The sequence below is a fragment of the Pseudopipra pipra genome, chromosome 2 (assembly GCF_036250125.1).
Source record: "Pseudopipra pipra isolate bDixPip1 chromosome 2, bDixPip1.hap1, whole genome shotgun sequence".
Classification (NCBI taxonomy): domain Eukaryota; kingdom Metazoa; phylum Chordata; class Aves; order Passeriformes; family Pipridae; genus Pseudopipra; species Pseudopipra pipra.
Window position 1 is genome coordinate 48,895,260 of NC_087550.1, and position 279,671 is coordinate 49,174,930.

Below are 279,671 nucleotides of genomic sequence, written 5' to 3' on the forward strand. Positions count from 1 at the left end.
ATAGAGGTAGGGATTCCTAGGGGATGGAAATTGAGGTGAGTTTATGCAAATACAAGCCGGGAGGCAATAGAATACAGCTTCACAAATTTGTTTCATATTACCTTTTTTCTGTTGCCCAACATGTTCTTGGACAAAATCCTTGGGGGGCAGGGGAACTCAGTCTCTAAGGTACTAATAAACTATAAGTAAGCTAAGTGGTCACTTTTAAGGCTGGGGGGGATTTAGGGAGGGAGAACTGAGGTATGAGGATGCATGCTGTGAGGCTGCACCTGAAATGGGACAATACTGGATGGTCATACAGACTGGGGAATGAGATGCTGGAAAGCAGTGCTGCAGAAAGGGACCTGGGGATCCTGGTTGATGGCAAGTTGAATATGAGTCAGCAGTGCCCTGGCAGCCAGGAGGGCCAACCGTGTCCTGGGGGCATCAGACAAAGCATCACCAGCTGGTCAAGGGAGGGGATTGTCCCGCTCTCCTCTGCAGTGGTGTGGCCTCTCCTTGAATATTGTGTGCAGTTTTGGGCACTGCAATATAAGAAAGATATTGAGCTTTTAGAGAGCATCCAAAGGAGGGCAACGAAGATGGGGAAGGGCCTTGAGAAGAAGCCATATGAGGAGTGGCTGAGGTCACTTGGCCTGTTCAGCCTGGAGGAGACTGAGGGGAGACCTCATTGCAGTCTGCAACTTCCTCAGGAGAGGAATAGGAGGGGCAGGCACTGATCTCTTCTCTGTGGTGACCGGTGACAGAACCCGAAGGAGTGGCCTGAAGTTGTGTCAGGGGATATTTAGGCTGGATATTAGAAAAAGGTTCTTCACCCAGAGGGTGGCTGGGCACTGGAACAGGCTTCCCAGGGAAGTGGTCATGGCACCAAACCTGACAGAGCTCAAGCAACATTTGGACAATGCTCTCGGGCACACGGTGTGACTCTTGGGGATGGTCCTGTGCAGGGCTAAGGGTTGGACTTGATGATCCTTGTGGGTCCCTTCCAACTCAACATACTCTGTGATTCTGTGATTCTGAGGCTGCTCCCATGTGAACACCTTCAGGATTGTGGAGTATGGTGGTGAATGCCAGCACCCCAGCTTGGCCCCAGTATCTCCACACTGGCCAGCATGGTCCTACTCAGAGATGCTCATCCAACTCTGTGAGAAAAAGTGTTATCAGGCTCCTGAAACTTAACTTTTCCCACTGCCTCTGCTGGTGGCTGCCAGCTCTGTGAAGCAATACTTATAAACTCATGTCTTTGATATACAGGAGAAATGGATAAAGGCTGTAAAGCCCAAATTGTGTGGCAGAGCTAATCAGAACTAGGTCTGGAGGATCACTTAGTCCACTCCCCTGTTCACAGGCAGAATGGCTCCTCCAGTGCTGTTCATGGGGGATAGTCTGTAGTTCAGACACACCTCAGTGGGATGGGGCCTCCACAAGACTTCCAATTTTTGTTGTGGGGATGTTTGTATTCTTTTCATATGTTAACTTGAGCCTGTTTTCCTCTGCCTTCCCCACAGTGGACACCAAGAATGGTATATCTCCTCCTCCTTTAAAAAATTTTAGTATATTTTTAGATTTTTAAAGATTTTTTTTAAAATATTTTTAAAAACATAGACTTTTTAAAAAACTGCCAAGTTAAACCCCCTTATAGTTTTCTTTTTTAAAAACTTAGTGACCCTCATTCTGAGCACCTTCCTTCACAGACTGTGTTTCTTTGCACCTCTTCACTTCTTACTGCCTCTCTGTGGAGGCTCTCAGATGTCCTTTATTCTCTTAACAGCAGTGCAGGACTGGGGACAGATGCCCAGGGGATGAGGACAAGCCCTTTCTTCCACCCAGAGAGCAGTATGCCGGTCCCTCATGATCAGCTGGTGATGCCCTGAGACACGCAGTTCCTTCCCTGCACTGCTTTTGCTGCTCAAGTCATTCCCCCATCCTGCACACGTACAGTTAATAAATATACCCCCAAATATGCAACTCCTCATTAGTTAACGTGGACCTTTTTAAAGGCTCCTACATGTCTGCATCACGAAAATAACACATCAGAAAACCGCAAAGAGAAACTTCCAATTAAGCTCACTTTGTAAATCATCTGTGGTTTCCAAACAAGCCTGGCACATCACATTCCTCTTGGTTTTCCTCGTGATGGATGCTTGCAGTCAGCACTTTGTGCACAAACTTTTGCAGTGGCTTTAAAGCTGAAGCTGCTCTGAGCAAAAGCCATGTACCCTGGACTCAGCCCCAAAGCTGTGAACTGCATCCAGCCCCCAGCTATGGCTTCTAGATGCACAAACAGCAAGCTGCTGGGCATGTAAAGCAACTATTGAGCTGTTTTAGCTCTTAACACTTCGTCAAAGGGCTTATGAATCTTGAAAGCAGTTTGAACCCTTTCTTTCCCTGATAATTTCTTGCTCTCTTAAGGGATACATTTCTGCAGATGGCTGCATTTGAGAGGTTTCTGTCGGCTCAAGGAGACAAGTGGTCTTCAAGAATTCAAAACTCAGCAGGACTCTGAATCCCTTCCAGCTGAGCTCTTGTGCTCTGCAGCCTCTGTGCTGCTTAAGAAATTTCGATATTTGTCAATCCAGCGTGAGCGCCACACCCCAAGGAACCCTATATCAAAGGGGTTATAAGCTCCGTGTACATGGTGTATAGAACACTGAGGAACTTGTGCTGGCTGAGCAAGTGTGTTCTGCACATTCAATACCTGCATATTCCTCTCTGTACAGGAAAATTACATGGAAAGCTCTGAGACTCAAATAAAAATCAAGGCTTAAATGTAAATTCATAATGAGTGCTGAGATACTGGAAGATTTTTTCATGGCATGCTAAACTCATTCTTAAGGAAAAAACGACTTTGTGTCAAGGTAAAACTGAATGTGAAGAGCAGAGCTTCCTGGTGACACAAGCAGTCCAGCTTTGTGTCATGTAGCAACAGAAGCTGGAAATCCTGGTCAGAGCAGAAATACTTCAGAAAGCCAAGACAGGATATGCACTCTCTTTGGGTGCAAATGGAAATGGTCTTAGCCCTATCTTCACAAAGAGCAGGCAAAGCTCTCCCAGCTGCCCATGTCCCACAGTGCCCCAGCTGGGTCTGGGAGCTGCCCGGCCAAACTATAAGCCATTCCATGGCAGTGATCTGGACAGCTTCCTTCAGAGAAGGCTGTGTTTGATCTCAGCCTCTTGGAAATCACCATCTATAGGTCTCCTAACAAGCATCAGAGACAGCAACAAACCATCATTACACCCTGGCCGCCTCCATGATGGATCTCCCACCGCTGCCGTTGCCTCCTCCTTTGCCTATCTTGGATTGCCTCACTGGTGTCCCCGGTTTCTTTCTTAGGCTGGGGTTGTCATTCCTGCGTGCCTGTCCACTATCTCACACAACACAGGTCTCTGAAGAGATGCTGTGCTCACCGGAAGATCAATGTCCTTAGCAATGCCCCTGTAAAGGGATCCTCTGTCCCACTCTCTTGAGAAGAGTGAGATTGGTGGGCTTGTGCCTTCTCCCACTGGCAGGTGGGAGCATGCAGCCTGTCAAGAGGCATGTAGTTCAGGAGGAGACTCTGAAAGATGTTTGATCCCCAGCAAGTGACATTTTTTCATCCGCCTCATGCCTCCAACTGCCTGTCATCTGGCAGCAACAGCATTTCCTTTGTGTTCCCCTTTCACCTCAAAGTGTGTCCCGTGTGGCAAGGAGCAGGCACAGCCCCTGTGCGGCACGGCAGGCAATGGATTCTTGGCCTCCTCCCCCATGGCACTGGCTTGAGTAGACATGGGATAGGCACTCCTCACTGAGGGCTCCCACTGCTTCAAGCTCTCTTCTGAATCAGCTTCAAACCTCTTCTAAAGACAAAAATCTCTTGTGCTGCCCTGAGAGATGAGGGGGCAACCAACACTGTAGCAGCAAGGTGAGATGAATTCCCTTAATGCAGTGAGAGATACTCACTTGGGCAGCTGCATCATCATCCCAGGACTAGCTCCAGCAGCAGGAATTCCTACCACCAGTCTCTTCCTCACCCTATCCCACAGGCCTTCTCTGACTGTGTTCAACACCATCTCAAGTAAGTGTGACTCCCATTTGGGAAGCCGCGTGGTGGGCTCTGTCAAGTGGGTTCAGACACAAGCTTGTTCCTGCCCTTTACTGAATCTGGCCAGGCATTTTCTTCTTAAGTGTGACAGAGTTTATTTATCTTCTTAAAACTACTCTGCACCATTAGAGGAAAATACTGGCCAGGCAGCCTGCAGTCAACTTCTATCAGAACGACTGAAAGTTGAAACAAGGTATAAAATACCTCTAGTTGGAAGAAGTCTTTGAGAAGTAGAGTTACTGGGTCTCTAATGGGAGACAAAGCCTTTGCATTCCCAGGGCCCCCAAACCCTCTGCAGAAAAGCTATGGTCCACACACAGCCACTGAGGGCTGCTGGCATGCCCACACACAGCCCCAGCAGAGCAACACGACAGAAAAATCACAGAAGAGCCCCATCACCGAGGAGCAGAAATGCAATAGCTTTATTCCCACCTTGGCTGTAACAGCCACCACCAGCTACAAAGGAATTTCTTGAATAGACTCAGTCTAGGTGGGTTCATTTTTTGCATAATTGGGTTTCTGGTGCCAGATGCTTAACAGCTCCCTTTGGGAGGCTGCAGTTTGGTTTTGCTTCTGGACAGCTTCAGATCAAGGAGCATGCACTGGAGAATCCTGTACCAGCAGGGTCATGCACAGAGTGACTGGGTACTCCCAGCAGTGGGGACCTGAGTGTGAGTGCCTGGGCTCTGTGCACACTGAGGAGAAAGGCAGAGGCAGGGAGACTGGCAGAAAGTCACTGCAATCCATCCTGTCACTCCACACTCACATTCATCCCTGGTTACTGGTGGTCTGGAGTGTATTTGCTGGTCCCAGATCTTTTCTTCCCTTTTGTCTGGGCAGCATCCAAATATCCCCAGAAACGATGTGATCTCAAACTGTGTGGGTGCACCTGGCTGTATCTCCTGCAAACAAAATACTCAAATCTTGTCTCTCACCAACCCTGGAGAACTCCTGCATCTTTCCCCACTTCCCTGTGTATCCCACTGCCTACCAGTTATCTAAACCCCACTTGCTGTGCAATAATAATATAACAAAGTCTCCTGCCCTCCTGTAGGTCATAAAACCAAATACTCGGTGTATTTGCTTGATTATAGTAACACACCATGACAGCAATTTCTTTTTTCTTTGCCTTACTGGGTAGCTTGCTGCATGCAGCTTATGGACCCACCATAAGGACCCACCTCTGGTGATCTCTGTTAAATAAACAGGCTCAGTCGTAAAGAAAGGGTGCTGATGAGGATCTGGCTTACTAAAGAGACTGAAGGAGCTTATACAATACAACAAAGCAGAAGGTGTTGCTTTGTATGTTGATTCTATTCAGGGATGTAGGAGAAATATCACAGAGTAGGAAATATTTGTTAGACAATGACATTAGCACAAGATCAGATGGATACAAATCAAGGGTGAACTTAGATTGGAAACAAGTTCCAAATCATCTGTGAGAACACAAAACATCTGGATATGCCACAGAGCTGGAAAAGGCCTCCTGGGTCACTGGCTGCAGCAGGCGCCACTCCATCTTAAAACTGATTAGCTTTTCATTTTCAAATGAAAATCCTTTGTGTTAAAATATCCATACTGCATGCCTGGGGAAGTGCTGTCCTCTCTCTACACCACTGATTTCCCTTGCCTGGCATGGGTGAGCACACAGGGCCTCAGCCCAGAATCCCGTAGTACCCCCCCTCCACAAGCATCTCTCCAGCCACTGTTTTTTGCTCCCACACTCTTTACTCAGGGCTGTGTTTTGCAAAAGCACAGCTGCCTTGGCAGGTGAAGGAGGTGATCCTGGACAGGGTGCCAAGCATTTGCTCAAGATGGGCAGTTCCCAGTTTAAATTAATCTAAATTCCCATGGTCAAGAGAGGGAGGCTGACCCAGCAGTGCCGCCAGCGTGGCAGCCCCACCAGGGAAGGGGTCAACTGCCTGCCTCGCTTCCCCAGAGCTGAGGCATGTGGATCCATCAAGGGCAGGAGCACATGAATCACAGCTCTTGGCTCCTCGGTGAGGGGGAAGGAGCCTGGTCCCCCAGCACCACGGTAGAAATGTCTAATTAGATACAACAGAGGGATAGATATGCATACGCAGGGACCTTTCTACACAAGCATAAATCAAGGAAAGTCAAATATTTATTTTAAATGGCTGTGCCATATGCTGATGAAACGCCAATCTGCACAGAAAAAAATAAACTCCCCAGAAGCACCTCACATCCACTGAGCTTCATCTTTCTGAGCAAACTAACAATAAGAAAATAAATCAACAGCATCCATTATAGACTCTCTTCCATAACAAATTCAGGCAAGCTTAGGATGACATGGGCCAGTGCTTTTCAAACCACCATCTGCAGCCCAAAGGAGCACCTATTAAGGGTCTGCAGAGGGTATTAAAGGAAAACAAAGTTGCTCTGTTTAATTCACAATACTAGGATCTTCAGCCTCAGAACAAATACTAGAGGGTTGCAAATTAAAAGCAACTGAAAACCACTACTGTCTGCTTTAGGATCAGGAACTGGGAGTCAGAGGACCAGTTTTGTCTCCTCTGACTCCACAACCTTCCACCTCTCTCCTCATCTTTCTACCATCTCACTCCCCATAAGCATTTGCAGCATCTCTTCTTGCACACCCAACTGGTACCCAGCACAACAAAGCCCCAGGACCCTACAGAAACACACCACTATTAACATTCCCTTATTCTTCTAGCCCTCCAAACACGCTCCAGTCCCAGAACATGCCAAAGTTTGAAGACATTTCAACTTAGGCAGCAAGCTATTACAAAGTCCAAATTGATCCTCCAAAAGGCAGCTTTTGGAGCAGCAGTAACAAACCAGTCTTGCACATTACAATGTTTTTAAGCAGCAAGGCTGGGTAATGAAACCTGTTGGCAGTGCCTGCAGTTGGCTTCCTTTGTTCAGCAAGCCACTTCCACCCTCTTACATGAAGATGCAAAGACCCCCATTTCTATCAACATGCACATTGTAATGTTGTCAGCATCTCCCTAAGGTTACTCCCTTTTTCTTTTTAGTTGTATTTATAAGCTCTGTGTAGAGTTGCTATGAATTCTGTTACTGCAAGTCCAATTGGTATTCAGTGCAGTTCCTCTCACCTTCACCATTTGGGTGACCTTTACTTCACAAGGAAGATCTCAAGCCATCAGCCCATTCAATTAGATGTCACACAACATGCTGTGCATGAATACCAACCGCTAAGCAAAAGAGGGCTCTGTGGAACCGAATCATCTGCAAAGGCTGTCTGAGAGATGGATAAACAATGGTAATTATTTCAAAACAAATTGGAACCAGAAAGCGCAACCCAGCAGTGCAATTGCTAGACAAAAAGGAAAGCCACAAAAAGAAGAAATTTCAGTTCTCAGTGTCTTGGGTACTCTGGTATCTTCCTCTAGGCAAATATTTTCCTACCTTTCTTTCCCTCCAAAGTCAAGTTCAAAAAACTCTTACTTCCAAGACAGTTTCTTTTACATCAGTTGAACAACATATGCAAGGGCTGCTTATAAATGAGAGCAACACAGTTGCAAACTGGCAGTAAGAATTTCTCTCTTTGTCAAATGAATATTCTAAATATTATATTTAAGTGACTTTCCACAAGGCTACACTGTTTACTGTACAGCCAGACAGTTAGGCAGAATGCATGATGCTTTTCTCCAAAAGTAAGCATGCTGGGAATGGGCCCAGCATCTTCAAGTACCAACCCAATCATGGGATCCAGCATCTTCAGGTACCAACCCAATCATGGGATCTCCAAAATCCCAACCCAGATATTGAACAAATTACTCCACGGCTTCCCCCTAACTCAGAGAAAAATGTCCCTACTACAATAAAGAAATCACAAATACACAAAAGGCAGAAAACAGAGCTTGGACACAACACAACCCTACGTCTGCCTGTGCAGTAGGAATGGGAATCTACCCATACTTTGCCACTTCGTAACAAAGGCAGAACTTTCCATGTGGCACCTCCTTGTCTGTTGAGGTAAGTTTTCTTGCATTGGGAAACCAGCCTAGCCAAGACATTTCATCCCACCTGCTTTTAGCGCTAGTTGGGGCTTTCTAAAGAAGAGGAAAATTGCCCGAATCTTTCCAAGACATCTAGGTGCAGACGTGCAGAAGCATGGTGCTTTAGCTGATCAAAAGACAGCTCTGTGCTGCACAAAAGAAGCTCCTCTGTTAGAGGTACTAAGCTGCCGTGTATGAGGTAAGTGGGTCACAAGAACAGTTCACAAGCAGAGTACAAAACCAGGCTGGCTTAGAAGGCAGAGAGGGTCCCACGTCCCTGTACTGTGGGATACATGAGCATCACTTGCTGCTGCAGCTCAGTTAGCCATGGCTTGTATGGCAGCTAGGCTTTGAACATAGGTGACTGAGGCATCCACAGCCACATCCAAGCATTCACACAGTGCTCTCATGAAACACTTAATGTGAACAGGCAAAGAAAATGTGTGCCATCTTCTCTGAAATGCAGCATCTCTCTGCCTTTGCTATCACCAGCATGGGTGGCTTTACACAGTCTGGTTTATTCTATCAGAGGGCTACTGAGCTGGCTTGGCTCCACTCTGCACCTACAGCACTGCTGGGTGGGCAGCTCACACAGAGTAGGCTCTGCTGCCACCACGGTGCTGACACTATACACCAGCATGTAGCTCTGGCACTCTCAGGCTCCCTGCTTTCTCCCCAGCAGCACAGTGCCACCTGTAAGTTCATCAGGTCATCTGTCACTACAGATCTGAAAACAATCTCAATCTCCAATCTGACTCAGGGTGGCTTATTCCGACAACAGAATAAAAATAATTAACTATTTTTTCTGCTGCTTCCACCTTCTCATGCCTGGATTGTATCGTGAAGTCTTCGCTCATTTGATGAAGGACTTCTTTACAGCACACAAGCTCTTTCATCTTTTCTGCGATCAGAACAAGTCAGTGCACCTTTGCTATTTCAGTCTCTTTTAAACTGGGGTGAGCTGAACTTTCTATGCAAAGATTTAACCTCTCCTGAAATCCCCTGATCAGCATTTCCCTTGCTTGCTCTTTCATGTTTGAGACATTATGAAACACTGGAAACTACACGTTCTTTCATAAGGAAGTTAGTGAGAAAATTCGAATAACCAACTCAGTCCTAGGAGATGCGGGATCTCTTTCTAAGTTTGAAAGCTTCTTCCTAATAGAAGTTTTGGTCTTGAAACTCTCCTGGTTATCAGGCAGCTGATGATACAGCTTCTCTGGAGACTGATTATACTTCCAGCCCAGGGGCAAGTTGTAAAAAAGCCTGCCTGGCTCTGGGAGGTCTGAATCAGGTGCTAACATTGAACATCTGCTGGGGCCTCTGCTCCCCTCTCCCCCACCCTGCTTGCATGTGCTGGGCATTGGAGCACTCTCCATTTTAAAATTTGTGGCAACAAAAGGCCAATTTAAGAGAGAAAGCATTGCTGCCAGCATTATCCAAAAAACCCAGACTCTGCTTTAACTGCTCTCCATCCAGGACTTCAGTGAGTCCAACAGCACCATGACATGCTGAAGAGATCTGCATTGTATGGCAGCATTTGGAAACAGTTATCACCAAAGCACTCGTAGCCCCACTCAAGTAAGACAGACAGACTCTGTACGTACATTTATTACTTCATACAAGCAGACTGCATATTGTACAAAAATTAACAGTGCCACCCAAGAGGGCCTTCACAGGTGTTTAGAAAACATGTAAATACAGCTTTAAAACATTTTTTTAATGTAATTTAGGTACAATTACTGAAGCACCACTCACTGTGTGTGTATATATATATATATATGCATCCACACGTGTGCGCATGATCTCCCCACACAGATGCAGATCGAACACCTTGTCGCAGCAGGCTGTGATATGCTCGTACATTGCTCTCTGAGGAATCCAACAGTCTTACACAAGGGCCTCCACCAATGGGACATGAACTGGACTTACACTGAATCATAGACCCATCCTCTGGGCCTTGAGCTGCTGCCACCATTGACTGCCCTTCTTCCTCAAGTTGCTCCTTGCTGTACCCCACTGCTGGTTCCCCTCGAGTTAATAACCCAGTCTCCAAGCCCACCTAGGTGAGTGTGCCAGCACGACTTGGTAAAGATGTAAGGGTCAGCACACAGGGTCAGATCCCTATCCTGGAAGGTCTTGGCAGAGAAAGGATGGTCTCGGCCTTCAGGGGTGCCTGATCTAGCAGGACCCAAGTAACAGGTATAATGCTGGGGCACAACCATCATAAACATCTACTGCCTGAAAAATTTCAATTTTCTGTTCAGCAGCTGTAAAAGATGAATGGACCCGTTAAGTAAAAACATATCTGGGGTAGAAACCAGGACCTTTAGAGAAAAAGACTGCAGCACCTGAATAATTCCTACTAAAGGGAATGCCCAGTACAGTGAATTTTGCTTAACAGCCAAGAGGGAAGTTTAATGCCTTAAGGTAGAAGGTTCATCAAAAAGCTAAAGACCAACATTTTTCCCAGGGGCTGTGCTTTCATCAGTAGGAAGGTCACTGCTGCTTGCAATGGGAAACTGAATCCCAGCACTGCTCTTGGGCAGCTGAATAGGGTTGGTTACCGGCATTCATGTCTACTCCCTTCCACATCTTGATTGTGTGGACTAAACTCCTTGGGCAGCAATGGCCTCTCTAGTGAGAGACCCTGTAGTGCTAATCTGGCTTTGGCCACAGAAGATTTGTGTAGCTTTACTAATTTCTACTGCAGTAAAACAAACAAACAAAGAGTAACTGCTTCAGTCTACAGCTTCAATAAGGAAGAAATGACAGACAATATCAATGCTTTCAAAGCTTTCTCTCTATAAAGGTCCAGTTATTCCTTGGGAGGAATCATAGAATCATAAAGGTTGGAAAAGACCTTTAAGATCATTATGTCCAACCGTTAACCCAGCACTGACGTGCTCACCACTAAACCATGTCCCCAAGTGCCACATCTACACGTTTTTTAAACACTTCCAGGGATGGTGATTCCACCACTTCCCTGAGCAAAATAGGTAAGTATGTAATCTAAGTCTTTTGCCTTAGTGGTTTACATGTCATCACCCAAGAGACCAGTGTGCTGAGTATATGATATTATTGGGAACTTCCAAGAACTAGCAAAAAGGCGCAAATAAAGATATACTCCCATTCAAGAGGAGGTGCTATCTGTTTCTTACTCCAGTTTGTCACATCTGTCTATGCCACTAGGAGTCTCAGCAGAGAGCTGAAGGGCAGAAAACCTACCAAACTGCACAGCAATTCACATCCACCAAGATGCTTCAGGCCTACCTCACAAATTCACCAAAAATTTGAGAGCTTGCATATTTCTCCATAAATTTGGTCGTTTGACCACTCCTTCACATTCCTACCACAGGAAACCTTCATATGTCAGACTTGCAGTCTGAGTCTGTGAAAAGCTCTTATAAGTCAGTGTGACAGGACTCTAGAGACAATTTCTCATGCTAGAATTTATAACTCAACTCTTCTAATCCCTGCACTTGTATGAGGGAAGGGAAAAAACAGACAAAAACATAAATGAGATCGTACAGATTATTTTCTAAATATTACTAGATCAGTAATATTTATACATTTTTTAAAAATATTCATTAAAAAAATTAAAGCATGAACAGTTCTACAACATAAATAGGTAAAAGTTCCATTGCCTGGTAAAGGTAGGAAAGAGTTCATACCTAATCAGAAGTGGAAATTCACAGTCACGTGTTTTAAGGACAGTCGAGTTTTAAATACAGCCTTGAAATTAGTGTCTTTACTGTATTAAACTCTTAGTATTAAAATAATAATAATAACATTCACATTTAGATAACACAGACAAAGCATAGAATAATATACAAGCATGGAAGTGCAAGTTATAACCTAAGTCAAAGTGCCCACTGGTCAAACTTCAAAGTGTCTACTGGTCAAACAGGTTCAAACTATGTTCACAGATCAAGTATAAACCGGACTGAGAGCAATCAATGCCTTTTTCTTTTCCTCTCATTTCCACCAGAAGTCATCACAGGTAAAACCAATACAGTTTGAAGTGACATCAGTTCCAAACGGGTGTACAAGAGAGGAGAGCCAAGCCCATGTCTTGATGGAAAACTTATCCTCATTTCCTCTGTGTAATACCAATTAATCCACAGGCTTTGCTCTGAATATCCAAGCACAGAAGGAGAGAATAGTAACTTGGATGCCACATTCAAGGGAGGCAAAAGCAGCTCAACAACAATGTAGCACTTAAGAGCAGGGGGTACAGCGAGCCCTTTTTTGTTTGTCTGGAGTCACATCCCCCAGGTGATTTATTGATTCCCGCCATGAAAGATGACTATGAGGAAGTTAAGTAACACTAATCCTCATCTGAAAAATCAAAAGATTACCCTCACAAGTATAATTTTTCCCTTCCTGTTTGTCTTATTTAACTATTTCAGAGCTAAAATGTGTTTTACAATATCAGCTCATTATTGTATTCATTCCCTTTAAAGGCAAATAGTTTAAAAGATCCTGTCACCAGAAGGGGGTGGGATGAGGGCAGAGGCAGACCTTTTATTAAACCTTTAAAAAGATTTCTAACTCATTTAGTGAGAACAACAAAAGCCATAAAACTCCAGCAAAGGAAAACTGTCACTGAGATTAAGCAGATCCAAACTCCGCCATCCATTTCTCATACTTCTCCAGGTCTGCAGCAGAAACAGATTTGGAGATTTTCTTCAGAGCCAGCTCAAAGTCCCCCTTGGTTACCGGCATCTGAAGCTCCTCTTTAGAAAGTGCACGAATCTCTTCTGGAGTCAAGCCATTAATACGTCGTCTCATTGCCATTAAAGATGCATCCCTGGAAATACAGGACAACGTATGGGAGCTAATTGCTAGCAGCATGTGCTGTAAGCCTATGAATTTTGATTGTATTCTCTTGCTAGAAACCACTGGCAGGAACACTTAAGACAGCATCTATTTACCACAGAAGATGTGGTTCACATCTTTCTTAGCTTCCATGTTCCCAGATCACTACATTAATTCAACATAAAGAATGCATTGGCACCAAAACCCATTTAACCATATGGTAAATGTGCAGAGATAATTAAAACTATAAAACTGAAAACCTTTTACAATGATTCATAGAGATGAAATTTTACAACTTCAGAGCAGGAAAGGGCAGGGTGGGAGACAAACGGCACTCAAAGACTTTTTTTTCAAAGTAGTCTGAATTTTTACACCCCATTCCTTTTAGATTTCAACCTTCTCCCTGCAGTCAGCAAGTGTTCAGAGTGCAGCCCAGTTCGGTTGCCTGCTCATCCATAGCACCTGAATCTGTGAAGGGTGGAGCAGGAGGCATCAGACACAGCATCACCTGCCCTTGCAGTGCTGAGGCTGTTGGTGTCTGTGGCTTCTCATGCCCTGCCTGCTCTGCGACTCCTCCCCAGCTCGGATGCTGCCAGTGCGGCCCACTGGCATGGAGAACACTGCTCATTTTCTCACACCATGGCCCACAGGCGGTCTGAAATTACATTTTCTCTTTCCCCAGGTTTTTCCCAGCAAGGGATAACACAGGCCTTAGGGAGAACAGGTAATTTCATTACTACTTGACACACACCAAGTTTTCAAAACCAGGGAGTGATTTCATATTTTCAGAAAAGCAGCAGGGGAAGAAAAAAAAATTCCCCAGCCATGGTGTTACCGGATTAGTTTTTCTTGAGAGGGCTCTTAAGGGACATAGACTTCCTTCTGATAATTTTTTTCAAATACCTATCCTTCAACGGAAAAGACTCATTTGTCAAAAATTAAATAAATTGTGGGAAGAGGATTAAATACTAATGCTATGAACTATCTGTATCACCCTTACACCTAGAAGATTCAGGCAGTCACCAAGACCATGCTGCACTGATGGCTGTCCAAACATACAGCCCCAGAGAAGTATTCTGTGAAAGGAGCTTTTTACTTTACAAAATTCCAGCTCTTAAACCAATGGGATTTAAAAAAAATAAAAATCCAAACCTGTTTTGCACTACATTAACAAATGCAGACAACTACAGTAAATGCAGTCAAAAGTAACATGGGATTTGCTCAGATAATTTTTTTCTCTTCAGATCCAAGAAAACCACATTTCACAGACTCGACGTGACAGTAATACATGGTTCCAGTAAAAAGATTTGGGTCTCAAAAGCAGACACTGTTAGCATGGCTTCAGTTGTAGCGAGTATTGCCTTTTATCATACAATGCAAATGATGACTTTCTATGCAGTTTTAGTTACAAATTAAGGGGAATGAGATACCTGCAAACATTAGTGATGTCAGCACCAGAATAGCCTTCAATTTTCTCAGCAATTTCTTCAAGGCTGATATCAGGATCCAGTTCTACTTCCCGAAGATTAATCTTAAGTAGTTCTGCTCTGCCTTTTGCTAGAACATAAAAATACTTGTTTGAAAACTTGCAAAAGTTACATTAAAAAAAGACATAAACACAAAGTTTTCAGTGAAAAGTACAAACAAAAGAGTTCAATGTAAGAAAAGAAAAGAGAGAGAACAAGACATAGTAAAGTGTATAGTCAAATACAGTAAAGTTAAGTATATTAAAACAGCATAGTCTAGAGATATTTGTCAAAGTCATATGTCATTAAAAATGTCTGTTATGTCTCAGGTGATAAAGCACTTGGTTACATACTACCCAGAGGCACAAAAGAACAATCCTACAAATGTCTGCTTCTTCTCACATCCCTTTGAATTCACTTGCTGTTCAAAGGTTTAATTGCATATTAGTCACCCAGTTTCATTAGAACCACAATGATTCTATTAACAGAGCTTCAGACAGCAAAACTCCTTAACAATAAGTTGAACTTTAAGCATATGTTTAAGCACTTTACTCTGTTGGGACCCAAGAAAGCTGCTGAAGGCCAACAGAAGACAGATACATTAATACAGTAAACATATATTCATATATTTACAATACAAATATCCTGGTATCCCACTTTCACACCTGGACACAGTGTGCAGAAAGTGATAACCAGCTCTGTAAATAAGCATTTATGCAGCCAATTAACCATTTTCCTTGCAGAAGGCATGTGCATATGTGCATTTGGGTACATATGTTAAGCAGCCTAAGCTTATAAGAGGGAATTCACATTTGACAGCTTAGGCCTCAGTGTTACTCTGCACAAGGGTGGTAAAAGAAGAGGACGAATGGTTTCCTGGCTTTTACTGTACAGAAAAAATACGCCAGCTCAGCATCTTTATTCCCCAAGTGACCAATTTTTATGACCTAGAAAAAAAGGACAACCGCAACAGAAGAAGTAGCATTAGGAAAGGCTAAAAGTCTTAAGGAAATGTCCAATAAAAGACATTATGTTTTATTTATTGATGTCCCTAATTATTTTTTTGTTTATTTTGGGGCGGGGGAGGAATATAAAAGAAAACAGAAACCTTGTCTAAAGTTGCTGGGTTTGTGTGCTTTGCAGAACTGTCCAGAGCATAGAGTTATCCATCACATACAACTGACATTAACTATAAAATGGGGATTTATTATTCACAAAGCACAATATAGATATGGCATATCTGCATCAGAGAACATTCTTCTAGTCGTTGCTATGGGGCTAAGCAAGTCTTTGCAGTATTGTGATAATGAAACACTACAGAATATATACTTGCATAAAATTCCACAATATACAGGTGTATCTATGACATATCACTTTTTCAATTAAAACGCCTGAACATGTCAAATCACACAGCACAGTTATAAATGCATCATTCAGACTTGCCCAGAACAGCACAACATTCTTATTTACAGAACAGAATGCAAAAGAACCTAAGACTGGAAATAAAACCAGATCACATCTCCTATGTAGTCCAGGGTGTGATACACTGTGTCAAAAAACAATCTGGTTTAATTAGAAATAAGAGGGAGAGCTGATAGGATTTTAAACTAATTGGTCATAAAGACAGGCATCCTGTTAGGAGCTGTTACTGCTTGTAAGCTGCAAAGACAAGCTCTACAACTATTAAGTGTCCTTAGACCTGCAAAACTCAATCAGAACCACTGTCACTACCAACAGGCATCTTGTTATCTTGAGTGCTCATGCAGGGAGATGAGGCATTCACTGTACCAAGAAGAAAAGAAGCTATGCAAACTTCAAGTGATAGGAATCTCAAAATTAATAGGACACGTGAATGACAGCTAGGAAAGACAATACAAGCCGAGACGTCTTAGGGTAGGAAAGCAGCCAGCCTGCTGCATTCTGAGTGACTCAAAGCACAGTAATAAAGGTGAGCAAGCAGTGATTTGCAATGAACTAAGCCTGTAAGTGAAAATTCATAGATCCACTTCTTCGCATTTGTCTGCAAGGGCACGGAGTGCATTTGCAATATTTGTGAACATGTCCAAAGGCTGCCTTTGATGATCACTCAAGTGCTGACTGTTAAACATTAAAATAATTCCAGGCTCATTAAAACTAATGCTTTTTCAAAATATAAGAACCCAACAATGACATGCAATGAAATGCCGCAGCTCTTTGCTTTTAAGCCCCCAAGCAAGTAGTATTTTTTCCTTTCTCTCACTCTCTTTAAAAACAAAGGAACCCAGACAAACGATTATCCCCTGAATTTCACTGCTCATCACAAAGCCATCAAGACTACTCACAAACCCATCAGTCCTGCAGTAATCCTAAATTTGTCTTGCAAAGACCATTTGAAAGGAAAATGGTCATATCAAACATACCTGTGGGCAAAGGTATATAAATCCTCTTCTCCAGTCTCCGTCGGAGAGCTTCATCGATATCCCAGGGAAAATTTGTAGCAGATAATACCATAACCATCTTGGAAGGGTCATCATTTTCCAGAGCACCACCTACCCCTGAAAGGTCAGAACAATTTCACTCCAAAGCTCTTATTGATTGAGATGCTTGCTGAGAAACACTGCACAAACATTGTATAAGCCTCCACAAAGCTAAGCAACAGCTCCATATAGTCTTAGTGTCCCTGTCCAGACTTCCTAGTGTTCCTTTCCAAACTTCCCATAGCTTAGGTGACACAAGACCATCATTATCACAGAAAGAAGGACACTTCATTCTTCTGCTGAGTCACGGGAGAGTTTTCTTTGTCATTACTAATAACACAGCCATATGTGACTGTAGCCCTGTTAGTCCCACTGACAGCGCTATCTCTGTCAAACCTGGTTATAGAAGAAATAGGAATCACTACTCAGTTTACCAAATGAAGACTGCAAAGAAATTACCAATCTGGGGCATAAAGTTTCTTACCCTGAGGTTACCACAATGAACATGCACATTTGAGAACATTTTAAATAGTAGTTAAACAATAGTTGCAATATAAAGGTGGTTATCAAACCTCTACACCATACAGTATTCCTCAGATGGTCATCCCTGTTGTGTGCACCTGCATAAAACAGGTATTAAATCTGACTTAAGAGGGTCATATTAGCTGCCACCACAGAATACAGCAAAATCAGATCTCACAATGGGATTCCACAGTTGGAGGCTCTAGCAAAAGGAAGAAATTTGTTTAAATTGAATACAAATAAAGTCCCTGCATTAACCTGCACAAATCTCCATTATCTGCTTCTCTTAGAGTCTCTCTTTAATATGAGTTTTCAATTCACCATTAAAATAGCCATTTTAGAAAAAATAAAGCATAACACCCTTCTCTGTTATCTGCCTTTGAACACTCCAAAAATTCACTGGTCTCAAGTTCTGCCTTATTTTTCCCCTATTCCTTAAGCTAGGTTTTCCAGATGGCTCAAGTTCTTACATTCCCACCTGTAAAGAAACAGCACCCCAGCCCCAAACCTGGATGTAAGGACTTGTTACCATCCATTTGCACAAGCAGCTCTGACTTGACTCTGCGACTGGCCTCGTGTTCGTCGGACGTGCCTCTGCGGCTGCAGATGGAATCTATCTCATCAATGAAGATTGTTGTTGGAGCATAAAACCGTGCCTTTGTTCAAATGAAAACATCACCATTAAGGCTGCAGCAGAAAGCACAGGCCCTTATCAGACCACAACCCAGTCCCACTACACATATTACATACATATCTTCCCTGTCTATCACAAGAAAAGAATTCAAGATTTACAAACTATCTGTCATATGCTGAAGTTTATACACCTAAATTGTACTCTCTGGGTCAGGGGTCTTGCGGTGTTGGTTGGCTTTCCTCAGCAAATAGTTTTGCAAAAAGGAAAAGGAACACAATCACAAAACAGGTAGTTTTCATGTCCACGTTTTGTGCTGGTGAAGGGTAAGAATAAGAAGGGGGCTCAGTTGATCTCAATAGAGGTTTTAATTGAGAGTATTACAGAAGTGCAGTGAGGATCCCAAAGAGGTGAATGACTTCAGTATAGGTCCACATGGGCATGTCCTTCACATACCCCACATGACAGACTGCACCCATAGCTTCACTGAGAGCCTTGTGACCATTATTCAGAACAGAAAGGGAACTAAAACATGTATTGCTTCTAAAATAACAGTTCCAAATCCCTTCCAATTTCAAATCTACTTTCTATAGGATTGTTATCCCATCACTGAATAAGTACTGAATTTCTGTCAAGGCTGCAACTCTATATTTAGTCTGGAAAACACGATCCTCAACATAGGTGATGAACCACTTCCTTCTTAATCCTCAACAACATACCATTTGTGGAATCACTGAGATTGTGTTTTCCTAATTGGTTGAGGGGGTGTCAGTTCAATGAACTCCATGCTTCCAACATGCTACTGGAAGGGCAGGAAACCAAGAGTGATGTCCTTTCTCACCTTAGTGATCCCCAGATCACATCATCGAGGACATACCATTTCAAACAAGAGGCGGACCAGCTTCTCAGACTCGCCTCTGTATTTAGATGTCAGTGTAGAGGAAGACACATTGAAGAATGTCGTTCCACATTCTGTAGCAACAGCTTTTGCTAGCATTGTTTTGCCAGTGCCAGGAGGACCAACCATCAGCACACCCTGAGAGGTGAGATCAAAGGTAATGAAAAACAAATAGAGAAACTTTGCTGTTGGTACACTACACTACTACATCTCAATATCTGAGCCAAGTTCTGGATTTGAATTGTTTAATATTATAATCATCATCAGTGGAAGACAAAAGGCAAGAATCCCGCTTTCAAGAACAGTGTGGAAATGTTCTGTCACTTCTTCTTACCACTTCACTGGAGTCAGAACCACAAAACCCAGTAATTGTTGATGCACCTGGCACCTAGGAAGCAGATAAGAGATTTACAGCCTTGCTCTGAATCAGACAGAGCCTGGACTTGAACTTAGGCCTCTCCCAGCTCATGAGGGGTTGCACAGACAGATGAAGACAGTAAACGCTTTTTTTGGAACAAAGGTCCCTTCATGAAGAAAACTTCACAGAAATCAAAATACTTTTGCAATAAGTTGTGTTCCCTCAGTTGAGTATTTTTCTGCAGAAAAAAAAATTTCCCAAAAAATCCTGACAATGAATCTGGTTGATTTTAATATTTAAGTATGCACAAGAGCATTTATTGAATACAACAGTTTGTTATCTTGTTTAATCTCCCCATCTCAGTACTCCTACGGCCATACTACTGCATCTTAGCAATTCCTGGATTGAACACCATCCTCATCACGCTGTTGGATGACTGGACTGCACTGCTATTTCTATTTTACAGATAAGCAACTGTGGCTCATGTGGACTATCGCTCAGTCCCACAAAAGCCTAATATGAACTTCAGTGATTATTCAGAAAGCTTTAAACTAGAAAACTGAACTCCAGTTGTTAAGTCCCAGGTTGGTATCCATGTCCTCAGACTGTCATTCCATCTGTGGTCTCTGAAAGAGAAAGGAGCACACATCTCTGCAGCTCAGCACATTTACCCATCATTACACAAGCAGGTTTTTGGCTAGACACACAGTGCTCTCAGAACCCATGTTAAGGCTGTAGCACTGAGATGGGTTAGTCACTCTTGATAATATTTCTAAATGCAGCCATATTTATGGGTAGTCTTTCCAACAAGCAGCAGTGCTTGAGAAGGACAACACACAGTTCTATGTCTGCACAGCATTAGAATAGGGTACTGTGATTTTAAGTAAATCAGTGAAAATATTGCGTTCAAGCAGCTTGGTTGTTTTTTTTTCCCTCTGAACTGCAAGACCTTATTACAAGTTAACAAGAGTTTCCTAAAATTGTACTGTATTGCAAGGGTAATCAAATTAGCTAGAGTTAGAATTGCACATCATAATGTGCTTTGCAATTAATAACTTACATAAAATGCCACAGCAATAAAATATCTGTTAAATGCAAGCCATATAGTAAATTAGATTTCATCTGTTCCTCACAAAAACTTACTTCAAAAAGCACAAAGAATAACACGGAAGAGATCTATAAAAACAAATCAACCGGGAATGCAATTATTCAAAAATGTACTATTCAAAAGCAATAGCCTCTCTGTACTCCATTTTCCATTAACTGTTAATACCTTTATTGCCATTTAACACTTAGCTAATGCAAGTTCAACATGCATTCATCGGTAAATTAAGTTAGGAATGTTCACACACCATCTATACAGCTAACAGTCCAGTGCCATTCCTCAGGCTGCCCAAGGTTTCCTAAGGTCCAGAGCAGCAAGCATAAAAGGTAAATGGACACTTTTCCTCCTTGTGAACATTCAGACACTCAGATTTGAGATGCTGCACAGTTATACTGACATTATAATAATATTGCAAATACAACCTTTAGTGACTGGGTGAAAATAACTCAGCCTGTGTTATGCAGGTCAGAGATGACTTACTGTTCTGAGTTTCAAATGTGTTTTAATATTTTAAAACAAGCTTCACCTCAATTCAAACCACACTCAACCCACGTGTTTGACAAACTGTGTTTACTGCAGGACCTGGTGTACAGAGGACTAACGACGTTTTTCGGATATTGCTTCAGTCCTCCATTATTACGGAAGGTCAAATTCTGGCTTCAGTTACACATGCTGTTCACTGCCAAAATTGAAGCCCGTCGCTTTGCACCTCCTGTTTAAGTATTACAGGGAGTGTTACCTGCACCTCCTGTTTAAGTATTACAGGGAGTGTTACCTTGCACGAGATACTGGTGGCATTACATATGTGCGTAACACAGGTGCAAAGCAGCCACACCAAGTGTAAAGCCAGGGGAAAATCAAGCTCCCTGGGGATAGAGACAATAGAAATATCAGTTAAAAAAAAAAATAAAAGAACTCGAGTTCTCAGCAAAACAAGACATGCATGGCTGCAAACAGAAACGCATAGGATCAAGTTGCTCGTTCTCTCTGCAAACTAGAAGGCTGCCACTTACTCACTATTTAAAATCCTTGACAAACACAAAGACTTCTTTATTCTTCCTCTAAGGCTCTGTTAATCCAAAGTATTCCAATAAGAAGCTGAAATGCACCACAGGGAGTAAGTGTTTTGATGAAATCACTGCAGGGTTACTTCTTGTTGTTGTAACAATCACTAGCAGAGCAGTGGGAAGCACAGCGAGCAACCAGGCTTTCTTGGCTCCAAACAGTTCGAAGAAAAAGAAAGAGCAAACCCATGGACACTCAGAAGCCCATGGCTACAACTACACAGCACCTGTGTTGAACCAGGGAAGACAGCTGGCTCCTTCAGACAGGCATCGTCCTCTGAATACACGCACAAACTGTGAGGGCTGTCTTGGGAATTGTTCTCAGGAGAGTCTGAACATCCAAAACCAGCTTTGGCTGCCTTTTTCCCCTGAATTATTGTCCTGAATTCCTAGGCTCAACAAATGCCTGCTGCTACACTGATTACTGCAAGAAACAGCCTTCACTTCAATACTTCTCATCCTTCTAGCACAGTCAGAGGTCTATGGTAGAGAAAATGCATGCTGTTCTCTGTGAAAAATAAATTTATGAGAGTTACAGCTTCACAAGTCACCAGGGAAAAGGCTAACAGTGAAGATTCTTCATGGACTTGTCAGAAATAAATTTGCATTTCAGACTGAAGAGAGAAAATAATCTTAGATTTTTTTTCCATGTCTACAATCACCTGGTTTTCAGAGGTGACACTGCTCAGTAGGAAAAGATAATCTCACACAGAAATAGAGATTGTAACTCTTTAAAAGACCAGGCTGTTGTTCCTTTATCCACTGCCACAATACCTGAAGACAAGGCCAGTGGCACTTTTCACATTTCCTGCAGTCTGCTGAGATACCTGCCTTAAAGACAGGTGGTCACTACATCCTCTAAGCATGCTAAGAGGCAGAAAAAAAAGCATAGCAGCTCTTCTTTCCCCTAAAAGGTTTTGAAGAGTGGACAGATGGGGCACCCATAGTCTATAATAAGGGTATGGATCAACTTCCTCTAAATCAAGAAGAAAAGAGAGAGATTCAACCATTCAAAATATACTAAAATCTCACCCTACACGTGTAATACACAATACCTAGGCTCTGCCCAAGATGATAGCCCAGTTAACCTACAGGTTAACCTCAAGGCCACTGGTACTGACCACAAGAACTCTAAATTCCAAAGGTCCTATAGCCTGGGGCTGGGTTTGCACTGACTCTAGGTTTGGGCTCCCTCCCTGCAAGTCACTAAAACCTCCATGAACAGCCCTCAAGCAGCAATGTCCCAGCTCCTACTGAGTCTGAGATAAGTATAAGCCAAAGAAGCACACAGACCAATCAGGAAAAGACAGGAGAAGTGTTAGTAAATGCTGCTGAACCAGCTTAGGAAACCACAGAAACTACTCACACACATAGCATTCCCTACACACGCCGCTGCCTTGCAGACTCTGAATAACAATTTGCAACAGTCTCTTTTCCCCAGTAATCCTTCCCAGTAACCAAAAAGGTCTTGAGTGGTGACTAGTTATTCTCCAAACAAGTGTCAATCCATCCCACATCAGAAGCAAGCTAATTTTCTTTGCTCTTTACAGAAATGCTCAGCAGCCTCCTCCCTCCTCTTCCATTTTATCTCTAAGCAAGGCCCAGACTGAGCTCACTTGCGGTCCACCAGCCTAGACCAGTTCAGTCCTATATCCTTCCTGTTGCCCGATTTGTAACTCATTCTCCTCCTCTGACCTTCTCTCCAGCAGCAACTATGCTCAGCCGCAAATGCAACTGCAAAGCTAAAGCAACAGATTATTCCCTTCTTTCCTTCCTTCCTTGAACCATCCAGCCTGTAGTTTGCAGTCTGATCAAGAGATACTTGGCACATTTGGAAAAAACAGTCCAAGGACTGAGTTCTTCTGGGAAGTGGTAACAGCTGGTCAACATAATCCTATGTAGAGCTGTCTATTAAGCATTTCTGCTTCAGTCAATATGTCCTACATGCTCACACGTACAGGTCGACATATAGAAAGTATTATAACGTCAGCAAGCTATAACTGAGTAAATACAGAAAAAAATATTGTTTACTGTAGGGGCTACATACATTTCCAGGTGTTTCTTTCAGTGCATTTTACACAAATCATTATGAGACAATTTATTGAACAAATTCTTGATCTTTCCTGTTTACCTTTTTAGCCTTCTGTTACAGTCATCCACAAGTTACAGCAGCAGACATACATAGCTACAGCTTGCCATTTACTAAAACACGAAATAAATTCCCACCTTCCAAGGTCTTCTGATCCCTTTGAAAAAATCAGGCATCCACATTGGAAGAACAACAGCTTCTCTTAACAATTTCTTGGCTTCTTCCAAATCTGCTATGTCATCCCTGTGCAAAATGAAGAAGCTTGTATAAGATTCCCATGCAACAATATTTCTTCTATTTTTATACAAGAAAAATAGAAAAGCTTTTCACTTAGTACCATCTCTTTCAGCATGCAACTTAGGCCTCATGAGAGCACTCCTATAGTACTGCGACCTAAAATTGAATCCACTTTCGGAAGATAGGAAAAAAATTTTTTTCAACTCAAGTTACCCAGAGCTGTTTAATTAAAAATTGTTTTGGATAATGTGAACTCCAAAGCAGTATCTTTAAAGACCTCTGGAGCATATGTTCATTTCAACAGTACCTGTAATGAATGTACTGCATATATTATCAATTAGCAACAAAATCTTAACTTAATTAATTAATTAAATTAATTAACTGTTTAAGCAAAAGACCTTGTTTTGCCTATCTTTAGAAGACTATGTTGTCTCCCTGTTGTAAGAGTTAAAAGATGGCTATTTTCTCTCATTTTCCATACTAGCAAACCCACTTGAATCGAGAAAATCCTCATACCAATGAATGCTTGGATTCCTTGATACAATGTCTCTTTCAAGAGCTTCGATCAGGTCTTTGTCATAGCCTGCTCCATCAAATTTTGGAATTTCCCCATCACCAAATTCCTGGGATATTTTCTTTCCCTAGAAGTGAAAGTCATACAGAGGAATACATTATTCTTTCAACATATCCTTTACTAGCAAGACTATCTAGTTCATCTCTGTAGAAGCCACAGGAAAATATCAAGCTTTAGCACTAGAATGTTGTGCAGGATAACCCTGCTTGAGAAGGGAGGTTGGACCAGATGACCTACTGTGGTCCCTTCCAACCTGCCCCATTCTGTGATTCTGTGAACACAGCTATCTCAGCACCACTACAGCCAGCAAAACCAATGGGTTCACAACCTCTGCTCTGCAAAGAGTCCCCAAACACCTGTGGTTGCTACCACCACAACAGCATCATGTTTCTTTCATAGATACAGCTCATAGTGACAAAACCCCATCAGACCTCATTACATATCATGGGGGGTAGGTTTGTTGGTTTTAAAGCACAAACCAGACTCTCTTAATGGTGCTAAACCACTCTTCAGACAACTGACACCCTTCCCAGCCAGCCGAAGGCATGAATGCAGGAACAGCCTCACAATGGTGGCTGTGTCACGACTTAATGCTACGTTAATTCCTAGCTGAAGACCAGAGCACCCAAAGCATATTTTGACGATGCTGCACTTGCCACATTACCTGCCAGAGTTAAAAAACTGGCACGATCATCACTCTTCATCACTGAAAAGGAACATGGAAACTTTAACACCCATTGCCTTCGACAGAGGAAAACAGATTCTGTCCCCTCACTTCATTAAAGCCCTCCTGCCCAGCAATATCTCCTTTCCTCAGCTACAAACTATCTATGTCTTGCCTCTCAATTGCAGGCCAGCTCCATAAACAGTTAAAATCCTTTCAAAAGGTCATTTTTACTTAAGGGTTGCTCCAAAAGCCCTAAAGAAGCTCCCAAGTCACTTCTTACACTAATTTCTGCAGCATGCTCATTCAGTGACCAAGCCACACTTTGTGTCTGCCCCAAATGGCCCAGAGTTCCTGTTTAATATTTCCACTGTGCTGTTAAGCTTATGGAGGTGAAGTAACACTTTCCCTTTGAAGCATTAGGGCTCATGCTCCTCCTCTCTCAGTTCCAAAGATAATTGTTTTCCCATCCCAGCTCAATGGCAGTGTTCGGGGTGCCTGAAAAGCAGCTGTGCTGTTTTAACGAAGGGGGCTGAGGAGAGAGCTACTTTAGGACTCTTAACTCAGCTTCTAAACACTATCAGCAGCAAGTTAAAGAATCCCAGCTGGCTGGACAAAAGCATCCTAGGCGAAGGAGGGCTGAGAGGCAGCTGGAGACACACAAATAACCTCGCAGTGGAAAAATAAAAAGGTTAGCGATTATATCCCTCCCAGTTGCTGTTTGCCCATGATGACTGTGAGGGAGTAGTTTATCTTCCCACTATTTTTATTTCTTGCTTCCAAGTGAACTCTTGTGTTGTTCAGTACTCCTAGATCAGCTTTTTGCAATGGAAACAAAGCTGAAAGTTGTGTTTAAACAAAAAGCTCATGTAAAAAATGTAATGGTCGGGTGTAAAAAGGAAATGGAGAGAGAAGCCCTGTAGAGTTTGCAAGATTTAAGGAGAGATAAAATGGAATTTAAGTGTAACCATTAAAAAAAAAAGAAAGGGTAAAAAACAGGACAATGAAATGAAAGGTATTTGCTGTCTGTTACATACTTCTCTTGCTCTTCAATGGACTGGTTTTCCTAGTAGAATTTTTTTGCACATCAAAAAACAATTGCCTGTTTTGGTCGTTTGGGGTTTTTTCCCCCTGGGTGAGCCGCGTTAGGGCAGGATTTACAGAGCCGAGCAGGCAGGGCGCTGGCTGCAGCACAGCCCACCGGCGCGGAGGCAGCATCTCAAGACCCCGAGCCCGTGCCCGGGGCCCGGCCGGCAGATCGCACCCCGCGCCTTCGCTGGGCCGGTGACGCAGCTCGGGCAGCGGAATAAAACAGGAATAAAAGGGGAAGGCCGGCCCGGGGCCAGGAGGGCGCTGGCAGCCCCGGCGCAGCCGCGGGGCGGCAGCACGGCCCCGATCCCAGTCCCGGCCCCGGCCCCGATGCCAGTCCCAGCCCCTCCGCGTCCCATCCCCGCACCCCGCTGCCCGCTCCCGGCGGACGCGCTGCTCCAGGGACAGCTGTTTTTCCTGCCCTTGCGGCATGTCTCGCCAGCGGAGGGCGGGAGAAGGGCGGCCAGCGGGGAGAAGTGCTCTCAGCATCACCTCGGCTGTCATTGTAGTGACACTGGTTCCTTTTTTTCTTTTTCCCAGTTCCGGAATTAAACCAAGATTTAAAGTCATTGCAGTTTTCACGTGTAATAAGATTATTAGTGCTGGTCCCAAATCCGTCCAATCTGCAATCCCCAGTCAGCAGGTAAGTGAGCACAGGCTAGAAATAACGATTTTTAAAAAAATGTCACCTGAATCCAGGCAGCAGGAGTAAGCATAATTTTTCAGTCGTATCCTCATCTCTTCTTCTGGTATTACTTTCCCAAAACAGCTTTAAATAAAGTTGCTGTGATGGCTTCTCTCTAACAAGGTATGCCAACAGACAGGTATACAGGCCTGCAAAAGACTACTCCATCCAACCCCTTGGCAATTACCCCATCACGTAATCTCAGGCAACCAATTCTGTCTTAAACATATTTAGAAATTTGCTGGGCTTTCCATCAGGAAGAGCTATCAGCCCTGCACTAACCCACTGGAACAAAAACCTTATTTCCAAAATTGATGTTATTTCTACTCTTGTACCAAGTTTGTGCGTTAGTTTCAGCAGATCTCTTCTCAGTGTGTCCACCACCTTGAAATACTTGCATCACGGGTGCAAGTATGTGATCTCCCTTAATTTACTAAACCAAATAAGTCTCATTTTGGAACACGAGCTGAACACAATTACCTGTTCACTTGGGCAACCCTTTATTTCCTCTTCCTTCTAACGTTAACACATCTTTCTTGAGCATGGCTGTACACAACATACTCCAGCTGTTGTCTCACCAGAGCCTCCTATAATGTTGTGGGTACCTCTTCTCTCTGTTAGTAACACCTCAACAAACTGGGCCTAGGATTTTGTTTACATTCATATCCATAGCAATATTATACTACATCCTTACAGTCAACCTCAGACAGATCAAACACATAGGAAAACTCTGACGTTATTTGCAATGACCAGCACTGGGCCCTGAAGATGTCTTGCTTTCCTGCAGGTTCTTCCCACTACACACAAATGCCGAACAACTGCCAGATGCACTGTCCACTGCTTGCTGCCAAAGCCAAAGGTGGCACCTGGCTGTTCCTTGCTCCAGCAGCCAGCCCTTCCCATCACCACAGGAAAAGGTGATGTGCCAAACAGAGGTTCAGCCTGATCCACTTTCTGCTGATATATCCAAATCTTTCTTCTCCTCTATGGCTGAGCTCCCAGCTTCTAGCAGAAATTCTTGTTATAGTCTCCAACTACACAGCCTGCTGCTCTGCACCACTGAAGATTATCCCATTTCCATGACTCCAACACAGAGTCATCCAATTCTTCCAATACAACAGCCTCATTTGCCTCCTCTGCAAATGTTCTAAAACTTAGTACACTGTTTAGATAAAATTACCAACTCCAATTGCCTGGATCACTTTTCCTTTGCCCTTCTCAATAGAGGCACTGTCAACACAACTCACCATTCACGAGACAAGGGCAGACCAAATAAACTTTACTGTAAATCTGCAATTTCACCTACCAGTTCTTTCAACGTTTTCAGATGGAGATTATGCAGCCTTCCAGTCCCAATGCATGGAGGTCTATGTTTCCACATAAATGCAACTACCTCATCTCACTTCTGATGATGCACATGAGAATAAGCAAGCAAAAAAAATTAATTTTTTAATTCCTACCTTCTTTGATTTTAATATTCACTGATGTGGCAGTGCAGCCCTTGGCTATTTCATATCCTTCACAATATTTACTGTCCTTATCCACTGACAATCTAAAATAATCTAAAGAGTACTCCTAAAAAAGTGTTCTAGTACTTAGATATGGTATTGTGACATTTCTAGAAGACATACAGGTAGCGTTCATGCTGTCTCTTTAAGTTGAACTACTAAACAGAAGCTAAAACTCTTGGTAATGCTCCAGCAGAGGGTACCCTGAGAACAAGCCTAATCATTTCCAGTGGAACTAAGAAGGAAGAAGCACTTGAAAGAAGTATTTAAGAAAAAAGGACAAGTAAATATAAGGGTTTAGTGGATAGACACCATCTGGTGAATTGTAGTTCAACACTGTTTTATATAGCACCACAAAAGGTCATTTTACCGGCATAGTCAGGTTAAAATTCCTTATACCAAGATGGTTACCGTCAGAATGAAAAGATATTATGGTCTGAGGAGGAGAAACAGTGAAAGAAGGCATTTGCCTTAAGTGAGGCAAAACACTTCTAAAACGTACATGCTATACCTATACATACCCTGAAAAAAAAAAAGCATTACGCTGTGATATTATAACCAGGATAGCATACAACCTATTATACCACAGCCAACATCTTAGGAAATGGAGAGCTCATTACATGTTCTAAGTAGTCCTAGCCATGTACCCAAACCCTAAACCTACAGAACTGAAACATTTAGTATGAGACAAGATATCTGGTTACTTAATTTGAAGCTTCAGTTTTGCCCTATTATTTTTAACTGAACGTGAAGAGTTACCAAATCTCTTTGATTCGAGATACCAGGCTACAAAGTAAGCCTCTTGATGCTTTAAATTCAGAAACTGAAGAACAAATGCTTGTACTAAGAAAGGATAAAACCGAAAGCTAAACTTATTTTCAAGCCTGTGTGTAAAATATAGAAAGCTGCATTAACTTCTCTCATTTTCCACATCCAGCTACTTCCTCTTTCATTCAGACTTTTCTTCAAAGGCAAATCATGGATTCCTTACAAGAATCATTATATAATACATGAGAATTTGTAAGGTGGGGTGATTTTCCCTTACATACTTCAGACAAAGGAAGTAAAATAACCAAGTAGCTAGACAAAGGGGAATACAAGAGCACATGTATTGGAACTTTTTGAGAAGACATATTTTACTTCTGCCACCTAGTGACCAACTTATTCTGATAAGAGCAGTGTTCAAAATGTGCCATATTAAAGGGAACACCTTTATGACTCTTCCTCCACCTCACAGCAGTAGTGTTGCTAATCATATTATTCCCAGAGATAAGTATTATACAAGTCATGTTGTAGGCTCCTTATAGTAAAGCCCTATAATGCTCATCACTGGAAAGCCTGGTGAGCAGAGTTCACCCTCATTAGAGCTAAGACTTTGAAGGCTGCCTTACACAAGCACAACTGGTGAACCTGTCACACACCATGACTCCAATTCCCCATATAGCTGGCAAAACTTTAAATAATTTCCCAGATCTTCACAAGTTTTTTATAGCTTGTAGGATGCACACTTGTTATTTTACATCTTACTGATCTGTGGTAGAGAGATTTCAAAAATGCTTAATCTGTACAGTCACTCAGAGGCACTGCTGAAAATGGGCCTGGCCCTAGTTACTGCTGGTGGTAAGGGCTGGGATTACTTAATAATTTTACTGTGTATCAGAAAACAATTCATGATGGAAAAAGCATATCTCGCTTGTGCTGTCAAGAAGCAACCTGTAATAGAAAGGTTGCAAAGGGACTAACCACATTAATTTAGAAGAAAACTGGCCTAAATATTTTCTTATTCATCTGACCTGTACAATGCTGTATGCCCCCATAGGAAGGCCTGTCTTGTAACTTTGTCTGTCAGGAAAGTAATGTTACTTCAGTACACTCTCAACTTGTATAGCTCATACCACAGAGTACTGGCACTGAATCCATAGCTGAATTTAAAAACACAAGTATCTCAGAAACAGTGATTTGGACTCCAACATTTTTTCCAGCCAAAAAACAGTCCTGTCTTGGACATCACTACTTCATAATGAATCACTGTTTCTTCTTTTCTTTCACTTCAGCACTGCTTCTTTTTCATGCATCTTCAGAAGAAAGAATCTCAAACTTACTCTAATTTAATTAATTGGTTTTATTTTAAAACAAAGCCATTCCAAGAAGCTTCTTCCTAAACACTATAATAAATATGAAACCATTTTCATAAACCAAAGAAAATGAAAGCTGCTAAGAGTTTTCTTTTAGTACATCTCCCTCATACAATTCTCAAATATATAACTTCAAATCATGTGGTACAGATTTACCTAGCATCAATGCATTTACAGAACTGCCCTGGACTTCTGGGCTCATCTAAATTTTACTATGGCATGGCAGAGGCAATGAGACTGTGGAACTCCATTCATAATACTTAAAGTCTAGAGAAGGGCACTGGCCTCACTTTTGCACTTTTTTGATAAATATGTTTATAAAAGACCTGAAGTTGGGGAAAAGGAGGAGCAGGGACTTTATGCCCAAATGACACTTACAGACTAGAGTCAAGCCCATGGTCTAACCAGAGGGTGAGAAGCCCCCGGCAACAGGACACTATGCTTCCCCCCATCAAAAAAACTCACACCAAGACAGAGCAAACATGACAGAACTTTTCTTAATTTGGTGTCATTATTAATATATATCCCCATGATACATGCTTTGATTATGGGGAAAAATGAAAGCACTGAGTTTTTCTGCATGGGATTATTGTAGCTTCTTATTATTATCTGTATTAAATGACTAAAAGTAAGAGTGCTTCCCTTTGCCACCTGCTGCATCATAATGCTTCCTTGCCAAGTTCTTTCCCACCTCTTACCTTGTCGTCTCTTCCTCTAGCTCTGGATTCCCTTTCACGGCTGCCTGCAGACTTCTCAGCCTTGGATACCACATGTGCTCTGCCTGCAGGCCCACGTGGCTGCAGTCCTGGGGAGTCCTTCCTCAAAGACTTTCCTTCTCGGTTGGGACGTTTTATCTGAGGTGGAGCCCTAACAAGCAAACACAACAAAAATATGTTAAAAACAGAAAAAAAAAAAAAAGAGGAAGAGAGTAACATTAAGAAGGAAGGATTCTAGTATTTCATTAATTCCTTTGGCTATTATTACTGAAGCTGCTAGGTCCCTAAGTCTCATCTCACTATATATGCAAATCCAGCGATGTATTTCTGGTTCTGTCTGACACCCAAAGGAAAAAATATGAAAGGAAAAACTAACAACACTATTTGATCAGTAATCCTAACCAATCTTACAACAAACCAACACCCATGTAACAAAAGAGGAAACAATTTAGTAGAAGTCTTGAAATTGTAGTTTCTGCTGACTCCAAGCCAGGAGACTATATTAGGCTACATTCATGTTCCCAAGTTCTACGCAACCAGATGACTTTCCTGCTAAAAGGGAAAAAAAAAAAAAAAAAAGCTGTCTAATAGCATTGACAGGCCCCAAAACAAAGGAGTGAGGATTTTAAAACAATCCTCCTACCTCTGACTCCATTCCCCTGGGTGAAAATGTCAAAACATAAAAATTGCTTTGAAAGCAAACAGAGTCGAACTGCAACCACCTATATTTATGTACATCACCCACAATGTCAAAGAGAACTCAGCAGTAGCACAAGCAGAAAGAATTTTGTTTTAAGACAAGGTATCCCAGTCATTTTGCTCTAGGGACTGGATTCGAAAGACATAACTAAAATAAATGGCCAGAAATGTCACCCAAATTTAGTAAGTGTCCACTATTAAATCTTGTTCTAACTCCTGTTTTGAGTAACTCAAAAGTTGTTAACTCCAAACACATTTTCCTGGAATATGGCTTAAAAATAGTACATTCTTAAACACACTGTTGCATACAACTGCAACATTTTGCTTTGTATGCATTTTCTTCAAACTTAACAGCATAGAACAGTGGTTAATTTCCCTTTCTTATTTGCTCAAGATTTAAATTTCAGCTTTAAAAAAGCAGATGAACTATTGGACCTCTACCTCTAAGAAATGATACAACGATATGGTATCTAAGAAAGATACAAGATTAAATAAATACATCTTGAACTTTACATAACATTACCACAAAAATTCTGATAGCCATTTCTACCACTCACAAAAGTAATCAGCATTAATATTTTACACTTACATTCTTAGGGTTTTTTGAAAATCAAAGATCTGTTTGATAATCATAAAGCACAGAAAACTGTAAATAAACTTGGTAATTCTTTCCATTAACCAAAATCACTCATTTTACTTTGCTCCTTTGCTTATGTGAGTATGCACACATTAAAAGTCTCTGCTCTTATGTTAGACACATGTTGGCATGATTAATGTTATTCTTGTCTGTAAACCGAATCTGTTGTTTCCAACAACCTGTGTCAAGCTCTATTAGGGCAAAAATAGGGATTTCAGAAAATGCAGAAGCATCTATTTTAAGAAATCTATTAGCTAACTGAAGTTACCTTAAATATGGTTACAGAGAAGAAATACCATATATACTAGAACATGTTTAGCAATTAAACTAACCAATGGATTAAACACAGGTCATACTATCTGTAGCTAAGGAGTGATTTCTAACCACTATGTCCTTCAAGATCTTTAAGTTCCAACTCTTTACAGACTCCTCAGCCATCAACGAATTCACCTGCTTAAATAAACTGAAATGGAAAAGTTTTCTTCCTGCACATGAGAACTGTCACCAAAAGCCCAATAACCTCTGCAGCAGACTCTAGTTCCTGGCACTTAGTCACTCCTACCAGAATAAAGGAGTGACTCTAGAATGTCAGCATAAATCTGACTGTAGTTTAAATACCTTTTTCCCAATGAATTAGATTTATTCTTTATTACAAATGACTAAGGGGTAAATTAAATATGATTTTCATGTTACAAATGCATTCAAAAGAGAACATAAAGTTATGGTGATCCAACTTTATTCCACCCACTCTGCTTCAGCCTCTCATTACCTGTGTTCAGCTGGAACAGGAGGAGGCCAAACAGCTGGATCTCTAAAAGGCTCATCTTGACAGGATACAGAGATGTCTGGAGGTCTGTCCATTTTAAAACTCTCTAAGGTGTTGACAATGCCCTTAACTTGTTCATATTCTTCAACTAATTCTTGTCGGACCTTGAGAAATACATATGTTATTTAAAAATTGTTACAATTCAAACTTTAAAAAGAACCAAACAAACACAGAAAGTACCTCAAAAACATACGCTGCCCTCAAAGGCAGGGACTCCCAAGCCTCTCTATTCACAAACCCTGGACCTATCAGGCTGACAGTACGTCTTTAACAACAGCATAAACTATTGAATCTCTGTTGAATTCATTTTCCTGCTTTTTAATGTCACAACTTGACATGAGTGCTAGTGCAGCGATCACTTTTCCATAACACGTGCTGATGCTGAGATTTATGTTTGCATGTTGACATATATGTACACATATTTTTATACTAATAAGGGTGTTGCTGACAGATCTATAGTATATTTGCTACTACTTTAGCATAAAAGATACTCTCTGATTATTCTTCAAGGTTCTAGTTACAAAACTGGCCAAATCATTAAAATATAATATTACAAAATTAATTCTGTGAGGAGCACCATACAGTCAAAGCACAAGCAAATTCTTTGGTGGATTGCAAAGATTAGAACAGAACATGGGAACTTTAACACTCTATAGCATAAGTTCAAATAATAAGTAAAGTAAGTAAAATAAAAATGAGAAGAAATTATGTTTGAGAAAGAAATCGTGTTGCAGAATTCTTCAGCTGAATTTTATACTGGAAGTTTCTATTGGCACTGATCAGGGAGTTAGAAGTACTACAATAATTTCAAGATTATTTCCTTGATATTTGTTCATTTCAATTTTTTTCCATGAAGCCTAGGAAAAGTAAAATTTGTACAGAAATTTGCTCTGTTTTAAGTGGTATATCTTGTTATAAGCTCAAGTTTTGGATCCTGAGGTCACTGGTTCTTAGTATACACCAGTAGCCCAAAGCTGCACTGTACATTCTTGCTCAGAAGCACAAGCTTTCAGAGCAGTCATTTAGGATGTGCTAGGATTCACCTGAGTGGACTTGTACTGCATCCTACCCATCTTCCACCTATCACTCAATGATGCCTTCTATCCTGTGGGGCCAACCTCCATGATTACTTTGGTTTTTCCCCACTTGTGGGTCTTAACACCCTGATGTTGCCTCTTTGCTGAAGTGTTGGTGCACAGCTAAAGTGAATTCATGCATTGCTGTGCACACTTGGAAATCAGTGCTGGCACTCTGCAGCAAGGATTACCTTAGGCCAATATGAATCTTGCCTGTTATAGGCTCACAGGTGGAACTACAGAGACATCCTGAACATTTCCGTTCACTGGAAAGGCACGCAGGCTTTAAATGCTCTCATGAAGAAACACTACAGAGAGTACATTTCCAGGCTGCCACCAGGCATAATACTGAGCTAGGATACCCTGCAAGGCTGAACCTAAAGCCAGGATCTGAAGTCAGCTTACAGGAAAGCCAAGGAAAGACACCAGACATCCAGTTGTGCTCATATCATGCATCCACATGAAAAAGAGCTGGGAAAAATATTGCCTGGGAATCCTGAGACCAGACTTCACTTTGTGGCAAACAGAAGAAGGCAACTGAGAACAGTATCAACAGATGTCAACAACGTTGCTTGAAATCCAGACTCTCCCTACTGTGCAGATTCTTGGTAAGAGGATAAGGAGAATGGAGGTCTGCAAATCCAGCCTATCTGAGGTTATAACAGCAGCAACTCAGGGAACTTGTACTAAACAGCATCACACCTTATATCTATTCTTCTTAATGGTGTGTACTGATGAAAAGATACAGCCACTAGCCTGAGATCTTCCCTTCTCCCTGTGTCCTCGGAAATGAACTACATTGGGCATGTGCAGGGTGCTCTGTCTAGTCAGCATACTTTTAGGAGCATGGCTCTTCCAGCCTGACTTTTACCTCCTCCTTCCATTTCTCTTACATTCTCGTTTCCCCTTTCAGAATGGCATCTTTCCGCACCTGTCCCACTCTACATATTGAAAACAGCAGCAGCAGCCCCCCACTTTTTGTGGGACAACTTCAAGGCAAAAAGTGCTATCTGACTTACTGTTTGGTGCTGTGTGCTGTTACTGTGCTTACTGTTGGGTAGGGTAAGGTAAGGTGTACAAAAGAGTGAATGATTAAATTGACAGCACTCAGTAAAAAACACATATCACCTCTGTAAGCTACAGTTCTAAAATGCTACCAGGTACACCCCACAGTAATTTATTGTTCTACTCTATAATATTTTCCAGGAATTTTCCCACTACAAGGACAAATAGATTTCAGCAGCACAAAGACATTCTTCTCTGGTTTAAAGCACTATATCCAGGCTGGAAGTTTAGTCCTAATTGGTATCAATTTGAAAGTGAATTATTACATAGAGTAATAAAAGAACATGGATGGGGAATGTATTTAAAGGTTTAGTACAGAGACATGACAATATTACTGAAAGATGTCTCCCCATTATGACATCAAACAATCAATGGGAATGCAAAAAGGCTCCTACCACCTACTTAAAGCAGAGGATACATCCTTCTTGAAATGATTCTTTCTACTCACAGACTTTTATGATAGAATTTCTAAGCTGATCCATTTCTGATATGGATCTTCCTAAAGAAAATTTACCAATTTTATTGTCACATAGATGTTTTCTTTGTGGAGGCATGGCTGCCTGCCTCTCCTCTCCCACTTTTGCAACTCCAACACCCACCTAGTTGACCAAGAAAAGCCAGTAGATGTGCTGGTTTGGGATTTTAGCAAAGCTTTTGATATTCTTCTAGACAAAATGTCCAGCACACCTAGACAAGTCCCTAGTACAATGGGTGGGTGAGCAACTGGCTGATAGGTTGAGCTCAAAGGGTTGTAGTAAATGTGATCGCATCAGGCTGGTGGCCAGTCACCTGTGAGGTTCTCCAGAGCTTAATCTTAGGGTCAGATCTCTTCAATGTTTTTATAAAACATAGAAATTGAATGTACATTAAGTAAGTTTGCTGATGGCACTAAGTTGGAGGAGCTGTGGACTCCTTTGAGGGTAGAGAGGCCTTAAAGAAAGGTCTGTATTGACTAGAGGGCAACAATGCAGGTTCCCCTACAAGTGCAGGATCCTTCACGTGGGACAGGATCAACCAGTACAAACTGGGGGATGAGAGGCTGAAGAGCAGCTTCACAGAAAGAGATATGGGGGTTTGGGTAGATGGCAACTTGAATAATGAGTCAGCAGTGCCCTGGCAGCCAGGAGGGCCAACTGTGTCCTGGGGGGCATCAGGCAAAGCATTGCCAGCCAGTCGAGGGAGGGGATTGTCCCATTCTGCTCTGCTCTGATGCAGCCTCACCTTGAATATTGTGTGCAGTTTTGAGCACCACAACATAAGGACATCAGACTATCAGAGTGTGTCCAGAGAAGAGCAACTAAGATGGTGAAAGGTCTCAAGGGTAAGACTTAGGAGGAGCAACTGAGGTCACTTGGCTTGCTCAGCTTGGAGAAGGCTGTGAGTGACCTCACAGCAGTATACAGCTTCCTCAAGGGGGGCAGCAGAGAGGGAGCTGCTGATTTCCTCTCTCTGGGGGCCAGAGATAGAACACGAGGAGATGGAATGAAACTGCTTCAAAGGAAGTTCAGATTGGACATTAGGAAAAGGTTCTTCACTGAGAGGATGGTCATTCACTGGAACAGGCTCCCCAGGAAAGCAGTCATGGAACCAAGTCTGCCAGAGTTCAAGGGGTGTCTAGACAGTGCTCTTAGTCATGTTGCTTAGTTTTAGATAGTCCTGTGAGAAGCAGGGAGTTGGCTCGATGATCTTTATGAGTTCCTTCCAACTGGAGAGTTTCTATGATTCTATATGTGACTGCCATCAGCAAGATACTAGTATCGACAGAGGCAAAGAGAAGGGTAAATCCCCACGGCCCTGCACAGTTCTTGCAACACTGCACTTACTTTATCAGAAGCTCTACGTGCATCTGTACAAAAGGAGCCTTAGGTACAGGAAGAACTTGATCATTTTTCAGGGCAAAGCAGCCCTCTTGCTCATTCCAGATGGGGTAACTATCTTTTCAAAGCCATGAGATATCCAGCTCAGGCAGGATTGCTCCTACCCTGCTTTGCTCTCTTTGCTTTCTCATCACACAATCAGCAGACACATTCCCCAGTGTGAGAGCTTCCAGCTGAGTTACAAATGTGATTGATTACTAACTCAGTTCCTTCAAACTGTCTAACACGCAATCCCCCCCATCCAAAAATAAATCCAGCCAAACAGCTGCTGTGAGGTACAAAGGAATGATACAGCATAAATCCTCCAGGGCACTGCTCCACAAGGGACAGCCGCTTCCTACTCTAGGAGTACTGACAGGATTCCTTCTATCAGCCTTCCAACACATGCAGAAAATTTGGTGGAAAACAACTTTTTAGCATTGATGGCCAGAGTGCTGTCATGCAGCTCGCTGGACCAGCAAGGAGGATGGTATCTGAAAACCAAGGGAAAGTGATTCTTTGATGCCTTGGAAGACAAAAACGAACTAACATCTGCTATCCATCTCTTAGCCAGACCTGAGCAGATCAAACTCCAAAATAACCACTCTTTTGCTTAGTCAGTACCTGGCAAACCAACCAATAAAGAAACCTCAGTGTGCTTAAACAACTGGACCACAAAGCAAAACCAGTGATAAACTCCTTAAAGAAACTGAGTCAGATGAAATAGGTGCAGAATGACTTTCTTGCAGTTGAGAAACAACCCAGACATGAGCCAAGAAAGGCTGTGCTGTATTATGAAGTAGACTGAGCAGAGTCTTTGAGTGATCAGCGCTACTCTGAAGAAACCTAGGAAGGCTGCAATCAGGAAAATCATTTGTCTGGACTTACCTAGTCTCTTTGCCCTCCATCACACACACCCTTGGGTGCCAGAACCCTCAGGGGGCTCCTGCACAGGTTGTATAGAGCCTGAAGAAAGCTTTCAGGTTATTTATGTTTAAGCAGTTTCAGGACATAGCGTGGGCCAACTTAGCAGCTCACCACTGCCAAATAGGAAGAACTCAATTCACTTCTTCTCCCCAGCCACACTCTGCAAAACCACAGAAGCTGCTCTCCTGGATCCAATTCTGGCATCTCAATACGGTAAGACAGCTTGGTAAAATAGCAAGAAGCTGGCCTAGGAGGGTGAAAGAAAATAAAGGACACTTCTGCTGGGTTAGCAAGCTGCACTTGCACACTATCCTGTGATCAGGTGAATTCCAGGGGAAAAAAAATGGCAGAAAGAAGAGGAGGGAGAGAAGCTGGTGCTGACTGGAGGGAAGACGAGGTGGAGAAGAGCTTGGCCTCTCTGGGCATGGCAGGATGTTAGCCGGGTTCAGCTACCATGTGAAACTGTCTGCTCTCCACAGTCATGCTCTGGTACACCAGCTGCCCCTACCAGCCACATCACCTCCTCCACTGAAGCAGCATTGTGAGCACTGCACGATGTTGGAAAGCCCAACAAAAAGTCTTTCAGCTCAGACGACGGCCCCACAGCTTTGTTTTGACATTCCAGCCACAAGGATTTACAGTAACCAAGCAGAAAACTCATCCTAATATATGGATATAAAAACAATGATCAAGCATTGAGTTCATCCTTTCTCAGTTGTAGTTCCAAAACTCATTTCAGGGAGAACCCTTGTATTTCACCATCTAGCAGCTGTTGTAACTTTGACATCACCAGCTCTTACGTGCTATGCTAGAGCTTGTACTTCTACACAACTTCTCATAGCAATGAGCATGGGTATCTGTATCTTGGTAAATACAAATAATGTGTGGGGTTTTTTTTAATTCTATTATGCTGAAACAAAACCAATCAAGTTTCTACAGAAATATTTTCCAAATCTGAAGTTACCACCTGCAATTAGTGTTAGTTGTTCAAGCTCTGTTTTTCAAAAAGTGAAAATAACAATTCCCTAAACCATATCCAAAACGAATGCCCTGTAATGCAGTCTGATTCCATGGAGTGAAGGTATAGCTCCTATAATCACAAATATTCATTAGTTACCTGCAGAATATTCCTTAATTAATCATGAAATAACCTACTAAATGTTAACAAAACAGTCATGAAGCAAAAACAACATAAGCATAGATTGACTGAAATGTGCTTAAAATAACAAAAAGTAAAAATCATCCTTTATTCTTGAAGCAAGAGTACCGTGCACCTAATCACCTGCACCAGTGACCATTGTCAATAAGGGTGCTTTGCTGGCTGCTCCGAGGGTTCAGAAAATCATTGAACTGCCTCAGCTCTGGCTGCTGCTCCTGTGCTCTCAGCTATTGTGCAACACAGAGCACATGGTTATAACACACAGCAGGTTTTGCTCGACAGCCGCTGGCCTTGTTGTAAGCCAGTACTATCTCCCGGGGGCATGCTCTGCTGTCATTCTGCAGCTGCTGAACTGTCACTGAAGCAGCTCTTTCCTACAAGCCAGCTGTCTAGTAAAAAGACTTCAACAGCCAAGAAACTCTCAGAATAAACAGGGAGAATGTCAACACAAGTAAAGTTCACAGTAGCGGTCATGAGAGTAAACCTACCTTTTGGTGTTGGTAAGAATGAGTTGCTTCTGGTTTTAAATCTTTCCAGTCCCAGTCTGTACTTACATAGATGAATATGCCAACCTGTCAGTCAAACCTCAAAGCACAACAAAGTGACTTTTTCTTTTTCAAATGAGCTCAGGAGGCCTAGGAGTGAGAATAAGAGTGGAGCTACACTCAGCCCACCCAAGAATAAGCTGGGAACTCCCTGGATGCAAAACAAGTAAGGGTTTAAGAGCAGGTCACCCTTGATATCCCCAAGACAAGCTAGTCAATAGATGATCAATAGCAGTGAATTTTCCAAGGGATCAGGGGAATTCTTATGCTGTCACATATCTACTTTGGTGCACCCTCCAAAGCATGCATCTTTTGCCCTATTGAAGTTCTGCAGGTTGTGCCAGACTAATAACAAAATCCCTCTCCCATGGTCAGCACTAATTTTGAATTCCCAGAGGCAGTATTGCATCAAGTGTAACTGAGCCAGTCAGTTGTTCCCAGGGGAGCAGATGTTACCATGTTCATATTTCTCTTCATCCTAACTATCAGCACCAAGCAAAAGGAATCCTTGTAATCAAGGTGCCCGGTTGCAAAGTTGAAGCAGTCTGATTGTGCGACATGAAATATAACCCACCAAATATTTACACAGAATATCATTCTGACCAGACCAACCTGTTGAAATTTGAAAACGATGACACCTAAGCAAAGAGAGGTAGATCCATTAGAGTATCTGACTCAAAATCCCAACTACTTCTGGTTCACCTCTGCTTCTGCACTGCTCAATAAACTGCTGGAAAAATCCTCTGTAGTACACAAGGCAACAAAACAGATCCACTAGGCATGAGATACCTACTCAGGATGGAGCACCCACTGTAGAGAAGAGACCAAACAGGAAGAACAATGGTGCATGTAAGAGGTGTGAGCTGGTAAGCTGCAGAGTCACAGCTCGTACTATTCTTTGAGATGTTCCTCATATGAACATTTCTGTTTTATGAGGGAAAATGTATGCAAACATCTGAAACTGAGTTCTCTGCCTCAGAAGTAGCAGTAGGACAAACACCCTGTTAGTTCGCTGCATACAAACATACAGAAAGGAAGGGTATGCTTCATACTGTCAGTTGGTGTCCCAGGAATCCTTCAGAAGGTTCAAGATTGTGAATGCGTGTGCAGAGAGTACATCCCACAGAATAACTGCTGTAAGTAAGAATCTTTGCCTACAAGCACTTATCTACATGGACATTCATGCTGTGGACCACTCCCAACAGTAAAAGCTCTACCCACTCAGTGTCTGCTAGTGATTGCTAAATGCCACCTTCAAAAGGTACCAATGCCATTTGTATAATCCTCTTTGGATTCCTCAGATGGAGAAACTGAAGAACCTAAGGAATAAGCTAGTTTCATATGCTAGAGGAGACAGAATTTCAGGTAAAAATCAACTGCGTTAATCCCCTTAACCATGACCTAAGAGTTGCTTTGCTTCTCCAGCCCATTGCACGCAGCACACAGGTATGGGAATCTTTTGCTTCTGCACAAGTGGGTTAGACCTGAATTTTGCTAAACTTACATAATGTGTATGGCGTAACTCTTTAAGGAGAATGATCTAAAAATAATATTTTAATATTGTGAATGAATGCTTCTTGTGACCCAACTTTTGGGTTAAATTTTTTTCAGAACAGGTTGTCTGTCAAGACAGATACTGAATGTGACTGACCATTTGGATGTAGGTGCTGTTGGAGCTGGAAAGTAGCGCTAACATCCACATCATCAGACTCCCTCTTAATCTGTCTCAAGGAGTGAGAAAGCGCAACATTTATGAAGAGTGTGTAAGAAAGTAGGTCTACCTCTATAGGTGTCACCAAACCATTCAGGTGCAGGTATGGAGAAGTGGTTCCAGGGCTGCATCGTTTGCTCTCAGGGTCGTATCATTTTGTTCCTATAAATGAATGAGAAGGCAAACAGCCAAGGGATGAAGCCCTTCTTTTTTTTTTCAATCACACTTCTTGCTTTTTGGTGTTTGTCCCCGAGCCAAGACCGGCATCAATAATGGCAAAGCAATATTCTGACAAAGCTCATCTGCCACCTCTGTGTTGGGAAGTTTCAGAATTCACATGAGCGCACAGCGTAACAGATGCTACCCTACCTGCTGCTGATCTTTCCGGAGACACTTCTCTAAAGCATTTATGGGACATGGTCAGGGCCATTCTTCTTTTACCTAAAAGGGATAATTTCTGAGAAGATGCCAACTTCAGATCCTCTGCTAGAGAGACGGCTGCCTTCCCCAGGGAATAATCCTGGAAACTGTGTTAATGGTTCTTTTGTATGTGAGGCTTGTCTCCAAAGTGCAGCACAAATTCCATGGTGCATAGGCTTCTCTGAAGCAGTTCAAACAACACACAATAGCACAAGATTTGAAGTGACCTTCACAAGATAAGAGCTGTTAAATGTTTAGTGGAAGAACCAATTTGATCAGAGGAAACAGTAAATACTAGATGTGAAGACAAGGCAGTGATGGAGCTGCAGAATGAGGAAAGCCTCACGGTTTACCTTCACGTCAGCTACAAGTTTGGCAGGAACTAAGGACACGCACTGGGCATGAACACCTTGTATCAGCATGTACAGGGGTGGGGAAGAGCTTGAATACAAGTACTTGAACAAGTACAAGTATCTCCTGTACAACATTCAGCTTACTACATCACCAGGAAAGGTAGGTACTACTGCTGATGCTTGTGCATGCACATGCTTTGCAGACAAGCTGCTAATAAACAGACTTCTACAGTTCTATGATAAACACCAATGAACAGTACTGTTATTACAATGTGATTGCTAACGGTGTTGTTGCTAACAGTACACAAAATACTCTACATTAGTGTCAGATGTTTCGAGCACAAACCCATGACCAAATCACCTGCTGCAATAAAAAGGAAAATTTGCTTGTTTTTAAGTGATATCACTTAAACATATAATATTTAGAAAAACTCTTCTTGAAACCATCTCTTCAGCTACCTACTGCAAAATTTAATCCCTTATGGGAGCTATGTCATTCTTTCAAAACAAAGTATTTATGCCACATGAATTCTTTATTCTGGAAAACACTTTATGTGGTTTTCCTACTTTTTTTTTTTTTTTATGGAACACATTTTCTACCATGAAAAACGAGACCAAAAATGTAAGACAAACACCGAAAGTGTTAAATGGAGGTGCTTGGGGTTCTTACATTTCACCTACGGATTACTTCCTTGGCTTCAACGGTACTCTGTTTAGCGGGGAGATGGATGTGTGCAAGACTCAGGTTAAGAGTATTAGTTGAAGTTTTAGAAACCTTATCCAAATTTGTGCACTGTAGCCTTATAGTAAACTGCTATTCAGACAACCATTCTAGCGATGCTAAACAACCCACTCACATCTTCGTTTAGTGGACATTAGATGGTCAAAAGATAAAATGGTAAAAGGAAGTCCCCAGTTTTTCCAAAGTAGGCAGTCACAGACAGTATGCACACACAAACAGACTGGGAATCAGACAGACGTCCTAAGTTAAAACAACAAAAAAATTGATTCAATTAGAACAACAGAGTGCCTTTTGAACATGCTACAAAAATTATTTTCCCATACATATAGACAAAATATTTGAAAAAACAGTGTTGCAAACTTCACTGAAATATAAGTCCTCTACATCTTAAAAGGTTTGGGAAGTATAGTGGGTTTTTCAAATATCAAGTAATAGAATAAAGGCAACCTTATTTCACCCTACCTGTTGCCATTTGCCCTTAATTGCTGGATCTCTGATTGACTGGCAATGTCTTTGGATTTGCTGGATGACACCCTGGTAATACACCATAGAAGAGTCATAATTCCCAAGGAGTGCATATTCTCTTCCTTTTTTGGCATTATCACAAATCTCTGCCAGGTTCATCTTCACTCAGAAATCTAAAAGAGAACATAATCGTCAGAAAAATGAAATTTATGTGCTGTAGAATAATTCAGACCATGACAATTTAGTTTTGTTTTTATTCTCATAGCTGAATTGTGTCTTTCTGCCCCCCATTCACATCCAGTCCCACTCTTCTACAACCATTTAACTCTAGATTTCTCTTTACTAGCCTATGGATTCAAATCATGAATCATAACTCTTTTATGGTGATAAAAAATACAACTTCTTTAATGCCTTTGGCCCCAATTCTGTTAAATTAGTTCAAGAAAATTAAATGCCCTACCCACACTGAACCCAACAAACCAAACTTTAATCTGCAGATCACTACGATATACTGGTAGCTATCAACCCATGAATCACAAATCACACGAGGCATTAAATTGCTTTTATACTGGTGTATAACATATGTGCCTAAATATGCCAACCAGCATCAGGGAAGTCTGTGCTTAGCACTTTCAAGAGCCCTCATCCTAATAAGATTATGATATGGTTGAATGACTGCTCTACTACAGACAAAGCTGAGAGCCTCACTCTGTTCAAATATTCCTTCAAAGTACTCTAACATCCACATCCCGACTTGAATTTTTTCATTAAATTTAACACGTCACTTTGGGATTTATGGCACAGTTAGCAATCCAAATTTACGATTCCTTAGAACAGTGATTCCCAAACTATGCCTTCCCTAGTCCTCAAAACAGTTTAAGATTTACAGATTCTACTAACTTTTTTATACAAGTAGTAAATTGCAGCATGACTTTAAGGCAAACCCACAGCCCAGTTTCTCCCAGTAACCATTCAAGAAAGCAGTATAATGCACAAAAAAGCAATAACCCACACATTCAGAAGTAAGCTGTGTTGTACAGCTAGGTTTGTATTTAAGGTTGAAGATCAAAGCACTGCCCACCCTTTTATCTGAATCTCATGTGACCAAAATTCTAAGTCCTTACCACACAAAAAGAGCATCAGTTCTTTTCCCTTGGTCTCTGACTCAGGACAGGTGGGGTCCCTGACATTGACCCAGATATAAACCTCTGGAAATCAAAAATAAAAAATTGCAATTCACAGCTATGCAATGCAGAGTTGCACTAATCAAGAGGGAGGAGGCCAGCTCAGGAGGGTTGTCCACCAGTTGCATCAAAGGTTTGGCAAGACCAAGGAGGTGAAGAAACAGGGAATGCAGGATACAATCAGATAGGGCCTGGCCTAGCACACAGTTCAGGCTGCACAGCTGAAGACAGCCTGTGGTGCAGGGGGTACACACAGAAGGAACAGGTGGTAGCAGACAGAAGCCAGAACAGGGAGAAACAATCTTTTACATCCTGGTGGGTTATAAAATTGTTGGTAGAGTTTATAAACTAACAAGATGAGATCAAGATGGACTAAGGAGGATGTGTCTTATGCCTTTGTATTCCCTTGTGCCTAGCAGAATTCAAACCTATGACAATTTAAACAGATATCCCCATGACTTTCATTCTACCCTCCCTGAATGCTGCCTCTAGCAAACACACGCCCCACCTCCCAACAGTGCCAAACTGATGATCCTCACTGCTGCCTGCAGCTGCACATCAGGTCTGCTCCACCACCTCGTCACTCCTGCTCCCTGCAAGTAAGCCACGGAAGCCTGTCACCCTCACTTAAACCCACAGCTCACACAGGTTCCACATGGCTGAAGATTTTGATGGCAAAAACATGCTGCTACCCCACAGTTGACACTCCACGCAGCACAGCAGGACATACTGGGGCTTACTTGTCGTCGTGCAGTGCTGCACATTTCAGCTTGCACATCATTCCCATTGTCTGTTAAAAACCTGTGGGCAGGAGAAAGCCTAAGGTGGAAAGGGCGACAACTCTAAGTTTCTTTTGTCAGTGCTGATATATCCTGATATAGGCAGGATATATCATTAGAGAGCTCTAGCTCTGAGGCAATTAAGACCATTTAATTTTAAATACAGAAGATGATAACTAATAGGAAAAAAACTGATGTCACTCACATTGCAATGGAAATGGATAAAAATATAGGAACTGAATATAGATTATAACCCATTCAGATTTGATGAATCAACTTATAAATGAACAAAACATCACCTGGGGCAGAATCCATTGACCTGTCTTCAAACACATCCAAGTCCTACACAACCAGCCTGTCACCTTAAGGAAAACAGCCCTCAAATCTCTGGAGGTTTTCCCCACATGCAGTGAAAAAGAGAGAATAAATAATTTCTAAGGAAAGGTTGCATTCAATTCCTAGCATTCCACTAAACAGAACATAATTACTTTACAACCTCTTGTGTCTCTTTGGTACAGCTAGTTTCCACCCTATGGGCATGTTTAACTTCCTTTTGCCTTAAGAAGAGTGACACTCACATCGAAGTCGCCTTGATTCCAGAAGAGTCCCCTGCTCAGCAGAGAACACAGCCTCCTTGTCTCTGTATCTGATGAAAGCTGAGCCAATCCATGGGCAGGAGGCAAGGCATAGGAGCCACGCAAACACATGCCCACTTCAGGAGAGTGGTTTCACAAGGGAGCTGGGAAGCAGGAGGCAGAAAAATTTACATGGTCTTAAAACTGCAGGAGCAAACCAAACGAAACTGTCCCATTTCCTCCAGCTACCAAGAGTTTGGGGGCTTCTAGCTTCATGCTGCTGACACTGAAGCTTAAGCAAGAGCTTGATGCCTAGTGTCACACTGGTGAGCTTACAAACATCAACAGGCACTGAAACTTGGGAGTACACAGGGAGTCTGGTGGACTTACACCTATGTACCTACTGAGTGGTCAATATCTCCAGAGCTAGGCTGACAAAAGCCTCTGGATCTTTCTCTTAGATTCAGGCACTTCAGTTTTTACTTATCACCTACCCTAGACACAAAAGCAGGCCATATAGCTTGAGAAGGTGAATATAACATCACCCATATACCTGAGCCATGTTTGAAACAGCAGCTGTAGACCTCAGTCCTAAATCAGTGCTTCTCTGGGATCCTGGGCAGTTCTCTGAGATTCTACTGAAAAAAAGTATGGCTATTTTAAAGTAATAGCTAAGAATGGTTTAAACAAAATACAAACCTCTTATCCACACCAGTGACGGTAACATCACTTCAGAATAACCAAAGCAAATCAAAACAAATATGTCCAAAATTAAGGAAAAAATTATTTTTAGGAAGGAATTCCCTTATGAGTTGTTTTCTGGACAGCCTATGCGTCAAGGGTGGGGAGGAAGAAGTAGCTAGAGGTAGGTGGAGGCTTTTTCATGTCATGTACTCATTTTTTATTATCTGTTCTACATTATATTATAGAGTTCATACAACACCAGAAACATCCAAGGAACCAGAAATACAGAAATCCTAAATAGTGCATTTCATTGTTTGTTACTTGAGGTTTTGTTTCAATATTTGGTTTTCCTACCATATCATAGCCACATTTTTTAAGTAAATATGCAGCCAGGGACAACTGTTGTCAAGTACATTTACAACAGCTTACACATTACTTGTGACACCAGCTTTTCATTCTATCATTGCGTGCTTCTTTCCTGCACTAGACCGTAACAGCTCCACTGCACGTCAAGATATCCTTGGAGATTCCTTAGTTCACGGATCATTGACAAGAAGAGACATTACAGACATTCATGCTGGCATAGCTGCCACACATGGGGTCTTAAGCCCACTTGTTAAAAACCTTGCAGCAGCCAGGCTAAAAGGTCATAGGGGATATTAATCTCTATTCTTTGGAGCATAAGCTGAGCTGATCCCTATCTGGGGTCAGAAAAGAATTTTTCTCCCAGAACTAAAGCAATGCACAATTGAGCAAGATCCAAGAGACAGTCTCTATTTTAACAGTAAAGCATTATACACACACGAGTATTTCCAGAGGCAGATACAGTGACTGTGTGAAGGACAGGCAAAGGGGGACGGCTTGCTTAGCAAACTTGTCTGCAACACCAGTGAGAATGAATACAGGACGACTGACCCACTTCAGCCCATGTTCCTCAGCACTACTTCACCACAGAGGTACCAAAGGCAGCAAATGCCCTCTCCTACAGAGGGGGTCTGTAGCAGGGCTCATCCTATTGTTTGATCCCGAACATCACTCTGCAAGTGCCAAAACAGAAGGCATCTCTGCTATCTTTACATGTCTTTTTTATGCATGTGTTTTGACACAATCAGTAACACAACTGCATCCCATTTTCTCCACAAGCATTCAACTCTTGAACAGGATAGATGACTCACATAATGAGGTGTTACTCTTTTTTGCTTTACTCTCATTGTTTCAATAGTCTCATCAAGCTTTATTTAATGTCTGCTAATCAGACTTTTCTCCAAATCAGATGTTAATTCCTCACTGATAGGGCTATACTATACCTGGATTTTTCTGGACATGTGCCTTTCTCTGATCAAAATTTTACCCAGGCAAAGCAAAAATGTTCCACAACTCCCTGAGATTGTTGGACACGTGCTCTCAGGTCATAGCAGTTACACAGTACTGCTGACTGGACAGCTGAACATCTGGAATGGCCTGAACATACACGGATGAAGACTGGTGACTAATTCTGTTTCTCATTTTCCGTAAATCAGCTGTGCAGCACGATATCAGGCATCCCGAAATGCAATGTAAGAGACACGACTAATGTTACAAGACAGAGTCACTCTGTTAGGCACCATCTGCTGGAATACAATGCTGAGGTATGCCTATACATTTTCCACTTCTACAAGACAGACTCAGGATGATCCTCTGCCACTGCACAACCCCAGAACAGGTCAATTGCCACACAGAGTAAAGCAAGGAAGCAAATTTCAGTGTTAAGAGGTGTTGATTTTCAGATTTATCCACTTTTTGTGTGCATCCATTTACATTACCAGAGTCTAAGCAATGAACTGAACCTGTTCTTTCCACAAATTCCTCTTACTGCTTGGAAGCTTTTCCTTGCAATTAACTGAAACCTGCACTTCTCAGGTTAAGGCCATATTGGTTTTGTAAGCCAGCTTTGACCCGTTTCAGCTTCCTCTCCCTCAATTATGTCTTTGCTTCAAATAGTACAATGATCCTCTTTTCAGTTTCCTCTTCAAAGTTATAAGTTGTTAAAACAGAGACATGTGACTATATGACAATGCCTTACCTGGAAAAGCATAAACAGCAATACTAACTGGACTGTTGTCAGAGGAAGAAAAAAATATTTTTCCCTGTATGATGCGCAGTTCCTACTAGAAGCCTACAGAAGTCTATTTCTGACTGAAATACAGACTGTATTTTTTTCATGTGCTTGATGTATTTCATTTGATTTTTAAGAATAAGTTATTAAAAACGCAATTGTTCAAAAAAAATTTAAATAAGACTTTCCTGCTTTATTATAAACATTATTCCTTTTATTTTGGACTTGGGTGCAGAACAACTGGTCTTCATTTCTAATAATTAATTGTCCCTGTTCAGATGCAATCACTGATGCTGCTGACAGTTATCAGACATTACGTTTGCACGACAAAACCAACATTTTAACTGATCACTGTCAGATAAAATACAAACAAACAAAAGGCTTGCCAAGTTCCACAGCCAAATCCATCTCTCCCTGTTAACATGGCTTTGTTTACACATGCAGCTGTGGTCCCAGGGACTGGTGTGGAAGCTAACGATAATGACCTCACAGGATCAGAACTCCTGTTAAAAAATATACCTATAAGTAAGATTGTGGCTCAGTTAAAGCAGAATTGGATTTAAACTACATTTAAATGAGATGAGAAGTGTGCTGTGCCAGTGCTATTTTCTTCCTTTTGCTGTGTGCATCAGCAGTGACACGAACGGCTACAACTGCAGCAGTGGCCCTGGGGGTTGCCATTGGAGTGTTCACACCCTGGGCTTCTTCAAAGCAGCAGCCAGATAAAACATACACACACATACTACAGCCCAGGAAACCTAGCACCAAGAGATCTCTCAAGTCAGCTAACTGCTTTCTGCTGTTTTTTGGCTTCTTTGCACTGAAACTCTGTTTTGCAATAGCAGACGTGGAGTTAATGGGGAAATGTGTATGGAAGTGGGAAGAAGTATGCATGCAGGCCTCAAACTATTTCTGTGTGAAATCTTCTGAGAGCTAACTCAAAACAGAGAGTTACTTTAAATGCAAGTGAAAAAAAACCCCATCTTCAAATGAAGTAAAGAAATTCACCACAAGTTAAAAGTAAACATATAAGAAACCACTAAACAGTTGGTCATTGTTTTAATTAGAGATTAATTTAGAGATTTAAATTTGAGATTTAATTAGTTTGGTAAACCAAACAGAAAGTATCCTGGAGAATGAAATGGCCATTTGCAGAGCCTTTGTATTACAATTTTCTGAAGAACTAGAAAGAGAAGAATCAGAGATGGCCGTGCTATTCCTTAAGACTGCAAACCATATCCCTCTCCAGGCACCTCATGCACCAGTTTCAGGCACATCCATATGGTCACATCACCATTACTTGGGGTAGTGAGGTGTTCATTGGCCAGGCTAGATAACATAAAGGGAAACAGCTAACACAAATGCTGGGGGGCACTCTGGGGAGCATACTCCATACATACACAGTTCAGGCAGTGAGAGGCTTGCTAGCTTATGCTCCGTCTTAGCCCTGCTGGACCCAGGCTGGCTCCACACATCTCTCTGCTCTCCAACACAGCCTCCAGGTGTTCTGGCATTAGTGCCACATCAAACCCAAGTCCGTGTTCAGGTGGGACCAGCCCTGAGGTGATGGATCCTTCCTCTGACAGAATGCAGGGCCTAGATACCTGAAGGATTCCGCAGGGCCTGTCTGGAGCTCAACAAAAGGGAACTCTGCACAAGTCAATAATCCCTCTGGTCCTTTGTGGAGCCACTTGCTTCTCTGCATATCGTGTGTAAGCACTTCTGGTAGAGCAAACATGCCACCAAAGACTCCTAAGATGGGTCTGTGCAGAGCCAGCTCGGGTTCAAAGTGTTTATTAGGTTGGGCTCTGCGCCAATAGAGTTAAACTGTTCCTGCACCCTGGCCCTGGACACAGTACACCCATGTTCCCCCCATGCTGCAGCTCAGGAGCCCTGACAAACCATAGTCAGCTCCACAAAGACTCAGTTCTGCTGCTGCTATGTTCCCAGTGCAGCCAATCCACAACCCAGATAAACCTGCCGCGAATAACTGCAAGTTTAATTGACTCACACATGTGTTTATAACCCTGACTCACGAGGTCAGAATTTCGGCCTGAATACTTTTCCACCTTTTGAACTCCTCTCTGAATTCCAAAGAATTGGGTCCTTAGGACTAAGAATGTGTATTTCTTAATTAGAATCTTGCTTTTTAGAATTGTTCTAAAGAGTAGTATATATTCTTTTAAATATATAGTAATTAGCATATTGTTCTTAGTGCTACAGAGCTGCTTTTAGTCTTCAGATTTCTCAGCTCATCCACAGAAGAATGAGCTTTTTTTTTTCCACACTTATTTACACAGAAAACCAGATAAAGGCCTGGTGATGCTTCCTTGTCTTCCATTTAATTCTCTTTCTTGAGATTGAGATCAGTTCAGGGCAGGACCCATTTCTCTCCATTACCTGCTCAAAAGCCCAAGTCTCCAAGAGCAAAGCACCCTGGAAGCATGCTGCAGCTGCAATGTTCACTTCTGCAGGCTGGCAAGCACCAGGAGCTGCAAGAAGCCTAAGCTTGCCTAGGATGTAGCTGACATAGGGGTGGGGGAAAGGGCAGAAAAACCCAAACCACTCAACAATCTGCAATTGCAATAAAAATCGAACATCCCTTGGAAAGAAACCTAGCTTTGTGACATGTGAAACTGTAGTAGGAGTAGACATTCAATATTCACATACAAGGGAGTACTAATGCACTGATGCTTTTAAGATACAGATTTTCAGAAAGGAAAAATAACACCCTCTAACATACCAAACATAAACATGTATATTTTAAGTATGATATTGAGAGAATATCATATATATGAGAAAAACTGAAATTTTATTCCCCCTCATATTGGAGAATACAAGATAAAGAATAACACTAGAACTGTCTTCAGAGAAAATGGAGAGAAAAAAGGGAAAAATGCCAATACTGACATCATGACAGTAATGGGGAGGGGGAATAGAAATGTAGTAAAATTATTTTTAAAAAAGTAACACTGTGGCTGGACCAACTACTGCAACAAAACCAACAGAGCCTAAGCGTGGTTGTAGGACACATGAAACTGGAAACTATAAACTCAACTACTTGGAGAAACTTTGCAGGCCTCACTCTGACCATTGCCTCCTCCGCACCCATCACCCGGCCTCCAGTCTGCTCTGCCTTCTGCACATCCCTGCCCTCCCATCTGCTCTGTCACTCCTCCTCCGGCACATCTCTCCCATCCATCTATCCACCTACGTTCCCATGTGTCTCTTTCCTCGTTCCCATGGACTCTTTCTGTCCTCAGCCTCCAACGGAGTCCTCCACTGGCATTCACACGCCACCCAACCCATCCTGCCCCGCCGCACCCCCGAACCGCACTCCCCCACCCGGGTTTCTCGCGCACCCCCGCACCCCGCCTCACGCCTCCCCTCCGCAGCCGCAGAGCCCCCGCGCAACCCCCGCCTCCTTCCCGAGAGCCCCGCAACGCCCCGCGCCCACCCCCCGCAGCCGGCCTTGCCGCGCCGCCCCTCCCTCCAGCCCCTCCCTCCCGGCGGCGGCACAGGGGCTTTGCCCTCGCTGTTCCGGACGGATGAGCACCCTCAGCGCCCTCGTTCAGAGCGAGCCTCCCCCTCCCCACAGGGGTCTCCTCCACAGCACCCATCTGCCCCCCTCCGCCGAGGCCGCTGGGAGCTGTAGTTCTCCCCCGCGGCCTCTCCCGGCAGCCCCCAGCGCCCGGCGGGGGGGCGCGGACTACACTTCCCGGCACGCTCCGCGGGAGCGGGGGGGACCCCCCACCCCACCCCTCCGCCAGCCTCTACTGCTGGTTCCCCCCCATCCCCGCCGCCTCCCTCAGCGCGGCGGGGTTCGAGCTGCCGCCCGCTGCAGGCAGCGCCGCCGTGAGGGGCTGCCCCGCCACCGGGCCCTGCCGTTACCTGGGAGAGCCGGGGGTGCGTGTCCGCGGGCGGGAGCGGCGCGGGGAGGGGGCGCAGCGCTGCTGCTCTGTCAGCCCGGGGCGGGGGGGCCGAGGCGCGGGGGGCGGGCGGGGAAGAGAAGGGGGTGCGCGCGCGCGGCGACGGGCGGTTGCCATGGCGGCGGCGGGCGCGGGGAGGGAGGGGACGGCACCGCCACCGCGGCTCCGGCCTCCGGAGCGCGCCCGCCGCATCCGGCCGGCGGAGGTGGCTGCGGGCGCCGCCGCCCAGCCCGCGTTTGGCAGCTCTCGAGAGGGCTCCGTGCCGAGCATCCTGGGCAGAGGCGGGCGGAGAGCGTCCCGATTGCTGCGCGAGCGGCGCAGTGCCCGTCCGGGGAGCAGAGGAGCGAGTGCCAGAGCTAAGCGCCCAGGCTGGCTGCTGAGCGCCGGCCCTGCGCTGCGCCGCGCTGCGCCCGTGCTCCAGTCGGAGTGGTCGAACACACAGGATCACAGGATGGGTCAGGTTGGAAGTGACCACAGCGGGGCATCTGGTCCAGCCTCCCTGCTCAAGCAGGGTCATCCTAGAGCACATGGCACAGGACTGTGTCCAGACGGTTCTTGAATATCTCCAGTGAGGGAGACTCCACAGCCTCTCTGTTCCACTGCGCGGTCCCCTGCACAGTAAAGAAGTTCTTCCTCACGTTCAGGTGAAATTTCCTGTGCATCAGTTTCTGCCCGTTGCCTCGTGTCCTAGTGGTTAGCATCGCCGAGAAGAGCTCTGACTTCACATTCAGAGCTCATTCCCACTCTGAATGCAGTCCTCGTCTGCCTCCACCTCGGCTGAGGGAGCGGCTGGGAAAGGCAGAATGTGCATTTGTCTTGCATGGACACACAGAAGGGCACTGAACACTATCTTTGCTATAGTGGTTTAATTGCTTTTATAGTACAGTAGAGGAACAGATTTGGGGATTTGCCCTATTTGCCCTATTCCTGGACCTGTCTGTATTGCCACCAAAAAGGGCAGTCCTGCATTCCTCTCTGATCATGACCATGCCTTCCTGTTTATTATTTACACTACAACAACACTGATGTTGCCATCTGGCAAGGCAAGCCTGGGATCCGACCTGGTGGAAAGGCAGTAATGCCCCTCCAAAAAATTACCCAAATTCATCTGGATGAAGTTCGTTCATTAGCTGAGCCTGCAGAACTACTGCAGAGGAAGGCAGAGTAGATGTGGAGGCAGGAACAGCCAGCTGAGATCCCAGCGGATCCGAGCTGTGTTTCTATGTGCAGCTGCACCACTGCAGCAAGTCCTTGCTGCTGGAACTGCTGTGTGACATCTCTGAGAGTGTCCCAGTGATGATGACCTTGTGAACACTCCCTATAGTAGTACGTGATTTCTCCAGAAAATGTCTGTTGTAGTTACTTTAAGGTAGCAGCATGAGGTCGTATCTCACAATAAGGTTCTCAGAAATGTTAACTGACAGAAGTGAAAGAGCAGGGTTTGAAACTAAAAGCTCAGTATGCCTCTTAAACAATACCGCATGTATGAATGTGTCACTCGTGTATCTACAGATCTTGCTTCCCTCAAAATCATGTGGAGATTCTTATGTCTTTGTGACTATTTTAGAACTGGGGCCAAAATCGTGATGAATTCATAACAGCTGCAACTCTGGCTTCCCCCTTTTCCAGATTTTTTCAAACTTGCCTGCCCATGACATCAATTCCTGCTGGTTTTTCACATACCCAAAAGCATAGATACTGTGCAGACCTTGCAGAGTTCTGTGTTTCTTAGGGAGAGCAGATGATAAGCAGCCTGTTCCCAACACTGCCATAATATCCCTTCCCACTAGGCTATGTACCTCTTATCACATAAGGCAACACATTAGCCGCTTTGTGTGAGGGTTGTATCCCCCAGCTAGGAAATCGTGACACAGAGAAGGTTGGTTATTTGGTCATAAGCTCTATTTGTTTGGTTGGTGATTTCTTTTCCCCCATCCCTTTTTTTAGTAATGCTTGAGTCGAGCAGGGCTGCTTCCTCATGGCAGAGGATACCCATACTACTGCTGACCTCCCTTTGAAAAGCAGTTACTCAACTCCAGAGCAATACCAGTTGGATCCCTCAGAGGGAAATTTTGGTATGCATGGGTCTGCACAGTTTGCCAAGATATGCTAAGTAACTGGGTCAGGAGGAAGAGAACTGTATCTCCAGGTTCCTAGCCATACACATTAGGATAATTCAAGTTGGAGGGGACCTCAGGAGGTCATCTAGTCCAGCCAGACAATTAGAAGTTCATAAACCTGTTAATAAGGCAGACAAATGGCAGCTGTGAGCATGAAAATTTCATAGCCTTTCCTGCTGCCGTGGTTAGACTCCATCAAATCTGGCTGGAGTGATACAAAAAACTGCTACCCTGACCATCTATTCTGCCTCCTTACTGAAGGTTCCTGCCTCCACAATAGTCCCTGGATTGGAAAACACTAATGTTCCTAATCCATTTTATTAAAAATATGGTATTAAAGTCATGTTTGGGAGCAGTTTAAGCGAATTTGCTGGACCTTGTATTGAAGCAGCTGGGACTACTGCATGTGTTTCATTGCACTGACTCTGCTGTGAGGCAGTAATCTCAGGCAAAGAGAAGGTAAGAAATTGCTGGGAGGAGTGTGACACCTTAAACCACTGAAGCTTGTTCTACTATGAGTATATTCTCATGGCTTACAGCTTTTTATTTTTTGATAGAGGCTTTAAACCTAGCAGTTCTGGATAAGATGTGAGGTTGGTGGGTGTCAGCAACTGTGGTTAGGCAGGATCCAGCCATGGTGGTGTAGGAGAGCATTACTCACAGCCAAACCCCAGGGACTTATCATGCCCCTTTCCAGCAATCTGTGAATCTGCCAGCAGAGCTGATTGTGTGCCCTCTCGCTCTGATTTATTCTAGTCAGTTCAGTCAGGAGCTGATATAAATTAATGTAACTCTTTTGCCACGAACATTAGGTTTGGTTCAGAAGTGTCTCTTCAGCTAGAGTAATTGCAGACACTGTCAGAGAAGTTTAAAGCTATCCACTCTTAGGGTCTGTGTCAGATTAACAAAACTGGTTTCTGAATTGATTTGGTTATCATTACATAAATTCCAGCAACTTGAGGGCTGGCACAGGCTTTTAGCACAAAGTAGCAGAGAGCTTCATTTGTAACCTCCTCCCACACACAAAGTTCTGCAGGAGAAGGTTGAAAACATGTGAGAAGTCTATGAATTATGAACTGCCCTTTGCTTTTGTCTTACCCTCCCCTTGCAATTATATTTAACCAGACTACAGGAATTATTGTGCCTTCATAATAATCTTTAATGCTCACATGCAAACCTAACTCTTTACCGAAGGTCTTACAGGTTGTGTGGAGAAATACTGTAATATTGGAAAGTGAAAAACAATAGGGAAGCAATAGGGAAAAGAAGATGCATGTTACATATTCACGGGCATTAACTTTCCAAGGGAAGTTTTGCACAAGTCAGTAGAGGCATCAGTAGACTGTTAATTTTCATACACACAAAGTAATTGTTCTTCTGCATAGATATTTTTATGTTATGGTATTTATCAGTGTGACATATCCACCGATTTCTCTCCTACGAAAGGACCTCAAAGTCTGAACCTTGAGAAATTGTGATGGAGTGGCAACACAGAAACATTTAGTCAATATCTTTCCCATAAGGCACATCTCAAAATGACGTGAATTGTTAATAGAGAACAGTTTAAGGGAAAGCAGTTGATTCTCAAATGGGATTTCAGTTAAGTTGGAAAGTGAGAGTAGGAACGGGCAAGGGTGTTTTTATTTATCTGGTCAATGTAGACATCTGTCTTCTAGGTCTCTGCCTCTGAGTTAGCTTTCTTCTTAAGTGAGAGAGGGAGAGAGTGATACTTTGAGGATACAATTCCTTTTTTAACCAACATGGACTGTGCCCTGAATGTGTTTAGTTTTTTTTCAGAGCTTATAGCTGACTTAGCTGATCAGCATAAATATAAGTGTTTGCACTGTAGATGCCTAAAGGTAGGTGAGAGAAGTCCTACCCAATATGTTTGTTGTATTGTTAGGCCATAGCAAGGGAAAGCTGTCATGGCAGCTTTGAGTTGGTTGATTAAAATGACAAAGAACAAGCTAGTGTCACATTAATGGAAAACACAGGCAGAAGAGAAGACGGATCTTTGAAATGGGTTGGAGCAAGCCCACAGTACATTGAAAAAACCCTCACCTGTTCTGTTTTGAGTCTGCAGACAGAAATCAGAAGAATTAACAGGAACTAGGATATCGTGTTTCTTTTCTGTGTATACTCAACATGCAGGAGCATTTTGCATATGTTGGAGTATTACACTTCGGAGAAGAAATAAGAAAGTAGTTTACAGTAGTCCAAACAAATAGAGAGGAAGACTTGGACAGAAACGTCAGAGAAAGTAGAGTCAGGTCCAGGGAGCTGTGTGTCAGCAACTGTTAAGTGAAAACCTGGACACGGAAGGAAAGTTTATTCACAGCATCTCAGTCCTGTGGCAGAGCACTAGACAGTATCAAGTGGCAAAGTTCCCTTAATCTGTCTGCTAGGGTTGACAACTGAGAGAAAATCTCTCGTGATGCGCTTTTTTTTGGCAGTATAACTCCTTCAGGGTACAGTGTGAATTTTAAGCTGTTTTTCTAAAGATGTGACACTTCTGGAGTTGCACACTGTCTATCCCATTGCAATCATTTTGAACTTCACTGGCCAGTTTCTACTGCATTTGCAAAAGGATGGTGGTCTAATTGAGTTCCTTCTAGTTTTGTAGTAAGTAGCACACAGTAGAAAAAAATGGACAGAGCTGGTGCCTCTGCTGAGCACAAGGCAAGCTGCCCAGTCTGCTTGTGTGAAATGACTGACAGCTCCCCTTTTAGGGCTACCTGCAGTACCTACTTCTGTGCACAGTTGCAATAACATGTATGATCCATAGGCAGCTTTATTGAAGGGATGAGAGCTAAGTGGAAATGGACACAAAACCATAGGATTCTGGGCTTTGATAGTTTGAACCAGTTACATCAGATGAGCCTGTTAACTCAGGCATGGCCATTAATTTTAAGTCATGCTGGTATATATTATTCTCCTGTAGGTGTTTTTTTTGACTTAACAGTGGCAATTTCAAATAAGGGAGCTGTTGGACAGCTTTTTGCACACACTGTTTAGATGTCCAAACCACTAGAATAAACAAAGCACAGTCTAATACATATTAATGGCTTCCCCAGGATTTTTGATTTCTTAGGCATGTTAGTTCCAGTTCTGCAGTGTGAGATACTAGAAAATAAATTTGTATTAACAATCCACTCCTGCAAACATATTCATCCAGGACAGAAAAAAAGACACATTTAAAGAGCATTCCATAATGTATTGGCAGTCCTTCTAGGACTATCTGAAATAGCCCTTTGAATAGTGCTGTGATCAATGGCAATGAGGGTGGTTACATTGGAGAAAGATGTGTTCTGGTGTGTGCCTAAGTATTGGGATTTTACAGGACAAGAGGTAAGCCATGCATCTGCATTGAAAGAACAACTTCACAGCCTCTGCCATTTATCAATAACTTATTAAATCCCTATCACTGAATATGTAAAAATTCTGAATAGGTAGGAGCAATGTAGTATATGGCAAGATGTAATTACAGATCAAAGTTCCTAATTGAAAACTTAAAAATGTTTGAGGAGAGCAAGAAAGTTAAATATATGCTGGTGATCATTGTGAAGAATCTCTTTTCCCTTTCTGGTCCCCTAATGTGATTACTACAGGGAACAAGCAGTGGTTTCCATGTGAACAACTTAATCTGGTTTGTATTTTGAGAGTAAAATTGGGAATCTTTTTTTAACTTCAAAATTTGGACTGTAGTTGAACAATGTGCATTTTGTTAGCGTTGTTCATTTATCTAATAAATGAGAAACATGATTGTGTCAGTAGAGGATCAGTGGCACAAAGAACAGTATCTCATAAAAAAACCAGACATTGGTATCACAGCTTCAGTTAAACATGTTTTAAACTATTATAACATCCCATTCACATTCTCAGGGGGAATATTCACTGCCTACGTTTAAACATATAACTTAGATGCCTAAATTAGGAGGCTTGTCTCCTTAGATGCCTTGCATAGTTGAAGGAATGAGAGAGGCTCCTCCAGAGAGCAGTTCAGACTGTTAGTTAGGCTTCTACTCTGAATTATCATCTAGAGGAGGCTCTTCAACTTTGAATGCCATTCTGTGCTATTTCTGTGCATCTTTTTGTTGGCAACTAAACTGACTTAACTGGTTTTCACCCCTGAGCACTCGTTCTTGCCTTCTGCTTTATGTATCGCTCTGTCGCTTGTGCGAGTACAGCTGTTGATGTGGTGGCCCTGCCAACTAGGTTGGTGAAATCATCTGGGTTAAAAGGAACCCTGCAAAAGAAGGTGTAACTTTTAACCTAGGTCATGTCTCTGATTTTGTTTACTGCATGACCTTGTATAAAAGTCAGGCATGTCTGAGGAAGGGATGAGCTTCAGCAAGGCACAGAAATGCGTTCTTGAACTCAGAGACCTATTTGCCAAATGTGCCACCAAGAAAATGATATGTTTAGCTTTAGGATGTAAATTAAGGAGACTGAGTCTTGTACCTAAGCATCATTCTATTCAAACACATGATTTTTATACCATTATAGTTTCACAAATGTCATAGAAGTTTATTATGATTTGCATCATTGTAAGATATAGTCTAGCCATGTATCTCTGTTATCCATGTAAAAAATGGCCATAATTTAAGCAAAATTATTTATGGCATTTACAAATGTACCATGAAAAGGTATGCTAAACTTTATAAATAAGTCTAGGAGCATGGTGTTGCCACTAATATAGAGCAGCTGCAGTAAAATTTGAGTAGTTTAAGAAGTTGCCCACCCTTCAGCCAAGGGCTGCTAATGTTTCAACAGACATACTAGGTGCAACGTAGCTAGCTTTAATGGTTTACAGTGCAGGCACCTGCTCATAAGCTGGTTGTCTTCAATTCAATTCAAAATCAAATGGAAATGCCTTCTGGATGCTTCATATGACTTGTAAGAGATACTCAGATATGAAATACCTACATTTGACCAGCTGAATCGCACCTCCAGGCTGCGCAGCTGCTCCTTATGCATAGAACACTGCTGGTTACAACAAGTGACGTTCAATTGCCTTGTGTGCTAACCTCTAAAACCATCCAGGCTCAGCGGTTAATATGTCACTAAGGCTTCATTTTCTGATTATTAAACATCATTCCAGTTCAGAGAGACTTGATGCCATTGGTGACCACCACCAGGACACTTTCCAGTCCCTGGCAGTTAAGGTATTTCATGTAGCTACAGAATTAACTATCCTGTTATAAAACAGTATTCTTTTAAAACAAGCATATATTAGGAATTTTAGCCACAAACCCAATGAGGTGAGAGAACTATTAGTAGTTTTTAATACTTACTAAGTTTTAGTAACTAAGTTAGTTGAGGTTTAACCCCAGTAGGCAGCTCAGACTCGCACAGCTACTCACTCCTTGCCCAGTGGTTTGGGAGAACCAGAAGAATAAAAGTGAGAAAACTCATGGCTGAGATAAAGACAGTTTAATAGGTAATGCAAAAGCCACACAAGCAAGCAAAGAAAATTAAGGAATTCATTCACAACCTCCCACAGGTGGGCAGGTGTTCAGCCATCTCCCAGGAATGCCAGGGTCCATCACACTTAACGATTACTTGGGAAAATAAATGTCATCCCTCTGAACATTGCCCATTCCTCCTTCTTCCCCCAGCTTTATATGCTGAGCATGACACCACATGGTATGGGATAACCCGTTTTTGTCAATGGGTGTCAGCTGTCACAGCTGTGTCCCCTCCCAACTCCACGTGCCCCCCCAGCCCACTCGCGGGCAGAGTGGTGTGAGAAGCAGAAGAGAATTTGATGCTGTGTAAGCCCTGCTTGGCAGTAACGAAAACATCCCTGTGTTACTGCTGTTTCCAGCACAAATCCAAAACACTGCCCCATACCAGCTACTTTGAAGAAAATTAACTTTATGCCAGCCAAAATCAGTACAGAGCCTTACCTCTTCACATTCTTTTACAGTGGAGAAATACATGTATGTTGAGGGTACTTGTGCATAAGAATATACAAGATTGAGGTTTCCATAATTACAGGTTACAAAAGAAGAACAAAGGTTATTAAAAAAGCTGTTCCAAGAGCACAGGAGAATAATATTCTACAGATTTCTCAGGATGGGAAAGGTGATCCTGTGCTGTTTCTCCTTGTCCCTTTTACCATTTTTATTCTGGGTTTCTGTTTTGCTGATATACCAAAAAATTCACCTCCTACTGAGACAGTCTTTGGGACCTTTCTACCTGATGAAAGCAGTCTCCAGCACCACTATTCAGTGCAGTGCTGGCTGGTATGGGCAGACAGCCTATGAGTGTATCCATGCTCCAAAGTGCATATCCACAGAAGAGAGGGAGCAGTTTTCCATCCCCAGGCTCAGTGATGCATGCTGACTCACATCCAGGATGCTTAGGGCTACTACAGATTGCTCTGTCCACGCCACAGAGCCCTGTACCCTGGATCTCACATTTATGTACCTTGTGGTGTCCCTCCTCTGCACTCTGAAGAGTGTGGAGCCTGCGGGAATAGTGTTGAAAGACAATATGGGTCTGAGGGAGCTAAATATAATGTTCTTGACCTTGCTGTTTGAGGGGAATCCCAAGAGTGAACTGTTCAAGATCCATGCCTTATCTTGAATGCATAGGATGTACCTGGACAGATCCCCAAGGACAGAGCTAACAATTAAGCAGAGGGGACAGCTGGGTGCTCAAACTTCCTCCCAGGACCTCAGTGCAGAAAATAGTGTAGACATAAAGTGCCCAGTTCTAGTCCTATGGGGGGATAAGCACAATATAAACACATAGATTCATACAGATTAGGTGAGCACATGTTATTGTATACAGACTATGAAAACAGAAGTGGTTGATATCATACATCAGAAGCGCCTTATTCTTTCATACACACTGCTGAAATAAAGCCACTTACATTTCTAGCTAGTATATCTACCTGCAACTCAGCGGAGCTTTGGCTGGGTCTTAGATCTAAAAATAGAATTTTCCTTCCTGAGATCTTTTACTTCAATGATATTCTTAGTAGCAATGCAATGCAAAAGTAGAATAGATTATATTAATTGTTTTCTTGGAGCTTTCTATCCACTGCATAGGAAACATTCATTGCATTCTCCATCACACCATATGGCATCTAAATATAATGTGATAAAATTACTAATGCAGGGCAGTAAATAACATTATGATTATGTGTTATGGGTGCCACCTCATATGTGCAGAACAAGTAATTATAGTTGGAATGAGTAATGAAGATTTGAGTGTTATATCTAGAAGTATATAAGAAAGGACAAAATTTGTCATTAAGGATGGTAATTGTCTCATCTAACTTTGTGGATTCAGTAAGTCGGTGTCCATATCAAGCCAGTCATCTGTGACTGCATCTGTGATCAGCAGAGAGAGGAACAGGGACTTAAGAAGATGAATGGCCCCTCATCTCTCAAACAAATATTTTCAGAGGAATGCATCTCAAAATCTCACACAGACAGAAAATCTTCAACAACGTCTTCCAGGCAGGAAAAAGAGAACACATCCAGAAGGACCTGGTCACACATTGTAACCTTTCTCAGATGAATCTCCAAGTTTATTCTCTGCCTCAGTGAACAATCATCAGTAGTGAAACTTTTGATTACATTTATTTAAGCCATTTTTCACATGTTCCAGTGATAAAGTTTTACCATTTCTCTAGGCAGTCTCTGCCAATGCTTACTTTTCCTTAATCCTGGACAGTTATTGAGTGGTTTAATGTAAATCTGCTTTGCTGCAACTTACCCTAATTTCTTCTTGTTCTAATAGACACAAATTTACTTCATCCTTATTTGCAAGTACTTTTCACATATTTAAAGATTCCTCTGCCCCCAGTTTTCTCTGTTCGTGACATCACTTATGTCTTGACACTGAACTAAAGTACTAGTAAAGTGGTACTAGTAGGATTTATGTAGAGTTAAACCTTCCCTCACCTACCCATTCATGGCCCACAGTAACCTCAGTGGTCCACTGACTCCATGATGGCACTCACAGCTGTGATACCATAATGGTGTTGATCTCTCACCCCTGTCTAATTTCAAGTGAGCATTCCCAGCTCATTTAGTCTTTCCTGTTTGATTGTTTCTGTCACTCTTTTATGGATACTAACTGGTTCACACCTTTTGAATGCATGATGTCCACACTCAATTGTAATAGTCTGGGGGCTCATTAGCCAATGTTTACAAGTGTAATGTAGTTTTTTACTCATATCTGCCTTTTTTTTTCTTTACTTGCCAATTTCATTGCCGTTCTATGCTTTCTAATTTCTTCACAGTGATAACTTCATAATTTCCACAAAGCATTAAACAGAAATCCAGCCATTTTTTTTGAGTGTACTGAAATATGTTTAAGGATCTTGTGGTTATGCTTAACATAGAACACTTCACAGAACTATATATTATACCACAAAATTGTTCTTAACATGCTAATTTAAAACATATTTTCTTTAGATTAGTTCATAAAGGGAGAGGAAAGAAGATATTTAGCTCCAGACAGCACTTGCAATAGAAATCAGTTATTTCTGTACAGTATCTTTCCTTTGAAATATCACTAAATGATTTCCAGAGAGAGGAAGAATGTAATTTAATGATCACTTGCACAGCTCAAAAACCTTTCATCAGAGCATCTCAAAGCATTTCAGACAAGCCTGAAAGCTTGTCTGTTTTTCCCCAGCTATTTCAGTTGGCCTAATAAAAGATACTGTGTCTTCCTACACACCTTGTATTGTTTAGCACTCAAAGCATTATCATACTTGTTTTACAGATAACTGAGGGGCACAAAGAATCCATGTAGTTTTATTTCTGCAGTGAATCTGAGATGAACTCTGTGGGGTCCCGTTTTCACTGTGTCTCCTGGACTTGCAGAATACATGTTCTCAGATTACAAGCAGACATGGAGCGAAATCTTCATCCCACTGACATCAGTGGCAAAATTCCTATTGATCTGAATAAGGCTGAAATTGTGTCCTAGCTTTTCTAGCTGCTGCCTGCCAAAATCGACTTCAGATCTGTGGATCCTTCCTGTCTTCTGCATCACCATTAGTAATGAAGGTTCTGCGGTCCACGCCATGTCTGCCATTTTGCTCTCAGTAAATGATCAAGGCAAATATAAATGAGGAATGAGAGACCCCAGCAACAGGAGGAGGTCTGCACAGTGAGTGTGTGGTGTGTGGTTAGCAATCTCCTTGCAGTTACTGCAGATTGATGCATCTGCCTGCATCCACTCTGTGCTGACAAAAGGAGCCATACACGAAGAGCCATTTGGATCATCTGTCCTTGCTCATGAGTGTCCCAGGTTGCAAGTGTGCAACCAGAGACACCACCACAAACACTATGTCAAGTCTCTGCTATCATGTCTGACCTTTTTAATTAAAGGACAGTCTAACCATTTTGAGACAATCTAGCAGTCTCTTCCAGCTTCATTTTTGCTTAGTTAACACTGTGGATTTGGGCACACAGCATCAGATGCACCCAAAGAAATTAGAGTCTTAAAAGAATGATCAATAAGTCTTTTTACTGTAATGTCCATGGAGTATGCACTTTCATCAGAAGCCATATTGTACCACAGAAATATAAGCAGTTTAAAATACAGATTACAGAAAAGGAACACAAAGGGAGAAAATGCCATGTATGGATGTCTGCTTCTGCTGTTGAGGATAGCTGAATATGGTGCTGATGAGAGAAAGAGTATGTGTTCATTCTCACTCCCTGTATTGTCCATTTGTCCCTTGCTGCACAGGTCTTCTCAAGCTTGATGGGGGTGCAGCCATCCAGTTTTAGTATATTCTCGCTTATTTTCTAGCAAAATGCTTACTAAGTCCTCTCACTGTTGTGCTAGACTGAGAACAGAAGGCTTTTGCACATCTGGCATTTGTTATCTTCAGCTGCTTTTCCTCTTTCATAGGTATTTCAGGCTATGGATAAGCTAGAGGAAAGTTGCTGTGTTTTTCATACCACCAGTTTCAGTTTGAAGGTAAAGAACACCAAACAGACAAGGCCTGAGAGTAACTTCTAGGCTCACAGAAACATTCTCATGTCTTTTTGGCTAAATTAAATGTTGGTCTTTGTATGTACATCTTGTATTACAAGCCACTTGCAAATCTGTATATCTGATCATTCTCTCATTGTGTTGGAAAACAATATGAGGGAGTTTCTTTCTATACTAGATCTTTGTGGGTAACTTGCTAGTAAACTGATTTTACATGACTCAGATTTAAATAATAAAAAGGCTTAACTTCAGTCTGAGAAGAGTTTATTGTCTACAACTGTAGCCTAGAGACAAACTCCAGCACCTTTGGGACTCAGCTGAGGCAGCAATTAGGCAGCATTTTATTGTGATGCAGTGAGTGCGCAAAAGATGAAGCTGGACTACTCTCAAGAGCTTAGAAACAAAATTGGCTTCCTGGAGAGAGAACATAAGAAATCTGGCAACGTAAAAATATTTAAAGAGCTTAGGGCTCCCAGGGGAGAATTTCAAGCTATTGAAGTGGAAAAGACTGAGCATTTGCTAAGATTGAAAAAAAAAAGGAGGGGGGGGTTACATGAAAAACGACAAAGTGGGTTTTTTTACTGTAGCATGTTTCAAAGGGGAAAATATAATAAACCTGAAATCAATCAGTAGCACAGACTTCAATGCAGTGTTCCAAATCAAACAGCCCTGTCTTGAAAACAGGAGTCAAAAGAGAATTTTTTTTTTCGTTTCAGAATTGTAAGGGATTGAGGCCAAGAAACCATTAAATGAGGTGAAAGGTCTAGGCTAGAGGGCATCTTGAGCAAGTCTAATGAAGTCATGGTTGCTTCAGCAGCCACGTTCCCAAAGGGTTTTGCTGTGTCTGTCACTGTCTCTCTGTTCCTCTGCGTCTGGCTCCCTGGCCTCTGCAGTTACGTGCCAGAGTGTGCCCCACCAGGCACCCTACGAAGCTCCCTTCTAGCAGCCCCATAATATGTAACATCCCTGTGTCAAAACTAAGTTGTACAAAATGTGATTGATCTCGCCCATCATTTGGTGTGTGTCGTACAGGCATTTACCTGTGAGCTACTCGTGCTTGACTCCATATATTGTCAGCAGGGAGAAGCAGGAGCTCATGAGACACAATTTAGCTCAACTGAGCGTAAATTTCTATCATATGCCAAAAGTGCCTATTTCTCTCTGACTTAAAATGGCATCCTAGGGTGACTAACTCCCAAATGGACACCTACCATTTAAGCATCTACATTTGTTCAGTGAACTCTACCCACATAACTGGCATTGCCCGAGTGCACACTACGTATCAGAGGTTTCTCTGCTGTGTTCAGGCCCTGCCTTCACACAACGTGTATCTAGGACTAAGACGAATTGGCTGGAACAGTTTAGCTCATGTCCCAACAGTAATAAGAGGGCTAGAGGGTGCAGAGTGTTTACCTTATTGTAAGGTAAACACTTCTTGCCACCGTTCCTCTGCATTATGCTGACAGCCCTGTCTACATCACTGCTCCAGCCAGGTTTTGGGGCTGAGGGGCAGCTACTGGTAAGGAGGGAGGGGATGGATGGGGGACACTGCAGAATGGAAATGAAGGAGGCTGTTGGAGGGAAGGAAGCAACATGAGGAAGGGCCAGGATGCTTTATATGCAAAGTAATAGCCCAGTCTGTCTCTCAGGCATCCCCAGGGCAGTGCAGGCTGCAGTCCTGAGCTCTGCATGTGTAAGGCAGTTGAGGGATAGATCACCCACGATCTCCACCTGGGTCCTGAATCAAGAGCACCTGGGGCTGAACTGCGGGTAGAGGGAGCATGCTGCATGTTATGGCCATGAAATAAACCCTGCCACACACATCCTAACTGCACCTGGTATTACTGCCCTGCCTCAGCCATCTATTCACATGATTTCATATGTCAGAGGCAAACCCATCAAATGACAAAAGAAACCCCAAGACATCTCTGAAGGATTCCTGCCCCAAGGGTAGAGCCAAGTGACTTATCAGAAAGGAAAGTCTTGCTCTGCTCTTCTGTACCTGAGAAAACTTCATCTGTACAAACTTTTGATGTCTCTGTTGACTGACTAAACTAGTAGGCATAACTAGTCACTGATTTTTAAATAGTCCCCTGAGGATTACCCATTCTGTGCTGAAGGTACTCAATTCCTTCTCATAGTCCCGAGGCGTTCCTTTCATGTATTTAATGTCATAAGCTTTCCATGTGGTTGTTGTGTTGCTAGTTTGGAAGTTTTATGATCTGTGGCTGCAATTTGCAGAACAGATAAGGTTTGTTGTTCTTATCACTGATGCATCAGTCTAAAGGCCTGGTGTGAGTGAGCTGCCCAGTGTAGAAGGCTTTGTTGAGCCCTACACACAGCACTGTACATATTATAAAGCCATCCTGCTTACCCTGCTCTTGATTGTTGGTAAATTTCCCAGAATTCATCTCTTTTGTTTGTCAGAAATTAGGATTACAATAAACAGCAGGGAAAAGGACAGCATTATCTTCTTTGAAATGCACCACTGTAGCAGCAAATTTCTGGACGCACCATTCGTAGACCAGAAAGCAAAGCGCTGGCTGCTGTGCAAATATAACAGCAAACACAGCGTTCCCTGGAGAGGCTGAGCTGTAATGTGCAGAGACAATATGGGGCAGTTCTGGATAAGCAGAGGACATGCGTATCTCAGTGTGCTGCAGACAGCTGTGGCTCTGGTATTGCATAGTGCAAGGCCAGATACATATTTAATGCATTTCCTGCTTCATCATTGTCTGTTAGGAACATAATACACTTTTTCTATATGTCCAGAAGACCTAGAGAGGGGGAATTGGACCCTGTGCCCAGGACCTGGGTGGAAGTGCTCCATGATCACTGCTGTGTCAGTGATAAGTATCAATGTACACTGCATGGCACCCCACGATGCTGAAGAGGAGACAGTGCTGAGGACCTGCCCAAATACACCCATCCCAGACCTGACCTGCTTTGTGCTGGAGATCCTGTCACTTTGCTGAAGTGATGCAGAGGACAAAACCGTGATGGAGATCAAGTGCAGCAATACGTGGCAATGCACAGCCTGGACTATGAAGGGAGGTGAGTATATCTTAGAGTTTTGTTGCTGACAGCGGCAATCTGCAGCCTCAGACTCAGGACCTTACAGTAGGAATTCAGAGCCTGTACCCTTCTACAGTACCCCCTTTGTTACTGGATGAGCATTTACAGACAAAGCACATTTTGCAGCAAGACTTGAAAGAAGCAGGTATAATCCATTGTTATATTGCTAGGTGACAAAAAAATAAATGCTTTTATGCCTACCAAGATGTGACTAGCTCATCAGTTATGTAATCCACTTGTTCATGCTGTTGTCATGATCAAAAGACCTTACACAGATTCTAGGCCCTTGGAAGCCCTAAAGGTCTGGACTGCATTGGACTAACATGATGCATACCTAATAGAAAGGTTGGAGAATCTTCTATGAACTCTTCTTGTGGCCATAATATGCTGTTCTTAGATTAGCTCAAATCTGCAATATGCAGTGATTTAAAAAAAAAGCAGACTCTTTTGAAAGGCTTTTTTTAAATTCATGGTTGCATATTTAATAAACAGTTCACCCAAAACACAGCTTATTTTATAGTAGAGTTGTGGTAGGGGATCAGATGTGTAAAGTGTCATATCAGAACAGATTAGTTTAGGACACACATCACACTCTTTAGAAACACCCGTAGCACTTTGTACTCTTATTGAGATGTGCTGTATCATCTCAGAGTGTTCTACAAACAAATAGTTGTGCCTCTGCCATAAGAGGTATCAGTATTACTCCCATTACGGATAGGAAAAGGGAAAACAAAAGGGACATGGATTTGTCTCTTGTCAGTGGCCAAGCTGGGATTGGATTCACTTGTCCTGATTTTTTGCTCTAAGCACTAGCATTGTTTCTCAGGTGTTATCTTACTGATGAACAGTGAGGCAGGAAGCAGAGTAAAGCCTTATGAGGCAAATGTTCATCTCAAAGTAGATTAATACTAATGGATCTTGAGTAGCTGCTTGGAAATTACTCCAGGTTGACACCTCGATAATATCAGGAAGATCAAGATCATTTTGGTGAGGAAAGAGGTCCTCAGGGCAAAACTCACACAAACTAAAACCAGACTACAGGTGAAGGACTAACTTCTGATTACGGTTTCTGTTTATTTGTTCTTTGTGGTATAACTGAGTTTGATAAATGGCGTTACTTTCCTTGGTTTACAGTTATTTTATTTTGTACTCGGAAATCCCAGCTCAAGGAACCTGTTGTTCACTAGGTGCTCTGAACACACAGTTTATGGCCTAGGGCCCTGTGACCTTCCTGAGCAGCAGGGGAAATAAAGCTAGGCAAGAAGATGGCAGAGGCAAGGAGACTTGCCTCAAGATGCAGAAATGAGATGGCACTGCATGAAACACATCCAGGGCTCTGGATCGCCAGATGCCATCTGTGTCACTGTAGACACTGACTCACTTTTAGAATTACAGGTTCTAGGATGTGGAGTAGAAGGATAAGAAACCAAATAAGATCCCTTCCCAGGCAGAGAAGAGCCCAGATGAAGTCCTTTGAGTGCTGTTCTGGTGGGGAATGCTTTTTTAGCTTCTGTCATGTGCATGAGCGACTTCCTTGGAACGTCCCTCTCTGCCGGTCTTCTCATCCTCTGCTACCCTCACTCTTGGGCAGAGGCCGATGCTGTCTGGATGTGCATTGTGGCAATGAGCTTCTCTCTTGGATGGAGGACTGCGTGCTGCCTTTGGAGAAAGAGAGGGCCATGATTACTGCCCCCGGGAGAGCTGGAATAGCTATTTACCCACAGCAAGAAAATGTTATTTTGGGGGCAAAAGGGAGCTGTAATGTTTTCCTGTTACAGTAGTTGGCAGCATTTCTCTATAGCCCAAACTGTTGTTTCTTAATGGGATCTTTACTCATAGCTGTAAGTTTACTAGAGGCAGAAACATATATGAACAATTCTGGAATTCAAACACAATATACTGACAGACAGGTTTAAACCTTGGTAGCCTATTGGGACCAAGTGAAGAAATAGCAGAGTGGGACCCAGGACCAGGAGACTGAGCTGAGGGGATACTGGTGTTGCAGAGAATTGTTGCATGTACAGTGATTTTCAAAGCATAGGCTATTTGGAATATATACAGTAAGGACTCACAGCTTTTTATGGGTTCCTTCAGATATTTTGACTTACTAAATTTTAGTGATGTCATGGGGAAATGGTTAGCTAAGACAACTGCACTTGGAGGCTGAGGTAGCTGAGTGAGCTGATCTAAGAAATCGAGGTTCATTTCATAGAAATACATAAGAAAGTTGGGTAGCAACTCAGCTCTCCTTCAGAACTGATTGTAAGCCATCCCAATGACCCTGGTTTTCCTCTCCCATTATCGTCTTAAACCTCCTTTGCTTCAGGGGAGGGTTAGTGGAGAGGCTGCTGAGGCTTAACCCTGGCAGAACTTGTCTTACCATGTAGCTTCATTTTACAGGGGCCACACACTGACTCACAAGGGAAAAACGAGCTCTTGCTTCAGGGAATGCCAGGGGGCCTCTTGTTCAGGTGGTTGCCAGTGTTTGCCTGATTTCCCTAGTCAGTTGTGAGCACTAGATCCTTTTCTGCATATCTTGCCACGCACCTGCAGCACTGGCACTTCATGAGATGCTCTCCCCCAAGCCAGGCACCTACCAAATACACTTTGCCATCAGGAACAGCCATCAGCCATAAACGACAAAGGAAGACACTTGATTTTGGACATAATTTTGTTCCTTGGAGAGAGCGTTGCTTATGTTGTGGCACTGGTGGCTGAGACAGCCAGGGTATAAGCTGCTGTTGTAACTATAGCCATGGTGTAGCAGGTGTTAAATCTGGTGCTTGTGTTGCACTGAATACATTTGTGGGTTGGGTGCATAGCTGGATGGTAAAACAGTAAACACCTCAGGCCTAAATACCACAGGAAAACCCCTCACTTACATGTGTATCAGATGTGTTTTCCTCATGGCACCATTCTTTAACAGATGGTTTTGAAACCCCTTTTCTCTGTGTTCAAAGGAGCAGAGGAATGTTTGCATCCCATCCTAAGGCAGTGGCCTGCCCCGACCTCCCACAGCATTTGGGGAAGTTTGCCGGGCACTGCAGAAGCCCACTGTGGTGCATAGCCCTCTGGCTCCTGGTGGCTCAGCCCACACTGCTGGCAGAAAGGCCAGTCTTGCACTTTCCAGCTTGGCACCCCTGACCATCTCCTTGACCAGCCAGTTCAGCAAACCGAATCCTACCAAAAGAGAAAAAAACCAGGAGGGGAGGATTTTATCTAGACTAACCAGCCCCTGCTGCCACAGACCCTACAGCCAAAGGACCACAAGAGTCACCGGAGGGGGAGAGCTGCCTTTTGGCAGGAGCCCAGCTGTAGGTCAGCTTAGGCCAGTGTGAAACCACACAGCCCCCAAGGTGCAGAGAGAGCCGATGTGCTCACCAACAAACCTCACCATGGCGAGCTTCACTGTTGGTGTTTGTGTTAGGGAGCCTGTAACCTCCTTAATGGATCCAGCTACTTCTGCAATTTATGTCTGAGACCTTGAAGATTTAATGCCTATATCCCCAAGCAAGAAAGGAGCAGATTCTTACTGCTAGTGCACTGCTAATGCCCGAATGCCCGACAAGGGTGATTTTGCATTATCCCAGGAGAGGAAGTGCCTCAGGGCAGATCTCAGTCTTGTTCTTTTGCAAAGTGAGAGGCATAAATAGTTAATAGAAGAACAAAAGAGGACAGCTATGCCACGGTATACACCAGGGAAAGTGAGAGCACAAATTAACCTTATGACTTGCCTTTTGAAGAACCATATGAAGTTTTGGATGTTTTTCCAGCAGTGTTGCAGCAGTAATGGTGTGAGGCTATAAGCATGGCAGAATTTATAGGAAGAGATAAGGTCTTTTACTAGACCAGCTGTCCACATTGTAGAAAGCAGACACATAAGCTCTTCTTTAGGCGTTTTTTAGATTTGAAGATCTTGGGTCTCTGAAAGCATATTTTGTCTAGGAAATAGATTGGTGTAATAAACCTCTTTTCCTCCGGTCTTGCCCCACTGCTGATTTAAGGGCACTCTTCAGGCAAAAGTTTCAGCTTTTTGAAAATGAAGCTGTTTTCAGGACATCCTATTCCTCATGCTGGAAGTTCAGTTCTCACCCTTGAAATGTTAACTCGTACACCCACGTTGTTAAAAGGCACATCAGAGGCAGGAGAGCAGTGCAGCCAGTTGCACAGGGAATTAATTCTTCTCCCTTCTCTCCCCCCTGCCAGGCACGGCCACACGCCATCTAGTGAAGTAACAAAGAATGCTGCCAGACATATCGTGCGCATGTAGGCTACATTTATCGTATTAAACCGTGAAACAATGCCTACTGGAGAGAGCAGGCTTTTTTTTCAAACTCAAGTTACTTGTTTTAAGATAGGTACCCTAAGGAAAGGGCCTTTCCCAGCCTTTGCTGTTACATAAACTGAGGTACTTATCAACAACACCTGTGATGGGATTGATATGAGCAAAAGACAAAATTTACAGAAAAATTGCTTAATACGTGTTCAGTAACCTTGAAGGGGCCTGTAAGGTAGCTGTTGGCTAAAATACTTCCTGGCTTAAAGGTAGATGCTGTTTAATCACTGTAACTTCGGCACAGAGTGAACTGGACTCCTTACCCCTTGAAAGCCAGATTCCTCCCGTTGGTGCAGCTGCAGCCTTCGCTGAGGAGCTGAGGAATCCCTGTGTCCTTCCTGCTTCGGGCTGTCAAGCTGTAACTGCAGCCAGTGCTACAGGAAGCAGTGCTGAGCACACACCCTCCCTTTGTGCTTTAGGAACCTTACAAAGGCAGCAAACACTTGTCTTTTGTCAGTGATTAAAGCACAAAGCATAAGATACAGAAGATTTATAGGTTTAACACCCCTGTACTGCATGCTTGCATTTATCCTCTCTTAGATCCCATTTACTTTAATAGGGAAGTTTCTGCTAAAACCCAGCATGATGTTTAAAATATTTACCCCATAGAGGGCAGATAATCTGAGAAGTAACAAGGTGCCATTTCCTACCAAATGTATTCTCTGACTATAACCACATGTAAATGGTACAATTTAGGGCCATGCTAGAGCGAAGCATCAATTCACCACTTACCACAGCACAGTTAAGCTGTGATGCCATGTGAACTGGGAGGGTTCCGTTTGCTGTCACACTGATATTTGTCAGATAGGAAAAAGAAAAAAAAAATTAAGATACCAAAACTGGAGCATCAGGCTTCCTTTTGTGGCTTTGCTTTTCTTATTTTTTCTTTTAATCCTCCGAACAAAACAATTTTTTTCTTGGAGTCCAACTCCGAAGTTTATTAGATTTCTGTGAGCACTGCAATGGTGCTTGTCACAGGTGACCAACGCAAATGACATGGCAGTTCTAGATACCATATTAAGCATGGTAGAAGGATGCTTCATGTCAGGAATTCTGTCTTCCTTTCCCAGAATGTCAAAATGCTGCCTAGCCTTTCATTTTGCCAGGATTTTGCCCATTCTGGTGTGGACATCAGTAGATTTTATTCTGTCGTTTGCAACTTGAAGCAAAGACAGAGCTGACTTCTCTCACCATGTCACCTACCCCTTGCTCAGTTCTCAATAAAGGCACATCGGCATGGCACAGCACAGCTTAAAACCTCCAAAGAAGCCATAAAGCCCAGCAGTCCCCATGAAATTTTAGCCCCTCTCCTGCCCAGAATAAAGTGGTGCTTGATTGACTCTCCTTGCCGGTGGACAAGGAGACACGTTTTGATATATATTATTGAGTGTGTTGGGAGGGATTAACCACAGCCCCTCACCTTGAAATGGCTTCAGTTTGATTTCTAATGGAAATGACAGCTGAATACATATATCTCAGTCTTTGCTTTTCTGCATATCTGCCCTTTCCCCAGTAACTTCTGAATTCGCTGACCAATATCAGCAATCTGTAACAGAGGAGTATCAGTCTTTAAGATAATTAAGTTGCTAAATATTCATTAAAGTTGGCCATGAACTACAGGAGAAAGAACCTATTGTCATTTAAAATAACAATGTGGCTCAACACTAACTTGTCCCAGAGAATCCCTCCTGGCAAGGATATTGTGCAAACCCTTTTTTTCCTTCCTACACATGTGGTTTAGCAGAGCAGGATCCAGCCCTAAAAACTGCAATTTCTTCCTAGATTGTTTCTAAGGTGGGGATCCCAGATATGTTATTGCATAGATAATTAACCATCAAACACTTATGAATTCCATCAAATATGGTGCAAGGCTTCATGGACAATGTGCTGTAACATCCTGCCAAATTAAGCAGTTAATTCAAAACTGTAATGGGATCACTAGCAGTGTTACCCAAAACACTAGAAATAATCTAGTGGGATTAGAAAAATTCACTTTACTGTGGGATACGAGGTAGCATCCAAAGGGTTTTCATTAGGTCTTTGCATTGAGTTTAGCATACGTGTTGTTGTTCACATGTTTTATACTCTAACCTCATGCATTTTGTGTGCTCTAGTGTGGCAGCAGCAGCAGCAGCTCTGTCTCACGGAGTTTGCAGGGAGGCATCACCTCACTTTGCAGCCCTGGCCCACAAATATGAGAGAGCAGAGTCTTGAAGCACAGATTGAGCAAGTAGGTGACATCGCTTCATCAGGAGCCCAAACCCCCTTGTGCTGTGACACAGAGAAGGGGTGGGAGTGACAGGCATTCCCTGCTTACCCCCCAGCCCAGAGCTACCACTTAAAACAGATGTCTGTGTAAAAAAGGCCTCACACCTGCCAAACCACCAGCCTCAAGCTTCCTTCCTTGTTTTTTCAGTCCTCAGAATAATAACAGCATTTGTGCAATATGTACTGTGGCCTGTGGTTTTCTCTTTTCCCTGTAGACATGCTGTCAAATCTCCCCAGACCGAAAACTCAGACAGCAAAGCCTTACAAGATGGGAGAAAAGAGGTGAACAGTGAAGCAATATGCACTTTGCTTAGCTGAGTTCACTTTTTAACACCAAAAAAAAGAGGAACAGCATGAGCCAGTGTTGCAGACCTTGCCAGAGAGGCTTTTGAATCTGATAAATAGTAGGAACACTTCATTTGCACGTATTCTGCAGAGCACTAAACTAGAAAAAAAAATCCATTAACAGAGAAGTCATCTTGAATCAGAAACTTTCAAGATTTCATTTTAAACTATGGTGAGAATTTAGTGTTTTATTGCTGCTTTGCTTTTGGTTCCTGTTTTTGATAGCATTGAGAAACGAGGTGCCTTAGGAAGCCACATGGTGTGTAACAGGCAGGATCAGCCTGTATACAAAGGAAGGAAGATGATGTGGCAGGACATTGTTAAGGAAAGATCCTGTTTGTACAGGGAGCTGAAGAATAGTAAACCAGAACAGAACAGGGATGCAGAAAGAGCAGAATTGAAAGGAAATCAATCCAAAATGCTCGTGAATCCTGTTTGTGTGCAGGAGCTCACTAGAGCCACTGAAGCAATTTAAAAATCTGGTTTGTCTTTTCTCAGATTTCTTATCCTGTAGTGGAGGAGAGAGAAGAGGGCAGACACGCTCAGTTGAGTTCCCCTACCACTCTTTCCTCCCATGGCAGTCCTGCAGCAGTGACTCCAGCAGCAGTCAGGTTTGCATCAAAACTGCCAAAGCCGACCAAAAGTTTCTTAACAGTAATTCCTAGCTGTGTTTTATTCCACGGACACTTGTTTTCAAGAACAACTTCTGAAAAGATCCTGTCTATCTTTGTGATTTTTTTAGATGTATTAAAAAAATAAAATCTCTTAGTTTATTTTTGTGAAATAGTTAACTGATTCAATGAGCTTCAATTCCTGATAAGCATTTGCCTGTACTGCAGATACCGTATGTGTAGCAGAGGGAAATGACTTCCCTGCAATATATGCCTATTTCGGATCACATACTCTTTTGTTAGCCTTTTTAAAACACGACCACTTAAGATCATTACACTCTCTAAATAAGTCTCTAACATGATTTTCGGTAAACCCATCTTTTCAAAGTCATATCAAACATCTTGATAACAGGGTATCTTGTCCCTGCAACAGGAGGATTAGCCTGTGAGTAATCTGGGTGGTGCTGCAGCAAGTGTTTTTTTTTTTCTGAATTGATTCAAGCAGTTTATAGTCAAATTTAGAGACCAATATGCGCAAAGCAGCAAAATCCCGCATCCAAAACAAAGCACTTAAAGCTCCTCTTTGCTTGTATATAAGCTTCTTGCATTGGTGTGAACAACTTTGATCTTTGATACAGTAACCAGCTTCCTGCAGTAGGCGGAGAGACATTCTTAACTGTATCTGCAAGCTGTGTCAAGAGTTTATCATAAAGTTGCTGACTCCTAAAATTCAGGCAAGCAGTGCCACAGCACATACTATAAATGACTTTTTTCTCCTGTCCCGCTGGCTGTAAACAAGTTTGATGCAAATTTAGGCAAGGAAAGCACCATGCTAAGGTATTTATTGATTTCTTTGTTGTTGATCTGGTGCTTTGAGTGAACTCCCACTAAAGCCCTCTATAAAAAAGGCAATGCATGAAAATGCCTCTCCCATGAAGTTTGGAATAATTTTAATTGTAACAAGCCAGAGATATTCTAGCACATATCAGAGCCACCCTGGACCCGAGCAAAAACATGATTCTTATCACAAGGCATGCAAATACAGTCAGCCAGTACTGAGTGGGGAGTGAATCATGAATTCAATGAGCTTCAGTTCTTGATAAAATGACTGGGAGAGAAGTAAACGGTCAGAGATATTCTTCTAGGCATTGAGACAAGCCTGTTTGCTCAGGTAGTTTCCATGGGAAATTCACCTGTTTTGAGCTTTGCTATGGGTGATGAATGATATCACTGGATAATTTTGGTCATTCTAATGGCAGGTGCAACATGGGGGAGCAAAGGGAAAGCAAAGGCGGTTAAAATCCCTCACTTGTTTTAGGTACCTCATCTCCTGCTCCTTGTGATGTATCTGCCACCACTCACTTTCTGTGCTGGTGGGGTAGGGTGAGGAGCTACTGGAAACAACCAAAGCTCTTGTGTGGAGCTGCAGTAAGGTGGAACAGTGCCACGGGCTCCACCAGCTCTCTGCCAGGCACAGTGAGGTGCTGTATGGCTTGGAGGTCTCCAGACATAGTTAGGTGCCATATGACCAGGACATCTCAGGACTGTGAGGCTTGTGGGCAGGTATAGGCTCTAGGCAGCAAGTCCCGACTTCCCATGGGGTCTACCTATGAAATGGGAGTAGACCTCTCCTGGATGTTTCTTCCCATGCTGGGGGCACATAAGATGTATGCCACCCCATCACGTACACAGTCCTTTTCAGCACTTGCAGTAAATGACCCAATTCTCTTTGAGGCAGCAGTAGTGCTGCACATTTGAAATTAAAAAAATGCCCCTGCATGCTTCCCAGTCCCTAAGTGCTGATGTCTGAGTATGCTGGGTGGCATTCCAGGAAGGATGGGAGCTCTGGACATGGACTTCAGGTAGCCATTGGCACCAAGGTATGTATCCTCAGGATGTGGTTATGGGCACCTGACAGAACATCAGGAAACGCCTGCCCAGGTCTGCCTCTGCTGCTTCAGTGTTGACTAGGCACATTAAAAGTTTCATTGTGGTAAGGAATGTTCTCTCTTTTCACCATTTTGGTAAACTTGTGCAGCCTCTCTGGGTTTGTATGATGCATGTCTGAAAAAGAAACAGGAAGGAGCTGCAAATGGAAATTTCAAGCTGTCGGCAACAGAGAAAACCCCAACCAATGTCCCATAGTATGGGTGGAAAACCCAGACTGTGCACTTCAGCTTCAAGTGACAAAAGACGCTGAATTTTACATAGTCTTCTGAAATCAGCAAGTACTGGAGTTAGAGTGAAAGAAGTGACTTTGTCTTGGCTGTACTTGCTCCAGGAGAGGGCCTGGGTTCGAAAATTCCCTGACACATCTCTGCCCTTTGCCTCTGAGTGCTTCCTGAGATGCTGTTCCTCAGGCTGGCCACTCTTTTTTGTTTTGGGGTGGCTGTGGGAGAGGAGCTTACCATGTATAAAAGCTCTGCTGTGCCACTTGCTGATGGGGGACAGAACACACCCTAGTCTGTTTTGTTCACAAGATAAATCACAGTGTCACATTTGTCTTTAGTGTCACAGAGATGTACCAGAAAAAGTTTTAGCCTGTAACTGTATAATGCACGTCCAGCTGCCATGAAAATGCATGTGAATAGAGCAGGGGAAAAGATCTATGATCTGAAAGCCTAATACTTGTATTGTCAAATATTTCTGTATGTACACCTTCACCCCAATCCAGAATGGATCTCCTTGAGCAGATAATTCATGGAGGAGTATTGTTATAGAATTTATGCTGATCTCTGCTTAATTAGTTTCTCACCCAAGGACTGATGAGTGTTTGATCTTGTCACAGGAAAGAGCCACTCCCACCAGCTATATAATTTAACAAATCCACAAACCAAACAAGTTGCCATCCTGCAAAAACCTCATACCTATGAGATTCTTATTCTCCACAAGGTGTGGTTTTCAGGTGGATACTATTGGATTTTTGGATTACTTTGCTAGGCTGAAGGAGATGTGTATCTGTAGAATGATATAAACCCACCCGAGAATAAAAAAATTAGCACTGAAAGTGTGCAAGTTTTGCAGACTTGCAGTGTCCCACAGAGGTGGTTGTTGTGCTAGTCTGCATTAATGCAGGTAAAGGCTTCTTTCTGTGCCTGTGTGAAGACAAGTGAAAACGTGATTGTCCCATAGCATTGATGGTTTGTAAATATAATTTTCTAGAGCTGTGTACTCTAACACTAGACTTGGTGGAATGGAGAGAGGATAATTCTCCTTGAAAAGACTGGATAGTTGAATAGGTGTTCTGTTAAACAAAATGAAAGCAAGAGCAAGGGGTGCTGATCATCAGAGTGCTTTGCAGTTGGCTAAAAGAGCACAAGCATTTTCAGTCCATGGGGAGAGGAAAGGAGAGAGAGGGCAAGTCCAGAATATGTGAAGGTAGGAGCTTCATACAGCCTTGCTGCCAGGCTTGTTTTCTGTGCTAGTGGCCCAGAGAACTGGTAAAACTCAACCAGGATAGTAAAGGCTGTAATCCCAATTCATCATTTATAACCTCCTCGTAGACATGTCTATGCCAGCCTTCTCAGATACAGCCGAGCTGCTGCATTTCACAATCATGGGAAGGGCTTCCCAGCTGCACGCTCCGAACGTTTTGAAGTGACACATGGTGCATTATATTAACTTGGTTCAGACAATCAGCTTTAAACATCTGAATCTGATTTCTTGATGCTAATTCCTCTTGCTCAATCTTTATTTCAGCTGTGTGGAATTCTCAGACCTTTCTGACCCTGACTTATTGTTTCCTGATGTTTTATTGCTAAGTCATTGAGGTTTCAGGGAGGCTGATGTTTCTGAAACGTGCACACCTTTGATTGTATGCATGGCTAGCATGTCAGACCAAACTTTTCATATGCTCTGTGTATATCATTGTCTCCACTGCTGTGTCCTCTGCAATTCCACCATTCAGGGCACTTATCTGCATGCCCCATTAGTGCAGTCCTCCTTAAAATGTGGTTATTATTTAAAGCTTTTCAAAAGCTCAGCCTCTACACAGTACAAAACTTGATCTGAGCCTACGTCCGCTCTTGTCACTCATGTACAGGTTCCATCTGTTCCCCTTTTCCTCTCTCGTTGCTGCTTGCCACATCCAGACCACATGCTGCTTATACATTGTACAATAGACATTTCTGCACACACACTTTTGAAAATGTGGCTCTCAGTGCTTTATTGTTCACATGTGTCTTGTTGCTTCAGGCAAGTTTTATCAGTAATAATTTTGTTGTTTACTGACACATAGAATAAAAGAGGGTACTGTTAAAATGTGACTGGAAGAGAGGAAAAGGACCTTTGATACACCAATTACAGAAGTTCTGCCAGCTTTCTGATCATTATCCCTTGCCACCACTTCCCCAAATTCTGTAGTTGCCGAAGGATAAAGTAAGATCCTAACATCACTTACAGCAATGTAAGGGCTGCTGCACTCTGCATGAGGCTGCTCCATGTTGGTAGCGATTCACCAGCACCTCCTACACTCCTGTGTCTGGTGAGGAGAGAGGTTGGGACCTTTTAGCACTCCCTTCCAGCAAGGCAGCCCTAGCTTCTGCTTTAGATCTCCTTTACAGGTCCCCAGTGTCACCTTTGCAAAATGGTTGTATTCTTCCATTTGGGGGGAAAAGAATTCCCTACAGAAACTCATTCTGGAAGTGGAATCAGTGCTAGGAAGGTCTAGGAAGACACTTCTCTTGCAGGAGCTGAGCTGAGCTCTAGCAGCTAACCCAGTGCGCAGACTGGAGCAAACTCAGAGGTATGCAATGACATGGGAATTAATGCATGCAGATTCCCTGAGAGCCATCTCAGGTCTTTCCCATCACACCTCGCTCCATAGCTGTGGTGAGACTGGAGTATCTGCAAACAGATCACACTGGGTGCAACTCCCAGTAATGTTCGAGTGCCTGCAGCGGGGATGGCATAGAGCTCAATACACTGGATTATTGCCACCCAGGGGTTTCCCACACCAGGAAAATCCCTAGTTGCCCAAAACCTCTGTTTTCCCACCTGGAGAAGCCCAAGGCCTGCCTATGGTGATGATAATTTCTGTTACTGGGGAAACATACAAATGATAGGAATAGACACAGTTTCTATCAGAGAATTGTTCTGATGAAAGCTTTCTCTGCTAAGGACAGTGTCTGCTTCTGACTCAGAGACAGTCTGCTGCTCCCTTCCCAAGCGGAGGGGCAAGCAGCCACACAGCTCCACTTTCATCCTGCATGTGCAACCAGACACTGCGTGCTTGGCACTCAGTCTCCTGGGCATGGCAGAGGGCACACCCTCAAGTGCTGGAGAGCTGATGGCGACACTCTCAGGTGGGAGCACTGCTGAAAAGAAGGCATGAGAACAGGAATATAAAGACCCTTCCGTTTCTGTCCATGGCCTGCAGTGATAGCTCATAGGGTGCCTCATGACTCCCACACCCCTCTGTGACTCCCATTCTACCCAGTCCCCTCTGCAGGTCATCAAAAGTGGCAAGGCCTCTTCCCTCTGCCAAGAGGTGGGGAGGAGCCAGCTTTTGTTTGCACCAAAATACTCATAATTTTCACATACAATTCGCTGAATATTTTGTGTACCACCCTGTACCAAAGTTGAGGCCATTCACTGGCCAGAGGAGAAGCATGAAGGATACAAAAGAAGAGGATGGAGGAGAGCTCATGGCAAGCTCTTATAGATTAGAAAGGAGGCAGGTAGGAACAGAGATTAAGCAAATGCCTTAAAGAGTTATTCAGGAGAAATAAGGGCTTTAAGTGATATTTGACTATGGGAAAGAAATCAGTATCCGTGGTTTCCACTGGTGTTTGGAGTGCTAAAAGCAGAAGTGGTTGCTGAAGTCTGAACAGGAATGTTAGGCTGAGCTCTCAGCTTCCTCCTAAATTGTATGATTTACTGTCTCACTTGAAGAAGAGGTCTTATTTTGTAGAATTTCAGGCTTTTTTGAAACAAATTGCTTTGCGAGCAGTGGAACTAATGGCTCTTGGTTTCCTGTGGGTCTGTGACCATGGCTTCAGTCATCTCCCTTCTCTCCTCTCCTCCTAAAATAAAATGGCTGCAACAAGCCCAACTCTTGCCTTGCTATATGCTCTAAGATCCTTTACTGGGCTGCAGGGAAGTACATATATGCTGTCTGACCAGCTAATGCATACGTGGCCAGCCAGCATGCACATACTCACTAGCCAGGTGACTGCTGGCTGCAATTCTTTAACTGAGGTCTCTATCCCTCACCCAGCCATCAGTTTGCACAAAATTTGGGAAAGAAATCAATAGCTTTTGAAACATCTACCTTTCCCTTGTGAAATCAGGTAAAAATTATTGATGGAGCTGGACAGACAGATTGAATCTGAGCTAAAAAGGTTTTGTTGTATCAGCTTTGGATGTACATGTAGGACATTAGTCTAGGTTCTGGAATTCATTTGTCTCTCTCTCTTTTTCAGCTATTTTTAACCTGGATGTGTTCTGTGATTTGTTTCCCACACAGCATTGAAACTGGCACAGCTGAGGGGTGAGTGAGTGGTGGGAGAGGGGAAAGGGGAATCAAGGGATGCTTATGTTGGCGCTGCTGCTGAAAGAAGTGCAGCATCAAACTATAGCCTCTCAGATCTGTATAATGTGGAATTCCACACCACCCCATGGAAAAATTGTGACTATAAATATATTCACATCTCAAAGTGCTCAGATATAGGGCAAAAAGAGCCAGAAAAATCGAGACATATTGTAAAAACACTCAGCAGAAACAGTGGCTAGTTTTGAAATGTAATGTTTTCTGTCATAGTTCAACATCTCAGTACTGCCCATATTCCTGTGTGAATATCTCTAGATGTCTCTCTGTACAGGATCTCATAAGAGAAATCCTGTTTGTAGTAGCTCAGTCTGTACAGACTGCATATCAACTCAGAAACCCTTTATCTTAGTTACTGTACATACAAACCTTGAGCTCCGAAGAACAGAGGTTTGATCTGGAAAATACATAGGAAAAAGCTTCTTGAGCATTAATTTACAAAAGGAGACCTCTAATTGTGAAGTGTTTCTTCAGTCAACTATAGATGATTATAATGTGTGAGATCTGCTTTTTCACCCTGTGTTCTGTTTAACACTGTTTGTTAGACATGAAAGGAAAAGAGGATTAAAAGGGAGAGATGGTATTATAAACAACCCTTTAGGGGAGGTGGGAAAACAACAGTAACTCCCTCAGAAAGAACACAGGGATGCCCTTAGGAAAAGGTTTTCAAAGTGTCCTGCATTTGAAAGTTAATGAGGAAATTAATCTCAAATATTACTTTAAAGACTGACAGTGCCATCTTTAAGATCTCAAGCATGCACCACAACTGAGAAGAGACAAAGGGAATTTTTAATGGGCAATAAATGGACTAATATTTTTGGATGCAAAGCTACAGGCATGTTAGTTCTGATGGGATGTGGGTTTGTTCTGTATTTCCTGGCACTGTGACTTTATTGGGTTTTCTTGCTTTACACTGTCTTTTGATGAGGCACCGCTTTTTCCTTTAAAAAGTAAAAAAATGTGGTCTTAGTCAGTAATCCTTCTTTGAGTTACTGTAAGTCCATTGAGTATAGAGTTTGATGATGTGGGGATTGTGTAGGTATGTGCCAAACCATATCACAGCTATTCTGTGATGCCTCAGTTCACACCTAGCTCAGGTGGCTTGGTCATTTCTGCCCCTGCAGTGTTGCAAGACCACCTTGTGTAGGTGCCTCCCACACAAGTGAGAGGCTGGCAGGCAGGCAGCAACACCCCTTTCCACCAGAAGATAACAGCACAGGCACTCCTAACCCTGCTGCAGGCATGCCCCTGTCATCTCCGGTGGATCCCAGCCAACGTCCTAGACTTGACAACTTTCTTCGGAGCAGTCTCAAGGTGTCCCATACTGCTGCACTTAAAATGACCAATCTTGGTTACCATGTTCCTGGATGTCAGGCATTTTGGAGGAAAGCTGGTCTTATCTAGAGCTTTTGTACAGCTCCTGTCACTGCCTCTTGACCCTTGGGCCTTTGTGGCCACAGAAGGAGCCGTAGCAGGAATTCCCAAAGGCAGGTCTTCCTTTCCTTCACCCAGAGCTACCTGCCTACAATCATTCAAAACCCCACTGATGTCTTCCAAACCCTTTACCCACCCAGGGTTCTCAAAAACCAAACACCTGTTCCCAGCTGACTCTTACTTTTCCTTATACCTCAGAAATGCATGAGCCATTTCACAAACCTCCTTCCTATTCCCCATTTCTCCACAAACTCCTCTGCCATTAGCACAACATTGAGACAGACCTGCTTACACCAGCATATGTTGACAGCCAAAAAAAAAAGGAGAGAATCAGTTCCCTGAGTTTAGAGACAAGGACATGAGGAAGCACATGCCCAGCCTTGAGAAAGTGCATCAATAGCCCTTCCGCCCTGTAATCACAGCTGCTTTTTGGCTCACTAATCCTATTCCTAAGGATCAGCCACCACCTTCCAGTACTTTCTCAGTGGATAAAAAACACTTAGTTTAACTTTTCTGCTCAGCTGTTATGTACTACCTCTTCCAGAGCAACTAACATCCCAGTCTGCTCACACTTTTATGCCAGACCCTGACTCTCAGAGCTATGGGTTGTACTGCTCCTTAAAAACCTCCCATCCTTCTTTCAGTGCTCAGCCTCTCTCCATGAGACATCCTGACCTAGTGCACCATCTGCCCTCTCTGCAGGAGAGGTGCCTGTGGCCTGCACAGATCATATGACTTGTGTCCTTGCAAGCTTGAATACTTCAATGCTTGGACAGAGAGACAAGCTTGGCTCCTCTATGTCCTCTACCTCCCTTCTCAGGGCATTTTTCAATACATTCCCAGTCTCCCCCCTCTCATTAGCTTCTGGTTTAGTCTTGCTGGAGCTTATCCCTATCTAAACGACAGGCTGCCAAACAGGCACATAACCGTTCATTTGCTAGGTGTATGAATGAAGCCAGTTCTCCTGCCCCATCAGTGAGGACACCATGTTGGATCAGCTCTGCTGTGACTTCTCTTTACCCTTTGGAAGTTATCACCAGCAAAAATGCTAGCTTTATACCATTCAAAAGCAAGAATGTGCTTAGTCCATTTTTCATACACAGGTATACACCTACCTGTGTACGTATGCAGATATATATATATTGGCTCTACTGAGTCCCGTCCTGCTTCTGGCATCATTCTGAGCAACTGGAGCATGAAAATAGAGAAGCAAGAGAATGCTGAGCTGCTCTATGTGTTTATGAGAGAGAGAGACTGCTTGCACCAGTGGCCATGTTCTAGGCAGCCTCAGCCACGGGCGCTCGGAGGACACAGCTAACTGGCACAAGGCTCTAGCCAAGCTTGTTGTGACCCTCTGGAAAAACTCAGTAATTCAGCTTTCATCTGGCTGATAAAGTTGGTATTGTGAAGAAACCAGAAATACTAGTCCTGCTCAAGAGCTGTGCTGTGCCCCAGGCGAGAATACGAACACAGCCTTCTCCATCCAAATTATAGTGAAACAATCAGGTATTCTCAGCGCAGCCCCAGGTGAAAAAGCCTTGCTCACTGGGGGTGCATGCAGTGTGTGGCTCCAAGGGCAATAATGTGAGACTGAGGACAGGTGGAGCAAGGGAACACAAACCTATCCTATAAAGGATTTTCTCATGGTGCAGAACCAAAGAGGAGTGTCAGCACCATGCCTTCCTTAGGTGAAAGTCAGGTCATCTCGATGCCTCGTTGGATTTGATTCACCAAGAACAGCATCGAATTCAGCACAAGGTGAAGCATAGAGGAATTGCATGGGCAGGTGTATGCAGAGAAGCAGATGGAAAAGGTGGGTGATCCAATACTGTTATGACAAGCATTGAAGAAAGAGGAAGAGTTTGAAGAGGGCTAGAAAAAAACTCAAAATTCTCCTTACCATGCATGAGATCACATGTAGAACAAGGTTAAGTCTTGGACATTTTAGTGGGAGGAGGAAGCCTCCCAAGCTAAAAACTGTTCCCATTTCCAGTTCTCATCCACTGCCCAAAGAATCATGGCAAGCATCAATATCAAGTGTGAAACACCATCCCTAGTAGATATCAATGTAGCGATCCTTAAATTCTAGAAAATGCCAAATTCCATCATAGCCCAGGGGATGTCCAGTTTCCCAGCTTGTTTCCTGCTCCTTCTGTGCCTTGACTTGTGCTACAGATGGATTTATTCTTCAGAAAAAGACACTGGGACTGAACAAAACAGTCCTGTTATCATTCCTGAAAAACCACACTCTGACATCCCTTTCCTCCAGTCCCCTCACTGCAAGTGTGGTGCCAGGCATAGGTCATCTCTCCAAGTGCAGGTGTCAAACTCAGACAAAAAGAAAAAAAGCTCAGGGACTCCAGTAAGTGTACCATCTGGATCTCCACTGACTGTAAAAGGCAAGCTACGTTCCAGGACTCCCTAAGACCTCCCAGAAACCCTGTGGATGCACAGTTGGACACCTAAAGCCAGACTTATAACATGCTCCAGAAAAGTAACAGGTTTTGTGAGTGTGTCACGTCCTGCTATAGCAGGGACTGTTTGGCACATATTTGAGAGGGAACACATCTAGACTCCTAACTCTATTCCTGTCCAGAACTGGTGTGTATTTTAACTTGGACAGTGCCCAATCTGCAGAGTTAATGTTTTCCACATAAAAATGCCTGATTGGTAAACTTCCAAGAAGTTCTATTTCTGATTCAATGAAGAATGGCAGCTTTCCATGGAACTTACTTTCCTTCTTTCCTCCTTTCTTTCCCCACACCCCAAAATAAGATTCCTAAAAAATCCATAAATTTTCATTTGGAAATTCCTCATGGATGTCAGAGTTCAATTGTCCTGTTCTGCAGGAGGTGGGATAGTTTCTTTAGAAGTCCTTTTGTACCTTGAAAAAATACTGGGGTTGGAGGCAGGGCGGTGTCCCATCTTTACCTTTTTGTTGAACTGTTTTTCCCTCCTCTTGAAGAGAGTGCAGAAGAGGGTCTGCTGTAGACTTCTGTAAACTCTCACGGTTTTTAACACTGTGCTGCTGTTCCTGAGGCCATATGGTCACTCGTGACCATGAAAGATGAGGGGCAGAATCACAGCTGTGGAGAAGCCACTGGGGTTCACCTCTCCATGATCAGAATACAAATCTGCTGATGTATGATTGCCTCCAAGTGGGAGATACACACAGATCTTAGAGAAAACCTCTTGTTCTCCTGCATCCAGGTTTACTCCCTTCTGCATACAACTTGTCCCACAGCCTATGGGCCATGTCCTAAATAGCTGAAATTTACAGGAGTATGCCATCTTCTTATCAGCTCCCACACTGTGATACATTGCTGTACTTGTTTTGTCCCATTCTATGTCTCCAGAGTTCTCAGCAAGCAAGAACTGAGCTCCTTCCAAGTCGTAAGGATGCTCACTTGTTCACTCCCTCACAACCAGAAATCACTTTGGCCAACAGCCAGGACGGCAATAAGGGCCAGGCACATACCCAGGCAGCTTAAAAACACCTCAGCTTTGGGAAATCCTGCTGGGCTGTAAAAGCTGCCACAAACCCAAATCATATCAAGCAAGGCCTGTCTGATAATTCTTTGGCATAATCCCCAAACTGACTGAACTGCTTTTCCATACAGAGTATTTCCAGGTGGGTTATTAGATCTTGTATCCCTTCCATCTTGTATCCTCTCATGGTTGAAAAAGACATTCCTTAGAACAAGCTATTTTTAAAAGAAAATAGCAAATATTCTCCTTTATATTTCTGGCTCCTCTAAACTAGAAGGATACTTTGCAAGACACAAATTGGTCCTACTGAGTAGCACAGGGGTCTTCCCATAGTGCCTGTGCCTGACTTTCAGCTAGGGAGATAATTTTTATTTTTGTAAGGAGATTGATGCTGGTACAACTATCAGTGTGAACAGTTATGCAAGTATGAAGGGTCATACCCTGTTAAATTTAGTTTCCCTTCCTGTATTTTTATAGCAGCATCACTGCAGCCACATTTCAGTCTGTGCTGCTTTAATTGTACCAGAAGAGTTAAAAGGAAAGAGCTGAGCCAAGCATGTCCCACAGCTGGTTGCTGGCTGAGCAGTGTGGGTTGCAATGTGAGGAGGCAGGAGCCTGGCTCTAAGGAGCTCTTCCAGCTTCAGGTATGCACAGTTGTGCTGTTTTACATGTGTGCACATGAGATTCATCAGTAAAGCTTAGCTTTGCCAAAATAGCTGCATCTACATGAAGACCTCATGGTGTAAGACAAGCTTTGATTGCTTTCTGTCTGGGAGGGCTGTTTTGCTGCACTCCCTGTGATGAATTGGGCAGGTAGACCATTTGCTGACCTTCTGTTATTTTGGCCCATTGCAATAATCTGTGTCTAACGTGAACAGGATTGTTGAAAATAGACCACAAGTATTGAATGACAGAAGTAGGTAAAGAAAATAGACCACAAGTATTGAATGACAGAAGTAGGTAAAGAAAAGAGAGAAAAGATAGGATTTTCATTTGAAAATTGTAAAAAAGGGGGCAAAAAAGTGTTTTGTTGGTTGATTTGAGTCTTTGGGGTCTCTGCTACCCCAGAAAACAAAGAGAGGTAGAGACAGAACAGTATGAAAGTCATAGGTTTCTGTGAGTTAAAACGAACTGTTTCACTTTGAGACACTTTCAGACAAGATGATTTTGACATGTGTCTTTGGAAAAAAATAACCCACTGTGACCAGTAAAATGTGACCAGGCAGTGAGCAATCTGGGTTTGAGGCAGTGCTGCTGGTGCAACCCCTGTCTCCAGGGAGGCCTGCTTTGCAGCACGCGCCTGCCAGCCAGGATTTCTTCCATACCGCTGCTGGGAAGAGGCAGGTGTTGATGGGAGCGCTGTCAGCTGCGTGATGCCTCGGCAAGCCTGTGCTCCCGGCTGCGGTGAGGTTACGAGGGCTGCGCTGCTACACAGGCGCTGTGCACCGGCATGACTCAGGTTCCCGGCAGCACAGATGCCCCGCACAGCCTTCATCCCCGTGTCCCTCTGCAGGCCGTGAGATTGACATCGCCCACTCTGGATACCGTCATCTTTTTCCAAAGACAGCCCTGCCAAGCACTGCTGCCAGCCGCTCATGGCTGTGCTAGGCACTGAGCCAAAGCTCCTGCCCTCAGCCCACTCCAGCTCGGCTCAGTCGATGAGACCTAGTGAGAACACTATCAGAGCTCCTCTGAGCTGCAGAACAACCTGGGGGCTGTGAATCCTGGAAAAAGTGAGTTATTACCAGCCTGGCAGAGCCTGGAGAGCCCTGTGCTCTTGAGGGAGACCCAAACAAGGCAGGAGCTGTTGCAAAGCATTTTTATTTCCTCCCAGTGAATAGTAGAAAGCCCCACCCAAATTTCACTCCTCACTCCCACTTTATGTTAACAAAACAAACAAACTCAAAAAAAAAAAAAAAAAGAACCAACATTTGCTACTGAGTGTTGCCCTTGCTTCCATGTGACCCAGGCATGTGATTAAGTTGTTGATACTTGTTTTTTTATAGGATCAAATTCAAAGCTGCTGTAAAAGCCTGTGCAACTTGCCAGAGCAATTCTTTACCCTGGCAACTTACACAAGCTGAGGAGATTCTCCCTGCTGGAGAGTATACTCCCTATCTCAGCCTTCTCCCTGCATGTGAGGCTCCTCCTCTCTGTCCTTTTGCAAAGGCACCAGCTGTATACATTTTTAGGAAAACAGGCAAAATTCCTCCTAGCTGCACTGCAGATCTTTGTGAGAAGCTCCTGTGATGAGGCAGGAGTTTGATCCAGCCTTTATTCCTCTTGGAAGTGTTGCTTAAATAAAAGAAAAGGATAAGATTCCACCAAAAAGAAAAAAAAGGAAAGAAAAGAAAAAAGGAAAAAAAAAAAAAAAAAAAAAAAAAAAAAAAAGAGAAAAGCCCAGCTTGCCAGCCCACCGCGTGTGCAGTGTTTGGTTTCCGCTCACAGCCTGCACAGCCCTGCCTGTGTGGATCTGTTGAGTCATGTTGCATGGCTGGATGGGATGGGGCTGTTTGCTTCAGGCCTGTTTTTTTTCCCCAACTCTCCTGAATGACCAAATGTTACCCATGCTGGGGAGCCACTGTGTTGTCATTGGTCCCCTTCCCTCCTTGGCAGGCAGGAGCTCTGGGAATTGAAGGGGGTCGTGCAGAGCCTGTGTAAGGAAAGCATGTCTTAGCATGGAGACGCTCTTTTCCTGAGGCAGTAGAAATAACCATGGTCCTACTTGTGATATCTCTCTGTGACCAGTGTGCGCTGTGTTGGGCCAAATCCCAGCTGCTTCTCAGGTCTCAGTAGTTCCTGTGAATAATGGGGCAGACTCTACTTCAGTGACTTCCTTTACTGCAAGAGAAGGGACAAGCTTTTGAGATACCTTCACAATCCTCTGCCGCTAGAGTTGGCTGGGGACCAGGCCAGCACCTGATCTCAGGTGAAGTATTTACAAACCTGGAGTCCAGCCACAGGTCCATGGTTACACAGAGGCGTGAATGGGAACAGTGCCACACTGTTGGCCCTCAGCACCCTGTCAAGGAAGCACAGGGGGTTTTAGGTGCTGTGTCTACCTCTGTAGTGATTCCCAAATACCACAGAATCACAGAATGGATCAGGTTGAAAGGGACTACAGTGGATCATTTGGTCCAACCTCCCTGCTCAAGCAGGGTGATTCTAGAGCACATTGACAGAATTGCATCTGAACACCTCTATGGCTTATTGAGGCAGGAGACAAAAGATACAGGGGTCAACATTGAAGAACTCCCCAGTGTACCCTAAATCTGTGTGTGCTGCCAACTGATGCAACACACTCTTTTTGGGATTTGCTTTTAATTAAAAATGAGCTTTTTGTTCACTGTAGTAAGTACCAACCTTTCTTATGGGCTTTAACTGCTCCCAGCAGCCTGGGGTGTCCCCTCCACCCTTTCCCTAGACCTCACTTGTTGTTGATGCCTGTACCTGCAACCATTACCATGCTATGGAAAGACTACGTGGTTTTTGAAGTAGGGATTGGATGTAACAGTCGCATAATCTCTGACATACAGAAAAAGTCTCTCTGCCCATCCAAGGCCACTCTGCAGAAAGCAAATGCTCACCTTGGCCATATGACAGGGATACACAGAGTTGTTGTACTCTCCACCTGGCTTTAGCTGGGATATTAAGCTGTGTATTTCTCACTGGAAATAAGCATTCTATTTTCCTGTACATGGTTTGTTTTGTTTCTGTCAAACATAAAGCCTGGAGGCAACACTGCACACATGGTTTTCCTCTTTCCCCGTGTTTCCCTTCTTTTGTACTTTGCCACTCTATCTTCCCTCTTGTTAGAAAGGTAAATCTTTGAACATAACAGTTTATTATGCCCTCTTTTCATACTATCTGGATTGGAATAAGAAAGTCACAGACTCTAAAACTCATTGCAAACTCCTTGTGTTGCCCTATTTTGGGGAAGGGGGGGGAGAAGTTGAGAAGGAGAGAAGTGATGTTAATGTTTTTCTGTTTGAAAAAAACCACACCATAGATGGTACTTGGAAAAGGCACATTGCTTTTAATGGTATTTCAGACTGTCAGAACCAGCAAAATTTAGGGTTCTTACTTTAGTGCTGAAATAGGAAATCATAGAATGATAATTTTATTTGGGTTGGAAGAGACCTTCAAAGACCATCTAGTCCCCCCACTCTGCTGTGGGCAGGGACATCTGTCACTGGATCATCCAACCTGACTTTTAACATTTCCAGTGATGGGACACCCACTTTTCTGGGCAACCTGTTCCAGTTTTGGGGTCAGCATACATCACACACCCAAAATACATCTATTTCCAGCTTGTTTGGTTTTTCTGTATTCTGGCCCTTTTGCTCATGACCTCTGTGAGCACCCAGTTGCTTGTCTGGGCTCTAGGGCTCTCTCCTATGGCACATTAGTCTGAAATTCCTTATTCTCTCCCAAGGATCTCAGGCAACTCATGATTGGTTTGCATCAGAGCTCTTGTGTCTCTGACATACATAGAATTCTCTGTGCCCCATTGGTTTCTTTTTGCTGAACAGGGGCTTGTTATTTTTTTTTTTATTTTATTTTATTCTCATGGTTGGGGAAGGTTCTCTCTTGCCAGATCACCAAACCACCAGCATGGAGATACCAAATATCCATATGTCCCTAAGCAGTTAGTTGGATAGGATTTGGTGTGTGGTATTCAGGAGTAGTCAGTATCATTTGGTTTTCTCGAATCAGTATAGCTTGTTGTTTCTTGTTGAAAATTACTTTCTGCTCTTAACAACTTCTCTTAAGCACTTCTCAAAACTCTTTTTTGAAGAAAACACATTTCTGATATAGAATAATAGACCTTCAGTTTTCCAAATTTCAACTTAAATGTCTACTTTTCACATTTAAAAAAAAAATTTAAAATATTTTGAGAAAGTCTGTCATTTTTCTGAGAAACTCTCTTGAAAAATAATTTTCAGTTCCTTCATTTTCTCTCTGCCAGTATTCTCTGGCAGGTGGGTGATTTTCTGCCCGGGAGGCCTCTTACACATCTGTTTTCTTCTTAGCCTGGCGAGGCTCATAGGCCAGGGATTGCCCCTGTACTTGTACAGCTGCTGAAAGCAGAAAGCTGAACCTCTTCACAAAATCCAGTTCAGCTGATTTCATTCTCCCAACTCAACATCCGGTCACAAAAACAGAGGCGTTTTTTTGCCAGTCTCAGATCTCTCTTATTTCCCCATGAAAAGTTACACAGACTTCTATGGTAGCCAAGGGGGAAGTGTCAAAGCTCTCCTCAGTGGTCATCATGATTAACCTGAAGCTGTGAGCCAGAGTTGCATTTCATGAGCCCAGAGTTTTGCCACGCAGGAGGCTTTGGCTGCAGTGAGGGGTGCCACATTAGAGAGGAGCTTCCAGACTCTCAACAACAAGTCTTGCAATAACTGTTGATCAAATACAGTTTCTGTTCACAGCGCAGAGCCAAAAAGTGTTTTTGATTGCAGCCTTGAGGGGTATTTCTTGGCTTGTGGTCAATGTTTTAAGCAATGTGCAGCTCTACAAGTCATTAACAACATTTGAAATCTCTTCCTTCTTACTATTATCCTCAGAGATGTGGAATGAAGACTATTTACCTTCCCCTCATATTTCGTTATGATTATTAAGCCATAGGAATGAAGACGTGCATGAGAGTTGAATATAGCAGGCCTGTTCTAGCTGTGTCAACATTATTTTCAGAAGAGAGTATATTCAGAAATATGGCTAAGTTTTCCTTTTTTCTTCTCCTAACTGTATTTGTGTACAAAGATTTCAAGATTTCACAATACCATGTTATATATGCACTCTTTTTAAAGCAGTAATAACAAGGTTTCTCACTGCCACATTACCAAGACACTTAAACAAGTCTCTTCATTTATAATCTGTTGCCTATACCTTCAGATTCCAGTGTCTGGTCTCACCACTACTTGCTCTCAGCTGCTTTCCCCCCCCTCACTGGATTTAAAGCTACTTTGGATGTCCCATCTGTGCCACTGGGTCCTACCAGCTCCTATAAAACAGATCCTCAGGCCGTCTCTGAGAATTAAGGAGAGACCAAGGTCCCACACAGAGAGGATGTGTAAGCTTGCAGATGTGTCCCCACTGCACCCCCGCAGCAGCTGTTTCCAGCTGGTACCACCATTTGCTGCTGTGCAGTGCCAGGCAGAGGTGCTAGCGAGGGTAGGACGTGAGGATATCTGCATTAGCGCTGGGTTACATGGCAGCAAAAAAGCAAAGCTTGTTCAGCCAGGCTTTGACCAATGTGGCTGTGCTGATCCTAATCCTGGGGGCACCTTGGGCCATGCAGCACCTTCACTTGGCACAGTGTAGGTACATCTTGAAGTCCTTCATGACTTTCTAGCTACATGGTTGAGCCCTGTTTTCAAACAGTCATTTACTTGACACGTCCACACATTTACTATCACAGTCAGGCTCCTCCATGCCAAAATCTCTTTGGAAAATAAAAGTTGCTGTTATAAAACACTGCAGACAGTGGGGGGATTTATTGTCACATCTGAGGTGTACAGGTGTTAGTTCTTTTAGCCCCTTTTTCTGAGAATAGGAAGATTGCAGTGGTGAAGATGCTGCTATTGCTGGCAGTGGGAACAGACAGGGCAAGCTGCAATGGGTACAGAACCTGAACTGTCCTCTCCTTCCCAAATCCATGTAAATTTTGGATTGGCAGGTCGCTGTGGAGGAACATGGTCACCTGATACACTTGTTCCCTAGATGGAGGGGACTGAAATTTCTCAGGCTTTTAATCTGTCTCATTTTATGAGACAGAGCACTACAGCTACCCTTAAATATAAATGAGATGTCTGCATAGCCCATGTGCATTTTTGTGTCATACAATTTTTCTCCTAAAAGCAAGGTTTCGCCTGCTCTGAAGAATGTGCTTTTTTGCTGGACACATCAATTTGCAGATTCTCCCTATTGGCCATGTCCTTTATCCTCTGCTTCCAGGTCACCGTGGCACTATGTTGGAGTCTCCAGGAGCAGGGACTGTCTCATGACTTGTTCATGTAGCACCTACAAAAATGAGATTTTAATCTAAATGCACATCCCTAGCACATAAATGCAGTAAATTGGCATAATGAAAATGGATAAACTGGGAATGCAGCTCACTGTGGAAATAGTACCTAATATGGGAATAATTTCTAACTCTTAAGGGTTCTAGTGTTCCTTTCTGCTTTGCTTTGAGCGCTCAAAAGCATGCTCACTGCAAGATGGTTTGTGTTAGGAATGATGACGTTTGCTCAATTAAATTTCAAAAATATCTAAGTGGCAGCCCTACTGGGCCAGAGTCAAGAACTTTTTCAGGTTTTCTGGTGCTCAGGCAGTATTAAAGGTTGGTGACTAGTGAGTTTTCAGTTCATACTTTTAACAACACATTGCTGATGGTAAATATAATTTAATTCTTCAGACCAGAAGCCTTATCAATACAAATCTGTCTTTATAACCTAGTTATGCTTCACTAGCCAAAGGCAGAGCAGCATTAACTAATAATTCTATAGATATGTGGATGGCTTTTATTAATAGTATAACCAGGTATTTTATCATGGAGATTCTGCTAACTTTGTTAATGTCACTGTTGTGGTCCCTAAGAGCCAGTGCTCATAAGCAGAATCATGCTACATTGGAGTCAGTGAGGAACAAGACACACATGCTCCAAAGCAGTTCACTGTAAGAAAAAATTGAATGGATATGGGCAGGATCATGGCACCAGGAGAAGGTAGAACCAAATGTAAAGTATAGCAGTCACTTGGGCTTTTTCCTAAGTAGCCTCATACAGCCCTCAGATTATTATCCATTATTGTTTTTTCAGGTTGGCGGCAATGAAGTTGCACCAAGAAGTCCAAGAGCAATCAGGAGAGACTTCAGGGCTTCAGGATGGTTGCTTAAGGGGTCAGGAGCACAGGTACTGTTCTCCCTTATAATTCCAATTGCAGGGAATGATGAGGGAAGAAACAGAAAGAGCCAGCAAATCAATACCTGGCTCTGAGCCTGGTGCCACTGCAAAATTTTGGCATTTTTGATTGTGGGTTGGTTTACATGACAGCATTGCTGCTGGTGACAGACAGAGCACTGAACACCTGTCTCAAAGTGGGAAAGGAATCTTTGCTTCGGATATTAGGAAATACTTTTTCACTGAAAGGGTTGTCAAGCATTGTAACAGGCTGACCAAGGAAGTGGTTGAGTCACCATCCCTGTAAGTATGTAAATGATGCATAGATGTGGCACTGAGGGACATGGTTTAGCGGTGGACTTGGCAGTGATGTATTAATGGTTGGTCTTGAAGATCTTATAACTCTTTTCCAACATAAATGATTCTATGATTCCATTCTGACCTATCCATGTGCCTTTAAAAAAAAATACCCAATATCCTTTCCGTAGGTAGGTCAGAACTTAGTTGTCTTGTAAGCAGTAGCAAACATTCAGATACCAGTAAGACCATGTAAAGCTGTGTGTGCGTATAAAATGTTGTTAATTCCCAGCACATGCTGGTACTCCTCCACCTCCTCCAGTATGTGTAGCAGCTCCCCCCAGGCCTTCTGACAGTATCCCTGACAGATGAAAATGTGTTTCATGCGGGTGGGCTTTCTAATTGCAGCACATTCCAGCAAGGTGCGGTGTTTGGTGCTAGTGCAGCTCTGAGGGAACTGTAGCTGCTCTGTGTGCATTTTTCCATGATGCCATCTTTGCTTTCCGTTTTGTCTCGATTCAGTTGTAATTAGGATCATCATAGCTACCACAATACTGCTGCTGCAGAGCTCCCCAAAATGACTGGCCCTGTCAGGGTACCTGGGACAGTGAGCAAAGGTTGTGGGGCTGCTGTCTGTCAGCTGAGGAGAACAAACGGAGCTGCTGGGAACAAGTCATTGTGGACTGAATATAGTTTGGGGTGAAAAGGCTAGCACAGGCACTCGGCTGCCAGCATGCTCTTGGGTGGAGAGAAGCCCTGAAGTCAGGCAGCACTTTAGTGCCATGTCTTCACTTTGAAGTTTGGGTCTGGCCTTGAGGGCATCTCAGAGCCATGGGAGACATTGAGGGCATTATTGGAGCTTTTTATGTGTGTGCTGTCAATTCATTATGGAATTCAGAAGGCAAAAGTAAAGCTTTTGGCCAAAGAAACAGCAATTAGTGAGGAGGTGCTTACAGCTGGAGAGAACAGACAGAACAAGTATCCAACTGGACAAAGCAAGTTGTATATAAACAGTGTCTAAAACTGTTTACAAAGTCCAAAAGAAATCAAAATACAAAAGATTTTTTTTTCTGTCTGAGAGCAGGGGATACAGACGTTGGTTCTTTTTCCCTTCCATCAGTGTTGGGCAGCAGTGTTGGTGGTGACACTGTCTGTGCCTGTGGTGTTTTGGGGTGTGAGGCTCCCCATATTGCACAAGCACTTCCATTAGTCATATAGCCATTTCTGCAGTCTCTGCCAGGTGCATCGGGAGAAGCATAACAACTACAGGCACCCCCTCATTTGACTTCTTTCTCTTCTGCCATTCTTCCTGTATCAGAGCACCAAATCATCCATTGCGCTGCAGCAATCAGTCATTAATAAGAACCTTGCTACTGCCAGGGCACTTCTCAAGCCACTGCAGTCAAGGTTACTTCTGGGAAAGACAGAAAACAAGTTAGATTTTCAGCTGCTGCAAAAAGGAAAGAATACCATTTAAAAACCTATGTTTTTAATTTTACCTGCTACCCAGGGCAGCGCTGTAGGGCTGCAGCACTGCAGAGGGATGCCTTGTTAGAAGCTTGTCTTGTCAGTGCTGCCATGATGAGTAAGTAAAAACTCAGCAAATAGGTCCCCTTTTCCCAAAAGAGGAGACACCCAGAGGATGAAAAGAACTAGCAAGCATTACAGAGTTTGGGGCGTGAAGTTGCCAATCTCTGGCCAGAGAGAGAAATTGCTTCAGGTGGCCAGAGAATGCTTCATGATTCCTCTGTTTAGCAGAAAAGGAGCCTCCTGAAGTGTCTGTGTGGAAGCAGAAATAAAGGACTATCGCCAGGATCGTCAAGGGAACAGAACCTGCTGCAAGGAAGCATGGTCTGGGTTAGTTGACAAGAAGCAGAAATACCGGCAGCAATTGCCTCCTGCCCTGGGATATCCCTTCTTCTATCATTTAAATCTGAGTGAAGCAGCTGGACTGTCAACACTCATGGCAAGACCACATATACAGGACCACAAGTCATGTTTCTGTGGCAAAGTGTGGGCTGGAGGAGAGCACAACATGATGCTGCTGGCTGAGAGAGGAGGAGGCAACATGGAGGAGAGGGGCTAGGATTTCTTAACCTTTATTATTAGTTTCTCAGAAGGAAAACTGCAGGACCAGCTCCTTAGCTAGCATAAAAACTCACATATTCATGGAGCTGAACAGTGTTCATTTGCTTCACTAGGAAAAGCACAGAAACACAGAAATGTTGGTTGGAAGGGTCCTCTGAAGGCCAGGCTCCTGCTTAGCACAGGACTATCACACTACATCAGATCGGCTTTGGCATTGTCTAGCGAAGTCTTCAAAGCCTCCAAACACAGAGAATGGAGAGTCTCCCTCTTGGGAGATGTTTTCCCTAATGTCCATTCTCCTCTCCCAAGCTCCAACCTGGACTTGTTTTCCCTCATTTGTCCATTTGTTGCTTGCAGGAGGGATTTGGCTCTGTCAGTCCCCCATTGAGGGAGGTGTGATTTGCAATAGGCTTCTGTTAGATCACCCTCTATCCCCCTGCCTATGGACTAAACCCACCCGCTCCCCCAAGCTCCGCTCCTGCTGTGTACCCTCTGCCCCAGCCATCTCAGTACACCTCTTACTGGGCCTACTTTCACTTAAGGGTCCAAAGCAACATGGTATGTTGCTGGTGGCCTCTGGAGAACAGCAGCTTCCCTCTCCCTGCCAGCTAATGAGCCTCCTTCTGCAGCCTGCCAAGCACTTTGTCCCATTGGCGATGCCAGCACATGCTGGGCTCAAACAAGGTATGACCCGTAATTCATAGCAATGTGAATACCAGCAGAGATTTCATTCACTGCACTGGAGATAGTACAGTAAGCAAGCAGTTTCAAAAGCCAATTTCATAGACACAGAGATTACATTAATCTCTTCTAATAACTAAACAATTCAGTTTTCAAGATAGGACAAAGCATGGGATATTCTTGACAAAACTGGTGCTTCAAAGGTGCCTACATCAGATTTAAAATCCTAACTCTTAAGCTCCTAATGATAGAACCGATTGTATCTTTGCAGACAGTAGTGCTGCAAAACTTGCATTTAATCTCCTCTTTTTATAACACGCTGTAGCTGCCTGAGCTTGCCTGTGGGAAGCAAATGTAGATTGTCTTTGCCTTCAAATACCATATGAGGAAACTTACTCAGCTCTCACCAACTGATCTTGGGGGCCTGTGGAATGATAAAAGCTCAAGTTATCAAAGTATCTGTAAACTGCCTTCTGATTTCTAGCTGGAGTACCTCCCTGAATCTGGACCCTTTGATTTAAGGTAGCTGCTTTCTTTCACCATGTCTCAACAGGCAGTAAAGGGCCTGTTGGCTCAGTTGCATTAGCTCAACATGACTGAAAACCCCTCTTCACCTCCAGAAATGCAGAAGTGAATGTGGATCTACACTGGAAGCTTCTGCCTGTGTACTAAGTACCTTGTAATATTCAGGGATGTTTCCATATTGCCAAAAATATTGGTGTGATTCACTTTTCTTTTTGACACTGTTTTGCTTAGAGAACCTAAATTATCTGTCCTGGAGAAGGCACTATTTATTGAGCTAGACTGCACATTTTCAGAGAATTTTCAGGTCTTGTGTTCTAGCTATATCCATTTTGGGCTGATTTCTAGTGTTTGTGTTGTGATTTAGGCCTCTGACAAATAAGGTCTGGCAAATGATGGTGAGGTGACTGACCCACCCAGCTGTTTTTACTGCTCTGCTGGCAAAGATTACGGTCAACATACGTCCAGGGCAGAGCTGCTCCAAATGGCATCTGAGTTGAAATCTCCAAGGACATGGGATTAGACTAGACAGAAGACTGTGAACTAGAGATATTCAGATGTAGTCTATAGTAGTTTATGCCCACCAAAAACAGCACTGCTTCTGTGCCTCAGGTCCTTACAGCTTCTACCCCGTGTTTCTGTCCCCTCTTTGCACCAGAACTGGCAATCATCTGATCCTAATAGGAGATGATATAGACAATTCAAGCCAGCCAAATGATTCACCTAGAAGGTGTGGAAGGGACTAAAGCACCAATAATTTCTATCAGATTAATCATGATGCCTCTCGCTCAGATAATAGTAAAAGTGTCCTTGTGTCTCAGCTGCACTCTAGCCTTTGGTGGTAGAGTGGTATCAAGCAACAGAGGGTGATAATGTCTTCATCTGCTCATCTGTTTTCCAACCAAACAATAATCTGAGGGCAGAGTCTCCCCCAGATGCTCCTGTATGGCCGGCTAGCAAGGCCTCTGCTGCCAGGGATATTACCTCTAATCCTTTTGGGTAATCTCCATTCTGCCATGGGAGTAACCTGCCATAGTGGTGGCCCAGCTGTCAAAAATGGAGCTGGCATTGGCCCTTGTCTCTTTCCTCTCATGAGTCAGAGAGTGGCTGGCCTGAGGCTGCCCTTACACCCTGGTGGAACAGCAAGCAGGAGCCACAGCAGGAGCAAGTTAGAACTGACTGACCTGAGCAATATTTCCAGGCTAAAACACACGAGAGTTTTCCTCTCCCTGGCCCGTTACTGACATGGCAAAATTCAGTGGGAAAACAACTGGGCTTTAAATATATAGTGAGCCTTTCCCCACCCATTACCACCTAACTGATAAGCTGCTCCAGGCTATCTTGTTTATGAGTGTTTAATACCTCTTAGCATTTGTGTTTGCCTTGAAGCTACAGGCAGCTATGTGCTGTACTGTGCTGAATATTCGTGCCATAAGTACAAACAGATGTTTGAAGATCTGCTTTGAAGCAAACTTGACCCTCTGCATTCTCTCCCAAGACTCCTCAAGAATATTATGCATCACTATATTCAGAGCAAAGCCTTGAAGGGCAGGCAGAGAGGATACACATAGGAATAGTTAGGAACAGGAACACATAGTCACGTATCTATCGCATAAATGCTTCCAGCAGCACTTGGGACATCAGTTTGCATAAACGAATTTGCAGGAGCTCATTCCTATAAAGCAGCTTCTGCTGCGTACAGATCTTTTAGGCTCGCTGGCCTAAGATCAGGCTCACTATCCAGATTCTTGTTGCCCTCAAGAGCAACCCCAATAATTGCCCTGATACCAAAAATCTCAGAGAAAGCAGAGATAGTAAAAGCTGAGCCATGTGCATGGATGGCTCTTGTGCACTCATATTCCTTCTGTCAGCTGCTTATAGGGGTTGAAAACCTTCAGAAGGCAGATACAAGTGATATGAAATAGCCTGAGTTAAAAACTCGACTCTGAGTCGAAAACTCAGCATCAAAAATTGTGAGATACCCCATGATACTGCATGCCACATGTAGAGTAATGGGGAAGCTTAAACGGCTTCTGCCTCAGGCAGAATGCAACAGAAAACCTGACAGGGAAAGGTAAGATGGTAGCGGTGAAAGCAGCCAGGATTGCGTGGTGATTGCTGCATGGGAGGTTGCAGCCAAGACTCTAAAATGACTTAAACCACTGTTGTATACTTTTGAATTTGTTTCTTCTTTTCTTATGTTTTGGAGGAGAAGAGGGTGTGTCTGGAAGTTCAGATGCTAGCTTGGGACTTGGGCCATATTTATCCAGGTTTCTGCCTTGCCAGTGACTCCCTTTGGTAAGCTGCTCCCATCCTTCTGCCTTTTGCCCCTCATTCTCCAAGGAAAAATGGTGCTCCTGTACGCCTGAGATGTATGAAATTAATACTTGTGAGGCATTCAGGTGTAGTGCGAGAGAGAGCCATATCAGGCCTTGAAGAGGTTTGCTCTGCATTACCTTTTGACTGTAGACCATGGACAGCCAAGGGGATCCTTCAGAGCACTCAATATGGCTGACTTTCAAATGCAAAGCAGTGTTTGACCTGAGCTACACAGGAACTGATGTTGAGCTGTAAATCTCTCTCATTCACTCTCCAGAATGCTATCTCTTAATTCTGCTTCATTTCACACCTTTCACATTTCTTGTTTAAACATGAAAACTATTCATATCTTTGTTTATATCATTCATTTTCTTTTGCTAGTAAGCACTCTTTTGTCTTGCCTAATTCCGCTTCATCTGAAACCATTCTTCCTCCTTTCCTCCTCATCTATGAGCTCAGGTGGGAACCACCCATCACTGGGACACCTGCTAGGACTGTGCGAGCAGGTAAATCTCAGGATTTATAGATCCTGCTTCCCAGCTCCAGCCTCCTGCTCAGCACTCAGGTGAGGCTGAGGTGAGAGGTTATTCCTTCCATCTGTGCTGTGGTTGCTGGTTACAGAATAGGTCAACATGTTCTGAGGAAGGAGTTGGTGAGCAGCTTGGTTCCTCCATGGGCTAGGCCTCTGAGAAGCACTGTGGTCTGAAACTGGAGCTTGCTGGAGGGGTAGCTGGGGAGAGAAGGAGGGGCAGGGGCAATTGTATGGGATCACTGTGAATCCAAGCCTTTAAAGGTCCTGTGTCTGCCCTCTCCTTATTTTTCTTCCTTTCCCAATTTGTAAGAAAGGTCTAGCAGCTGAGAATCTAGGCTGGGACTCACGAGACTTACTTGATTTAGTTTGATTTCTTTGGTTTAGATATGTGAAACAGCATTTCACTCTAGGGGGTAGGAGTCAGCAAAGGCAGGAGTGGGAACACAGGACTAGAGCCAGTAAGGAGCTGACCACATCTTTGGCAAGAAGCTGTTAGACTGACTCAGCTGTAACATGCAACTGCATCTGCCAGCCGGTGGGGCCATCCATGTTGTCATCCCGTGGTCCTGTGCCCTCTTGTTAACAGTCTTTTCCTTCCCTTGTAGTGGTGAAGCTTGGGACAATGAGTCTGGTAAGGACTGTAGCCACAAAAGTATCTGTTTGGGAGCCTGGCAGCTACTTGCTGTACCCCTCTTTACTCAGCGCCCCCTAAAGTGACCTGAGTGGAGAAAAGAGGCCATTTTGGGGGACAGCCAACTGCTGGGCCTTCTCTTGAGGATTTGTACATCAATGGTGTAGGTAACAAATCTTGTCAGAGATGGTGGTGCCTGCAAGTCATGTACAGCAGGTCTCCTTTAGGTAGCAAGGAAATTTGTGATGTTTTTGTTTGACATCTGCAGCCTCTGTGGAAAGAAGACAGTGTGACTCTTGCCTTGCATTTGCAGCTAAAACCTTATCAAGGGCTGAAAAGAAAATGCACCTCCATTTTTTTAATCTTCTGCAGTACAAAGAGTGTTTTTCTAGTGTAAACTGAGGGGCGTAGGGCTCTGTGGGAGTGATTACCTACTAGAAATTTATTTTGCGTGGCTGTGAGTGGCTCAGCAAGATAGGATGGGAATAAAGAACGAGACCAAACCTCCAGATAACTCTGCACGTGAGGACTCATTTGCTAGGTTCTTTCACTCTTTCAATCTCTTGTTCCTTCAAGACAAAGGAAACCTTTCCAAGGGAACTGACACCTACTGATAGTGTTTTGTGTTTTGTTTTTTAAAGAAAACCCAAGTTATGCTGGGAACTATGACCTACCCAATTTTAAGTCAAACCAAATAAATATGCTTGGGGTTTGCCTTTTGTCTGTTCAGTACCAGCTTTTCTGTGCCCAACATGAGTCTTTTGAGAAATCCTCTAAGAATATGGAGGTCAGGAAGGCAGCTCCCAGGCTCTGTTGCCTTCACAGTGGCTGACAAAACACATAAGAGCTCAGGCACCCAACAACCCCTCATCCCAACAGGTCAGCACTCCATTTTTCCCAATGCTGACTGTTCTCTCTGCAGGGTTTCCTGCTCAGTCTCATCTTTCAAGGAGGGACTGTGTCCAGTTCCCTTTTAGAAAAGACAATTTTTAAAATTGTCCTTGTGTGAAAGAAAATACTGTATTCACCAGCAGTGAAAACAGAGGGCTAGGTGCAGTCTGGCCTGTGCTGTGCTGATGTGATGAGGCTGGGCCATGAGTCCAGCAAGTTCTGCTCATTTCTACACTGTGTTGTGGTAAGCCAGCATGTACAGTATTTTTCCTTTACCTTAGAGCTTCCTCCCAGGACTCTGGCAGTAATTTGATCCTGCTTTGATAAACCATCGTGCAGACACAACATGGAACTGTAGTCCTAATGACCTGTGTTATTTGAAAATCAAATGACACTTTCTGAGGAGGAAGTTCTTTAGTTACAGCGTTTTCCTGAGATAATTATATCAAGGCAGATGATTACCCTCCCCTGTAGTTTCATTTATTGCTCACTTTGTCTAAACTCTTGAATGCTATTGCACTGCATTTTGTCCTGCTCCACCCCATCATTTCAAAATAGGTTGCCTGTTTGTTTAAAAGTACAGCAAAAACTTTAAAGTCTTGAAGAGAGAGATGCCATGTATTTACTGTTATGATGTACAGTTTGCCAGTTCGATTTCAACCGCCTTGTTGCACCAGATTAAGAAACTCTTTGACTCTTCATCTCCCTTGTCTTCTAAACTAGCAAGATATAAACAGGAAAAGGGGGTGACACCTTTTGTTTGATTTTGTTTGACTCTCAAGTCAGTTTGGGCTCTGATACTAATAACTTCCTGTTTTGCTGTAAGTCTTCAAACAAGTGAAGAGCCTGCATGTGCATTCGCTTTTCAACCTGAACTTAAGCAACTACATGACTAGCATGTTCCCAGGCTCTGGGCTACAAATTCCAGTTTGCTGCTTACCTCCAGGCCAAATTTTTAGAATTGGGAGTCAAATCGCTGAAAATCGGGTGCCTAAAGCCACAGTTGGTTGCCAAAATGCAAATGACCTGACAGCCAAACACCTGCTGACCCCTATAAGAAGCTTGAGACTTGAGAGGGCAGAATCTATACAAATTAGACTAATTTCATGTTTGAACTCAAATAAGGATCCTAATTTGAAATGCTGGACTGCTAGGGATGTGCACAGAAGCTAGAAACAGAAAAGAGGATCTGCAAAAATATGGAGAAAGATGCATTTGTGTAATATCACTTGTGCAAGATGCTTGTGAAATGTAATATGTATTGCATTGCATTTTTTTTACAGATGCTTAAAATACCAAGACTTTTTCTTTTCCAGCTATCTAAATAATTTTCCCTGTGAACTGAACTGCTTCCTCTGGATAATACACTGTTTTTCTATCTGCTGGAGAGGTGGAGTCCCCCTGAATGTACTGCTGTTCTGCATAACCAGGAACTGTCTCCTGAACACAGAGTAAGACAGAACAGCTTGGACTTAGCAGTCCTGTGAGATTTACAAATCAAACCAGCTAATCAAGATTTAAAACAGCTCTGGATTGAAAAGACTAGCAAGTGGTCCAGCTGTGAGTTAATTCATTAGTTGCAGTAAATATCACTAGAAGAGCTTGTCAAAAGGAAATGTGAAGCAGCTGAAAAGAATCATCCTTAAAGTGAATGTCATAGGCTTTTGCAGCTGTCATCCAGTGGACTGGAGATTCCAGGCATTGGAGAGAAAATGAGGGTGAAAGAAATAAAAATTTGAGTACAGAGGATAAAGTACTAGTTCCCACTGAGTGATTATAAAGGAAGCAATCTTACCACTACAGGGACCTAATTAGAGACTGAATCTCACAACTGTCTAATGTCTCCTCCAGGACTCTGAGAAACCTGAACGAGCTAACACAGTCCACTCAGACCAGCAGCACTAGGCTAGCCCTGCTGCTTCAGGGCACACTGGAATGCCACATTTATGTAGCTGTGGGCATTTTCCAGTGTTCTTGTGTCCTGTTCAGCACTCGCTTAGAACCAAAGCAGCAACATTGTTTTCTTGCCTGGCCAGCACAGCATCATCTTGGTCCTACAGAAGGCAACAATGGGCTTCTACTGCCACATACCTGAGTATCCCTAAGGAAAGGCATTGTACCCATTGTACCAGGCAAATATAAGAGTTAGTTGTCAGCATTAACAAAAGAGAATTTCACATTTCTATGACTGATCTGATGAATCACTACTTTTCTTGCTCCCCAAAATGTGTAGATCAGGTGTGAGTCCTCAGGCCTTCCTGGAGTCACCAGTGCTGTCAGTCAGGGCTTGCGTGTATCAATTCGCTTAAGCCTGGGTGCAGGGCTCAGCTCTCCCACCTTGATCCACCTACTGCTTGTCTGAGACACTGTCACCCTTCTTTCCATCCTTGTGGAAATGTGGAAACACTGGCCATAGTTTGAGGCTAACCTTTGGCAGCAATGCCCACTGCTTCTCTAGCTTCTCCTTCCAACTTCTGAGCTGCATCACCTCATCATTGATGTGCCAAGCAGGGAACTCCCTGACTTAGGTTTTTTCTTTGGTGATTTCTTCTAAGCAGCAACAAGTTTTTACTAGATTCTATTTATGACTGATCATTTCTGGACCCTGGTCCTCGATATTTCCCTCCTGGTGCAAGGAAGCGCTGTGACAGCAAGTAGCCATGCTCTGGGGTCAGCAGTGGGGTGAGCAAGGAGGAATTTTTTTGCCTGGTATTGCCATGAAAGGCACGTTTAATGTAACCCTGTCCCCACAGAGTGATTCTGTGCAGGTGAGGCTTCAGGGAAGTACAAGGATCTCTTCCAGTATTACTGCTACTAGCAGTCACATTTTTCTGTAGCAGGATTTTCCAGGCATAGGGAAGGTCTGTGCCTTCTGAGACCACTCAGGTAGTTCAGTGCTCCTGGGAAGAAGAGGGATTACTGCACAGGTGCATCGTGTTTGCAGGGACAGTGGTTTAGAGGTCTCTTCTGAAGATGGGAGGAGGTAAGTGACCTGCCCAGAGAGAGCTCAGCCAATATCTGACAAGGACATTTTCATAACCAAGATAAATAAACAGATGCCTTTTTTGCTCTAGGGAGATAATTTCTTCTTTGCTACTAGCCTGAGACCATTCACTTGGCTTATCCTGTATCTTTGCCATATGAAACAAGCCTGAACCATTTCATTTGAGGTTGTTATTTATTTGGGTCAATATGAAACATTTCTGGCATTTCTTTTCCATTTTCCCGCCTTTATATGTTGCTGTCTTCACTCCTGTGTATATGTTTTCTTCTCTAATATCTCAGTTCTCCTCTCTTGTAATATTTTAAATTCTTAATTGCTTGATGCTGCAAATGGAGAGTATTAGTTACCTTCCATGACCACTCTGACCACAATGACTTCCTTTGCTTGACAAGCTGATTAATTTGTCAAGTTGAATGTTTAAGTCTGTCTGGAGTATCTCTGTGTATCTTGTGCAAGCTTGCAGTTGCAATTTTGTTCTTTATTGGACATGCTGTTTCTTCAGACACAGAATACCTCTGAGGGGCTTTTCTTCCCCCACTTCCCTACTGAGAGTGATGCTCCTGCAGTTTATACCAATGATCATATCCTGCATGTCCCCTAGAAGAGGGTAAACAGCAGGTGCAGCACGGAAGCCATAGCATCAGCAGTGCTTTCAGATTGTCCAGTGGATATAATTGAGGGAAAATAGCAAAACTCAAGTAAATTAAATGCATTTCATAGCAGTTCCTGAGGGAGAACAGACTGCATTGTTTGTGAGCTTCAATCCAGGTCAAGCAGGCCAGATCTTCCACAGAGAAGTTGCTGACTTTGGCCCCAAAATATCATTGTTAAGGTAAGAAAAACATCCAAATTTCTCTTAATTTTTCCTAGTTGGTACATTATAAAGGCATTCAGACCACTGTAGACATAAGCATTCAGGAAACAACACTAAGCAACACAAAGAACAAAAAACAGTAGGTACTTCCTGAGAAGTTTGGAAAACTGACTCTTATGCCACTGAGGGAGGGTAAGTCCTAATAGCTACAGTAGCCACATGTCACCTGGGACCAGAGTGTGAATGATTCTTTTGTAATATTACTTGGTGAATGTATCAACATCTTGAGCTCATTGCAGAAGAGAAAAGAAAAAGCTGGACAGTGTTATTTTCTGGTGGCACTGGAACATTAATTTCTCTGTGATGGTATCCAACTGTCTTGGATATCTGAGCAGGCAGGTCAAAGGAAAGCAATGTGTAGACTTGATTTTCGAAAGCACCTTTTTCCAGTAAGTATGAACTTATTTTCTTTTAGGAATAATATTTTTTCCTGGCATATTGTAACAGAAATAATAAAATAAACAAAAGCATGGTATACTTGTAAGATGAACCTCAGAGCTATACCGGGCAAGAAGCTGTCTCAAGGCAGCCTTCGTTTCCCCAGGGACTTTCCCCAGCCACTCCCTGCCCTGGGCTAGTGTGCTGGGATGCCCTGTCCTGTCCTGTCCTGGGCTCCCCCCTGTTCTGTAGCTCTGAGCCCTGCCACTTCCTGTCCTCGGAAAGGCAGAGGTGGTGGAGCAGGCTCCCAGCAGCTACAGAGGTGCAGAGGTCTCCATCAGGGTATCTCCTTGCAGGAGATGGAGAAGACACCTCTGCCACAGGGCTGCACCAGGGGCAGTCACAGGCTTCCCTCTACAGCTGGCAGCACTCTGCTTTTTCCCGTCATTTATTATCTGATGTCTGTTTTTGTCTGTTTTGTGCTGGCTTTTGGGACACCTCCTTCTTGGGCTGCCAAGGATGGTGGCAGTGTCCTCACGCCGAGGGTATTGGCCCCAGCCCTGGGCACAAAGCATCCATCCCCACTGCTCGCCTGACCCTCCCCTTGAGACCTACTTTTGCTGGGAGAAACAAGGTAACCTCGCCACTGAAAATAGCTGGGACGGCAGCCAGTGGAGATTAATGGCATCATTAACGTTCCCAGTTTATTTATAGGCTTAAAAATGCCTCAGACCTGCAAACTGAGCAGAGTTGTTCTGTGTAACAGGGACTGACAGGTCTCCTGCTTCTGCCTTTCCCCTTCCTACTATTTCATTCTGATTGCTGAGACTATAAAACCTCCAGAGCAGGGACTGTCTCTCATTTTGAACCTACTCTGTAAACCTTCCTAAATGGGGGGATGCACACAGATACTTTTTTTTTTTTCCAAGAATGCTGTATTTGTCTGGTCTCCTTCCTCCACCAACTCCTTCTGTGCACACTGTGTCCCATAGCCTTCTTTGGGAAAATTATCTTTTTGATGAATTCCTGAGGCACGAGCTGAGCAGTTGTCACAGGAATTTTCTGTGATTTTCTGCCTTGGGTTTTAAATTATGAGCTCTGTAAGAGGAGGACTAAGATTCTCATAGCTGTGGAGAGCACCTAGGATACGTAGGGCCCTAGTGAGACATGCAGATGCAATTAATGATCATGGAGGTCTTTCAACAGGAGCCAGCAGAGGCAACCCAGCTCCCAGGTCCCCCAGGAACCTCATGGGACTGGCAAGAAAAGAAAAAAACACCTCAGGTGTGTTGGCCCCAGAAGAGGAGTTTTCAGCACGTAACGTGTGGCCACATTGCCTGGCCTGTTTCCCAGCACTTAGTGAAAGGTAAGTGAGAAAGGAGACTTGTTGTCAGCAGGCACAAATCCAAGGGATTGACTGTGTGACTGGTAGATGGCTTCATGGGTGGGGAAAAAAAAGTAAAAATGCCAGTAGGGAGCCCTTCCACCCAGAAATATGGAGTGCCAGCATGGCAGCTCATGGAGGTGATGTCATTTCAGAGGACAGCTAACTCTGCAGTTTGCTGTTGGGTTTTTGTTGTATCAATCTGAGATAAACTCCTGTGTCAGTCTCTCCTTGGCCTTTTTCTTCTAGGGGGTGAAATAAAGAACGGGCAGAGAATCACTCAAACCACTGTTGTCTTTTTTTTCCCTCTGGGCAATGAGAATACTTCAGAGCAGAGTGAAGGAGCCCAAAATGGTAGAAGGGGATTTCTCTGCCATGGCCACAACAGGTGAAGCCACAACCCTGGGAGGCCCTGATCCACCAATATCTGGTGGATTTGAGGTATCTCAGGGCTTTGCTTTCCCCTTCCCAGCTTTCCCACTTGGGTTCTTGGCTCCAGATCTCCTCCATCCCTCCTTGGCCATGCCTCAGCTCTCCCATCTGGGGAGGACAGTGCCTGCTCAGAATCTCACTGTCCATGGCTGTTAAATGGGACCATGATGTGTTCAAGTGCTCAAGGCCAGGTTGGATGGGGCTCTGAGCAACCTGGTCTGGTGGAAGGTGTCCCTGCCCATGGCAAGGAGATTGGAACTACGTGATCTTTAAGGTCTCTTCCAACCCAAACCATTCTGTGATTCTATATAGTCCTTTGAAGGACAAAAGCATGAGTGCAGTTATTCAACCATCCAAAGATCCTAACTGGGAGAGTATTTTCATGTCTGATATACATGAGATCCTGTATCATTTTAAAGGATTCAAGGAAAAGTCAGGTCATGTGCAACATCTGAGACAAAGTGGGGAAAAGGTAATATCTAACTGTATTTATTTATTCTAGGAGAGAGATACATCTTATACAGTTGTTTCTCATCTAAACTCCTGGGCACCTAACCAGAAAAGTCAGCACAACTTTCTCACACTGATGTCAGACTAGGGGAGTGAGTCTTGTGGCAAAAGGGACCATCTGCATCTCAAACTAATTACCTGCTTTGAAAAGTGAATATACAAAGTGGTAAGTTTTTTTAATGAGGTGGCTAAGCCATTTCAGCTCTGGGACACCTATCTCTTGGACGTCAGTGCTACACAGTTTCTGTGGAATTGCTCACCCCTGATACAGAAAGCAAGAGCTGGGATTTTTTTCCTATTTCAATGGGCTACACCCAGTTGTAACCATATTTAACCTTCCTTTTTCTTTCTACCAACACTGGGTGGCACTAAGTAACTCCTTCTGAAGTTTTACAAAATTGACTCTAAAAACTTGAATCACACTGACTTGGCTCCACTCTGTCCTGACAGCAAATGGTTTTATGTGAGAAACTTTCGATCATATGGTTGTTGCATAGAAACGTCTGACTTGTATGGCATGTTTTGTAGTTCCCTGGTTTGTTAAGTTGTTAAAGCCCCTCTGAATCTCTGACCTCACAGTCTGGTAAAGGTTCAATGTGCTGTTGGCCTTGAAAGCCACATTTCCTGTATTGAGTTGAGAATTGATGGAATACTTGAAAATAACTGTGCTTTATGCCAGAGGTTTAAATAAATCTCACTCAGTGGTTGAGGTTGGAGAGCACCTCTGGAGATTGCCTAGGCCAAGATCTCCTCTGCTCAAACAGGGTCAGCCAAAGCAGGTTAAACCAGGTGGTCCCCAAAGGGTTCCAGGAGTCCCTCACCAGCCCCAATGTTTTCTTGGCCTGGACACTGCCATGTCTGCTGGCCGCCACAGCCAGCTGCACACTGTAAAAGTCCTGCTAAAATAAATCAACTTTAAAAGAAGCACACCTACAAACACCTGGCTTTCCCCCCACTGGCTGTGCTCGACCTACAAGTGCCAAGGCTGCCATTTTAGCAGCCTGTTATGGCTCCAGTGGGCTTTGGGGGACCCTGGTGACTGATGCTGGTGCCTATGGTGATGGAGGGGGGAAGAAATCAGGGCCAAGTAGTTTGTCCTCAGAGGACATCCCAGGTCTAGTGGGTGGCATCTATGCCCATGATGAGCATTTGGAGCTAGATGATCTTTAAGGTCCCTTCCAACTCAAGCCATTCTATGATTCTGTTATTTGTGGCCATTCTCAGCTAAGCCACCTGTGAAGTCCCACTGCCATGTCCTGGTAACAAACATTAGCGTTACTGTGTTTATATTTGTCCCTAGGAAGGTGTTTAAAATATAAAAGACAACAGATGGCATAACCTGATGGGGTCATAAAGATTTGTGTCCTGAAAGCAAGGACATAGAAACACCAATGATAGCAGTTAAAAATCCTTGATATGGAAATTAAGTAACCAAATCTTGATTTGGCCATGCTCAGGGCAGTGGGAGAGGTGTGGCTGAGGAAGAACCTGCCCACAGTGAGAGACGAAGTCTGCTGATGATCCTTGGTGTCTCCAAGCAGAAGAGCAGGCAGATAGTAAGACCAGCTGGTGGCTACATTAGAGCCAGAGCAGAGATGATCATACATGAAGCACTACCTACAGCTTCCCTTCCCACTCCTGTTGCAGTGGGAAGGGAATCATGGCTAGGCTTCATGAACGAAGATTTGGGAAGGGCTCTACCCACATTTGTTACAAGCGCGCTGGTGGCTAAAAAGGCCGATACGAGACAGGCACGTCCGTATTGCAAAAGGCACAGCAGAAAGACTCCTTAGGTGGTATGCAAATGTGGGTAAGGCCTTCGAGCCTGCTTAATGGATTTTTTAGGTGAGAGACAGTATGTGTGGAACTGAACCCACCCTTTAATCCTAAGGTTCATCTGCCAGGGCCGAGCGAGCTTGGACGGTGGCAGCGAGGTCCTCAGGACGTAGGTTTGTTTAGAGTGACCGTCTTTTAGATGGATGGCCTTACAGGGCTGACGAGCTCCATCTGCCCGGGTTTAGAGTTGTCCTTCTCTTCTGTGTGCTCCAAGGCTCCCCCTCTCATCTCCCACGAGGGCACAGTCCGCGCCGGTGAAGCTCCCCCTCTCTGTCTCCTTTCTGCACCCGGGGCCGGGGCCACACCATGCGCCCGAGTTCCGGGCCAGGCCGGGGCCGCGCCGTCACCACAATGGCCCCGGTTATTCACTGCGAGAAGGTTATTCAGTGGGAAGGGAATACAAGTAGATCAAATGATTTCTGAAGAACAGTTTATTCATTGAAAACCACAATTTCTGTTTGAGCAAAGCTATCTGACAATTGGTGCGCAATCCATTTATCAGAATTAGCCCAGAAAATTAAAAACATCAAAGTTACTTGCTTTTTTTTTAAACCTTTTTTGAAGCTGATCTCACAAGGAAGCCTCAGCTGGAGTGAGGATTTACCTGATGTGCTACATCTTCAGGCTGTGGGACAACCTGCAACAGGGCTCTTCTAATCCTCTTGCTTGGAGTATAATGTTGTCTAAATTACTTACACTGTTTATTGGACCAGGTAGAGCAGAAATATCTGTGGGGCTAAACTGCCTGACCCAGAGAGCTGCCCTGGGATCTGGGAGGTAGTGGATGAGAGTAGTTGTGTCAGAGTAGAGTTGGCTGCTCAGGGCCAGCCAACATGAAGTAGGTTGGCCCTGACTGCATGACATGGCACTTGACTCCAGCTTAGCTTGGCCCTGTGTGTTGTGCCTATGGACCTAAGAGAAAACTAATATTTTTTTAGGTTTGATGTTTTCTTGTCCCAGCATAATATGCCCAGGATAATGAAGACAATGCTATAGCTCACCAGTGTTGGGATTCCATAGGGTGTGTTGCGTGCCCTGAACTGAGGAATGAGAGCATTCAGGAGAGCTGGAGGATAGAAAGGCTGAAGGGACCATGCTGGAGGAGCATCATGAGGGAAGGGAGACAGAGCTTGTCCATGTCACTCTTGAAAGTTGTCCCTGGAGTAGCTATGCCCAGAGCAGCGTTGCTTGGCGGATGGAGGGAGCTGCTTGTCCAGGTCCAGAGGACAACATAGGTATGTGCTAACCAACATGGTGGGAACAATCAAGGATGAGGGCCCACAAGTCAGATGGGGAGTCGTTTCTGACATTGTAGGTGCATCTGACAGGCATATCTACATCACCAGCCACAAAGAGATGGACTCCATCCCTCAACTTATGCTTATTCTCTGCTGGGCTCTCTGCTAACTCTAAGATCTGGTTTGGATCCCTACAAATAGCTGTTTCCAAGACAAATTCTATCCTCCGGAAGCAAGCTCTAGGCATGGTGCCTGTGAGCTCAGCAGTGCCATTCTGCCCTGGCCTGCTTGTATTGAGCAGCATAGGCATGGCCAGGCTAAGCCAGTCTCCTGCCTTGCTCTCCTCTCTCTCAACATGCCTCAGGTGCTACCTGGCACACTGGGTGCGATACTGCTTCTAGGAAACCTTTTTTAAAATACTTTTCCATATGAGAAACAGAAGGGGGTTGAATTTTAATCCTGTGTGCTCTGAGCCTATGTTGTAGGCAGTGGGTTATAGCGGGTGATAGCTTCTCTTCATAGGCCTTGGGGCTGAGGACAAAGTCTCCTTGGGAATCTGCCCTTCCATTTCTGTGAGGGGTTTGGCGTTGACCTGTACCATGCATTTTTAGCTTTTAGTTTGACTACCAAACAGAAAATCAATTATTGGCAGATCTGCCTTGTCAAATAGACAAAGGCCTAGAGAGGCAGAAGGTCTTTGGAGAGAGGCCCTGGCTTTTCAGGGATCGTGAGGCTTTGCGCAGAATTCAGAGGATGAACCTCACTATCCAAGAGGGTAACTTGAGGAAAGGGAGTTGCACAGGATTTTTCTGTTGCTGTAGGAACCTTTACTGTAATTCAGCTCATGTTGATTAACCCTGGATGCTAGATTCTTAAAAAGTGATTAGTGAGATCATACTGGAAATAGAAACAGATGTGCCATCTGTTATGCAGTGTATGGGGTTTAGAGGGAGGTTTTTCTGAAACATAGTTGATCCCAACACTGAAATGAGACTTCACTGCTGTCACCTTCCCATTATGTCCCCAGAAGCTAAGCATCCCTTTGAATGTATGAAGAGAACTGGTGGAATTTGCTGTCAGTGGACTGGTTCTGTAGTTCTGGCCAGTGAAGAGGTTGAGAGCTGAGCTCAGCCTTTAGAGAAAGCCACAATATAGGACTTTGCATCAGAGACACTTTCCAAACACCTGAAATCCCAGATCAGGAAATCTGGGCTTCATTCTGAACTTGTGCTTTTGCCTCAGACAATCTTTTTGCTCAGTGAAATGTAAACACTGAAAGGTTAGAGGTGGTTTTTTTCAATCATTCTGCAGAGTTGTTCCTGTGCTCTTATCCCTGCCCCCAATACTCTCCCTTCAAATACTCTCCCTTCATACTGTAGGCACTCACAGCAGATCTCAAGGATTATCAGAAGCACTAAGCAGCTCTCAGACAGCAATTGCAATTATGCTTCTACAGCTGTGATTGTCCACAGCCGTGCTTTCTGTCTTCCTCCAGAGCAATGGAGGAAGGCTGAAGAAGGCAACACATCCATATGTGCTTTCCTAAATCTAATCTGGCATCCTTCTGGCTTTCCTAGCCTCTGCAGAGCAAAGTGCACATTTGTGCTGTTCATAGCACTGCTGCCTGATAACTAATATCTGCTCTAATAGGTGAAGCACTGCAGCACCTGGGGAGAACAGGAGCGGGTTCCCTTTGATCCGCAGGGCACCTCTTTCAGCACAGCTGTGCAGCCAGGTAAAAAGCTGTCAGGATTCTTGTTTTCCTCTTCCTTTTTTCAAAGTAAATCTCAAGTCTCATACTCATGGCCTCTGGCAGGCCTCCATGTACAAATATAATTACTATTTATTATTTATACAGGAACAGAGAAAGGCCATTGCTTTATGACAGTGTAATAAAATGGGTCACTGCTCCCTGTAGGCTTTGAAGCCCAGGACATGATCCAGTGGAGGTAAAAAATAGGACTCCAGGCGCTGAAAATGGATTGCTATAGTGGATCCCTTCGCAAAGACCAGACTGAAATGCACTGAAACATGCCTACAAAGCATAGGTATGACTTTACAGGGGAAAAGGATTCCGACTGCCTCCCTCCAACAGTGGTGTTACAGGAGAAGCTGAGCACTGCTCCACCAACACCCATGGGGATCAACTGACTGGGGGACCTGCTGGTATTGCACTGGTTTTGCCTGAGTAAAACCATCTGCCCCTTAAAATAAATTACTTACCTGTCCCCCCCCCCTGTTCCTCTTGCCCCACCTCTACCCACTATTATCTGTCCTTGTCCCTGGAGTCTCCATTGAGACCAAGGCAGGGCAGAAGGTGATGTGCCATGAGGAGGAGAGTGACAAGATGGATTCAGCACAAAGTTGTTCTTTACATTTCCAGAATGTCATCTCAGCCCCCACTGCTATCCTCAGGTCCAGCACTTCATGGCCACCCCCACAGCTTGTTCCCCAGGATGCTGGGAGGAGCTCAGTTTGGAATGCAGTAGGGGAGAGAGGACAGCCTGGAGAAGGCCACTGAGACCTCCTAGAGGCCAGAGAACATCTAGGGGCAGGTAGAGATTTCAACAGCTGAGACACTATCTCAACACCCAACCTGTGTGGCAAGGAACCTGGGTGCACCCCATCAGCTCCATTCACTCCAACAGGGATCTGGGGACATAAGCATATATGGTGAGGAAGAAGGGCTCATGTTTGCTCTTTAGTTCCCTATAGAGGCATTTTAACACCTTGCAGAGGGATTGGGGACAGACAAGCACAGCATGGGTGGAAAGCAAGGTGCTAACAAAGCCTGCGGAGCAGCCAGCAACGCCACCAACATCTCTTTTCCCCGTGCAGTGGCAGCAACCATTTGTCTCCCATCCCAAATGGAGCAGCCCCCCAGCAAGCCCAGCTGTCCTTCAAGGATGACACGGCTCTTCCGGGCTCTCACTTGTTCACGCAAGGCTGATTCAAAAAACATGTTGGCAGAAGATGTTACGAACCTTTCAAAATCTCTGTTCGTACTCTGACAGGAATCACACAGGTCTGGACCGCATTCCCCAGCCCTGGAGCCTCAGCAAGCAGAAGCTGGTGCCTAGCAGCAAGTCATCCCAATTAGTTCTTTTGAAAACACTTTCACCAAATAGTTGATTAATCCTACAAAGTGCTCACCCCAAACACTGTGTGCTGCATACAAGGATTGTGCACCCATCACCTAGGGAGAGGATGAAGTCTGAGCTCCTCCCACAAGCCTTAATGGCTGAGGGGAGAAGGGATGTTATCAGGAAAGGCAATGCTTATACTGGGGAAAAAACTCACATTATATAATTCTCGTCCATCTAGATTCCTCATACTCAAGACATGGAAACAAAAAGACATCCTTACGCTCTTTTTCCATGGAATTTTCATCAGAAAAATGGAAAGCATGTTAAAAAAAATAGGAAGGATGTGGGGAATCTTACCAAAGATGCCTGAAATCTCTGAGCATGCCTTACCAGCTCTGTTAACACACTGACTACCCGGACCCTGTCCCCTGGAGCTCAAGGGAAAAGGCAGCTGCACCCAGAGCAGGTTTTTCTCTAGTCAGTGTTCACACAGATGAAGTAAAGGGCTGGTGGTCCTGAATGCTTTGTCCGAGCAACTGCAAGAAGAAATGTTTTCTCCCAGTTTTTTGGAATAGCATCACAGTAGTGTGGCTGCCAGCACAGCCACAAGGTCCCCACTTGATGAGGAAGGTCTGCATCCAACGGCACACTGGAGCACACTCTGACATGGCAACCCCTCCTTCTCTGGGACAGAAACCACTCAGTGCTGAACCTACAACCACCCATGACAACCTTGATGCTGCCCCTTGGTCCCGCCTGCCCAAATAATTCAGTAGTAACTTTCTACCTCCACACACCCCACTACAACCATGTATTTTTCCCAAGTGCTTAGCAAATGTAACCTCTGTGTTTTATACCTTTCAGTCATTGATCAAGCTGATGTGTTTCTCTTTTGGACAAATAGTCATTACATCTGAAAGTTTATGGCTGGGCTTTGAAGTTAATGTTCTCTGAGATGAAGGAGAAAGTTCACACTTCTATTGCTTCCAGTCCCTCTGGCTGCAGACCAGATAAGACAGTGATGCCTTCAATTTAAGTGATGAGTATTTTTGCAGGCAGAAAAGCCAAAAAACTTCTTAATGTAATAATGGCTTGAATAGTGCTATAGTGCTCAGCAAAATGCTGGAAAAGGAGGGAAATGAATCCAGGAAACCTATGGGTGCCTCAGACCTGTTATTTCTCTGTTTACTGTTTAAGTTTCCTGTGAGGTTGTGTTTTCTTTCCTCCACTTTTGCTGTTGTTGCAGCCCCACTGACTCAGGTTGTTCACAAGCCACTATTTTCTGCCAACAACCTGTGGGGAAAAGCAGCCTCTGCAGACAAAGAGTTTTTTCCTGAGTATTAGCGGGGCCCTCCCTCTAATTGTCCTTGAATAGGTAAAGAAGATGCTGTTTTACAGCACATTCCATTAACAGGCAAGAACAAGTGTTTAATCTGGAGAGTGTTAAGGCATCCAGTTCCTTCACACTGGTTTGGAAATTGCAGCTCCAGTGTGACCTTTTCAAGCCTCCTTCTTATTCTTCTTCCTAGTGCAGTATCAGCTAAGCCCAAGTGATCTGGATCCTCCGGCCTTCACTGGGAGAAGGCTTTTAGCATCTCTGCCTGAGAGGATTTCAAGAGGCACTCTGTACAGAATGTGCAGAGCCAGAGTATCACTGCCTGCAAGCTCCAGTGGGAGTAAGCAAGGCTGAAAGGACTTTGGAGAGTTCCCAACGTTGACTGGATGAGGCTCTGGAAAACCCCATCCCTCTCCAAAGATGGTAGAGCCACCACCTGAGTAGATGTGCCTGTGCATGCCTACATCCTGCTCCCTTGCCCACCATATTCCTCTTGGCCTCTTAACTCAGAAGTGGCTTTTCCATTTGACCCCACTAGTCATGAGACAGGCCAAAAAAAGAAATGCTAGGGAGATCTACATGTACATCTCAGCTGAGGTTATCTGAACTCGTGCTAGGGAGATGTGAAATGTAGTTATGGAAGGAAATCCTGCAGACCGTGCACAGGTATCACTAGCACTTTGATACTACTAACAAGTGGATGCTTGTACAACTAAAATAGCTTCTGAAATGTGATTTACAAAATGGAGAGATTTTTAATAATTTGGAACTGAAGTACATTTCTGGTGTAGTATGTTAGAGGAAGGATCAGTGTACTGCAGCTCACATCTGGGCAGCTAAACCCACTTCTCCGATTCATTTAACTGTCTTTGATTTGTTTCTCCTAAATATTCAGCTGAAATTCAGCTGGCTGGCATCGACCATGTTCAGATCAGTAAGGTATCATAGGACGAATGCAGTGCTTTGTAAAGTACAATTTGGTTCCTGATTGGAGGGATCACAAGCCCCCACAGCAAACCCCACTTTTTCCTCCTGTTGCAGAGGACAAGCACTGCTGGGAACTGACAGCCAAGCGGCACAAGGCTCTCAAGCCTCCCTGGCACAACCACAAAGATCATTCAGAAAATCCCTCCAGGAGGTGATAAAAAACACCAGGGTGCCACCAGCATCCCCCAGACCAACTGAGAGTCCCTCTATCACTACAGACCTGCAGCATCCTTTGCCAAAAGCAGTAGTTTCCTTTCATTGACATCTGTGCTGCTCGTTTGCCTCTGTCAGAATGACCAAGTGACTGGATGGGCTCTGGGGGATTTCTGTTGATCCTCCTCCATGTCTTGGCAATGGGATCTGCCTCACTGAACACTCAAGAAATTACCCCCTCCTTTATTTTACTCCATTTAATCTTTTGCTAAATAAATTCGACTTACTGTTAACTGTGCCGCCCAACAGCAGTGGTTATGTTTGCTGTTGGTTTAGTTTCCAAGTAATTTAAATAAACAACTGAACCATAAGGAGAAACTATTAAACATCCTTTTCCCCTGAACATCATGATGTGCCAGGCCATTAATATTTCTTTATCACTGCAAACTTTGAGGCTCAAAATCCATGCCTTGGATTGTCGAACAGGATAATTATGAAACATTTTCAACTACTGAGCTAATGAGCACTAAATCCTGCATTGTGGTGAATACGATGTTGTGCGAGTTTCCTCGAGAAATTTGGGTCTGCAATTAAGCAGGGAGGTATTTCATCTTCTAAGGTGACATCAGCCACTCTTGTCCTGACATTAAAAGGCAGCCAATGCCCCTTCCAGTTTTCCCAGGCAATCAGCAGACAGAAAATCTGTGCTGTGCTTGGGAACATCAGCATCAGGAGGTGCAGAGGTGGTTGTCCTGCTACAGGTGTCGGGGTTAACCTCTGGGAACAAGCCCCGGTATAACACCCCCTCTCTCTCAGTGAATACCCTGTCTTTCCTTCAGAAGCACCTATAAGCACTTGGCAGTGCGGTGCCACACTGGGGGCATGATGGATTCATCTCCCCTCTCAGGGGAACTTGGGGATTGGAAGCCAAATTAGGGGCTTTGATGATTTTCTCTCCTTCCTCTAGGGAAGGCAGGGCCAGCAGGAGGAGGGGGCTGGATACCAGAGGCACTGGAGCATCCCTTGGAGTATCCGTGGCACCAGGACATCCCATTGTGTGGCTTCTGCTTGGCTTGTGCTGCCTGCTCACTCATTTTCAGAGGGTGGCATATCTGAAAGCAAAGCTCTGTACTCCTCGGAGGAGACACTCTGGAGAACACTAGCCTGTTCCCCAACTCCAGTGCAAAGTAATTTTGTTTCACCATAAAAAAAAAATCTTACTGCCCAACACGGAGCAGGTTTGGAACAGCCCCTGAGAAGTGTAGGGCTCTGCATCCCATTAGGGCTGCCCGGAGGAAGCTGGACAGAGTTTTTATTAAATCAAGTTCAGTCAATGCTTAAAGAAGGGCTTTTTTGAACTAGGAGCTGAACCTCATGTTTGGTGCCCTGCCAAGCTCAGGATAGTGTGAGGAGGAAAAGGAGATGTATTTTTGGACTGCATGTCTGTGAACAGGCTGTTAGATAAAATTAAAGAGGCTGTTTATAAAGAATCTGCTGGTGCTGAAGCAGATGTGGAGGCCCTAGTTTACGACAAGATATATTTCTGGAGTTGGCATGAACAATCAATTTCATTCAGGACTTTCCTCATGCTGTAATGATTTGTTGGTTTGGGTTTGATTTTTTTTTTTCATTTCATTATTTTAACTGAAGCTGGCACAATGCCCTCATTACTTGTGATAAACTTGTTTGTTTACTTATGTCGTGGTAACCGGAGAGCTGGACTCAGGCTCTGCTTCCTTGGATGCTGTTCGCTTCCTACCAGAGCACTTGGGGCTGTTTGACACTGGCAGCAAAGCAGAAATACAGCGTTTCCTTATTTTCTTGCCATGTTGCATGTGGATGATGAACACTTTGGCTCCCCCAGGCTCCTGAGCAGGCAGTCATAAGACCTTCTCTTACTGAAACCCCCCAGCACAAGGACCCCCAGCCCTGCTCATGCCTGGCAGGCACAAAGGCAAAATACCTTTACAGAAGTCAACAGAGCTACTTCCTAGAATCACAGAATGGTTTGGGTTGGAAGGGACCTCTAAAGGCCATCTAGTCCAAACCCCCAGCAATGAGCAGGGGCCTTGAATGTCTCCAGGGATGGGGCATCTACCACCTGCCTGGGCAGATCCCAGAGCAAACGTCTGAGTGTTCTTCTGAACTGATGTTTTTCTTTACTAAGCTATGTTTACCATCCAAGAAAATGCTTTGGTTTGTGCTGAATTTTACATGAATACATGGAATGTGTTTAATAGTTACTCTTACACTCTTACAATGTTTTAAAAACATTCTGCTTTCCTCAGCATTGCAGGCAGCAAAGGCATTGCTGTGCTTTTACGAGAAAAATCAAGAGCGCAAGAGCACATCTTGAAGTGAAGGCACATTGTCAATAATTATGCATGGTTTGGGTTTGTGCTGTCTCGCCACTCATCCTTGGATCCTACACCGAGTCCTGACTTTCTTATGGCACAGATAATAACTTAAAAGAAAGAAACCCAACAGAATTTCCACAATCTATATGTACAGCATCACACATGGAAGACATAACATTTGATGGTAAATTTTTGCTTTGACGTTATAGTAGAAGTTAAGGGAAAAGGTGTCATCCTTGGCCTAGAGTTTCATAAGTGCCACAGGCAGATGGGCTCTTTTAAACCTTCTTCTCCTCTTCCAAGAGGAGAAACTCACAATCTGGACTCAATTGAACCTTAAAGCCATAAAATTCCAGGTTCCAATAAATCTTCATTTTATAAAAACACATCCAGCATATATCATAACAGAAACCATAAAAGAAATTAAACATGTGTGGGTCACATACTCTGTTGGAGGCTCCTTAATAGTTTTGCAAAATCAGTGGAATAACGAGGTGCAGTTTTGCTCTATGAAGTTATGGTGTCTCCCTGCAGCACAGTTGGGCTGCCCAGGGTGCCCACCCAGAACATAAGCAAACACATGGGGAAGGGGCTGGCAGCTCCACTCCCACATCTTCTCCATCCTTCCCAGTGCAGATAAGCTGGGCTGCAGCCAGCATCCCCAAAGGCCCAAGGCCTGCGCTTGGCTTCAGATGCTGGAGCGATGGCCTGCTCCACACAGCCCAGTGGGCATCCCACACATCTATCCTTTGGGGGGCCCCGCGAAGTGGGCACTTGCTCCACCAGCCCCAGTGAGTGCCAAGGCCATGGTGAACAAAAGCACTGTACAATCAAAGGAAAGGATTTTAAAAAGTGATATCTGGGGGGAGAATATGCCTGCCTGTTCCTATGAAGTGGAAATGCAAAGCAAAACCAAAAGGAGCTGGGATCACACTGCAGAGACACGGACTTTAACAAGGTCTTTTTCAGGGCTTTAAAAAAATTATTCATGTGATGTAATCTTGACATTTCCTGTCTCACTGGTGAGTTCCTCGGATCAAACAGCCGGAACGCCGGCAGCTTGTCACCACCTCGTGCTGCTCCTATTACCCGCGGCATCCCGTGGGACACAGGAGGAGAGAGGCACAGGGGTCTGGGACAGCAGGCAGCACCCTGCACCCCTCTGCCTGTGCTCCTCCTTGCCCTGGCTGGGTGATACACTGAACACACACCTTCCTTTTTAGAAATTCCCCTTAATTTTGAGGGTTGAGGTTTAAGGCTCCCTGCCAGAGGTCCTGCACCCAGAAGCCTTGGCAAGGAGACTAAAGCCTGTCAGGATCCTGGCAAGGACAGACCCTCAAACTTTATAACAATATATAATCTATGTTTTTCAATCTATCGTATAATGGCAATTATACAAAATTCCAGGTGACTTGCTGGAGTAGTCATGACCAAGTCCAAAAGCAAGCAAAGCTCTATGAACTTTGGGAATCTTCTCATCATGAAGATTTGTCAAGGTTCTGCTAGCAGAAGCCGAAACTAGAAAGTTAGGGGGGAAAGGGAAAAAAAAATCCAGCACACCTTATTAGCATTTTGTCAAGCATTGGAACAGGCTTCCCAGGGAAGTGGTGGAGTTGCCAACCTTGGAGGTATTTAAAGATGTGTGTTGTGGCACTTTTTGGCAGTTCTGGGCTAACAGTTGGACTCAATGGTCTTAAAGGTCCTTTCCAACCTAAGTGATTCTATGATCTGATGATTTTATGGAAGTATTTCAGTTCATATTCAGAGCTCATTTAACATCTTATTCTCCTGAATTCAAGGCCTCAGGGAAAATGCCTATAAGAGCAATGGGATATCTGTCCAGGAGGTTCAAAACCGTAGGTCGGAGCAGGATTTCCTAGCAGTGGAATGTGACAAGACTGCCATGGAATCTCAATACCAGGATGAGCAGTGGGCAGGTAGGTGGTGCGTCCTGGGTTTCCAAAAGGAGCCCTGAGAGCCCCACTCAACACCTGCCACTCATGGGGATGGGGGGGACAATGGGGCCATGTGGATGATGGACCTGTTGGGCTGGTAGGGATGCAGTGGGGGAAAGTCCAGGAGTCAGGTCATCTTGTACCATTATCTCTTTGCAATTCTCTGAATAGCCAGCACCACAAGCATCCCTGCATTTTCCATCAACCCCTGGAAATGGAATACATTAAATCTGGCAGCTCAGTTACAACAACAAAATATGAAAGCACAGTCTTACTTACGCCCCACTCTGACCACCACCCCCAGAAGTGCCGCTGGTATAGGTAACATTTTGCAGTTCCTGGTCTCAGAGTACCTGCTTTGAGTCACAGAATCACAGAACATGTTGAGCTGGAAGGGACCTACCAGGAACATTGAGTCCAACTCCTGACCCTGCAAAGGACGATCCCCAAGAGTCACACCATGTGCCCGAGAGTATTGTCCAAACACTTCTTGAACTCTGTCAAGTTTGGTGCTGTGACCACTTCCCTGGGGAGCCTGCTCCAGTGCTCAACCATCCTCTGGGGGAAGAATCTTTTTCTAATATCCAACCTAAACCTCCCCTGACACAACTTCAGGCCATTCCCGTGGGTTCTGTCACTGGTCACCACAGAGAAGAGATCAGTGCCTGCCCCTTCTCTTCCCCTCATGAGGAAGTTGTAGACTGAGATGAGGTCTCCCCTCAGTCTCCTCTTCTCCAGGCTGAACAGGCCAAGTGACCTCAGCCAATCCTCATACAGCTTCCCCTCAAGGCTGTTCACCATCTTTGTTGTCCTTCTTTGGATGCTCTCTATGAGCTCCATATCTTTCTTATATTGTGGTGCCCAAAACTGCACACAATATTCAAGGTGAGGCTGCACCAGTGCAGTCGGCTCCATCGTCATCACAGCTCCTCCCTCCCTCAGAGCAACTCACTGGCACGTGATGAAAATCATCTGTGTAGAATGTAAGTCTTCTTGAAGGAGTGGAGGGTTTTTTTATAGGGATGAACTATTGAGTCAACCTCAGTATTTCACTGCCCTGAGGAACTGCAGCTTTTTGGAAAATCATTCTTTTAACCGCATTTGCTGTTGGCTGCATTGGCAGTGTGTGGTTGAGTCAGCCAGTGCCACACAGATTCCGTGATCTCCCAAGGCTGTCAGTGTGCACATCCTCATGGGAAAATGCTGGGACAGAATCAGTCTCTCCAGCTCAGGGGATGCCACAACCACAACCGTGTGGCCTCAGCAGGTCACACGGCAAACCCACATCCTGACTTGAGATCCTCCAACATCTGCTGTAGTGGGTAGAAGGATTAAAAACAGACTCTTCCCAGAATTTGTTATCTGGATCTCCAAAGACTGTCCAAATTTGGTTTGCTCAGGAGCTCTCTATTATTAATTACCCTAAAATGAATAAAATCAAAGGCAAGCAATGAAGGACCTGTCTGGGAAGCACTCATACCATGATGAGAGACTCCAGGCAGCTCTTCCCCACCTTCTCTTCCACACCATGGAACCACTGGCAAATCAAACGTCTGGAGATGAGTCACTTGGAGGCTGCAAGTGCCAGGGGATTGGGTTGGTGGGACCTGCAGGGGTAACCCTTCTTGTCTTGGCCAGGATGGACCTGGCAGGCTCAGGCTGGCAGCACCTTTGCTGTGTGTAAACAGGGGAGTTGCAGCTTAGAGGTTAATGCAATTCCCCTCTTAGAAAGTATTTAGAAAGGACATTTAAAAGGGTATCACTGACTGATTTAATGCAGCATCAGCATGGCTTTAAAGGTAGTATTAAAAAAATTTAATTTTATTATTAAAAAGAATATATATTTTGATTTCCATGCAAACAGGGTAAGTAATTGATGGAGGATGTTGCAACCCGTCCAGTGCAGCCCTGCACAGCAGAAAGAGAAAGTGAAACAAATCCCTCAGTGCAAGCTGTAAAGCCTTCAGGCAAGCAGGGAGACAGCAAGGCCAGGAGCCTTTGGCAGTGCTCCTGCCTGCCTGCTGCCTGCTCCCTGCCCGCTGCCTGCCCCGGGCCGCCAAGGCTGGGTAGCGGAGTTATTAGCAGAGATTAGTTAAGCAGCACTGCTGCTTTGGTTTCCTAGACTTGTATTCACATAATCCTCCAAGTCTTGTATTAACAGACATCGGTTGGGTTTGGTTATTAGCTTAATTATATCACATGTTCTGGCTTTTTATATTCACTTAGAGACGTATTGTGGTATTTTCAGACTTGGGTCACTTCAATTTTATTATTGCAGGTGGCTTAAATAAATTTTCACTAACTTTTTCATGTATACTTTTTAAAGAGAACTGTAAAAAGAACAGTTTAGAGCTTTGTTGGAGTTTTTCAATAAGGATAAGGAGCAGCTTCCCTATCAGTTGTACAATTATGGTCTCCACTTCACTTCAACCCTCACATTAAATACATCATTCCAAGGCCAGAAAAATCAACTTACCTGACAGATGCAGATATTTGGATACACAAATCAACTATTTATTACAGATATATCAGGCCATTTGAATTGTGTTACACATCCCTGTTTCCACATTTCTTTCCTGTGTTTTGCTTCACTGAAGTCCTTCACAAAGCTGTATGCATGTAATCTGCCTCACACAACCAACCTTCCAAGGTTAATTTATTACCAATTAATTTGAGGTGCTCAACACCTTTGCAAAGACTGGGGTGAATGCTCAAATTCTATAGCTGAAAATCAAATACAGGTTTTACTGTATTAATCAATACCTTGATTTAAAAAAATAAATAAGGTACATGATTAGTAATCTTTTGGTATTTGGATACCGACCCAAAAGCAAGTAGAAAAGGGAGCAAGCCTAATGACCACAACCATTTTTAGGAGCAAAGCTACACAACATGCAGCACAGTAGGTTCTCTCTGAAGCATTTTTTAAAGTCTTCTGTGGGACAAAGGAGTTGTCCTGAACTTTTATTGTTTTAAAATTAGTGTGAAAAAATGGGAAAATAGGGAGTTTCCTCTGCAAAAGTCATGGACCAGTGATTAAGCACAGGGGATATCAACTTGAATTCAACTTTTGAGAGCACTGAACAGAGAAAAGTCCATGTAAAATTCCCAGTTTGCAAGTTTACCTTTGAAAAAGCACCTGTGGAGCCTCCTCTGCCTTTTGCCCTTTTTCGTTAAGTCCAGGTGGTCATGGTGCTGCAAGATTTTTGCACGCTGCAGGCACGAGCCATGGCTTGGAGCAGTGCTCTGGGATGTGTAGTCTCCTTGTTTATATTTCAGTGCTACGCATGATTAATCCTCCATTTCATTCATTGTCTTTTTACTTCTCTGCTACTGGGAACAGTAAATAAGAGGGAAGTTGTAACAAGAGCCTCCCTTTTATTCAGAGACCTTCTGTTTCCTGCAGGCTGGCGGCTTTGAAAAAAATCACAGCTCCATTGTGCTCCAAAGGCATATTGAATGATTCAGATGGAAAGAAAAGCCCACGTCAGTAGGAACAGGGGACTCAAATACGAGCGTAGAGGCCGACAGACCAGAGGCATCAATCCCAGGCAGTAGCACATCCTGGCAATGCTGCACCCTGTGACAGCACTGACATTATGGTTTCCCCCTCTCTGTTGTGGGTGTGTGGAAGGCAGGTGCTGCTCCCGGTATTAGGGGTGACCCTGAGCATCCCTGGCACACAGGAATGGCACTGATTGCCTGGGGGTGGTGGGGCAGCAGAACAACACTCCTGTCCTACCTGGGGAGCACAGATCCAGCCTCCAGCAGCTGGGGGGGAGGTGAACTCACTACTTCCTCCTGGAGCAGGGCTGGCAGCAGTGGATGTCAGGCAGGGCAGGAGGAAGGGAGTAGGGTCACCACCGAGTGACCCCTAGCAGAGGCAGAACCTCAGTGCTCCTGCATGGAATCAGAGCATGAAGTGCTAGAGATGTTGTTGCTGTCACTGAACAGCAAATGCTCCCCAAAAATAGATAATTTCCTTCTTCCACCTCAAAGGAAACAGTGTTGGAAGGAGTCTCAGTCATAGCTGGGCTGGTGCAAGGAAGGGTCCCTGCCATAGGTGGGTTTACTGGCAGCCTCCTACTTGGAGACTGTTACACCTCCTGGCGTGTGACTCTCGGACCAGCCATCAGTCCCAGGCAGGATCCAAGGGGTTAGTCCTGTGAAATGCCCTGACACCCACATGGGTGCTGTGCCTCTCAACCCCTGCCCCAGAGCACAAACCCACCAGCACTTTGCCACCGGTGGGTGACAAAGCAAACCCAAAGCCTTCAGTCCCAAAAACCTGCTGTTAGAGCTGCTCCTGTGCTGAGGGGCTCAGGCTGTGATCAGTCCTCACCTGCATTTCCCAGTTCCAGTTTTACATTTTAGTAGTAGTTCACAGCACCTTCCTTATTGGCAGGCATCAGTAGAAATGCGTGTCAACAAAACCGAAGCGAGCGTAAGCGCCGCTGCAGACAAGTCTGATAATAAAATATGAGTCACTGTTATTCAATCATTTACCAGCGCACGTTCTACAACAAAGTTCTCTAGGATCACCACCACACAAATTTGAGAGGTTTTTTTTAAAGAGAACTGTGATTTTACTTTCAACTGCGTAGCTGAGTCTTGAGAGGGCTGGTGCCTGTTATCCCTGCTTGCGGCCCGGTGCTCTGCTCCCTGTGCATCTGACATTTTCAAGCCAGGCGTGCGGCACCAAGCCCTGGCACGACCCACGACTTGTGCTCGGCATGGTGTGGCCATAGGCAAGAGCTCCACACCGTCCTTCCTCCTGGCAGTTTTCATGCCTCCCCAGCACCAGGAGCGAACTGGCAGCAAGGCAGGGGCTGCCAGGGCAACCCCCCACTCCAGTTGCCATCGGTGGCCCTGCACTGCTGCACACCTTCATCATCTGTAATGCCACTGGCTGGTGTTTAGGGGATAGGCATTTTCCCCCTGGGCTGGGATGGGTTTTAATTTTTGGTAACAAATGCACTTGACAAACATGGCAGCACGCGTCCTTAGTTTCCCCTCTGTAAGCCTAATTTTTTGAATGGCATCTTGCAAAAAGCATTTAAATGGTGACCTCTTGCTGCTGTAAGATATGTGGGGAGATGGTCTTTACAGGCATTCAAGCTGTAGTGCTTGGTCTTTCTTGTTTTTACCAGGGAACTTTTGGGAGGTCAGAAATATAGGAATTGAGGTTTTGCTGCCTTAACAGGTGAAGGGCTGCTGGAAGCATGCGGATGAACTTCCTTTGTGCCAAATGACTCTCATTTAAGTCAAACACTTTTTAACAATAGAAGCAAGATTTTAAAAGGGTGTAGCTAAAAACCCCCACATTTGCTTGTCCTCCTTGCTCTGTGCTGCTGTGCCTCTTGCCGCTTAGCTTGATCTTGAGCACTCCTGCTGCAGGGAAGGCTTGAGCTTCTGATGTGGCAAACAGGTAGACTAAGCTAATTTAGCACTTAAGTCTTTTATTCCATCGTAAAGTGGGAAAAGGGAAGGCTCTTCTCTCTTGCGGGTCACCTCTAATAGCAATTGCTTCAGCAAGATGGATTTCAAAATTAGGTGCTCTTGAAGCAGAAGCCACAGTGTATTTTTCAGCAGCGCAAAGCAGCCGTAAGAGCAATCTGACCTTCATTCTTCATAATAAATTCATTGGGGAAAAAAATCCATCTTTGTTTTTCAGCTTGAAGTACTGTCAAAAGAAAAGCCGGGGCACGACATATACAAAATAAAAAGTACAAGACAACTTCAGCAAAATGATAAAAAACTCTCAGAGATTTGCTTTTCCTGTTTTTTCTTATTCCAATATCGGAAGAAAGTCTGACAGCTTGTCTACAAGTACATTATTTTGGAATAAAGGCTGGTGTTAATTTAAAGTGAATCTATTCTAGACTAAATTAATACCATCTCAAAAGTGGTTTTCAGATGTAGGGTGCAATCCAGTAGCAAAGTCTGAGGAAAACACATACCCACACTTAGGTACCACGTTGGACTAACACATTTGTAAAACATCCCTTAATGTATTTCAGGTGCTAAAATAATGTCTACTGCAGCCTGACAAAGGAAAATGGCACACACTGTTATTTTCTTCTAAAGCAGCCCCAAAAAGATGTGATCTGTAGTCAAGGGCAGACCTGTAAGCTAAAGAATATCATAAAGCAATGTTGTTTGACAGTATTTGGCATTTTTCTGTTATTAATGAAACAATTGATACATTTGAGTCCTAAAAGCCTGTAGCTGGTCAGTTGCTAATGGTACAGCATGGAAACGGTGAAAATTAATCATCTCTGGTATTAAATACTATCTTTGTATTTTGCCATGTCTCTGTTACAGACACTGTATTGAATAACACATTATAACCCAACACAGCACATTGTCTTTATTCCTTTAATCTCCTGTCAGGCATAGCTGGGAAGGCAGAATGGGAATGTTTACTCTAACTAACAGGTCTAACCCTTAGGCTAGCAAGAATTAGGAGAGGTTTTTTCCAAGCTGGGCTTGTCACCCATCTAGAGAACCTAATGCTGTGGCTGCAGTCTGCCTGGCTGCTCTTCTGGAGGAGTCAGTCAAATCCATCTTGCCACTTTCTAGCAAGCCTAAACCCAGCTATTACTCAGCCCTTCTCCTCCTTCACGATGGGCTGGTTACACTGATAAAAGCAGCTGTGAAGAGACTCAGTGTCGGCAGTGCCAACAGCACCCTAATTAGGCTGCAGAAATCAGCCACTTTATACCCATTAGTTTAGCTTCGCAGGGGCCCATCTGCCTGGACAGAAACTTTTTGTGAAATTAGCTCAACTTTTTACTACGTCTGGTGTGATTGCTGAAAGCTCGGCAGAAGAGATGAACGCTGCCTCTGTTTAGTTAAACCAGTTTAGAGTGTACCTAGAAAGCAAGTGGCTGCAGCTGTACCTCCTTTCAGGACCAACTTGAGATAAACAGCCATAAAATCATTCTGGCTCCATTTGGCATTCAAGGTATCATTACTACCACTTATTAACATTCAAGTTCTCTCCAGACCAAAACATTTTTGTTGTTTAGAACAGGAAAAGCCTTTTTTCTCCTCTACATCAGGCATTTAGCATTTATGTGAAGGTTAAACGTGTAGGAAATGCTTTTTTACTGTTTTGACAGTGATGCCAGTGCTGTCTAATTCCCTTGTAGGCAACCACTGCCTAAACAATTGCAATTTCACTGCTCATTATTCCCCAGAAAGCAGTCACTTTTAAAGATCAAGGGGAGGTATATTCAAGCTCAAATGTCAGTAGTAACTGACCTCAGATCAAGGAATCTTGGAATGGTCAAGTCTGACCTATCTGTGTCAAGAATCAGAGTTTTGACCAAGAGGATTATTTAAGTGCTGGTGCTGCTCCCACCCAACATCAGCCTCTGCAGCACGAAACAGGCAGTTCTAGCATTTATAGTTATTGTATTACCTACCCTCTTCAGCCTTGACACACTTTATCAATGTTCTAACCCCAAAGACAAGGCATAGGCCACGCCTGGCCGCCAGGTAAACACCCGCTACTTTTTTAAGTTCAGCTGAATCCTCTAGGTTACTTCTTGTCAGCATCAAGCACTGAGAACAATGGCACAAGACTATAGGGATCTCATTTAGTATGTTTGTTCCAAGAACAAGAAATGTGTCTACTTTCCTCTGATGACCTGGGGAAACAAAAAAACCCTTCAGCACAGAAAATTTGTCATCAGTTACGAGCATTTGAATGTGTAATATCCAGTTTAAGGAGAAAAAAAAAGTCTGTCTGTCCTAAGCTTTCTATATTGAGACCTTGCAAACAGCATTATTCTTCTGCTTGAAACAGAAAGCAGGAATGTACATATCTGAGAACACCAACACACAAAAAACCCCCAAATCCTTCGGATATTAAGTGAGCCATTTAACTTAAGTATTTAAAACCTCTGCAATTATTAGTTTATTAGTATCATCCAGGATTTCAGATGTTCAATATTTCTCCTGAAGTTATACATAAATGCAAATTGAAATAAGAATCTGAAAGTCAAAATTGTATAACAAAACAATACTCCATCACAAAAGCGTGTAAAATTACAAGAATGCTTTTTTTTTTTTTTAAACACTGGCACTTAAGAGAACCATAATTTTGTAACCACAAAATTGCCAAATTGTCCCCCAAACTGGTAAGCAGGTATATGTGAAAATAGTTACAGCTGCCAGCACTTGAAGTTTTACTAAATATGCAAAAAACCCCTTAGCTTTGGTTTTGGAAGAGAACTGTATTTGACCAAATTAGACATTGTTGGTATACCATAAACATTTAACTTTTTAATGCAAAATTTAATAAAATGTACTTTTCCATACAACTATATTTAACTTAAAAATGGGCAAACATCAAGAGTGCGGTATAAAACCTAACAGGAAAAATACATCTTATCTCATTTTCAATTTGAGACAATATACAACTTTTTTTAAAGGGCTAAAACTAGAATTTCAAGAATACAAATATGAATTTACATAGATTTAACAAATAATAATGGTATCATTTATAGAAATCTTAGAAAGAAAATTCATTTCTTGTGGGCCATTTGCTACCAGGAGTTTCATGGTATAAAGCCCGTGGCCATCACCAGACCTGTCACCAAAAAATAATATGGTCATTTCATGCTTTTAACTTTACACATTTTAGGTACGCTCATCGCTCTCAGGTGTTCAGAGATTTACAAATATAACTTCCATTACATGGTAACAGAGTCACACATGTAAATTTCTCTACACCGGATGAACATACACTCTTCCTATGGGTCCTTCTAGGACAAAATTTAACATTCCCTCCCTCCCCACCCCCCAAAGTATTTAATTTCTGTAAAATTGAACTCTGTACTTCTCAACTCTCCAAGACTGGTAAATTCATGCAACTCAATAGAATATTACATTTCACAAAAATCAGAACAAGTATCAGTTTGCTGAGATTGAATTTTTTTTGTTTTGTTTCCAGTTATGGAAGTATATTCTTTCATCATATGCCTATATATTTCTTTTCTTACCCTATCATGATAATGCAGGGTATGCAGATCAAAGCTTTGTTTATCAGCTGGTTATATGAAAGATGAAAACTGTAATATTCCCGTGATCCCATATGGGCATTCAATAAAGCAAAAGATGAGTTCCCCTCAAAAAAAAAAAAAAAAAAAAAAAAAAAAGAGAGAGAAAAGAAAAAAAGTGTGATTCTCAAGGGCACCTATTAAAAGGACAACAATACTAATAAAAAAAAATTGTATTTACTTAGAAGCATTCAGAATGTCAACAAAACAGCTGCAACTTTTTTTCTTCTTTTTTTGCAATTACAGAGTGGTATTCAGTTAACAGAACAACAATTATTTTTATGATGCATCAGAGACAACTGAAGATGAGAAATGAACTACATCCCCGAATATAACTAATTTGTGCTGTGCACCAACAAGAACCTGCTTTATAACTCCCATGCCAATTTACAACCCCCACACTGTACCAGGCAAGGTTAGTGGCCATTGAAATACCACTAAGGACAGGGCTATCTAAAGACACATTCGGTAGTGTGTTAACTATACAAAAAAAGAGACACTGTACAGTTTAAAAACAAATCTTACACAGCCTTACATTTCAATTTTGTTTTCTTTAAAAGGAGTGAATTGTGTACAGGGGGGTTAAATGCTTTATAGACAAGAAAGAAATTGCTCTAAAAGAGACTTATTCATCATCATCATCATCTTCATCCTCCTCTTCTTCCTCCTCTTCATCATCTTCATCCTCTTCATCTTCATCCTCATCTTCCTCCTCCTCCTTCTTCTTCTTGCTCTTCTCAGCCTTGGCAACTACTTTTTTGCCTCCATCAACCTTCCCTTTGGCCCGGTATGCAGCAATATCCTTGGAGAAAAAAAAGCAGGAAGAATCTCAAAGATTTAACCAGCCAAGTGGTCCGAGCCACTTCCAAACAGTACTTGTGAAACCAGACCAAGCCAAGTATCTGCCCTTTCTCCACATCCACTGGGGTTGGACTGGGAGCTGCAGCTTCAGTTACAAGGTGAACTGAAGCCCAATGCCAAAGAAAGGGGAACCCTCTAACACAAAAAGAATACTGGCACAAGAGAACACACTGCTTATGACTGCTAAGGAATCTCCACTGCTAGGCTCCTGCGAACAGTTGGAAAAGCTGCTGCCTCTTATGATAAAGGCACAGCTGAGTCCACTATCCCATAAGGAAACAAAGCTAAGGAGACCTCTTAAGGTCCCTTTCTAGCCCTACCTTCTACAATGCCTAAAGAAATGCACAGGAAAACCCTTGTTTGAGGCACAAATCTGGAATTACCCACCCAGAACACATAGAATGACCCAGCCTAACAGTTGCAATGCTATGCCTCAACGAAGAGCAGTTACACAGAATTCTGCCTAACAGAAATTTACAAAATAAAAGGTATAAGAACTTGATTAAAGGGTAGACAGTGCCACCTTCTGCACACAGTAAATTTATTCCAGTAGTTTATAACGCACAAAACTCAGTTCCTGTTACAGGCAAGTCCGAACCATACCTGGAAGGCCAAGTCAGAAAAGCAGTTAAGACCTCCCAACTTTGTGCCAAAACAGTAAGAACAATTAGGTAAGAGAATTGATTTACAAGACTTAAAACACACCAGCTACAGAGCATCACCATGTTTATGCAGATGGTCCAGATCTTTAAATAGTTCTCACCTAATAAACACTACACCACTAATCTTACAGGTCCCTTGGACTCCCTTGAAGCTCAGCATGAAATTTTGAGAAGATACAATAGCCACTAACTCAAAGGCCAAGCAGTGAAATATTGAGATAACTCCACCTTAAAAACTCATTTGTAAGTCTAAGAAATAAAGACAATACTAGTGAAAATTAAAGTATCTCTGCATAAAAACTAATAATTCTACCATTTAAAGAAAATGTCTTATGAATTGCCTTGGCTGTATGTACAAACAATTACCATGATACTGTACACAAAGCATCACGTGAGAAAGCTTCTAGACCTGCAACTCCTCACCAGTACATAATTAGGGCTCAAAGGTTCCACCTTGCTCACTCCAGTGCTAAGATTTTAAACTGGATTTGTTTGCCAGCAGAAGCAATACCCAGAGGAAGGTCACGGCACACGAACAGATGTATGTGCTATACGTTAGCTATAGGTGGTCACTGACCCACTGTAAAGCATCATCAGGGGATGCTAATGTGCATCCCCCCCTCCTTTGGCTCCCGCATACTTGGGATGGGAATTTGCCTCTAGAAATAAAACCATGCACAGCACAACCCCGTGTGCACAACAGAATTCTACAGCTCCAATTATGACAATGTGATTTAGCTTTAATAATTAAAAAAACTGTATGACAAGCTGCTTTATATGTATAATTAACTAAGTTAATTACTAGAAGAGATGGACACAAAGTAGGTCTAGGAAAAACACGTCTAAAACTAGCATCTCCTTAGTGTTTTGTCATTATCCCAAGAATAAATTTCAAAACGCACCGATGTGTATCAGTTATCCTAATGTTCAGGGATGCTCATCGCTACGGCCAAAATTAGGGAGAACCAATTCATTCTTTACTAGTGTTACTTACTAGTCCCTTAACTCAGACACCACTGTGACCTACGGATTTAATAACAATACAAACACCATGGCGTCTATTGAGCCATCGGTGACAGCCCAAAATTACAGAAGAATGCCAATAGTTCAAGACAAATGACTGCAATTTGACGTTACAGCAACAAACCATATGCCCCCTTATGTGGTATTTTTCAACAACTATAATGAAATCTGTAATTACGGATAATATTATAATTTGCAACATCAGGTATCAAGAGTTCATGAGAAGGAAAAAAACTGTCTAAATTGAGACTTGACCCCCCCAATCATCTCTGTAGATATCAAAGTTACCTTTTCATACTTCTCCTTCAGCTTAGCAGCCTTTTTTTCATAAGGCTGTTTATCGTCTGCAGCGGTGTTGTTCCACATCTCTCCCAGTTTCTTTGCGACATCTCCAATGGACAGACCAGGATGTTCTCCTTTGATTTTTGGACGAAACTCAGAGCAAAACAAGAAAAAAGCCGAACTACAGAGGAAAAATAAGACAAGATTATTTTAATTTTAGACTTCGCTATCACAGCAACTTTTGTGATCTTTGTTACTGTTCCTTAGGAGCATTTCGGAATAGCACCCAAAGTGAGACAAATGTTGATTACAATGGAAGGTATCAGAACTGAATGACCTACTTTGTGAACTTATACACACTGCTGTCCCGTTTCTGGCAGGACCCCCTGAAAAGCAAATGTTATATACCGTACGCAGAGAAAATCTTAAAAAGAAGGAATGAGCGAATAATACCAAGGAGCAAATGTTATGTCAGAACTGTTAAAGGCCAAGGGGCTGCAGTATGTGCTATGGAAGTTAAGATTTCCTGATGACAGCATTAGCCCAAATAAGAACATTAGCTTGTAAAGGAATTTCCCTGTTCCTTTCAGCATTAGCTCCATTTCAAACACACACACACAAACGTATTTGTAGAAAGCATTGGTGTGTAGTACGAGACAAACCTGGAGCCAGTTGTCATTATGTAGCAGCTGAGGTTTTAATTCTCCAAGCTGGTTTTGAGCAAGATCATCCCTCTAACCTGTTCGGTGTAAAAGTCTCTAATTTTAAACAGACTGCCAACCAAAAATTCTGCTCAAGCCAACAGGTGATGCCCACAATACTCTACTGCTATATTACACTACAATTACTCTCTTAATAGAAACCAGAAAAATCAGTCAGCATCACACATCTTCAATTTTTGCATTTACCTTTAAAGGCTGCCATTACTCCAACTTTGATAGTGGGACAGCCTGCCTGAAAATGAAAGTCTAACATTCATAACTAATATCTCAACCTATCTTTAGGCCACCATTCAGGAAAAACGTGTAGTCTGGTATTTCTGAAGCTCCTAAACCTGGAAAAAATTATCATTTTATAGATACACACCAGTGTGATGGTCCTGAACAAGACAACCTAAAACTAGAAATCTACTTACGGAGGCCTCTTCGGTGCATTTGGGTCCTTGAACTTCTTTTTTGTTTCCCCCTTAGGTGGTACATAGTTTTTCATTTCTTTTTCATAACGAAGCTTGTCAGCCTTTGCCATATCTTCAAACTTCCCTTTCTCCTTAGAAGACATAGTCTGGAAGGTAATTAGAATCACAGAATATCTCGGAAGGGATACAGAAGGGTCAAAACAGTATTTTAAGATTCAAAATTCAAAAATGTATCGAAGTCCACTTCAAAATTTCAGTTGGGGGAGCTAAAGGTAAGACAAGGACAATGGATAGTTACCACTAATCCTTCAACTCCACTTCGTACTTACCTAAAACCTGAATTTCTAAATAAATCATTTACAAGCTCAAACAGTATTTCACACAAAGCAGTCATTTAAGGCTTCTTTTTAAGAAACTATTCCTACCTTCCATCGTTCTGAGCATTTTTTTGAGAACTCTGAGAAGTTCACTGAAGCATCTGGATGTTTCTTCTTGTGCTCCTCCCGGCAGGTTTGCACAAAGAAGGCATATGAAGACATTTTACCTCTCGGCTTCTTAGGATCGCCTTTGCCCATTTTTGCTGATTTTCTGTAACAAAACAAGAGAGACACCTTTAAAACTTGTACTTTCAACAAACTCAGGTGGGAAGTAAGTCACAATGAAAGATCACGCCAAACAAGGCACACTGGAGCAGTATTCTGGAATCATACAAGAGGAAGAAGTTTGCCTTCTGGAAAATTTACTGAAGATTTCTGTCATCCCTGTCTGAGGCAACCTGGATGCAAGCAACCTGAAATCTCAAAGGCCCTTCAAAATGTCCAGTTATGGTTTCCTGCAAACAAAAACTCACCTTCTAAGAAATCTGAAGGCAACTACTGCAGTGGAGACTGCACACTATGATTATTACCAGTGTATTAACTGCATGTTTGGGCAGAATAAATTCTATCAAGAGAAGGGAAAAAGTACCCAAGTATCCTGTCTCAGCTGGCCTTCTGGGTTACTAAATTCTTTCCTTCTACAGCCCATGTTTCTACATCCCTGTAGGCCTTGGGTGTTCACTTACAAAATATATTATTTTTTATTATTTTCTATGTGTCATGTGACATATATTGTCACTCTCCTTTACGTGTACTGCAAAAACCTATTCTCTCTTTGTATATATACCTAGAAATACAGGAATGAAACACTGCACTTGGTCAAACTTGTTCTAACCTAGGCAGGGAAAAGTATGACATTTACACACAGCCTGCAAAGCTCAGTATGAGGACTATCTGATTCTTTCAGGGACTGAAAAATACCTTCCTGGAACTTTCACACCCAAGTCAGACATCTAGACTATTTCTCCATAGCTCCCTGGAAAAAGTCACTTGCACCCTGACCAACTCTTCAGCAGGAGTTAAAAGAAGAAGAAGAAAAAAAAGTGTGGAAGGAAAAAAAAAATAAAGGGCATGCAGTGCCTGCCCGTACTGCCACAGAAGCTGCATTTCCTATCGGTTTGGCGGATAGACAGAAACAGATTTCTGCTCTGTGACTAAACACGTCCGGTTTGAAGTTTCTATCAAGTAAACAAGAAGGCTGAGGAACCAGGAGCGCTCCTGCCTGCCATGGAGACACTTCCAGCGCCAAACGGCACGGACGCTCGGCCGGGCCGGGGCACTCCCAGCCGGCCGCGGGGTTGGCGGTGAGGGCGGGGGGGTCTCGGGGCACGGAGGGGCCGCGGGGAGCAATGGGCACCGCGGCCGAAGGGCTGGCGTTTAAAAGCCTCCTCCTTCCCGCCATTTTGGACGCTTCCCTGTGAGGGGGCAGAGGGAAACTTCAGAAGTCCCTCAAGAGACCTGCTGGGGGTGAGAGGGGAAAAAGGGGGAAAAAAAGAAAATGAAAAAAAGAAAAAAAAGAGTCCCGTTATTAGGGAAAAGCTGTGGAAGTTTTATTTCGCGTTCAGGCGAGGACTCGCAGCAGGCCAGCGGGCGGCGAGCACATGCCCGGGCGCCGGACACCCACCGGGGTGCGGCTGCCCGCAGGCGGCGACCCCCGGCCCCGGCGGGACAAAGCGCTCTCCCGCCGCCGCCCCCGTCGCCCGAGGCGGGGGGGGACATCCCCATGCCCGGCCCTGCCCGCTCTGGCCGCCATGAGGCGAGGCAGCCCCGGCCTGCGCTCGCTCCCTCCCTGCCGGCCGCGACGCCGCAGCGGCGGTGTCGGCGGGAGCGGCCGCCATGGCGCAGGCTCCTGGCGGAGGAGGTCACCCGCCGCCGAGCCTCCTTCCATTTTGTGCGCTGAGGAGCAGAGCCGGCCGCTCCCCACCCCCCCCGCCGCCACCACACCCCCCGCGGCCGGGCGGGGCGGCGAGCCCAGGCCGCGGGACCCCCAGCGAGAGGGGCCGCGGCGGGGCCGAGCGCGACCCCCGCCTGCGAGGGCGACGGCGGCAGTGCAGCCCGGGCGGCGCGGAATGGCCGCTGTGGCGTCGCCAGCTGCCGCCGCCGCGCAGAGAACATGGCTCCTTCCTCCCTTCCCTTTGTGTGAGCGCGCCGCTACCCTGGCGCACACGCTCAGCCATTGCAGCCGGGGGAGGGCGGGCGGGAGACAGGGGGAGGTGGGTGGGAGCGGGGGGGGAGGAAGGATGACTGGGGGGGCGGCCGGCGCGCTTCCAGCGCCTGCCCGAACCCCGGCGGCGCGGGCGAAGCCCCACCGGGGACCCCCGGTTCTCTCCCGCGCCCCGCCGAACTGTGTGGCCCCGGGGCTCCGGGCCCCGCGCCCGGCCGATCGGCGGCTGCTCGAGAAAAAAGTTCCCCCGAACTGCGCCCCCGCCCGCCCGAGCGCCTCCTCTGCTGCTCCGCCGCCGCTCGCCTTGTTTTCTAGCTCGCGGCTCCCGTCAGCCATGTTACAGCCGGGCGGCCGCGGGGCCAGCGGCGCCCCGGCCCGCGCCCCGCTCTCCCGCGCTCCCCGCAGCCCCGGCGGCGCGGCGCAGCCCGCCCGGAGCCCCCGCCGCCCTGCCGCCTGCCCCGCCGCCGCGGCGATGGCTACGGCGAGGCACCGTGTAAGCGGCTTACGGCGGGGCATGGCGCGGCCCTCGCCCCCCGCGGCGGGCGACCCCCGGTCACTCGCCCGGTTCCCTTCGCCCGTCTCTCTCTTCCCTCTCGCTCCCTGCCTCTCGCCGCCCCGCTCTCCCGAAGTCGCCCGCCGCCCCCGCCCCGCCCCGGCCGGGGGGCTCGCCGCCCCGGGAAAGGGTCTCCCGGGCACAGCCCCGCTCGCCTTTGTGTGCGGGCGCCCGAGCCGGCGCTGCCCCGCGCTCCGCGGTCAGGCAGCGGCGACGGCGGCGGCACGACGGCCAGCGCCGGCTCATCGCCCGGCTGCGAGCGGGCAGGCGAGCGCGCCCGGCCGGCCCGGCGGCCCCCGGCGCGTACTCACCCGTGTCAGACAGAGTCGGCACGCAGCCCTAGCTCGGCCCCGAGCCCCAGAGACGCTCCCGCGGCCGCCCGCCCGGCCCCAGCGCTGGCTGGGTCGCTGTGCAGCCCGGTGCACCGCAATGGCTGAGCGCGGGATCGATACGCAGCCTCCTCACACTCGCGGCGCTGGTAACATTACTCTCAGCACAGCCCCGCGCCCATTGGCCGCCGCCAAGCCGAGCGCCGCGCCCATTGGCCGAGGCGCTCCCATTGTCCTGACCAGAAAGCGGCGCGGGTTGGGCGCGGCGCGGGACACGTCACCGAGCAGGGAAAGGGCGCGCAAATATAAAAGTGAGCGCAGGGAGCCGGGCGGCGGCGGGACCCGAGCGTGGCGGGGCCGGTCGGTGCTGCACTGCTAACTGCGAGGGCCGCGGGCCCCGCCGCCCCCGCGCACGCCCCCCGCCGCCCTGGGGGGACCCCACGCCCGCCCTGCTGGGGGGAGTGAGGCACCGCCAGCGTGGGCGCTCCCGCGCCGCCCCCCCGCCAATACCCCGTGCGGCCGCGCCGCCCCGCCGCACAGCCGCGGAAAATGGGGCACAGCCGGGGCTCGGGAGCCGGGCCGAGCCCGCGTGTTCCTGCTCCTCTCGCCCGGCTCCAGCCGGCGCACGGCGCCGTCCTGCGCTGCCGCGGCAGCGTCCGCGGCGCTGCCTCCTTACCGACCTTGGAGGGGGCGTATGTTTTTTTCTGTTGTTTGGGGGTTTATCCGATTTTTTCTTTTTTTCTTTTTTTTTTTTTTCCTAGAAATGAGTAAATCATTTTTAAGAACAAGGACCGGCAGGTACTGGGTTTGCTTTTTTACACCCCTGGGTGACAAGAAGCAGGCCGGAGTGGCCAGGTAGCGCCCCCCGCCCCCCCAAGTTCTCAGCAATCCCGCAGCGATGGTTCCCGGGCATCCCGGTGCAGGGCCGGGCTGAGCCATATCTCACCTGTCCTTCGCTGCCGCTCCTCTCCCTGCATTTTTACTGTCACTTGCACTGCACGAGTCGTCTGTAGAGGACTAGCGAACAGGAGAAATACCCCTTCGCAGTTCACATCTGCTTTATTGATGCAGACAACCCGGGGAGGAGCGCTGCTGTGAAAAACCCAAACCCACTGCTCTGCCCCAAAAGGCATTTTCAGCACCCTTACTGTAATAACAGAAACTTAAACGAAACGAAGTGTACCTTGGTCACAAATATTCATCTAAATATTCAATTTCAATAATTACTTAATTATCACGCTCTCTCAAAATCTTTTTTTATCTGTGAAGTTTTGGAAGGGTCTGTGATCTGACACACAAGGATTTGTCCTATTTTCATGTTTAGGTGGCCTACAAGACTTAAGGATCATACAGACCACCTCTTACTGTCACCTGTTACTAATATTGGCAGTGTAAAAAGAGTTTCAAGGTAAGAATGGTTTTTAAGATGTATTCATCTGATCCCCTTATTTAACCTATAGTCCAGTAATTTCTGTTCCAGACCCAGTGCCCAAGCCCACCTTTCTCCTCCATGAGCTGATACTTCTTTCAAGATATTGCTGGTGAGAAGGCAAACGAACTCCAAATCTTCCTTTGCAATTATGAATCATTTGGCAAGGCATGGTGCTTTATGGAATGGTGCACCAGTAACGGCCCTAATTCTAAACTCCCTCGTTTGTGAAGAACTGCCAATGGAGATAAGAAAACAGTAGTTCTGCTATCTGAAATCAAGCAAAAATACGTGAACAGTAAGGAACACTAATGTTTATCTAAAGGAAAGGTTTTAGGTGTTTTGGGTTTTGGTTTTGTTTCGTTTTTTTTTTTTTCTGATTTGTGTCTTAAAGTTCAAACCTTTATACAGAATATGGAGCAGAAGAAAATTGTAAAAATCACTAGCATTTATGTGGCCTAGTGTGCAGAAGCTCATAGCTTTGCACATATTGAACTTCTTTAAAGTTTCCTCTGTGAAAACCAAACCTGAAAGGAAGGCAAAGAAATTTTTTTATTCCCGGCTGGTCTAGAGCAAAAACTTCAGTAAAAAGCAAGACATGAGGAGGTTCTGATTACATGACACTCCTGTAAAGGTTTTTCTTCATCTCTGCTAGTTATATGCTAAGGCCTGTACAGGTTTGCATATCCCAGTGGGTTTCTTCTGCAGCCCTTGATGACACACACACACACACAAAAGAATTTACTCATTGGTTGCAGACAGTAGCAGTTTTACGGAAGCAGTATATGTTTCTTCTCTTGTTCATGCTGTGCCACATCCCTTCTGATACTTTACAAACATGCCTTCTTCTGCAAACCTCACTGAAGTTCAAATCTGTTTCAAATTACACTTCACAAGACAGGAGCAGTCACTGAGATCACTTGAATAACACAAGACATCTTTGACTTCGTGCACAGAGGCTTTGCCCACAGAATATTTGGGTCATAACAGCCCAGTACAACTGCTTCAGGAAAAAAAAAGTACGTATCTGCACAGGAAGTTTCAAAACCTCTATTTAGTAATTTTTGTGTTTTGCAAACTAGAGTATACTTTGGGAAAAGTCACTCGGATTGGATATCATACTGCAAAGCAAGAGTAAGACTATGATTTCAATTTAGATAAGTGTTTTAAAAATACTTCAGGTTTTATGATATCCTTTGTAGCTACTCACTTGGAAAATAGTAGAAATATTGGTAAGGAGCCTTTTGGTTTAACTCATTTTCCATGCATGGCAAGCTGAACATGGATGGAAACATCAGCTACACACTGTCATCCTTTTCTTAAAGCATCTTTTGGTTTTCCATTTTTCTTTAGAACTAACAAAGGCCTCTCCAAAGACAGAACTGTTCTTCTTGAAAATGTATTGCTGAGTAGGAACAGAAAAGTTCCAAGTGAATGATGAAAACAGTTTTATTTTATTAAAATTATCCTCTCACTTGATATCATCCCCCATGTAGCTCTCTAGCAAAGACAAATGAGGATGGAGAATCCCAACAAGTACAGACTACCTGGCTGGCAGTAAAGCCTGATCCAGAGAGATGCAGAGTGGGGATCTCATTCTCCCCAGCTCCCAAAATAACCATGAAACACCTCAGTGAGACTACTCCAGCAGAATTTTTGAGGAAGTCACAGTATATAAAGAATCTTAGAAAGCTTCTGCCCACTTTAGTGCTGTGATTGCTGACAGAAGTGGGGAAAGGTACTTGCATCAATTCAGGGAGACACAGGATGAGGGGCAGCACACCTCCCACGCCCCCACCTTCTCTTGCAAATTGTGCCTTCTGTGAGGGACACTGCTTACTCCCCAGTGGTTTTGGCTGGAAGGCAGATGATTTCATAACTTGCTTTGACAATGAAGAGATTCAGTGTCGTCACGGGACCTCCGGATTTTGTCACTCTGTCCTCCCTCCCAAGGAATGAGATCATTGTTTCTTTGGGTCAAAATTAAGAGACTACTACAGGCAAAATGGCACAATAACAACTAGCACGTCAGTCAAATCCAAAGCTCCCATTAGGCTATTTTTAATGAGATCTGAAAGCCTTTTTCAACAAAAATGTTACATTTTCAGCTTAAACCGGGAGCAAAACATCTGCAGAGACAGGGCACCTGGGCACATGTACTTATGATGGAGCTGCTGGTAATTTGGATTGTCACTGCTGCTTTCAAACACTTCCAGCCACAGAGTCGATAGGTTGTTCACAGCATATCTGAAGAAAAGCACTGGCCGTATTTGCCCTTTTCCTGAGGCTGCAGGGCCAGCCTGTACACAGCCCAGATGAACACAGTTCTCAGTTGCTTATTAGATGCAGACTTGCAACCAATCTTTTCCTCTGGTGTCTTATTTGAAATCTGCAGAAGATACTTTAAATATTTCCTTAAAATCATTTCTGGAAGAGAAAGACTCCAAAGAAATGAGACTTGGAGTGTCTGCAAACAGTAACAATGCATGGAATCTGCTTTGTTTTACCTTTCTGTCTGGATTTGCTCACGTTGTGTCGGATAATCTGTATATATAGCTGTCTCTCTTCTGTTAGCCAACAGGGTTTCAGAAGGCCATTTGTCTGCCCACTGCAGATGAGTGACTGGCTAGTGGTGTCTGAGCGAGTGGTAACTGTGGAGGAGTGGCAGACACACAAGGTAACCTCGGCTGACTAAAGGAAGTGGCCTGGGAGAGGCAGGCAGGGAGCAGGGATGGCACTGGTGCCGCTGCAGTGATTTCCTCACCAAGCTTCATGTGTAAACCAGCTGATTTTTGTTGACATGTGAGCCCTGCAGACAGTTCCATCGCTTCTAGAGCTTATACATTCTTAAATCAGGGGCAGTAGTTACACAGTGCTTTTATCCAGAAAATGGGTAACATGAAAATTTGCACACTTCTTGAGGAATTAACAGATATACAGTAAAGTATCCAAGTAAACACATTTTCACAGCAAAAGTGTATACCCACACTGTTCTCCTCAGGAAGCGGGCAAAAATGATGAAGATACATCAGTATGGACTTTTCTTCTGATGATCAGTATTACCACGAACATTTTTTACAGTGAATATGTGTAGAGAAAGTAATGATTTCATGGTAAGGTTAAGAGCTTTACTACTATGAAATATGATTTCTTTAGCATCTTATTGCTTATGCATAAGTACATAACTTCTTTAAGTGCTTCTGTGAAGCTCTTGATGTGGAGTTTCAGACAGATGGGAACTCTCTTCAGCTTCAACAGCAGAAAGGAGTTCAAAAAATGTTCTTTCAGGACTGCACTATTTCTGAAATCGCTGACCTGCTGAGATGTTTACTTTGCTGAGAGCACAACATGCAGTGCAACATTCACTTATCTCTTCAACTTTCTGGAAACACGGCATCAAATACTCAATTCCCTCCAAAATCTCCAGATCATTTATGTATTGTACACTCAAGCCTACCATTGAGGTAAGAGTTAATAGCTGCTTCTAATAAACCCAAAATGCTACTGTCCACCTTCATAAACCCTCCTCTAAAGGTGTCAGTAGCTAGTCTCCCTCACTCCAATCTGGAGGCAATTAAGCTGCTGATGCTGACACCACTATTAGACTTCTACAGCTGAACAGGCAGAATCCATCCAGGCCTAAGGTGATGAAAAATACCCGAGAATCCCTTCCTTCCTATTTTATTCAGCCCAAAAGATTCAAAAAGGTATGTTCCCTCATATCCAGGACTCCTTTAGATAGACCTCAATGCTACATGTCAAATTGGAAAGATTTGTTGAGCCATGTATAGTGCTGGGACAGAGCTACTACTCCCTTATCTGTATGTTTTCTCAAAATACACAATATACAAACATCACCTGACCTCTACTTTGATCCTTTATATGGGACTCTCTCTCTTTCTGCAACACAGGCTAAACCATCTGCTTCTGAATACGAAGATGACACCTCAACACCAACACAGTCCCTGATATTAGAAAGCCTACCACAGGCTTATCTCCACAAAACAGGAACATAATGTGAACTTATGGGATGTTGATATCCAAAGAAACAGGGGATGCAGCACACATCACTATTTAGTATCTACGCAGCATCTACTGTGATGTAGACTGCACACAGTTACAGGAACTGCTGGAGGAAACAACCATTTGCTAACAGGTTCAAAAAAAGGAACTTGCATAGTTTGACAGGACAGTCTTACTCTTTTGCTGAGTACGGCCAAGTGTACATGGCTGTCATTAAGTAGTGTCCACCTCATCTTTCACAAGGCGTACTACACAGCAGAGTGTTTCTCATTCAGCCAAGGAATTGTCCACATACTCAGGAACTTCATGAACTTGCTAACTTCCCAATGAGATATGGTGCTCAAGGAAGATTACAAGTACTACAAGTTATCAGAGTAACCACTTAGGGAGGGCAAGAATATATCCTGGAAGAGCACAAGAAGCCTCAAAAAGCTGTTATCCTTTCTCCATCTCCCTCCTTTCTCTCCCTCTATTCAGTCCTTATTCACCTTTACTTCTTTTCCAGGATTTTTAGAGGACTTTAAGTCTTTTACATTGTTTTAATTCTAATTTTTTCCTCATTTACCATGTTTCCATGAACTTTCATTTTGCTGTACCAAATGAAGTCCTTTATTGAATATGCCCCAAGTTTCACAAAGGGAAGGAATGTTGCCATAACAGAAAGATGTACTCCCTTTGAAGTCAAAAAGCAAGTCAGCTCCGACAGAAAGACCTCAAATTTTTGTGAGACACAACATTAGACAAACTCGCATTAAACTGATGAGCAGCACTGAGAGTTTAAACAGTCTGTAGTTCAATATAATGAAAATCTGATAGTTTCCAGGGGGATAAGTGTGGGGCTGGGAGTGCAGATTCAATTCAGATGCTGATATGCATGATATGCATAAAAGTCATTGGGTAAGCTGAGATGCATTGACCAGGCAGGCATCTGATTAGTCTCCTTCATGTAAACTTAACTCAACCTTGTCTTCAAGTATGAATAAAAATAAAAATTAATAGCCACTCCTTTGGAAAGAAGTACTGAAGCAGTAAAACTTTCAAGAGCCTCTTTGAAGCTGTGAATTTTGATTGTTTGAACTCTTATATAACTTAATGGTGACAGCTTTTGTAACAAAAGAAATTCTCAATACTGTTATTCCCTCTATTACAGCATAACAGATCACAGAACTGTTCTTGGGTTTCCAAATATAAGCAAGTAGCTACTTACGGGATTATATGGATGTAAAGGATGTGTATATTCACATCCATTCAGTCTCTATTTCCAGTGGCCTGCAACAGTCTGTTACTAAAAGAGGTTTTTCATTCAGTCCTATAAAATTTCAGCAAATACGTATCACTGTGTTAAACATAGCAATTAAGTTTTGATTAATTACTGTTGCTTTACAATTAAGATTATTATTTTTATTTCACTTCTATCTCCTTAAAAACCTCACACAAATATTTTGCAACCCCTTCTACACACCCACTCTTGCTGATTTTTGGATCATTTTAAAACATTGAAAAACATTTAAATGTTTTTAAAACAATACATCATTTTCTGTCCTCTAATAATTACACTCAGACATGTAGAAGTCATATAAGGTAGTTATTTTATCTAACCTTGCAAAAACATCAATTTCTAACCATACTAACACATGAGTAACCAGAAAAGTAATTTTACTTCTGTATATGTGACTAGTAAAATACAGTCTTATGTCTCTTTTTTTAAAAGAAAAAATAGAGAATGGATAGAAAAGAGCCACAAAAATCATCTGAGAATGAGAAAAAAAATATTAAGAACCATAAAAAACTCAATCTGTTTAGCTGTTTCTTAAAAAAAAAAAAATAAAAAAAATTGAGAAGTAACTTGATTACAGGGTAAAAGCACCTTCCTGGGGAGAAAATAGTGAGTCCTAAAGAGCTCTTTAATCCGTCAGAGAAGGAATAACAAGAATCCATGACTGGAAGCTGAAGGCAAACAAATGCAAATGAAATAAGTTAGAAAATTTTTAGCAGCAGGCATGATTACTACTTGTATTATCCTAGTGCCTGGAAGCCAAGTCATGGATCAGGGCTCAAGTAGGTGCTGGTAAAAAAAAAACAACCCAACCCACCCACTCCTCTCCAAAAAAGACCCCCAATGCCAAAAACAAGAGGAAAAAAAAACAAAACAGAGAAAAACCCCAAAACTGCCAAAAGGTTACAAAAATACGTAAGATGAAGTAACATAATAAATCAATGATAATATTATCTGATATGACAGGCAGCAGTTTCAGGCCATGGTTTCACGATACAAAGTGTTGACTTGAGATACTGGCTTAAGGTGATTCTTTTGTATCAAGACTGTTTCATCCTGCTCCCACAATTTCTATACAGCTGTGAAATGATGAAAACTGACACTTATTAAAAAACCACAGTGTTAAAAGCAGGGGCTTCATTTTTTCTTTGCAACAAAATGACAGTGGAACTGATACCCTTTTGCAAGCATTTTGATTTTCATGAATTTCAGGGAATGGGTTGAACAAATTTTCCCTAATAGGATCCCCACCTGAGCTGTTTACAGGACATCTGAAGTTGCTGTGGGGAAAGACTGCATATCCTAGGGAAAGACTGCATATCCTAGGGAAAAGCATGCAAAAGCAAAGTATGAGATTGTTCTGTTTTCCTCAGAGCAAATCACTAGCTTGGTGACCAAATCTCAAGTGCCATCGACAGATAAGGTAGACATTAACAAAAACTGAAACCGAACCCACAGTCTGGCAAGACTTCTCTGAAAAAAACTTATCCTCCTAATAAAGTCTAACATAAAAGATAGAGGCATAAGTTTGTGATTCCCAACAAGACTGCTCTGGCACTGGAGCCTACACACCTTGGTAGCTTAGAAACACAGCAGGCCACTACGTTTTGACTGGGAAGAAGACTAAAGGGGCAAGTTGAGAGCAGTATTTTCTATTATTTAAGTGAAGTCAAGGATCACACGGATCGCCCCTGAAATTCATTGAGGAAAGAACTGGAAGACTCCGGGAGCATCTCCTCTTATTTTCCAACAGAAGAACACAGGAGAAAAGCCCACCTTTGATTTCTGTTTCTCCATTTAAATTATTAGCAGACTGCAGGAACACCCCCAATGTCTACAGCACTGAGCAATTCTGAAGGAGCAATTCTTCTGAAAAGAAAACAAAAGCTAAAAAGCTAGGGTCAATGCCACACAAATATTCCCTGAGCCTTGAAAGCAAACTGGGTATACCCATGGCATTTACTACCCAGCCTTCTTCCTTCCCTTCCTCCCCAGAGGTGGCCAGCCTCCTCCCACTGGCTGATGTTCTGTATTTCACTGAGCTGGATATTCACGTCCACATGCCAGACAGGGAAACTGTTACAATCAGTTCTAAAAGCCTTCATTTTTCTCTTGTTCCTTGTTAAAAAATACTTCAAGCTATATCTATAATAAGCTACATTAAAGGAACGCCATTTCATTGCAAAGTTTAAATACTTAACAGCCTTAGTATTCGGCCTCATGCACCCTGCTGAATTTTTCCACAGGACCGCGGCCACCCTGCGTATGCAGGACATGCAGCTCAGGAAATGAATCAGGGTTGTGTATCGAATTAGATTATTTATAGGTTGATATATGTGTTTGCTCTAGGAGTTATGCAAAGAACAAGACAGACAACTACAGGAAGAGAGCGATGGGCATGTGGTTAAGGCAGTTGAATGCCACACAGGAACACTCAGTTCTGCCTTTGCCATCGGCTTCTGTGAGCGAGGAGCAAGTCAGACCAAGCACCTTGGCAGATGGCCACCAACCTTGTCTTCCTCATTTTCTGGGAGTCCAAACCGTAACACCTTGGGCCTTTCACACAGAAATGCAAAACAGATGATGATAATGGAAGGTTTGGCTCTTGAGGGAGAAATGGAGCTGGAGGCAAAAGGTTAAAAGGCAGGAGAACCCAATTAATATCATTGACTTTACTACTGACTGAACAAGTGGCTCAATTTTCTCCTTGGTCAAACAGGACAGTGGTGCTTTTCTGTTGTTCTGGGAATATGCGAAAATTCATCAAATACTGTGAAGATCTTAGCTTACAGTGCTTACAGAAGCACTGTAATAAACCAACAAAACCAAACAGGTTTTTCTCATTCTCTATATATTGAGAAAGTTCCGATCTTTTAATACGTTAATTATCACATATTGCTACGTATTTGCTTTTTAAAAAATACACAAAATAAATACTAAGATGCATAGAGATGAAACAGATCTGTTTTCCTTCTCGAACTCTTTTAATGTGATTTTGCAAAGTCCTTTCCAGCTTCTGTCAGGGCTATAACTTTAGCACTTGGTGAAACTGCAACATGGTCATACGGAATACACAGGGAACAGCACTCAGTGTAATCAAAAGATATTCACTGGCTCACAAAAAAAATAAAAATATCCTCACTCTCAGCTGTATGTCATGTAATCACAGCCACAGAAATAGAAAAGCAACAGGAGATCTAGTAAAAGTTACTGCCTTTTCCTACTTATTTTATTGATCTGCATTAGAGTATCATCATATTGAAAGCTTTCAGTACTAGGAGGCTACTAAGTTTGCAAAATAAAATAGATATACTCTGTGTCCGCCAAGGAAAAAACAGATCTACCCACATCTTGAAAAAAGTTCTGAATAGTTTCAACAGTTACTCTGACTTAAAAATCTGAGTTAAGAGAAATACCACAATGACCAAAAACACAGGTGATGATCTCCATTTTAGGTAGGAAGACGGTAAATGTAAAAATATAACACAACAATCAGAACAATCATGAGATATTTGCACATGACGGAACAGAAATATTTTAACAATGTCTGACAACATCCCAAGCACACAGCTTCTGAATGCTACTAAAGTGATGTGCATAAGACTCAAAGACAATACAGTTTTTTGGATAATTTTCATCAATCAGAAGCAGGTAGACAGGGGAAGAAAATAGAAATTTAGGTTCAGGCCTACAATCAAATCTTCAGAGCAGGAGCTTGCAGTCATCCAGGAGTCTCATCAACTCAGTCAGGCCCCACAGCTATCAAGGTCCATTTGAACAAATCCAGTGGCAGGATTAGGGTCTAAATATCTAAGCAGAAAGAGAATGAAATCAGGTAACACTGTGCACAGGTCTAATTAAAGAGACACCAAACTAGTCACAGAAAAATAATCTGAGTGCCTAGACCATGACAAGATCTACATTTTTACCATAAAATGCTGCAGCTACAGGAAAGGCTACAGTGATATCTTACAACAAGAGGCTTATACAGCATTAATTGGTCACAGTGTATTTCCCTTCAGGCAAACATGAGTACCTGCAGTGTGTTTGCTCACCTCCTGCATGCTGCTGCTTTTTCATAGTTATATATAATTTGTTTTATTATTTTTCATAAAAGAGAGTAGTCTAAAATCAATAGAGGTAATGTATTTATCTTCGTCAATTAATTTCCAGACACATAGATTTTCAGCCTCTTAGTAACGTGGTGGCAAAAACTAACATGAGATAATCTCCCCATATTTTAAAACACTGTAGAACTGAGAGAAAGTAATAATATTTCTATAGAAAGTGTCATTGTTATGCCTATCTGAAGGTTGTGAGAAGTTCTAGCTTGGCAGTGTTTCTCCCTAATGTTCCAACAAAACCCCATGGTAGCATGCATCTAGTATCATACAACTGCCAATGAAAAAATATACTGTTTCCAAAAATGCCTCCTTTATAATGAGGTTTGCCCACTGAAATATAGACTTTAGTACGACAGGAGTGTGTGACAGCAGCAGCAAAGACACTACAGGAACACCAGGTTTATGGTGCAACAAGCACACAGACTCACAGGCTGCACTGCGGAGCATCGTGTCATCCAAACTTCAACACCAGCTCTTTTCATCCACCTCAGGAAAGGGTCTATGCTTTCTCTCTAGCTATGACCTTCCCGTGGGTATCTGTCAGCTCAGGAGGGTGTAACAGCCAATTCACCATGCCTGTAAATGTTGCTGCACCTTGTACCTTCACTGGTACAACCTCTGTGAGACAGCCAGACCAAAGACAAAATGAGGTCCAGGAGTATGATACCATACTTCCGTTACTATAGTAGAGTCATGCCTTCAGAGACCAGCATGTAACCAGATAAATCAGTATGAACACACTTTCTACACAATAAAAATGTTCAAGACTATCAACTATCTCTGATTACTTTTGTATCTCCTACAGGATGGCTTAAGATGCAGCAAGATCCTTTGTATAAAATAAATTAATAAGTGTAAAAATTATCTCAAGATACATGAGGATATGAACATGTGAAATTCAGTGAGACACTGGTTTGCCTGTAGCACTGATGGAGAGGTAAGGACTCAAACTGCTATTATTTCTAATGGACGTTTAGAGCCCTTTTTGCCAAGACGAGAAACTGACTTTACTTAGACTACTTATATATAAGGAAATTCATAGATATGCAAGGCAGATGAGATTTCCAAAATTTGTGAAGAAAGGTAATGGTTTTGTCTTCTTAGGGTCAGTGGTGCTGGCTCAGGATAGATATCAAAATCTTTATTTCCATTTTAATGTTGAATTCCCACTTCCATACCACATGCATGTCCGAAACTGGCACATGGAAAAGCACCTATAACACTGCACTAATGGTGTCAGATTTTGGTTATTTTATCTCAAAAGAGTTACAGATTCAAACCTGGCTGTTGCTCTGTAAACATGCAATGGTTGGGGAGCTGAGCATGCAAGCAGGGCACGTTTGCTCACAAATTTATGATTTCACAAATTTTTAGCAGGCAAAGGGTCATTTACTGTCTTACCTGGCTATCACTACTCTTTCTCTGAATAACTTGAAACTGTTGATGGGCTATTAATATCAAATTCCTTCCCAGAGTTACATTTCTGAGGAAAGGCAATTTTTTAATGTCTCTTCCCTGAGCATACTACAAGTGTTAACTTTATAATCTGGACACCTAACTACTAGATGCCTAAGACAACCTTTCTTCTTGCTCTTGCAAAAATGCATTAACAGTTTAAATTTCCACACCTGGTGGAAATGTATCTATTATAAAAATAACAAGAAAGAAAATAAAAAGCTGTTTGACTTTTTTTTCAGATTATGCCTCCTTGATACTAAAGTTGCCTCATCTCTGGTTTAAGTGAGAAATACCTAGAAGCAATTCTAATTCATATCTGTTTGCTACCATGCCCATATGACTACCTGCCAGTGGAAAATTAGCCAAGAGCAGATGTTATTTCCTCTGTCCTTTCTCCAGTATCCTTTCTCAACCTGTGAGTTCTGGGACATGATGAAGGGGGAAACAAAAGGTGACTGTGGCTGGTATGGAACCTGACTATAAAAGCTTCAAGCAAACTGAAAGCTTCCTCCTCTTGAGGAGAATTCTTACATGATCAGGCAGTATCAGGATGAGGAACAGAATCAATTACCTATTACTGAAGTACTACAGAGTATAGTTACTAGAAGACTTAACTTAATAATTTAATTGTAAAGAAATTACTGTATCCAGTGTTCACTATTACTGTAAACCAAATGAAAAGATCAGTGGCTTCCCAGCAAATGCAAACCACATCTTTTCATTCTAGGCACCCCACCATGACATTGCAAATCAAACTCAACAATTAACATCCAGCCCTTTGTGGCAGGTAGGGAAATATTCTAAGCAATATTATGTGGGAAGCAATTGTAGGAGTGAAGAACTTAATAATAAATAATACAATTATATTTGAGGACAGATCTATACAGTTTCCATATGAATGACTTAACTGGTGGTGGCACTCACAAAGCTGCACAGCCACACCATCATCCTGCCTATTGCGCAGACATATAACTCTAGCATCACCTTAGATCCCAAATATACTCCAAATCCCAAGATTCATATTCATAATCTGGAGATACTTTCAGTGCAACATTTTCAAGATGGTATTTTTCTTAACTCTTTCAAACAATCAGGTTAATCATCATCATCATCGCGTTTTGATTCAGCAACATTTTTTCTCTCTGCCTTTGAGAGACACAGCCTAATATTGCATGCATTCACTCAGAAAACTGCTGCAAAGACCCTTTTCCTAGTTGATCACTTAGAGAACACAAGTCTCCACAGCTCTCTCTGGCTACTTCTGCAATATCTATTACTTGTCTTCAGTTTCAAGGCCCATCCTTGCTTCTCACCATCACACCTATTGTTCCTGAATCACTGTCAGGAAGACAGCTGTGGTTTGCTCCCATTTGAAGCTGGACAATTTTAATGAAACATAAAGCTTAAAAGACCATCAGATCATACCATCTAATTTGATTTTTATTTTGTGTTTGGCTAAAACATTTTCAAAACTCTCCACTTTTTACTGGTAAAAAAATAAAACTCAGAGATGCTTCTTGCATCAGGAGTCCAGTTTCCAGCTCCTCTCTCCCCCACACGTTGTATTTTCACACAAATTTCTTGTGCCTTTTTCTGTTTTATACCTTGCACTTTATGGTAACTCCCTTAAATATTTGAAAACACATTGCATTGTGTTGTTCAAAGCTTTCTCTGAAATTCAGCTTACTAACGTGACCCTACAGCCCCTATGAGCAAAACGTGTGATAAGCAGTTATACACATATCACGTATTTTTAAGTGTCTAAAGTAATCAAGAGTGAGATGTAGGAAACGTATCCTACTAGACAGTAAGTGGAGAGGCTCCTGTTGAGAGTGATTTGGTTGAAAGAACTCCTGAAACATTCCAAACTGTTCCCTGAAGGAGTCTCTGTATAAGCTGTGGAAATAGCCTAGGCAGATCAGTCTTTTGATTTAGGTATCTGAGTTGGATCTCTAAAGTACGAATGTTCCCCCAACTACTAGCATTTCCCTTCTCATCTGTATTTTATATATTTTATTATTATATTTATTAGTGTGTATTTTCTATTTTCAACTGTATTATATTTACATTGCCAGCACTTAAAATTGCAGATAATCTTTTCAGCCTTTGTCTGTGTGGTGCCTAAAATCATAGGAACTAATAATTTACAATTACACAAACCAATATTTTATTAAACAGTACCTGATCATATAATTATCACAATATTACACACACACATACCTGGTATATGATGCACAGCTATGTGCATCAACTTCTACTCTGGTATTTCCTAAATTCCTCAATCCTATAACAAAGAGCTGGATTGTGTTCATGGCTGGCACCAGATATTTTCTCCCCAGTGTGAATCATGGGCAAATCTTCAAGACAATTCCACACAGCAAATGAAGAGAAGGGAGAATCAGAGCGATGGGAAGGTATAGGGGGATCCAGGACACATACAGAATTTTTGGCAGAAAAAGCAGAGTGCAGGAAACAAACTATGGAAACCCTTGTCATGTGTATGACAGATGTCATAAGCTATTTTCTGAAATAATTGATGAGAAAGTGGTAAAATGTAGGACTGCTAAAAGCAAAAGTAAGAAATGGAAGGAATCCCTTCATATATGTGAAGAGTTCATGCTCCACAATGTACGCTTCTCCCTGTTAAACTTACTGAACTTGAAATCTACCCTATTAAAAAATAGATTTCAGTAATATAAAAAGGTCCCTAAAGCCCAAAATTATGAAGCAAAACCCACTGACATACCTTACATGCTAAGAAATTCTCAGGGTCTCCAAAAACATGCTTATTGCTGGGAAAAGGATAATAAAGCATTATGAAAAAACAATTAACTTCAAGAAATCAGCTGAATAATCAAATAGGAGTCCCACACAAATTTAGAAATCTTATCCTAACACAAACAATAAGCAAAAGCCATACTAGGCATCATGTAAAAAAGAAACAGAATAGAACAACTACTACTGATGATAATCTAGTTCTTGCTCCAGATCTAATGATCTAGATAACAGAAAAGTTCTTTCAAAGCCTGAAGTAGTAGAAGAATGCATCCTGAAGCAAGCAAACAAAAAAATGAGGACACATGCAATCATAGATCAAAACCTGACCAAAATCTAAACAGGACAAAATATTGGATTAAATGACTGATTTCATTATAATAGATTTCTTTAATAGCACATAGTTAACTACAAAGTGTATTAAAAAAATGTGTTTGGTCCTATGTTATGGTACAGTGGTCGGATTGCCGCTGTTTAATGGAAGTTGTTCATTAGGTCAGTAATGCCATAGTGGGAAAGTACACCAGTTGCTTTGGCCTCAGGAAGGAACCAGGGCCCACTTCAGCAGTTTAGTGAAAGTCTCTGCTCAACACTACACTACAGTCAAAATAACAATAATAAAACAGGCAGCTTAAACAATGGAAGAGAATTAGAAGAAAGCCAGCGTAATAGGATTATAAAAATCAATGCTCTGACCTTACCAGAAAAAGAAAATCCCACATGAGGTACAGGTCACCCCTTCTCCAAAAGGGTACTAAAAAACTGGATAGGGTTCAAATGTGGACAATAATAAACATGGAAAATTCCTAGGAAGAGAAATTAGGAAATTTAAAATCTAGAGCCTTATGCATGGACACGTAAAATAATAATTGCTGTAAAGAGGTCAGATCAGACATTTCTATGCTTGCTATCTTACAACACAAGAAAACAACACAAAGAAACATCCAAAGTATGGAAAATTCAAAACTGTAAGAAGAAATGTTTTTTCACATCATCTGTAATCCATTCATATCGATTGTCAAGGAAATTCAGTTATTAATCTAAATACAATGTCGCTATTGATGATAGTATATATCAAACCAGTTACTACATAAAGAAATCAGGAAGCAACTTATTTGGAGTTAATATCAACTGAAGCATTAGATGTATTTACTAGTGAAACAGGAAACTGTATTATGGTTTAAACAAATATAGTAATCCCTGTGTAAAAATATCAGTTAAAGAAAAAGAATAGCAACGTGATTTCATTATTAAAATTTTATTCACATTACAGTAATGTTTCCTACAGTTTGCATTAAATGCTATAATAGCTCATTAACAACACTATAGTCATAACTAGAAGATTTTGAAACAACTGAAGTTTGGACACATTAAGCTTTTATGTAAGCAATAAAGGCAAATGCATGAAAAAATGAAAAACAGCACGACTATAAACTCATTTTCTCCTTCACTGCAGGTTCTACCTAAAATGCAATTTTCCCTGATTTACAGTCACAGCCAGCTTCTTGGAAGTTTGTCTATTCTTCAAAGACATGACACTGAAGTTTTCCATTTACCACTTTTTTAAAGAATTATTTTAACAAGCATTCTCATTACAGATCTTGCTAACAAGCACCCAAAACGTGACTACTTACTGATCACCCACTAACAAGGTAGCTAGAATTAGCTTAAGCACTAAACTTAGTATGCCACCACTCTACTGCCTGGTTATCTTGATTAGATCATCCTGGTTTAGTTTGAAACGCATATTGTCACTGCACATACTAAAATCCACACTGCCCTGTTGTATTAGTCATTACAAAAACATACAGAAAATTATAATTTTTTCTCAAAGAGCAGTGAGTCCTAATTTTACTAGGATAGGCATGGTAAAAACGAAAGAGTGTGTAAGGATCTGGCTTCATATATTTTATTTGATTTTTCCCATTGTATCTGAGAAGGTGAGGAGAATATTATATTTTCTGAAGGTGGTTGAACAGGAGAGGCTGCCAGCAATGTCAACGGGAGGATGGCACTTCCTGGGGCTAGGGCAGGTAAACAGGGCAGAAGTAAATGGCTAAAGCATCACACAGTACAGTACAAGGTATAAATGAAGACTCAAAACATCAATAATATAGAGAATACAGAACCAGAAAGACTGCCTGGGAACTCTCTTGGACAGAGAGTATACAGCTTGTACTAGGACACAAGAAACTGAGAAATTTAAAGAGCTACATGAACTTCACATAGTGATACTCAAATGTAGACATGGGTACTGGTTCTGGCAGAGAAGGGAATTTCAGTCGATGGGCAGCTATGAGTCTAAGAAGACCTTGCTGCCTGCAATGACAGAAAAACTGCCTGAAATAAAAGAAAGCTAACAGGTTGCACAAAGGCAACATAAATTTTCTGAACCCAAAAGGCAACATACCTTTCCATCTATGTTCTGAATGCAGCAGGTCATTCACCACCAGGATATTGGAACATAAAATTATTCTCCTTGTGTAACTTACTCTGTTTTGCTGTTTTCACAGACTGCATATTTGAGTGAATGAACTGTTACGTGGCAGATTTCCCTTTCAGTTGCATAGCTTTTGCCCGCGATCATTTTAATAACACGCTTTCTAAAACAAAAGGAACATTTTCTTTTCTAAAGATATTATATGCTTGATAGGACATTTTGAATGCACATAACTTGAAATACACTTCACTGTACGTTTACCTGCAAAGTTGCCCCATGTTTTTTTTTCCCATTTTAAGTGAACAGTGGGTAATAGCAATAAACTAAATTCATGGGGGAGAAGGTGTAAACTAACTTCATTTAGGTGTGAAGGAATTTCTTGTTAAGGGCACTTCTTTGTTCACACCAACAGTATCAAAGCTATTTATTTGGTAATAAAAGTTTCTGGACTGAAACAGACATTTCTGAAGTTGTTGATGATTAATGTACAGTTTAACAGAGCCATTACTTTGTGACAGGCACTATAGAAGCCAAGTGTCAGATAACATATCAGCTTCTGCTCCACTTTAATTCAATGGTCAGAACTCTTATTTTTAACGTCTTGTTTTAAATATTATACTGTAAAGAGTTCAGCAGGAGACGTAGTAGTTGGAGTCAAAGTAGAATACCTGCCTTGTAGCGTTAGTATCATGTAGGCATTAAATGGGATGTATTTTAATATTAGCCAAGGCACGTTTCTGAACACGAACACTTGCCACAACCCACTGTATAACCACTAAAGGACGATTTAACTTTACGCTACATACGCGCGGAAGAAAACCGACACGAAGCCAGCGCGGAGCGGGCGCGACGCCCGCCCCAGGCACCAGCTGGGGCGGCGGGCAAAGGTCCCTCGGCCGCGGTCCCGGCCCGGGCCCGGCCGGTTGCGGGCGGCTGCTGCTCCCCGGGGCCGCCGGGAGGGAAGGAGGGAGGGAAGAGGGAGGGAGGAAGAAGCCGCCGGGTCCTAATGCCGCCGAGCTCCGGCAGGAGCCTCCCGCCCGCTGCTGCCGCGGCCCTGGCGGGCCGGAGGCACCGAAGCGACGCCCTGACCATCCCCAGGGAGAGTTCTCTGGCCGCGCTGGCTCGATCAGTGATCTCGTGGAGAACCCCCTGAACGCGCAAAACCTCCATGTGCTCGGAGACCGGCAGAGCTGAGCACAGCCACGGGTGAAAACAGCACCCCAGGAGAAAAGCATTGAAGGATTCGACAGAAAAAGGAAGAGGTACCGGCAGCCCCTGACATCGACGCACCTCTGTGCTTGTAAGAAATCCTGATTTTGTTCCTCAAAACTCAGCGCCTAAACTTTGCCTTGGAGCTGCTCATCTTCATCACACAGTACAGGAACAGAAAAAAACGCTCTGAAACAGGTAGGAAAGTGAGAGAGAAGGACTAAAACTGCACATGCTGTAGCAGACACAAGCAAGATTCCAGGATCTCCCTAGTGAACCAAGAAAGGCTCTTGACAAGCCAAAGATTCAGAACAGAGAAGACTGCAAGAAGTACAGGCTGCTGAGGCAGCTTTTACACTTGTGCATGTGGAATGTACCAGCATGTCTGCTTTCTGCCTTGCTCTTGCTACTTAGGTTTATTACAAGCAAATACAGCTATATAAGAGGCAGAGATACCACCCTCTGCACCCACACTCCATCCTCTCAAACACATCAGCCTGGCCAGAGCAGTAATTTCTGATGTACTTTCACTTTGCTACCTCCTTCCTCTCCTTGCCTATACTTGGACATCACTTGAAGATTAAACAGTAGGATTGTTACATCTTTATACATTTTATACCATTTTAGTGAGACACTTAAGTGACCTGAGATGACTTGATCTGGAATGCTAGAATTAGAAACAGGATTGAAATGGTTACTTTTATTACCTTCCAGTCCTTCCTGTGGAAATTGTGATCAATTTTGTTAATAGTTGTGTATAGTTTTTATTAATGTGCCTACAGTCTTAAAGCCTAAACCTGACAAGGGATGGGACAGAAAAGCACCTCATCAGTGAAAATAGTTAGGTGAGCAATCACAACCTCCTCCTGAAAATTAACAGGGACATAAACAGAAAAAGTCGCACCCAATGTACAGCCATGAGTAGTGTTAAGTGAAAAATTTATATTAAAGAGTGGTCTTCCCATGAATGTATCTGTTCACTGTGGCATAAACTCCTCCACTACATACCATGTATAGTAGAACAAGACCATTCTTTAAAAGCCAGAAATACCTGACTTGTGATATGTTGTATCTATCCTGTCACAGCAATGTCTTACTCTTATCAAAACTATGGCTCTGTCACGTAGAGAACAAAAATTCTGCAGCCATGCACATATTTTCAATATATGAATCAATTCAAGCTTAGAGTTAAATATTATATGACACATGAAAAACCCCCAACTGTCGTAATGATTCAAAACAAAATCAGAAAAATTTTACTTCATGTACTTTTCAAAACTTTTCCTCTCATCTCACTGCTGTGAGTGTGCATCTCTTTCCCTATTACAGATACTAAAGAACCTTCTTGCAACATTCTGGTGTGAAGCTTCTGTGATGTAAGTGATAATTTATCTGATGTTATCAATAGGTAAATCTGGTTTGTCTTTCACACAATTATAGAACAATGAAAAATTAAATTCGTAAGAAAGCTAAAATTCAAGGAGAGCTAAGATAACCATGGGTCAAATGGTTCAATCTAATACTAATTAGTGTTTTTACAATGTGGAGAGCACTAGATCTGTGCTATCGACTTCCCAAATAGAACAATTTCTGAATCTGTCTAAATACTTAAAAAATACACAGGTGGCAATGCAAATCAGCTACTTCTATAGTCTCTCATCAAATAGTCCAGAAATGAATACACTGAAACTGTGACACTTTATTAAAAAAAAAAATAAAAATCACTATTTTTCAGTTCCACTTTAAGCTCACATGACAGATGTAGCTTACAAACTCAGCAAGTTGTGTGAAAAAGAGCAATCAGACATGGTAAAGCAGAGCTTTTTGAAAGAATGTATATTGAGTAATTGCTAGCACACATGTCCAAAGTGCACAAAACTTCTCAAGGATTCAAATGGGCATAAGAGCATCTTCCACACTTTTATGTGTGATGGCATCAAGTTTCACTGTGGGCTGCAATAGTGAGGACATGCCTTGAGGCTGGCATATTCATTTAACATATGAGTCATTCAGTGTGGAAACAACATAAATATCCACAAACTAATGAATTGTGAAAGAACCATAACATTTTCCCCCTCAGGCTTGCACCTACTAAAGTGTCACAAATTAAGTCAATATCACAGAAATGATTCAGCAAAAGAGAAATTAAGCAGTAAACAGCAGTCAACTCTTTTACAAGTCAATCACTTAACTGTTTTTACTTGAAAGAATACCAGTCAGTAGTCATCTTACAAAAGATCAACAGAAAAAGACACTCCAGACTTGACTTTATAAATACTGCAACTAAGGTAAGATACCTCTATGACATGGAAGTTGCAACCTAAGTTTCTCTTCATTGATATCATCCTTCAGAATTTGAGGGATTTAAAATTAAGAAGATATAATTCCCTTTCCCCCCCCAGATGTTGGTTTAAAATGTAGAAAGATAAAATAACTAACCAAACACTTGCCGTGGAATGAATCTGAGTGAAAGATTAGCCTGGCAAAAAAAAAAAGAAAAAAAAATTGTAAGCAGCCTAACTTCCTCATCCCAAGTTACTATATTAGCCTAAAGAATTACAACAGTTTAAAAACCACTTATAAATACATAGAAACAGGTATCTAAGCTTATATTAATATATCTAACATGCATATTTGTACAGAGCAGCTAAAGGAACCTAGTATGCCCTAAAATTACAGTTGCTGATTTGTGTTTTGCATTTTGGCACTGGAATGAGTAAACAGCACTTTGAGGGCCAGATTTTATCTCCCTCCCACCTAGAAAGTACAAATGAAAAGCCGAGAGTTACAGAAAAGGATATTAAATAGAAGTCACTATTAGTCACCTTCCATACCCATCTAATTTCAAATAAGGAGACTGCTTACATTGATCTTTTCGTGTCTAACTTACACACTTATATCAGATCTTTGGAGTCCGGCACAGACCTCTTAGAAGCTCACCCACCAGGCATTCCCTGTACTTCCTCTGCCAGTATCTTAGTGAGGATACTTTGTTTCAATTAACACCGCCTTAGGCACCTGTTGTGATGCATGTCCACACTGTGCAACTGAGCACAGTGCAGCCGGACTCTGTCAGCTTAGCTGGTACTCTGCCCCCCCCCGAGGATACACTACTGTTTTCCTGCTCTCATCCTGTGCCCATGGGAAGTATCCATGTTTGGCACAAGGATGCATCTGAGCTCCTTATCCTTGCCTCTGAACAGGGCTAAGGCCTCTGACAGGCACGCACTGGACCAAATGCTGTTACCAGTCTCAGACATTAACCACCACCCCTCTGACCAACACACTCTATCCGATTAATGCCTAATCTGCTTGTGAATCAACTCCTGAGCCACCATAGCTTTCTGCATGGCATGAGAAAATTAAAGAGTTCTTAAAGTTTGTCAAAACCCCAATGTCACTGGCAGTAGCACTGCTGGAACAGCTATATCAGCTCTGAAACTAGTTCATCAGAAGAGCACTCAACGCCTGTGCTGCTCATTATTACATACCATATACATATCCAGCACCTCGAAATACCCTTACAAAGAAGCTTTAAGAACTGCCAGCTGCTACCAGATCAGTTCCACTGCAATATCAACCACCAGTGGGATTCAAAGAGTAGGAAGAAAAAGAGGCATAAATTCTTTGTGGATTTCAACAAGTCAATATATACACAGGTATGAATATACTTGGCTCTGGTGAAAACAAGAATTTTTCTGTAAAGAATTGTTTGCCTAAGTTATTTCAAATACTAAATTAAAAGGAATCACTTCTATTATAGTACAGTTACAGTAGCACTTTCACTGGTGTTTCTATTTGCATTTTCTAATTGTGTACATTATTTAAATACTGTGAAACTTCCAATGAAGTACTATCAGTATAGTAATTCAGCATGCTGCCATTATATGTTTTTTAACCTATATGAGGATTAAAAGTTTCCAGCTATGATTAGTTCATCAATAATTACGTGTTTCATATCTCCTGCAAAATTGGATGCAATGCCTGTTAGAACAGTTACATGTGTAGTGGTGAAATATGCCACCAGGGGTTAGTTATAACATACTCTGAGTGAAAAAAGAAAAAGCTGGGTTTTTTAAAATAACAGTTCAAAAATATTCAGTTCTAAATATTCAGAGAAACAGGCTCACAAACAGTGAGCCATAAATGGCCACTAACTGCCTCTCTAAAATAACTTACTTTTCTAAAAAGATACTTTCACTGGTTTTATATGCAAGAAGTCACTGCTAAGTAAAGTTGTTGTACGCTGCTTCAGAATTTAAAATACTGCATGATATAGAGCAATCCTTCTACTTTTCACATTTTAGAACAAAAATTCATCACACAAATCTTCAGAGAGATACACAAACACATTTTACTGAGAATTATCGAGTAGTGTTTAATAAATTACACGCAAATTCTTACCAGAATGCCACTGCTTTTGAAGATGCTGTGTCCATTGTTATCCTTAAGATATCCATTAATATTCATCATTAGCACCCTTCTTGCTTCGCACTCTAGCTTTGGAACGGATTTCTGACAAGCAACCCACACCTACCAAAATGGTTTCTAGAAAGCAAATTATATAGCTGTAAGACATGCAAAACCAAACAGCAATTTGCAAACCACTGCAAGTGCAATGCAAACATAGTCAATATAAAATTAATTCTGAAATGTTCATCGTATTATGCTGGACACTAACATAACCACAGTTGTAACATTATACTTTTATATCACCAGTTCACCTATAGAAAAACTGCAAGAGCAAAATTCCTTTTACCCCATGAAATCTCATATACCTCATCTCATTAAAGGTGGTCATTTGCCTATAAATTATTTTAATAAAAGAGCAGAATAAAGGAACATTATTCTTAATCATTGTTAAGGTCCTCTAAGGACTAATGAAAATTGAAGTTTCATTATGCTGGATAGTGTATATACACAGAACAGCAAAAGGTCCCTGAGCATATTAAAAACAACAGTCCAAACAGGGGGAAAAGTTCACACAGAGCACAAACAGCAGCACCATAGTAAATGTAACAATAGTTCTACTTTTGCTTGCAAACAAAATAGGAGATACAGGGTAAGGTGGGCAGATTGGGTGAGGGGAAGCATACATAGTAAGCAGGAATGAAGCAGAAATAGAGGTAGAATGGACAGCAAGAGGGTGGAAGAAACAGTCAATAAGCATAGTATAGACAGCACCTAATTAAAGCTAGTGAATGTTCTCTGAATGATCAAAGGTCCCTGGGCTTTTGGCTCTTTCTGTTCCTGTGAGTTAGTCTCTGACAAGGTCCTTTCTTTACTGCTCCCAGGCTTAGAGCAGAGGGTTATACTCATTTTCAGACTTTTCCCCATCACAATCCCCTCCCCACCTTTCGACATGGGATCAAAGATCTTTCCTGTAGCTTTAAAAAAGAGATCATCTGAATCTGCTCAACAATATCTTTATAGAACAAGTACATGCAGATCGGCCTTATTCACATGTGGTCTGAGTTCTGATATTCTGACTTCAACCTTTCTAATTCTTTCTTAGGTAACACATGCTGGATAAGATTCATTTACACAGCAGGAAAGTGAGGCAAGACACTGATCTGTAAAACAGTAGTTGAAAGTTGATAGGATTACGTAAAACGTGTTCCACACTGAATTACAGAGAGTTTTTAGGATTTGGGTTGGGGACAGCTGCTCCATAGACTCTGGTGCAGCCAGACGAAAATATTCTAACCTTCACAGTCAACTGTGCTTGTTCTAGTATTAAATGAACAGATTAGGCTTATATCAGAAAGGAAGATGCAGTATTTTCATTGTCAAAACACTCACCGTTTATATCCTCTAGCATAAATGGAGGTAAGTCAGTGTAAAGAGCAAGTTTGCCCACAAAGGCAAATCAAGCCTATGAAACTGAAGTGGTGTAAATTTTTATGGGGCTGTATGGATAAGGGCAAATAAACTAGAACGAAGTCACTTTCATCTGGTATAAGGTCTCCAATACAAATAGTTTATACAGGCATAGCAACTGCGACATAATTAAAAACAATTTCTGGAACTGGGCCACCTCTCCTAGGTTGTTTCCTTCTATGCAGAAATATGCTACCAGTATATACAGTTTTATACTGATACAGCTCTATTCATACTACAGCGAAAGGCGGCTGATACTTCAATTATGCCGGTACAGATAAAGTAGAAAAATGTCTGATAGAGAACTTAGTGTCTCACGTATAGTCCATTTACCTCTTGCAAGATAGCAACAATATTCCTAGTGCAGCCGAAGCTTTGGAGTACTAATCCTTAACTTAAAAAATAATCCCTCCTGTGTAATTCCCAGAACATCACCAATCTTTGAAATGTTAATGGAATTATTAGAGACAAATCAGACTTTGAATTTCTGCCAGATTCAGGAGTTCAGCTGACAAGTTTTCTGTGTGCCACTCAGGTGTCACCATTCTTTTCACAATCCTTTTTTTTTTTTTGTAAATGAACTGGGTTTTTTCAGCAACAATGCTGTGGTAATTTTGAATCTTTGTAAAAACACTGGTAAAAGCAAAGTGTGTGTTTTGGCTTGAAAAATACACATAAAAGCAATTACTCGTCCTCTGCCAGACTACAGCTTTGGAAATTACCTCTGACTTGCCAATGACAATAACAGGCAAGTAGTTATCCAGCAAAATCCCTTTAGTTCAGCTGTACAATATTACTTCCACCAACATCTATACTTTATTTGGTTGTTTGAAACAGCATCTGCGAATTCAGGCTGTGCTGTTAAAAACAAGTCATCTTTTTTGCTTCTAAAGGAAAAAACTTCTCCAAGTATTCCTTAAATGAGAAAAAAGAAACAAAAAAAATGTTTTAACAAGTGTGTTCTCCTTGGGACACTATGAATGGTAACTCCCAGACAACTGAGCTGAGGCACCAGAATCACCTGATAGAACAAGAATGCATTTTCCTCCTTATTTATGACTTGTTTTACAATAGCTTCCAAACCAGACTTAAGATAAATGCATACATGTATTGTTTTTGTCTCCCTATCTCCATCTCCCCCAAAAATAAGACCCCTGCTCTTAGGAATCTTTAACTGAAACTGTAACTTCCCTATCAAAAGCGAACTGTATTGACCATAACCTAGCTAGCACACAGAATGTACTGGTAGGTAATTAGTTATTAAAAAAAGTAACTTTTTTTTTTTTATAGCTTAAACTTGGGCTCATCTTACAGATGGATCTGTGTTGCAAACTGAGGTTACTTTAAAGTTCATGTTTTTTTTGTTTGCTAGTTGCTCAATCTCAGTAAGAACAAAAAAAAAAAAAGGAAAATAAAAATCAACAATACAATACTTATAATAGTAGCATCCTGTCATAAATTAATAGGAAGGACGTACTTATATAGAAAATCTCGTTAAATAAACATGATATCTCTCTTTAGAAAAATTATCTCATTGCAAATAATTAACAGAGCACTTTAAAGACCTGCCAATAAATGTAGTCCATTACATACAGAAATTGGAATTTCTCAATGGTATGAAATTCTGTAACAAATTAATCTAAAATACTTGTTACATACAGAAAGTATTGTGAAGAATGCAATACTGTAAGTTATTACTTATAAATCAACTTCACTGCTCTTTTTGACCCATGAAGAATTTTCTAACATTGGAATGGGATAGAATAGAACAGAAATTTAAAAATTCCCATCAGGGGAAAACTGAGGAAAATCGTTCTTTTTCCTGGAGATTCCAAACATTTCTTCCCCCCAGATCTCTCAGCCAAGATCCTTTTTCCAAATCTTCAGAGATCCTCTTTTTGTTGTTACTAAGGTGAGATTAATCTTGGATATGTATTCTGCTGAATAAAACATGCTTAGGAAATTCACTCCACATAGCACTTGCCTCTGGCCCTGTATTGTGCCCCAAGAGGTATAAGTATTTATTCATTACCCTTTATGTGTGAAGCAGATAAACAAGGCTGGAGGGTGGGAACATATACAACTGATGTCTCCAGGACTAAATGATACAGTAGGAAGTTAGTCCACAGCAAGTTGCAATGAAAGACAGTGTCTCTAAAAATGGAGTAGAGAAAAAAAACAGTTGCAGAAACAGGTAAGACTCTAAAGTAAACACTCTCATATGGTGTTTGGAAGCAGAAGGCTCTGCCAAAGCAGACATTGCTTAAAGAATAATCATCATCATCTTCACCAATGAGCTAGAGAGTAAATTAATTCCAGAAGTAGTCATGAAAACAATGGGTAGATAGGAGCAAAAAGGTAAGTCTCCAACCAGAGTCTTTAACTTAACCAAAGCAGAGGGCACTTCACCCATCTGCAAGGTGAAATACTTAGTCCCTTAATTTAACACTGGCTTAAAATGAACCACTGTCCTTTCAAAGTATCTGGAGTCTCAAAGCCAGGTCTCTAAATGACTGCTGTATTCACAGTGCTGCAGAAACTGAAATTCAAGTCACTGACTATCCCTCTCTGATGTACAGATTTGGACTCTCCATTTGATAACAAGGACAGTATTTGTATCCTGTAAGATGGTATTCCACAACACACATAATAACTCATTCCATAGTATGATAATGAAGCTAATCTTCCACGCACTACACAGGCTTCATCACCTCTTCTTGGTGAGCATGTCAGGAATGAGATATCCTCTCTTGGAAGACCCTGGAACTCCCATAGCTGTATTGCAGACAAGGAAAAGGAGTCTTCTCCTTCACAAATGTAACCAACCAGCTCAATATGACAACACTAAAATAGTGGGATTGAAGAGGACAATATTTAAGCTGGATATTGATGACCAGGATAATAAATTTCTGGGCCTACTCACAAAAGAATGTCATGATGCTGGGAACCAAAAGCAGCATAGCATGTTGGGTGCTGCCAACAGTCCTGTCATTGTTGTTGAGCCCTAAGGTAACCTATACCTCAGCTTGCACAGCCAATGAGTCCTCTCTCAGACATTCTTGGAACACAAGTCCCAAGAACAAGTTAAGATACATCTTTCTCAGGGGGCAGGAAGCTAATTCTGTTCCAAGGAGGAATGGAATGGAACTAAGATAATCCATAAAACTAATCCATCAATGTGTTAGCCACAAAGAGAGGTCTGATCTTATATATTGCACAGATACTTCTATTTTAAAGTGCTAATGGTGTATACTTACCTACAGTGATAGGAACTGTCTCTTAAAATATGTCACTTCTCTAAGATTGAATGTGCTGTCTGCTATGTGAGGGTTTTTTTAATTATAAAAAACAGTTTAAGGAACTGTTGCTCAGATTTTCTATAACTTTACAAATTCAAGAGGTGCAGAAATTTGCCCCCAATACTTTAGTATCTCCCACAGCAAGAATGACAAGGATTACTGATTTCTATAGAGTGGGAAAAAAAAAAAACAACCTGTATTTTTCATCACCATGAACATGCAACTTACTACAAGCATGTGATACTTCCTCCACTTAAATAGAAAGCTACTATAAAACCACTTGTATTTTAATAGTTTTGTTTAACCAATTGCTTGGCAGGAACAGTTGCTTACTTTCTTAAACCAGATGATCTACTTCAGATGCACCTGTTTCTCTCACATTCTATATTGCCTATAGAACTGAACATAGGAAATCCAAAATCTATCTCATTGATGTTAATGGCTCATTGAAGTTAAATGTCTAAAAAGGTAATACATGTATTTCTTTGATTTGTTGTAATCTTTTATCTTAAAATACTCTCCATTTTTATTCTTGACCTTGATCTCAAAATTCTGATCTTTTATAGTATCTTTCTGATTTTGAAGAAGGCAAGGAAGTAAGTCTATAGTTGAAACTGGGTAAGTCTTAAAAACAAATCCCCAGATCTTTAATGTTTTCTCTTTGAAACACGATCACATAGAAGAACAACTTTTTGGTTTTAACTAGGAAAATTTATTGCTCTTTCTCTAACAGTTACAGAACAGTTTTCCACTTTTTCCTCCTCCCCAAAAAACAGAGAGTGAAGGAGGACCCTGGATGATTAACTAGGACAAGTTACTGGAGACAGCCATAACAGTTCCTGTTGCCATTGTTCCTCTCCATGTTTCCTGTCTCTGTTACTGAGGTATCAGTACCTGCTACACCACTGTACTTTGCAAGTTCCAGGTGACTTTAAAGCTCTAGGTTACAAACTACACTGAGCTGTCACAACACAAACCACTGAGCTACCCGGTCCCTGTACCTGGAGAAAGTAGGGACCAGCTGGAGCAGGAAACAAACCACATTAATCCCATGATCTGAACAGAACTCCTAACACTTACTCTCCAATATAAAAGCTGTTACTTCTAAATTATGCACACATTACCAAAAGACTGGGAACTCTGTCTTTACAAAATGGAAACTGTAGCAGTTAAACTAGCTACACACTCATAGCTACGTGTTGGAAACAAAATAAAAATGTGGTTGGAATTAGCACTAGACATTCATGTTCTGTGTCAGTATAGAAGTACTCTTTGGGAACAGTACTGCTGAAATGTTAGATAACTATATAATGCTCAAACTGCAGCTAACAAATCCTCTCACAAATAGAGGCATATCTATTTTAAATTAAATGTTAAATGGAAAGTATTTATAATTTAAGTTGCACCCTTTGGTACTTAATTATCATAACTTTGAAAAGAAGAAACCTTTAATTTCCTCCTCCAAAGAAGTTATTTACCTGAACTGTAGCTCGGGAGTCCCCAGTAGTCTCCTCTTAGATTCTCATCCCACTGAATGTCAAAGACTTAGCATTTCAAGGATGGGATTTCAACATCAGTTATTGACAACTTAACTTGGTCTCACTAAAGATAAACCAACCTTTATTCCCACTCAGGTCAGCTCATTGATTTCACAGAAAACACATCTAGAAAGCAGAGCTGAATACTTTCAGAAATTCCACCCATCAGATAAAAAAGGAAAAAAACAACCAACAAACAGAAATTGACATAAAATATTTAAGACTTGTTGATGCATGATAAATCAATATTTTTGTGTATTTGTGTGCATTACAAGTAACTGAAACTACTGTTAACAGCTTGCTGAAATAATATAATCTCAAATACTTTACCTTCTCACTCTTCAGGTACAGGAATCCTGATCTGTGAAGAAAACCCAGTTTTGTCCATGTACCAGAGGTGAAACAATAACAGTTCTGCTGAAAGAGTTAAAAAAAATACCCTTGCTGCTCTCAATATCCGTATTATAGACATTGTAAGCATTATTATGAATAACACTGAACTTGGTTTCTGTTTCGCTCTTGTCCTACTTTGGGTTCTGTGGAATGGTGTTCAATAAAAGTTTGACTTCATGTACAGCCAGAACCCCTTCTCACCAACAGGAAAGCCTAATAAGCTTCAGAATATATATTGTTCAACTACATTAAAAATAAAGTCAAAGCCCTCAGTGTTTATAACTCTGCAGCATTTATAAAAAAGCATTTTTAAATCGTACCTTGTGGGCACTATTCATAGCGTTCATATTGTAAAATAAGACCAGAAAATTTAAGCATTATCTCCAGAATGAATTCAGTTTTGTGAATTCTGTGGTTTGTGTTTTATTGAAATGCATTTCAACTTTTAGAAGTTCACTGAAGCAAAAGCCTCCTTTTCATTACTGCTGTTCCTGTTTGGAGTATGTTAACAGTTCAAAAGCTTTTCTTAACTAGTTTCTGATTTTTAATTATCTACTACATTTATAAAGCATATGTTTGTGTTTTCTTTAAGTATAAGGGGACTAAACTAAAGGCTTACACTAAAGAAGTGATGTTCCTTCCATGTCACTGAAGTTCTTAGCATCAGGAAGGAGGCACTGATAAGAAGCTAAGTATGTGCACAAAAACATACAGAGCAGGAGCCTTAGTTTCTAGACCCCAAGGATATCATAGTATTAAATTTGAAAAATCAAGTACTTTTAATTCTGTAGGATTTTTAGAAAGACAAATGGTATTGTTAAGGCTTCTGAGATCATATATGTGTCTACAAAGATGCAAGTGATCCAGTAATTTAGCAACAAGGTAGACAGGTATCATGAAAAGATTCTATATTTGTGCACCACTGAAAAGGGTGATGAACTGCCATTCTGATATGAAGCATATGTTTGTTTGGCTTTTTTCCAAATTATCACTTGTTTGGCTGTTGGTTAAAATACCAAACTCATAGTGAGTTCTCTTGGTGAGAGAATCCTCATCTTTTTTGTGTGAGAGAACACAAAAAAAAATTCAAGTACCTGTTTAACTATTCACAAGTATTCTATTAATCTACTTCTAATACTTCTTATTGAATGTACATTGCATAGAATTCCCATGCAGAACATGACTGCTGTGAAGTCATTAATGTTACAAAAATAACTGGCTGTCTTGAAAAAAAATAAATACGATGTACTATAACCATTTGTCTAAAATTAAATTCTGATCCAATGTTACAATGCTCGGATTTAAGGATTTATTTTAGGAAAAAAAAAATTACTGGCACAAAATTCAAAAGCTGATTTTTTTAAATAGAAAAATTTCCAAGTTGTGAAAACCTGACTGTGACTTCCTTTTTACCTCCTCTGAATGATTTGAGACCTAATAACTAACATTTAGATCCAACAATTCCTGGCTTAGCAAAATACTGAATTCATATAATAAACACATAAGAAAATTATGAAAAAGCTTTCAGCAAAAGGGAATTGTGTCATTAAGATCATCATATTCTCCATCAACAGCTACTCCAGAGATAATAAGTGGTGCTAAAATTATTTTCCAGACAAAAATTTCCCTCCATGCATCTCGTAAGTATGTGTGCTACTGCATATGCCTTTCCATTTCAAGATACTTCATGTGTCAAATGACCAACACAAAGGGTCTGACAGGACACTGCATATATGCTAATTAGAATGAAATGCCACCATACCAAACCCAAATAAGGATAATTTAAGAAAACTTACCCGAACTTGAGGAAGCACCTCTTAGCTGCATCGGTGCTAATTCCCAAATGAAGACTCTTCCTTGCAAATAAGTGAGCTTTCTTCAGATCATTATTCTGTGGCACAGGCTCCTCCAAATGGCAGAATGAATGTATTGCCATTATTGAAAATTTACAGATAATCTGAAGAAATTGAACTGAAAGCAAGAAATACAGCAGCTTTATTTTCTGTAAACTTACTGAAAATAATTTAGTTTTCAAGAACTTGTTGCTTATCAATAGCATTTAAAACCACATGTAGGGTATGTATATGCAGTGATTGATGAAATATAAAAGAATTAAGGAAATCAGATGGACCATTCATTTGAGCAGAAAGACTCAGATAAAGAACTTCCATTTAATGCTACTGCAGAGCACCATTTCAATAAATTTTAGGGCTGTCTCTTATACATTATATATTTGTTCTCTGCAAAGAAGTTTTCATAAGGGTATCTATAATGATACATGTATTTTTGCAGAATGATTACTTGTAATATAGAATTATATTACAAGTAGTTCAAGTTATTCCTTCCAGTTTGAATTATTTTATAACTACAAATACTGAATGACGTCTACCAGTGTTATGCTTATATAGCCAGCTTTAGAAGGCTGCCCTCAAGTTCCTCACAACTTTCTCCCGTTTTACAGAATGTATGCAGCATTTTACTTTGGATGCTTATTTGAGGACAAGATGAATCACATCTAAGACAGATTTTAGAGGCATAATTGGATGAGCATCTATTCTGGTAAAATGCCAGTTCAAACAGAGATGACCCTCATGGTGCTTGTTCTCGTCCTTGTGCCATGACCACATTTGTGTGGATGCATCTGCTGGTGGAGCCACCCTCTACACCGTATTGAGGAACTGACTTGGGTTAAAAATTGCTGCTTGCCATAGGTTCCTCAGGATCAATATTCTGACTCAGGTCACTGCATGACAGCACAAATGACTGTGCTAATACAATTGGAGGGAAAGGGAGCAAACAACACCACATTAGCTAATTGCAGCTACAAATGCCAGTGCTTGTAGGGCCACACCAAAACTGTTTGGGTTACAGTTTCCTGCCAGAGGCCGTACACTGCCAGTTTAAGGTGGGACGAACTACACGCGGTGTGCGAGTACATGGATACATGGGTGCATCTATGTCTTTTCCACTAACAACAGAAGCAACTTAGATCATCGTTTAGATTGCTAATCACAGAAGAGATTTCTGCTGTTTAACATGTCTGCTTAAGTTAGGTCGGACCTTTCCTAACTTTTGAATCCACCATCTGATTTCAAAGTTTGTCAAAGACAAAAGTTGAAAAGTCATTTACATTTTAATAAGAATTCAGAATTCCAAGTACTGGGCAGGTGGACAGAGAAGACCAACACAGAAACTGACCAAACTGAAGTACAGACTGGAGTGTCTGCCCATGTTCTTAGGGAACAAGTACCTAGGTAAGAGACACACCTTAAAACTACCCCAGCTGCAGCTGGTATTTTTCATTCCCTCTAAGATACAACTACATGGGAAGCTAGTGGCTGTTGGATCTTGTGCTCACAGAACTACTTGATTATCCATGCAGAATTCAAACCTACTTAAGTGGCATTAAAATAAGAGTCCTTGGTCTGCAAATTCCAGCTCTGCTCCTTGTGCTCAGTTTAAAAGTACATTATGTGCAACACTTGATAGCTTCTGGTCCTCTGGCACAGCATCTCATCCTAACAAGATGCATTCTTCTTAGCAGATCAGCCACTTCATCCTTTAGAAGGACTAAATGAATGAACAGCATCAAGTCCTTATGACTTAGGAGTCTTCAGCACTTTATTCTAGCATTTAGTCTAATCCCATAATCACACAACTTACCACCGATATTATTTGAAAAGAATAAAATGTATATGACATCTCTGTGGTGAAGAGTAGCATAAAGAAATAACTCCACTTCTTCCTAGCACCTCTTATTCCTTTTAATTGTTTTCTATACTCCCTGAGAGTCCAAGAGACACGTCAAGTCCTTCAAACAATACTTGCAATGTTACCATCCTCCTTGTATTTTTAAATAAAAGCATACAACCAAATGTTTCCCTGAAATACACTGCTACCAATAAGACATGACAACTATATCCTGTTACTGACATTAATTTACATATTTGGAAGCGTTAAAATGTTACATAAAAACATTTCTGATCACATGCATGTGAATGTGATTGGCCCTTTACTCACCTATATCCAAGCAGTAATTTTGAGATTTCCTCTCTTATCACCAATTTCTCACTTAAGAGTAAATAATTAACAACACTAAATGAGAACAGTTAAAGAGGTATCAATGGAAACAAATTTTATCCAGAAACAGTAAGGAAATTCATATGAATTCCCTGCACATGAGAAGGATCATACTGTTGTTAATCAAAATACAACTTCTTAAATAAAAATACTGTCCATCTTAATATTCAATTAACATTTGTTGTTTATTAAACTCAACCAGTTATATCTCAACATCTATGTATATTCAGAATCTACATAGTATACTCTAAGAGTGGTGGGGTTTGTTGGGTATTTTTTGGGGTGGTGGTGGGTTAGGAATTTATTTTTTTTTTAATATAAGAATGCCCTTTCACACTCAGAGTCCTTGGTTTGGAAAGTCTGGAAAGGCCTCAAGCCTTTCTTAGGCTGCTAACCTGCAGTGATAGCTTTGTTACTGTAGTGTTGACACTAGTGGTACCTGAATTAGGCAAAATAAGCTTAAGCCCATTCATACAGTTCAACTGCACATAAAGCATCATTTTCAGGCACTCTACTCTGGACTAGTTCCAGTACTGGAACCAAGTCAACTGCATGCTAGGAAGGAATAGCTGTACAAGGAACTCAAACTGACTTAAAACTGTATACAAGGAATTTGAAGCAATACACAAGAAGGCATGAGTGTATTTCTCTTACTCTTTTAAATCTTAAACTTGGGTGAAATTTGCAACTCCATGCTAGAACATTATGCAATAGGTAAAATAATGGCAATGATTTGCTAGAGGTTAGCAGTTAATTTTTTTTTTTACAAATAAAATACCTATTTGCATAATACAAGTGTGATAATCAAAAAATCATTCCAGTTGGAACAGACCCCAGAGGTCATCTAGTTCAACCTCTTGCTCAAAGCAGCATTAATATGGGATACTCATTAATGATATAAGTTGTACTCCTAACCTTGCAGACCACTAATCACATGTAATCCTTAATCAAATGCACTCGACTGTCTTTGATACCATTACTTATCTGCAGAAGGGTTTGTGGGACCAGTTACTTGTCATACATTATTCCTAAGCATGGAACATTATAGTACTTCCTAGCTACACCCCTAACACCAGCACCATGCCTCCATTTCATTTTAAATGTCTTTTAAGCAGGTACTGTTGTGAGAGCAATTTTCAAAGGGGGCCTTGCCAGTACAGGGGTAGATTTTGATAGATGAGAAAAGGAAGTAAGTGCTAAAACGCCACTAAGTGAGGCAGAAACATGGAGCCAGGTCCTGGTTTCAGGTGTGTTTCACAGGTTGATGAATGCAGAATAGAGGTCCTGCTCTGAGAGGTACCTATAAAACCAGAGAAATCAACATCACTGGCAGCAACAGTCCTGTAGTTATCAACATCAGTGACCAAACTTCAGCAGACTAAGTTTGGGAACCTCTACTTTAGTCCTGCCGTCTTGTTTTGTTCCTCCAGTTTTGCTCTGATAAGGACCTCCATTTTTCATTTCTGTTTAAGTTTACACCTTTGTTTCATGCATGAAGAAGTGATTTAATATGGTACAGCATTATTAATTAAAAAAAAAAAGAAAAAACCACAAAAATCCACAGGTAAAAAAAAAAAATTGAAAAGTTTTATAAAACCATGATTAGCCAATCACACAAGCTGAATTACAAAATAAATTTGTCTTATATTAGCTCAGTATTGTCCTCTGTGCTGAAGCAAGAAATACAGTAACATTTTATCTATGCTGTATGGCAATATATGAACTCTGCCACATAAATTAAACAGAGAAAAACCCTTATTTTCTAAAAAATTATTTTACTTAAATATTTATTACCTGCTATTGTAAGTAACTGCAAACATTAATACTTTGCACACTTTATTGTAAACCATATAAATACTATTTAAGTGGTAACAACAACAAGAAATAAACAGCACAAGGTTATATAGAAAAAAAGAAATTTACTTTAGCAGCTTTGATAAGCCTGGTCTTAGGCCTACCAGAAAGGCATTTTAAAACACCAGGCTCTGGAATTTCTTAAATACACTGAAAACCTTTTCAATTCTACAGTTCCACACATTATTTACATGCCTTCTCCAAGCATTCATTAACAGTCACTGCTGTATGCTAGGTTGCATAGGGCCTCTCCCTATTTGACCCGATATACCAGCTCTTAAATGACATGGTACTTCAACAATTTTCTCTTAACTATATACAAAAAGAGTTAAATTTAGACCTCTCAACAAACTTGCGTATAAGTGGCAGAAATAAGTTCATGTGATGGTGCACATGCATCAACCACAGGACCATGAAAGAAAGGGACATGGCTGAAAGATGCACGTATGAATCAGCAAGAGATGGGAATCAAGCGAGGAATTCTAAACCCATAAATGAGAGCTCAGATGGATCCCCAAACCGACAGGCCATCTTCACCAGCAAATTTCTACTTTAGGTAGAAATTTATTTTATACTTGTGTCAAGAACCTTTAATATTTTGTCTGATTAACAAAGCTGAATAATCGATTCTACTAAATATTATTTAAGTTCCCTTTTAACACCAAACTATATTGCTTTTGTACTTTAGACAGTAAAATTTTCTTAGAGAATAGTTGTTTGTGGCAAAACTAACTGCATTTCCATGTTTTCAACTTTTTATAGGAGTATAGTATTTGGCATTCTAGTTGAGGCAGGAAGTTCAATACCTGACTACCAAGAAACAAGTCATTGTGCTGGCACCTTGTCTGAGGGAAGAGAAACAAATTGCAAGGAGATGCTCTCATGACATCCTATCAAGACAGATGTGTCCACACCTTGCTAGGCGCTGCTGCCATATAAAAAGCAGATGACTGGGTTTGAGTTTTGGCCGAGGTGTGAAACTACTTTCCTGACGACTTTCAATAGAAAACAAGCAAAAAAGAAAAGAAAAAAAAAAAAAGAGAAAGAAAGAATTGTTAGTGTCAATTATATTGTATTGTTTACAGAAAATGACATCAGCACAAAAGTTCTGCATTAGCACACCACAGGTTATATGAAAATTGCCAGTGTGGCTAGTTAACAACATTTCTGATATAAGGAAAAAGCACTATGAGACCGAAAAGGAAAATTACAGCCATTCCCTTCTGTTTTAAAGGCAGAGGTAGAAATGATGCTTTATGTAGAATAATTACTAAACATTACAATAGCTTTGAAATATATTATTTCTAATTTTAAAGTATAAAGGAAGGTTGAGAGATTGAGAGAGAAGAGGACAATTAGATGCATTTAATAGGCCAATAACCTGCAACACTTGAGAATAAGAGGGGTGATAAATTTGCATCAGCAAACAAGAAGTTAGTAATATCTGGTTTCAGCTAGAGGTTGAACTATTGATATGTCAGGCGCTAGGGAAAAATGTAATAGTTTTTTTGTTACCACCATCATTGCCCCATTTACTTCCCACATCCCTCACCAACACAGGATCCAAGAATTACAGCAAAATGCTCTAAAAATACTTCGAGGATTTTTAAAAATCTTTTATTTAGAGAAGGATAGTGGTCTCCAGGCCCAAAATACTTGCTTTTTGAGGGTGTAGAACCACATGTATTCTTACAGCAATTAGAGTAACAAAACTCAATCATGATGTGGTGTTTCAGCACCACAAAATAAAATCTGCCATATAAAAATAATATATAATATAAAAATATAAATCCATCTATGTTCTACTTCATAAATATAAATTATTTTCTTTCATTATCCCTACCTAAGAAATTTACTCATATCATCAGACTTACTAGCTGTTTCACAAATACATTAACAAATACATTCACAAACATATTAACATCAAGCGTGATACTACATTTTTCAGACATTAAAAAACCCCATCAAAGGATAATTTAGAAACAGGAAAGATTTTGCAAAGGCTTTTGTAAATTAGTCCCACCAAGTTTAACAAACTATTTAGACTCATGCAATTCTGTGAAAAATCAGGTAAGTATGCAATATACTGGAAATTCAAGAAAGAGGAGATAAAACAGGTATTTTTAAACTCTTCAGAATAAGCATTAGCATTTCTTTGCCTTTACACAGCACTTACTAGAAAGAGATGCCAGAAACTGGAGCCTCTGGTCATGTATAGTGTCAGTGGCTATAACTGTACTGGCATCCTCACAAAGGACAGACGTTTCCCCAAATGGGACTGTAGAAAGCAAAAACATGCAAGACTAAATAAGAAAAGAACCACAAGACAATAGAGATAAAATTTAGCTCAAGTGCTGTAAGTACCAGAGGGAGAAGTCTCTAATTGGTAGGTAACACTATAAGCTTAACTAGCTAAGAATGGACAATCTGTCATTTTAAAACTTCATAAAATGTATCATTGCTCCTTCTTCTTACTCAGTATGGATCGACATCTTACCAACTCAGAATCAGTTTGCTTGAAGAGACCCCTTCCTTTTGTACTGTAATACATGAAAAATGTCTTGAAGCACGTTACGGAGTGTAACAAGAATTGTCTAATTTCTTGGACAGCTAGTGTGTTACTTAATATTCTTTGTTCTGCAAACACAGGAATCAGGTTCTGCAGGCAAGACATTTAGAAGTTTTTTTCCCAAGAGTCATAAGGGTTCAACTCCAATTACTATGTTTGATTACCACTTATTTTCAAGAAAACAAAACAGCCTTCAAAGTTACTTTGAAAACAGAATGAAACAATTAAAATTCTTTTTTAAAGTGTCATGTGTTATACCAAATATTATTTATTTGCATAGCTATAATTTGGCATTAATTTCCCTTCTATAAATACACACAACATAGAGATAGGAAAATTGGAATGGTGTAAAATGTGCTAAGTCCAGTAAAACACTGCCTTCAGCTGCTATTGCTGAAAAACAAGATTCTCAAAACAAATAAATCACCTTACTGATAACATGTCTTTGAATTCTGATGTAAGCCAGTTAAAACTAAAAACCACCTTAGAAATCTCAGACTTTCATGCAGGGAAAGGGAAAACCAGTATAAAGGCCAAACAAAAGGAGAGTGAAATACAACCCACCTTAAAAGAGCAACACCAATTAACATATGAAACCAGAAACCAACATATCATATCTGAGCAAATACTATCTATTTGTTCACTTAATTTCAAAACACTTGTCTTGCTCTAATCCTTTTTACTTTGTATGTCTTTAAACCAAATTTCCACTTCAGCTTTTCAAGTCCTTAACATCAAGCTAGCCAATATCGCTGCCATTACAGAGATATGAATTTTGTTTGACTGTTGTTATATTACCTCATGCTGAGTCCCATTCAATTTCTTCCATCAACATTTCATCATTGGTATTTTCCCACTAGAAATATTCCTGAAAATAATTCGTTTCTGAAAACACAAGAGCTACTAAGTTAAGTCTTGGCTATTGTTCCCTACAGGAATAGGATCAGAAGCCTACAGGTTGTAGGAAAGGGAGGTAAAATAATTGAAATAATAGAATGAAAATTAAGAAAAGTATTTTGAAGGCCAGCTGAAACTCCCAAATGGAAATCTTCACAGTGATTTCTGAGAACACTACATCAGGTCTAAAGTGTTCAGTTTCTCTCTTTGCTACAGGGCAAAGAACATGCTCCTGTTAAGGATGACAAAATGAAAGACACTCTTATGAGATCCAAGAAGAAAAAAAGAAGTTTACCTTCAACTCAGAGCAATATATAGATTTCTTATCCTCTGGCAAGGCTACAGATACCATAGTAAGGAAAAAATGTAGCACTTCTTTTCAAAAGTACAAGGGAAAAAAGGTGTAAAAATATAAGAGGTTTCTAAATCAGAAAAAAGAGAAGGGTTTAAACAGACAGCAGCTGACAAAAAAGAACCTGGCCTCTTATTTTAGCTACTGATTTTATAACCTCTGTCTCAAAAAAGATGTCCCTCCCTTTGGTTAAAATACTGCTATGCAATAGCCAAAGGATACTACATGTACACATTAAAATCAATAACGTTAGTAGGTTGTTGGCTTAAAAATAGTTATGAAATCCAAGAAAGTTTACAATCACAGTCACCTTGGCTTTATATACAGAGAAATTATCAAAGTGAGATGATGGTGACTAAGCTTTCTTGTAGTCCATATTTGACAACAGAACATCACTAACATATTTAAGCAATAAACAGAGAAAAAGAGCTATACATATAATCAGTTACTTTATTACTCTTACCTTTCCAAAATGGCGCTTTACAAGTTTAAATTTTAATGTTCTTATGTTAGTTTTTGGAAAAAGAGGAAGAAAAATCAAGCATGCGTAAAACCCAAGAAACAAAACCTTCAGAGCAAAAGTTTTCAGCTGGTACCTCCCACTCCAGATTCAGTTTCTCAGGGACCATCATGCAGCAACAATCTGGTTAGAAATAAGCAGCCAACGGGTGTGTAATTTGCATGTGAAAATATTTTTAGAAGACACACGCTAATAGCATATGTTCTCAGCCTGAGTACAATTTTCTAAATGTACGCCCTGAATTTTATTTCCCCAATATTACTAAGTATGTTCTAGACAATGGTTTCTTGTACAGATATGTTGCTCTTTGAAAGCAACATGCATATCAAGCCTTAAACAAATTAAACTCATTAAACTCGTTTCAGAGTTCATCTTGGAGAGGCCTGGGAGGAGCCTCTATGAGTCTTTACTGTCAATGTAATGACAAAGTTGGCAAATTACGCTTGAAAAAGAGTGCAACAAGATGATAATACCCAGATTCAGAAAGTTAAATTGGGTATTTATGTTCGTTCACTTGCCTGAATCAAAGCAGTTTCAAAAATTGTATCTAAAAACCCTTCTACTCTATGTTAAGAAAAAATAGTTTCAAAAGGTAAAGACAGAAATCAGTAAAACAAGAAATAAGCCATGTGCTCATATATTGTTAGTTAAATCTAAACCAAATCTAACCAAATTGACACAACACATCAGAGAAAACTAGATTTGAGCAAACAGCAGTCTAACTAGATCCCAAAGTCATTACCAGTCCACATCTGGAACACTCAAATCAATTCCTGGTGTCTGCGGGGTTGGCATAATGTAGCAATTATTACTTTAGGACTGTTTTGTTCAGCACAACTGAATTTCTATTGTATCGTGAGATGAAAAATGTCAGTTTCTTTTCTTTGCCAACACGCAAATTCTCTTCCTCAAGCATATGGAAAAACTCAGGTCTGGATTCTTTCTTTGGCACAAGCTTTCCTTTAACCAATTTGAATATCAGGGAGGAAAAAAGAAGTTATACCAGTAAATCCTACTGTGGTACTTAACAGTATATAGAAAAATAATTGACATCATAGAAAAGTTTGGGTTGGAAGGGACCTTTAAAGGTCATCTACTCCAACCATCCTTCAATAAGCAGGGACATGTTCAATGAGGCATCAGGTTGCCGAGAGCCCTGACCAAAATGACCTTGAATGTTTCCAGGGACAGGGCATCCACCACCTCTCTGGGCAACCTGTGCCAGTGTTTCACCACTCTCATTGCAACGTATTTCTTAATTATATCTAGTTTGAACACACCCCCTTTTAGATTAAAACCATTGCTCCATGTGCTATTGCCACAGACTCTGTTAAATCTGTCCCCAAATGTAAATTAATTTACCAATGGACCCTAGACACCCCTAGGAAAACTAAAAAATTACACTACAACGATAAGAAACTAAACCATAAGCAAGTATTACTAGGGCTGAACCCACAATACTCTGAGAGTCCTAAAATGCCATGAGAAAAATTACTGCATACATACAACTACCTAATGAAACTATTAAACAACATTTATTCAGTGGATTTCATTATTTGACCAGTTTTAACAGTTAAAGAGAGCCACTAGAAAAAGAGATTAAATACAAATCAAATGCAGTGTATCCGTAGAAACACCATCTCAATGGATGTAGAGCAAATTAGTTCCTTCTCCTACTCAACATCGCCAAAAGTGCTTTGCACTTCTGATGAAAGTACACAGAAAAAACCCACATTCTCCACAATGAAAGCACTAATGAACCAAACCACAAGATCAATATTAAAAAAGACTTCCCACAAAATAATTAGCAAGTTTCATTACAATCTTTCGCTGGTCAGGCAAACAGCTTCCTCCAATAGAGCAAAATACCCTCAAACATTAATTAAATCTTCAAAACACTGCTGTAAAAATTACAGGAATAACTACAGCAAAAAGCTAGATTATAGATGTTACAGTGGACCCATCACACTAACATATCATTTCGCGATGAAAATCACACAGTGCTAAACACTTTTTAAAAAGGCAACCAGGGTTAACGTGTCAGGAAAGCAGAGGCCGGAAAGCAGAGGCAGGCAGTAGGAGAGAAGGTATTTTTTGTGCTATCACCAGAACCATTCCCTGACTCATTCCCTCCAGCCCCGGGGAGCAGGCTGGCTTGGTCCACACTGACAGCTTTCTTGACGTAAGAGAAGCAGAGCACTGACCTAAATGCCGAAGCTGCTGAGCTCCTTGCAGCTCACGCCCGAGGAAAAGGAGCCAACATGGATTCAAGTGCCAGCTACTGCAGCCCGAGGCTGCTGCTGCTGCTGCTGCTGCTGCAAAAATGCTCGCCGAGACCGAGAGTCCCACATCACCTCGACCTCTGGAGTCTCAAACCTCTAAAAACGACTGTAAAGCGAAGTCTAGGCTGATATTAACAGCAGAGATTTTCAACGGGGAGCTGCACATCCCCGCAGCGCTTCGGTAGCAGCAAAACTGGCAGCACCAGGGTTTCGGGCAGAAAGGCAAAACCCGAGGTACCGAAACCTCGGACAAGGTTAAACCACATCCTGGGCGCGACTTGAGCCAGGTAGGTATTCAATGAACGGCAGGTTAATCATCAACTCCGTGCCCCGAGCAAGGCGCGGAGCGGCGGCAGCGCCGTCTCTCCCTTTACCGGGGCCGCCCCTCCCGCCCGGGAGCTGCGGCTGCCCCGCGTCACCCCCCGGACCGAGGGGCGGGCGGGGGAAGCAGGTGCCGGGCCCTGCCCACTCAGGCGCCCAGGGAGGCGGCGGAAGACCGGCCCCTCAGGCCGTCCCTCCCACCGCCCCGCCTGAGCGATGGAGCGCGGCGGGAAGGAGCGGAAAATACCCCGGGGCCGCTCGCAGGGCTGCGGCGCAGCCCCGACCCCGCCCGCTAGCGGCTCCGCCCCCGCTGCCTGCCGGGAGCGGGGCGGGCGGGCCCGCATGGCGGCGGGAGCGCGCCGGAAGCTGCGCAGCAGCAGCAGCGGCGGCCGGGCGGGCTGAGCCGGCCACGCGCGACGGGGCCCAGGGCTGCGCGGGGAGCCGGGAGTGCCGGGAACCGGGAGCCGCGGGAGCGGTGGGAGCCGGCAGGTGAGAGCGGGGCTGGAGCCGTGTCCACCACGGGCCGGGTGAGGGCTGTGGCCGGTGGGGAATGGCGGCCCCGGCCTGTCCCGGGCCCTTCGGTGTGGCTGCGGCGGAGAGCGGGGAGGTGTCCCGGGTTCCAAAATGCCGACTGAGTATTTCATGTCAGTAGCTGTGCGGGGAAGGGGCGCGGCCCCTCCGCTCCCCGTTAACCAGGGACGCGCTCGGTGCCGTCTGTGTGTCCGTGCACACCCGCCCCTTGCGCGGCTTCTCGTGTTCCAGCGATTAACTCTACAAACGCTTTTTTCCTCTGCAGTCTTTCCATAGTGTATGGACCACTCTGGATGTGGATTAAGAACTGAGGAGGCAGTTTAACCATAGGTTTATCTGAAAGAGCTGGGCACGTTTCGGTGTGGAAGGGCAGGACCCGCGCACTGGGCTGGATCAGCTGCCTGCCATCCATCCATCCATCCATCCATCCATCCATCCATCCATCCACCCATCCACCCTTAGCCCCTCATTTCCACTGCCGTGGGGCAGAGATTAGGGCTCTGCCTGCACCAAGTGCCTTCCCGAAGTCTTGCATCTCTTAGCTGCAGCTGTAATAAACGCCATTAGTTTAAACCATATTAAAACACTGACTTTTTTTTTCAGAAAAACTGAATGTTTTGTCAGCAAAACATGTAGCCTTTGTTGCTTCTCATACACCCATAAAAGCATTTAGTATGAGAATGTTTAAGACAAGTCTGACTGAAGAAGAAATTTTTAGAACTTTCTAAACTTGCACCCTAGTTTCTTTTGAAACTTCATCAGTTTTATCTTAATTTGGTTAGTCTGTGTTAGACTTCTTTCAGGAAAGAAATTTGTGTTTGCTCCCCCACCATGGAGATTTGCAATTCTGCCCAGCATTTACAGGCTGCCATGTAAAGAAAGTTGCTTTCAGGTCCCTCTGAATGTCACCTCTTCCCCCCAGCCCATCAGTTGCACCACTCGGCTTGGTGTCATCCACAGACTCCTTGAGAGAGCACCCAGTCCCACTGTCTGTGCCCCGTTGCTGAAGACAGTAACTGGTATTGATCCCAATATGGGCCCTTGAGTGACACCACTCATTACTGGTTTTTGCTTAGGGCACAGAGCTTCAACTCTTCAGATGTGGTCATCCAGCCAATTCCTTAGCTGTCTAACAGTTTACCCATCAAACTATATTTTTCCAATCCTTCCCTTTTTCCTTGTTTTCTGTCTTCTGCCTTGTCAGCTTTGTAGGTCATTGGAGTTTTCATAGGCCAATTTAACTCACTGGAATAGCAGAAAAACTTGTGCTTTGCTGAGTTTTTTGCTTTCCTGTGAGTTCAGTTAGCTCATGGAAAGTCTGATGAGTATGTGAGCTATCAGGGAAGGTAGGGGCAGAGAAATAGAAGACAGGACACCCCCTGTTCTGCAGTGAACTGTTAGATTACCTCATGTCCTCAAGGAAGCATAACCATAGCATAATTATAATTACATAATTATGCCATGTCCATAGCATATTTTGCATTACATTTTTCAGTATTCAGACTAAAAGAAGGAAAGTAGCATAAATGCTTTAGAACGCGATCCAGTAAGTTTGAAAGTGCATTCCTGTGTACTTCCGCATCTGTAACGCACTTATTGCACTTGGCTACAATGGATTGTTTCAGTACTTGGTGCAGCAGTCTTTTCCTTTGTTGGTTTTTTGGCAGCTTTGTTGATCTCGTGCCCAGTTTTCACAGATTGTGCAAAGATCACCAATAACTTCCTGCAATGTTACAAGCTCTTTGAAAAGTATAGGCAGGCCACTTAGTATCACTCTGTATATCTAGTATTGGCAGACCTGTTTTATTTGCTTTTTGTGTTTATGTCTTTGAACTGAAAGGATAATTAATTTTTTTTAAAGTTGCTATATTCACAAGAGGAATAAAAGTCTTTGCTCCAGTACTGTAGTACTATTGCTGGGTGATTATAGCTGGGGGGAGATATTGTACATCTCAGAACAGTATTTAAGCTTTAAAAAGAAGAGCAGAAGTAACAGAGACTGAACATAATTGAAAAAACCAACTTGCTTTCCTTTTGAGAGGGCTGACAGGGAAAACAGGGACTTGCAAAGGAATTAAAAGGAATAACCTGCAGCTTATTAGTGTTACTAACCTTTTAAGTGTGTGTTTTATTTATGTGGTGAGAAATTTCTTGGAGAATTTCTGTCATGTAAGCTATGTTTTTTATTTACAATGGAGAACAGAGACTGCTTCAGGCCAAGGAATTGACTAAAAGTCCCTTGAAGAGTAAAGTTATGTGTTTTAGGGTGTTATCTGATATAACCTATGATATAGGTTGATATCTGTACTACTTGTTATTGTATTTAAAAAATCAGCTTCCTGGCTAGACTAAATATATGATAATATAGTTGAGTTGCAGTGTGATAGTGCTGTTGCCACTGGGTGAAAAACTGGGAGTGCTTGCTTTTCCTTTATAGTTCAGCAAGTGTGCATACTTTTAGCTAATTCATCACTTTTCACCTAGTGTGAGCCCAGGACCGTACTGTTTCTTATGCACCTTCTAGCATTACTTTGAAAATTAAACATGTGCTCTGAGGCATGTGCATTGATATTTTTATGCTCTTGCCTTCTATTCTGTTACAACCACTAGTTTTATAAGTCAGAGTATACTGTCTCTAGATGCTGCAGCCTCGTAATTCTGAGAAGTGCTGCTGAACACGTTGAGAGTGTCAGTGTGACACACCATCATCTCATTTTGACCCAGTCTTAAGTTGCCCTTGGGGTCTGATTTGAAATGAGTGGTTGCATTGTTCTACTGTGCTGTTTTTAATTGATGCTCTGTTGGTTTTTAGCATTCTGTCCAGTTCTGTAGGGTCTCGCCTTGCCAAATATTATAAATGCGTTTGGGTTGAACTGGTATTGGCACTGGTCTCAAAGAATGCCTTGAGAAATTTCCCTTTTTGAAGGGAACTAGAATCTGAGTTGATGCTGTACTGTATGAAAGGTTTGAAAGGACATCATGGTATGAGAGAAGATGCTTTTCAGTGGAAGTATTGAAAAGGGAACAGTTGTGGCTGAAGGAAAGATATTACGTTGATGATTTTGCAGTTCAGCTTACCTTAATTTCTCATGCATCTTGAAGAGATACGTATTTATTCTAGTTAGTTCCACTGGAAGTCAGCAGGAGCAGAACTGGATCCCTGAAGTTCTACCCCCCTGGTTTTGCTGGCTGATTCAAGGTGTAGTTAACCCCAGTGCCAGTGAAAGAATGGACTTAAGGAGCTGCCTTCTGATGTGCACCTGGGTCATACTAAAGTGGTGCTCCACAACTGAGTCTGTGTGTATGTGTGATAGGTGAGAAAATTTTGACTCTGAATTTAAGAGTCATTTGAAATAGAATATTCAGTGTCACTTGTAAAATATGCAGTGGAGTTACATAGTAATGATAACTGTGGAAGAGCTTTAGTTTGCGAGGAAGACTATAACATTGTTAAATTAATATTAGGAGAAATTTCCAAAAATGGCAGTAGCAGCAGAATGCCCTTCTGTAGTTAAACATTGTTATGTTTGCAGGACAAACTTCTAACAGTTTATTATGCAATAAATTCACTGTCTTGAAAGATGCAACAGTGGGGTTTTTTTGGTTGGTTGTTTTTTTAATGGTCCTCAGCACTAACCTATAGCCCTATGGGATCTTACTGTGGCCATTTTTAAAGTTCATTCTTTCTGAGGGTTAGATGCAGTAAGGTGAGATGCCCAGCAAGACTTCTACATTTCTACACTTGGAAAATATGTGAGACCTTGTAGTGCAAAGAATAGATAAGCTTGCAAATTCAGGATTAAAGCAGTTAGATCTATTATATGACTTAATTTAAAGTTTTGAGTTCATAATCTGCACTGGAAAAAAAGTATTTTCCATTAAAGAAATACTCTTCTGAATTCATTTCCACAAATTATACAAGCTGCATTATTGTTGCTATTTTTTGTTTCCCAAACTTCAGCCTAATTTTTCTTTAATTGTTTTATTTACTTCTTATTTTTCAGGAGTCTTTGAAAAATCCTTAGTGGTCATGACATTGTTACAAGTGACATAAGTTAGCCAGTGGCTCAGAATGATGGATACCCAGAAGACTACAAATGGTTTGCAAGTGATTGGAGAAGGGACTGGTATAGGGAAATCGACACTCCACATGGTGGGGTATTTGGGAAAAGTCAGTTGAAACTTGTTTTACATATGTGCAAAGTTCATATTTTTCTCTGTTTTGAGAGATTTTTAATTGGTCTTAATTTTACCAAAAAAATTCCCAAAATTATTTTCCACGGAAATCTATAACAATGGCGAAAGATTATTCTCAGTAGATCAGTGCCTCTGATTTTTTTTACTGGCACTATTTTTATAATTGTTTGCATTCTTATGAAAATTGATTTGTCTTAAAAAGATCTGAGCTTGTGTTCTCTGGCAATAAGTGCCCTGTGGTTTAGTTCAAATAGAATAAAATGTGCGTAACTGTGTTGTTAAAGATGCCTTATTTTAGTATTTAAATAAAAATATAAATTTATTTAGAACATACTACCATACAAATATATAAATGCTAAAAAAGAAACCAATGTAGTTTATTTTTTCACATTGTATGGTATTGTATTTAGAAGTTGCACATTGTTTTTTTATCCTGATATGTATGTCTTACCTTTGGAGAATATAAGAAATGCATAAATTTATGCTGCTTTATCTTTCTTGGTTTATCTTTATTTTAGAACTGTAATCCTGTGGAAACAACTGCACATGAGTATTGTCCAGTCTGCAAAGAGAAGGGTCAGATCCAAGCTCTAAGGACTTACCGTATTAATTTTCAAGAGTCCATTTTTCTTTGTGAAAATCCTCAGGTATTACACTAATAAACAGTTTTATTTGGCAGGGCAGAGGCCTTTACCTTCAGTGGTTACACCTCTCTAAATTCATGACTTTGGTGGTAGTAAGCAGACTATTGAAATAGGACCCCTTTCAGTCTGTATGCTTAAGGATATTTGCCTGTATATAGAAAAAGGTCCATAATTAATCTTTGTATAGTGTTTAGGCATAAGTACTTACCCTAAAGAATTAAAAGAGTAAATCAAAATGACTAAAGGAGGGATTTGCTTATGTAACAAGGGAACTAAATGAATCTTTGTACGAGTCAGAATAGAAGATGAAAATTTGATGGTCCGTGTAACGAATTCATGATTCTTGCAGATGTGAGTTTCCCATTTTTCCTTCTTTATGTCTGGGAAATGCAAATAGGTTTATAATTATAATTACAATGTTTTTCTTTTATTTTTTTTCCTTTTCTTTTTATGTTTAACCTTAGCTGGATTTCTGTGCTGCTTAATATTTGAGTTGTGTGATTTTGCTGTGTCTCCCTTCGCTGCTTCATGTATGTGGGGAGGGTATAGCAATCCCAAGTGGACCGGTGCCCTTAAATTAGTAGAGGCTAGACAAGATATGTGTCTCTGAGATGCTTCTCCCATCCCTTCCTACTTTTAACTAATTATTGTATAGTTCTGGAGATCTGTGATAGCTACTTGTCTGTATTCTGGTTGCAGAATAGCTGTATGTATATACGACCTTACCAACAGTGGTCTAAGGCGTTGGGATAGCCTGAGAGGATACTCTGCCAGTTTGGACACCAGCAGTCTCTCAGGCATGAGATGATCATGCCAAATCTGTACCCTGAAGGAATGCATTTAGCGTAGAATAAGACAAGAAGACGCTCCTTAGCAAAATGAGGTTGTTTTCAGCAGCTGGAAGAATTTATTGGAAAAGTAGTGTTGAATTATCACTACTGGTACATTTACTTCACAATTGCTCAAAAGACAATGGTTGAGTAAAAGACACTTCCTATCATATATATGTTGAATATATGTATTGACTTAATTACAATATCACTTTACAGAAGTCCTTAAGGCCAGGTTGGATGGAGCTCTGAGAAACCTGGTCTAGTGAAAGATCTCCCTGCCCATGGCAGGAGGCTTAGAACTAGATAGTCTGTAGGGTCCCTTTGAACCCAAGCCATTCTGTGATTCTACATTCCATTTTAACATTATGTTTTATACCTATTTTTAGTTCTTGTTCACCTGAAATTGCTTTGTACATTTCACTGTAACTCTTTCTTTCCTTTAGTGTATCTACCCACTTGGTTATAAACCATTAGACAGCATAATTACTTCTGCTGGTTCAGAACATCATCAAGCTCCATCTACTCATAAGAAAAGAAAATTGTGTGATACCAGTGACTTTTCTCCTGTTGAATCAGATCCAAAAAAAGCAAGAACTAATCATCTGGTAAATGCTGAGCATGCTATTAATACAGACCCTATTGTGAAATGCTCTCAGAATAGCTTCTGTATTCCTAAGTCAAGCCTACGTGATGTATTACAAAATGACCAGCAGAAACCTGGTAACAATGTGGAGTCTTGCATGCAGAAGGTGGATTTTGAAACAACCACCAAGACCGACAACTATCAAGAAAATCCACCTAAGTCTTCTAGTCCCAGAATACAATCCTTGCCAAATTCTGAACTTTTATCAACAACATCTGAAATTTCACTGAAGGAGGATAAAGGTTCCACTAATAACACAGATTTGTGTCTTCAGTGGAGAAACGTACATAATCTTTGTTGGTTAGATTGCATTTTGTCAGCACTGGTACACCTAGAAACATTAAAACTTGCCCTAGCAGAAGAATGTAACAATGGAAAATGTTTACTCCAGAAACTTCTAACAAAATATAGTCAAGCAACTATGCTGCTGAATACCTGTAAAAGGAGTAAAGTAAAAGGTGAGTAAATTTAGCTGCTGTTTTTTCTGACCACAAATATGTGGAATTTAGTACAGTGCACTTAAATATACCTCCGTTCTATTTCAAGATCACAAAAGAATGAGTTACAGTTCATTACCATGAATTTGCAGAGTACTGTGCTTTATATAGCAGACTCCTAGTAACCTCTGAAATTGTTTTTCTTGGGGCAAACATGCACGCTTTGAAGGCATCAAACACTGAGCGTCTCTTGAATTGTTTTTTTCACGTGCCACATGAAGGTTTTGTGATTTATTATGTAATTGAGCCTTACTTTGTTTCCCTCCCCCTTGTTGGTTAAAATGTTAGGATGCTGTTCTAATATCAATCTTCAAAATAATTTCTGTTGTGGTTTATATCCTTGTTTAAATAGGCACTAGTTGCCTTGTCACACCAAAAATAGTAAAGCCGGGAACATATGTTCTTTCCTGGCTCCAGCCGTGCTCACTGAAGGAATGCTTCCCCTGGGGTCTGCAGGCTGCAGTGTAGATGACAGTGCTTCCTAACTTGTCTCAGTCAAAAGTAGTCAAACACATTAACCTTGTTCATGTGGTCTGGGAAGGTTAACAGGGGGTTAACAGGTCAGGTCGGCTTAACGGGTTTGAGGACTAACCTCTGAGCACAGGGGCTGTGATGGGCAGCTCAGGGCAACCTTCCAGCAGCACAGCTGGACTCAGAGGAGCATGTGTCACTGTAATCTGCTGCTGTGGTCTTTGACCATTTTCTGTTCTGTGGATTCAGTTTAAGACTCTTAAACTAAGATCATGGTTTTTTCAGTCCTCTTGAACTGGACCATTGCTGTCATAAGTCTAAACTTCTAAGACATCATCTGTTAGATAATTAAAGAGCTCTCTGGTTAGTCAGTACCTTTCATGAATGTCCATAGACATCCCATTGGAGTATCTGTGTTTGAATATAGAGACTATAGTCCCAGAACAACCTAAGGTAACTTGAAGAATGTCATGTCTTTTCTGAGAAAAATTACAGGTGTATCAAAAGTGGTTTAATCCATGTTACGGGGGGGGGGGGGGGAAACCCCAAATATTCTGAAGTAGTTCATATACTCTGCTTGCCAGAAAGTCAGGGTGCTTGAATTTAGGTTTTCAGCTGTTACTGGGAAGCCCTCTACCTTCACAGAACCTGTCTGAGATGTTTTTCTTTCCCTTTCGATGGGCTGTGTTTGCAAAGGAGCTCTGCTGTGCAATAACCTTTAAATGGGGATGTTATGTATTGGAATATAGTGTTGTTTGAGAGAACATAAACCTTTTCATTTTCAGGAGTTGCTGCAAAACTTTGTTTGGGTAACAAGTGGGGAGGGGATTGGATGAAGAGTATTGTGGAGAAGAGGTGTAGAATTTATTCTGCCTTTCTGTGTAGTTTTTCAGCATCTCTTTCATACAGCTGCTTTTAAAAACAATAGAAAGCAATATAGCTGCAAGAAACTTCTGTTTTCCTTTTTTCTGTGCATAGAGTTTATATGTAATAAACAGTTTCAACAGCTATTCTAAATACATCCTTTAATTTCTGCAGATTATGATCATGATTGTGTAGCAGAAGTTATGTTCTTGCTTGCGCTTAAAGAGTGTGTTTGTGTGGAAACAACATAACTTGCAAAATTAAAATACATAATAAGATACATGACATAAAAAATTATTTTTAAGTGTAAAATTATTTTTACTGTTTTAAAGGCTCATTTAGGAAATTAGTATTTAATCTGAAACAGTACATTTAAATGTTTTATTATTGTAAAACATTAGAAAATATGTAAGGAAATTTTCCTGCTTTTGGTCTTAATGTTTAGGTTTTAAAGTTTACTCTTAATCTCTGAATCTGCAGGATTTGTAAAATGTGGTCACAGTATCCTTAAAAATTGTTACTATCTAGCTGTTGGTGTGGACTCTTAGCCATAATTTAATCAGATCAAGTAGTTTTTAATTAGCAGACTGTAGTAAAATGTGAGTAACTTGTGTAAATTCCTCTCTAATTTTCAAATCAATTAATACCAAGAATTGACTGTTTTACCAAGTTTCAGGTAAGTATGGGTCAATATGAAAGGCATCAGTTTGCAGAGAAAGAGTGCATGTTAGGGGTTACATATGTGTATGAAAAGGTGGAGTGTCACACATAAATACATGAAGACGTATTTTTTTCTGTAGATGTTCTTCCAAAAGCAGAATCTCATCTCAATGAAGTCAGAAACTTAATGTTTACACAGCTTCAGCCTCGGCTTAGGTGTGAATTGGGTAAGTACTTCTTGCAGCACCTCAGTATTTACTTTCAGGAAACTATATGTAAAGCCTTTTCTGTCAGTACATAAAAGTGTGTGTATACACATGCATGCAAGACAGTCTGGAAATACATTTGCTTTAGTTGGTAACATACACATACTTTATAGTATGATCAGCTGGTTTGTCCCTTACCTGTTTTGACTTTTTAGAGAGCATATTCCCATATTTGTAATTATGCTGTTATCACAAACTTGTAACTGATAACAACCTAATAACATGGATCAGTCCCTTTGCTGTGAGGATTAGAAACAGAGCCTTGAAATGATAACTGAAATTTAAATCCTAGCAATAAGCTTGTCTCCTTCCTTTTTGAAGTACTGAAAGGTGATTTCAGATATTCAGTGACTGTTTTTTTCTGCCTCATCTTTGAAGGTAATATGGAGAATCCAGTGTTTGCACTCCATCTACTCTTAGAGTTGGATCAACAAGCCGAGAAACTATTCTTGCATTCATTTTCATGGAAGTTTGAATGTGTATATTGTGGCTACAAATACCAGAACCGGTGAGATTTTTAAGTAGCTTCTATATAGCTATTCTACCCTTTCTTTTAAAATCCATATATGATGGTTGGCTTTCTTTAGATTTCCAGATTTTATAAAGCTTAAGCTTGTTCGTGGAGTTGTATGTGATCCACTTTTTTAGGTTAGCATTTGCAAATAGTTTACTGCTATTATGTGTCTTAAGAAACCGTGTTATCAATTAAGAAAGAAATAATAGGTAACACTGCGAGTCTGTGGCCACACTTGCTCTGGTATTTTGCTGAGAGTATTCAAGTTGTTGTGGTTCTAAAGAATATATGCCTAATGCACTTTTCCTTTTAAAGAATACCTGTAATATTCATTTGGATTACAAAGGATCAGAGATTCTCTAACATAATTTATCTATTTTAAAATAGTATTACAGGGAAGTAATTTTTTGAGAATCGATTTACTTCTGTGTAGCTGCAGGTACAAGCTAGTAATTTGGGCTCCTTTTAGAGTCAGCAGAAGAAGAGAGACACTTTCAGAAGACAGCTCACTTTATTTGGAAAACATCTGTTTCTCTCTACTGTCCTAGGTTTATACAATAAAATTCTAGATTCCCAAATGAAATGAGATTAATGCTGTCTGTTACTCTGACAGTTAATAGGTATGTGTTCAATAGCCTTGGTTACATACTGTGCTTTTTTAAAAGTTGAAAAATTTAGGTTAGGTTGAATACAATGGAAGTCCTTTCTGTGGCTAATGAATGAATAAACTATGTTACTTTGCTTTAACATCCCCTACATTGTATATTCGTATAATATAACCTCTGTGTAATCTCTGCTATGAATGTGCTGTTTTTTAAAAACAAGACCTTGTATAACATGGATTCTGAGGTAATTTGTTACCGCTTTCTTCTCTTCTTGAGATTTCGTATTAGCTAGTAAATTATGTGGGTTCTGGTACAAGCTCTGTCCTATGTTGGAAAGGAAATGGAGATAACATGAAAAGGGAAAAAGAACAAATAATCAAATAATGTGAACCTGAAGGCCACAGAGCTGCTGAAAACAAATTGTGACTGATACTGTTTGGGAGAACTGAATTCAGTGCTGACTTGGATGTGATGCAGTCATGGTGAATTTCACACAAATGGCCTGAACACAAATAGAATTTGGCTTTGCCATAATGTTTTTATAACTTTTTTCTCCTGGTAAAGTATGTGTATTTATTGTTTTCTGATCTGCAACTGAACTTACTCTATTTTTTTTTGTGTGTCCAGATTTGAGAAAACACTAACAACATTTGCAAATATAATCCCTGATTGGCATCCACTTAACGCTGTTCATATTGGACCATGTAATAACTGTGGTGATAGATCTCAAAGACGACAGATGGTTTTGGAAAAGTAAGTTTGAATATATGAACTTGAAAATAAAATACATACAATTCATACAGTTCATTTACTGAATGTATGACTTTCAAAACTAAATTGTGATTTGGGTTTACAGAGATTCTAAACTGTAAAATCTGATAAATACTCACTTTTTAATATTTTAGATAATTCTTAAAAGCTGAAATGGCAAATAGTGTTTAATAAACGTGAAATATAGAACATTGTTTAACATGCTGACCAGCACATGTATTTGATCCAGGTCATAAATACTTATATCAAGCAGTATATAGAGAAAAAATTTATCCTGTGTCAGCCTTTCCATAGCCCCTGCCATTGGTGAATAAAACTTGTTTGATCATTTGTTTATTAGTTTGACTTGGGAACAATATCCTTTCCTACTGTGATTATGGCACAGTTTTCTCCTTTTTTTTTGTCCCCCCCCCCATTTTTCTTCACTCCCCAAATCCCTTATTTGATGGTGGTTTTTCCCCCTAATCTATAACAAAATGGAATATCCAGTTGGGATGTTCTTTTCCCTTGACTACTGTGCAATCTGAAGAGTCCTGTAAGGAAGTAGAATAATAAGGGCAGAACCACATACTCTTAGAGATGCCTTACTTTTTCATTAGGAACTTTTGCCACTGTTTTATTGTAATAAACTGGTTCTTTATTGTTTCTTTGTCAGAGTACCTTCAATATTAATGTTACATTTCGTGGAAGGCTTGCCACATAACAACTTGAAGAAATATTCATTTCAATTTGAGGAAGACACTTACCAAATAACATCTATTATTCAGTATCAGACAGATAAGAAGCACTTCATAGCCTGGTCTTTGAATCCTGATGGTAAGAATCAGAGAATGGGTAAGGTTGGAAGGGACCACAGTGGGTCATCTGGTCCAACCTCTCTGCTCAAGCAGGGCCATCATAGAGCACATTGCACAGAACTGTGCCCAGATGGTTCTTGAATGTCTCCAGTGAGGTTCTTGAATATCTGCAGTGAGGGAGGCTCCACAACCTCTGGGCAACCTGTTCCAGTGCTCGGTCACCTGCACAGTAAAGAAGTTCTGCCTCATACTCAGGTGGAACTTCTTCTGCATCAGTTTGTGCCCTTTGCCTGTTGTCCTATTGCTTGGCACCACTGAGGAGAGCCTGGCTCCATCCTCTTTGATACTCTCCCTTCAGATACTTATAGACATTGATGAGGTCCCCTGTCAGTCATCTCTTCTCAAGGCAGAACAGGCCCAACTCCCTCAGCCATTCCTCATAAGAGATAGGTAAGGTAGAGTTTATAGTTCTTATCTTCATAATACTTCATAAATCTACATTAAATACTGTTTTATGAGTTACTGCAGTAATCTCAACAGTCAATATATAATAAAGATTTCTTTTGTCTGCATTCTAAACTTCATATTAAAATTATGTGAATAATTGGGGGAACTTGTTACCTGAAGTGAAGGTTTAGGTTTGGTTTAACTGATTTGTTCAGCAGTGTTCTGCCCTACAGTGCGCTCACTGGCAAAAGTAATTTACCTAGGGCTTTTTCCGTTCATAACTTTGTAAAAGTTAAAAAAATTCAGTCTGACCATGACTGTGGGACAAATAGTATTGGTTATTTTGAAACCAGAGATTCATCCATTCTTGGCTGGAAGCAAGGGAACCTATGAACTATAAGCATTAATGAAGCTTCTTTTTATTTCTGAACTTTATGGCACCTGAGGAGTGGGAGGCACAAATCCATGTTAGAGACATTACTAATAGTAGGATGGATGGAAGCTCCATAATCAGAGAAGGGAAAAATTGATATTTTGGTACTTATGCTTCTGTAGAAAGAATGGAGTGCAGGCTTACGAAGTGTTGTGACAACATGAAAATTGTCTTAATCATACTGCCAGAGTTTGAGAAATAGAAGAGGAAGCAGCTGGGAAATGCATAGTTAAGAGCCTCCTATACATCATATATATCTATTTTTAAGTTCTTAAAGCTGTAAAAGATTTGTTCATGATCCATGAACAATTTGCAGATGATGAGACAAAAGTATTAAAATGAGCAGTTTCTCTTAAACCCCCTACTTCCCACCCAGGCAATGTAAGGGTCTACAGAGGAACTTAATTTGAGAGGTGGTTCTTACCTTACACCTGTGAGGGTATTTTCAGACAAGGTATCTCAGCCAAAAATCCCTTAGCTTTGTTTTATGTTTGACCGATTCTGACTTGTAATAACACTGCTGCAAGTTCTCCTTGTGTTTGATCTTTTTACAGTGGAAGTCTCCCAGTTTTCTCTGTAGAAAAACCCACTGTTTTTTGCTTGTCAGGGGAATGGGTTAATAAAAGTACTTGACAATGTGAGGATAGTGACTTCAACTTTAAAAGTCTCTGAGTCTCTTTGCTGTTTGTTTTTCAGGAACTTGGCTTGAATGTGATGATTTAAAGGGGCCATATTGCAAGAGACATAAAAGATTTGAAGTTCCTTCTTCAGAGATTCATATTGTTATCTGGGAAAAGAAAACATCCCATGTGCCAGAAGAACTGAATTCACAGTTCCAGAGTAAAAATATTGAAGATTTTCCTCTTAATAACATACAGTCAAATTCCATGGTGTTGCACTGTGATTTTGATAACACTGTAGGCAAAACACCTGCAGAACAGCACAAAGAGGATTCTGTGAGAACCCCAGAGAAGAAACAGCAACGAGTAGCTGAGGATGAAAGTATTGTTCATCATGGTTTAGAAAATCTGGCACACGATGATCTCGTAACACTGATGCTTGAAGAAGTTCAAGTTGACTCGGAAGGTAAATCGCTGCCAAATGGACAGATGGTGGGAAATAACTTTATTGTTGAAATGGGCACACTCCAACAGCAGGAACCAGCTTTTTCACTTAACACTCCATATACAGGAGAGCTTGCTGGAACTGGTCTAGCCATGAATAATAAATGCATGTTATATGAAAATTCCAACATTTGCTTACCTCTAGAAGAGTTGAACCCAGCAAGTATTACTCCTCCTGTTCTCAAAAAACATGACCCTGACTCATCTGACTCATCACTTGCTCAAAGAACAGATGACAGAACTAATTTAGTTAACAGAGAACATGGATTAAATTCAGAACTACAGCTGAACAAGAAATTGTCAGCAGTAGAGAATACTATACAAAAATCACTTGACTCAAGATATGCAAGCAAAACTGTCATTAATTCTCAAGTTGACAGTTCTGCTGCGAATAATTCTGTTCAGCCTTCACACAAAGACCAAAAAAGAGGATTTGTCGGAAGCTGGGTAAAGAAATTATTAAGCAAGAATACTTCCTTTATGCCTTCAAGTGCCTCAGTTCTCAAGAATGAGAGAAGTTGCAAAACTCCCTCAATGCAAAAAGTAAGTGAAGTGAGGCTGCCAGTGAAGGGCGCGAGTAACTTTGGTGGATTTCAAAGCAGAGGTACAAACAAAACTGAGACCCCAAAGTCACTGGCTCCTCAGAGTAGTAATAGTCATCCTTTATCAAATTACAAAGGATTTTCTCAAAGCAGTCGTCTTCCAACAGCAAGGCATACCACTATCGCAGGTCCAACTTGGAATAAGTCAGGAAGTACACTGGGTACCTCAGGTAAAGTGACTCAGTGCCATTCACTTGGCTGTAACTCTGGGAAGGCAGAAGAGTCAGACAGTGACAAAACAAAAAAACTTCGCCTGAAACTGTTAAAAAAACTGAATGCTAAAAAGAAGAAGTTGGCTTCACTGGATAGACTAGCAGGGGAACAAATGAAACAGGAAAAACCTGTGAGTGGAGACATAAGCACCCCATCACAGATTGAATCTCAAAATGACAGTGAAGTATTGCAGAGCTTTTTAAGGGAACTGCAGTATCAGATTGATGTCACAAATAATGAGTCTGTATTTAATACAAACTCTGTGTCAGGGTGCACTACCCATAGTAACACTGATGAAATACTGGCAGAGTTACTGTCCCCTACTTCAACTGTTGCTTCCTTAGAGGCTCCAAAAAGTGAAGATGAATGTATGTATATGGAGATGGTGGATAGTAGTGTTGCAACAACAGGGTCTGATGAGAAGACCAGTGTGCCACATGCAGCAGTGACAAGTGAGGACCACAATTACTACAGTCCTGTAAAGGACACTAATTTGGAACTTGATGCAATAAACAAACCCAGTGGGAAAAAACTTGCTTTCGAAAGTCCTACAAGGGAAGATATACTTGAAGACCTGTTCTCCATTTCAGCACCAAGCTCAATGGCAGGTGACATAGATTTACCTCATTTTGATGAAACCCTGTTTGAAACTTGGTAAATATTCGGTTTCTTGGTTTTAAGTGTTTTTTTTTCAGTATTATGTATATTTTGAAACAAAGCACTACTAAGTTATATTTTCTAACTAGTTTAATTGCACACTGGCTGTACTTGAACAATTTACATTTGAGGTATTTTTTTCCTTAAGATTTTATTGTAACAAGCAAATCAGGTTTTAATGAATTTTATTGTTCTGAGAAGCAGTTATTTTAGTTGTCAGATTTGATGCTTTTTAATGAGAAGCTCTTATGAGTCTTAATTTTTGCTGCTTTTAATATGGAAAACATCCATACTCTAGTGAGTTTGAGAAATAATAAACTTCAGTAGTCTTAATGATGCAATGGTGTAAGAAATATTATTTATGTAGTAGTCATTTATTTTACAGGATCACTTCTGAAGTTATTTTGTCTGACATTAAAAAAAAATTTAAGTACCTTCTGTAGTCAGGGTATTTTGCATCCTTTGATATGAAGATTGTTCGTAACATTCTAAACTTGAAGCTGGCATTCTCTTAGGCTGGCATTCAGCTCTTTACAGAATTGCTCTTCTACAAGCTCATGCTGGTGTATATACCCCTTGGATCCAAGAAGGGATGGATACATGCTAGAAATTTTCCTATTTAAAGTTACAGCACGTACTGAGATTTCATCCTGGGTAACTGCGAATGTAATTTGGCAGAATATGCTTCTGAGCCAGGTTACTTTTTTAAGTAAAATTAGTAACATTCAGTCCAGAGAGCATCACTAAGAAGGAATATCAGATGTACCTTTTAGTTGTTCGTAGCTGCAAAATCATTAATAAAACAAAGGTTTCTGAGAATTAATTTAACTGCAAGTTAATGCCTATAACTGTTGTAACTAGGACTTGGTCACGACTAGAGCAGTGCACCCCTGTCCATATGTGAGAGTGCCAAGGAGAGGCAAGGTCAATAGGAAGAAAGTAATGGGAAAAGGTAGCAAGACAGCAGTGAGTAAGCAGAGGGATTCACACCTTGGTGTTTCAGGTTTTGTATAGATTTGGTTTTGCTAGATGGGAGTATTTTAAACGCATAGACACAGCTGAGGGTATTATATGCCAAGTTAGAGTAGCTATACATTTTTCTTGTTCTCAGAAATAACAAAGATTTTATCAGCAGGTCTTTGTCTCAGCCATTTTTAGAGGTGTTCTGCATTTTTTTCATTGTTTTGGATTCCAAGTTCAAAACATTAAGTCCTCAGTCTTACTATTCCAATAGGTGCAGTTGAACATATTTGTTATTACAAGGCATGGCTTCAGATTTTAGTGGTCTTAGGTTGTTTGAACTAGGTTCAAAAACTGTTTGAAAAATTGTCAGTGGCCCCCAGCTCTCCATGTCAAGTTATTTCTGCTGCAGTTGTGAACATTGTCATCAAACTGGCACTTCAGGCAGTGAATGGTTTCATTCTTGAAATACAAGTCTTTGCAAAGAACTTGAGCTTCTTCTTTGTTTTAAATACTGTAATTGGTAATGTTACAATAGAAAACAAATCAATGGATTCTGAATGTTAAGTGCTGGTGCACTGCTGGTGAAATGTTTGCCTGTTTGTGAATTCCCTGATCAAAAAAAAGCTGACCAAAATTAGAGTTTGATTTACCTATTAATAAAATAGGTGCCTCTGCAAGACTTGAGGAAGGTCATAGCATTTCCGTGTGGAGTTTTCCAGCCAGTGGTGGGTGGGTGTGGGTGTGTGTGTGTGGGTGTGTGTATGTATATGTATGTATGCAAACCACTAAAAGGGAGCATCTTTCCCATCCCCGACTGCTTGTCCTGGAGCTGTGGGGAGCTGCCTTCAAGTGTTGGTACCATCAGGGACTGACTGGGTTGCAGTGACCTGCAGCTGTGCAGTGGGAGCTCCTTCACCCCTGGCTCAGGACATGACACAGACCCAGGGGTGAGTAAAGCAGCAAGCCTGGGGTTGGCAATGCAGAATGCATAGGGCAACAGGAGGAAGACACCCTGATAGAGGATGAAAAAGTCCTGGTGGTAAGGATTATAATTAGGTTAATAGCAGAGGAGGGGGGCTATGGGGGCACACCTGCTGTGAAGATACACCTAGACCGAAGCAAGGACCTCTGGTCACCACTGGCAGCTCCGCTGCAGACTGACTTAGGGACACCTCGGTCTGCAACTGCCTGGGATTCAGTGTGGGTACACATATATATAGAAGCTCCGAGAGCAAATAAATAGCACTTGAGATTAAAGTAGGTATGAAAATAAATCTGTTAGTGCTGCATGTTCCTGGTTGCCTTTTTTAAACTAAAAATGATACCGTGTAGATTTGTTTGTTTCCATAAATGTTTTACTGCCTCTCACTTGCCTGTGCAGGTGAGAATTCAGCTGAGATTGAATGACAACCCCATGACCAAAGAAACTGTTTGGAATTTGGTGGGTACTGGACATTTATATTGAGACTAGTTTTAAAATACAGCTTTTTACTTGCCATGAAGAGAATACAAAGTATTGTAGTAGTTTTTTGTCAGTTAGAAATACGCTAAGTGGGCAGAGAGCAAGCAGAGTTTAACAATCAGAAGTTACCAACTGCATTATGGTGGTTTCATCAGTGTGCTAGGGTAAAGTTCCAAAAGTCTAATGGCTTTGAGCGCTGCCATCTTCAGCACTAAACCATATCTCCAAGTGCCACATCTACACGTTTTTTGAACACTCCCAGGGACAGTGACTCCACCACTTCCCTTGGCAGCCTGTTCCAGTGCTTGACGACCTCTTCGGTGAAGAGATTTTTCCTAATATCTAATCTACACCTCCCCTGATGCAGCTTGAGGCCATTTTCTCTCATCCTGTCACTTACTACCTGTGAGAAGAGGCCAACTCCCACTTGGCTACACTCACCTTCCAGGTAGTTGTAGAGAGCAATCAGGTTACCCCCCACCCCAGGCCTCCTTCAGGCTAAACAACCCCAGCTCCCTCAGTCACTCCTCATCAGGCTTGTGCTCCAGACTCTTCCCCAGCTCTGTGGCCCTTCTCTGGACATGCTCCAGCATCTCAATGTCTTTTCTGTAGTATGGGGCCCAAAACTAGACATGGTATTCCAGATGCAGCCTCACCAGGGCAGAGTACAGGGAGGGACGATCACTGCCCTGGTCCTGCTGGCCACACTTGCTGATGCAGGCCAGGATGCCGTTGGCCGTGGCCACCCGGACGCACTGCTGGCTCATGTTCAGCTACTGTCAGTCAGCACCTCCAGGTTCTTTTCCTCCAGGCAGCTTTCCAGGCAATCTTCTCCAAGCCTGCAGTGCTGCATGGGATTGTTGTAACCCAAGTGCAGGACCTGGCACTTTGCCTTATTGAACCTCATTCAGTTGGCCTCAGCCCATCAATCCAGCCTGTCCAGATGCATCTGTAGAGCCTTGTCAATCTGTGTCTTCTGATTTGGGAAAGGCACAGTCATGGCACTTACAGTTCAGAATCAGCTCTGGGGAGATAGCACTCTGATTAACATCTTACTACTTGGTGATACATTCAATCACAGAGTACAGGGTGGGGAAAAAAGGGCTGCCTTTTCACATCCTGCCTACAACAAATGAGCAGATATGCATAGGAGCTGCCTGGATGGGTTTTTAGCTGTATGACCTGCTAGAGCAACGTTCTAGAAATCCACTGCGGTGCTGATTACAAATCTGTTTTTCGTGGCTGGGTATTGCCATTTATTTTTCTTCCAGCACTGGTTTTTACTTTAAATAATTATTCCCTTCCTGACAATGTACCTATGAGAGCAATTGTGTCCTGTCTCTGTTCCTTTTGCAAAGCTGAACAGCTGCTCTGCCTGATGTGAGCCCCTTCATGCTCAGAGCCAAGCACGTTACCTTTCAAGCAGTTCATGCAGCTCTTAAGTGTGTGCTCTGCTTTGAAGTCTGCCAGGATTCGGTCTTGGAGTGGAAGAACTTACAGTCTAAGTATAGATCTAAGACAATGTGCGGACAGGGCAAGAGAGAAAATAAGGTTAATGGGGTTACCAGGCTGAGGAATTTTGCAGCGTGCTTAGTTTTGCACTGCTGTGCACAAACACAGTGTAGTTGTTTGTGAGGAAGATGCTGAAGCTGAACAGTGCAGAGCACGGTGGAGCCATGGGGCTCATGAAGGAGAGAAAACGCTGGGAAAGGAGTGTAAAGAAGTAAGGGGCTGGATGCCTTCTTTCCTGAAAGCTTACGTTTTCAACAGAGAGGCTGAAAAAACCCTCAAGAGATGCTTCTCCCCGGACATGGGTCTATATTACTCTTGTCAATGTAAATGACTATCTAAAGCGGCTTCAGTAATGCCCAAGGCAGGGGCTTGTAGATTTTGTCCCAAGTTTTCTGATAATATTCAGACCACTTCAGCTGAGATTCGTTTCCCCTCCTCATTTCCATCCTTCCAGGGAAACTGCGTTTGCCGAGGGGAAGCTCGCGCATGGGAATGAAGCAGGGCTTCAGCACACAGCCCGAGCCCTGCCCTTGCTCCTCCCTCCCGGCTCCGCTGCAGCTCAGGAGGCCCCTTGCCCTCTCCCACTCGGAAGCTCCCCACGGGGCTTGTACCGCACGCGGCCGCTAGCCCGCTGGAAAGGAGGAGCCAGGAAAAACGACGTCCGCACTGACACGGGAAGGGTAGGGAAAAGAAAAAAAAAATGGTGTTTCCGCCCGGTTTCGAACCGGGGACCTTTCGCGTGTTAGGCGAACGTGATAACCACTACACTACGGAAACTTCCGATGGCGGTGGTATTTTCTGCGGCCCCCCTTGAGGGATTACACGGAGCACCCTGAACCCCGACTGTCGACATACGCTATGGAAGAAACTCCTCTCGGGGGGGCAGGAAGGGCAAGGTCCTGGGGCTGAACGCGGGTGTCGGGCTGGGAGTGGTATAAAGGCGGCGCGGGGTGGATCCAGCCGCCGCGAAAGCGCTCCTGCAGGAGGGAACGAAAAAGACACGCACGCACAGCAAAAGGGTCGCGCCCCGTCCCTGGGTGGGCTCGAACCACCAACCTTTCGGTTAACAGCCGAACGCGCTAACCGATTGCGCCACAGAGACGCGCTGGGTGACGGGGCTGCCGAGCCGCACCTGATTCTCGAGACAACCGGGGGCGGGCCGTGCGCCTGGTTCTCTCGCGGCTTCTCTCTCCGCTTTGGGAGGCTGGGCGTGGGTGGGTTGGGCTTTGGTGTCTGTTTGCTTTTTTAATCTAAAGAACAGTCCTTTTTTTTCTTTTTTTTTAATCCTTTTTACTCTGTTGTTTTTGGTGGATTTTCCCATAGGAGCAAAGGATTGGGAAACAGTGGACAAGGAGAAAAAATTAGTGGTTACAGTTCTGGCTGCTGGTGGGACAGCTGCGGATGGGAGCCTGAAAGCTGCTCTCTGAGACAGACCAGACAGCAAGTGAAAGCTCCGACAGTACGTGCCAAGGACGAGGAAGGCAAAAATTAGCATCTGCCTGTTACTCAATACATGGCCAAAGTATCCAACATCTTTCCTTCTGATATTTTCAGTACCAAAATGACTGGTTGTGATGACAGACTTGAAGAACGGAAGAAAAAAATTAACCTCACAGTATTCAAAGACTGTTGATAATTATTTGCATGAGCTTAAGGAATGTGGGTACACTGATAGAAATGAGACAGGGCAAAAGAGACTTCTCAAAGGGGAGCAGAGAGGAAGATCTGGGAATCTTCTGCCCAGGCAGCCTCGCCTCAGCTCTAAAAATGAATTATTAATCAATTTGCAGTCACCCAAAAGGTAATAAGGTGATAATGGCAGCAAATATGATTGTGAAAACCAAATCAACAATGAGGATGTACCCTAGGGGGATGAGGCTCAGGTCAGGAAATATTTAAGCAACCTGCATGTACATTGGTCCATTGGTCCATTGGTCCTGATGAAACATATCACAGGTGCTGAGGATAATGGCAGGTCCATTGTAAGCTCACTCTCCATCAGCTTTGATCAATCATGGCAACTAGGGGAAGTGCCCAAGCACTGGAGGAAAGCACACGTCACCCCCATCTACAAGAGGGGCAAGAAGGAAACCTGGAGGATACAGGCTGGTCAGCTACACCTGGATCCCCGGGAAGGTGATGGGTCATCTAATCCTGGAAACCATCTTCAGGCACATCAAAGACAGAGAAATCATCAGTAGTGCTCAGTATGGCTCAAACAAGGGGAAGTCATCCTTGACCAACTTGATAGACTTCCATGATGAAGTGATTGGCCTGGTAGATGAGGGGAGGATAGTGGATATTGTCTGCCTGGACTTCAGTGGGACCTTTTGACACTGTCTCCTGTGAGATCATCACAGAGAAGCTGTTGATGTGTGGGTTGGACAAAAAGATGGTGAGGTGGATTGAAAAGTGGCTGAACAGAGAGTGGTGACGAGTGGGATGATCTAGTTGGAGGCCAGTAACTAGCAGTGTACCTCAAAGGTCAATACTGCTCGACATTCCATTAACGATCTGGATGATGGGGCAAAGTGTAACCTCAACAAGTTTGCAGACAGCACCAAACTCAGAGCAGTGGCTGATAGACCAGAGAGTGATACTGCTATCCAGAGGGACCTTGAACAGGTTGGAGGAATAGGGTGACAGGTACCTAATGAATCTCAACAAGGAGAATTGCAAAGTCCTGGAGCTGTGGACAAAAAAAACCCCAAAACACATGCACCAGTACATGCTAGGGGCACCCAGCTGGAAATCAACTTGGCAGAAAGAAATTTGGGAGTCCTGATGGACATCAGGTTGAACATGAGCCATCAATAGGCCTTTGTGCCCAAGAAGACAAATGGTACCCTGGAACACGAGACAAAGGATTACCAGCAGGTGGAGAGAGGTGATCCTGCCCCTCTCCACTGGTGAGGCCACATCTGTAGTATTGTGCCCAGTTCTGACCTCCTCAGTACATGGGAGACAGGGACATACTGGAGAGTACAGCAGAGGGCTACAAAGATGATTAAGGGACTGGCGCATCTCTCCTATGAAGAAACTGGGACTGTTCAGCCTGGAGAAGGCTCAGGGGGACCTCATCAGCATTTATAAGGGAGAGTGCAAAGAGGATGCAGTCAGGCTCTTCTCAGTGGTACTTAGTCACAGGACAGAAGCAATGAGTACAAACTGACACACAGGAGATTCCCTCTGGACATCAGGGAACCCTTTTTCACTGTGAGCGTGATAAAGCACAGGCACAGGTTGTCCAGAAAGGTTGTGGAGCCTTCTTCCTTGGAGATATTCAAAAGCTCACTGGACATGATCCTGGACAGCCTGTTCTAGGTGGCCCTGCTTGAGCAAGCAGTTGGACCAGAAATTCTTTCCAACCTTAGCCCTTCTGTGATTCTGTGAATTTCCTCCTGTGACAGGGTGGGTGGTTGTCAGGGCTGTCTGGTATCACAATGGCTGCTAAGAAGCTGCTTTTTGGGAGCAAGGGAGGGAAAGACAACAGAGAGAACGTCCATGTGAAGTGTTTTTGCCACTCATTGGGCACTGTTCAAATCCCACTAATCCATAGCTTCCTGGAAAATCAGGGGGCTTTGCCTTAGAGGCCTCAGAAGGGCCTGTCCTGACTCTGCTCAATTCAGTCTCTTGCTAGCTGAGAAAATACCAAACCCACAGCTGTGCCCGTGTTGGAGGTGGCTTTCCAGCATTCTGTTGGAGGGGCTCGGATTCAAACTGGTCTCGCTACATTGCAGCAACTCTCCAGGCTCAACCCACTGAGATTTAATAAAGATAAACAAACCCAACTACTTGCACTGGGGAAGACGAGCCTGGTGCACAGACCCCCCACTGCACGGGGCTCACTGGTGAGGCAGGAGCACTGAGGAAGGGAACCCCAGGCGTGAAGCGCAGCCACAGGGATGTCAGTCAGCAGTGCAGCGCTCATGCAAACAGGAAGACAAGAGCAGGGTGTGAATGTGCTGGTTTTGGGCAGAGCTAGTTTTCTTCACAGTAGCTGATATGGGGCTGTGTTTTGGATTTGTGCTGGAAACAATGTTGATCACAAAGGGATGTTTTAGTTACTGCTGAGCAGTGCTTACACAGACTTGGGGCTTTTTCTACCTCTCACATCACCCTGCCAAAAAGTGGGTTGGGAGTGCACAAGAAGTTAGGAGAGGACACAGCCGGGACACCTGACCCCAGCTGATCAAAGGGTTATGCCATACCATGTGGCGTCATGCTCAGCATATAAAGCTGGGGGAAGAAGAAGGAAGGGGGCAATATTTGAAGTGACGGCATTTGTCTTCCTAAATTACCATTATGCATGATAGAACCTGGCTTTCCTGGAAATGGCTGAATGCCTGCCTGTGGGAAACAGTGAATGAATTCCTGGTTTTGCTTTGCTTGCATGCGTGGCTTTTGCTTTCCTTTGTCTCACTTTTACGCTTCTGATTCTCTTCCCCCATCCCTGTGGTGGGGAGTGAGCAAGTGGCTGCATGGGGCTGAGTTGCTGACTGGGGTTAAACCACAACAATGAGACACAGAGGGTGAGGAGGAGGAGGCTGTGCCAGAGGGCCCAGAGGGACTACAGGCTCTGTCTTCCAGCTCTGTGTTTCGAGCTGAATTTGTACAAATCGAGTATGAAGACAGCAAGTGAAAGGAAAAAGCCTGGAAAATATAGAGAAGGAGGGGTTTCCGAGGTGGTGCTCTGGCTGCTCCCACACTGTCATTTTCTCAGCTGTGCACAATGAAGACAGCATTTTAAAAACTGCAGCATTGCCCCTTTCTTCATGTTGCACTTCACATTTCCAGCTCTGTTCATGCGCTCCGTTGGAGTTTTGTCAGGCTTCAGCAAGGATGCGATGCTGAAGAAGACTAAGTGACAGCAGGTCACGTGTGTGTATGTACTATATTTGATGGTGCTGTGGTGCAAACTTTAAGTTTGCAAAGCACAGTGCTAATATTAACCAGCCAGTCTGAGGGGCTTTGTGTCCTGTTGCATTTATGATAAAGCATGATGGCTGTGTATCACCTGGCATTTATACAGAGGAGTTTCATATGAGCAGTTTTATTTTATCCAGAGACACACTTTCATTAGAGTCCTTGCAGCTGAGTGCTGATCAGAGTGCATGAGAGTAGAGAAGAGATGAACAACCCAAAAGATATTTATAGATCTGTGTTCCCAGTCCTTTCCTCTTCACTATGAAAGCAATTCTACAAAAGGATTATTTTGACTGGCTGTTCAAGGTTTCAGAGGAGGAGATTAATGTGCTGGAAGCCTCACAGCGCAACTGGAAAAGCTCGCTGGCTTTGCACATTTTCGTGAGCTTCATGGCTTGCTGTGTCAAGGTTATCTTCCTCAGACAGGACGATGTGGATGTCAAACAGCAATGCAGCAAGCAAAAGGGCTGGGGTCTGACAGCAGCTGCTGAAGCACAGAGTTACCTGTGCCTGAAGAGGTCCACCCACAGCTGGGGGATGTAGAGGGTGCAAGTACTGTTCCCCAAGGTGCATATCCCTCCCCCCTCCCCTGTTTTTATTTTTGCCTACTTGAGAAAATTCCCTATTTCAAATGGCCAACTGAAATAAGATGGAGGGGTTTGCACTGATCTTTTTCCCTGCTGGACAGGGTTTTCAGTGGTGTCAGCTTTGCTTGAACCAGACAGTGATCCTGTGTGTATATTAAGGTCTCAGGGAGAAGGAACAATTTAATGTGCAGAAGCTGTTTGTAGAGTCATTTTAGCCCCATCTTAGCTCTCCCTCACCAAGGCAATTCCCCAAATTGGAATAAAGTTGCCAGAATCTCCTTCTATCCTGCAGCTATTCCAGTGCTAGGGGTATGAAAAAGTAAAATTCCTCCCCACAAGGGGTTTCTGCTCTGCCTGACTATACAACAGACTTGACATGGTAAAGGGACAGGACTTCTTTGACATCTCTCATACCATCTTGATTTCCTTAGCTTTTCCTCAAGCAGAGCCCTCAGAGTGGTGTTGCTCTTAAAAAACAACAACAACAACAACAACAACAACAACAAAACCAAACCCTTGCAGTTCATATTTTAAGGCAGCCATACCAAACACTTTCTTGTTGGCAAAGATTTTTTTTCCCTGCACACATAGAAATCACCTTAGCAAGCCCTGGAATTGATGTCATAGGTTTTCTTATTGCAGGAAGGACTGTGAAATGCTGTTTTCCTCCATGCATACACACGGGATGGCTTTGGAGCACACCTTGTCGAGAGGAGGTAACAGGCTGCATTTCCAGCAAAGTGCCATGAATGCCAAGCACCAAAATGCCAAAGCATCCTGTGATGAGAGGTACCAGTGGACAGCTCAGCTCTTGCTACCTGGCCATCCCACAGGGTGAGGGCTGGGAATTTGGGTCAGCCAGCTGGAAAGGCTGCTGGCATAAATACATGATATGTTGTGTGTTTTTTGGCATTATGGCAACTTCATAGCTCACCAGCATGATTCCTACCCCCTTTTACATGACACTTCTGCTGAATAGAAGCCACCTTTGGGAAGTCTTTGATAGTGGGGAAGCGTGTGTGTTTTCTTGGCAAGTTGGAGCAGGCTCATGTGCTTGTACTGCCACTTGTAAATCAAAAGCAATCTGCAAGCTGCCTGGTAGGTTTGCACCAGCATAAAACAGGCAGAAGAAAGAGAAAGCTCAGTGCCTGCTGTGGAAGTATGACTGGAAGTTGTCCTGTCACAGATGCCCTGAGGACCTGTGCTATTCCCTTCACCCTCTTCTGTTTGCAGCTCCCTCCTCCCACCATGACACCTTCCCCCCACCCCGTTCCTTTCTTCACAGTCATAACATTGATCTCTGCTTAGACAATATTCCTCTTTTGACTTAATTCCATAAACTCTTTTAGTTGATGGGTTTTTCTTCTCAGAAGATCAGTAGATGCTTAGCATTAAATATCATCCCTAAATACCAGCTACAATCCAGTGCTCAGTAGACCACAAATATAAACTTTGATGTTCAATAAGAAAAGATAATTTTCTGGGGGAAAAGAGAACTTCAGCCTGAATAAAAGCATTCTCAAAGACCTATTGTGTTTCTCTTTTTGTTCTTGGATTTGGGTTTTTTCCTAAAGTAAATTTGCCAAGAGTTAAAAATCTGAAGAAAATATCACAGGCCAAATCTAAACATAGATTATCATTATGGCCTTGCCTCTCACACAGTCATGTCTGTGTGGACTGTAGGGAAGGTGTCCCAAAAAGACAGCCTTTTCCTATTAGGATAACAGTAGGTCACAGATCACAGTGTTAATCACCTACCTGTCAGCCAGTTAATTTCTGTGTATTTGCTTGTACTCAAAGTACCTGAGAGTTTTCCATATCTAATAGTACAGATTATAAATTTGCATGATACAGAGACTGGATAAAAGCACCATTGTAAGTAAATGTATCCCCATTGAACAAGATGGATTTTGCAGCTTGGCTCCTGCTGGGAACTCCTACCTGGCTGTGTCCCATCCAAAGAGAGGTAACCAGCTGCCTGGCCACAGTTTGGATGCTAGGCAGCACTCAGACCTCTTGAGTAGCACACAGTGGAGTGGAGTAGAGACAGACAGAGAGATGGGGCGAAAGTTGTACAGGGCTAAGTCCAGTGGAAATATTACTTTTCATTAATGTTAAATTCCTACTAAAGGTAAGCATTTTTTCATGAGACTTTTCTCAATCAGAATATGGGCAAAAGGGAACAGAGTAGTTAGGGTCATCAAGTGATGTGCATTTTGGATGAGGATGCTTTCCAGCAATCTGACAGAAACTGTGGAACTTTCTGCAGCTGTCTGTATTTAGTTTGCTTGGCAAGGTGTTGGTAGCGGAGGGCTACAGGGGTGGCTTCTGTGAGAATCTGTCAGAAGCTTCCCCTGTGTCCAACAGAGCTAATGCCAGTTGGCTCCAAGCAGACTCACCGCTGGTCAAAGCCAAGTCCATCAGCAATAATGGTAGCACCTCTGGGATAAGATTTAAGAAGGGGGAAAAGTCATTGCACAGAAGAAAATTGCAGCTGGAGGGAGGAGCGAGACTATGTGAGAGCAACAGCTCTGCAGACACCAAGGTCAGTGGAGAAGGAGTGGGAGGAGATGCTCAAGGTGCCAGAGCAGGTGGATGCCCAAAGGAGGCTGTGACTCCATGGGAAGCCCGAACTGAAGCAGGATCCTGGCAGGACCTGTGGACCTGTGGAGAGAGGAGCCCACAATGGAGCAGGTTTGCTGGCAGGACCTGTGACCCCATGGGAGACCCATGCTGGAGAAGTTCATGAAGAACTGCAGCCCCTGGAAAGGATTCTTGTTAGATTAGTTCATGGAGGACTGTCTCCTGTGGGAGGGACCACATGCTGGAGCAGTGGAAGAGTGTGAGGAGTCTTGCCTCTGAAGAGGAAGGTGTGGCAGAGACAATGTGTGATGAGCTGACTGTAAGCCCTGTTCCTCATTTACCTGTGCTGCTGGGGAAGGAGGGAGAGAAATTGCAAATTAAGTTAAACATGGGGAGAAGGCAGGTGGGAGTAAAGGCATACAAAGATATAGTTTTACTTCTCATCATCCTACTCTTATTTCATTGGCAATAAATTCAATAAATTTCCCCAAGTTGAGTCTGTTTTGCCCATGACAGTAACGGGGGAATGATCTCTCCCTGTTCTTATTTCAACCCATGAGCCTTTTGTTATATTTTCTCTCCCCTGTCCCACTGAGGAGAGGAGAGAGTGACTTTGGTGGGCACCCAGTGTTCAGCCAAGGTCAACCCACCACACTTTCAACACCACAGTCCGTGCTTCTCTACCATCTTCATCGGGGGGTCAGAGTCAAGCCGTGAACATGCTGCAGCAATTGTATTCAGCCATATTGGGCTTCAAGTACTAAAACTGGGGTACAACTGTGAAGTCTGAGCCTGTAAAATACCAAGTGCTTGTAGCTGTCACTGACTTCCAGGGAGTTATTTGTAGAGGGAAGGACATTGGATCCGCGCCTGGTAATGAAAGATGTATTTTTGTGCTCACCTGCAATGCTCGCAACATTAATGTACTGCCATCTAATACGCCGGGTGGATCAGGAGCTTTTGCTTGTGACTTGGAGAACTGGAGTCTCCTCACTGGTGAGGCTGATGGAGATGTGACCAGGGAGGGCACCTCCCTGAGAGCAACAGTGTTACTGAGACTCACCTACATTATTTCTCCTCCCAGCTATTCATGGGGTGGTCAGACTCTTGCTCACCATGCTGTGATAGCCTGGCTGGTTTATTCCAACCTTCTGCTGTTCCACACAGGTAGCCAAATGTTCAAACATACTTCAGATATCAAGGTTGCTATTTTGCTCTTGTGTAGGAAGGGCAATAGATACCTTTCCACATTGTATATCTTCTTAGATCACAGACATATAATCTCTTGTTTCTCTGGGCTTCATTTGTATACGATGACTGAGCGAGCCTGCACTTGTTGGTCTGACGTGCACCAGAGCTCAGGGTGCTGCCACTCTCCTGTGAAGCCATAGGAAGTGTTTCATGATTCAAGATAAGACCTTCACTTCCTCCTTCTGTGCTTGTAGAGCTGAGCTACCGCCGAGGCTGCACCATCCACCCTGACATCCCACTCACAAAATGGACCAGGAGACCCTGGGAAGCATTGTCCTGCTTGCCATTGTTACCTTGCTAACTGTTGTCCAGAACGGTAAGACAAAAAAAAGCATTTATTTAAGGTCTGAAAGGGAGCTGAGGAAAGTTCAGGATGATGTATACCGAGCTGATCTTTGGATAGATAAACTCTGCTTATAAGTGCATGTATGATTAGTGCTTAGGCATGGCTTTGGCTTCAGAAATGGTCTTCGAAGCATAGCATTTTTCGTGCCATTGTGGCAGTATCCTGGCAGTTGCATGATCCTACTCTGTGATATTCTAGAGTTCGTTTTTTATACATATATCAGCTAGTGAAAGGACTAATATGCTGGGATACCCTGTGGCAATATGCATTTTGAATTGGTGACTGAGACCTCTTTTCCTGGCCTAGGTCCCTACTGTGGTCAGCCAGGGCTGCTGTCATGCAGCTGCTGCCGTGGGCAGGGACTGAGTCCCCAGGGGGGTGCAATGGGTCAGACCTTTGCATGGAGCTGGGTGAAGGGGAGAGAACTTCACTGCCTCATCAGAGGAGTCTGTGTGGGTTATTTGTGGGCAGATAGCTCTCCTGCTTTCCTGCATCTCCAAGTCCTACAGTATAAGTAATATCAATTAACTGTCTTCCCAAGAACACTGCACATTTCCTGTGATGGTGAAATTTCCTTTTCTAGCACTTATTCAGACTTCCTATAATCACTACTATTCTTTGGGATTTTTTAAATAAATCAAGTTTCTCTCCTGTGCAAATTTGATTTTAATGTGATCATCATCTTTTACAAATACTTAATCATTTTAGCAGGAAATTCTGGCCAGAATACAAAGAAAGGAATGAGTTTTGTCCCAGCTGCACTGAGTTTGCCCAAATTCAAGGAGAGTCAGCAGTGGGATGGGGGGCTGATGAAAATTCCAGAAATCTTTAGTGAAGGCTTCTTGTTATGAGTGGGAGATTCCCACTGAGCACAAACTCCACATTCGGTCCCACATTCAGACCTAGGAAATGGGCTATTCTTGGGCTGCTGCAGAGAGGGGAAGTGGTGGGAGCCCAGCTGCTAGAGAACAAAAAAAAAAAAAAAAAAAAGGAGATGCAGACTGGTTTAGTTTCAACATAGGCACTAAATACCACATCATTTAACCCAATGTTGTTTTCGGGTAAATGCGCAGTGTGTGACATCACCAGAATACGGCATGCTGAGATCAGAGCACATACCATAATTAAGAAAATGTGTCAAATATACACTTCTTGCTGTTTAATCATATGACTTTGTATATAGGGCTTTTTCTTCTCACTTGAAACTTGTCATCTTTCCATTCTGACATGCACTTTTATCTCATGGAAATCTGTGTGTGAGATTGTTGACCCGACTGCTACAAAGGGGAACAAGGACACTTGGCAGAAGACTCAGTGTGCCAAGCATGTGAGTCAGACAGCCCTAAACCATGATTTCAGGCCTTACATCATCTGATTTCCTCTTCCCAGGCTTTCTGTCTAGAAAGACCAGAACTGATATGAAGTCTTGCAAGGAACACAATAATTAAGGCAGTAGAAATGTTTGTCAAGGCCTGTCGGTTATACTGAGCTCCTGTTGTGGCTCTCATTCAGCAAAGCACCTGGGCATCTGCTTGACTGTCTCTAAGTACACGAAGTCAGTATCACATAAATTTGTGATTATATGCTTTTCTGCTGGTGCAGGATTAGAGAACATCTTGAGTGAATGCTGTTATTCCTAAAGATGGAGGTGGTGCTGCCCCTGTCTGATGTCCATTTACGTTTACATGATGTTCGTGTTGGAAATCTACATATACTACGGAATGACTCGTGTGGCCAGATACCACTGAGTCACACATGCAGCTCTAAGTTTTGTCCTTTTGTCAGAGAGATGTTGCAATCCAGCAACTTTCAGGATAAAAATCAGTGGTCATTGCTGAGGAGATTGGGACAGAGGAAGCAAAGTGGAGAGAAAGAAGGGGCACTTTTGCCAGCACTGGCTAGGTTGGATCTTCAGCTCATGGTTTCTGTTGGCACGGACAACCAGGCTTACACTGAACTCTTGCACATTAAACTGAACAGAGTGGGACTGCCACAGTTCAGGCTCTGGACAGTCTGTGCAGCCCTGGAGCCTAAGGGCATCATCTCCTGGAACAGCTAAGCTGAATTAAACCTCTCTGTTCCGGTTTTGCTCCGTTCGCTCATGCTCCATTCACTCATCTCATGCTGGCTTGTGAAACCACCCTGTTGCCTCTGGGCATCGTGAAGCCTCTCTGTGGCAGCATGCTGACATTTGTGGCAGCACCTACAGCAGAGGAAAGAGAGATAAATAGCTTATTTGGCTTGTTTGGAAGCTGTGGTGTCTTCTAGTGATTTCACGCACATGATAAAAGGAAAGGAGGATGTGTACTGCAAGTGAGCCCATACAGTCCCAGACCTGCAAAAAGTGGTTTCCCGTCACTGCAGCTCTGCTCTGGACAAAAAAATGCTGATCAACTTAGTCCTCTTCAATTTTACGTCCTCTTAGTCACTGTAGGCAGGTTAATAGCTTCTTGCCAAAGGCTGGGCTGGTGGGTGGATGGAGGTGCTGGGAACTCTTGGCTGTGACACCGGATGGTATCTGTCCTGGGTCCTCCAGGAGTGGCCAGTGCACCATGCTGAAGGCAGTGGGGTCTGCAGCCTGGCTCAGTGTAGGGATGCTGGTTTAAAGCACTGTGGGTTTTTCTGGGGAAGGGCTGTATGTACCCAGGGAATCACACAATACTGGAAAGTGAAAAACTCAGTAGCTTTTAGTGAAGACAATGGAAGTACAAAAGACCTATTTACAGCACCAGTGAGGGGAAAAAAAGGGGCAGCTCTTCAGATTGCAGGGATGAAACCCTGTAGTTTATCTATTTACGCTTCTATTGTTATAATAATGTATTCCTGATGGGTTATCTTTTATGTGTATATTTGACTAATATTCTAAGCCATAGAGTAATTTGGATGCACTGAGATGGGGTGCACGATAACACAATGTTTGCAGCTTGTAGCCTGCCAGGGTTTCTCTGGTGTATTTAGACACATGATTGACGATCTCTGGTTTAGTGTCATCAGATAAAACGTGTTTGTCAAGCACAGGATACATTATCCTGAGGCGCTGCATTTGTGCAGCAGCTAACAGTCTGACAAAATGCTGTTGCTTAAAAGGAGGATGCACACAAGATGGACATATACAGATCAGCTGTCAGGACTAGGTTTTCAATGGGCCTTTCTGGGAAAAGAACCAGCCCTGCAGGATGCCCGTGGTTTGGCAGATGGGTTTCACTAAAAGAAAATAGACTTACTTGTCTCCCTGCTCTGTTGGAAAGGAAGATTTGGTGTTGGCAGCTCTGACTGGAAAGCTCTTTTCCCACTGGGGGCTCAAAGGACCAGGTCAGGGCAGTGCTTCTGCAGAAGAGGTGCAGGCTGCTGGAAGTGCAATGTGGGAATGAAGCAGGGCACAAAGGTGAGAGAGCCTACTACCAGTCACATATGGACATGTGGAGATGCCTGAAGTTGCGTTGCACGGCACTGTTGCACAGTGGGTTTGATTAACCTCTGGGTGACAGGGCAAGCTTGCTGGCCACATCTTGCCCCTCCATGCACCCATGTTTTCTTCTGCCATCTGTCCAGCCCAGATGCTCATGAGAACAGAGATGAGCCCACAAATCCCAGCTTCTGTAGTACCTCCAAATTATATCTCAGATTGAATACTTTGTGGTTTTTTAACAGCTTTTTTTGCTTACAAACTGGAGCATGAAAGCAAACACTGCAACAGCAAGGGGTTCCAGCGGCAGGGATCATCCTGCTTCGACCGTGTCTACACTGCCAAGTGAGTAGACAAAGACCCAAGGAACAATGAGGGCAGAGTGTGAGGGGGGGCAGAGATGGGTTTCAAATGCCCTCAGGTGATGGCTTTGTACATAATCCTTTGCTGTGCATGTTGTGACAGTGTTCAGACTCGTGGTTCTCCAATATGTTTGCTGGGTGAGCCCAGCACCCTTCTGGACTCCATGTGCTGCATCTATATAGGTCTTGCAGCCATTACGAGTACCATGCCCCTTCATTTGGGAACCAGTTCACCCTTCTGTGCTGGAAGTGTGACAAGCACAGCCAGAGTCCCAAGGGCACTGTGGTTCAAAAGGAAAGAGCCAACAAAGAGACACCAGTTTGCTGAGGAGCAGGTAGGTGGCAAAGCTTGTATAAACCTTTTGGTTCCTGGCACTTCCCTTGGCACACAGATCTCCACTTCTCCACTTCTCTACCACATAGAATCACAGAATACTTTGGGTTGGAAGGGACATTTAAAGCTCATCTAGTCCAACCCTTCCATAAGCAGGAATATCTTCAACTGATGGTTGTTTAGAGTTCTGTCCCACCTGAACTTGAATGTTTCTGAATGTTTCCAAGGATGGGGCATCTATCACCTCCTTGGTCAACCCATTCCAGTATACCTTCACACCTCTTGTCTTTGAGATCTCTTCAGAGAGTCCAGAGGAAAAATTAATTCTGAATCAGAAAAGAACATAAAATATTTTTTATTACCTCTGAAGTACTGTCAACAAGCTTGAAATCGGATGAGATGTCCAAGAGCTGCCCTTCACAGGTGTCCGACCTCTGCCAAGGGCAGAGTGCTTCCCCCTCGGAAAGCATTCCCAGCTGAAGGAGGCAGCTGGAAAGTATTCCTCTTCTCCTGCAAAGACATGTGTTAACTCTGTGGGACACTCTTATCTGTGGTGCAATTCTATTTTTGTAGGTTTCATTCAGTAGCTTGACTAACATGACTCAATGACAAGGATTTTAAGCCAATAAAGCACACAACATTTCTTATACATATGCCATGACCAAACAGCTTAGAGAGAAAGTGGCTTTCATAGGCGCCAGACATGTGCATGAGATGGTTTTTTTTCCTCATCAGGCAGGACAAAGGCATCCATTATCTATGAGAGGAAACAGGGAAGCCACCACGTTCAGACACAAATACACCAGCCAGCTCCTGGCAGGTTAGGGGCGTCCCACTGCTCTGGGGTAAAAGACTGCCCCCAATGGCATTAGTGCAGCCCAAATTCATACCACGCCATTCTCTGCTCATGAAACACACTGATTTTGTTTCTGTTTCCCTGTTCTGATTCCTTTCCTATAAATTCCATTCTAGCCAGAACTGCGGACATGCGTACCCTACGTTTCTCGCTGTGCTTTGGTGTGCTGGCCTTCTCTGCAGCCAAGGTAACACTGGGAGCTATTTTGTATGTCCTTTCAACCTTGCACTGCTTTCAGGAAGAGATGGTGAGTGCTTTGGAAGTTACACTTCCAGGGACCAACCCTCCAGTAGCAGGGGAACATGTCTCACCCTCCTGTCCTGCTGTTTGAGTAGCAGCACACTCATGGCATGGCTTATGCCAAGAGATTTGTGTTCTCAGACGTGTTTCAAGGTATTCCAGGCCAGGGACACTTCCCCCACCAGCATTATGGATCAGTTCCCTTTGTTTGGGACAAAGGATTTAGTACTTGTTTGCTGGATGCCACAATATTCACTTTTGGGACTCAAAATGGGCTCATTTCATTAAATTGCCAGAACTGCCAGCCCTCCCCACTGCTGAGGGCAGCTCAGGAATCTTTGCCTGCATTTCTAAATATGGTTCCCTTCAATATAATGTGAGTTTACCTAAGGCTGAGTACTTGACTGGGGTCCATGGCTATTCTTTCTGGAAAAGAAAAAGGTTTCCTGGCCAGGAGAAGAGGGGCTTTTACCTGCAGTTGTGGAGAAAGGTAGAATTCTGGGGAAAGCCCCTTTTTATGAGCTCAGAAATGAGTATTGGGCCATAGTATAGTCCTCCACCTGCTCCTAGTGAAATGCATCTATCAGTTGCCTTTTATTTCTGGTGAGGAAAGCACCTGAGTTGGCACTCTCTTTCGTGAGCCTGGTGTAACCCACACTGCGTTTCACAGAATCATTGAATAGTTTGAGTTGGAAAAGATCTTAAAGATCATCTCATTCCAGCTCCTTTGCCAGGGGTAGGGACACATTCCACTAGACCAGGTTGCTCAAAGCCCTATCCAGCCTGGCCTTGGACACTTCCAAGGATGAGGCGTCCACAACCTCTCTGTGAAACCTGTGCCAGTGCCTCATCACACTCATAGTGAAGAACTTCTTCCTTATATATAATCTAAACCTGCCTTCTTTCAGATTAACACCGTTCCCCCTTGTCCTATCACTTCATGCCCTTGTAAAAAGTCACTCTCCAGGTTTCTTGTAGGCTCTTTTTAGGTACTGGAATGAAAGTGATAAGTGTGTGCTCTGCAGTGGGCACAGTTGTGGGCAGGATGACACCCACAAAGTCTTCAGAAAAGCTGGAGCAAGGGCAGGACAAGTGCTCTGTTTCCCATGCAGAGTTCTCCAACCCAGTTCCAATGCTTGTCCCACAACTCAAGACTGCAGATTCCCATTTCCCAGTCCAACCCAGGCAGCAGATGAGAACAGTAGATACAGTGAGATCTGAGCCGGTGTTTGTAACACCTTGTTTTACCCTTTACCCAGCTCCTGCTGCCTTTGCTGGCCTGATGTACTTGTTTGTGAGGCAGAAGTACTTCGTGGGCTACCTCGGGGAGAGGACTCAGAGGTAAGGACTTGTGGAGCCATTTTACAAAACCCAGAATGTGGCAGCAGCACAGCTGGATGCTGCCACTTCCACAGACACAGATGCTGACTTGTGGTGCTGCCTACAACAGCTGCTGGCATTGGGTACCACAGGAAAGCCCCTCTTTTTTGGATGAATAGGAGTAGCTGTGGAAGACATTGGAGATGCAATCGCAATAGGATCGGGGGGCTGCAGCTCCTGCTCACAGCCTCTGCAAACATACATTTGCATGTTTGTGCCACTATTTCCACAAAATTGTCATTTTATATTAATAAAACCTATTATGCACATGTGGAATAAAGTTGTCCCACAGCCTTTGATGCCTGAGAATACATCCAAGTTTCTCTGAATAGAGACTTTTTTAAGCAGCAGCCTACGCTGAGAACAGGAGGCCAAATCCAGACCCAAATGGATCCTGAAAATGATATTTTTGCGAGATAGAACAGAAATTTGACCCCTCTGTCTCAGCCTCTGAGGTCTTTCAGCTGGTCTCAACAGCAGAGTCCAAAGTCAGAGAGTTGTTATGTGAGGTGACGCACGTTAACGAATTGCTTTACCCCATTTTTGTTTCCTCAGCACTCCTGGTTACTTGTTTGGAAAGCGCATCATCTTGTTCCTGTTTCTCATGTCTGTGGCTGGAATACTCAACTACTATCTCATCTTCTTTTTTGGAAGTGACTTTGAAATACACATTAAAACGATAACCAGCGCGATCTCTCCATTGCTGCTCATACCCTAAGTCCCTGCAGCACTGAGGGGGTCAGCACACTTAATATATCCATACCCAGAAGCTGCCATAATTCAACTGTTTAAGAAATGAACCCATAACCCAGTTAGATTGCTGTAAATCTCGTGCTTGATGGTCTTTGTAGTTTGATTTAACATTGCTTTTTTTCTTCAGGAAAAAGATTTATTGTGAACACTTGGCATGCCCAAGGAATGGTAACAACTTCGTGTTAATTTTTAGAGTTTTGTTCCCTACAGTGCAGCTTGCGAGCTGATTGCATGACTGGAAGGGACATTGTATGCTTGCTTCATATCTTTGTTGTACTGAGCTTTTGTCCCAAAACCCAGGATCCTCTCAGTGTCTTTCCTGACCAATGACTCCTACAGTTATCCTCACACACAAGCTTAGACCTTCGCCAGCATCTCGTGTACCCCTGCCCGCACAAAGGCATGGACCAGCCTCTTCACCTACCCTTTCCCTCCCACTTGTCGATGACAGAGCTCCTGTTGTTGCAGGAGGTCGGCAAATTGGCCCCTCTCCGGTCTTCCTTGATAAATATTCATATGTGTAAGACTCACCACACTGATCTCATTTACACTTCAGCCTTTTTGTTCTCCCAGTGCTGGGGAAAGGAGTCTTGCATAAATGAGGAGCTGGTGTATTGCTGGTAGGGCTGGGTTTGTTTTGATTGTCTGTGTTTAATAAAACAGCCTAAACTGACTAAATCTGTTTACTGCCATCTTCTTTGGCTGATGCATGATCCACACGCTTAGTGGCTCAGCAGCTGACTGGTGAGCAAAGCAAGGGGAGTTCTGGGCTCTTTTTGCGAGCTGCTAATTGCCCTGGGCACAGCCTCCTGGAAAGAACCTGAGCTTAACAACTCCCTCTCTATCAGCAAGTTCAGTGTTCTGCCTTCATCATTAACAATGTGCCCCAAAAGTCCTTACTGAGGAGTGGTTTGAGTAGCAATGCGGAATGAGGTAGGCAAACAGGTCAGTGCATCTTTTTAAACATTGCTACTCTACAAGTGCTTAAGCTCTTAAGCCTGTCTGATTGCCGCGTGCAGGATGGATAAAGCTGTATTTTATGACTCCTTCGGGAGGGAATGAGACTCCTTGCTATGTGAGAAGAGAGTTTGCAGAGCTGTTCACAAAAGCAGATGCAGAAAGCTGCCTGCCTTTGTACCACACCAAGGCTGGAGGGCTTTGATGCTGGCTGATGGGGCAGAGGTGCTTGTGTATAGCTGCCCTCCTCTGCACGTGACCATTCACACTGCCCAAATAACATACATATTTTTTTTTTTTAATCTTCTACAGGAATTTTAGATGTGAAAGATTAGTAATAAACACATTTATTGCATGATGATTATAAATGTCCTCACTGGTTAGAATAGGTAATTCAAAAAATATAGTTGAGCCTTCTAACCTATAAGTGCTGAGACACCTTATTCCTGGGTAGGGCACTTCCGTTCCTTCCCTCCCCTTCTTCTCAGTTGACCATAACACACTCCAAACCCTCCTTCACACCATGCTTTCTGTCATAACTCTTTCCATAGCTCATTACCAGCTGCCCATCCTTGCCCATCCACCACCTGTCTGCCCCATGGGGTCAGCCCACCAAGGGATGGCGGCACCCAGGAGGAAAAGGGTAACCCCCGTGGCCTGGAGTTACAGAGCTCTTCTGCATTGCTGCTATCAGCAAAAGCTCATGCTGCCACCACCTTTACCTGGTTCAGAGGAGGAGAAGCTTCACCAGCACCAGTCCCAGTTCTGCAGCCTATCTGGTCTCCATGAGGTCTGAGACTTGTTTATGGAAACTGTCACATGTGGGAGACGACTCTCCCAACCCTGTGTGTCCACCTTGCAGGTCTCCTCATATGGTTGAGTCTCCCCTGGTGCCTTTTTATCCTATACATCAAGAAGCAGCTCACTTGACCTCCCTCTTTTTCTCTGCTAACATGAGAAGAGGCACTCCACCAATCAGCTATAAAGGGCAGAGGATTCAAATGTCTATTTTGGGTCAGATAATCTATTCCAGCACTCTATGGTCTGGCTGTTGGACTTGACAACAATACAATTCAGGATATTCTATGATTCTCTGTTGACAGGATGGTTGGTTTTTACACATCTGAATTTAGGTAAGATTAGGTCATCTTCCAGGGGAACTAAGGCCTATTTTTTGCTGTAATCATTTATTTTGCAAGAATATCTCCTACTTGCTTCCTCAAAGCCTTTCTGATAACAAAAGGGATTAAAATGTAGGCAAAATTTATTTCTATCTATCTGTAAATGGAAATAGTGATAGTATCAGACAAACAGGTGGTACATAAATTGATCACTATGTAAATTCTTGGTGAATGTCACGCCGTGTTTTCCATGTTACAGGCAAGGCTTGTGGTTGCATTTGCCTTCCCACTCTTTCTGTGAAAGAAGGCAACATCAATAATATTTGGGCTTTCCTCACTGTACTAGACAGCTCCATTTTTTGTTTTCAGCAGCAAAACCACCCTGATCTTGTTGGTACAGTTGTCAGCACTTAGCACACCAGCTACTCAGAAAGCTGTTCACACAGGCTCATTGCAGGGGAGTTGGACTAAATGACCTTTAAAGGTCCCTTCCAACCCAAACCATTCTATGATTCTATGATTCTATAGATCCACGTGCAATAATACAACTACCACTGTAAGAGATGTACGGACGCATACTGGGGTCACATACACGTGAACCTACGAGGACCTACAGAGCTGCACTGCACATGGGGACATGGTTGGTGGCAGAAGTGGCAGTCCCCTCTGATGGCTCCTGCTTAAGGCCGGCTTGCAAGCTGCAAGGACCAGCACCCATGTTTGGTGCAATGCAGGGCATGGCAGCTCCTGACCTGGAGCTACAACTGTATATAAACAGTTAGTGCTTCCCAGTTCTGCTGATGAGCAACAGTGTGGCCAGCAGGATCGCCGAACTGGTCATCCCCCTCTACTCAGCACTGATGAGGCACTGGAGACATTATCACTCTCTAAAACTACCTGAAAGGAGGTTGTAACAAGGTAGGGATTGGCCTCTTCTACTAAGTAACATGCACTAGGACAAGAGGAAATGGCCACAAGTTGCACCAGAGGAGGTTTAGATTGAATATTAGGTAAAATTTCTTCACTGAAGGGGTTGTCAAACACTGGAACAGGCTGCCCAGAGATGTGGTGAAGTCACCATCTCTGAAGGTATTTAAAACACGTTGTAGATGTGGCACTGAAGGACATGGTTTAGTGGTGGCCTTGGCAGTGCTGGGTTAATGGCTGGACTGAATGACCTAAAAGGTTTTTCAAACCTAAATGATTCTATGATTCTATCATTGTGTTGATGTTGCTAATTGGCCCATTTGCTGTGTTGCCAGGCTGCCACCAGTGGTGCCTGGCTCCTTGCCGTGCTGTGTCACTGCCGTGCTTGTAGCTGTTCATGCATCGGAATCCAAGGTACACAAATAAACATTCTGTCTGTGTGTGTATATGCATAGGCACAGTGTGTTTACTTACTGTATCTGTATCTATCTATCTATGTGTATATATATGTATTGTGGGTGCTGAGTCATGTGAATGCTGGAGGCTGTTCAGGGAAGGCAGGGAAGCAGGTTGCTCAGGCACCAGCCCTCTTGCAGCTTGCAGGCTGTGTACATCAGAGACTGCAGAGACTGCTGGAAGCCAGGATATCGCAGGATGCTTTTGATCTGCTGACAAAGGCCTGGAGTACATACCAGTATTTCTGCCACAGTAACTGCATCTGCTTCCATACAGCACTACAACCCTCTAGTGGAAACTCAGCCCTATTGGCACGCCAGTGCTGCTGGCCGTGGAATGAGTCGTTCCTTCGAGGTTTGAAGCCTGACAGTGACACGACAGCATCCACATTTCTGAACAGATGCATCGTTGCTATTAAATGCTATTTTTCATTATTCTGGTATATAGGAGGCCCAGTCCTGAAGCAGGACCCCTAACCTACCCATGCTGAAGCAAGCAGTCCTGCTTAGCAAGGATCTGAGCAAGCAGGTAACATCCGAGTGGGATACGAAGTCTGTGTGCACTACCCACAAGGGTTTCCTGCAGTATTTCACAGATCCCCGGTTTCCCAGAGCTTGCAAAATCATCCTGTGCATTATCAGATTGGTCTAAGTCACATCTCTGCCGAGTCAGGTTTCTGAATGAGTCTGAGGAGTGGGAAAACAATTCTGCTGGAACAAAAACTGGCCCTGGGCAGCTTCTTCAGCTCTCACCTGCTCTGAGGTCCCTTTCTTCTAGCAGAGTAGCCAGTTTAACATCCACAGAAATCTTTCCAATGCTCAGTTAGGATGGGATACTGCAAGGCATTGAGTACAGCCCCAAGGCAGGGGTGTGCCTCTTGCAGATGGCAGTGGGAGCAGGATTAGGTTGTGCTTGGAAATAGTCCACCCTTGATAAGTGAAAGGGCAGTATAGAATGAGAACAGTGGTAAAACCACTCCCTGTGTGATTTTAAGTTGGTCTCATGTCCCAGCTGGAGCAAGCAGGATGGGCATTCCCATGGAAAAGCCCCTCAGTGAGGGGCTCTGCAGAGCCCAGCAGAGTCTACTAGCACCCTTGCAGAGGACATGGTGACTCCTGAGAGGTGGAAGGACCTTGGATGCTATGATGTCCCTTTGGAGCATCTGGGGGACAGGTACAAGCTTCACAGTCCTTTTGGGTAATGAAGACTGCTATCCCATGAGCCTCCAGGGAGGGTGCAGGACATCTCAGCTGTGGCTCCTATCGGGGCAGTTCAGTGACCCAAGGGGTAAGGATGGAGAAGCAGCCTCTGCATTGCTGACTGGCTGCAGTGGAGAAAGAGGTGCTCTTAGCAGTGTTGTTGTGAACCCCAGGAAAATATCCCATTGAAAGGAACAGCTCAAGTCAATGCCTGACCTCTGCCCCTCAGTGTACCTGACCTGGCAGAGGGAGGCTGTGGACGGGAGAGCATCAGCACTGCTCTGTCCTGCCTGCCTGCCAGAGCATCTCACTGCTCCAAGTCAGTGTGTAAAGACAGAAAAGCCGGCAAAAGTGAGATTTCTGCCCCAAAGGACAAACAGCCTCCACAGTGAGATGTTTTTCCCCTTTAGAGGAGAAATAAATAACTTTTCAATTTCAGCTGAGAGGATCTTCACACTATGAGATGATTTCATCAGACAGAGGAGCTCCTGGGGCTTGGTGCTGGCTGCCTCCTGAGCTGCTCAGATGCCATCCTCTGGGAGCTTCCTGCTCATCCTTGGGGAAGGGAACCAGACACCAAAGGGACAGCTGTGATGCGGGACACAGAGAGGAAATGGGGGGTGTTTTTTACCTGAAGAAATAAAGGTGTGATGGCATTGCAGTGGAGTTAAACTCGCAGTTATGGCATGTGGGAACTGGCAGAGATTGCTTGAGTGCTGTGACCTCTTGCAAGGCCAGGAGATGCTTTGGGAGGCTTCAGAGAGGGACTGCTGCCTGCTGTGCTGCTATTTGCCACCACTTGTACAAGCATAGGATTGATTCATTGTTCCTGTGTTTTCCCAAGAGAGTGCCACTGCTGCCTTCATCCCCAAACAATGTTTTCTGTGCTTTTGGCACAGCACTTCAGAGGGCGTCAGTCTGATGCAGCAAGAGCCCCCTTGGTGCTCTGGGATTAAACAGAACAGCATGATGTCTCCTGGACAGCTGCTTCTTCCTATTCGTTTTTCTGCAGCAAAGGAATTTCTTTTTGAGAAGCAGTGCCAGCCTTCCCACTGCCCTCAGCAGACGGGAGGGGTTGGTGCACATCCCCACCAGCAGCTGTGGGGCTGTGGCCCTGCTGGCTGCTATGTCCCTGTGCTCTCTCACCTCTGTGGACACCATTCACCTTTGCTGGTGGACAGATGCTGGTGGACGGATTTACTTCCTTCTCTCAACCTAGGCAGTTTCAGTCATAAATCAAAGCAGGCAGTCATTTATCACAGTTGCACAAAGTTGCAGCTCAGTCCTGAGCTATGTTTTACAATGCTGAGATTTCTTGGAGCGGATCTTTCTTTACTTGCCTTCAGCAGAAGCAATGCGGAAGAGCAGAAAATAATAGCTTTCATGGCATGACCCTGCTGCTCAGCTTGCCTCTGACCTCATTCCCCAAATCCCATGTGCCCCCTCTCCCTGCTCCCATCAGGATGCTTCCCAAGCATTCCCTTTAGTCCCAGCCTCACTAATTTGTCCCTCTCCATGTTTATTGTTGCATTTACATCTCTCCTTCCAATCAATACACATATTGGTAGAGTAACCCGGCGAGCCAGTACAGGGACCTGATCTGGCTGAAAACAACCCTTTCCCTCCCCTTTATTACCTTGTTTTTAACTCCCTAATCCCCGTTGTTGCAGGTGGGAACCCTAACAGAAGGATTTGTGAGATTTGCGGTTTTTCCCCCTCTGCAAGGTGTCAATGCTGTGCTGATATGCTGGTCTTGAGGCACTCCTACGAGGCTGAGGTCTCCCTCCCCTAGGTCACACCAAGTTACCACAGAGTCACCCAGAGGCCAACCTCCCCTTCTCTCACCTCATACTGTCCACAGGATTCACACAGCATCCCACATAGCACAGAAAACATGATTGTATCTGAGTTCTGCCCAGCTTGCAACCTCTGCTGAAGATCTCTGACAGCACAGACACTACCCATGAAAAACCAGTAACACTGCTCACAAATGAGAAATAGCAGCAGGAAACTCTGTCCAAGCATCTTATGGGGACCAAAAACCCTGCTGGTCATTGCTTGTCCCACTCACGGTTGGCTTGGTTCCTGGGCAGCTGTATTTCAGAAAAGTACTTTCATTTCCCAAGCAGAGGCTTTAGTTTGTAGGTTTGTGGGGGTTTCCTTCTGACTGAAATAGGAGGATGTAGCCCTTCTGACAAGGCTGGCAGCAGCACAGACTCAGCTCAAATTTAAAGAGGTTGCTAATAACACATTAGCTCCAACTTCCTGGCAAAAGTAACTTTTCCTGTTCACACACAATTCACACTGCCTTGGAAACAGTCTGTTATAGCAGAAATGAAAAGCAGAAAGGTGGATAAATAGTGATACACCCCTACCTGTTCACAGCCCAGCCTCCCCAGCAAGGTGCCCTGAGCCAGTAGGCTGTCTGCTCCCATGAGGTGCCAACAAGTCCCCATCCCACTGGAACCAGCACCATCCTATGGGATTGCATACAACTCCCTGAGCCTGACAGTTCTCAGATGCTGCAAGCCCAGAGATCAAAGCTTATCATGTTTGCACCTCGGTGACATCTAGCTGCAGTGTTTCACTGTAAAATGTGTTTGGAAGAGGCTGCCCTGGCCTCCAAGGTGTTGTGTGTCCTGCATCACCACTTGCTCCATGGTGGGCTTATCCAACAGGCTGAATCACCCAGTGCCTCTCTTCCCTCTGCCCTCACAGATCCCCTGTGACACATTCTGGTTTTCCCCTGCATTGTGTGGTCTGAGGAGCTTTCAGATGACAGCATACTCAACATGCTAATTTAAAACAGCAGGATCCCACCAGGGTCATGTTCCAAGGGCTCATAAGGCACTCAGCACAATGTTCATCTGCGTGGCCATGGGCATTCCAGGCCCACTGACAGCTGTGTGATGTGCAGGGCTGCCCAGGATAAGCTTTTGGGTTACACCCACTGAGTGGGTGTGAGCCAGCCTGGTTGGGTCTCCCAGGTGCTGCCACCATGCAAATAATGAGTGACAAGTGAAGGTTGATTGTGAAGGTGCATATCACACAGCAAGGCTGTGGCTTCACACACCACTGAGCACATTTGATACCTTGCAGGCACTGAAAGGAGATGTTTCAAAGCTTTGTGTGCTTTTCCCAACCCTTGCTTTCCCAGTCCTGGTCCTGATGTCTCATCCCCACCTTTGCTTCAGATCCAGCACTCACCAAACCTTTCCCTGAGCCACTCCGCCCCATCAAATATTAGAAGACCATTTATTTTTGCGGGTTACAGCTGTCTGCAGAAAGAGTCTGAGAAGCCAGGTCTTCTGCAAGACTAAATGCAGGGTGGGAAGTTGTGTTTGTCTGTATCTGTGAGGTGTGTTCAGCTTGGTGTAGCTGAGATTGTACTTGAAGATGCCTAGGTAGTTGTGGTGTTGAACTTGAGATCAGTGCAGGCTCATCCTGTGCAGGCTCAATTGCTGCTTTTAAATGCAGCCAGATTTAATAGGAGGCTTCGGAAGTGTCATTATGTTTGCCCTGTGCTTATATCTATTTGCAGGGATCTGCTCTCAGCCACCATCAGAGGTAGGATCATGTCAACATGCATTTTTTGAGTTGACTCAGTACAGCTGATCTTATGTTTTGATGAATTACTGCTCCCAGCTAATTTTGCAGCGTACACTATGGCTGTCCAGCAAGGCAAAGAGGACAGAGCAGTGATGCATGATGTAAATCGATTAAGAGACACCCTGCCAAATTTATTCTTTTGTCAAAAGATTCAGAAAATGACTACAGGATGGTACAAATGGGTTTTATTAGTGTAGCATGAAAAATTCAGAAGTGTAACTGAAAGAAAGATTGGTCCACAGGCCCTCAAGATCATAGCTGGGCAGGACTTGTTCTCTCCCTCTACCATCTGATGACCACAAACCTCAAGCCTGGGTGGCACCAACCTGCTCCAGGGCTTACAGTGGAGCAGTAGCTCCCTCCTAACATTTCAGAGGGGAGAAGACCTCTCTGCTGGCCTGGGGCATGGCATGGTTCTTGTGCTGGAGCTCCGCACAGCCACAGCCCCAAGGGCTGTAGCAGCATCCAGATGGGTGTGAACACTCTCTGTGAGGCTTGGGTGAGGAGACATGTCCTGGGACTCATGGTGATGCCAAGCAGCAGCCCACTGAATAAGCATTCCACTGGCATCCCCAATCTACCTGGGGAAGCTCACACAAGCAAAACATGCCCTCATCTCCTGTATTGCTGTAACTTGAAAGCAATATGAGAAAAAACCTCCAGGATGCATCTTGCCATGTCCTGACACCCTGCTGTCAGAGGTTGCCATCTTCCAGCAACTGTCCTCTCATCACTCTGTTCTCCATGACACAGAAGGGTGATCACACACAGGTAACATCATCTCTCCCATCCTGAGGTCCCTCCACTGCTGCTGCATGTCACTGATGGTGCTCAGCACCCTTTTTCTGGAGTTAGATCCCATGAGACATGGTGTTTCCCCTCCAAGTCTTTGTTATCAATAACAAAATTAGCAATGCAGCCATAGGCAGCAGCTCTGCTCTGAGTCTCTGGTTACAGGGAGCTGGAGCAAGAAGGAAGCCAAATCATGTCTGAACTGCCACTTGTGGGATCGGTGGCATGTGACAGCCACACTGCTGGTCCCACTACAGCTTGCACAAGACACTGAGTGTGTGGCAGGGTGGCAGCATGGAACCCCAATTTATGGAAGAACTGGCATCCTGGGACTGATGTGCTGCCTTCACCCAGGGTTTTTTCATACAGTTATGGCAGGAACAGCCCAGAGAGAGGCATGCAGAAGGCATGAAAGACAAGGTGCATGCATCCTGCAGTGCCACCCAAAGCACTCTAAGCCTGGACTGCCACATCCCCTGTATCCTGTGCTCAGCCCTCTTCATGAAGCAAAAATGCAGACAGGCTCAGGGCAGACCCAGACGAATGTCTCCAGAAGAGCCAGAACAAATTCAGTGCCAGCAGCTGTGAAAGTGTGACTCGGGACAACATTTGGCAGGATCTTTAATGCTTTCCTCCCTCCCTTCTGGGCTGAGAGAACACAGAGGGTAATGCAGCTCATTTCCTCAGCACAGCCTGCGTTGCAGCTCTTTGTTTTACAGTGGAGGTGTAGCAAGCCTGGGAAAGCTACACATGCCAGAAAGCCTCTGCATATGGACAGCTTCCTAAACCTAGTTCAAACCAGTCTCCACTGGGCCTTGGCGAGTGTCAGTTGGGCGACTTTTCATAAAAGTTTAATTCCAAACATGGCAGTGTTTTTTACTGTTGCTGTGCGGGGTTTTCTAACCAAGATGGCAAATTCTAATTGTCTTTATCGTATGCTTGACTAGTGTAATATGTTTTACATTAACAAGATATCTGAAGTTGATTGTTGGTCCAGTTTCTTGATCTTTCCTTATAAATTGCAGTAGAAATTTGTGGGAGGTGTGCTTAAGATATCACTACCATAAGTATACAGTCATGGCATAGCACTGTGAGAACTACGCAAGGGTACATAACTCACTCTCTACATTAATCGTCTATGTGAGTAAAGATAAAATTATGACATATATCTGAAGTTCTTATGCTGGTACTGTGCTCATTATGCCAGGAGGCCCTTCTGATTTCATGATAGAGTTTATTACTTTACCATTGGCAAGTGTCTAGTGACACAGAGATTTTGGGTACAAGGAGCCTTTCAGAAATAGGTGTGCCTTGGATGGAAGGCGCAGAGAGCACTGAAACCGAGATAGTATCAGCTTCTAGCAAAGAACCTCTCTGTGCAGTAGCCAGGAGGGAAGTAGAGCTGTGTTCCCTGCTCCTGAACACCTGTCACTATCGGGTGCCTCAAGTACTGTAGTCTTGGGGCTAGGGCAGGATAAACTGAGCTGTGCTAACTCACACACTCTTCTTCTGCCTCAGCACATATTATATCACTTAGGTCAATGCTCTTCCAACAGGTCTCAGGATTTAGTGCAGTTCATATTTGATAAGGCAGAGATCCCTGAGGAACCATTTGAATAGCAGAGGATATGAGTACAGAATATGAAGGGACCACCTGGGCCATTAAACCAAGTCCCCTGTCATCCCTTGCAACCATATAATAGACATTTAATCCAGAAAGACACAACTACCTCCATTCCTCCTCCCCTGTGTGGCTGAAGCCTGTGACATGATATTAAAGCCGTCACTGAAAGCACAGCTTTTGCTGCAAAAAGGCAGAGCTCCCAGAAAATGGAAAGTCTCTAGTGTCTTTGGCCATAATATATCACTAGGAATAACACAGTTCCTAGCAATAGCATTTCACACAGAGCCAGACTTGGCATTTTCCCAAACACTTTCTCAGCCATTCTAGAGATTTATAACTAATAATTGCAGATCTGGATAAATAATTAGACTCTGAGGTTTTGTCTTAGCTTTTTTCTTATGAATAAATCCCTTATTCACAAGCTATATTAAAGCACCTGTCGGTAGTGTAATGTGCATTTCATATTGGTGACTCACTTATTTCCTGTCTGAGTACATTGATTTTATTTCCATTATCTGTACTTTATTTGTGCAATTATCAAACCCGTCTTTCATAGAAAATACATCTATTCCATGTGTATAGGTGTATATCACTATATTGGAGATGATTCACATACACAAACTGCTGTGGTTTAACCCCAGCCAGCAACCAAGTACCATGCAGCTGCTTGCTCACTACCCCCCACCCACATGAGATGGGGAGGAGAATTAGAGAAGGGAAAAAAACCCCTGTGGGTTGAGATGAGGAGAGTTAATAACTGAAACAAAGTAAAATGTAATAATAATGAAAAAAACCATAAAACTCCAGGGGAAAGAAACCAGCAAACAAATATGTGATGCACAATGCAACTATTTACCACCTGCTGATCGACGCCTAACCCATCCTTGAACAGCTATCACTCTATCCCTCAGTCAATATCCTCCAGTTTATATACTGAGCATGACATCCTATGGTATGGAATATCCTTTTGGCCAGTTCAGGTCAGCTCTCTTGCCATGCTCTCTCCTGGCTTCTTGTGCAGCTCTTCACTGACAGAGCAGGGGAAACTGAAAAGTCCTTGATTTAGGGTAAGCACTACTTAGCAACAACCAAAACATCAGTGTATTACCAACATTATTTCCATGCTGAATACAAAACACAGTGCTGTAGCAGCTACTAAGAAGAAAATGAACTGTATCCATGACAAAAACAGGACAAAACCACACATACATAAAGAATAACAGAGAAGTGGATCAACACAAGGCAGAAACCCATCGTGAAATGACGAAGCCATTCTAAATTGCTTCCGATTGCCTTGAGTGAATGCTGAGATATGGTTATGGCAGCTATGGCAGACCATGTTGTCCCACTGAAGAAGCATTCTGAAGGAAGAGCAGTGACTCCCAACAGCAAACTCAAACCTTGCAGAGGAAGTGTTGGTTAATGTCTAGAAGGTCCTTATAAGAAGGCAGAGAGAGCTATTGCAGTGCTGTGCTGTCATGGGACCTGGTGTTAGCAGTCATATATCAAGCATCTAAGAAAGTGAAGGATAACAAAAACACAAAGAGCAGCGTTAGCAATATATTCACTTCTTGGAATTCTACACCGCTCCCATTTCACTCTTTGTGTGCCCAAATGTTGCACAGCTACTTACAGTCAAGGACAGGAAAATACGTATCAGGTTAGATTTATAAAAGGACAGGCACCCTCAGCACTGGAAATACATGAGCACATTGCCTTTCATCAGCTAAAGGCAGATTTATGGGAAGGAGGATGTGGGAGGCTAACGAGGCTGTTGCTCTCCCACCCCGTTGCTGATGCCTGGTATGGCATGTGCTGTGCATCGTGTCAGTGGGGCTCTGCTGCCCTTCATCACTACTGCAGCCATATCTGACCCCATTTAAATTTCTCCCCCTGTAAATCTCTCATGCAACTCTATCCCCCCTCCCTGTCTGCACTCTTCTTCCAAGTTGCTGAAATCTCTCTTCCAGTTTAGGGGACATGGTTTGCAGTCCACAGGAATTAGCCTCTCCCTAGGGGAAGTGCTGCAGGAACCAAGCAAGGCAAAAGCTGTCTGGGATCAGACTGACTGTTATACAAACAGAAATGTAAATCAGAAGATCCAGAAGACCCAAAAGTCTGTGTTTTCTCTACACTTGACTCTCTTCCCACCTCATGCCACCTGAGTGTTGTTGTGAGCTAAAGGCAACAGAGCTGCAGCAGGCGGGGAAGGGAAGACATGACAATTACTGAATCCCACCACAAAGATTGGTTATAGCTAGTCCACCTGACATCTCTAGTGAAAACTGGATTCACTTTTGTGTCAACAAACTTGATTACATGGTTGTGTTGGGGTACAAGAGCAAGTAAAGATACTGGCTTCTGGACTATCATCTCATGCCTTAGCTCGACTCTGGGCAAGAGTAACAGATTATATGCCAGATTTGTTTTCTAATGACACTAATTTTTTTTTGTCCCCCTGAAGACCTTTAGCAGAACTTCAGCAAGTACCTGTAGTAAAGCAGGTAGATAAGCACTGCTTTTTCTATGTGCATTCTAAGGATGGGCGTATTTTGCATCACTCAGTTGTAAAACCTCAGCTGTAATGCGTTGAGTCAGACAAAGGCAGTCCGTAAGAACTCATTACTATTTCCTCATAACCACATTTTTCTTTACTCCATTGGGTCCAAGCCTTGCATCAAAGGCGACAGAAACACTTCTACAAATGCACAGGATATGATTCTGCTGGAATTCCACAGAAAGTGGAAGAGCTCTAGAACCAGTGAGCCATGCTTGGCCACACGCCTCCCCCTTCCCAGCACCCCACACTGGGCTTTATCCCCAGACCTTGGGACACCTCCTTGGCATGGGCTCACATTGCTGAGGTCCAGGCCAGTTGCTTCCTCCATGTTTCACTCACAGCCCATGCAGGGGTTGAGCAGAGCCCCGAATACTCTGCAAAATTGAAGGTTTTAATGTTGCTGACTGGCAGGAGGGTCACTTGCCCCTGGCTTTTGGCTTTTGCTGAGGCGCATTGGGAGCAGCCTCCCCCCAGAGCCAAAGCAGGGCTGACAAGTGGTGATGGTAGTTAGCTGGCTGCTGGAAGAGGGCCAGGATTTTCAGGAAAGACATTAATCATTCTATTTACTAGAAAAATCTTCAGTAACCATCAAGTGCTCTCCCGCTCCTATGAGGGTTTGTCCGTTTGGGGTTTTTCCCCATTTCTTTGGCCTGTTGAGTTTTGGTTTTGCTATTACCTTGTAAAACTAAATGACTCTATGGTTCTGTGAAACACCCCAGAGAACCTCTGTCCTTACCAGCTGAACCTGTCATCTGCCTCACGAACCAGGCAGCTGTCCCCACAGTCCTGTGGCTGCAGCATGGCTTCTCTGCTGCTACACAGCCCTTAGAGGAACATCCCCCAAAGAGCATCCAGACACCACTGCCACTGCCCTGCGCTCATCTGTCCTCTTAGAAGGGCAGTGGCATTGTAAAAAAGTCAGTCTATTCTTTATACCATTTGGTGCCTTTACACCATTTGTGTGCCTTCACACTGTATGTAGAAGAAAGTGAGGGGGATGAACTCACCCATGTTTATCATAAACTTTCACATAATTAGTAGGATTTTCTGACTAGGGTCCATGCTGGCCCATGGAGACCTGTGCAGTAAGATGTGGTCAGGGCAACATGGTGGGAACAGCCAAGCACTTCCCTGATGAGGTGGCCTGTGGGACTGAAAGACTGAAGCACACTCCACTGGGTGCTACTCTGTCTGGAATTAGGGAATTTCACTGCATAACCCACACAGAAGGCATTCCTACTGATGTTAAGCTATGTCCTCTCTAGGATGTGACAAAGTTAGAGAAAGGGCAGAGAGGACAACTAAAATGATAAAGGGAATGAAACAACTTCTAAGGAGAGACTAAAAACGCTCTGGGGAGGAGGAGCTCTTGGGGTTATGAATGACATTTACAAAATCACAAAGGCAGTGGATGAGGTGAATGCAGAATGGTTATTCATCACTAGAACTCGGGGAAGCATGATCAAACTAGAGGTAGATTAATCTAAGACAGAAAAAATTGCTTCTACACATTTAGGGTAGTGAACCCTCCTCAGAGCCCTACCTGAGCTTTGTTATGGAAACAGCTAGATGGACCAGATGCAAAGCTGAATGAAAGAATGAGCCAGAAACAGAGCAGTGGATTGGTCAAGGAAGGTCAGGGTCCATTATCTCCTCTTTTATTTATCAATGTCATCATAACCATTGTGTACATGACTCTAGTGTATATTCATCGATACTTTTGATATGAGCCTTGTAGGTACTCATGTATTTGGCTTATTACAAGAGCACATCCTCAGCCTGTAATTCTTGCACAAAAAGCAAAATAAGAATTAAGAGCTGTGATTTACAAGAATGAGTAAGGCACTGTTTAACCTAACCAGCTAATTCTCCTTTAAATCTCTGCTGAAAGGCACAGGCAGGCTTCCAGAATGTGAGTCTTTCTTCAGTATTTCCTATAATTTGAACAAGATTTCAGCTAGAGTTCTAAATTACTGAGGGAAGCTGGCTGTCCTCCATCTGGTTTCCACCAGTTCTGCAAAGATCACACAAAAATTGAAATGAACTTCCTAAAATTTTAAAATATGCTGTAGCCTATGGTAGTTAGTGGGAAACACTAGTGCAACAACCTACCGGGTGGACAGCAAAAGCAACTGGACCTCTAGCTGCAATGTAACTTGACCAGTGTGAGGAGCAACAACTGCTACATCATGTATGAGGAAGAATTCCTCATCCACCCAAGCTAGTGGGAGCCATGAAGAGAGGTTTAGGGACTTCACAACCTACATGGAAAGAAATCTGGAAATTGCCAAAACACCCACCACTCTTGGTCAAACACAAACTTTGGGAAGCCTAAAGGAAACATGTTTATTAGCTAGAAATTTTGGTGCTTCTACCCATGCACATTTCCAATGAAAGGTCAAGAAACATCCCAGTGTAAGTATCTTGCCTTTTAAATACGCTAGTAGCTATTCCTGCACATTGTAAGAAATTTGTTGGGGTTGAACTACTAGGCAGGGTGCATGGAGCTGGAAATGGAGCCTGGCAGAACTCAGAGGGGAGAAGGCAAACATGAAGAGAGTCCAGTGGACACAACAAGAAATTGCTGTACAGCTTGGGATGTTCAATGTGAGAGTTAACATCTAATAACCAGATCATTTGGGACACGGAAGACTACAGGTTCAATTTAACTTACTGTGGAAACCCTTCTCTCTGGAAATGTTTGGTACATGTAGATTTGTTTAACAAACCTGTGGAAAAAGCTGAAAAGTGAACCTTTATCATGTCTCAGGGCTGCTCATTCTATAGGATTTACTTTTAACAGGCAGACAATAAGGCAGAACTTTGGGCAGTGAATGTGAATACTGAGCTGCTCTGGGCTTGGGAGAAAGAGGGGCAGAAATCTGGATAGTTGCAGCCTTTGGAGATACAGCCATTTCATAGGCTGGTCCCAAACTTTTACAAATCTGGGTAGTGGCTACAAACTTCTGTTCTGCTGAAAGCCCTGATGACACAGGCAGTAATTTCTCACAGCAGCAGGGCAGATTTCAGCTGCCTCAGTGGGTGCCCTCCTCCTCAGCTGTGCTACGTTCATGGGAGGATGTACAGATGGGTCCTGGAAACTTATCCAGCTTACTAATAATCTTATTAAAAAAGAAAAAAAAAAGGGGAGGGTTATTCCTGGTCCATATTACTTTGCTTGTTTAGTCTATAGTGCTGGCCCAGAAATGGTAGTTAACAAATATTCAGCTGTGGAATGACCATAAGCAGTTAACAGCACAAACTGCTGAAGCTGGCAGTGGTGTAATGAGAAATGTTTGTAGATCCACAGCTTGAAAAGTTGAAACTTTGGCCAGTACTTCACCAAAGGACTTAAATTGATATACAGGTCAGCAACCAGATAATGTAATAATGCAGACAAATAGTTTTGTCCCCCCTGCCAACTTTTGAAACATGAGCACATCATGTCATTAAAACCAAAATAATCCTTTCTCAGTATATGTAAATCTTAGATGGCATAATCAGATCAAGGATTCTTCTAGCTCCCCATGAGATTTCAACCAACAGATGGCAGCAACCCTATTCATAATGGCACTACCACTACAATTTTTGTTCTCATCAAGGCCCATGATTACCAGGTTCCCTGGGATGTTCCCGACCTTACTGATGAGCCTATGGTCAGAAGGGCACCAGGAATGTCCCTGTAACAGAGCAAGTGGCTGTGAAACACAGAGTCTTCACTGGCTCCACTCTCCATTGCTTTCTTGGGAACAGGATAGCTTAAATGAGACTACAGATGCCCCAGAAAGCACACTGAACCCTGCCAGACATAATGAACCCCACAGCCCCACGAGATTCATGGCAGCTGACATTCAGAATCACTGCTTTTTTGTACATGAATTCTTCATGGTTTATATAACTCATTTTACTGCCTCCACTCTGTTTGCAAAGCAGCACTTGGTCCAAAGCAGATGTGGTGGTCCTTTTGGTCAAACATCCAGCACTTCTCACTTCTACTGGCTCCTTGTCGCTTGTGCTGTAAAAGCATTTGGCCATTCACAGACAGCCACAGGCTTTTCCCTCTGACAAACCACTTGACACTCAATCTCTTGCATAAAAATTTTCTTTTGCAGCCACCACTTACCTTTTACATACACTCTTTATTTTACATGTATGGTTAAGTTGTCCATGCACATCAATGCTCTAACATTCATTTTTGTGTGATTATCCAACAGACTTCCACATTTTGCTGCACGTGTAACATATAGCCCCAGGGCTAGACAGCTTACCAAAAAATTTCCTTGTCCTGCTATACTGCATTGGAGAAGGGATTCAGTGGATTTGAGAAGCAGAAGAGAATTGGGTGCTGCAGGCCCATCCCTGCCTTGCTGAATTCACTTTCTTCTTCCCAGTGCCACCATGATGGTCACCTGCCTCTCCCGGGCACAGGTCACTACACACCTCATAGTGCAAGGGGTTGTATGGGGATGAACAGGAAAAATGCCACTGAGAGGTACTGAGGAGGAGGAGACAGGAGACATGGGAGAATGCGGTCATGAACTGACATCATTAGGCTTATCAGTGCACTCCTAGTTTGAAGCAAGGCCTCAAGCAAATGAGCAGTGACTTCAGCAAGCAGAGAAAGGGAAAACCTTGAGAGAGACAGTCATTTTACTGGCCGTGTCCGAAGATCTGCATCCATTATCCACACAGGAAAGTGAATGTGAATGATGCTGCAATAAAGTCAGTAAAAAATAAGGACAGTGGCTTGCTGGTGGGCACACAACTGAACAATGATGAATCTGGCTCTTACCGGAGTACTGAAAGATGCATCTTCTCTGCGTATTGCATTTCTTTGCCAAATTTCAGGTGCCTCTCCATTCTGCTGTGAAAAAGCTCAAGAAAAGGTTCGAATAAACTTGTATGGCAGGGTAAGTGTGTGTTCTCCATTCTCAAACATAAATAATCCAGTTTTACTCAAATTTTCCAAACCCATTCCTTACTGGAGAACTTCAGCATTAAAGGTGAAAGATCTGGAAAACTGCATTAATAGACCGAAAGCAAACCAGAATGGATATAAGTAATCTCTTAATACAACACTCTTGCTTAATTAGTTGCTACTTCACCAAAATAGCAAAAAAAAAAAAAAAAGTAATTTCATCAGGTAACTGGAAGAAGGTACACATTCACAGGCCTTAATCCTCAAGGGAGACTTGAACCACTCTGATTTCTGCTGGATGGGCAACGCAGCAGGGCACAAACAGGATGTCTCTGGAGCATACTGACAATAACCTCCTGACTCAGGTGACTGAAGAGACAACAAGGGAGATGATCTGCTGGACTTCAGGATCACAAACAGGGAAGAAATGGTCAGGGATATGAAGGCTGTGGTGGCCTTGGCTGCAACAACCATGAGATGGTAGTATTCAGAATCCTGAGTGAGCAGGGAAAATGGTGGGACTGCAGCCCTGGCATTCAGAAGAGCAACTTCAACCTTTTAAAATGGCTGCTTAGAAGGATCCTATGGGTTATGGTCCTGGAAAGAAGAGGGATCCAGAGGAGATGGTTAATTTTCAAGGATCACCCCCTGCAAGCTCAAGAACGGTCCATCCCCACAGCACACAGAGGACATCAAGCAAAAGTGTCAGGAAGCTTGCATGGAGGTCCTGACAAAACCCAAACACAAAAAAGAAGCACACAAGAGGTGGAAGCGGGGTCAGGCACCCATAAGGAATACAGATTGTGCAGGGATGGGGTTATGAAAGTCAAAGCCTACCTGGAGTTGAATCTGGCAACAGATGTGAAGAACAGCATGAAGGACTTCTATAGATTTATCAGCAACAAAAGGGAAACTGTGGGGCTGGTGCTGAAGGGGGAAGGGGATCTGGTGACAAAGGATATGGAATATGCTAATGTACCCAAGCCACCCTTGTCTGGGTCATTCCAGTAAGGCCTACATTCAGCAATCCCAGGGGTCCTGAGACTCATCAGAATGCCCGGAGCAAGAAAGAGTTACTCTTACTGGAGGAAGACCAGTTTAGGCAATATTTAATCCAATTAGACATATAGAAGTCTGCGGGACCTGATGGGAGTCACCCACAAGTGCTGAGAGATCTGGCCAATTGTAGCTAAAGGCCAACCTCAAATATCCTTGAAAGGTTGTGGTGATAAGGGGAAATACCTAAGGACAGGGAGAAAGCAAATATCATTCCTATCTTCAAGAAAAGCAAGAAAAAAGGTATTGGGAACTACAGATTGGTCAGCCTCACCTTAATGCCTAGGAAGATAATGGAGCAAGTAATTCTTGAAACCATTTCCAAATATATGAAGAAAAACATGATGACTACAAGACGTCAGCATTTATTTATGAGGGTTATGAAAGTAGAATTATGTTTGGCCAGCCCAGTGGCCTTATAAGATGAGATGACTGGTGGATGTAGTGGGTTTCTGTGGCTGGGTTTTGCTAGCGAGGGAGGCTACAGGAGTGGCTTCTGTTAGAAGCTGCTAGAAGCTTCCCCAATGCTGGCTGGCTCCAGGATGGACTTCCTGCCGCTGACCAAAGCTGAGCCAATTAGAAGTAATAGTAACACCTCTGTGATCACATATTTAAGAACAAAAGGTTGTTCCACAGAAGAAATTGCTGCCAGGGAAGAGCAGAGGGAGAACATGAGAATAACAACATAGACACTAAGGTCAGTGTAGAAGGAGGGGCAGGAGGTGCTCCAGCCACAGGAGCTGAGGCCCCTGTAGCCTGTGGTGCAGACCATGGTGGAGTAGCTGTCACCTAGCAGCCCATGGAGGACCATTGGGGTGCAGAGATCCATCTGCAGCCCACGGAGGAGCCCATGCTGGAGCAGGTGGATGTATGAAGGAGGCTGTGATCCCTTGGGCAGCCCAGGATGGTGCAGGGTCCTGCTGGAGACCTGTGGCCTGTGGAGAGGGAAGCCCATGCTGGAGCAGGTTTTTCCTGGGTAGAACTTGTTGCCCCTGTGGGGGACCCATGCCTGTAACAGCTCATTCCTGAAGGACTGCAGCCCATGGAGGAGCGACCCACGGGACAGCAGTTTGGGAAGAACTGCTGCCCGAGAGATGGACTCACACTGGAGAGGTCCATCAAGGACTGTCTCCTGTGGGAGAGACCCCACGGGAGCAGGGGAAGGACTCTCCTCCCTGAACAGCGGCAGAAACAACAACTGACCATAACCCCCATTCCCTGTCTCCCTGCACCACTGAGGGGGAGGAGGGAGAACATGGAAGGAAGGAGGGGTGGAGGGAAGGTGTTTTTAAGACTATTTCTCGCTCTTTGGCTCTTATCCTGTTAGTGATAAATGTAAGTACTATCTCAACTTTGAGTCTTGTTTTGCTTGTGAAGGTAATCAGTCACTGACCCCTCCCAGCTCTTATCTCTACTCATGAATCCTTAGCTGTTTTTTTTCTCTCTCCTCTGTCTAGTTGCAGAGGGAGAGTAAGAGAGTGGCTTTAGTGGGTGCCTGGTATCTGGCTGGGGTCAACACACTACATGGATGAGGAGAGAGAAGTGGCCTTTTTTCACTCTGATTTTAGTCAAGTCTGTTTCCACAGACAAACTGATGAAGTTCAGGCTAGATATATGAATGCTAAGGTGGACTGAAAACTAACTGAACTACTGAATTCAGAGGATTGTGACCAGTGACATAAAGTCCTGGTAGAGGCCAGGCCCTAGTGGAATGCCCCAGGGCTTATACTGGGTCAAATATGCTTAACAATTTCATTATTGATCTTGATGATGGGACAGAGTACACCCTCAGCAAGTTTGCGGAGGATAAAAAATGAGGAGGAGGGTTTGATGCACCAGCTGGTGGTACTGCCATTCAGAGGGACCTCAAGAGCTGAAGAAAGGGGATGGCAGGGATCTCATCAAGTTCAGCAAAGAGGAGTGCCCAGAGGAGTCCCTTGGAGGAATAACAGTATGCACCAGAACACACTGGGGACCAGCTGAAAGAGCTTTGAAAAGAAGGACTTGAGGGGCCTGGAGTACACCAAGCCCTGGAGTACACAGAAGCCAGCAGTGTACTGTTGTGGCAAAGGTGACCAGCCACCTCCTGGCTGTATTAGGAAGAGTGTCACTAGTAGGATAAAGGAGGTGATTATTCCCATCTGCTCAGCCCTGGTGAGACACACGCAGAGTGCTGTGTCCAAGTCTGGGATCCCCTGTACAAGAGATATGTGGATATACTGGACAGAGTCCCTTGAAGGACCAAGAAGATAATTAAAGGGTTTGAGCACCTGACATATGAGGAAATGTTGAGGGAGCTGGGACTGTTCAGCCCAGAGAAGGCTCAGGGGGGCCTTATAAATGTACACCCAATGTTGAGAGACAGTAAAGACTGGTCCTACATGGAAGATCAGGAGATAATGGGAATAACCTGAAATACAGGAAATAAATTTTTTTACAAGTGATCCAACAGTGAAACAGGCTGCTCTGAGAGGTTGTGTAGTTACCATCTCCTGAGGTATACAAAACCCATCTGGACATGGTCCTGGGCAGCCAGATTTAGGTGGCTTTGCTTGAGCAGAGATTTGGGCTAGATAAACTCCAGGTGCCTTCCATCCTCAAACATTCTGTGATTGTTTTATTCTTTAAATAATCTTGTTTTCAATAAAAGTTAAATGAATATTTTTCCTGAAGTGAGAGCTGAGGCCAAAAAATGACACACAAAGATGAATCAGTGAAATCTTATGATTTCAGAAAATGTTTTCAGTGATATCACTGTTCCTTAAAGTAATTGTGTGACTGAACCTTGTTGGTAACTTTATTCCTTGGAAACTGAAAGCCTACTTAATTCCAATTCACATAAAAATCATCCTTGCCAATACCCTGGACACCAGACCAATAACCTTCCTCCTCCATCACCATTTGGGCTAAAGAAAATACATTAGGCATCTTAATTAGGTACATGCAGTCATCTTGGAAGGCACATAGAAAATGACCTAATCCACAGTTAGCTCACTGCGTCCGGATTCTGTGGGAATTTTCTAATGCTCTTGATTTTGCTGCATACATTAGTGTACCTCTGCAAAAAACCTCTGAGGCTGACAAGAATGCAAAAGCATACACATGACTGCATTGTCCTTATCCCTCTGGTTTTACTGCTGGTCTGTTTTGTCCCTATGGTGCCCCACAGCGGGAGCTCTCTGGAGCTCAGTTCCTGCGCATCCCAAGCACAATGAGGCCCTCTTGACTCTGCTGCATATAAATTCACCAAATTGCTGCTCTCCTTCTCATTTATGCAATCCCCAGGGGAGCGTAAGTGGTGCTTGTCTCAGAAGAAGAAGGATAAAAGAAAGCTTACCTTACCAGTCCTCCCTCAAGGGTCAGGTACAGCTCCAGTCTCTGCACCGAGAAGAGGACAATACTGTCTTCCTAATCCTGGAAGGAGGGAGGGAGGGACATGCATAGCTGTGATATTCACAAAGGAGGTGAGAGCAGGAGGCACAGTCACATTAGTCAAAGAGAAATGAGTACACATGTGCAGTCCTAGAAGATGTTTCATGTTTCATGTTTATTCTTCTGGGCATAAACAAGGCAAAAATAAATAAAAATAAACATTCCATCTTCTACAGGTTCACTGAGAAACAACCCAACTGTAATAACAACAAATCATACACAGTGTATAGCTCGTTTTCCCTTCTGTAGGTTAACCAGAGAAGGTCACAGCAATCACTTGTAATAAAAGAAGGTTTCCCTTATTTTCTGGCACTGGCTTTGAGCAACTGGCCATAAGAGCTGCTTTCAAAATCACTCCCCGGTTATTCTGTTTCTTTTCTGCTCAATATTCTACTTGCAGTCAAGTTGATTATTTCTCTTTTTTTAAAAAAAAATTAAAAGATTATGTTAATTTAGCTCAGATTTCAACCAACAATTATAAGTCTCTGCAGATTGTGTATTAGCATGGGAACTTTGAATACACATTAATTGAAATATATTACATTCAAATAAAGTCTCTAGAGGGCAGTTTCAAATGCTGGTTTAATTCTACTGGTTTTTTTAAAGTCTGTGCATGGTATGAAAATAAGTCACTGGGAGAGATTCTCCCTGCACTGATGAACTGTTTTACTGCTTTCTCCAAATGGTACCTTTTTTAATTTGACAGCTACCCCAAGCATTTGGTTTCATTATCAACAGACCTTTTAGACCTGGCTGCAAAGTGGCCTATGTGTTGCAAACTGTCCTTATTTTGTGCCTTGCCCGTAACCTAGCACACAGCCACTTCTTGGTACACGTTGAGCTATTGCAGCTACATCCATCCTTCCCAAAAGCAAACACGCTGCCCACATACCCAGCCTAGCCATCAACTCTCCTGCATTTCTGCTCACAGGATGACCCTGCCAGAGCCTTCTCAGGATGGCAGCAGGCTCCACAGGCACCTTCTCATCTGGAAACCCCATCCTTTGGGTCTTCTTCACCAAGGCTGGTGCCGTGCCAGGGCTAGGCAACGCCACCAGGCCTGCAGAGCTGAGCTAATGCCCACAGAGAATGACTCAGGCAGCACAGCTGTCACTGCCGCCTACCCAAGGAACTGAGAGCCATGGCAATGGAGAGTGAGCCTGCAGCTTGTCCTAAAAACAGTGCTCACAGGGAGTGGGGGGTCATGGACATGCCACCACCAGGGGTTCTTCAGGAGACTGACCACGCATGAGCCTCAGCCACAAGTGACACCATCCTAGAGCAGCTTGTTTGTTGCTGGGTTAAGATACTGGACACAGAGATGGCATCTGGAAAAGGGAGGGAACCAAACAAGCTTTTCCCAAGCCACTATTGTACTGGTCACAGATGCCCTTCTGGGAAATCCACCTCAGGCTCCTCAGTAGCTGAGGAGCAGACATCCAGGGCTCTACACCTTCCTGACACCCCAGACCCTCCTACCAGCACAGGCCCTGAAATAGCCGGGGTCTTCTAGCTGTCAGTGCCTTGTCTTCACTGCTACTGCTCCAGCCTAAAGGAGTCCACAGACTTGGGGGATTTCTGCTTCCCCTCCCTCAGCCCCTTTTCCCTGTCTAGTAATAGAAAAAAAAAATCAACTGTATTTCAAGTCAGCTGGGTTCAATGAGCTCTTAAAGCTGGATGCTCCCTTGGAGCCCCTGAGGGCATGGTGTAAGAAGAGGAAGACAACCCTTGATGTGTCTGTGCCTGCATTTCCCCATCAGAAAGCTGTCTAGATCCCATGGACACCCTTCTTGATTGGAAGGTTTTAGTGGGAACTGTGATCCAGCAGCTTAAGTCCACAAAAATCAGCCTTCCTGTACTGCTGGTCTGCATCTCTCATCCCTGCTGCCTACACCCCAGCAGCTAAAGTTTCTACCTCAGCCTGCTCACATATGGACCTCACGGCTTCTGACCCCAAACCAGTTCCCCTTCTGCCTGTGCTCAAATCAGTCGCTCCCCCTCCTACACCAGTCTTCTGCTCCAGCTCCTGTGGCTCACGTGCTGTATCTTGCAAATGAATGTCATCTGCACCAGGAATTTTAGTAGAAATCAGCCAGCAGAAGAGATAGAAGGATGCCTCACACTTTTAGGGCCCTACAAAACCAAAATATTTCAGGAATTAATTAAATGCTTGTCCACTGTTCTTATCCCTAACATCAGGTTCAGCAGCCAAGACTAATCACCAAGATGTGCCCTTTCATTGGTAAGCTCCAGCCAGAGGTGGAAAGTGCTGAGTATCATAGTATCCTATGAGCAGGAAGGCAGGGTAGGGAAAAGCCAGCAGGTGAAATGCTCTTCTTATTAAAGTCAATTAGTAATAGCTCCCATTAGGAAGTTTCCAAGAAGGAAGTACGAATGTTTACCGAGAAAGGCCAGGAATGCCAGCATGGATTAGCCAAAGGACAGTTATAGTTACTTAGAAAGCTTAAAGGTAAAGAAAGCTTGCTGTTATTGAAACAAAAGTACCAAACTCATCTCTGCAGAAAGTGTGCAGGGAGCTGGGGGACTGCCTTGGCCAGGTAGGCACAACAGCAGTGGCAGCTGTGGTGTGGGATTGCTGGCAGCCCAGGAAACACGTGTAGACAACCCTGGGCTACAGGCTGCAGAGACCTGGCAAAGCCTATGTGTCTGAAGGTTGTGGAGAGGGCATAACACAGCTTCAGAAAAGACTCTTACTTTGTAGGGTCATTTCTGGCTCACTTGAGACAGGTATCCATGCAAACAAGTCAATAGATGTGTAAAGTAAGATACATGCAGGTATTCTCCAAAAAATGCCAAGGTAGTGGAAAGAATTCGAAAAGGTTTATTTTGGAGACAAGGGCACTAAAAACTGACAAAGAAAAAGCTAGCAGTGCTGCAAGACAGCACTGAGCCTCAGGGGAAAGGCAAGTCCCCGCCCTCCTGGGGGCTTTTTGTCTTCTCTCTGTCCTCCTCTGCCCTCTCTGGGCTGAGGAGGCCCTGTTTTCTCTCCTGCATACCAGAGAGAGAGCAGGAGCTCACTCACAGCCCTCTCTGCAACTTTCTCTGAAATTCAGAAGGAAAAGGAAAATAAAAAAAAATCTGACCCACTTGAGAGATGCATTTTGCAGGCATTTTTACATTTTGCTTCCTGAGTGAAAACGAGTTCTAGCCCTAATTTCCCCATTACAAATTCTTCCAGAAAAGAGTACCTATTCCTACAAGATGTCATTGCAATGCCTTCACTCTCAACTGGAAAAGAGGCGGCATGGCAACAAAGCCTTTTATGTACGTATCCCTCTGAAATCCCAGCACCCTCTGCAAGACGCTAAGCAAAGTGATAGAGCCCAAACTGCTAAAGGTTTCTGAGAAAGAATTTAAATATTCACATAGGCAATAGCACCAAAGTCTAGATGGGAAAAGGATATTATAGCTTATTAATTTTTGATGCTACAAAGCACTGTTGCTCTATTCCAAGCCACAGCAGGACAGTTGAAATCGCTGTCTCCTACAACTCTTACTTTAAAGTGACAATCTGGAGTGAAAATGGTAGCAATGCTCAGGTGTATGTTTTTCAAGATGTGCTAGTCAATATATTTTTTTCTACTACACAGAGATTTTGAAAGTAGGAGGGATCTTTCAGGATTTCTGGGCAGAGAAAATAACTTTGAACTGATTCATCTGAATCTTTGGGATATATGAACACAAGTAGGTTTATGGAATAACAGTTTCACTAATTCCAAAAGGATAGATTTTGATAAAATGAGGAGAGGTAGTTAATGCTTTTAACTATTAGAGGGCTTGACTGCAGAAAAGGCTGAGAGTATCTCTACTCCAAAGATATAAATACTATGTACGTTAACTCTGATGAGTTTGAGTTCTAACCAAAAGGAAGATCTCCATGGTCAATTGGATGAAAAATTGTAATTTAAAAAAAAAATATTGTGAGTAAGGAAAGAGCTTACTGAGAGTGAAAGGAAGACATGAACAACAAAGCATGCTGTTTCTTCTTGGTTAAGAAATACTGGGAAGAAGTAAGCATTGCCAAATATCAAACTGAGTTGGAAAATGAACAACAAAACAAGAAAAATATGGCAAAAGGCTCTTAGAGCAAAGGAAGCTGCTTGCAGTCAGTACAGGGTAAAGATTAGAGACTACCCATGTATCTCCCCAAACTAACACCCATTTATAGGCCTTTGCTGAGAAATTGTCTGAAATACTGTGTACAGTTCCCATAGATCAACTTCAGGGAATATCTGAAGTGAAACAAGTACAGAGCGTGAATATAAAGAAAGGGAAGAGCTCTTCCACATGGAAAACTGGTTGCAGATGGGTCCTGGCTGGATATCAGAGGGCAGCTTTCAGCTCACAGAGAAGAAGAATTCTGTAATAATTTTTCAGAAAAGGTAGTAAGAGCAAGTAGGTCAAGTCATTTTGAGCCTAGCTCATGCAAATCTTTTCTAAGTACTCCTGAAGGTGACATTGCTGTAGGCAGCATATTTCTGGTGCCTGCAAGGGCAGAGCACTGGCTGCAACAGACAAAGTGTTGTCATCAACACAAATAAACTTATACAAACAGATTGTAAGGGGTTCATCTCCGGTAAAAGAAACATTATTTTCTCTCTTACATATTTTCACTACATGTCAAATAGGACTGTCATGTTGATTTTTTTCATCAAGCATTTTACAACCCAGGAAGTAGCATACAAGAAAATCTTGGACTCATGGAAGAGATGTTAAATGATATCACTCACCATTTCCAGTACAACCCGATTACTACCATGAAGATGACTTCTTGAATTTACAGAAAGCATTGCTTTGGTTTGATGAATTTTGTAGCAAATCTCTTAACTGCAGTGATTGTTCAGCTCATATTCTTCCAAGATCCATGTACGCTAAGTACAAATGTTGCTAAGTTTTCAGTTCAAGTATCCTGCTTTGTCCTCCGTAGATTATTTGCAACACTGTGAATTTAAAGTCGTTCCGTTTCTCCAAACAGTTATTTTGTTCACTCGTAATGGAAATACCTTGGACCTGTCCTTTGCATTATTATCAGAATAACCAAGAAAGAAGAGGGGAAAAAACACAAGCAGAGCCTTATCTCAGAATCTAGGCTGTGTTCTGGATATTCCTAGGGTAAAGTCATCACAGAAAAACCTGTCCCACTTGAATGGTGCCCTGTGATTTCTGTTCTCTGTGGGGCTGCCGAGCTCCATGGGCCATGGACTTGCCCAGGTTTCTCCTGGGCCTGGAACAGTAGATCTCGCTGTTATCCTTGCAGCTCCATACTGACAATGCCACATGGTTTAGTAGGATAAATATGATCCTGAATAAGAGTAAATACCAAATTTCCCTTCTATTAGATTAGCCTAAGCGAATCAGGATATTTGTTCCAACTCTATGCTTCATCCAGTCTTCTGATGTGTTGCGGAAGGACAAGCAATGCCTTTTCTGGCGTGCAATTACAACAGTTGACAGCAAACCCCATCAGGTGTGAAGTGTGTACTTTCACAAGCGTGGGTGAACACTGCCTGTATACCTTGAGTTACATGGCTGCAGTTTTGATTAATGACTGGGTCATCTAAACCCAGATTTATGTCTCTTAGACCTGCACCACTGCTCTAATTAATTATGTGTGGGGCTGCATTTTTTCTCCCTCTCCACCAACACAAAATTATGTTTGAAAGGAAGTATGTTTCTCCCTCTCAGGGATCTGATTAAAGACCAGTTGTTCTGACCCAGGAGGAACAGTGGGCTCTTTTCTGCCCTGAATTGTGCAGTACTTTTTCCCTGTGCTCCCCTCATTGCCCCATGGCACTTATGGCAGTACCAGAGCAGAGCCTGGGGCTGGCATCACAGCAATACTGGTGGAGGAAGTAATGAAGGGGAGGGCTCAGTTCTGCCTCAGCCACAGACCAGAAAGCCGTGTAGGCTGCGCAGCAGAAAGGCAGGCTTGGGAAAAAGTCTGTCATGTGTTTTCAGACTAATTTGGTTTGTCCTTGGTTGTCATTGCAATATCTTCCACGCTCATTTAAAAATACATTTCTGCAGGCTGAGCAGTGACTAAAGTGGAGCAGTGCAGTCTGATATGCTGTAGGAGGCAGGACAATAGCAGCATACCCAGGTTTTCTTCTTTCCCAGAGGTGCTCCTGAAGCTGCAGTTTTGCTGTTGGCTGTCACGACACAACCCCAGAGGTGCCAGTACTTTGGAGCTGAGCACACTCCAGCTTCCCTGTGCTTGGTGCCTCCAGCTGCTGCAGGGGCAGCCAGGGGCTTGCTGACAAACCACCTTGTCCTGCTCTTGACTCCACCTCATGCACGATTTGGTTGTCTTCAGTTAAAAACTGTACTTGCATAAGTAATACTAAAACCAAGCTTTTCAAGGAGTTTTACTTCATTATGTCCTTAAGGTACTTTAGCTCCTAGAAAGAGTAGTTCATTGTATAAAACCACAATATAGTAGTGAAGTACTCCAGCCTTCAGCTTATGTATCACAAGTTCCTTAAAATACGGCTAGGTTTAGAAATCAAACCTTCAGTTATTTAAAATTAGAAAGAAAAAAGTGGAAGCACATTTTCTTCTGCATGAACAGTGCGTGGATGTTGATTGGTGCTCAAAAACCTCTTTGGAAATGTTTAATGTGAATTCTTGGTGGTATTGTTTTATATCTATCACATATGCTCCCATCTGTAAGATTTGAACCATTCTTGAAGAAAACAGGAGGATCTCCATGGTGACAAACTCCTTTGGTCTAAAAAAAATATGACAATATTTTGTCTATATCCTAATATTTTTACTTTGTGATTTTTTTCCACCCAAGATGAGTTTACAATGATAAATGCATGAGAGCATGGTTGTAATATTCAGTATAAACAAAATCTTCCTGAATGTTCAAAGCATCTGTCCTCTCTAATGTACACCTGCAAAAAGCTATCAGCATGCTCCTATGTAGTGAGAAATCTGCAGGAGGGACACGTTAACACAAACTGCTGCAGTCTCACCCACACAAGAGCTACCAGAGCTGTAAAATGCTATTTCCTTAGCCTTCCCTGACGAAAAATTAACACAGAAACATCTCTCTCATAGATCCTACCAAGATGGATATTGTAGCATTATGTGTTTATACACCCTAGTGAGTGATGCCTGTGAGGCTGCTCTAAGCAAGTGGTGTAATGGGAATCCCCTTGAAGGGGGCCTGGGCTTTGCCCCCCGCTTTGATGACAGCAACACTCAGAGGTCCCTGTAGCACGGATAACCCACTGTGCAAAGGCATGTACAAGCCACCAGAGGAAATGCAACATTTGTCCCAAGGGTCTCGCACTCCTAGTTACAGAATTTGAGCTGTTTTTCCCAAATCACTGGAAATTGTAAAATACAGAATATCCATCGAAGTAAGGGGAAAAAAAACCAGCCTCTTGTACTTCACACCAGCTTGGAATGGGTTGGTCTAAAAAATACCATGGGATTCAACTGTGATTTTAGCACAGACTCCACTCACATTATATAAACAAAGTAGTTCTAGCGGTTGTTTTGTTATTGGTACATTGTACAATCTGTGTGAATAAAACTATTTGGGTTTTAACTGGAAGATTATATGGTGCAAAATGACTGGCAAAGAAAGTCCAATTATGTTTTGCTCTTTCAGTACTCTGTATTCACATTAATCCTGTTAAAAACAATACAGGACTTTTCAATCCCGTGTAGGACAGCAACCAGCTGAGTTTATACATTTTCCCGTTGTTCCCAACACATTAAATAACAAGTTCATTTGTGTTAAGGCTCCTTGTAAGATATTCCAGATCACACTTTTCTCAGTAAATTGCTTTTCATGTTGAGTTTTTTTCAGTTTCTGTAATTATGATAGGGTACTGGCACAACAAGTTCTCTAAGAAAATGGCCTTGGCTTCCCCTAACCCTATACAGGTTTTATAACAGAATATTTGTATTTATTCAGTAGAGTAGCTCCTGATTTATACAGGTTTGTTACTGAAAAAAAAAAGAAAGGCAAAATAGACAGACCAGTGAATTTTAAGTGTCGTGGTTTAACCACAGCCAGCAACTGAGCCCTAGCAGCCTCTCACTCAGTACCCCCAGTGGGGTGGAGGGAGGGAACTGGAAAGGTAAAAGTGATAAAAATTCATGGGTTGAGATAAAGACAGTTTATCAGGTTAAGAAAAATTGTGCATTCAAGGAAGGCAAAAAAAGGAGTTAATTCACTGCTTTCCATGGTCAGGCAGGTACAGTCATCCCCAGGAAAGCCAGGCTCCATCACAGTAACTTAAGAGGACAAACGGTGTCACTCCAACATCCCCCTCTTCCTTATTCTTCCCCCAGCTTTGTACGCTGAGCATGACACCATATGGTATGGGATATCCCTTGGGTCAGTTGGAATCAGCTCTCCCAGTTTTGTCTCCTCCCAACTCCTTGTGCACCCCCAGCCCACTCACTGGCAGGCTGGGGTAAGGAGTAGAAAAGACCTGGACACTGCATAAGTCCCTCTCAGCAGTAACTAAAATATCCCTGTGTTATCAAATCTGCTTCCAGCACAAAGCCAAAACTCAGTCCCACACCAGCTACGGTGAAGAAAATTAACTCTAACCCCAGCCAAAGTTGGCACAATAGGATAGGTTTTTTTAAAATTTGAATTCTGAAAAAAAAATACTAGCACAAATTAACAATTTGTAAGCATGAAAATGAGTAACAGATAAAATGCATTTGTCAAGGACAATCTGTCAAATTAATCCACATCTCTTCTGGGTGATAGGTCTCGTGAGTAAAAGAGAAAAACAGAAGTTATGCATCTAGAATTCAGCAAGATTTCTGCTGTCTTGTGTGAAGCTTTCATTGGCAGAACAGGGAAACATGGACTAAATGAAATTGTGACTAAAAGGTGCAAAAATAATTAGATCATGTACCAGACTGAAATGAACAAAGATTAACTCATCAAATGAGTGGATATACTGACTGTAGGACATCTGCTGTCTGTCCTGAAATGAAGTTTTTTGTGTTTTCATTAGTAACTCGACAGAGGCATCAAGAACTCACCCAACAAACCTGCCTGGCACAAAGGCAGGTTGCAGTTGTTTGACACCCATCCAGTGCGGCACTGGTACAGCTGATCCTGTCATCCCTGAGGTGGGGGGATGAGCTCAACCTGCTCTTGGTAACGCTTTTTTTAAGGGTTCTTTCACAATGCTTCTGTTCTCAGCAGTGAGTGCTGATTGTGTAAGTTCTTCTTTGCTTTTAGCAGTGGTGGTAAGAATTGAGCACTGGTCAGTACTACAGTGGTCACTGACTTCAGGGGGAGTGGTGCTGTACTGCTCTTCTAACCACTGCTAGTGAGAATCCTGGGCTCAGTTCATTGGTCTAAACAGGGGATTCTTGGGGGGTGTGAGATTTGTGGGGCTGGCACAGGTTACAGAGCACTCAAATCCTTCTGTATGAGCAGTTAGACCCTAACTGGGATGTCTAGGGCATCTCAAGCAGCATTGGGTGCCTATACTGAGGCAACACATCCAGTGGAGCCTAGCAGGCACCTCCATTTGGCCATTTGAATTACTGTCTAGACTATGCTGATGGTACCAAGTAATCTCCATTGACTGTAATAAGAGCTGAGATTCTTGTTTCACATATAGACCTCCACATTTTTTCTTAGTCAACAGTCAACTTCAACCACTTTTTATAGAAGTTTTGTTGGACATTCAGTAGTATAGGTCCAATAGCAAACCATTAAAGAGAATAAAGGTTTTGCCCTGCTCTTCATAGATTGAAGAGGCCTTCAAGTCTTGGGCACAAAATTCCTTCATTAGGTTCATTTTATGGTTCTACTCTTTCTGAAAGATGGAGAACATTAGCTCCTATTACCTGTTTTCTCCCCACTATCACCAAGCACTTTACAGACAGGGTTAGGTAATCCTGCCTTTCTCCAGACACAGAAATAGAGACAACAGACTTGCTCCAAAATACATGGAAAATCAGTGCCAAACTGAGAACAAGACCACATGATTCTTAGCATATCTACCCACCAAGTCTTACTGACCTGTGACAAATTTTAACTGCAAATTGTATTTTTCCTGCTCTAATAGTATTCTGCATTAAGTTTCCATGCATCAAAAGACAGCAGCAATAAAGAAAAAAGGATGGAGAAAAAGAAGTTTTAACCTACTGCATATGTATTCAAAGTATCATTTCTGTCTTGCACTTGTCATCAGGGATTCTAGATCTGGATACTTCACTCGGGTATGTTTGGGATCACATCATGTTAAACAGAAAAGACCTGGTGTCTCCTTTTCCTCTCACTACATAAGGTTTGATCACACTGTGAGAATGTTTGACCCCCAAAAGGAGTAGAATCAGGCAAGAAGAGAACAGGTCCTTCTGACACGATTAAAGCATTTGTGTTCATTAAGATCACAGTTGGGGAAAAGTACAAAAATGGAGGCTTCCAGCCAAGCAAAATATATTATCGAATACTGAAAAATTGTGAGTAATGAGATGTATGATCCAGCATCACTCAGCTTTCTCATTTCCAAATTGCAATGAGATCTGAAATTGCCCATTTTCTCGTCATTTACCTAGGGTTAACAAAAAGACCCATTCTTTCTCACACTGTGCTCCCTAGAGAATTTCTAAATCATGTGATTTTGTCATCATCTCCCTTTCTGCTTTCTGAAGTGTCTCTGGAAAAATATCTATTGTCCCCAAATGCCTGTTAATTGTGCTCAGTTTACTATGAAATGATTGTTTTTTTCTTCTAATGGCTTATCCTGCAAATCAAACAGAGATCAGCTCATCCGTCTGAGCTCATGCTTTCTTGCACATTAACAACAGTGCAGAAGAAAGCTAAATTATGCCCACAGTTGTTGCAGGCAGTCATGATCTTCCAGCTAATCTCAGAGTAATGTCACTGAAATCCCATTATCTTCAGCAGTAGAGATTAGGCTGATTTAAGCAGTTATTTTCCACAAAGTTCCTCCTCCAACATTTACTGAAGTTGCAGGCTAACACAGAGGATTAACAATTTTCCAACACAGCTTGGATTTAGTGCTTCAGTGAAGCACGTATTTTCTTGGCTACATTGACAGCGTACATGTGTGTTCAGAAAGTGGGGTGTTGAGGGCAATGCAAGCAGAAAAAATTAATTTGCATCTAACTTCAGCAGTGCATAAGTATTTGGTTTAAAGATGGTAAATATAGGCCATGACTGAACAGATCAACACTGACAGATTTTGCCCCAGAGCACTCAATTTCCTCTTCTTTAACTGCAAATTAAATTCCTACTCTCTAGAAGACCCACTAGGTGGTGTGACATGAGCTACAGTTTTACTCAAGGCACCTGCCAGTTTGCTGAAGGCTCCTCTGAAGTTGTCTGCAACATCCTTAGTGCCAAGACATGTCCAATAGCTCAATCAATCTATCAGTCATATTGAACTGAAGTACAAGCATAAGTGGCTGGATGTTTCAAGAAGAGCCCTGTATCTGAGTAAATATTGCCGTAAGTTAGTTTTTCTGGAGTTAAGATTCTCCATTTGTTCATATTTCGTATGGAAATACTGAAGGGTATTCTCGGTTTGAAACATCACCCCTGCTACTGCAACCATGGATCAAAATTGCCCTTGCTTGGATAGCTCATGGGAAACCTCTGGCAGCAGGGAGATCGTGTGGAAGGGAAGAAAAAAACCTGAAAGTCTTCAAGGTGGCTGAAGTTTGTAAGGTGGGAAACCCATGTATCTTTAAGGTGCTTTCTGTGAAAGCTCATAAAGCACCTTCTCAAATTAGTTTTGCACACTTCCAGAGGCCACTAATGGATGTGAACACTGGATGTTTTCTCTGGCAGCTGCAAATAGAGGATCATGCATGAAGTCTTACTGGAGCCAGCTGCGGGTCATGTGGTCTAGCTGAGCAATTAAAATACCTGGATAATGCACTTAGTGCAATGTGTACAATTACTGTATCTTCTTACCACCTCATAATCTTGAGACTTTCAAACAACAGAACCTCTGTTCTGGCTTCTGAACACAAGCAAAGAGCAGCAATTCATGAAAAGACTTGTTAAGTTGCCTAGAATAGTTTCAGTGTTGTAGTATGGCTTTCATGCTGAGAAATCAATGAAGCCTTTCCAAATATCCATAAATCACCTTGAAATATTTCTTAATAATTTAAACTCCTGCCCAACTCTGATGAAGTCAACAGCATTGAACGGACATGGTTGTTAGACAGAATTCAGGCAAGGACTCAGCCAAGGGGGAGATTTAGGAAAAGCGGCAGAGGTTTGAGTAGGGCTCGTAAGCTAAGCAGTGCATGGTGGCCCTAGGACACCTCCAGCAGAAAACCTCCTGCAGAAATCATTTTTAAAAGATCACTTGAAATTTTACCAGTAGAGGGAAACAAAGCACCTCGGCTGCAACCTGCTCAGAGATGCAGGGCTGTCTCTGGCATCTTGAGTGTCCCTTTTCTTTGATGATGAGCTGTTCTCCTGGCTCTTCTCCGAGTGACTGCCCAGGTTGATCACTTGTGTCCCACAGCCACGCATTTGCATGCAGGATGCAGACAGCCCTATGCCTAGAACCAGATGAGGGCCCTGCACAGGCCATCCCATCTGCTCAGGTCAGAGGTAGAGCAATACCTTTTACATTTTGCTGTCCAGGCTTGTCTCTTCCCAAAACTGGGATAGTTTGCCCTTGCTATGTAAATGAAACCTTCAGCGTTGGTGTCATGAAGTTAAGTTGCTAAATCTCCATTAAGGCACTTAAATACAAGTAGCTTAATCTTCAAAGCTGTTACATACCTCTGACTTAATGGAATTTGTGGCTTCTTAGCACTTCTGAAAATCCGGCCCCTAAATGTGTACTTCATCACTCATGCTTGGCATTAGGATCCTGGCTAGAGAGACAGAGTTGTTTGTAGCAGGGTAAGTTGATTTGTTTTCCTCAATCTGTTATGAAATATTTAAACACTTTTATATTAAATCTATAATTGCTATTTACCTTGCTCTTCAGACACTGCTTTTTTCATAGATGTGACTGTGGTATACAAGTTTAGACAAAAAGAAGTATGTCTACGTCTTGTGTGGTATGAACACAGCAGCAGTTCCTTGAAAGCAATGAGATCATAAAGTCTCGAAGGGAAAAATAATTCCTTGCTTTCCCTGGGATGGATCCTGTCATTGGCAGTTGAATAGAAATAGCATGGTCAGAGAGATTTTCTACTCATGCAAATATGTGTGCAATTTGTGCTTCACCATCCATCCCAGCTTCCTCTTCTCTGTCCCATGCTCTACAGTGGCACACTCATGTTCTAAAAAATTGCTCCTGACAGCAGTGGTAAAGGAGGGAAGCTGGCAGGCTGCATTTTAAATCTGCCATTACTAGTACAGCAGTTATACAGTTATGTCAGGCTGGTCATTGTAACCTACAACAAGTCGTGAGTCATTTTTTAGTGGATTTCATTTCCTGAGGTTACATGGCGGGGAGGAAGAGTGCTCTGAGGTCTGGGTCTCCCATCACCAAAGTCAGGTGAGGTACTGTTGTGCCTTTCGCCAGGACTTGTTGTCTGGCAGCAGTACTTGCTCCAGCATGGAGCCAGGATGGGACTGCGGTGGGCGTCTGGCACTTCTGGATCCCGAAGCTGAGAGCATCCCTTGAACAAACCTAAACATGCAACCCATTATCTGCACATACAAAGGCAATAGCTTAAATTGATACTTTAATTCCTGAAAGCCCCAGTCTCAAAGTGAAGTAGTCAAGAAAGAAAAAAATTGTTATATTCCAAAGTGATAGCTGATAGCAGTACTAATGATGTTTTGCTTTACTGAGCTCTAATGTTCACCAACCATGGTGAGTATGAAGTCTACAGACAAAATCATCTTAAATAAACCATTAGTACTCTTTACAAATGTCTAAAAAAAAAAAAAAGTTTCCTAAAACAGTATGTGCTTTCTACTCTACCTTTTTTTCTCCTTTCATTTAAAACTGTTTCAATCAAAAATAAAGAGTTCACCTGGTGCTACCTGTCCCAGTAAAACTGTGTTCGTTGATCATTTTGGCTGCAGTAATGTATCTCCCTCTAACGCTACTGCCATTTTCCAGTAGCTGTTGTGAATGCTGACTGCTTGACCTGAAGTTATTTACACATGTTTTGCCACCTATTTTCCCCGTGTTCTTAAGATTTAAGCAAATAGCAACTCAAATTTGGAGATCCAAATAACGTATAAAAATACACTTCATATTTCATTAAGTTGATTTACATTGGAAGATATACCTTCCTGTGGCAATAAGCTTCAACAAAAAATACTTTACACTGTCCAAGTGAAAACCATCTTTGCATCTGTATCTCTGTAAATGTTGTCATACCCTTCTTAAGTGCTTTTAGGTTGTAAATTATTCAGATGGAAACATTACACTACATATGATCACACCAAATAGCTGTGAAATGAAGAGTGATGCACAGGGACTGAAGGGAAGTGTGTAGAAGAGACTTTGAAAGTAGCCTGTTCTGTTCCTCAAAATCCCAGATCTGTGAGAATACAAAATTGGTCTTGAGTGCTTTACTTGATGAGGAGCACTCTCCTCACCCTGCCATGCCATTGCTTCTGCTGAAGCATTGCAGCAACACACAAATACAGTTCATAGCAGATGCTTCTGGGGTTTTGTGCTTTTTAGCTATCTGTGCTTCATAACACTAAGAAGTTTAATATTGGACCAGCTTTATTCTTTCCTACGTAGCCTCTACTGTCTGGCCTTGTTTTTATTTTGTTAACTCCTTGTAGCACCTAAGGCAGTGGAGGAATAAAGACTGCTGAAGACAAAATAAAACATCTGATACCACCCAGTTGTGGTTACAGCTGTCTCTGCTCACTGGCTTCTGCATGGACATGACACAAATTCCAGCCTATGTGAAAAGAGCTTAGGACTGAAGAATTTCTGTCCTGCTTGTAGCTTTATGCATGCATTTCATGCTAACAACTCAATGTGGCAGTCACGTAGAGCCTCCCTCCACCTCCTCCCCCGCTGCTGGTGCGTTAGGAGAAATAATTCTCACTCTGTGGCTGCAAAAGATAATGAAAAAATCCCTGTAATGCATAAACCAGGCACCCCCTCACCGATTCAAGCTCAGCTGTGCTGATGAGCCGTGCTACAAAATGGCCTCACATATGACCTGGAACACCACCTACCATATGGACCACAGCTCCATTGAACAATTTTGTAAGGATGCTCACAGGCATGATTTACGGGAGGCAGGGATTGTTAGTGTTCTGCCAGTTGTAATCTGTGCTCAAGTTGTATCAGCAGTATTCAGATTTTTTTTTCTGCATGCTGGAGCCTGGAAGAAACAAGCTGTTTTCTGATTATAGGGATCCGAGCTACATACATATTGTTCTCAGTTACACTGTGTGTTTGATTACTAACGTTTTGGAAATCATCAACTCTTCTTCTGGCAAAACTGATTCTTTTCTGCAATCTCACAGCATGAGCATTGTTGTCACTGAAAATGAGTTTTTCAGGATTGTGTTTTATACCACAGTTCTCTTCTTCCCTTAATTTAGTTTTCACCTATGCTTTTCATAGGTGCAGCTAGAGTACATGTTGGAAAGCACAAACCAGGGCACCATTCTGTTGCTTTCAGTACTAATATGTTCCTGTTGATAGTAGCTGCTGTGACAGGTGGGAGTCCTGATTCTGGAGCAGGTTCCCACTGAGCAAGTGACTCCACAAACGCAGGAAGTGACGAGCTACACCATGGGAGTTTACAGCTGAGGTGTATGTAATAGGTATATATCAAGTACTCAGAGCTCCATCCAACATGGCCAGGAACACTTCCAGGGATGGGGAATCCACAGCTTCTCTGGGAAACCTGTTTCCATGCTTCACCACTCTCACAGTAAAAAATTCCTTTCTAATATCTAATCTAAACCTGCCCTTTCACTTTGAAACCCCCACCCCTTGTCCTGTCACTACATGCTCTTGTAAATGTCTCTCATTGTAAATACATCAGAGGGTACAAGGGCTCAACATCACTTCAAGCCTGCAAAGACCTTCTGGAAAGAGTGATGAGCGCTGCAGTGTGCATCCCTCAACCTCTAAATGTCTCTTCTGTGAATAGAATTTGGCAAAGAGGAGCCAGACAGCCAGACACAGAACTGTCACTGGCAGTTTGGGAGCGCTAATCACCTAGTAATGTGGGAAAAAAACATGGGTTTGGCATGCTGAATTACATGGCTGTCTGTGAAAGGTAGAGTATAAACCAAAAGCATATCCAAGTGGCTATGCAATTCAAACTTCAAATAGTCCTAGCAATTGGCTCTGCAATGAGCATTTCTGATCTGGCAGAGAAATTAAATCTCTCATTTTCATAGCATGAGCTTTCCAGGCTGATGTTTGTTGCTCAGGCAAGCCATTCCCAGACACTGACATGTGTCAGCCAGGCCACAAGCCAACGATGAACCCATCAAGTGTAGAGCTGAGGTAGAACTCTGTTTTTCCTAACTGAGCTCAGCCTCCAAATGATGGAGGAGAAAATACAAGAATGTGTGGATGGGTAGGAGGTAACACTAAGAAAGAGAAGCTGGGATGCTGGAGCATTCTTCTTATCTGAAGAAAAGCTAATGGGATGTGAAACCTCTGGCAGCAGATGCAGCTAGACAGGCATAGGATAAACTATTCACTGGAAGAAATTCCTATCCATGAATGTTGTCTGCTGCATCTTCTGAGTCAGGCTGGGTTTCTGAGAGGAAACAGTGACATGAACTGCTTCTTGGGAGATAACAATGCTGAAGTGGTGTGCAGGATCTGAGTGCGCATGGTGTGAATAACAGATTTCCACAAGCCCGATCACTCTGAATAAAAATATGCCATCTCTTTCATCAGTCAATTATTTATTCACTTTCAAGAAAGCAGGATGGGGCGAGAGAGTGAAAGACTAGCAGCAGATATTGGTATTCAAGGGCAGAATTAGAATTTTAATTTATGTCTGCTGCTCAGGAGGCAAAATTCTTTATATAAATGCTAAGTATTGCATGGTTGCATAAATATGCATTTCTGCTGCTGGTGTAGAGACCCTGCCTTGTCAACATTTGGTTTTGACACAGTCAGGGTGTGCCAGAAAGAGAGTTAAAAAAGGCAGTCAGCAACTCTACCTGAGGACATCAGCAAAAGAAGGAGCCAAGACTGGGATGGCTGTAGTATGAGGTTAAAATACAGTTAAAGTCAAGTCTGCCTGAGATCTCCCACTGCAGGGTAGATTTCTCTCCCTCCTCATGCTCTGGGAAACACGAACTTGGGGTTCACCCATTTCCTCTCCCCTCCCATGCAGTGGTAGGGACAAAAAGGACAAGCTTCTGGGAAGGTCAGATAGAGATCTCCCTAACAGGAGCACTAGCTGGAGCTAACAGGGCTGGGCTTTGCAGTCACTTGGAGGTGCCTGTACAATTCTGCTGGGACAAATTCTGCCTCTGGAAGGTGAAGAGCTGAGCAGACTTGCATCTCTTCCAGTATTGCTCCTCTTATCTCCTGCTTTCCTCAGCTCTCTTCCCAAAGGTTTCCTGTGCTTAATACAAAAGTGTCTGCTGTGACCAATCCATTTGCTGCTCTCATCCAGCTGCCTCTCCTGTACGATCTACCCAGTGTCTGGCTCAGCATTTAGACCCTGGCTCTAGGCTGTTTGTACAGTGTTAATAGTACAACAGCTTGGCTCTGGATCGATCCCTGGTTGATGCCATCAGCAGTATGGGTACTGGTAATGAAGCACCATCACTTACCATCTCAGGATCTTGTTAATTACTACTGCTCAAGGAGCTTGTTTACGCAATAAATTATTGATGACAGTAGCTCTGTGAAAATTTGAAGCTGTTGTGTCTCATTCTGCTGAATGACTAACGGTGCATGGAGCACTTGCAGCAAACACCATGTCTCCCTGCTCTGAAGAAAGGGAGGGGAAAATAGACAAAAGCACTTTCCTTGGATGACTGCAAAAGCCCAGAAAATATTTTGCTTCTCTATAATCATATTTGATTTTATTAGGAACTATATACACATTAAGGAGTGACTGCACACTGGAATAGATTACCCAGAGAGGTTGTGGAGTCTCCCTCACTAGAGTTATTCAAGAATCATCTGGATGCAATCCTGTGCCATGTGCTCTAGGATGGCCCTGCTTGAGCAGGGAGGTTGGACTAGATGACCCACTGTGGTCCCTTCCAGTCTGACCCATTCTGAGATTCTTTGAGTGATAGTAAGCTCCCAGCAGATATCAGAAGACAGCTTGCAGTGAGGAAACAGCAGTGGATTAAATATAGGATGCTCCCTTTAAAGCATTGAATCCTCATTGTTTTATTTAGGGAATATACATAAATGGGATCTTGCTTGCATAAATACAGTAAATTGATTTAAGGAAATAATCTGAGAGGAAAAAAAGTGTCTGCTAATTAATTCAGACCTGCCCCTTCTGGAAATATGCACTCCAGGCATTTGGACAATGCGCTGTACAGCATTACTGTGAGTGTGACTAACAGCACCATGGGTGACTTTTGTCTTTAACACTTGCTTTCTTCTGTTACTTTGCAACTTTGAACAACAAATGACTCTCGAAGAATTTCAGCAGTTGAATTCTGTATTTCAGGTATGGCTTTGCCAGCGTAATTGTTATCTCTATAAGATCATGGGAACAAATGCTCAGAGCAGGCCAAGAGCCATGTTCCTGGTGACTGGATCCTCTGAGGCCATCGGGACAGAGTCAAGAGGCTGCAAGAGGTGCGACCCATCAGTCAGAGGGATCTCCTTACCCAGCACAAGGTTTTGGTAGAGGGAGGAAAGGCTCCCCAGCGCAGAGCAGTTGCCCAGCCTGTGGTTGCTGGCAGCATGTGTGCTTTTCTGGAGATACATTTACTCTCCTTCAGCTCAATTTCTTGCTGTTTGGCCCTGGGGGAGGAAGCAGCATAGGAAGAGGAAGAGAAAAGGGAGCTGTGTTCTGGGATTAGACTCCATCTACTTTGGGGAGCCTTTGACAGGGAAGGAGACAAGAGCTGTCAGAAGGGTAAGTTCTTTTCTTCTGGAGGAGGAAACCTGGCACCCGCCTAGAAAGGCAGCTGTAGGTTGGGCAGCCTACAAAAAGAGGGCCGTGGCACTGTATAAGAGACAGTGCTGTTCCTTTGCTGACCCTCCAAACTGTTTGCGCTCAGCCAGCTAAATACACCCTTTCTCCTGCTGCTGTTCACAAGTTGAGGGGTTGGAATTGTGCTGGGAGGTTCTCCAAATGGCCACGGGTAGGGGGCAGCAAGGTTAATAGAGATCTCTGCCTGTGCTCCCAGCTATGCCCCAGCTTGGGATGTTGGTCCAGCACGGGAATTTTGGCAGTAATGGAAAGAGTAGGTTTTTAGTTTGGCAAATTGCTTGCTGTGGAGTCAAGGGTCCAGCTGCAGGAGTGGGGAAGATCTGCAGATGAAGCACCCTGCCAGCAGTCCAAAGCTTCCCAACTGTCTGGATTCAAGTACTAGAGATAGTGCTGCCACCATTTAAAGAATAAATAGACAGCTCTGGTTTCTAGACGACCTGACATGATCACACTTCTCAAAACTGGTTCACAGTCACAGCTCAGACTGGCCTGATGGCCACGTGGGACAGCAAAGACAGGAGGACACAAAGGCTGTCTGAGGAGGTGACATGGGTTGTGCAGAGACTGTGGGAAGGGGATGCAGCATTCACCCAGTTTCTCCAATTTTTCCATGAAAATTGTTCTGTGTCCTGGACTCTGCAACAGGGTGAGCCTCAGGAAGGAGAAGAGAGAAGAAATGAAGACCTGAGTGGGAAAAAAGTGGAAAAGAGAGATCAGGCAAAGGAGACGAGCCCAAGGAGCCAAGGAGGAGGAAGGGTCATAGGCCAGGTAAGAAATTCAAGAAGGAAGAAAATCAGCCCAAATCAGACAGTGAGCTTCAGAGATAGCAGGAGAGTGGAAAAGTGTAAACAAATTGGTCACTTTCAGGTTAGAGTATCCTAGCAAGCACATTTGCACATTTTGAGAGGAGCAGAGGGGGGCTGCAGTGGGGGCATGGGGGCACTTGTCCGCACTTCCAGGTGCTTGGGGACTTCACTTACCTGCCAACCACTGCTTGAAAGCTGCTTTCCTCCTTCGTCTTGCAAGCCTCGGGAGGGCAAAGACAATATCACTCTGCAGAGGCTTCAGGGGAATTTCTGTCTTGGCACCCCATCCACTGCCCAGGTAGGTGGCAAACACCACGAGCTACCTGCGTCCTGGGCCCCTTTGCCATCTTCTGCTGTTCAGATCGGCCACCCAAACACGTTATACCTTTCTGAGGATCAGGGAATGGATGACCAGGATGTCTCCATCCAATTCTATTACAAAAGTCTTGATACTCCAGGCCTGAGCACCATTCAGGTAGATCCACTCTGGCCCATCAGAAAGGAGTGATGGAGGTTTCCACTCTGCAGGTGGCAAGAAGACCACTTTTGGGTATCCAGAAAAAATTGTCCCATAGTTGTACACATAAGATCCATAATTTAACCTAATCCATAACATTTGTAAAGCACTTTTCCATACTTACATAGAATTTTCACATGCTGCAGACTACGCTTTTCTCAACAATGCACTTCTAAGGAGATTGAACTTACCAGAATTTGCTTTGTACTGCAGAGAAAGCCCTTGGCTTATTTCCTGGCTTTTGTTTTCATTCATTATTCAACAATAATTATGCCACTGTATCCAGATAACTAAAAAGTAGCCAAACAGGTTTTCATTTTATTTAATAGTATAGACAGGCTGCAAAAAGTAGAAAGGATTTAAGCACAGTTGCCATGATCTGCTGGAGACAGGTGACAGAATCCTTCCCAAGGTCCTAAGCTAATGCAAAGCTAGATTTTCTCAGCTACTGGAGTAATTAACTCATGGTGGATCTAAGAAAATTAATGTATTTCTAAAGAGAATTTTCCAGAAGTGTAGGCTCACATTAACACACTCAGTAATGAATGATTCTTAAGCAAAACCAAAATAATCTTTCTCAGAAATATTTCTTCCATTGCCAGGAGCTGGAAAAAAAAGGGCTATAAATCTATGCAAGTTCAAGTGGATAATAAAGAGGTGCATGAGTCCACATAGCACAGTCCATGACCTACAATTTTTAAAAGCCTAAAGAGCAAGACCCTTTTTTTCTAAAGCATAGCTCTTTCTGTGGACCTACTCCTCAAGACAGGAGATCCTACAACAGCATTAAGATATTGTAGACACTGAATTTCCCAGAATATTCTTAAACACTGAATATTAAAAATTTAAAAATATGTAATATGGAAAAGCTATATTTTAAGCATAAAATTTCTCCCCATGTCCAGAATGGTTACTTGTTTATGGTTTTGAAAGGCACAAGGGTGAGCTGTTAGACTTAAATAAAAACCGTAGGACTGTAGGATAGCTCTGCAAACAGAACTAAACAATATTTGGACCACAATCATATTTGCTCAGTCATGGCAGATATGATATTTTTATGTAAAATAAACCATAATTGTATTAATCTGATCCATACTTGGAAAAAAAAATTTATTCCTAAAATTCTGATACTTGTCCAGAAACCAACACAGAAACAAAGACTCCAAAACCCTATTATTTCCAGTTGAGTAAAAATCTACTATGAAAACAAAGCATTCTAATTCAATTACTCTTCACATAACATGTTTGTCTCACAGCTGTGTCATACACACTTTTCAGAGCCATAAGTAAGTTGAAAAACTTTTCATGAAAAAGTCTGCATTGCAACAGGAAGAATTTAGTGGATGGGTGTGCATAGAGGACAGCCTTAAGGTCTTTTAATTTGTTTTTTCCGACAAAAAACAGGAATAAGAACTGCAGCCTCAGAAGCTCATAAATAGGATTTTAGTCAAGGTTTAAGGTATATTAGAGAGGAAGTATTAAATGAGATTCAAATTTTCACATTAAAATTCTTCTGTAAAATGCAATTTTTCATTCTATTTTAGATGAGAGTTTGCTTGGAACGAGATCTGAGCTTCCTTCTTGGGTTTTGCACAAATTGAGCAAGATATTAGGAAAATTGTCTTAATATCCTAATCCTGCTCAAATGGACCCAAAGTCAGGATCCACATTGCTGCCCCTGCTTCTCTCCCTGTGCAGCAATAAGCACATGCTGGACACTTTTTCAAAAACCACATGAGCCTCACCATGGCACTCCAAAATGCTGCTAATGCACTGTGAAGACATGAGGCAAGGGTCAACCCCACCATCAGAAAAGGGCGTTGTGGAATAATAGATTAATCAGTGGAATAATAGATTTGTCAGTGCCGTAAGTGACAAGCAAGGTGCATATCCCGGGTGGGATTTGTTGGCTCTTCATTCTCCATTATATTTAATAGGATGCTATCTACACTGCACTCAGTCTGGTGGGGGTCAGATGTTATTTGCCTTCAATCTCTGCCAGGTGTCCAAGGTGAGCCCTCAGAGGCGTGAGATAGCAGCCTCGTGCAGAAACCAGACCTGACAGCAGCACCCTGTCTTCTCATGGAACGTGCTTTTTAGAAGTCCTTCAAGGAGAAGCCTAAGTGGGTACTGAATTTCACTGCTTCACAGTACAACAAATTCCTTCTGGGAAGAGCGTGAATGGTTCCTGCTTGCACTATTGGATCCCTCTGGCCTTGACATCAATTAAAGTCTCATGTGATGTTTCTCCAGAATATGCTGTTGGATATATGAAGCCATATCATTAAATAGGTCACTTTGTCTCTCTTCATTATAGTCTTAATTTTATCACTCTACCCACATTATGTGATGGGGTGTTCATTGGCCTTGAAGTCAGATATAAATGGTAACATACGGGTGGGCCCTGCCCTTGATGGTGAGTGAACATGAAATATAGGTAATGGCTTTTGAGGACCTGCCTCCAAAATATTTGGCACCAAGAAATTTTCAGTACAAATGGGGAGTGACAGTGATAGACAATGCCATGCAGTCAGCAGCTTAGGCAGTGACCCCAGTATTTCCTCATGTCCAGCTCTTCTCTGTTTTCCCAGAGAAAGCCATCTGGCCTTCTGCTGAAGGAGCCTGGGGCCATTTGCCTGAGGAGAGCACTGGGTAAGTGGGTTTAGTCCTGCTGCCTTTCAACTGACAAAAAAGCAGGGTTGGACCCAATGCAAGAAAATGTCTCCATTAACTACTGTGTGGTGTACCAAACAGCCTGCTGTTGCAATAAAATATTTATAACTAATCATTTTGTTAAATGAGACATGTACTTTATGGCACCTTCTATAATTAACAGGCCATGTTACAGTTGATTTTGCACATGACGTTTCACAAGGATACACAGTAAGTACTTAGAAATAACTGCCCATATTAGGATGTAGTATTGCAAACAAAAGCAATTAAGCTTAGTATTATTTGTTCGTAAACAAGTATAAAGGGAGGATCTTTGTAAAACAAAAGATTGTGTTAGTGGAATGATAAAGCAGTAAACCTTGCAATGCATGAACACATTATTGTGGACCTACATGCATGGAGCAATGAGGATGTTTTAGCAGTTACTTTAATTTTGCTGACAAATAATGTTTAAAGATACTGGTGTGGTTAAGATGTACTTAATGATGCATTAGGTGACCTGAATGCTGGCATTAACACTGAAATAACAGCTCATTTGAGTAAGGCATTCTCAGTGGACTACAGTCACATGAACATACTCAACATTTACCATTTTTTAATTTGCAAATTATAGATTAAAATAAGACATTTGAGGGGTTTGTGCTGAAGTGAAACCTTGAACAACTGCCATTCATCTTGTCCTCAATAAGTTAGAGGTTGTGAATATACAAAACTTTGAGAGATTCATTCTAATCCAACCAGAGAGCAGAGATGTTGCATTCTTAGTTCACTGACTTGATCACAGCAATGCAGTGTGCTAAGTTATCTCCTATTTTTTCCTGCTATGCAAGCACAGGACAACCACTGCCACCATTTCCCGTGGCTGTCTGGCAGGAGAAACCTGGTCAGGACGTGATTGCTCACCATTCTTCATCTTATTGTCAAAAGCTGGAGTAGGCTTAAAGCAACTAAACCTCAACATTTCCATATTGCAGATGTGGTCTGGGGAGACAGTTCCAAATGTTTATTGAAGCATCTTCTGAGGAAGAATCATCCCTTGGTTAGAGCCAACAAAATGGGTATATTGCTCCTGTTATCTCTGCCTGGCAAACAAGTCAGGGTGTACAACAAGGAAGCCTGGTCTGGTGCACCTGAGCAAGCCTTCCTCCATCAGTGCTTCCTAGCACAAACCCCAGTGCACCCTGGAGAGTCATGGGGTGGGAAAATCTCCTCTGATGCACACGGATGCCCTTCATCTCTCCCTGAGCAGTTGTGTGCTGGCTTGGCCAGTCTGCGCTGTCCCCATGGCAGGGGGACAAGGCATTTCACACCAAGGAGGCACCATTGCCACATGGGTCAAGCCAGGGAAGCACTGGGGGCTCCGCATGCTCACCACTAGGGATGTGCCATAGTCTTGGGCCCCAGCACTGCAGGATTAGGCCTTCCTGTGAATCAACCAGAAATGTGGCATTTTCTGTCTTACTCTGAATGCAAAAGGCTGGGGCTGGCTCTGCTGGTTATTTGGAATCTGGCAATTCTCACGTATTTGTTACTTTTACTGGTGCTCTGGGATAAGTTTTTGCAAATTGCTGAACAGCTGTGCCAAGCTGATGTGTGCCATCAGCTCTCACTGGCTTAATCATCAGTCCTTTGGTAACCAACATCTACTACATGAATTAGCCATCTGAGAAACACTGCCCCACTCTATGCCAAATCCCCACATCCTTATTTGAGATCAGGGACTGAGGGGGCACAAGTCTACATACACAATTTTCTTGCAAAACATTTCCTGGCTATTTCTTTTTTTAAGGGCTGTGTCAATATTTGGCTCATGATCTCTGCAGAGGTAAGCATCTGTGTTTCAAATATAAGGCAAAGCTAGGTGAAAAATCAGGGTCTTTAATGATGCTCAGTTTGAATGATGACAAAATTATTGTGAATTTTCACTGCATTTAACTTTCTTCTCTTTGTCCTATGTTCCCTTGATCTGTCAGCAGAATAACTAATGTTCCCTAGGCAGTCTTGCTCTGGTTAGGCATGTCCATCCTGGTTGCTTTGCTTTGGCGTTGTTGGACCAGTTTCTTTGAGTTTGCCCTAAAACTGGAGGTAGAAGATCTGAAGAGACACTCAACCTGATGAAAAATTCCAGTCTTCATCTTTCATGCTGAAGCCAGCAGATGGTGCTTACTACCTTTGTACACTCCTTGGAGAAAGCTTACCTTATCTGGCAGTTAGTTTATGATATTTACCAGGGAAAAGCTATAGGGGTCACAGCTACTTGTCACTTTTCAGAGAGCTGAAGGATTGGGCTCTGAAAGCAAAACACATTCCACAATATTGAGAGCTTTAGGATTTCAAATCCCTATGAGTTTGGATGTTTTCATGAACTGTTTTCTGAAAACGCTTTGCTACTATCACAATAATTGGTGGGGGGGTGGTTGTTTTTTGTTTGTTGGTTAGTTTGTTTGTTTGGAGGTTTTGTCTTTGTTTAAAATTGGAAGGTAGGAGGAAGAGAGCAAGTTGTACCATCTCCTTGGATAGGTTTCAAAGTGAAACCTACAGAAATAGGCTGTAAGATACAGGTTATGTCTCTGACAAAGGGTTGCTGAGGCCCAGGGAAGCCAGTTCAAGTTGGGATGATTTACAGGGAATACTGAGCAGCGTGTGCTTCCAGAAGGGATGCTCTGAGACCTCTTCAGCCTGAATAAAAAGGGTGATAAGCTCTCAGAAAAGCATCTTCCCAATCCATTCCTAGCACTGCTAAAGAAGAACTATCCATCCTCACTGATAAGTGGAGAAAGCTATTGGGTTCCCATGTTTGCCTTGGGAGATCTTTACACCCCAAATATTTTCCTAGAACAACTACAGCTGTTCTTTCTTCCAGTGTGACTTACATCTGATGGAACATGCACAAAGATTGAGTTACACCGATTAAAAAGAAATAAAAGTAATAAATAAATCAGAGCTGCTCTGTCATTTGGTGTTGGAGAGTGTGAACAGCAGAGTGCTGAGGATAAAAGGCTCAGCTATACATTTACATTGAGCTCCTGTGCAAAGAGCTTAACTTGTTCTTTTCTATTTACCTATGTTTTTCCTTTCTACAGACACAAAACCAGAACAGAAACTTGCCCAGCAGATTGCACCTTCCTGTGAACATCTTTTATTCAATATTAATCTCATTCTCTCTTCTTTGCAGCTGAATCATTTCATCTCCATTAGAGCAACAATTTCTGCCTCCAGCCACAGGTCAAGGGCTTTAATAATAGGTAACAATTTTGCTTATCTTTAAAACCAGTAGGAATTCCTTTCAAGAAAATGTGTGTCCAACAAGTTCTCTCTGCTTCCAGCCCTTGCACAGTCAGTGCTGTCAGTACTACCTGCATTCTTAGGAGCAGCCTCAGGTTTAAACTTTTCCTTTGATGGTGAAAGCAGAAGCAGTATTCTCTTTTTGAATTTTTTTTTTCTTTATGGATTTCCTGTTGTACAAGCATAGCTAGGTTTTCTACATGGGAGAGTAATTTCTAAACCCGTAAGGCTGGTTAGAAAAGGCAGCAGCCTGGCATTTGGGCTGGACTAATTTCCTGGCTGCTCTTACCAGCTTTGGCAGCTAACCCAGGGGAGCAAGAGCTTCAGGGAAGCTGTGCTGCTCCGTGCTCTGGACCTGCATCCTCAGGTTTTCTCCAAATGACATAATTTCCTCCTATCTGCATGTTTACAACAGAAGCTTGGTGAAATTACGGAAATATTGGTGTTTGCCTGAGACCATCAGCTAGTTCTCTTCACCTCATTGGAAATAATGTAAGATAAAAATCCCTGGTGATTAATATCTTTATGACTTGATTTTATGTGGGTAGTGTGAGTCAAGAATTTTCTAAATAATATGGGAGAAGAGTGTGTCTAGGCTTGGGCAGAGAAACCAGGCAGGATCTGGCCCACTGTTACTCCTTAGTGAGGAACTGGTGTATTTCAAATACCTGGAGCTGATATCAATGGCATCAACACTTTGCATTAAACAAGACAGTAAGATAAAAGTCAACATATGGAATTACTTTATAGTTTTCAGCTGTGTCCAGGAGTGCTGAGCACTTGCCCTTTAATCTAACATTTTATCAATGTCTTAAAAAATGGAAATAAACGATAAGCGGTTACTGAGGTATTACTGAGCTACTCACTTTTGGTTTATATTATGGGCAGGCTAACCAGCTTTGGTCCTTAAATAACCAATCTACAAAAAAAAGGCCTGCGTATTCAGTTTTATTTCTGTCCTATTTCTGTAACAAGGTCTTTTTAGTGAAGGTAAAAAGTACTCAGCAACTCCATGACCTCATTTCAGCGAAGAACAGGCAGCTGCCAAACACTGAGCTCAATGGGAGATGTGCAAATATGCTTCCTTAGTTTGATGCACTGAAGACATAGGAAGGTCTCTAAAATCTGCTTTGCTCCCAAAGAAGTCAGTTGCAAAGCTCCCATTGACTTCAACGAGAAAAAAAGTCTGCTATATCAAGGGTAAGTAAATAAATTTATGTCACAAATATAGAGGTCAGAGCTCACACAGGTTTGCAATGTGAAACACTGAGCACCTCTAGCATCACGGTGAGTGCTGTGCTGGCTTGCTACGGTGTGCTTTTTCACCTAGCCCAGACCTTCCTCCACTTAGTCTCTCTTCATCTGCCCACAGGAACTGAGTGAGAGGAGTCACGTCTCCTCCAGGTCACCTTGGGTTTCCATAGTGACTATTTGAATGTGATTGTCTTATCAATCAGAACTCCTTCACTCTCACAAGCAACTATAGAATCTCCTCTGGTTTCTATAGCAACCATGTTTAAACCCATATATTTATTTTCTCTAGGCTTAACTGATTTGTTGAAAATAGTGCAAATTAACTGTGGGTGCAATATTTCTTATATTTTTTCCCCTTAAACTATCCTTTACCATCATCAACATCAGAAAAACAGTTATGATGAAGCTACTGTCCTTTTGTTTCAGTTACTTAGAGACCCTCTTTGCTGCCTAACCACATGTGCAATGCCTCTTAAAGATCATTGTTTTCATGAGAAGGTTGAAAACCCAAAACCTCTGCAGTTCAGTATTTCCCTTCCCATTCAAACCCCTATGTCCTTCCATCCTCAGGCACTTAGTAGAAAAAATGGTACCATTTTGATACCCCAAATCACTTTTTGTAGTAATATGCAGGAATAACACCTTCCCTCCAGTGACCTCAAAGTAAAGTACAGTTGTTACTTAAAAGAACACTGTGAGTTACTCAAATATTATTATTGGTGTAGTATAAACAATATGCACAAGGTTAATGGCCCATTTACACTGTAAACCCAATAAATGTCAAGAAGGTTGTGCGGTTTTTTCAACATAAATGCAGTATCTGTAGACAAGGCTGATACCACATTGTCTATGGTTTCCTTTTACCAGACAGCAGGTAGACGTAAAGTTGTCTATGGAGCTGGCACAGTCACAACTACACCTTTACTTCATGATCTGACTATAGACACACATCGTTTAACTTGGCAGGCAGATCAATGCCATACAGCCACTTTCTCACTCCCCTCCCCAGCCCCCGATGGGGATGAGAATTGGGAGGGTAAAAAAGTACAGTTCACAGGTTGAGATAAAGACAGTCTAAGACAACAGAAAAGGAAGGGATGATAATAATAATAATAACAATAACAATAACAATAATAATAATAATAATAATATACAAGTCAAGGGGTGCACAATACAGTTGCTCACCACTCGTAAGAATGTGCCTGATTCAAGGTTATAAAGTTATTAATAGACAATTGTTCTGCTCTGAAACTCTGTGGCAGCGTTTTCTGGGATTCTCTTGGTAACAGCAAGTTGCAGACATACCAGATCTACCTCTCTGCAACTTCCAAGTTACACGGAAAGGTGGAATGGGAAGAGAAGTCCTCAACTTTATCTGAAGTGCTGTTTTCAAGCTGTCCTGAGTTTTTCTTATTCCTCTTTCACTGTAGTAGGAAAACAATTTTGGTTTTGGAGCAAGATGAGAGACTTGTTCTCTTTTCTCTAAATTTCTAACTTTTCTTAGAAACGTTTGGTCCCTACACTGTCTCCATCTGCTCCCCCTCACCCAGAGCTGCCGAAGTGCTGGCACGAGGCAAGTTTATGCCTGTGCAACGGGATGAACAGCATGTGCAGAAACACTGGCAAAACTACAGTCAGTCCACCTTGCTCCTTAGGAAAAGGATTACCAACAAACTTCAATACACTTAAGGAAAAGTGAAAAAGAGCCAGGAGGCTGGGATTGCGGTCACACAGTAAAAAGGAATAAGAGAGTTTTGTGTCGGTGGGAAATTCAGTAACTGAAATCTTATGGGTATAGAGGAGGAATACATCGAGATGATAAAAAGGAGAGGAATTATCTACTTCTAAAATTAAAAAAAGGAATATGCAGTGACTCAGGATCACAATGCTGAGTTCACAAAAGGCAGTCGGTACTGCAGGGGTTTGGACTCCCCAACTGCCTGGCTATGCTTGGGGAGGTTTCCCTGTTTTTCCAGGGTGCACCACTGATGGTCCTCACATTGAGGTGTAGATGAAGGAGAGGAATGGGCAGCAGGAAGGCTTGAGGCTGACTATGAGAGCTCCTCCAAGGAGAGGTGGATGAAGTAAAACCATTTATGTTCAATAAGAAGCATGACCCGCTTGTGACAGGAGGAGGGGACCAGGCAGTCCCTGACTTGACCGGTTGGGGGCTGTGGTGTGCCAGCACAGGGCTGGGTGCAGAGCTGATGGTGTCCCAGCTGTCAGTGTGGGGACAGAGTCACTGGTGTCTTTGCTGACTATGAGCTCAGAACCATGGCTTTGTTGCATTGCATCAGATATGGCCAGACACTCCAGAGCACAGCACTGCAGCTCATTCCTCTGAATACTGCAACCCCTTTCCTTATACAAACCTCAGAGTAAACTCACTTCTATAAAGAAATGCTTTGCAGAAACTCAAACCCTTTTCAATAGGAGCTTGGCTGGAGCTGTTCTTCATCCCTAATCTTTTAATACACAGTGTTTTTTCCCACACAGATGCCCCTCAGATACACAGGGCTTTCAGCTCTCTGTGCAGGGTCCTGCAGCATCACTGTATGCTACCAAGGCTCTTGCAAACATGATTACAAATCTGCCAGGTACCAATCAGAGAGGGGATGCCAGGAATCCAAGTGAATTAGAGTCTGCAGGGGAGATGGCAGCAAACAGAGAAAGGGCACAAGGAAGCCGTGGAGCAATACTAACTAGCAGGAAGAGCAGCTTTCTTCAGGCAAACACTTGCAGGACCTCTGCCTTCCTTCAATGAGGGGATTCTACTAGTGGCTAAACCTTCCTGAGAAAACTCTGACAACTTCATTCTCCAAAACACTAGTGTTAATAAATTTGGACCCATTGTATTTGACTTGGCAGAATAAGAAACTCACAGGTTTATATAAAAACTGCTTAACATGAAGCTGTTCTTATCTAAATTTCAGCCTATGTGCAGGCAAGCTCAGAAGCCATACAGCACTGATCTGAAGTTGCTAAAATCATATAATCATAGAATGATTTTATAAAGTATTTTATATGTCCACTGTTGAGGTCTGTAGAAGCTACTGATATATACTCTTTCTATGCAGATGTCCTGAAGTAGTCCAATATCTGAATGTGTAACTCATATGCAACCTGTTAAAAATAAACACCTGTCCATTGCCAGCTATAGAAGAACATTTATGAATCTGAAGTCAAATACTCAGGAACTGGGAAATGCCAGAGTTGAAGCTGTCTCTGCAGTAGTATCTTGAAAATGCTGCAAAGAACAGAGCATTTCTTGCTCCACTTCCCACCTTCCTCCCCAGGCAGGCTGAACTCCTCTTCCTTCTCTTTCCCCTGTGGACTTAGGTTGCTGAGGACCAGACCTGCTGGTTTTTGGCTTGCACAAAGAGTAGCAGGGATGAGCTCTGTGCTTCCTTCTATGTGGCAGGAACAGAAGCCATTTATGTTACTGTGGATACATTTGCTCTTACCTAAAATTGAGGAAAGAGGCAGCTGGGGATAAGGGGTGAGAGAGGGTGTTTTGCACTGTGGTTTTTCCCTAAAGCCTGTAGTGGGGTGGGTGTGAAGCCTATAAGAGCACAGCTCAGTATGGACAACAGGAGTGCCATATGAGGGGCAGATAAGGAGCACATTTCTTGCAAGGACTAAAAGCCTTATTCCCCTTATCTCAATTTTCAGAGCCACTGAAGCTCTATGTCTTTCTCCTGTTTGACTAATGTATTTAGAAACCGATGTAGAGCAGCTACACATGTTCCTGTCTTCCCTGGGGCATGCACAGCTTGGCCAGAGGTTTCTCTCTCTCTCCTTCCCTCCCTTCCTTAGGAGCGTGGGAGATGTGGGCTGTGCATGTTTAACACCCCACTGTCTACACTGTATGTAGCTGCACATCCCAGTCTTCTTTTCAGCAGCTGCCCCCAGGAACATGACTTTGCTATTTATGCTGCTCCCTCTCCTGCTCCCACTCCCATCACACTGTGTGGGTCCCTAGCCCCCGGTGGCTTTTCCCTCGGCTAAATAACTTAAGTGGCAATAACACTCAGCAGCTGTGCTGGATACTGCCACAGTAGGTTCCACTAGAGTAACCCTAGAAGACTGCCAGTAAGGTAAAGGGTTTGGCATGCTGCTCACTGGGCTCTCATGTCCCTGCAAGGTGGCTTTAGTCCCTCACCCTGAGATCACTTAACTTCCAGCCTTCCTCTGAAGCATCTGAGCAGCTCCCACAGAAATGGGAACAGTTTCTGTAAGAGGGACTGTAGGTAATGACTGGACATCGACTTAAAACATGGCTAGCAACACCACTGTCTCCATCCCTCATTTGAAGAGGGTGGGATGTGCTCCGAGCACAGGCACAGGGCAGGTCGTGCAAATGATGTGGTGATTGTCCTCTCCTGTGACTTCCACCAGTGTGCAGGCTGACACAGCCTGGACCTGGGCAGCTGCCCACCCAGCAGTGGCTGCTTAAATGCAACCTCTAAACACATAGACCCGAGTTCATCCAAAGGGGCTTTAAGTACTGGAGCCCATCCAGACTTCTCTGGCCCCATTGTAGTATTGGTCAGGGACCAGAGATTTCAGTAAATGCGAGCTAAGGACGTGCCTTTTCTCTTATGTTCAACAGAAAAGAAAGACGTGGCAAAAAAGTGGGAGCAAGGGGTAGGAATTTAAGCAGGACCTTTGAGCTACTTTTTAAAGTCTGAACTTTTTTTTTAGATTTTCTTTAAAGACATCTGAAGTGTGGGATTTTGAAATATGAAAGCAGTTATTTGAGCTCAAAAGTGCTCACAGAGAAGCAGCAGTCACCTGTTTGACTTTAAACAGCAGTGGAAGAAGCTACATTTCTTTTTATATTGATTACACCTTGTAGGCACTATTGCTGGTGCCTGCAGCAGAGAGGGCTGCAATGAGTCCTGTGGTAGGCTGGCTACAGGAGGCAGAGATGGATGTCTGAAGAGAGGAAGTTAGGGCAACAGGTGCTGAGTGCTCTGAAGAGGGATAAAAGTTTTGTAAATTTCTGAAAAACTCAAAAACATTTAAAGGACATAAATAAGAGTGGATTTGTTTAGGGTTTTTTTCCTGCAGAAAGAAAGTGTGATGAGACCTGTGACTGCACCTATGCAGAGGCAAATAGGAGTAAGTAAAGTTTTCCCTGACATTGTGTAAGTCTTGTCCCAGGGCTAGATGCATCTGGTGGGAGTTTATACTGCAAGTAACTGTGCTTTTCTGTGGGAAGTTCCTCCCCTGAGACATTCCAGAGGGATTAGTCAGATTTGTATGCCTCTGAAAGAAATGTGTACTATGGCTTCTGGAAAGAAAATAATAAAAATAAAGCTGTAGTGCAAGCAGATGGAGCTGCCCAGCCAGGCTGAGCAGGCTCAGGCTGTCCATGGACAGCTCTGCCCACCTGCAGAGCATGTGCAAGTCAGATGGAGCTCTAAAAAAATATCTGTACTGTTCAAGAGAAGACAAAACTGGGACTTGAAGATGGCAATGAGGGGTGGGAAGTAAGTTTGCAGACAGCACCAAATTGGGCAGGAGTGTTGATCTGCTGGAGGTTAGGAAGGCTCTGCTGAGGGATCTGGACAGGCTGGATCAAAGGGCTGAGGCCAATTGGATGAGGTTTAATAGGACCAAGTGCTGGGTCCTGCACCTGGGTCACAACAACCCCATGCAGCAATACAGGCTGAAGGAAGAGTTATTGGAAAGCTGCTCAGCAGAAAAGGACCTGGGGATGCTGGTCGACAGCTGGCCTGAGCTGAACATGAACCAGCAGTGTGCCCACGTGGTCAAGAAGGCCAATGGTGTCCTGGCCTGTATCAGCAATAGTGTGGCCAGCAGGACCAGGGCAGTGATCCTCTCCCTGCACTCAGCACAGTTGAGGCCTTATGTCGATTCTTGTGTTCAGTTTTGGGCTCCTCACTACAAGAAAGACATCCAGAGTGCATCCAGAGAAGGGCAACAAGTATAAGGAGTGGCTGAGGGCGCTGGGGATGTTTAGCCTGGAGGAGACTCAGGGGCAATCTTATCACTCTCTACAACTACCTTGAAAGGAGGGTGTGGCAAGGTTGGAGTTGGTCTCTTCTCCCAGGCAACAAATGACAGGACAAGGGGAAATAGCCTTAAGTTGTGCCAGGGGAGGTTTAGATTGCATATTAGGAAAAATTTCTTCACTGAAAGGGTGGTCAGGCATTGGAATACACTGCTCAGGGAAGTGGTGGAGTCATCATCCCTGGAAGTGTTTAAAAAACAGGCAGATGTGGCATTTGGGGACATGGTTTAGTGGTGAACATGGTGTTGCCAAGTTAAGGGTTGGATTCCCAACCTTAATATTTCTATGATTCTATGAATTTGAGTGGAAAGTTTGAGGTACTTTTCAAAATCCACACTTTCTTTATCTCTTTTTTTGTTCTCTTTTAAAGACAGCTAAACTATTGCTATTTGTAGTCTTGCATCTCACACAAGTAAGAACCCTTTGTACTAAGCAGAGGACCAAGTGGATTAATGAGAGGTTCTGTTGTTTCCAAGAGGAATAATTATTCCAGAGCAGGAAATCATTACTATTCCATCCCTTTGGAGACCAACGGGTAAATTTGCTCATGTTTGAGTATTTGAACTAACAGTGTGCAAATTCCACATCTCTTTCTAATTTTGGAAAAGTATGTTGATAAATCAGACATCCACAGCTGTGTCCAGAATGTTCTTCTGAATGTATTGTGGCTGTTGGGTGGGACAGAAGAATAAATGTGTGCTTTCTAAGTAGGAAGACTGCATCTGAGAGATATGATCTGTTAGCATAAAATAGTGTGAAATTGTTTTAAATGAAAATCCAAATTCTGTATTTAGAGCTTGGTAAAAAATATAATTGAACAAAAATCAGTTTGCCACCACTAGAACCTGCTGTTTGGGCTTGAAACCAAAACTGTGCCCAAGATATATAAATCCTGAGAGATATTTCCACAAGGGAAGTGGTGTTACACTGGCCAACTGCCCTCTCTGCCCCACTGGGAAACCACCCCATTGCTTGTTTGTGGGCTGACTTTAAGAGATGGAGGAAATTTTGTTGAGGTCATCTTGACTAATTAATTGAGAGAGCCAGGTGTGTCTGTACAAAGCTGCATTTGCCAGTGGTCAGAGAAGCATCCAGCTGCGTTTTCTTGGGATCCAGACTGTGCTGGCAATAGATTTAGGATGCAGAGGCAAAACATGTTTGTTACTTGTGCTGATCTGAAGGTCCTGCTCCTTCCTACTGAGATCCAGGATTCGTTCTGGAGCTCCTAGGGAGGACCAACAGCCATCAACCACAAAAGAGTTTTGACCATTTTATCACTTGTTGAAACCGTATGTATTGGCTTCAACAAATTTCGCAATATTTGAAATAGGAGAGAATGAGGGGAAAAAAATCTTGTAATAAGCTGCTGGTTTATCTGGGACACTCCTCTTGCTTCCTCTCCAAAGAATAAGTGGTTCATTTTATCCAAATTGGGTGACAAAAGTCAGCAACTTCTTTGTGTTATGGATCTCCAGTAAATAAATATCTTGTAAGCATGATGATCAGCAGAGGAAGATTTGGGATCTCTGCTTCTAACTCTAACTTCATCCCCTGTGTGTTCCCCTCCCAACAGACTCCTGTTCTGATATTCATGAGAAACAGTTTTGCCATCACCATTTGTTCTTCTACAGGTTCCTTCTACTCCTGAAGCCTGCTCGGCTCTGCACCTGTCAGCTTGCCCATTGACAAATTGCTGCAGATGTGCATCCACCTACTTTGAGTTTGCCACAGGCTTCCACACAACACAGTGTATGTCCATTAAACAGCTCATACTGTGTTATCACAGACTGTAAATTACTGCTTAATCACACGACTGGCCTGGATGTCCATCTCAGTTTGAGCTCAGCTTCTCCATGCGACTGATGATGAAGGATGCGTGCGTACCAACAGCACCAAGTATTATGTTCTTGGGAATCCAGAGCAGGAGCCACCACAACATACGTGATGTGACTTGCTCCAACCTAGATAAACTGTTTGAGGGGTTGTATGGATGTGGGAACATCTGAGCAAATATGATAAGAGAACACAAGGATTTAAATGAGCAATGTCCTGCCCTATATAACAATAAACCAAACAAATCAAAATCCCCTCTCCTCCCCCACGTTAATCTCTTTTCTCCTGTTTCTCATTCTCACAAATCTGTCCTTGGTATTTGCAGCGGCCTGTTTTCAGCATGGCAAAGTTTGCCCCTGTGTAGCATTTCAAGTAAAACAATTTAATGGCCCATTGGCTAAACGCTGACTAACCTACTTTGAATTCAGTGGGAGGTAAGGACAGAGCAAAATCTCAGCAAGGATTTTGGCATAGCATCCTGTGGCATTCACATCCCTCCAGTTTAGCGGGAGCTATTTACTCATATGGGGCTGTTTCATGCTCTGCATGAAAACTATTTTAACATTTTTTTTGCATTGAAGCAGCATTACTGAGGCACTTACTCAGCTTTCATTTGTCAGGCTTTGCTCTTGGCCCTGCACAAAGTGGGGCCTCTTCGCAATGTTGTTCAGTGACACGTTCTTCTCTATCGACCTCTCTCTGTGTATAACTGCAAATTGTATGGGATATTACAGATTTATTCTTTATTTGGCTGTAGAGAGGTATCACTGGCAAGCATACATAAACACAGTTATGCAGTAAGTATGGTCTGTCATGGCTCAGTTTGGGTTGTAGAAACATCCACAAAGCACACAGACCTATAGCGGGGTGCTTTTCAATGGCAATGTGATTAGGTTACTTAATTACCATCCCCCCTGGTAGCACGGGAAACCTCAGCTCTGACCTAGGAGCAGGCACTGTGAGTGATGCTGTCACAGGTTTCCTCGTAGGTGCCTGTGCGTCTACATTCTGTTCTGCCTCTGCTTTGATAGATCAGAGGTGATGTGCAAAGGGAGAGTCCTGCTGTCCACATCTATAGATGGCAGAGCTGATCCCTGGAGTCTGGCTGGAGAACACATAGGTAAGTAATGCTACTGGCTAAGCAAGCAAGTGGCCTACAGCAGATGCACAGGGAGGAATACCTCCAGGAAGCCAGTGTGGTCTTTCCTAATCACCCTACTGCTGGATCCATGGGCAGGTGAGCCCCTGTGGCTTAGATTCATGGACTGCATTTAGTGTTTAGACCTATACCTTTCTCTCTTGCCTCTTCTGTTTTAGTCTTTATCTGTGTTTTAAATCACTGGGGCCTACACATGACAGGATGAGGGTTTTTTGTTCCACAGGGGATGCCTTTGGGCTTTTTCTATTTTTCCTGTGCAACTTACTTTCTGAAGAGGAAGAACATGGTCAGAAAATATTTTACTGCCTTCAGCCAGAAGAACTACAGACCAGCTTATAAGACACTCCAAAATCTAAAAATGCAGATGTTAAGAGGTTTTATTATGGTTGTTAGGCTTTTTTTAAGAAAAACAAACAAAAAGTGGAAATTCTATGCTTAAATCCTGTTTTCTTCTATGCAGTTTTGTCTCCTTCATCCCTTTTGAAAGTCATCTGAAAGCTCTCTGAATTAACATTCATTGAAATCAATACCAGTTTGGGGGAATTGATTAAGGTTCATTCATGGAATAAACAAACATGTATCTATTTTTGGAATATTTTTCAAAGAGCTGTGCTGTGACAATCACAGGGAGACACAAAACATAAATATATGCATAGAACACAAACTTTATCTGTTGCAGAGCAGCAGGTACCCTGGCAATCAGATGCTTAGCTGTAAAAGAAATCTAAAATCTCTACTCAGATTTAGTAACCCATTTGTCAGTAGAGTATCCTTTTCTGCAGAGCTAACCAGTAGCCCCAAACATGAATAAAGGGCTAGGAGCCAAAAATGAGTAATGGAAATGCTTCACAAGTCCCTCCTTCCTTTATAGCTTGTTTAAAACAGTGACACTTATTTTTCTTTGAGCTTTCTGTTAGGTGTATGTTGTGATCTTGCTTCCTGCTCCTGCTCTGACCAGAAATTAACTGAAGACTTCCTACCAGCTTTACTGCTGAGCTTTGAAGTGAGTCCTCTTGTTACTTCCCTCCCTCCTTCACTGCTGCCCCAGGACCTTTGGCTGAGCTCAGCCTTGGGAGGTTCCCCACTAGTGCCTCCTGGAAACACCCCTGGGTTCCCTAAGGAACATCAACAGACCCTCAAAGCCTACCCATTCAGCTAGTGCTGGACAGAGGATCTTCTGTCCTGCAAGTCCTCAGCTCAAACCAGCAACACAAAGATCAGGGTTAGCCTGGGCCTGAGGCTTAGGCACAGGCAGCAGCTTGGTTTTTTTGTGCAACAGGCAAGGTCTCCAGTGCTGCATTCCAGTGGAACAAGTGAGGGAAGCAAGATGATGCACTTAGGGCAGGTCTTCACATTTCCAAAATAATGAAGTTCATCATGAGATGCATTAGACTACAATCTGATAAATGAGAACTTCATTACATACGAAGAATATTTGGTATTCTAGAGAGATTAGCTTATTTTGGCTCCATCACTTTAATCACATACATCCACGAAGAAAGTAAAATGTTTTATATAATGGCAATAGTAAATAATAAAAGAAACATTTCACTGAGGGGCAAAATACCTGATCTAATGTTGCAATGCATCATTTGGACTTTTGTAGTAGTCAGTTTATGTACTGTTAGTCCATCAAAACATTTTAGATCAAACGTGTATGAAAGAGGTTATACAGTAGATAAATTTTAGATTTTACCCTTTTTATTATTTATTTTGTCCTTATCCTGTTGTGGTTCTAAGATCTTCGTGGTTAATTTTAAAAAATAATTTCTCAGACTGTGCATAATCTCACAGTTCTTAGTTCCACTAAAGCTTTTGGAAAAAAACATAATGGCAAAGGAAAATACAACAGTTCTGACAAGTTTCACGTATTTTACATAAATTTGAGTCATCTAAGATTCAGAATTACAGGAAGATTGAATTTAAAGAAATTTGATGTGCATTGTGAACTTATAAACGTTGTTTTAAAGACAGAGTTAACTCACAAGCTTGTTATGTTGGGAAGATAAAGTTAAGGAATA

At 43.0% G+C, this 279,671-nt stretch overlaps 5 protein-coding genes, 2 long non-coding RNA genes and 2 other non-coding genes across 48 annotated transcripts; 4 read left to right on the top strand and 5 right to left on the bottom strand.

Moving 5' to 3' along the window:
* Positions 1-9,679: 9,679 nt before the first annotated feature.
* KATNAL1 (katanin catalytic subunit A1 like 1) lies at positions 9,680-52,906 on the bottom strand. 8 transcript variants are annotated; one of them, XM_064645449.1, is made up of 13 exons: positions 46,677-51,439; positions 46,037-46,287; positions 44,710-44,793; positions 43,583-43,758; positions 33,210-33,370; positions 31,087-31,255; positions 24,250-24,374; positions 23,634-23,739; positions 18,860-19,018; positions 17,881-18,007; positions 16,773-16,907; positions 14,338-14,464; positions 9,680-12,899 (listed from the first exon to the last, which is right to left on the bottom strand). In XM_064645449.1, exons 4-13 carry the CDS (start codon positions 43,742-43,744, stop codon positions 12,701-12,703), a joined length of 1,470 nt encoding a protein of 489 aa, XP_064501519.1. In that variant the 5' UTR covers positions 43,745-43,758; positions 44,710-44,793; positions 46,037-46,287; positions 46,677-51,439; the 3' UTR covers positions 9,680-12,700. The 8 variants fall into 8 exon arrangements, with proteins under 8 accessions (XP_064501519.1, XP_064501522.1, XP_064501520.1 ...); XM_064645452.1 differs by lacking the exons at positions 46,037-46,287; positions 46,677-51,439 and adding an exon at positions 52,794-52,894; XM_064645450.1 differs by lacking the exon at positions 46,037-46,287.
* LOC135409639 (uncharacterized) lies at positions 52,585-131,023 on the top strand. Of its 8 annotated transcripts, none has more exons than XR_010428286.1 (7): positions 52,585-52,808; positions 67,696-67,977; positions 81,981-82,048; positions 94,854-94,946; positions 104,179-108,517; positions 108,785-108,923; positions 120,402-120,915. It is a non-coding gene; the product is annotated as an uncharacterized LOC135409639 (long non-coding RNA). The 8 variants fall into 8 exon arrangements; XR_010428287.1 differs by lacking the exon at positions 67,696-67,977 and adding an exon at positions 109,470-109,643 and having other exon boundaries at positions 52,586-52,808; XR_010428293.1 differs by lacking the exon at positions 67,696-67,977 and having other exon boundaries at positions 52,591-52,808; positions 104,179-106,731; positions 108,358-108,517.
* On the bottom strand, positions 130,324-139,061 carry HMGB1 (high mobility group box 1). Its single transcript, XM_064645457.1, has 5 exons — positions 138,862-139,061; positions 135,882-136,044; positions 135,457-135,602; positions 134,328-134,502; positions 130,324-132,295 (listed from the first exon to the last, which is right to left on the bottom strand). The coding sequence occupies exons 2-5, from the start codon at positions 136,029-136,031 to the stop codon at positions 132,119-132,121; spliced, it is 648 nt and encodes a 215-aa protein (XP_064501527.1). The 5' UTR covers positions 136,032-136,044; positions 138,862-139,061; the 3' UTR covers positions 130,324-132,118.
* A 9,747-nt stretch (positions 139,062-148,808) lies between these two features.
* Positions 148,809-182,242, bottom strand: LOC135409642 (basic proline-rich protein-like). 23 transcript variants are annotated; one of them, XM_064645469.1, is made up of 11 exons: positions 181,200-182,242; positions 176,834-176,935; positions 175,464-175,652; positions 172,744-172,794; positions 170,520-170,694; positions 168,661-168,747; positions 162,018-162,161; positions 154,666-154,770; positions 153,936-153,981; positions 150,160-150,349; positions 148,809-149,417 (listed from the first exon to the last, which is right to left on the bottom strand). In XM_064645469.1, the coding sequence occupies exon 1, from the start codon at positions 182,240-182,242 to the stop codon at positions 181,595-181,597; it is 648 nt and encodes a 215-aa protein (XP_064501539.1). In that variant the 3' UTR covers positions 148,809-149,417; positions 150,160-150,349; positions 153,936-153,981; positions 154,666-154,770; positions 162,018-162,161; positions 168,661-168,747; positions 170,520-170,694; positions 172,744-172,794; positions 175,464-175,652; positions 176,834-176,935; positions 181,200-181,594. The 23 variants fall into 23 exon arrangements, with proteins under 23 accessions (XP_064501539.1, XP_064501538.1, XP_064501543.1 ...); XM_064645468.1 differs by lacking the exon at positions 150,160-150,349 and adding an exon at positions 153,410-153,546; XM_064645473.1 differs by lacking the exon at positions 150,160-150,349 and adding an exon at positions 165,526-165,647.
* LOC135409644 (uncharacterized) lies at positions 157,249-169,977 on the top strand. 2 transcript variants are annotated; one of them, XR_010428296.1, is made up of 4 exons: positions 157,260-157,811; positions 158,943-158,989; positions 167,359-167,410; positions 168,676-169,977. It is a non-coding gene; the product is annotated as an uncharacterized LOC135409644 (long non-coding RNA). The 2 variants fall into 2 exon arrangements; XR_010428295.1 differs by having other exon boundaries at positions 157,249-158,989.
* On the top strand, positions 181,999-199,014 carry USPL1 (ubiquitin specific peptidase like 1). Of its 3 annotated transcripts, XM_064645459.1 has the most exons (9): positions 181,999-182,087; positions 186,134-186,300; positions 186,845-186,973; positions 188,247-188,904; positions 191,079-191,165; positions 191,583-191,712; positions 192,951-193,076; positions 193,750-193,910; positions 195,468-199,014. In XM_064645459.1, exons 2-9 carry the CDS (start codon positions 186,202-186,204, stop codon positions 197,366-197,368), a joined length of 3,291 nt encoding a protein of 1,096 aa, XP_064501529.1. In that variant the 5' UTR covers positions 181,999-182,087; positions 186,134-186,201; the 3' UTR covers positions 197,369-199,014. The 3 variants fall into 3 exon arrangements, with proteins under 3 accessions (XP_064501529.1, XP_064501528.1, XP_064501530.1); XM_064645458.1 differs by lacking the exon at positions 181,999-182,087 and having other exon boundaries at positions 182,687-186,300; XM_064645460.1 differs by lacking the exon at positions 181,999-182,087 and having other exon boundaries at positions 182,687-186,229.
* Positions 199,015-202,008: 2,994 nt separating this feature from the next.
* Positions 202,009-202,081, bottom strand: TRNAV-AAC (transfer RNA valine (anticodon AAC)). The gene has a single exon. It is a non-coding gene; the product is annotated as a tRNA-Val (tRNA).
* Positions 202,082-202,332: 251 nt separating this feature from the next.
* TRNAN-GUU (transfer RNA asparagine (anticodon GUU)) lies at positions 202,333-202,406 on the bottom strand. The gene has a single exon. It is a non-coding gene; the product is annotated as a tRNA-Asn (tRNA).
* An 8,427-nt stretch (positions 202,407-210,833) lies between these two features.
* On the top strand, positions 210,834-218,405 carry ALOX5AP (arachidonate 5-lipoxygenase activating protein). Its single transcript, XM_064645485.1, has 5 exons — positions 210,834-210,967; positions 214,649-214,748; positions 216,072-216,142; positions 217,455-217,536; positions 218,131-218,405. The coding sequence occupies exons 1-5, from the start codon at positions 210,898-210,900 to the stop codon at positions 218,291-218,293; spliced, it is 486 nt and encodes a 161-aa protein (XP_064501555.1). The 5' UTR covers positions 210,834-210,897; the 3' UTR covers positions 218,294-218,405.
* The last annotated feature ends 61,266 nt before the right edge of the window (positions 218,406-279,671 follow it).

What these genes read in the sequence shown, in the direction of transcription:
- KATNAL1 (XM_064645453.1), bottom strand. Translation starts at nt 43,744, where the DNA reads ATGAACCTGGCAGAGATTTGTGATAATGCCAAAAAAGGAAGAGAATAT. An exon ending in CCTGTTCCAGCTGAACACAG is followed by an intron (nt 31,256 to 33,209) that starts GTAATGAGAGGC and finishes TTTGCTTGTTAG; the next exon opens with GGCTCCACCTCAGATAAAAC. An exon ending in TCCGCCTCTTGTTTGAAATG is followed by an intron (nt 18,008 to 18,859) that starts GTATGTCCTCGA and finishes ATTTGAACAAAG; the next exon opens with GCACGGTTTTATGCTCCAAC.
- HMGB1 (XM_064645457.1), bottom strand. Translation starts at nt 136,031, where the DNA reads ATGGGCAAAGGCGATCCTAAGAAGCCGAGAGGTAAAATGTCTTCATAT. An exon ending in AATGCACCGAAGAGGCCTCC is followed by an intron (nt 134,503 to 135,456) that starts GTAAGTAGATTT and finishes TTTCCTCTGTAG; the next exon opens with TTCGGCTTTTTTCTTGTTTT. An exon ending in TGAAGGAGAAGTATGAAAAG is followed by an intron (nt 132,296 to 134,327) that starts GTAACTTTGATA and finishes TTTTTCTCCAAG; the next exon opens with GATATTGCTGCATACCGGGC.
- LOC135409642 (XM_064645474.1), bottom strand. Translation starts at nt 182,242, where the DNA reads ATGAAATACTCAGTCGGCATTTTGGAACCCGGGACACCTCCCCGCTCT.
- USPL1 (XM_064645459.1), top strand. Translation starts at nt 186,202, where the DNA reads ATGATGGATACCCAGAAGACTACAAATGGTTTGCAAGTGATTGGAGAA. An exon ending in TGGTGGGGTATTTGGGAAAA is followed by an intron (nt 186,301 to 186,844) that starts GTCAGTTGAAAC and finishes TCTTTATTTTAG; the next exon opens with AACTGTAATCCTGTGGAAAC. An exon ending in TAAAAGGAGTAAAGTAAAAG is followed by an intron (nt 188,905 to 191,078) that starts GTGAGTAAATTT and finishes TTTTTTCTGTAG; the next exon opens with ATGTTCTTCCAAAAGCAGAA.
- ALOX5AP (XM_064645485.1), top strand. Translation starts at nt 210,898, where the DNA reads ATGGACCAGGAGACCCTGGGAAGCATTGTCCTGCTTGCCATTGTTACC. An exon ending in GACCGTGTCTACACTGCCAA is followed by an intron (nt 214,749 to 216,071) that starts GTGAGTAGACAA and finishes ATTCCATTCTAG; the next exon opens with CCAGAACTGCGGACATGCGT. An exon ending in TGGCCTTCTCTGCAGCCAAG is followed by an intron (nt 216,143 to 217,454) that starts GTAACACTGGGA and finishes CCCTTTACCCAG; the next exon opens with CTCCTGCTGCCTTTGCTGGC.